Here is a 288,358-nt window from a genome sequence, read left to right as displayed (position 1 = left end):
GAAAAGGGCATAATCGCACCATCCAACCGATACAATAACATCTTATCAAAATTGTGCATGACACAATAATATTTGGACTATAACGATCAGTCGTTTGACAGCAAACGCTCGTATGGATCTCCGCATGACCAGGTATTATCCCTACCACCTCGGGTAAAGTCTCCCAGCAGCAATTAGTATCAGAGCTGAAGTCTTTAGCTATCACAGTGACCTAGTCAGGCACCCACATAGGTTATCACATTAGCAGATATCATTCTCTCTGCCACCGGCGACTTCATGTAGGAACAAACAATATTGGAAGTGCTGTAATTAACTATTTCAGTATCAGAAGTATAGTTGCCAACCATTATATTAACTCGCTTAGGGCATCCAGAAAGGTCACCACATGGACCCATATTACCCCCACTATTTCTAGTAAGGTCATACAGGAACAAATAGTATTGAAAATGTACTCATTAGCCACTGTAGTTGCCTAGTTTAGAAACACATATAGGTCCTTATATTGACATATATCATTACTACTTATGAAGTCTTTCTCTCTTGGAGATCCACTCCTCTGCTGGGCTCAGAAAGAAGATTACTTTCTCACCATCCACGACCCTCAGTCTGGCTGGTTATGCCATTGAATAGAGCACATTAGCACTTTTAAGACATTTCTTGACCGATGTAAATGAGGCTCTTCGCTTCTGCAAATCTGCTGAGAAATCTGGGCACAACATCACAGTAGCGCTTTCATATTTAATTATCTGAGCCTTTCGTGCCAATTGCAAGATGTGGTCTCTATCTTTCCAGTTAAGGAATTTGGCCAGCAAGGGTCTAGGAGGGGCTCCAGGGGGATTCGGTTTCCCAGGCGCCCGGTGTGCTCTCTCCACTGAGTAAGCAGCAGAAAAAGCGCCGTCCGGAATCAAAGTACGGATTCATCTTTCCACAAAATCGCTCGGGTTATTTCCTTCAGCCATTTCCGGCAATCCAATGATGCGGATGTTATTCCTCCTCAGCCTGTTCTCGAGATTATCATGTTTTTGTACACACAACTCCATTTTTTGCTCCAAGACTCGGATGCGCTCAGGTAAGGGCGCTGTTTGGTCTTCAAGAGTCGAGATTCTATCCTTCGCCTGTCGGATTTTGTCTCCTAGATTTTACATATCATTGCGGAGAAGTCCCAGATCTGTTTTAACCTCCTCAATTTTCCCAGTCAGAGAGGCTGTACCTTGGATAGCAGTCATCAGTTGTGCAGACACGTGTTTCAGAGTGGGTTCTGTATCCATACTCTCTGCTACTTGTGACACTGATACCGGTCTATCTTGTTTTTGAAGTGTGTGGCAAAGTCCTCGGCAGAGACTAGGGGAAGTTGGAAGGGGCAGTGGTGGGTGAAGGAGGGAGTTAAAAGTATTGAACAACTGTTTGGGGTTGTGGGAAAAGGAAGATACAAGGGATGTAAAGAAGGCCTGTTTAGCAGAGGTGAGAGCTGATTTGAATGCAAGTGTTGCTTGTTTGAGTGCAGTGAAGTTGTCTTGCGAATGCGTTTTCTTCCAGCGCCGTTCTGCAATTCTGGATGCTTGCCGAAGCTCTTTAGTGGTATTATTCTACCAGGGTTGTCTATTGATTTGTCGCACTCTGTTATGCATGACAGGGGCGACTGAGTCGATGGCTGATGCAATAGTGGCATTGTAGAAACTAGTGTCAGTGTCGTGGAGTGAGTATATGGAGGACAGTGGTAGAATAGAGTCAGAGAGTGTGCGAGTGTCTAGATGTGCGAGGTTTCTGCGGGGGTGCACATGCTACTGGACATGGGTGACAGGTGAGGAGGACAGGGATGAGAAAGTGAGTAGATGTTGGTCAGATAGAGGGAGTGGGGAGGTGGTGAAGTTAGAAAGAGAGTAGAGGCGGATGAAGACCAGGTCTAGTGTATGTCCGTCTGCGTGGGTGGCTGAGGAGGACCACTGAGTAAGTCCAAAGGATGAAGTAGGGGACAGGAGTTTGGAGGCTGCCGACTGGTGGGTGTCAATGGGGATGTTGAAGTCACCCACGATGATGGTGGGAATGTCAGCAGAGAGAAAGTGAAGGAGCCAGGTAGAGAATTGGTCAATGAAGGCAGTGGTCGGGCCCGGAGGTCGGTATATGACGGCCACTTGGAGGTTGGAGGGAGAATAGATGCGGACGGAGTGGACTTCAAAAGAGGGGAGGATAAGGGAGGGAAGAGGTGGGATTAGGTTGAAGGTGCAGTTGGAAGAAAGGAGAAGGCCCACTGCTCCGCCATGTCTGTTTGCCAGGGCGAAGAGTGTGGGTGAAATGGAGGCCGCCGTAACATAGCGCAGCAGTGGAGGCGGTGTCGGAGGCTGTCAGCCATGTTTCGGTGAGGCCAAGGAAGGAAAGGTTACGAGAGGTAAAGAGGTCGTGAATCACATGGCGTTTATTGCAGATGGAGCGAGCATTCCAGAGTGATCCAGAGAGTGGGAGAAGGGTGGTGGTTGTCATGGGCACGGATTTGAGGTGGGAAAGATTTCTGGTGTTTGTGTTGGTTTGGGAACGATAGAAGCGGGTAGTAATGGGAGGTATGAGCTGTGGGGGTCCAGGGTTGGGAGATATGTCACCAGCAGTGAGGAGAAGCAGAATAGAGGGAGAGCACGTGGGAGAAGGAGAGTGGGCGGCTTGTTTTGTATTTTATTAGGAGAGCTCTGAGGATGAGGAGCAGGTCAGCAGAGGAGGTCAGGTGGGGAGGCAAGAGGGAAGAAGAGATTATTTATTTGGTTAGCGGGTGCTGAGGTTTGCGGATAGCGAAGGAGAGTGAGAGTGAGGATTAATGGAGCCAAAACTGTTAGGGCATATGTCAGCATGATGAGTGTAATTTAGAAGGCAAAAGAAATTTACTGTAGTACATTTATACGCAGCGTTTAGTCGTACCTTCTGGTCACTTCAGGCTCATTTCAGATATTATCCTTAGAAGACATCCTTGGAATAACAGACCTCTGAGTCTGAATTTATAAAAAGTCAATTGCACATCAAACAAGCCAGGTGTGATTGGGAGGAGCAGTAGGGACACTGGACAGACACAGGAGACGATTAATTAGATCTCAGAAAAAAAACAAAAAAACAAACAAATGGAAATGGTCAGATCTAAAAGGACAGATAAAGCATTGATAGGAAACAGATACAGGGGTGATTGATTTGGGGTTCAGGAGAGATGGGTGATGAAGGTATTGCAGGCAGGACACATACCATTGATAGGAAACAGATACAGGGGTGATTGATTGGGGTTCAGGAGAGATGGGTGATGAAGGTATTGCAGGCAGGACACATACCATTGATAGGAAACAGATACAGGGGTGATTGATTGGGGTTCAGGAGGGATGGGTAATGAAGGTATTGAAGCCAGGACACATACCTGAGGATGAAGTAGATCGATTATCAGATTGATAGTAATAGTGAAGCATAGTAATAATAATAATGAAGCATCTGTAGCAGGAGTTATTTTTCAGGCATTATTTCAGATATTATCCTTGGTCTAAGGGGTAAGGTTTCTCTTTGTGGAGAGTGACATGCCAGCTCTGGCTTTTATCCTAAGTCATATTACAAGACTCGTTAAAGGGTTGATTGTGACTTGTAGGATCGCTACTACCAACGGGTGGCGCTATAGAGTTCAAGTCCTCTTTTTCTCTGAAGAGGCAATTTACAGATATTATCCTTAGAATACATCCTTGGAATGACAGACCGAGGTCATGACAGATGTATCCATGATGTATCCCATGCAAAGTACACACATACATGAGGGATTCCTGCTCTCCTGTCGATGTAGCACATGTTCAGATGCAGCAGTAGCAACATGTAGGTCACCATACAGCAGTACCAAGAAGTGCAGCTGTGAGTCCAGCACTTGAGTGAAATAAACACCTACTAGAAGGCAGCATCATGCCTCTCAACTTCTCACTCTTACCCCCTCCTGCCTTCTCCATAGAGAGCAATAGATTGCTGTAATCTGATTCCTCCATGATTGCTTTGACCAAGACGGATTTGTGCTGTTTATTCAGAATCAATGATGAGAGTTCAGGTGTGAGAGGAAGAAGTGGCTGATAAATGTAGAAATAAGAAGACTTCTCCCATCAGATGTAATACAAATGTTCTTACAAATCACCTGTACTATTCATAGTTTTTAAGGTTGAAAGTAAACCTATGAAACTATGTCCATCGAGTTCAACTTATAGACTAACATGTTGATCCAGAGGAAGGCAAAAACCTCATGAGTCAGATGAGATGCTAATTGCTCCACATTAGTGGAAAAATACCTTCCCGACTCCACATACAGCAATCAGACTAGTTCCCTAGGTCAACACCCCATCACAGAATCTAGTGCTCATAACCTGTAATATTATTGTCAAACAAGGCGTCCAGGCCTCCTTATACCCTTGTACATTAGTAGTAAATCAACCATTACTACATCATGAGGCAGAGAGCTCCATAATGTCACTGCTTTTACAGTAAAGAATCCTCTTTTGTGGTTATCATAAATTCTTTCCTCTAGGCTTGGAGTATGCCCCCCCCTTGTCCCCGTCGCAGGCCTAGGTATAAAAAGATCATCAGGAAGATCTCTATACGGTCCCCTCGTATTTGTACAGTGTAATAATATCGCCCCCTAAACCTTTTCCCAAGTTTGATAACCCAAAGTTTGATAACCTGTCTAGTTACTGCAGTTCACCCCTTCACTTAATATCCTTGGTCGGTGTTCTCTGCACCCTCTCTATGTAATGTTTGTTTATATGATCGTGACCGTTCTATTTGTCTGCAGTTTAACCTATTTAATGCTTTCCTCATAGTAGGCTTTTTCACTATGTGGGGATTTGGAAAACCAGGGAAACCATCTAATCACACAGTGAAGAAACCGGCAGATCCTGGAATTATTGCCTCGCTGGAGCTGATCGGTGACCTGATTGGACATTCCTCTTCTGTACAGGTGACAGCAGATGTTATCTAAGACTTGGGGGTGGAAGGAATATGTAAGGTTAGGCTTAGTGCTGAAATACCAAAATTGCTTAGTTAGCTATTTTTTTTTTCCTTGTAAAGGGGCTTTTCATCAAGCAGAAGGAACGTGTATTAATAATAATCTTTATTTTTATATAGCGCTAACATATTCCGCAGCGCTTTACAGTTTGCACACATTATCATCACTGTCCGCAATGGGGCTCACAATCTAAATTCCCTATCAGTATGTCTTTGGAATGTGGGAGGAAACCCACGCAAACACGGGGAGAACATACAAACTCCTTGGTGGGATTCGAACCCAGGACCCCAGCGCTGCAAGGCTGCAGCGCTAACCACTGAGCCACGATGCTAGATACTTCACTTTATTTCTATCAGCAGGTGTTAAATATGCTTTGAAAGGTAGGTACTCTATGCAAATGAAGGAGCCTCTTGGCCTGACTGGCATAGAAACAGCATGTGATCACTACACTTAAGGCCCCGTCTCAAATAGCGAGATCGTTAGTGAGATCGCTGATGTGTCACCGGTTTTGTGACGCAACAGCGATCTCGCCAGCGATCTCTCTATATGTGGCACATAGCGGCAACCGGACCCCCTGCTGGATATCGCTAATCGTGCTGGAATGTCCTGGGCCATTTTTTGATCGTTGGCGTCCCGCTGATCAGCATGCATCGCTGTGTTTGACGCCGAAGCGCGACCTCGTTGGCGACGCAGAACTCGGGGACGCAGGCTGGAATCATTCAGAATAGCTGCTGTGTGACAACGCACCAGCGATCCTTACCAGGTCGCATCGTTGTCGGGATCGCTGGTGTGTCGTTGAAGAGATCTGCCTGTTTGGCAGCTTACTAGCGACCATGTAGCGACACACCAGCCATCCCTACCAGGTTGTATCGTTGTCGGGATCGCTGGTGCGTCGCTATGTGAAACGGGACCCTTAGGCCCCGATTCATCAAGAACAAAGTTGTTCACGCCGGTCTTGATGAGGAGTCGTGCCGATTCATGAATAGGTGCACGCTTCTTCATAAGTTTGGAGCATCTGACTAGTGGCATGTACCTCCGTGCACCACACCAGAAACCTTGCCCCAGGATGAAAACAGGCTGCCAATGACCCTCTCATTCATCGTATGAAATTATTTTTTGTGCAGCGCAAAAAGATTGTTTTCGGCGGCGCATTGTCCTGTGTAGACAGGACTTGCACTGCCGACAACTTTGGCAGCCTATGTGCACTGAAGGATCACTTGGTGTGCATTGTTTATTTTGGTCTGGCTGCGTAAACAGGCATGTAAACGGCCGGAAATCGTTTACCGATTGTTACTTGTAACATGCCGCCGATTGGTCCATGTAAACAGACCTTAAGGCTGTGTGCACACGTAGCGGATTTTTTTTTGCATTTTTACGGCGTTTTTTAACGCGCGATTTTGCCGTGAAAACACAAAAAAAGCATCCCATGCAATCCTATGGCATTCCGCACATGCTATGCTAATGCTGCATATTTTTCCGCGGTGGAATTGCATGAAAAACTCGCAGCATGCTCATTCTTTGTCCGGAATCGTGGGAATTCCGCACCCATAGGAATGCATTGTTCCGCTTACTTCCCGCATGTGGCTGTGCCCACCATGCGCAAAGTAAGCGGAAAATGTGCGGATGGTACTCAGGGCCTGGAGGAGAGGAGACTGTCCTTCAGGCTCTGGGTACCATATCCCTGTAAAAAAAGAATTAAAATAAAAAATGGTGTTATTCTCACCTTCCGGCGTCCCCTGCAGCGTTTCCAGGCCTCAGCGAGGCCTTGCGACAATGACCTTTGATGAAGTCGCGGTCTCGCAATACCGTAGCGGTCTCGCGAGACTGCTACGTCATCAAAGGTGATTGTCGCAAGGCATCGCTGGGACCGGGACTTGCCGGGAGGATCGCAAGGATCTGGAACGCTGCGCGGGACGCCGGAAGGTGAGAAAAACACCATTTTTAATTTTTTTTTATTATTTTTAACTTTAGATCTTTTTACTTCTGATGCCGCATAGGCAGCCTCAATAGTAAAAAGTTGGTCACACTTGTCAAACACTATGTTTGATGAGTGTGACCAACCATCAGTTTTCCAAGCGATGCTACAGATCGCTTGGAAAACGCTAGCATTCTGCAAGCTAATTACGCTTGCAAAACGCTAGTTAAAACGTGGAAAATACACAGGAATTACACATGCGGAATTCTAGCGTATTTCCAGCAGCAGGGAGTTGCGGAATTCCCATGGAAATTTCCGTGGCAATTCTGCAATGTGTGCACATAGCCTAAGACTATGAAACCCAGGACAAATCTCCATAGACTTACATTGAGAAAGCAACTTCTGGTTGAGACATAAACCCCAGTATGAGCTCCTAGACTGATCGTAGGTCATGTGAGCCAGAAGAGGACCAGCACAGTGCTGGACACCAGGGAAGACGGTGATTGGTTTGTATTTTAATACACTTGTGCAATATTACCCACATAGATAGGGGGGGGGAAAAAAAAAAATCAATCGCTGAGACCACTTTAACCCCTTCACCCCCGGAGCTTTTTTCGTTTTTCGCTCCCCTTCTTTCCAGAGCCATAACTTTTTTATTTTTCCGTCAGTATTGTCATGTGAGGGCTTATTTTTTGCGGGATGAGTTGTACTTTTAAACGACACCATTAGTTTTACCATGTCGTGTACTCGAAAACGGGGAAAAAAATTCCAAGTGCGGTGAAATTGCAAAAAAAGTGCAATCCCACACTTGTTTTTTGCTTGGCTTTTTTGCTAGGTTCACTAGATGCTAAATCTAACCTGCTATTATGATTCTCCAGGACATTACGAGTTCATAGACACCAAACATGTCTATGCTTTCTTTTATCTAAGTGGTGGAAAAAAAAATTCCAAGTTTGCTTAAAAAAAATTGCGCAATTTTCTGAGACTTGTAGCGTCTCCATTTTTCGTGATCTGGGGTCGGGTGAGGGCTTATTTTTTGCGTGCCGGGCTTACGTGTTTAATGATACGACTTTTGTGCAGATATGTTCTTTTGATCGCCCGTTATGGCATTTTAATGCAATGTCACAGCGACCAAAAAAACGTAATTCTTGCGTTTTTAATTTTTTTTCCCGCTACGCCGTTTAGCGATCGGGTTAATTCTTTTTTTTATTATTGATAGATCGGGCGATTCTGAACCCTGCGATACCTAATATGTGTATGGGGGATTTTTTTTATTGTTTTATTTTGATTGGGGTCAAAGGGGGGTGATTTGACCTTTCAGGTGTTTTATTTTTTTTTTTTTTTTTTTTAAACTTTTTTTTTTTTTTTTTTTACTTTTAGCATGCTTCAATAAACCTCCATAGGAGGCTTGAAGCATGCAATACTCGATCGGCTCTGCTACATATGGGCGATGAGCAGATCGCCCATATATAGCAAATTTACTCCTGTGCTTTCAGCGCTGACCACCGGGTGGCGCTGAAAGCCATCTGCCTGGAACAACCATAGAGGTCTCTATGAGACCTCTGGTTGTCCAGACAACATGACGCCGACTACCGATCATGTGACTGGGGTCGGCGATGAGCTCATTTCCGGCCCGGCGGCCGGAAATGCTACGTAAAGGCCCGCTGTCAGCTTTGACAGCGGGATTTAACTAGTTAATAGGCGCAGGCGGGCGGCGATTCCGCTCGCGCCTATTGCAGGCACATGTCAGCTGTTCATAACAGCTGACATGTTGCGGCTTTGAGGTGGGCTCACCGCCGGAGCCCACCTCAAAGCGGGGGACCTTACCGATGACGTACTATTCCGTCATCGGTAAGGAAGGGGTTAAAGAAACATACATTAATTTTTACAATGTGACCCAATGGGCAATGCATATAGTGGGAAACGTCACAACCTTCAATCAGAACTGTTTGCTTTTCCGAGAGTATTCGACAAGCTCAGTCTGAAAGCGTGGTGTGAACAGAGCCTTACAAAGCATGACTACCCCTTTCTGCTTGCAAGTATGAAACTTGGACTTGTGTAAAAAGTAGTTGTTGAGTTCTTCACTGACCCCAGACCATGCTTTTTACTTCTGGAAAAGGGAAGAGTTGTGTTCACCCCATTATCTTACAAATGTAAGGTCTGATACTATATAAAAAATATCATCAGAGTTCAGAAGGCATGAGAAGCCAAGTACGAATACTCCATGTTCTCCTTTATCAGAACTGAACGCACCAGAATGCCTCTACTGTCCTTGGTCAGGTGTATACAACTTGTGTGTTCACATTGTGAAAAAAAACATTTCCTGAAATCTTTCACTTGGTCATTGCAACTCACGAATATTGCATATTTCTTGTGTTTTTTGTTTTTTTTTATCTTCCTATATTTGCTTTATATGTAATAATGGGGTTAGCCATCTTGTACTGAGTTTTAAGCTGCAGAAATGGATGTCAGAAAACAGGACCGCACGCTCTGTAACACGTCACTGCAGGGGAGGAGGCGAGTTGTGACACCACCCATTTTCCATGGTGGATCCTGTGTTTTTTGCCTCCAGTTGTATTACACATTTACTTTACTAATTGCAATTTTGCCCTTTGTCCCGATGTGTTTAGGTTTTAATTGTTTTCTCTTTCTTTTATTCAGATGTTCCTGTATTTTCAAGATCATGGCCTGGTGACGTGTTCTGCTGACCACCTCATCATCCTGTGGAAGGAAGGCAGGAGAGAGTCCAGACTGCGCAGTCTCCTGCTGTTTCAAAAACTAGAACAAAACGGAGACTTACGGGCAAAGTTTTCCCTGCATTAAACTTGGGTATTTATGAGGGGTCAGGGCAAGCGTCACCTGGTGTGCAGCTTGTTTTTATTTTCAGAGTTAATTTATTTTTACGAAAGAAATCCTTACAATCAGAAGACGATCCTGCCAGTAATGGATGGGTGGAATGTTCTTACTCATTTTATTTAACTAAAGTCATTTTATTTTTTACCTTTGCTCCTAAACGTTGCTTTGGGTGGCAGGAAAATCTGGGGAAAATGAACTGCTACAGACTTGGATCTGATATTGGGGGATTCTCTCCTGAAGACTCTGCATTAAGTGAATTTGCGATTAAGTATAATTTACAATGTATTGTGGACCCTGGATATATAACAGAATTAATTAGAAAATGGAACATCAGGATTTTGCTTTTTAGAAGTGCAGCATTGCAAGATGTACTACTGTATGCCCAAAAGAAAAAGTAGAACTGATGGAGATGTTATTGGAAACCTGCGAGATTTACTCATCTAAAGTAGGAAGATGTCTGACAGTGGCCTTGTGTGTTTCATGTATATTAGACTCTAGGGCACGGATCAAGCAAGACTTTGTGTTTCTTGTGAGCTGGAGTAAAATGTGCCAAATTCATTAAGAAGCAGTACAAATTTGGCCAATTTTTCAGCTGTTGTGCCACCACAATAAATTTACTATTGCCATTGACTGACATACATTTCTGTTATAATTTATGCTGGTTTTGTGGTGTAAATTATGATGAATTTGTCTGGGACACTGAGCCACGTTCCCTCCCATCCAAGCTCTGCTGATCCTAATTGGACTGATGCAAATACGGCAAAAGTTGCAATTTATTTTGCAACATTTCAGGCAATGTTCTAACCTTAGATGGCTTGGTAAAGTCTCTAGAAAAGAGGATGTGGCTTAGAAGAGTCTTAAAATGCACCAGAATTTTGCCAACCAAGAGCCAGCCTTATGCTGGCTTCACACATCCACAATCCATGGTCCATGTGTGGGTCACAAGACCTGGAGAGGCATACATGAGGTTGTTGAATTAGGGTCAAGAGACTTGCAGCCAATGAGTCTGTCGAGTTCTGGTCTGGAGACCCATGAACGATTTAGACTGTTAATCGCTGATATGTGAAGTAGACGGTGAAAAGTGTCCTAACGTTTCTAGCACAATGATCCAAGTCTATCACACCAGTTCACAGATCAGAGACACTTTTCCTGGTAAAACTATGAAAGAAGTCCAGCCAAACCTACAATTTATATTGGGCACAAAATCCAAATTGTGCTTAAAGGGAACCTGCCATGTCAAACAACACTATAAACCTGCAGATATGGGGTTAATCTGCAGGTTAATAGTTTTGTGAAGGTGCCTGGCCGCAGTACTGAAAGTGCAGCTCCCGTGAGAAATGATTATTCCTCCCGAGAGCTGCCGGCTTTCAGTTGTGCATGCGTGCCGGCGCCGGTACAGTCACCACTCGCCGCACAGTGAGCGGCAGCACACACCCCGCATAGTGACTTGACACCTGGTTCTGTACTAATGCGCTGTAGAGGTGGCTGTCAAAGAACTGGGGCGGTGACTGTAGAGGCGCCAGTACGACTGAAAGCCAACCGTTCCAAGGACAAATAGTTAATTTTCTCCTGGTAGCCTCAGTTTCAGTGCAGTGGCTGGGCACGTTGATAATGCTATTGACCTGCAGATTAACCCTATATCTTCAGGTTAATAGTGTTATTAGACATGACGGGGTTTTCCGGACTGAAATGAAAAGTCTGCAGTCACTATATAACTGCTGGCTGATGAGTTGTGTCGGTGTGATGTGCACAATGTCACGATTCCCCTGTATTTCCATTCAGGTGGGCGATTACATGGCCTCTTTTATATGTAATTTGCATACTTGTGGTCACGTGCCAATTAGTCTCTCCCGTCTTCTCTCAATGGAAGAGAAATGAGAGAGGCGCAGGAGTCTGTCTAGTTGGCACGTGGCCACAAGTATACAAATCACATACATGCGGTCACCTAACCACCCACCCAAACAAGGAATTTTGGGAATTGTGACACCGCGCACTTTGTGCACTCAATTTGGACAGTCACATAAAGTGGTTACATACTTTTCATCTCCGATTGGAAAACCCATTGAATTGTATTACATCGATTGATGTGCAGCGCTGGATATATTATCTTATTCACATTTTCAGCATAATCTTGGGCTGCTGATCCCTAACAACCAAATGTGCTTAATTGTGAGTGTTACAATATTACCGGAAGAATGGAAATTACAGCGAGCTGTTCCTGTATAAATGGTGCCATTTTCCAATCTACATTAGCCATTGCCACATTCTACAATATTTTCCTTCAGTAAATGTTGTTTTATGCTTCCATGAGCCCAAAGTTAATCATCCGCTTTGTCACTTTATCAACGTTTTCCACATGTTCTAGATGAAAATGGATGTAATGCTGGTGACACGACTCGTTCTATTGCTGCCATTATTTTTCTGTGTTTTATTACTGCATGTCTACAATACTAATGCTTATGCCTGTGTTAGAATAGTTTCTGACATAAGTTTTAAGAATGTGGATTTGCTGTTGCAGATGTGATTACACTTATTTTTACTGATATGTGACATTGACCCAAATCCTTTTCACATAAAATCGTTGCCTGTCTGTGTCAGACTAAGGTGATCTAACGTGATATGTATATGGTGGAATTTCCAATAAACAGTGCAAATCTGTAAATGATGGCGCTCCTAAAGTTATCATTGTCATTGCTTCCGCCCTTACTTATATGCCGCTTCTCTGCAGCTCCCCCGGTCTTTATTGACGTCTGTCTATTGCACGTGACTGCCGAGTCCAAGCCCTAGGCTCAACGGTCATCCCAAAATTGCAAGTGACCTCCTCCAAGCCCAGTGTTTGCCAGTACCGGCCATGTGTTGCAGCCATATCAGCAAGGATAAGCTGCAAGCGTTGAAAACACTGCACTGGACGCCATTAAAGTTTTATAGTAGACAGTCCCTTTAAATGTTTTTTATTTCAAACTGCGTATAGTCATAGCTTCTCCGTGACGCCTCCATAGAGCAAATCACGCCTTCAAAGACATTTCATCTTGCATTGTTCCCTGGCAACACCAAGGTGCTGTTTGGAAAATCTAATGAGAGGATTGGATTCAATTTTGTGTTCAGTATACAGACTCCTTCACAATCACTTTTATTTTATATATATATAGAGAGAGAGAGAACAGACTATGGCTAACATCATATGGAGAAGAAAAAAATGGCAACCGTCCTAAACATGTAGACATTTTAACACTTTACTGTATAGCTTAATCCCCGGTCTCAGCATTTTTAATATAAAAAAACAAAAATTGCAACAAAAACCTAGCAGAATAGTCACAGCTTCTAAAGATTCTGTGTCCGGGTAAGTATCGTCCATGTTTGAAGGGTGAAGCAATCACTCCTGAGGAAAGAAAGCTCATGGCAGACTCTCCAATGTGTGATTGAGTGTAACTCAGTCCTTCCATTTTCCTCTTAGGCTATGTGCACACGTAGCAGAAAATTTCTGCTTAAAAACCGGACTCCCTTCCCAGAAACCGTGCATTTTTTCTGCGCAATTTTTGCGCAACAAAACGCTTGGTTTTTATGCGTTTTTTTTCCGCGCGGTTCCTGACACATAGAAATAGCCAGAAATGCGGAAAAATCTGTGAAATTAATGAGCATGCTGCGTTTTTTACCGCAAAGCGTTTTTTTTGCGGTAAAAAAACGCATCAGTATGCACAAAAAGTGCAAAATGCATAGCAATGAATGGGAAGCTTATTTTTAGCATTTATTCAGGGAATTTTTTGGCAAATCCGCTAAAAAAAAACGCTAAAACGCTGTGTGTGCACACAGCCTTAGAAAGGTAAAGGTGGTGTTCAGTGCACATAGTGTGTCGGCTACAGCCATAGGGTTTGCTGTGGTAATTGACAACTTTCTTAGATGGGTATATAATATTCATATAATTATTACAATGAATGGACACATTACTACCCCTTTTAACCCCATTTACACAAATTTGGTGGTCCATTTTCTCCTTTCATTTTTGTGGAAAAAATATTGTTTTTCATTTTCACAGTTCAGAATTGTAAAATTCTGTGAAGCACCTGTGGGTTCAAGATGCTCAACACACACCTAGATAAATTCCTTGAGAGGTCTAATTTCCAAACTAGGGCCAGTTGTGTTTTTTCTCACTGTTTAGGCGCATCAGGGGCTTTCCAAATGCGACACGGTGTTTGCTCTCTATTCCAGCCATTCTTATGTTCAAAAAGTTAAAGATGCTCCTTCCCTTCCAAGCCTTGCCATGTGTCCAAACAGTAGTTTTCCCATACATTTGGGGTGTCGTCTTACTTAGGAGAAATTGCACAACAAGTTTTTGGGTCCATGTTCTCCTGTTGCTCTGATGAAAATTTAAAAAAATTGGAGCGAAAGTAAAATTTTTATTTTTTTTCTTCCACATTGCATTAATTCCTTTGAAGCACCTGAATGGTTAGTAAACTTCTCAGATGTGGTTTTGAGCAGTTTGAGGGGTGCAGTTTTTAGAATGGTGTCACTTTTGGGTATTTTTTGTCATGTAAGGCAGTTGTTCCCAACCTTTTTTGCACCAGGGACCGGCTTCAAGCAAGACCATTCTTCCATGGCGGCAGGGCGGGGATGGAGGTGTGACAGGGGCGGGGCTTTAGTCATAAGTGGGCGGGGCTATGGACGTGGTTGTAGTTTAGCAGTGCATACTTATCATTTAATTATAACATTTATAATGTGACTCAACTCACCATAGGTTTTGAATGAGTGGGAGCACCTGCCTTGTTTCTCTGTTTCAGTGGGAGCACTGGGCTACTTCTACTGATGACCGTCACTGCTAATAATGATTGGAATCTACAAGGAAATGGAGCATTGAGCACTTAAGAAAGATTGTACTGGAGTTCTGTACATGCTGATTATTTTCTAATCATCAGAAAATGTATGTGTGGTTCCCCCCGTCCTGTCCAGCTCTGTGTGGCTCCCCCTGTTGTATGCATGGCTCCCCTGTCCCATCCTTGTATACATGGCTCTGCTCCCATCCTCCCATCCTGTATACATGGCTCTGCTCACATCCTCCCATCCTTGTATACATGGCTCCGCTCCCACTCTCCCATCCTGTATATATGGCTCCGCTCCCACTCTCCCATCCTGTATAAATGGCTCTGCTCCCACTCTCCCATCCTGTATACATGGCTCTGCTTCCACTCTCCCTCTCTTGCATACATGGCTCCGCTCCCACACTCCCATCCTGTATACATGGCTCCTCTGTCCCATCCTGTATGCATGGCTCCGCTCCCACTCTCCCTCCCTTGTAAATATGTCTCCGCTCCCACTCTCCCTCCCTTGTAAATATGTCTCCGCTCCCACTCTCCCTCCCTTGTAAATATGGCTCCTCTCCCTCCCTTGTAAATATGTCTCCGCTCCCACTCTCCCTCCCTTGTAAATATGGCTCTTCTCCCTCCCTTGTAAATATGGCTCCGCTCCCACTCTCCCTCCCTTGTAAATATGGCTCCGCTCCCACTCTCCCTCCCTTGTAAATATGGCTCCGCTCCCACTCTCCCTCCCTTGTAAATATGGCTCCGCTCCCACTCTCCCTCCCTTGTAAATATTGGCTCCGCTCCCACTCTCTCTCCCATATATATATATATATATATATATATATATGGCACACATTGCTGATTTGGCCCTGCGGATCCGCAGTAGTTTTCCAAGGGATCTACAGTACCATGTTATCATATGGAAAACAAAAACCGCTGTGCACATGCTGCAGAAAAATCCACGTGAAAATATAGCCGTTTATTTTCCGCAGCATGTCAATTCTTTGTGCGGAATTTGCAGTGTTTTTACACCTATTCCATTCTAGGATTTCGCATGTGTAAAAACGCAGGCGAAATCTGCACTAAATCCCCAGGAAATCTGCAGGTAAAATGCAGGCATTTTGACCTGCGGATTCTGCAGATTCCACGCGGAAAAATCCGCACACGAATCCGCAACGTGTGCACATACTCTTGAAATTGAGAAACTTTTGCCAAATATCCAGAATTTTCACAAATTAATGCAAGTCATATTGAAAAAATTTTACCACTATTATAAAGTTCGAAATGTCACATTCACAGAATCACTGAGATCCCTTGAAGTGTTCCAGAGTTATTACCACGTAAAGTGACACTTGTAAATTTGGCCTTGCCATGAAGGTAAAAACAGACTGGGGGGGTGAAGGTGGCAATGGGCTGCATGCTCTTTCTCCTCATTAACCCATCATCAATTAAGTAAAAGGTACGGAGCTAATTCCAAGTGTGGCATTTGCATTTGGAAGCTGTTGCTGTGAAACCACAACATGCGGTCAAAAGAGTTCTCAATAGAAGTGAAACAGACCATCGTTAGGCTGAAGAAGAAAAAAGTACATCTATCAGAGAGATAGCAGAAATGATAGAAGTGGCAAAATTAACAGTCTGGGTCATTTTGTAAAAGAAAAGGAACTGGAAAAGGCCTGGATATCCACAGAAGACAACAGTGGTCGATGATCATGTAATCCTTTCCATGGTAAAGAAAAAAAACCCTCACATCCTCCATTCAAGTGGAAAACTCTCCAGGGAGTAGGTGTTTCAGTATCTCAGTCTTCCATAAGGAGAAGACTTTGTGAGAGGAAATACAGAGGGTTCACCACAAAGTATTATTCAGCCTTAAAGGGAACCTATCACCAGGAAAAATGCCATGAACCTGCGGATATGTGCTTAATCTGCAGATTAATAGTGTTAATAACATGCTTGATGAATGCACTTAGCTCAATGTGTGTGTGTATGTCCGGGATTGGCATCCGCACCGTCGCAACTACAGCCACAAAATTTGGCACAGTCACACGTCTGGACCCCGAGAGCATCATAGGCTATGTTGTGAGGCGAAATTTTAACCCCGCGCGTTCCAATTCACCAAACAATTTTGCCCCGATCTACATAATGGGGGAAAAAGTGAAAGGAACAGTGTTGGAGGCAAATTGACAGCTGCCAGATGTGAACAAGGGGGACTTAAAGAATGAGAGCGATGGCGCCAAAGAGTATATACCGTACAGTTGCTAAGGTGGGGCCCTGACATGGGATACTCACCACACACGGGGATATGAACACACACACAAAATGCGCCACACACTACCACGTGCTTCAACACATATACCACCCTCAGCACACATTTCACCACACATACACCAACCTCGCCACATAAAAGTTGAAACACAAAAGTCACCACTCAGAACTCGCCACGCTGTCCCAGAGCTGTTTAAAAGATGAAAAATGAGCTGTGATTGGTTGCTATCAGCAACAGTTTTCTTTGTAGACAGTTGTGGTAACTGAGGCCTATTATTCTTATCATTTCTATGGTGTTATCATCCTTCTGTACAGCTGGAAATAACACAATTTATTACCGTGCCAACACAGACCACCTTCTGACACAGACTGCAGGGGGAGCCCAGTATCACACAAGATAGGATTAGATAACGGGTCAGCAAGCAGTATCACACAGGATAGGATTAGATACACAGCTCAGTAGTCAGTATCACACAGGATAGTATTAGATACATAGCTCAGCAGACAGTATCAAACAGGATAGGATTAGATACACAGCTCAGCAGTCAGTATCACACAGGAGAGGATTAGATACATAGCTCAGCAGACAGTATCACACAAGATGTTTAGACACACGGTTCAGCAGTCAGTATCACACAGGATAGGGTTAGATACACAGCTGAGCAGACTGTATCACACAGGATAGGATTAGATACATAGCTCAGCAGACAGTACCACACAGGAGAGGATTAGACACACGGCTCAGCTGTCAGTATCACACAGGGTAGGATTAGATACACAGCTGAGCAGACTATTACACAGGATAGGATTAGATACACAGCTCAGCAGTCAGTATCACACATGATAGGAATAGATACACGGCTCAGCAGTCAGTATCACACAGGATAGGGTTAGACACACGGCTCAGCAGTCAGTATCACACAGGATAGGGTTAGATACACGGCTCAGCAGTCAGTATCACACAGGATAGGGTTAGATACACGGCTCAGCAGTCAGTATCACACAGGATAGGGTTAGATACAGGGCTCAGCAGGCAGTATCACACAGGATAGTATAAGATACACGGCTCAGCAGACAGTATCACACAGAATAGGATTAGATGCACGGTTTTTATGTGCAATATAATTATAGTTTGTTAGAACTAACCACAGTTGGTTACTATGCCCAGGCAACGCCGGGCTCTTCAGCTAGTCTACTATAAAACCTTGTACGCCTTCAGAGTCCTCCTGGATGGAGAAAGAAAAATGTTGTGAAGAAGAAACGGAGAGTGGTGGTCATGGGGGATTCCCTGTGGAGAGGAACAGAGGCCGCTATCTGCAGACCGGATATAACTTCGAGAAATGTGCTGTCTTCCAGGTGCAAAAATTAAAGATGTGTCTGACAGGATATAAGGAACAAGGAGGTGGAATAAAATTCTGCAGGTGAACAACTGGCTACGTCGATGGTGCCGTCAGCAACTATTTGGATTTCTGGATCATGGAGTGAATTACCTATACGATGGACTACTTGCTAGAGATGGGGTGCACCTTACGAAGACTGGAAAACAAGTATTTGGAAGTCGCCTTGCTACACTTGTAAGGAGAGCTTTAAACTAGAACAACGTGGGAAGGGAAGCAAAAGACCAGAAAAAGCCATACACCTGACAAATGCTATTGAGAACTCTGCTATTAGAAGTGGAAAGGAAGAACAAAGACAAAAGAATCTAATTAATACAAATATTGGAGAAAGAGAAACCTATCGCAAACTAAAATGTTTCTATACTAATGCACAAAGCATGGGGAACAAACAAGGAGAATTGGAACTACTAACACAGGAAAAGAAATATGATATCATTGGAATCACTGAAACTTGGTGGGACGATGCACATGATTGGAATACAAGACTAGAAGGATACAACTTATTTGCAAGAAACAGACTTGATAAACGAGGAGGAGGTGTCGCATTGTATGTTAGAAACGCGTATATCTGCACAGAGATTGAAGCTTCAGAGACTGGGAGTTCTGTGGAAACTGTTTGGGTAAGAATACAAGGACAGAACAATGGAAAGGACACCATTGTAGGCATTTACTACAGGCCGCCTGTGCAAGCTGAAGATATGGATGAACTCTTTATGCATCAAATGGCCAAGTTCTCCAAAAAAATGACATGGTTGTCATGGGAGATTTCAACTATCCAGACATTTGTTGGGAATCTCTCTCAGGCAAAACTAACAGGTCAAGGAAATTCTTATCCTCTCTTGCTGACAACTTTATCTTCCAAAAGGTAGGGGAGAAAACAAGGGGAACCGCTACCTTGGATCTAATCCTTATAAACAGGGAGGAAATGGTTGAGGAGGTAAAAGTGGCTGGGACCCTAGGAGGTAGCGACCATGCTATTTTAGAATTTTGGATAACTAGAGGAGGAAGACCTGTGAAGACTCAGACGTCAAGGTTAGATTTCAGAAAGGCAGATTTTAAGGGATTCAGAAAGAGAATTGGAGGGATCCAATGGCTGGATATCCTTAAAGACAAAAATGTCCAGGAAGGATGGGAAATCTTGAAAAATGAAATTCTCAAAGCACAATTGTTAACAATTCCGAAAAGAGGGAAGAATAGGAAGCATTTAAGGAAACCAGGATGGATGAACACAGAACTTAAGCACATGCTAAAAAGGAAGAAAAAAATGTTTATAAAATGGAAAGAGGGAGGCATATCTAAAGAAGAATATAATGCTGTCTGCAGAACCTGCAGGACACAAATCAGATTAGCTAAAGCTGACAATGAATTGAGGCTTGCAAGAGATTTCAAAAGCAATAATAAAGGATTTTAGGGATATGTCAAAAGTAAAAGAAAAGTCAAAGATGCTATAGGATTTTTACAGGATGAAAATGATGAAATGGTAAGACAGGATGTTGAGAAGGCCAAACTTTTAAATTCCTATTTTGCATCTGTTTTCTCTCAGAAAGGAAATGTAACATCAACTGTTCTTCACTGTCCTATTAAGGGAATAGAAGAATCCAGGATATCTATAAACAGAAAGATAGTGAGGAAACACTTAGCTAACCTAAATGAATTCAAGTCTCCAGGTCCAGATGAATTACACCCCAGAGTACTGAAGGAGATAGCAGAAGAAATTTTTGAACCCCTCTCCATAATCTTTGAAAATTCTTGGAGAACAGGAGATGTCCCAGAAGACTGGAGAAGAGCAAATGTTCCTATCTTCAAAAAGGGGAAGAAGGTGGACCCAGGCAACTATAGGCCGGTGAGTCTGACTTCTATACCAGGAAAGATCTTTGAACAAATTATTAACATGTATGTCAGTACCTGGATAAGAATTAAGTGATTAAACAGAGTTAGCATGGGTTTGTAACTAATAAGTCATGTCAGACTAACTTAATTTCCTTGGTGAAAAAAAAAACTTTTTGGGTGGATCACTGATTGGGTGGATCAAGGAAATGTGGTAGATATAGTATATCTTGACTTCAGCAAAGCATTTGACAAAGTATCTCATACAATCATTTTTGAAAAAATGACTAAGTATGGAATGGACAAGGCAACTGTTAGGTGGATTCATAACTGGCTTAGTGATCGGACCCAAAGAGTGGTCGTAAATGGCTGCACACCCAGTTGGAAGAATGTCTCAAGTGGGGTACCACAGGGCTCTGTCCTGGGCCCTGTATTGTTCAACATCTTTATCAACGATTTAGATGAAGGAATTGAGAGTAAACTGATTAAATTTGCTGATGACACAAAGCTAGGAGGGATAGCTAATACTAGAGAAGAGAGAGAGAGGATTCAAAAAGACATAAATAAACTGGAGCAGTGGGCAGCAACTAACAGAATGGTTTTTAACAGGGAAAAATGCAAAGTACTACATCTGGGCAATAAAAATGAAAAAAGCATATACAGAATGGGAGGAATAGGCCTAAGCTACAGCACATGTGAAAAAGACTTGGGTATACTAATAGATCACAGACTGAATATCAGTCAACAGTGTGATGCAGCAGCAAAAAAGGCAAATGCAATTCTAGGATGTATTAACAGAAGCATACAGTGTAGATCACGTGAAGTCATTATTTTCCTCTACTCCTCTTTGGTCAGACCTCATCTGGAATATTGTGTCCAGTTTTGGGCACCACATTTTAAAAAAGACATCAACAAACTGGAGCAAGTTCAGAAAAGAGCGACCAGAATGGTGACCAGTCTGCAAACCCTGTCTTATGAGGAAAGGTTGCAGGATTTGGGAATGTTTAGTTTGCAAAAGAGAAGACTGAGAGGAGACTTAATAGCTGTCTACAAATATCTAAAGGGCTGTCACATTGTAGAAGGATCATCTTTATTCTCATTTGCACAAGGAAAGACTAGAAGCAATGGGATGAAACTGAATGGGAGGAGACACAGATTAGATATTAGAAAAAACTTTTTGACAGTTAGAGTGATCAATGAGTCGAACAAGCTGCCACGATAGGTGGTGAGTTCTCCATCAATAGAAGTCTTCAAACAGAGGCTGGACAGACATCTGACTGGGATGATTTAGCGAATCCTGCTTTGAGCAGGGGGTTGGACCAGATGGCCCAGGAGGTCCCTTCCAACTCTACGATTCTATGATTCTATGGTTGAGTTATGGCTTGGGCATGCATGGCTTCCAATGGCACTGGGTAATTAGTGTTTATTGATGATGTGACTGAAGAGCGAAGCAGCCGGATGAATTCTGAAGTGTACAGGGCAATCTGCTTAGATTCAAGCAAATGCAGCAAGGTTGAATGTTCAGCGCTTACAGATGGACAATGACTCAAAACATACTGCGAAAGCAATCCAGATTTTTAAAGACTAGAAGTGGGCTATTCTGAAATGGCTGAATCATTCACCAGAGCTCAACCTCATCGAGCATATGTTTAACATGCTTAAGATAACACTTAAGACCGACATACCCACAAACGAGCAACAACTGAAGTCAGTTGCAGTAAAGGCCTGGCAAAGTCTTACAAAGGAGGAAATCCTGCGTTTGGTGACGTTCAGGGCTTACAGACTTCAGGCAGTCGTTACCTGCAAAGAATTCTGTACAAGGTATTAAAAATGAACCTTTTGTATGATATAATTAATTTTTCAAATTACTTTTGAGCCCCTGAAATGAGGAGGCTTTGTAGAAAAATGGTTACAATTCTTGAACCTCTCACGGGATATTTTTGTTCAACCCCTTTCATTAACCCTGAAAGTCTAAACTTCAATCGCATCTCGGTTGTTACACTTTAAATCTAAAATAGTGGCCTGCAGAGCCGAAGTCACGGAGATTCGGTCACTGTCCAGACATTTTTTACACCTAACTGCATTGTGCGTTCTGGAGAAATTGCATAGCTATTTCACATTTTTCTCCTGGTGAAAATGAAAACTCGGGGGGCTAAAACAACAATCTTTATGAAAGGTAAGAAGGTGGAACCAGGCAACTACCGGACAGTAAAAATATATTGCAGAGCACTATTTAATAACCAGCACGGGTTCATGAAAGCTAAGTCGTATCTAACCAACTTGCTGGATTTCTAAGGTAAGGGCACATCTGGATTCTGGTCGTTGGGCTGATGTGATATGTCTGGACTTTACAGAGGCATTTGATACAGCAGCCTTATAGTGAAGCTCCAGAAGCAAAGACTAGAGGACACTTTAGAGCGATAAGAAACTGGTTAAGGACAGGAAACAAATAGTCTTTTGTAAATGGTATATTCTCTAAAAGGGATAAAGGCAGCTGTGGAGACCACAAGGATCTGGGTTAGGGCCAATTGTTTTTAATCTCTTTATTAATGATTTTGCGCATGGGTTGAGAGTACAGTGTCAGTTTATGCTGATGACACCAAACTCTGTAGAATAATGAAAACATAGTGAGACAATATTACATTACAAAATGATCTGGATAAGATGTCTGAATGGGCAAACACTTGGGAGATGTGGTTTAATAGTCATAAATGTAGAGAAACGCACCTAGGACGAAGTAATCCTATTGCTACATATACACTGAATGGAAATACAGTGGGAAAAAATAATATTCCATACAGTGCCAATTTTGTAAGTTTTCCCGATTACAAAGAATGGAGAGGTCTGTAATTATCGTAGGTACATTTCAACGGTGAAACACAGAATCTAAAAATAAAAACCAGAAAATCACATTGTATGATTTTTAAATAATTTGCATTTTATTGCATGAAATAAGTATTTGATCACATACCAACCAGTAAAAATTCTGGCTCTCGCAGACCTCTTAGTTTATCTTTAAGAAACCCTCCTACTCTGCATTCATTACTTGTATCAGTTGCACCTGTTTGAACTCTCTACCTGTATAAAAGATACCTGTCCATGCGCTCAATCACACTCCAACCTCTCCACCTTGGCGAAGACCAAAGAGCTGTCTAAGGATACCAGGGACAAAATTGTAGACCTGCGCAAGGCTAGTATGGGCTACAAGGACACTAGGCCGGCAGCTTGGTGAGAAGGCAACAACTACTGGCACAGTTATTAGAAAATGGAAGAAACACAAGATGACTGTCAATTTTTGTGGAGTAAGGATGACTCGGAAAGCTCAGGAATCCGCTCAGAACTACACAGGAGGACCTGGTCAATGACCTGAAGAGAGCTGGGACCACAAACATTACCATTAGTAACACACTACACCGTCATGGATTAAAATCCTGCAAGGCATGCAAGGTCCCCCTGCTCCCGCCAGCACATGTACAGGCCCATTTGAAGTTTGACAATGACCATGTGGATGATTTAGCGGAGGAATGGGAGTAGGTCATCTGGTCAGATGAGCCCAAAATAGAACTTTTGGGTATCAACTCCACTTGCCGTGTTTGGAGGAAGAAGGATAGGCACAAACCCAAGAACACTGTGCCAACTGGGAAGCATGAAGGGAGAAACATACTTTGAGGGTGCTTTTCTGCCAAGGAGACAGGACAACTGCACCATATTGAAAGGAGGATTAATGGGGTCATATATCAAGAGATTTTGGCTAACAACCTCCTTTCCTCAGTAAGAGCATTGAAGATGGGTTGTGGCTAGGTCTTCCAGCATTACAATAACCAGAAACACACAGCCAGGGCAAGTAAGGAGTGTCTGCATAAAAAGCTTTTCAAGGTCAAGGAGGGGCCTAGCCAGTCTCCAGACCTGAGTCCAATAGAAAATCTTAGGAGGAAGCTGAAACTCAGAATTGCCCAGCGACAGCCCCAAAACCTGAAAGATCTGGAGAAGATCTGTACAGAGGAGGGGGCCAAAATCCCTGCTGCAGCATGTGCAAACTTGGTCAAGAACTACAGGAAGTGTCTGACCTCTGTAATTGCAAACAAAGGTTTCTGTACCAAATATTAAGTTCTGCTTTTCTACTGTATCAAATACTTATTTCTTACAATAAAATGCAAATTAATTATGTAAAAATCATACAATGTGATTTTCTGGATTTTTTTTTTAAATATTCTGTCTCTCAGTTGTAGTGTACCTAGGAAAAAATGGCAGATCTCTCCGTTCTTTGTAAGTGGGAAAACTTGTAAAATTGGCAGTGTATCAAATTCTTACTGTATGTACTCGTCGTTTATAAGTCGACCCACGTATAAGTTGAGGCACCTAATTTTGCCATGAAAAACTGGGAAAACTTATTGACTCAAGTATAAGCCGGATAAGCATTGTCCCCGCATCCTGATCCTGGTATGCATGGTTCCTCATCCCTATCCTTGTATGCATGGCTCCTTATCCGCATCCTTGTATACATGGCTGCTTATCCCGTCCTTGTCTGCATGGCTCCTCATCCCTGTCCTGGTATGCATTGCTTCTTATATCCCCATCCTTGACTGCATTGCGACTCATCCCTGTCCCGGTATGCATGGTTCCTCATCCCTATCCTTTTATGCATGGCCCCCAATGAGAAAAGCATAAAAAAACTACTTGCCTTCCCTGCGCACCCTCGCAGCATCTTGTTCCCTCTTCCTGTGGCCGGGCAATCACGTGTCAGCGCACCTTAAGGTAATGAATATTCAGGAGCTGCTGGAAGCCGGAATAAAATGCTGCGAAGACGCGCAGGGAAGGTAAGTAGGAGGGGTTTTTCTTTGTTTTTTGTTTTTTTACAGTTGCTGGAAGAGGGCGGGCTGTGGTTGTAACTGTGCGTGCTATAAGACAAATGAATATTCATTGCCAGTGCAGTGACTATTCATTTCTCTTTAGCAGTGGGCACAATTACAGCCACCAGCTCCTACTTCCTGTGACCCACTGCACAAAAAATGTGCTGAAAAACTCGGCTTATACATGAGTATATACAGTATACTTAAACACGAGTATTTACTGTACACTGGAAACTACAAAACAGGATAAGGCCTTGACTATTCTGGTTACCGCTGCATAAGCAAACAAGATTTTAAGGTGTATAAAAAGAGAGAAATACAATGTATTGTTACCCCTTTATGAATCACTTGTGAGTCCACATCTAGAATATGGGATCCAGTTTTGGGCTCCACATTTAAAAAAGGATATTGGGATGTTAGTTTAATGGCGGGCAACTAGATTGTAACTTGAGATGGAAGGTGTCTCATTTGATGATAGGTTTGATAAATTGGGCATGTTTGGCTTAGGCTACTTTCACACATCAGTTTTTGTGCATCAGGCGCGATGCGGCGAAAAGTGTAAAAACCGGATCCGGCGCCTGTTGCCACCGGATCCAGTTTTTTCCCCATAGAGTTTCATTATTGCCGCATTGCGCCGGATGCCTATGCGGCGCATCCGGTTTTTGCTGGATCCGGCAAAAACAGCCGGTCCGGCGTCTGGAAAAAACGTTACATGTAACGTTTTTTGTCTGATCCGGCGACATACTTTTTTTTAATAATGGTAGTCTATGGCCGCCGGATCCGGCGGCATCCGGTTTTTGCCTGATTCCGGCACCGGATCCGGTTTTTGCACTGAGCATGCTCCAAAACCACAACCTCTCAACAGGGTGTATACCAAGGTATATATAGGATTTTCTGTAAATGCCAGTAGCCAATGGTGGCTTTTGGGCGTTTTTTTAAAAACCGGATCCGGCAAAAAAACGGACAAAACGGATGGAAAAACTGATGTACCGGTTCCATTTTTTTGCCGGATCCTGCAAAAAACCGGAACCGGTGCATCAGTTTTTTCACATGTTATGCCGGATCCGGCAATGCGGCACGGCGCCGCATCGTGCCTGATGCACAAAAACTGATATGTGAAAGTAGCCTTAGAGAAATAACATCTCAGAAGAGAGCTCAGTTTTAAGTATAAATCATGTCTGGTGAATACAAAGGGTTGCCACAGGATTTTGTTTTAAAAACCTTACAAAGGACCAGGGGGCACTCACTATGGGTGAAGGAAAGACTATTCCGGCATGTAAATAGAAAAGAGTTCTTTACAGCTAGAGTAGTTAGACTGTGTAATGCCAAGAGTAATGGCAGACAATATATCAGCATGTAAAAAAGGTCAGGATGCTTTTCTCACAAGAAATGTCACTGTAGGTTATAAATAATATAGCTATTGAGAAATTATAGCTAGTGAAGACACATTGGAACATTTTAGAGGTAAAAATATATATATTTTTTTTATCTTCATGGCTCAATGATACAAAAATTCTGTGAAACACCTGTAGGTACGTGTGCCGACTCAGGGGTGGTCCCTTTTGCGCCACGATTAGACTGGAGACAGAAACCGATGTACGTTCAACAGGTCTTTATTGGTCGTCCTCCCGACGACCACAGCAACACGACAGCCTCCGTACTCACAGGCCCGGGTACCTTTCACCTTCCTTCTTTCCTTTGTAGTGATGTCCCTCACAGTTCTATCGCTGTGGCTGCCCTAGGCCTACCACCACCACAGCGCTTCACCCGTCCAAGTCCGTCCGTCTGGTACCCCTGGGCTTCCTCTGTCCTTCGACTATCCTGTCAGGGCCACCCCCCCTGACCGTCTCTTCTCCCAGTCCCCTCTGGAGCTCTTCCACTTTCCGTCTTTTCCTCCTTCAGTCTCTTCCTCTGCTCAGCTCTTCCCCCTGGACTGGCTACCTTCTGAAAATCTCCCTATTTATTCCCCTTCCTGGGAATTCCCCTCTCGAGTTCCCGTAACTCCGCCCTTCATGACTATGCGGTTTCCTAGCCTTTAAGCTGCTGTTAAGCCCTTTCCTCACTGCTCTCTATCCCCATCTTGAGGCCAAACTCTAGTACTGCACCGTCTCCCTTTCCTGCTGTTCTTGGTCTTTCCCTAGTGGCCAAAGCCCAGTACTTCTCCATCTTCCAGTCTTTCTAGCTGTCTCCCCTTACGTATACACCAGTTCACATCAAGTATATTTATGACACATCTCGCATTCACTTTCCTACGTCGGACAGGTCCACAGGTCAGTCCACTTCCCTACACACCTATAGTGTCAATGTGCCCACTACACCTCTAGTTGAATTCACTTTTTGGGGCATTCTGGTGTTCTGGCAACTCAGCAGCTCTGCCAATGTGACATGGCATCCACATAAAATTCAAGCAAAATTAGTTACATACTTGGGTCCATTTTCTAGTATTACCATATTTTTCAGATTATAAGACGCACTCCCCCCCCCCATTTGGGGGGGGGGGGAATGGGGGTGCGTCTTATAATTTGAATATACCTTACCACATTGTGAAAATATTGTGAAAGCCCGGGACCCCCCGCACTTTCAAGGTTTACATTGCATTACTTGGAGAGGTCATGCTACCTGACGCTGAAGAGGATATGCCATTGAAATGGGTGTTTCTACAACACATCTGGCCCTAAACAAACCAGTAAACGAGCAAAATCTTGGTTCCACAGTGGCCAGCTCAATCCCCGGACCTTAATCCTATGGAACATTTTTGGGGTGACATTAACAATGCTGTTTCTGAGGCAAAGCCAACAAATGCCAAAAAATTGCGGGATGTAGTCCAAGCATCCTGGGCTGGAATAACAGGTGACAGGGGCCAGAAGGTGCAACATAGATGTGAAGCAGTTGTGGGTATACAACTAAATATTAGGTTGTGATCCACAGGAATTCTAAATCCTCAAAAAAGTATATATTGTGAGTTTATAAAAACAAATGAAGACACTGCTGTTTTTAAGAACAGCCCAATTTTTATTTTTTTACTATTTTCTGTAGTAGTTAAATTCTATACATTTCTCTTCATGTTTTGAATTTAAAAAAAACTGTGCAATGTTCCCAATGCATGGGAAAAAAAAACTAGTATGAAGATTTTGTGATTAACACATGTTTTTGAACACACTGCTATTATTTTGAACACTACTATAAGTTATGGTCACTGAAAACTTAAATCAGTTCCCCTTGAGAGGTATAGTTTCCAAACGAGGTCACTTGAGGAAGTTTTTGTGATATTGGAGCATCAGCGGCTCTTCAAAAGAGCCATGTTGCTGCAATCTACTCCAGCCAAATAAGATTCCAAAAGACAAATTGCCCTCCTTCCTTACCGAGTCCTGCCATATGGGCATTGGCATATTCAGGACAAATTGTGGGGTTAGTTTTCTTTCATTACCCTTGTGGAAAATGAAAAATTTTGGGCTAAAGCTACATTTTCATGGAAATAATATATTTTTAAGGGTTAAAAAAAATCATTGAATGCAGTTCTGCCATTTAGTCCTCCATATTCATGAGCTCTGTGTAATTCCGCCCCATCACTAATTGGCAGCTTTCTGCACATGCACAGTGTACACAGAAAGCGCCCAATCAGTAGTGTGGGCGGGGTTATACACAGCTCAGCATTCAGAGAACTGGAAGCTGAAACAGTGACACATTACTGGATTCAGGGTCTCTGCCCCTACATTACGCTGCTCTCAGATGAGGGAGCAAAAACATGGTGACAGATTCCCTTTAATGGTACACTGATAACATCTTTGATGGTAAGACACGAATATTGGAGAATTTATATGCATGTATGCTTCCATTTCTTTTGATCTTTTCTCTATATAAATCATGTTTTACCATGGATCCATCCTGACCTTATTTGTCACATGACTTAGTGTTGAGCTACTTTTGGTTTTTTAGGGTCGAGTTTCGTTTCATGAAACCCGACTTTTCCAAAAGTCGGGTCGAGCAAAATCGGCCGACTATAGGGAAAAGTCGGGGTCGTCCCGAAACACGAAACCCAATGTAAGTCAATGGAGAATTAAAGTCGGCAGTGAGAGGAGGACAGGAAACACACCAACAGTGCCCATTTGAATGCCAAAAGCATAAATTCTTGTTACTGAAGCTTGTCAACCTTAATTAACTTCATAATACTAGTTACGCACTGAAAAATGGGGGTTATTTGGCTACAGTTGTGGGGGGGAGGGCTGGCTCCCGGTTTTCGTGGGCCCAGGGCCAAAGAGCGCCCCTTTAACACATACCACAACTCATGATGCTCCGATACGGCAGAGAAATAGCAGTATAGTACAATGAAAAATACTTCACTTCTTACATCTCATGACTGATATCCATTTTAAATTCTCCAATACCTCCAAAAACGGACAGTATATAACTCCATACAGTATTATGGATAGCGCTTAGTGCGCTATACAGAGTAATGAGGCCCATATATTTCTCCATACGGAATCATTATTCCCATATAATGTTTCAAACCGTATATGATGAGCTCCACATAATGCTACAGTATATGTTGGTCCCAATGGATGAATCTCCACTGTCTTATGGGCCCAAATAATGCTCCATATATAATGGGCCCCATTTCTACTGCTCTAGTGTATAATGGGCCCTGTAAATGCTGCTCCAGTGTCTGATGTCCACCTTTGGAATGCTCCAGTGTATGGTGGGCCCCATATATCATTCACCAGAGTACAGTGCTCCCCAAAAATTGCTGTCCCAACATTGAAAACAATTACATAAGTCTCCTTGCTAGGGAATCCCTGCACTACTCTGAACTCCTTGTTGTCCCCAACTTCCATCTCACTGCACTTGGCTGTTTAGGCCCTCCCATCGGCAGAGACACTTTTGCGTACTATGCGGTGCCCTGTGCCAGTGCCATCGCCCATGAGTATGCCCCCCCACCTGCTCAAGGAACCTGCACTTTCATCTGCATCTTCCTCTTTGTCACCGTGTAAGGTGGTATAGTATGCGGGGCAGCACGGTGGCAAGGACAACATCTGCAAGGAGTTTGTATGTTCTCCCCGTGTTTGCGTGGGTTTCCTCCGGGCACTCCGGTTTCCTCCCACACTCCAAAGACATACTGATAAGGAATTTAGATTGTGAGCCCCATCGGGGACAGTGATGAAAATGTGTGCAAACTGTAAAGCGCTGCGGAATATGTTAGCGCTATATAAAAATAAAGATTATTATTATTATATTATTATGCGGGAAGGGGAACCTGAGTTTGGGGAATGTAGTGGTCTGGGTCAATGCAGCATCATCATCCAGCAGTGGCTGGGCCTCAGTGCACTTGTGGCGTCCCCAAGAGTACGGTCGCCACTGTGGCATTGCCTTCCTCCTAGGGAGTGTGTTGTCAAGCTTGGGAGCAACGAAGGATCTCTCTAGCAGTGAAACCAACACACAACACATTTCCCACTCCAGGCCAGCAGGGAGACCTCTGAACCTGACTGCTGAGGAGCTGCTCTCTGTGGTCGGGAGGAGGTAAGTTAGAGAACTCTGTGCAGGGAAGGGGAAGTGTGTGGACGTGAGAAGGGGAGCTGGAGGATGAGCAGAGTTAAGGCTCACTCCTAGCTGGAGCGCATGGTCCCGATTCCGGTCTCCGAGTTTGTAGGGACACTAACGTTCCTGCAGCAGAAACCAGGGGAAGTAACAGCTATAAATGCTCTGTACCCAACTAAGGCTCGGAGGCCCCAGCATCGACGTGTGCGAGGCAGAAGGAAAAGGCTACAGCTGTCTGCCATACAAGTAAAGTCTGAGGAACATCTGTAAGGCCTCTTTCACACATCAGGTTTTCGCAGTCAGGCGCGATCCGGCGCTTTTGACAGAAACCGGATCCGGCGAAATGCAATGCCGGATCCGGTTTCCCCACCATTGACTTGCATTTGCGACGGATCGCGCCGGATGGCCATGCGTTTCATCCGGTTTTCGCCGGATCCGGCAATGTGTCGCAATGTGTCGCGATCCGGCGTCTGGAAAAAACGTCTACTATAACGTTTTTTGTCTCCGGCGAAAAAGCCGTACCCGCCGGATCCGGCGCGTCCGGCTTTTTCACACAATGAAAGCCTATGAGCGCCGCAATGCGCCGGATCCGGCGAAAGCCGGATCCGGTGGCCGGATCCGGTTTTTTTGGTCTGAGCATGCTCAGTAGCTCTGCCCACAGGAGATATATAAAAGCAAGACAATGGGACCCTCAGCCACACCCAACATGCCACCCAAGCCAAGAACCAGGAGCAGGAGAAGGCAGCAGACATCTGCAGCAGCAGCACCATCAGCACCACCCCAAATGGAGCAGCATGCTGAACGGGAGGGGAGTCCAAACTAGTCCTCCAAACTAGGGCCATGGAATATCAAGATATTCATTGGCCCTTTGTTTCTCTTTATTCAACAGCCGCCAAAGAGATGCAGCAGCAGCAGCAGCAGCAGCAGCAGAAATGGCATCACTGGCAGCAGCAATACCCACAGCCATGGAGTCTGGCCATCAACAGGACAGCACATCTTCTTCTGGGAGCCCTCCCTCGCATCGTCAGCGTTTGACGGTAAGTTTTTATTTCCAAAATCCATCATCTCTGTAATATATGTGTATTCATTGCCTTTTATTTCAAAACAGGAATCACAAGATGAAGAGGAGCTCCCAGAAGAAGAAGGAAGGGGTGGACAGACACCTGGAGTGGGCTCACAATTCGTAAGTTTTTTGCATCAAACGCAGAAACACAACATCACACTACACACAACACATAGAAAACAATGTTCTGCAGACCACACACAGCAAACAAATGCCTACATCCAAAGACATAACATTTTTTGTTATCTTCTCTAGTCTTCCCAATCTGGTGCTCGGCCAAGAGGTCCTCGCAGTGCCTCCCAGGGTCGTCGGCGACAGCAACGCGGCGGTCACCAGCGTGTAAGTATAAATATTTTTGCTTTGTTTTTTTGCACTTTTTATTTAATTTCTTTTGTGGAGGCTAATTATGTTATTTTTGTCTTTTTCTTTAACAGCCTTCACAGCGTGCTCCCGACTCTGACGGTGAGGATGGAGGGATTGATGTGGACCGCCTCATCGATCTCGTCAGAGAAAGGGAGCCGCTCTGGAATATGGCTGACCGCCGCCACGCTGACCTGATCATTACCCGACGACTCTGGGAGGAAATCTGTTCTCTCCTTGTGGGCCGCTGGGAGGACCTCGAAGCTCGGGCCCAGATTAAAGAGCGTAAGTATATACAGTAACGGTTGCTTGATGTAAACCAGTGTTTCCCGAACTCCAGTCCTCGTGGTCCCCACGGATCATGTGTTCAGGATTTCTATTTACTATGGAAATCCTGAAAACATGACCCCTGGGGACCATGAGGACTGGAGTTTGTGAAACACTGATGTTGTATACTAACCACTCCTTTCTCGTTTCAGGGAACAGAATTGTGAATCGGTGGCGGTCTGTGAGGGATCGTTTCAAGAAGGAGTTCAATAAAGAGATGCGGGCCCCGAGTGGATCTGGAGGACGCAGGAGCAAGTACAAGTACGCACAAGCCCTGTCGTTCCTCCGGGAAACAATGCTCACCAGAAAGTAAATATTACACACCACATGTGAAAAAAAATGTTAGATGTAACTTTTTTTTTTCAGCCAGGGCCATACCATGTCAGTATTTTAATTGTTTTTTTTTCTCTTTATTCCACAGCACGGTGAGCAGCACTCGGGAGCCTGCACGATTGGACCCTTCTGAGGCGATCCCTGAGGAGACCGGCACCGAGGGACACTTCGACCGCCCCGGTACATCTGCACCTTCCCAGCCTTCCCACACATTCGACCCATCTGTCCCATCCACCAGCACAGGAGCATCGTGGCCGCCTACATTACATGAAGCTGCTGGTGAGGAGATCGCTTTCCCTTTACCCCACCCTTCTGCCCCTGCCGCCTCTAGTACACCTGCGGGTACTGGGCGGCAGCGGCAGAGGGGTCAGGAAAAGAGTTATGCGCAAGAGTTATTGCATCTGAATGCATCTTTCCAGAACTGTCTCAAAGACTTGTCAGAGCAAATCTCCGCAGGCTTTCAGCAGATCAACTCCAGCATTCTGGAGGTGAAGACACTTCTGCAAACCATGCATTCAGAAGCAAGATCTTCGCCAAACCACACCTTTTTCAGGTCTGTTGTGGAGCGCATGGCAACACTATCTCCTACTATGTAATGCATTCGTGCCACGGTGCTCTACAGCAGGTTACCTCCCAACCTCCACCTCCCACCACTGTAGTTCCTCCACCTGCACCCCCTCCAGCCACTTTCCATCCTCCCCCTCCTATTACATCTGCACCCCCTACAGCCACTTTCCATCCTCCCCCTCCTACTACATACCAGCAACCTGCCCAGTACCAGCAACCTCCCCAGTACCAGTCATCTCCCCACTTCCAGCAACCTGCCCCGTACCAAACTCCTTCCCCGTACCAAACTCCTTCCCCGTACCAAACTCCTTCCCCATACAACTTTCCATCAACATCATCTGCTCCTACAGTCCCTGCCCAACCCTCCACTCCACCACCCACCTCTTCTGCTTCCCACATGTCCACCCATTCTGTAGTTTTTTCCACACCTTCACCTCTAACTGTTCCTTCCCCACCACGATCCCAGTCCTCTCTCCACACACCCAGTGTCGAAGTGTCCCGCAGCCCCTCCAGCAGTATTTCCACCCCACAGTACACAGAATTGTAATGTGTGTTTTTTGTAATAAAAATGCCCATTGGGTTTAAAACCTTTATTAAAAAAGTTTTTTGCACTTTAAAAACATTTTACAAAAAAAAAAAAATTTAAATAAAAGTTAAATTATCGTTTCACAATGGTTGTCTGTCATTTCTTTCTGCGGCGAACTATGTTTAAAAAAAAGGTTAAATACAGGGTATTTCAAAGGTAAAAAGGTATTCAAAACCAGGTATATAACTGTGGGTAAATTTTAGCTTTTTGCCACAGTTGTGTTCCTGGTTGTGTTTGAAGCAAAGTATTTCACCGAAAAAGTTGTGTTTATTGTTGGTGATTTCCTACCAATGTACACAACTTTTGTTAAAAGGTGAAATACTTTGCATAAAACACAACCAGGTACACACCTGTGGCCTAAAGGTAAAAATAGTAAGACCATGACAAGATAGCCAACTTTGGTTGGCAAAGGTATATACTGTTGGTCCAGAATGTACACAATATAGGGCAAAAATCTCTCACACTCTGTCATCCCAGTGTACTCTGCCTTGGGGTGACATAAAGTATAGTGGAAAATTGTCCCTGAAACCGTCACAGAACTTCTAGTGGTAATATTTCCAATGACAACATCCATCTTCGCCAGTAACTTGCTCTTCTCTCCAACCTGCACTTTCTTCTCTACAACCTGTCAAAGAAGGGCTGTAGGAACATGCTATATCTAGTTTTCCAGTAGCCAATCCCGTTCGGAAGGCCACAAGGGTCAATTTTAAAAACCGGATCCGGCGTAATCCGTCGAAAAACGGATAGAAAAACGGATAGAAAAACGGATGAACCGGATGAGACGGATCCGGCACTTCAGGTTTTACAAAACATTTGCCGGATCCGGCATTCCGGCACGACGCCGGATCGCGCCTGACGCCGAAAACCTGATGTGTGAAAGTAGCCTTAGACAGGAGGCGTTTCAGTGAACCACGGTCCTGTGTGTGCTTCCCCCACAAGTGCTAGAAAGGAGACGTTCAGGAAGGTACATGTTGGCGGAGTGTTGGAAGGGAGCTTTCCATTCTGGTCCCGGAGGTTGGCAGAGGTCCTGACCCGGAGGACACAGCACGGAGGCAGGCATCTGTGTAACCTGCAGACTGTGAGTAATGCTTTGGAACTGCACGCTCTGGTGTCCTACAGTTATTCCAGCACCACTACATCTGGGTACCAGCACCTACACCGCCTGTGCCTTTCCCCCATCACTACATCTACACTTCCCTGGGACTCCAGCTCCACCTGTGGGGAGCTTCACCATCTTTGCTGCACAACACCATCAGTCCCAGAGGATCTGCATGCAGTGTCGACCTAACATCTATGTTGCCGAACACCACAGGTGGCATCAAACTATATAAACTCTTTACCATTATTCCACGCCATTTACATGGGCGCCCAGAGCCACCGTTCGGTTCACCGCTGCTGTGACACATCCCACTGACACCGGCCCGGTACCGAGTACCCCACAGCCCTGGGAGGGCGACCCATATGCCGACTGCTGATCGGGCGGCGTTATTCCCACGAACCTCCAAACAGCGTCCCTGAAGGCAAAGTTTTTGGTTTCCGGGGGCAGTATGATTGCAAAGCTGAACCTTAAAGGAATGTCCAAAAGGGCACCACCAGGAGTGAAGCCTGTGGCTTAATTGGACTGCACCCGGGAAACCACTACCATACAAGCTACAGAAAAGATGGACAGATTGCAAGCTTTGTCGATTCTGTGTGTGGTGTGGTATGTCCGTTTGTAGTTGTGCTAGCGATTTCTCAGCTTTATTCCGTTAACGACCGAGACTCCGGCATGGCCGCGCGGTACGCGTCAAGCTTACTAGAGGGATACGCGAGGCTGTGGCACGTGAGATTGAGCAATAACAGGTCTAGCATTCCAGTACATGTCCGGGGCTGCATGCACGCTGCACTGAAAGGACCAGCTTTTGTCGCTTACAGATACAGATAACCTGCTGAACTCCGTTAGTGATGGGGATCTGGGATTCAGATTATTCCCCGCGAACGATGATTTCCCAGTAAGTTCAGGTCAACCGCAATTCCGGAGTTAGGCCTAACCGTCATTCCTGAAAAAATTACGTGTCCAAACCACAGGTGCTGTAGCTTGCTTAACAGCTTGGCAGCCGTTCTCAGGCCCAGTATGGATTCAACAACATTGTAGAAAGTTGATAAAGGGTACAGTTTCACCGGATAACACGTATATATGTAGCCTAGTTTACACATTAAAAATATATGTCTATAGATCAGGAGGCAGACTCAGATGTTCTCAGGCCCAGTATGGATTTGACCAGATTGTACAAAGTTGAGAAAGGGTACTTTATCACTGGATAGCAGGTATATATAGCATAGTTTAAACATGTAAAATCTCCGTGTCCTCAGTATGGATTACACAGCAATCTAAAAAGTGGAAAAAAGGAAATGCATTTGAGGCGTACACAACTATATACTTTTGGTGTTATTTTTAAATCTTCATATATATTTCTGTCTCAGTAATACAGTCCAGCCTCTCCACAATAGGAAATGAGATGCATACAATTACTGACATAAGGCTAATGATTGCAGAAATCTAGGAATTGCTATTCACAGGAAAAACTTCCATCACAATTCTCATAGGCGATGCTGACCCTCAATTTGTGTGTTGAGACAGTGAAAACATTTTTTTGTGAATAAAGTCTTGCTGTATCGCACTTCCGTTAATTCCATCACTGTTACTCATCTCAATCAAATTTTTATCACAGGGAGTGATGTAAACATGGTGCTCACTGGCTATCATGATCTGTCACGTAACTTTGGAGTGCAAAAGACAGAAGCCACAGGCCGTAGGCGATTCTATTTGACTGGCATGAGAGGGCACATTTTAAAATGTGCACCGGAATGTCACACGTTTGTGAGTAGGAAAACTGTGAAAGCTGATGATAAACCACCACTGCATGTAATTGTGAGTCGACGTCCATAAGAAATGGAAGCCACTGATCATCTGGAGCTAGAGCCCGGCCAGCAGGACAGGGCATAGCTACATCTTAACCATCATCTTTCAGTTCAATCAATTTGTAGTGGCAGTCCCAGTGAAGGATTTGACAGCCCAGACTACACAGCGGAGGAGCAGGGAGAGGTAAACATTGCAAATGCTGGGGCCCTGCCCAAGCAAGGGGGGCACACTCGTGGGCGTCGGTACTGGCACTGGGCCCCTCATAGTACGACGGTGTGTCTGACGGCGGGTGTGCACCACCACTGTCAGAGACACTTGATTGCACTATGAGGGACCCTATGCAAGTGCCCGCGCCCAAGAGTCGGCCTACCCACCTGTCCAGGGCAACGGCACTCGCACGGTTTTGTGCGCTAGGTGGTGACCCCGGCCATGGGGGGGCGCCCACTTAGGGAGGTTTACAAAGTGGCATATGTAGATGTGGGTCATTCAGCTGCTGCAAAAGGCGAAATAGGTCAAGTTCGCGGAATAGGAGGAGGACCAAAGCAAGCCATTTTTCTGGCAACCTATGTGTCATCAAGGGAAGGTGGGACAAAATCCTTGGAAACCCATGCATGGTTCATTTTAATGAAGGTTAGATCATCCACATTTTGGGTTGACAGACAGGTCCTTTTTTCTGTCAGGATTGATCCAGCTGCACTGAAGACTCTTTCCGATAGCACACTTGCAGCTGGGCAAGTGAGCTCCTGTAAGGCATATTGTGCCAATTCAGGCCAGGTGTCCAGTTTAGCGGCCCAATAGTCAAAGGGGAATAACCTGTGCGGGAGAACATCGATATGGGAGGAAAAGTAGTTGTTAACCATAGTTGACAACTGCTGTCTCCTGTCACTTTCCATCGATGCAGTATTACCAGTTGTGTGAGCGGTCCATGAAAAATCAGTCCACAACATTGTCATGAAACCCCTGTCTCCAATGCCACTTCTGCTGTGTGCACCACGAACACCTCTGCCAAGCTGCCCCCGGCCCGTACGGCTCGTGTGAGAACCATCACCGCTGCTGTGTGCTGGGAATGCCTCAACCAACCGGTTAACCAGAGTTGCTTGTTTAGTAGCCAATATTAGGTCAAGGTTCTCCTGTGGCATGATGTTTTGTAAGTTGCCTTTACAGCGTGGATCCAGGATGCTGGCCAACCGGTAGTCGTCATCGTTCATCATTTTGGCAATGCGTGGGTCCCTTTTTAGGATCTGCAAGGCATAATCTGACATGTGGGCCAATGTTCCCGGTGTCAATGATGCACTGCGAGTGCTGGGTGGAGGAGCACTTTCTGGCAAATCCACATCCCTCCAGTCACGCACAAACCCTGTACCAGACCTTGCCACGCCAACATTTTCACTTGGCCCACGTGATGCATCCTCCTCCCCTAAGTAATCATCCCCATCATCATCCTCCTCCTCTTCTTCCTCCACCTCGTCCAGGAGAGGTCCCTGAGCAGACAATGGCTGAATGTCATCAAGGATTCCCTCCACCTCTTCCTCCTCGTCAACATTGGCTGCAGACGCCTGCTCCTTAAGGTGCGTCAAAGTTTGCATGAGCAGACGCATAAGTGGGATGCTCATGCTTAGGATGGTGTCCTCTGCGCTTACCAGCCGTGTGCATTCCTCCAAACACTGAAGGACTTTACAGAGGTCTTTCAGCTTCGACCACTGCACACCTGTCAACTCCATGTCTGCTCTCAAAGTGCCTGGCCGTGTATCCTCCCACAAATACATTATGGCCTGCCTCTGCTCGCACAGCCGCTCAACCATGTGCAGGGTGGAGTTCCACCTTGTTGCAATTTCGATAATGAGGCGGTGGTTGGGAAGGTGGAGCAATCGCTGCAGCTTCTGCATACGAATGGAGTGTACAGGCGACCGGCGGATATGCGCGCACAGTCTTCGCACCTTCTGGAGCAGGGCTGTTAACTCCGGATAATTATTGAGGAAGCACTGCACCACCAGGTTTAAGGTGTGAGCCAAGCAAGGTATGTGGCTGAGTTTTGAAAGGGCTATGGCTGCCACAAAATTACGGCCATTATCACTAACTACCTTGCCTGCCTCAAGATGTACACTGCCCAGCCATGACTCAGTTTGTCGCTGAAAGTACTCGGCCAGCACCTCGGCGGTGTGTCTGTCGCCCAAACACATCATCTGCAACACAGCCTGCTGACGCTTTCCACTAGCTGCTCGATAGGGGGACACCTCGTGTGCAACAGTGGCAGCTGCAGATGGAGTGCTTGTACGACTGCGCTCTGTGGATGAGCTTTCGCTTCTGGAGGAGGAGGAGGAGGGTCGAACGCCTACAGCCAACTGTTACCTATACCGTGGGCTAGGCAGCACTATCCCACCACCGCTGTCCCCTGTGGATCCTGCATCCACCACATTAACCCAGTGCGCAGTGATGGACACGTAATGGCCCTGGCCATGCCGACTGGACCATGCATCAGTTGTGAGGTGCACCTTTCCACTCACTGCTTGAGTGCATGGACAATGCGGTCTTTCACATGATGGTGGAGGGCTGGGATGGCTTTGCGAGAGAAGTGGCGACTGGGTAGGTCATAGCGTGTTACTGCATAGGCCATGAGTTCGCGGAAAGCTGCGCTTTCCACCAACCGATAGGGCATCATCTCTAACGAGATTAGTTTGGCAATGTGGGCGTTCAAACCCAGTGTACGCGGATGAGAGACTGAGTACTTTCTTGACCTACTCATAGTGTCTGGGAGGGTGAGCTGGACTTGAGAGCTGCATATGGTGGAAGTAGCGGTGGACAGGGCGGACTGAGAGAGGGTTGATGATGGTGATGGAGTTGGTGTTCTTTCTGATGGCCTAGATTCAGTCTTTCGTTGATATAACAGTGGGATTCCCTGACTGCTGTGGCCTTGCAACGACACCTCAACATTTGCTGCTGTGCTAACCGGTGGGCTTACAGTGGGGGAAACAATGTAGCGTTGCTGACTACCTTCGTTGTGATCAGTTGCACATGTGGTACTTGAGGTTTGGTGTTGTGTCCACGCTTGCAAGTGCATGCTGGTTAAATGTCTAAGCATGCAACTGGTATTCAAATTTTTCAGATTTTTCCCTCGGCTAAAGGTCTTTGCGCACTTCTTACAGATAACCTTGGCCTGATCATGAGTATTTTGTTCAAAAAAGTGCCACACTGCACTCTTCCTACTTTGGCAGACATTTTGCGGCCTAGCACGCTATGATATTTTGACCCTCTGAACAAGCTGTCCAGCAACTCTTTTGATTTTTGGAACCTGTCTTTGGAGTGCTCCGGGCCTGCCAGATAACAGCTGTTGCGATGTCGATGTCTGCTGTGGATGCTCCTCCTCCTCATCTGAGCTATTGGAAGCAGCATCCTCTTCCCCCAATGGATGCCAATCTGGGTCAACAACTGGGTCATCCATCACCTCCTCTTCAATGTCATGTGCACCTTCCTCTGTGTCACCGTGTATGGTGGTATAGTGTGCGGAAGGGGCACCTGAGTCTCATCAGGGTCAGAATCTGGCTCTGTGCACTGCGAGGCCAATGTAGTGCTCTGAGTGAATGTACCAGCAGAATCATCTATCAGTGGCTGTGCATCAGTGCACTCCATGTCAGATTCATCTTGGCCTGGGTAATTCACCATTTCACTTGATAATCCAGGCATGGTATGTGAAAACAGCTCCATGGAGTAATCAGTAGTATGGCCTGCGTCATCCTTCAATCTTGGTTGGGGTGAAGGACACAAGGAAAGGTGTGGTTCATGAACATGAGCCTCCAATGACAACTCAGTGCTTTTATTTTTTACAACTTCAGAAGAGGAGGCGATAGAGCTGGAGGCTGAGTCAGCAATGTAAGACAAAACTTTTTCCTGAAGCTCTGGCTTTAAAAGCGGTTTGCCAACTCCTAGAAAACTAAGCCTTCGAGGCCTTGTGGAGCCAGACGATGACGCAGGTTCAACACCTCCTGCATTCGGTCCTATTTTGCTTTTCCCACTACCATCAGATCCACCACCAACACCATCATTACCAGCTGCCAACCCCCGCCCAATTCCACGGCCTCTTCCACCAGCCTTCCTCATTTTTGGTAGAAATGTAGAAAAAATCTAACAAACTATAAAGTAATGTAAAACAAGGTACAAGGTGTCTATAGGACAGGGGAGATTTTGAATTTCTGCACACACTTGTGGACACTGGACACTTTTGGATTGGGTGAGGCCCACTAAATATCACAGCGCTATATCACAGGCTCGATGTCGCAGGTGTGAAAAATGTCACTAGAGGATAGCGGAGATTTTGAATTTCTGCACACACTTGTGGACACTGGACACGTTTGGATTGTGTGAGGCCCACTGAATATCACAGCGCTATGTCACAGGCTCGATGTCGCAGGTGTGAAAAATGTCACTAGAGGATAACGGAGATTTTGAATTTCTGCACACACTTGTGGACACTAGACACTTTTGGATTGTGTGAGGCCCACTGAATATCAGCGCTATGTCACAGGCTCGATGTCGCAGGTGTGGAAAATGTCACTAGAGGATAACGGAGATTTTGAATTTCTGCACACACTTGTGGACACTGGACACTTTTGGATTGTGTGAGGCCCACTGAATTTCACAGCGCTATGTCACAGGCTCGATGTCGCAGGTGTGAAAAATGTCACTAGAGGATAACGGAGATTTTGAATTTCTGCACAGACTTGTGGACACTGGACACTTTTGGATTGTGTGAGGCCCACTGAATATCACAGCGCTATGTCACAGGCTTAATGTCGCTGGTGTGAAAAATGTGACTACAGGATAATGGAGTTTTTGAATTTCAGCACACACTTGTGGACACTGGACACTTTTGGATTTTGTGAGGCCCAGTGAATATCACAGCGCTATGTCACAGGCAGAAATTAGCTAGTGTATGACAAACTACAAGGTGTATATAGAATTGGGCAGAATAGGAATCTCCCTAGAGTGTAGGTCTGTAAGAACGGAACAAGTCCTCGACTTATCCTTACAGAGCGACACACAGCTTCACTGTGGCCGTGATAAGAACCGTTACACGGTACTGAGAGAGGAGCGTGCACGTACACGGCTGTCCGGTGTACGTAAAATTGTCAAGCTCCATGTTTTTTAAGTATACGGACTGACACACGCTGTCTCTTTATAGTTTTGAATGTGATCAAACAGCAAATATATTTAACTGTTTGAAAACTAGACAAAACTAGAAGGTGCAAGTCTGTAAGAACGGAACATGTCCTCGACTTATCCTTACAGAGCGACACACAGCTTCACTGTGGCCGTGATAACAGCCGTTACACGGTACTGAGAGGAGCGTGCACGTACACGGCTGTCCGGTGTACGTAAAATTGTCAAGCTCCGTGTTTTTTAAGTATACGGACTGACACACGCTGTCTCTCTATAGTTTTGAATGTGATCAAACAGCAAATATATTTAACTGTTTGAAAACTAGACAAAACTAGAAGGTGCAGGTCTGTAAGAACGGAACATGTCCTCGACTTATCCTTACAGAGTGACACACAGATAGCTTCACTGTGGCTGAGATAACAGCCGTTACACGGTACTGTGTGAGTAGTGTGCACCGCTGTATGGTGTGAAAAAATGCGCGCTCAGTACCTCACAGGACAAAAAAAAAAATTGGGATTTGCAGAGCAGTGGGTAAACAGCAATGCAGCCGTCAGGAAGCCTTAGAAGGCAGCCTAACAACCAACACCGCTGATCCAGCAAAATATAGCCTCCGCTTGCACTGCACACACAGTGACTGGTGTGTTGTACAGGCAAAATCGCTAGCAGCAGAAGCAGTTTTTGGTGTCTTCTTCCCTGCCTAACGCTCTCCCTACAAAATCATCATCAGCAGCAGGTCTCCCTATTCTGAGATCAGCATGAGTAACTTGGCGGTCGGCGTGCACGCCCTTTTATACCCCCTGTGACGCCCACCAAAGCAAGCCAATCACTTGCATGCCCTTCTGAAAGATGGTGGTGACCCCTGCCTATGTCATCACGTTGCCCACAGTGTCCGTGGATCCTGATTGGCTGAAAAAGAGCGCAAAACAAACTTTTGAAACGCGACTTTGGCGCTTAAGTCGCCGACCTCGTGGCCGACCTCATCCTAGGGTCGGGTTTCGTTTCATGAAACCCAACTTTGCCAAAAGTCGGCGACTTTTGAAATTTTTTGGCCCGTTTCGCTCAACTCTACTTAGGACCTGTCAGATCTGTTAAAATGATAACATTTTGTCTATTTCATGAATCCATGAGCTGCTACGAAGCATAAACCATAATGTAATAGAAAATATGGGGAGCATAAAACCTGTACAATATACAGGTAAGCAGTATATATAGAAACATCTGGGTAACTATTATTTTTATTTCGGACCGGAATAAATTCTTTATGTATTTCAGATCCTAGGCAGCCCTCATTACATGCACAGAATAGGGCATGGGTTCCTTAAGAACACTGTAGTCTGTATCTGAATCTGCTTCCAAGTACTGTTGTTGAAAATATTGTATTTTTTTATATCTTCTCTATGTGTCAAAAGCAAGAAGAACATCTATGCCTTTGTTCTCTTGCCAGAACTTCCTCCACTGTGTTATGGCAGTGTTATAGGAACATTGGTTAATTTGTGTATCCCAGATAATTAAAAATAAATGTGGTTGTCTCCTGAGGAATTAACATTTTTTATAACCGTTTTGCAAGAAGAAAATACCATACTGTTAAAGGGACTCTGTCAGCACAGAATGACGGTTCAAACAAAGTCCTGCCGCTCGGTGCCTCATGGCGGCCAGTCATTAATATAATCCTTCCCACCTGCTTGTTTCCCTCTATCTCCGCCCTTCTCTGCTTCTATGAAGACAGAACTGTCAATCACAGAAGAAGAGGGTGTAGGTAGAGGGAAAACAAGCAGATGGGAGGGATTATAATAATGACTAGCTGAAGAGCCCGGCGCTTGTCATTAACCTGAAGTGTCAGGTAGTGGTGGGGTGAACTCAGGATCTGGGCGTCCCCGCTGTTGGTGTTTTCCTTATGAGGAGTGGTCTTGAGGGTCCAGAGGCCCCTCATTAAGGAGGGGGTACTGTCATGATCCAAGGTGGATCTGACAATTTAAATGGACAAAGTTGAACTTTTTTCCCTTTGGCTAGGTGCCAAAGTGATGTGATTGCCCCCGGTGGCCATTAAAATTATTTCACGTGGTGTTTCATTCTAAGTTGCCCGGTGGTGATGAGTGGTATCGCACCTTAGTTTTAGGGTTAATATGCACGCAATTGCAAATCAGGTGTTAGGCTCTATAAAAGGGAGCCAGATGGGTTCAATCACTGTTGGTGATATTGATTGTGTGTTAGTCATTCACAAGGAAGCCTGGGCGAAAGAAGGAGCTGAACATGAGTCCTGCGCAGCCCAGCCAGGGGGGACGAGTGGCAGCTAGGTGGTCTGCAAGAAGGGCTGGCATGGCGTGGTGGAGTCATAGTTTATGGTGTTGGCAGGAAGTGCTTGCATGGCTTGGTGGAGTGACAACTATGGAGAGAGTTGCACTCAGCATGCGGGGCTTGGTTGCTGAGAGCTGGACTCAAGCATGCTTGACTTTTTGGGCAGTAGCTGAACTCATCTTTGGGACTCTGTTACTGGACAGATGCAACTGGTGGTGGACTCTGCTCCAAGGCTGCACTATGATGAAGGATCCAGTTATGGTGATGGATCCAGGTGGAGATGCACGCAGGTGGTGGGCTCTGTTGCTAGGAGCGTACGCAACAGAGCAAAGCTAAGTGGTGTTTCCCCTGTTTTGTCATCTTTCCTCATGTGTGTTTTAGTGCAGTAGTGGGATTAGTTTCCGCACCGACCAATTCCCTAGTGAGGGTTTAGGTCAGGACGAGCTAGTTTTTAGGTTCCTGTTGCGCGCCTGGTGCGGAACTGGCATAGGGAACGTTAGGAGTGCAGGGACACTGGCTCAGGGGAGCTCAGGAGGTCTCCACTTCCCTATTCCCTATCGCAGGGCCCACCATTGTTAATGTTTCCCAGGTTTCCCTTATTGTTTAAATTCGCCTTACTGGAGGCGGGGTTTCCAGACTTGTATATACGTGTAATGTCTAAATTCGCCAGTTGGAGGCGGTGTATCCAGCTGCATGTGTTTATTATTTAAAGTCGCCCCCTGGAGGCGGTGTATCCAGGGTCACGTGCGTCACATGGGTTCGCCTTGCGGTACTCGCTGCGTCCGGACACATGTGACCGTGACAATTATATTGCATATAAAAAAACATTTCACATCATATATTCAACACTACAGATTTGCAACACAGCCTTATTCCTCCTGCAGCTCATGCTCCTTTTTACACAGCCGCCTCCTGCACCTCACGCTCCTCCTTTATACACAACATTTTTCTGCAGCACAGCTTTTCTCATTTATAGTCGCCTCCTCCGGCACCACCTCACACTCCCCTTCCATATACTATTGGAAACACTCGATCCTGAGAGAAATTGCACTAATTGTAATAAAGCGTATTGTATACACAGCCTACTTCTTCTGCAGCACCACACTTTTCTCCTTTAGATCTCGTTCACACGTTATTTAGTCAATATTTTTACCTCAGTATTTGTAAGCTAAGACTTGGAGTCAAACAATCAGAGGAGAAGTATATTAGAAACCCGTCACCACTTCTGTATTTTAATCCCACTCATGGTTTTGGCTTATAAATATTGAGGTAAAGTACTGACCAAATACTGAATGTGTGAATGTGGCCTTATACACAGCCTCATACTGCAGCAGCACCTCATCTTATTTTCCCATCACTCCTCTCTTCACCTCACATGTGCACAGCAACTTCCTGTTATGAGCACAGCGGTGTAATCCATTAGGCTTCTCCCTTTCCCTTGATGTCACGCCTCACAGGAGCAACTCCATTCTAGACACGATGGAGCTAGTTGTGGCCTTTAACTTCCGCACACTGATACTCTGAAGGCGGCGGCCCTGATTGTATCTCGCAGTGGCTGGGTCGTCACCGCTGGTGAGTTTTGCAGGGTGGCTTTCAAGATGAATGTGTCTCTGCCCGTGTGGGCTAACAACGTGGGCCGTGTGGACGAGGCGTTGCGTGTGGAGTGAGTGTGGCTATGCGGAGTTGGCGGGGCTATGTGGAGTGGGCGTGGCTTGATACATGGCTTGGCCACCGTTATGCACCGAGCAGCCAGACTTAGATTGAAGGAACCTGTCATCAGGTTTTTAGACCCCAAAGTAACATTAAAGTAAAGTTCCTGTAATGATACCAATGACGTTGTGTGATTTGGACTATCTAACTTCGCTTGCACCTTCTCTGTCAATTTTTGTTTGTCTCTCACAATGTCATAAACTACATAAATTGTCTCTCTTTCTCGAAAAAACACAATTTTTTCTAATCCTAGACAACCACTAGGAACACTAAAAAGTGAACAAAACCAGCATTTCTTCTTCTAGTTACCTTTGACCTTATTTTGTCTCATATTACAATTAAAATTGAGAAATGTGTGACAAAATCTTCTCTATGTTTCAGGAGCGTAGCTATGTCTCCCCTCCTCCTCCATACTATTTTGTGTGTGATGGTAATACAACTGGCTGCAGCAGGAGCCTCCCCCCTTTACCCTGTTGGCAGTAGTACAAATGATTACTCACTCCACTGTAATTCTATTCTTTTCCCAGTGTCGCCTGCTTCTGCTTGACTCATGGCTCCTTTGCCTAATGTCACACAGCATAGAGGCTGTCAGGCAAGCAGGGGTAAGCGGCGCTGGGCAGGGAATAGAGCTGGAGTGACAGAGGCTTCAGATCTACAAATAGCTCTTCAGTGGTTTTTCAGTTCTTCAGCCTCATTTTTATATCAATTCAAACGCTGATTTCTCAGTAATGGAGGAACGGACTGGCCATGGAAAGGTGTTGCTGGAGTTGGAGGGTGAAATCAGATTCCTTTTAAGTTCCCACACCTAAGGATCGGATCTTGTGTCGGCTACCAGCCAAAGATGGAACTGATCGGCAGGATATTAACCCCTCTGATCTCAGTCTTGTAGAAATCCTACAATCAGTTTGAAGATCATACAGAAAATGCTGCAGACTGACAATCAATGAGGACAACTATATTTCATGTTTAATTTAAACATTCATTCCTAGGTTTAGTGTTTCTTTAAGGCTTTAAGCAGATAAAAAATGATAACAAAAATGTGTTAAATGTCTCACATTATCCTGAGAGGCTCATGTGCTTTTATGGGTTAGTAAATTAAACTATACTGACAACACAATCCAGTACATAATGACAGAAGAGCATCTTTAGGTTTGTACTTTTCAGATTTTAGGATAATCGTGCATCTGGAAAAAAAGGTAAAATGTATAGCCCTTATAACACTGAATACAGATAATGTGTCCTCCAAATATAAAGCCACACCGTAGGGTGGCATATACGTCTATGTCTACTCTATCAAGCTTAATAATGATACTTCAGTCCCTGCAGAAAGGAATCAGAAAGCTAGAATATTCCCGTAATGTCACTGACAATATAAACACAACTCTATATCTTGCCAGAAAAATAAGGATTAGCTTAAATATACCTATACACTGCCATTTTCATCTACAAAACTAAAGTTAATGGAGATCTGTACAAAAGACCTTAACAACTTGTTAGTGTGACAACAATCCTAACTAGTAACCAGATTACGTTTTGCATTTTTATTATAAGGATCCGTAGTGGTATATAATATCTTATACCTCTTATCACATTAGTTTATTATTTCATTTAGCACTGAATAGGGAAGGCTATCAGCCCCTCATGCTGCCCAAACCTCAGGTGGCATCAAATTCAGAGAGGCTCCTGCATTAAAGAAATATTCATCAAACGGTGTCCATAGCTAAGGTGCAAGGGCACTTCAAATCAGCATATGGAACCAAATTCGGACTTACATCCCCTTTAGCCTAAAGAAGAGTACCATGTGATAAATTAAAATAGTAAATCTTTAATTAGCTTAAAATAATTTATATTAAAAAAAACAACATGTGACATATCATAGAGTGCCCAGAAGGGGGGACCCCAATCTAATCCTATCCAAAAATTATAGTATACTACTGTATATTATATTATTAAATAGGTAAAAGTAAGTTCAAGAGAAACATTTCTAAACTATCAAGGTCTAGTGACCCCCCCATTTAGTATAATGCTTAAATAATAGCTTAGTAGTCATGCTTGTAAATAGCGATATCACACTGCCAATATTTATACAAAGAAGAAGGAATTAAATCCCAAGGTAGTATATACAGACATCAGTCTATATGAGCAATGAGAGACTTAAGACTATACAATCCAATGTAAAATAAAATATAAGCAAGATTGGACAGCAGGGTAAAGACTGTATAAATTATTAACACCTATAGTCCTAGATTAATATACTTAATATTTAAAGCTGATTAACTGCATGATATAACTTTATGGCACTGATTATAATAATTGTCCTTACCAACATAAAGTAATATCATGCAGTTAATCAGCTTTAAATAATTTTTTAAACTTAATTTAATTTCCGCAAGAAGCTAATGGCGAAACGTGCGTTGGGGTGAGGGGGGGGACGCTCAGTCTATCCTTATCTTCAGCTCAGCGTTACTGCCTTTATTACTGTACACAGGTAATGTGGTTCTTTATATCTGTTACCTCGTTATTTGTTTATATACTGACAGTATTGCCATAAAAGTGTATTAATCTAAGACTATAGGTGTTTATAATTGATACAGACTTTACCCTGCTGTCCAATCTTGCTTATATTTTATTATACATTGGATTATATAGCCCTTAGTCTCTCGATTTCTCCTACAGACTGATGTCTGTATATACTACCTTGGGATTTAATTCCTCCTTCTTTGCATAAATATTGGCAGTGTGATATCGCTATTTACAAGCATGACTTCCAAGCTATTATATAAGCATTATACTAAATGGGGGGGTCACTAGACCTAGATAGTTTAGATATGTTTCTCTTTAACTTACTTTTACCTACTTAATAATATAATATGCAGTAATATACTATAATTTTTGGATAGGATTAGATTGGGGTCCCCCTACTTGGCACTCTGACATATCTCACATGTTGCATACTTTCATTTTATTATTTTAAGCTAATGAAACAATGATTTACTATTTTAATTTATTATAAGGTTCTCTTCTTTCGGCTAAAGGGGATGTAAATCCGAATTTGGTTATATATATATTAAAGAAATATGTTTTATTCTGAAATGTTGCAGCTTTCCAGATAAAAAAACGAGAAGAGCACAGTCTGATTGTCCGCTCCCTCCCGTTTCTCCTTCCCAGCTCAACTAGATTAACAGGTCTTTCCCTATTTGGGTATAGGAAGAATGCTGTCAATCAGGCCGAGTCGGGCAGGGAGAAGCAAGAGGTAGCCGCCCTGCAGACTCCTCTCCCAATGCCTGGACACCCCTCTCCATGCTTATCTCGCCCGTCAAGCTGTTTATCAGAAATACTACATAACTTTCTAGAACGAGAGAGCCGGTCTCATATTGCTGTGGTTCAGGTAGCATTAGCCAACTGACAGGTTCCTATCAAAGCCTAAGGCCGGAGTCACACTACAGCGAGATACGGCCGAGTCTCGCAGGTTAAAACCAAGCTCTGGCACCGGCACTCCGGAGCGGAGCGTGCAGCTCTATGTATTGCTGTGCGGCTGCACGCTCCGCTCCGGAGTGCCGGCGCCAGAGCTTGGTTTTAACCTGCGAGACTTGGCCGTATCTCGCTGTGTGTGATCCCGGCCTAAGGGTAAATTCACAGGTTGCAGATATGCTGTAGATTTTCAAATTCACGTGTCAATCTCTAGGAACACAAAGTGTCTGCAATGTGAAGATGAGATTTGGTAAAATTTCATCTGATTAGCTAGCACTGTATTACATTGTTGATTGTCGCACCCAACGTGGCACAAAAAATCTGCAGCAAATACGCAATATGAGCATTTAGCCTAAGGGTGTATCCACTCAGGTCAGATATGGTGCAGATTCACTGAAGATTTCACCCTGTGTTGCAAAGGCTCAAATGCACGGTAAATATCGGCATAATAAGTTGACCGGCTGCAGATGTCAAATCCGCGGCGCAGTTCAATTTACTCTGCAGATTTTCTCCGCAGCGTGTGTCATATAAAAACTCATCCACACAGATGGTTCTTGAATATACAGCAAATCTAACTCGCGTGAATGTACCCTAATTCTACTCAAACCTAATAAGTCGGGTATGATTGTTGCTAGCTCTACTATCCCACTTATAGGAGATAGAGGGAGCTGCCTTGCAAAGTCCCCAAACTGATCAGCAGGTGATATTCAGGATGGGTAGCTATAGTCACACCTAAATGTTCAGGTATTGAGTGAAGCTAGACAGGGGATACCTAAAAATTTTTCATAAAGTGTCTTTCTGATTGTTAACTATCGAGTGACAGCTGCAGTCCATGGGAGCCCGCCACATTACCTGCAGCTAAGAGTATTCATCATTGTACTGTAGATGGAAAGTCTGCATGTAGCCCAAGCTTTAGGCCTCATTCAGAGGTCCGTACGTGAAAAAATAGACCAATTCGCATCAGTGTTTTGGAACAGATTTCCATCAGTGTTTGGTCAGTATGATTTAGATTCATGACTAGGCTCAAAACCCGACATGTAGAACATATAAGTGAATAACGGACGTCTAAATGAGGCCTTAGGGTGTTGGAATAATAAGTAAATGAATTCATGATTCCTATTGGGCACGTGCAAGAAGCCTTCCTGAGTCTCTGATAACGCCCCTAAATGTAGCCCTGAACAAATATAGCAGATCAGTAGTAAATCCAGGAAGGAAAACATCGCTCGTTCTTCCTTTCTCTGTGATATATATGTAGCAATTGCTGGCATTAAAAAAAATCATAATGAAAATAGTCTTTAGTTCTTGTCCAATGTATACTTCTTTGATAGTTGGTCAGGAATAACAAAGCATTTGAAATGCAAACTGGCAGTCCAAAGTAAGGATAGGCTGGTGAAGATGTCAATAGTCTGCAGTCAAAGAGAATGTTGGTGCCAGGGAAAAAATCGTAGTAGAAAGTTAACTTTCACTGTCCGTATTTCCCTTTGATTTGATGTCCATGCCATCATCTGGTCAACCTTGAGCAAGTCTTTGTAGTACTGCTCCATCCAGTCTACAGAACACAGCTTTCCTTTATACTGGTTACACCACCAGTAAATGGTTCACAGTGCAGGTAGGTTGGGAGGTCACTGATCGGTCCAGACTTCCGTTATTTGCTGATGTCAGATGAGCACCTGAGACTCTTGCACTTTAACTCATCTAACGATTTCCAATACTTGTAGTTTTCTGTCAAGTGTTGTATGAGGTTCGGCAAATGTGCGAAAGCTGAAAATAGACATGACAATTATTAGGGATTCTAGTAGATGGATGAGATGTGATCTTGCCTACCATCATATGTTCTACAGTTTGAATACTACTGAGTAGAGTACAAATCGATTCGCAGAACCCAATGCATCGGCTATTTCAGTATTCTAGGGCCATTGGATGGAAGCCCTGAGAACTGTCTCTTACCTGGCGCATCCGCGGCTTTTGATTGATTTAGAATCACACCAAGGCAGCTAATTAAAAGAGTGCGGCTCTCCAGGCAACTGTCCAGCGGCCACAAATTACTGACATGGCTGATGGTCTGAGTCCTGCAAATCAATTTGTACCAACTGTACTATAGATTTGTCCATAGCCATAGAACAAAATTAGGCATTATTATTCAAGGCTGAAAAATGTACATCACTAAAGTGAATAGAACTTTATTTCAAGAGGTACTCTCAAGTTGTCTCTTGAACAGCTCAGAGCTATCCAGTTTCCTTACTTCCTGGTCTCTTGAGTTAAAGTTCTGGTAAGCAGCACAACTATAGCACACTACTCAAACAAAATAAGAGGAACACTTAAACAACACATTGTAACTCCAAGTCAGTCACACTTCTGTGAAATCAACAAGTCCAGTTATGAAAGAACACTGATTGCGAATCAGTTTCTCCTGCAGTTGTGCAAATAGAACAGACAACAGGTAGAAATGATAGGCAATTAGCAAGACAACCCCTATAAAGGAGTGGTTCTGCAGGTGATGACCACAGACCATTTCTTTGTTCTCATCCTTTGTGACTGTTTTGGTCACTTTTGCATTTTGTCATTGCTCTCTTCTCTAGAGGTACAGTAGCATGAGGCGGTGTCTACAACCTACAGAAGTTGCTCAGGTAGTGCAGCTCATCCACGATGGAACATGAATGTGAGCTGTGGCAAGAAGGGTAGTTGTGTCTGTCAGCACAGTTTCTAGAGCATGGAGCAGATACCAGGAGAAAGGCCAGTACACCAGGAGATGTGGATTTGGTCATAGGAGAGCAAAAACCCATCAGAAGGACCGCTACCTCCTCCTTTGTGCAAGGAGTAACATGATGAGCAGCGCCAGAGCCCTGCAAAATGGCTTCCAGCAGGCCACTAACATCCATTTGTCTGCTCAAACAGCTATAAACAGACTCAATGAGGGTGGTATGAGGGCCTAGTGTGCAAAAGTGGGTGTTGGGCATTTACCAGAGAACGCCAAGATTGGCATATTCAACATTGGCACCCTATGCTCTTCACGGCTAAGAGCAGGTTCACACTGAGCACAAGTGACAGTTTGGAGACACTGTGGAGAATATGCTGCTGCCTGCAACATCCTTCAGCATAACTGATTTGGCAGTGGGTCAGTAATGGTGCGGAGAGGCATTTCTTTGGAGGGCCGCACAGCTCTCCATGTGCTAGCCAGAGGTACCCTGACTGCCATTAGGTGCCGGAATGAGAGCGTCAGACTCATTGTGAGACCACATACAATTGCACTGGGCCCTGGGTTCATTCTGAGGCATGACAATGTTAGTCCTCATGTGGCTGAAGTGTGTCAGCAGTTTCTGCATGATGAAGGCATTTATGCTATTGGCTGGCCCGCCCGTTCCCCAGACCAGAATCCAATCAAGCACATCTGGGACATCATGTCTCATTCCATCCACCAACGTCACGTTGCACCACAGACTGTCCAGGAGATGGCAGATGCTTTAGTCCAGGTCTGGGAGGAGATCCCTCAGGAGAACATCAGCCGCCTCAGCAGGAGCATGCCCAGGCGTTGTAGGGAGGTCATACAGGCATGTGGAGGCCACACACACTACAGAGCATCATTTATTTGTCTTGAGGCATTTCCATGAAGTTGGATCAGCCTGTAATTTGATTCTCCACTTTGATTTTGAGTATCATTCCAAATCCAAACCTCCATGGGATATTAATTTTGATTTACATTGATCATTTTTACCTTTTATTGTTCTCAACACAATTCATTATGTAATGAATAAAGATTTTCAACTGGAATAATTCATTCAATGATATCTAGGATGTGTTATTTTAGTGCTCCCTTTATTTTTTAGAGCAGTGGATTAGAAGAACTATAAAGCTCAGCCCAAGTGCTACTGTAATATATTCAGCAGTCAGTAGTTTGTTCTGGAGTCTACACTGTTATCACTGTATTTAGAGATAGCGATAACTGAGCATTGGAACAAGTACATAGTTCCAGACAGTGAGAGCTGTAATTATGAGACCTCTAAAAGCAGCCAATCGTGGCGGCTGTTGATTTTGCAAGATTTATAACAAATACTTGTCAAGAGGTGAAAGGGAAGGAGGGAAGGTAAACTGCTAACTGCTGCATAGAAATCAATAGGCTGGAGAGAGGTGGCTGGTATGTTAGGATGTGGGCAGGCACTAGTGGCTGAGTTACATGGAAGATAGCTGTACACTATGAAAGATAAAAGCTCTCATTGCAGCTAAATGACAGCAGATGGAAAAAGCAAGTCAATTGCAGAGTTGCCTTTTTTCAGGCTGTCTAAATAATTAAAGCAATATAATCACATGACACCCTTTAAGGAAAACTGACCTCTGATTCATGCTGTTTGAACTACAGTCCCATTGTTTTGCTCAGTAACAGGAACACAAAAGCAAAATTGACCATGTCCAGTATAAAACAGATCTGATGTTCAAACAGTGATTGACGGGCCCAATATATAATGGGTCTGTTGAATTCCAGTAATGGTGCCAGTCATTTTACCTTCCAAAATACTACAGGCTGCTATTTTTTTTCCAATATTTATGACATATTCAAAACTGAGCCTCAATCGAAAATAAAGATGCAAAATACAAAGAAAACTTTTACTAAGTAGCGTCAGTCTCTGGTCTTACCATCCCATGCATCAAACATGTCTGTGATAAAATAGTCTATGAATGATATCTGAGATTTTGGTATACTACAGGTGTTCCGGTCAAATACTGGCATAACTACTGGCAAGCCTTGTCTCTTCTCTTCATCAGTCTGTAAGAAAAGAGAGGAATGTAGTTGATTATGATTTCATGTACACAGCCATCGAGGGGAGAAATTGTACAGTCAGCCTCTCACAAGTGCTCTACCAATTCCTAAATTTCATTTGCAACAGATTGGATATTTACTTATGACCAGAGTTTCTCCATACATCTTTTGATAAATTTGTCGCATTTTGCTGCGGAGCGCTTTTCATTAATTGGAACATGCCTCTTAATTTTGTGACATCTTTGGCCAGTCTGTGCACTAAAAAAAAGCAAATCTACTGTATACTAGCTATAGGTTGGCGCACATTTGGGCGTTAATTTCTGGCATAATTTGTAGTAGATTTTTTGGGCTGTGAGAAGCCTAGTTCCCACCAGTGAAGCTCCGTCTACTTAAAAGAGGCGAGAGTGTCATGAAAAAATAATCGATTCTCCCTGCCCAAATAGGGTGCGTGTACAAAGGCACAGAGTGTGCCTAGCAGTGCATGGAGCTTGTATACTGCGGAGCCACACAGCCTCTGTACTCTGCTATACAGGCTGCAGACAGCTCATATACGGAGGTATTCTGCTCTAGAAGCAATACCAATTTTTTGTATGCAATCAGAGACATGTGGAAATAGTGTGCAGGCCTCATGGACCTGTATTGCAGCTCTATTATACAAAATGCAGTTTTAAAGAGAATCTGTCAGCAATATTTTACCCCCCAAACTATATACATATGTAGCTCTTCAAAAGACAAGTTCAGCGTTGGGATTGATATGCCTGAGGTTGAAGAGCTATGTTAGATCTGAAGCCTCTGTCACTCCAGCTCTATTCCCCAACCAGCGCTGCTCTTTCCTGTGTGACTTCAGGCAAAGGAGCTGTCAGTCGAGGAGGAGGAGGAGGTGAAATGCTCGCAGATTCCCTTTAATGCTGCTGTGTGCTTTAGCCCTAAACCAGAATGAGCTTGAGGGGTCACTTACACAGTTGTAGATTCTCTCATTCGAGAGAATCGGGTCCATTATACAAATGACACTCTGATCAAGCTATAATCAGAGTTTGAGCCAAGTGTCAGCATAGTGCAAGCATTTTCTCTTGGATAAGAGAATCAGGGCACACTGTGAGGAAAAGACGGAGAACAAAATACCTCCATCTTCTCCATTCTGTGAGTGCTTGGATATCAGACTGCACTCCAATGTCATCCGAGCGCAGTGCGATGTTTTCCACGCACTTATAGACTTCAATGAGTTAGTGGCATCCAACTTCAAAGTGAAATTGCAGTATGCTGTGATTTTTTTTCACTGACGATTCTATCCCTAAAAAAATAAAATTGGGCATCGGCACTGCCCCATTGAATAAGATTGATCCGAGTGCTATCCAATAAAACATGGAATGTATACGCTCGTGTCAGCGAGCCCTTAGGATGGGTTCAGATGCCTTACTAAGTATTGGGCCTGTCAAGTCCGCAATTTGTGGACATGACTGGCATCATGTGGAGCTCTGTGTCCTCGCCTGCTCAGCGGATGAGTGCAGGAGCTGCCGGCTATTTCTGTGCATTAGTCTGGTCGGTAAATCACAACAGAGTAGGACATGCTGCAAATTTTCTCCAGGCAGACCGTTGGTCCATGTGCAAAATCACCTATGTGCATTGTCACATTGGCTATACAGGGTGTGTGCTCTCCAAGTGCGGTCCATGACAAGCGTATTATACAGACGTGTGCCGTAAGGATCGGACCGTACATTAACTAGTGTAATTCAATAGGGCTGCTAAGAGACAGTTTTTTCACATGGGCCAAATGTCTGCTTTAAATCAAATCGCAGCATGTATTAATCTTTTCCAAGTGTCAGATTAGAATGAACTAGACATGCATAAAAAAAAATGGATCCCATACGGATGGATCCACGGCTTCACTGCCATTATTCATCTAGGAAACTGTATTTGATCATGTACATTTTATAATGTTGTTTAAAATCAGAAGCAAAATGATTGTCACCTGGATGCCACACAGATGAAAAGGACACATGATTGACAATATGGATGAAAATCAGGTTTTCTGGATGAAACTGATCATTTTTTATAGGCTCATTGGACCCCGGCCTTAGCCCAAGATTTAAGATGTAGTTGTTCCACTTGCTGAGTTTTTTTTTTAAAAAACAAAGAGGTATTATACCTGAGAAAAATACTCCTCTGAGATCCTTCCAGCCCATTCAATGCACAAATCCAATGGACGACACGGGTTGGCCACATCTGCACATTTTATCATCATGCGTTTGATGAGTATACGATTTTCTGGTGAATTTTTGATACTGGGGGAACATTCGCAGTCACTGCCCTCACTCTGCAAACAAACCATAAGAAACCTTAGCAAACATGCAAAAAAAATACATAAATACGTAGCAGAACGATTTGCCTGATGACCCAGGAGAATTTTGGTCTGCACTTTCTGACAGCCATGATTTTGTTATTTTATAATTAGTTTTGACATTGGTGTAGCTGTATTATTATTATTATTATTATTATTTATTTATATAGCGCCATTAATTCCATGGTGCTGTACATGAGAAGGGGGGTTACATACAAAGTTATAGATATCGTTAACAGTAAACAAATTTCCACAACAAATTTACAATGACGAACTGGTACAGAGGAGAGAGGACCCTGTCCTTGCGGACTTACATTCTACGGGATAGTGGGGAAGAGACAGAAGGTCGGGGGTGCAGCAGCTCTAGTGGTGATGAGGCGGCAGCTCAGGCGGTGGCGAGGCGGCACAATGGTCATTGCAGGCTGTAAGCTTTCCTGAAAAGATGGGTTTTCAGGTTCCGTTTGAAGGATCCGAGGATGGTGGATATTCGGACGTGTTGAGGCATGACATTCCAGAGGATAGGGGATATTCAGGAGAAATCTTGGAGGCGATTGTGTGAGGAATGAATAAGTGTGGAGGAGAGTAGGAGGTCTTGGGAGGATCGAAGAGTACGTGAGGGAAGATATTGGGAGATTAGTTCAGAGATATAGGGAGGGGAAAGGTTGTGGATGGCTTTGTAGGTCAGTGTTAGTAGTTTGAACTGGATTCTTTGGGGAATTGGGAGCCAATGGAGGGATTTGCAGAGGGGAGAGACAGGGGAGTAGCGAGGAGAGAGGTGGATTAGTCGGGCAGCAAAATTGAGGAAAGACTGGAGTGGTGCAAGAGAGATAGCAGGGAGGCCACAGAGAAGAGTGTTGCAGTAGTCAAGGCGGGAGATGATGAGGGCATGTACAAGAGTTTTAGTAGATTGAGGACTGAGGAAGGGGCGGATTCTGGAAATATTTTTGAGTTGGAGGCAATAGGAGGTGGCAAGAGATTGGATGAAGGACAGGGCAGAGTCGAGAGTTACTCCGAGGCAGCGGATTTCAGGTGCAGGAGAGAGCGTGTTGCCATTTACCATAATAGATAGATTGGGTAGGGAAGATACGTGAGATGGAGGAAAGATAATGAGTTCAGTTTTGTCTACGTTGAGTTTTAGGAAGCGAGAGGTGAAAAAGGAGGATATGGCTGATAGACACTCCTGTGTTGTGAGTTCATTTTCCCCTTCACTACTGAGGCCCGAGGAACTCCCTCTTCTGGTGAAGAAAGGTAGTGAGCCTGATTGTCAAACACCTGGGGCTGATGATGACTGGCTGAGTGGAGTTAGTGACTGGAAATAAGGCTGCCGACGCCCTTCTGGCCTGCGGGTGATTTCTCTGTGGACTTCTAGGAAACCAGTCTGATTCCTGCTCATCTAAAGCTAAGATTTCTGCTTTGCCTTTTTGCATTGTGTTTTGTTTTCCTTGCTTTTCTGGATTCTGCCATTCCCTGCTGGGGTGAGCTGAATCTCCTTTTGCCTGTTGCTCTGTCTTCAGAATATTCCTGAGTACTGACATAGCCTTTTTTGAAGCCTAGCGTCTTCAGGGCCTTTTTTACTGTCAGTTAGTTGGCTCTTATTTTCATAGGGTTTTTCACGGATTGCAGACAGCAGCCTTCCTGTCCTTTCCTATCTAAGCTAGCTTGGGCCCCATCTTTGCTCAGTCCATCTTTCTGTCTGTGTTTTGTTCTTTCTTCTTGCTTCACCGTCATTATATGTGGGGGGCTGTCTTTTGCTTTCGGGTCTGCTCTGGAGCAGTTTAGATTTCCCTTTCTGTCTTTAGGCTATGTAGTCCTCCAGCTGTGATCGAGGGGCCTAGGGCATCGTAGGAGCCCCCCACGGCTACTGCTAGTTGTGACAGAGAGGGGGCAGGATGAGGAGGTAGTGTGGGAGTGGGAAATGCTGAATGTGCGGTCAGAAAGGTATGAAGAAATCCAGGACAGGGCAAGGTCTTTGATGCCAAGGGAAGAAAGAATCTATAGCAGTAGGCAGTGGTCAACTCTGTCAAAGGCAAAGGACAGGTCAAGAAGGAGGAGAATGGAGAACTGACTGTTAGCTTTGGCTGTGAGTAAGTCATTAGTAATTTTGGTCAGGGCAGTTTCAGTGGAGTGGTGGGGGCAGAAGCCAGATTGCAGGATGTCAAAGAGGGAGTTAGATAAGAGGTGGGAGGAAAGTTGAGCATAGACATGCTGTTCAAGGAGTTTGGAAGCAAACGGGAGCAGTGATATGGGGCGATAGCTGGGCATAGCAGTTGGGTCAAGGTTTGATTTTTTGAGGATGGGTGTTATGGTGGCATGTTTGAAGGCAGAGGGGAAGGAACCCGAAGTTAGGGATATGTTGAAGAGATGGGTTAGGGCTGGAATGATCAGGTTAGTGAGGTTGGGGAGCTGGTGGGAAGGGATGGGGTCAAGTGCACAGGTGATGAGGCGTGATTTGGAAAGGAGATGAGTAAGTTCTCCTTCAGTGATGTTGGAGAGGGAGGTTATTAGGGAAGGGCAGAGGTATAGTATGTGGAGCGGTTGGGGTGGTGGAACTGTAAAGGTTTGCCTTGTTTGGTCAAGCTTGTTTTTGAAGTAGGTGGCAAACTCCTCAGCAGAGATGAGGGGAGTTGGAGGTGGCAGTGGTGGGCGGAGGAGAGAGTTGAATGTGCTGAACAGTTGTTTTGGGTTGTAGGATAGTGAAGATACAAGGTTTGTGAAATAGGTCTGTTTAGCAGAGGTGAGGGCTGATTTAAAGGCAAGTTTGAAAGCAGTGAAGTCGTCTGGCATGAGTGTTTTCTACCAGCGCTGCTCCGCGACCCTGGATGCTTGTTGAAGTTTTTTGGTGAGGTTGTTGTGCCAGGGTTGCCTAATGGTTTGTCGCACTTTGCCATGCATGAGAGGAGCGACTGAGTCTATGGCTGATGTGTGGGTGGTGTTGTAGAAAGCGGTGGCACTGTCTGTGTTGTGGAATGAAGATATGGAGGACAGAGGTAGAAGAGAGTCTGAGAGTCTGTGAATGTCTAGGTGTGCGAGGTTTCTGTGAGGATGTGCTAGTAGCTGTATGAAGTACGTCTACAGTTGTATGAAAGAGTGTTTGCCCCTTCCTGATTTCCTATTATTTTGCCAGTTTGTCACACTTAAATGTTTCAGATCACCAAACAAATTAAAATATTCGATAAAGATAACACAAGTAAACACAAAATGTACTTTTTAAATTAAGGTCCTTATTATTAAGGGGAAAAGAAATGCAAACCTGTGTGAAAAAGTGATTGCCCCCTAAACCTTGGTTGGGCCACCCTTAGCAGCAACAACTGCAATCAAGTGTTTGCGGTAACTGGCAATGAGACTTTTACAATGCTCTGGAGTACAGCTGAGCGGACACCTGTATGTTCGGGTTCAGTCGAAAAATTACAAAAAGTTCGGGTTCGGATACGAGAACAGTACCCGGACCTGAATCCGAAACCGGACCCCATCTTCTATTATATGCACCAATTCTGGTGCTTTGCCCGGCTCTTCCCACTTGCCCTGTAGCGGTGGCAAGTGGGGTTCATATTTGTGGGGTTGATGTCACCTTTGTATTGTCAGGTGACATCAAGCCAACGGCTTAGTAATGGAAAAGCGTCTATAAGACACCTATCCATTACTATTCCTATAGTGGTATGATAAATAAAGACACAGCCAGAATAGTCCTTTATTTGAAATAAAACAAAACACAATTTTACTTTTTTATTTAAAAATAACAAAGGTGACATCAACCCCATAAATATTAATATTGTCACCACTACAGGACAAGTGGAAAGGGTTGGGCAAAGCGCCAGAATTGGCGCATCTAATAGATGTGCCTTTTCTGGCAGCTGCGGGCTGCTATTTTTAGGCTAGGGGATCAATATCCATGATGTAAACTTTATACCTCCGATCACAGCTGAACACGCACGCTGTCTTTTGACAGCGTGGGAACCGCAGATCTCTGATCGGCGGGGATGTTTTCACCGCTGATCAGAAGCGGTGTTTGCCATGCTGTCATGCACATGACAGTGCGACAAACACCCGATGTTCAGGCAGCCGAACTCAAACATTAACACGGACTTCCAGGTGAGGTCCGTGTTCGGTGTCCGTGCCCAAATAGTAGGTGTTCGGTACGGACACCGAACTTTATTGTTCGGGTTTGCCCAGCTCTACTCTGGAAAAATTTTGGCCCACTTATTATTGCAGAACTGTTGTAATTCAGCCACATTGAAAGGTTTCCGAGCATGAACCACCTTTTTAAGGTCATGCCACAGCATCTCAATCGGAATAATTTCAGCACTTTGATTAGGCCACTCCAAAGTCTTAATTTTGTTTTTCTTAAGCCATTCAGAAGTGGACTTGCTGGTGTGTTTTATATCATTGTCCTGCTGCATATCCCAAGTGCGCTTCAGCTTGAGGTCATGAACAGATGGCCAGACATTCACCTTCAGGATTTTTTGGTAGACAGCAGAATTCATGGTTCCACTTAGCACAGCAAGTCTTCCAGGTCCCGAAGCCACAAAACAACCCCAAACCATCACACTACTATCACCATGTTTTACTGTTGGTATGATGTTCCTTTTCGGAAATGCCGTGTTACTTCAACACCAGCTGTAATGGGACATACACCTTCCAAAAAGTTCAACTTTTGTCTCATCCAATAGCGTATTCTCCCAAAAGTCTTGGGGGTCATCGAGATGTTTTCTGGCAAAACTGAGATGAGCCTTTATGTTCTTCTTGCTCAGCAGTGGTTTTCATTTTGGAACTCTGTCAAGCAGGCCATTTTTACCTTGTCTCTTTCTTATGGTGGAGTGATGAACACTGACCTTAACTGAGTCAAGTGAGGCATACAGTTTTTTGGATGTTGATGTGGGGTATTTTGTGACCTCATGGATGACTTGTCGCTGGACTCTTGGGGTAATTTTGGTAGTCTGGCAAGTCCTGGGAAGGTTCACCACTGTTCCACGTTTTTGCCATTTGTGGATAATGGCTCTCACTGTGGTTTGCTGGAGTCTCAAAACTTTAGAAATGGCTTTATAACCTTTTCCAGACTGACAGATCTCAATTACTTTGTTTCTCATTTGTTCCATAATTTCTTTGGATTGCGGCATGATGTCTAGCTTTTGATGTTCTTTTGGTCTACTGAAATAGGACCTGCCTGACCAAGTGAAGTGATCTCTTGATTGAGAACAAGTGCGCAGCAATCAGGCCTGGGTGTGGCTAGGAAATTTGAACTCTGCTTCCCAAAGATGTGATAAACCACAGTCGATTTTTGTTTTAAAAGGGAGAGCAGTCACTTTTTCACACAGGGCCCAAAAGGTTTGGATTTCTTTTTCCCTTAATAATAAAGACCTTCATTTAAAAACTGCAATTTGTGGTTACTTGTGTTAACTTTGTCTCATATTTACATTTGTTTGGTGATCTGAAACATTTAAGTATGACAAACATGTAAAAGAATAGGAAATCAGGAAGGGGGCAAACACTTTTTCACATAACTGTATATCACCCTGCCTTTCCGGCTCCCTGCTTGACAAATGTATGCCAGGTGGTAGGAAGAAAATAACAAAGTCACAAGTCTTATATATACATTTGGTATAAATGACCTTGCATCAGGAAATGCTTTTTTAAAGAACCCTACACGTTAGTCTAAAGCTGATTAAAATGGATGATTTCCACTAAAATGATAAATTATTGTTTTTGCCGATCAACGTCAATCATCGTTTTCACTGAAATCTGCTGTGGTTAGAATTTTCATCCAATAGTTACCAGTAAGTGTACATCCCCAGAAAGATTGTTGTCCTTCTCCAAGTGTCATTGAACATGTACAACCTGCATGAATGACTATATGGCCTAAAGTGTGTATGGCTGAGTCGGGTTGATGATTGTTCAACAGGCAGTCATGCATTTAACATTTGTTCAATCATCGATCAAAGTCTGGCTTCACAAATTTGTGTTTTACAGACAGTGATATATGGAGCAGATCTCCTGACCTGAACTACACATGCTCATGTACGCCTATCAGACAGTTGAGTTCAGGTCAGGAGACCAGGGGGCCAGTCCACATATCACAGTCTGTACTCAGGACAGTTTCACGGTGTGATGTGTATGGCCACCTTTCCTATAATTTACACTTTTAAATTAAAACAACTAGGAGATTACTTGTCCTAAATTTTTCCAGACAATGAGAAAGTCGGACACATCTGTACATTATGTCTCAACATTGATAAGATTATTGATGTGCGATCAGATTAATATTCCAGAGGGAGCAAGCAAGACATGTCACATAATACATCTTACATTCGAGTTGTTCTCCTCGGCAGCAATGGGCTTGTTGATGCTGTTCACAAACTTGTTCACGTGCTCAAAGTGTCTGGTCATCTCCGTGGCTAAAACCATGTCAATTATGGCTTGACGAAGGGTCCGATATTGGGTTCTGAAGAAGAGAAAAACATAATAGTACGAGATGTTCAGTTTTATAAAAAGGATGATCTATCACATGAATACTGATAATGAATCACCTTTGTGCCGTAGGAAAAGGTATTGTCCAGGATTAGGAAAACATGGCTGGCTTAAACAAAAAAAACAGCATCACCCTAGTCCATAGGTTGTTTCATCTATGCTCATCTGAAGTGAATGTCGTAGAGATGAAATACCACATGCAACCTGTAAACAGGGTTGGCAGTGTTTTTGGAAGAAGCCAGGCATGTTTTTCTAATCCTATACAAGAAACCACACAGTGCTCTACATAGCTCAAATGAACTTTTTCTCAGGGGCAGTAAGCATGAATTATGGGCACCATTGGTGCATTAATTCAGCGCTGCCAGCAACAGATTGGATAGGCTATTAATTACTCACTGAGGATCCAGTAGCTAAATAGGTCCCATCCTGCATATGGACAAGGGATCCTAATCCTTGTATGCTAGAAGTTTCACAGCAAGCAATGTCATTAGTTTTTTTCTCTTACAAAATCTGGTAATGTTGCCCAAACCTTTCAAAATGAAAACAGCTGAGAACTTTGGTTATAAATTAGGAGTTTCAGGTCGACAGTGAACACAAAAATATGTAAATGAGCATACCGATCCATGTTCTTGAAAATATTGCATTTGCTGTCCTTTGCCGTGAGCTGGAATGCCAAAGCAGAGTGGTGACTTTCTAAGACAGCTGTGTCATTATAGAGAAGGGCTAGTTCACTTCCGGCGTTGCAAAGAAAAGAGTTGGTGCGACCGGGGTGATCGATATCATGAACCGTGGCAGCTATTAAAGCAGCCACTTTGTCCAGCTGATCAAGACTTGTCTACGAGAAAAATAATAAAGAGTCAGATGGTAGCAAAGATCAGACTGAAATGTATATATGACCATACAAGTCAACGGCCTGGATTCAGCAAGGCTGTTGATCTGAATGAGGGGGGACAGGGTGGAGTTCGAGGCTCCTGATTCATTAAGAAGCCATTTTATAAAAGGTGTTAACTCCTGGAGGACTATTTTGCATCAAAGTCCTGGGTCCAATGGAGTAGGACCTAAACTCAACTAATGGAAAAAGATGACCCTATAAGTAAACTGTGCAATATGGCTCGTTCTATGGCATCTCTTTGACTGAGCACATTACATTTCTTGCCTATGATAACAGATCTTAAGGGCAAATAGTAAATACTGATTATAGTAGACTATGCAAAACGTGTCTGTATGAAAAATGTTTTTAAAAGACTTGACTTTACTAATGTACAGAGATCTGCATCTACCTCAGGACTGAGCTGTGGTACTTTTTGTAGCATTGCTCTGGATCTCTACACATCAGATTGTCCTGGGAAGAAAAATACCTCATTTATATTAAAGAGGTTGTCCATTACTCTATCACTGATGACCTACTCTTAGAATAGGTCATCAATGTCTGATCGGTCCGATACCTGGCACCCCCACCAATTAGCTGCTCTCTGCATCAGCAGTGGCAGGCACCGGCCGGAAATGCTCAATTGTGGAGCTGCTCCATCTTTTGATAGTTATCGCGGCCAGCTACTACACATCCGTCTCCTATTGAGTTGAATCCGAGTATTTCCAGCCGGCAACTGCCACTGCCAACACCGAGAACGACTGATCGGCGGGGGGTGCTGTGTGTCAGACTCTGACCGATTAGACATTGATGACCTATCCTGAGGAATTGGTCATCAATGATAAAGTAGTGGACAACGTATTTAAATAAAGTATTTTCTTGTTACACTAATACAGCTTAAAATAATTATTAATATTGCTGTTTATTTATTTTCTAGCACCCAAACTCTAAGGTAATATATGGTACATTGTGAAGAGGTACTATCATTTTTCCAGTGCATGACATAATGGTTAAAGGCTATTTAGACCTTCACACATAATTTTTTGTTATTGATTATTTGCTTCCTAAATGCAAACTGAAACAACTTTCTAAAAATTCTTCATATATATAAAACTGAATGTGTGTGTGTATGTGTGTATCACCAACCAATCACGAAGCATCTTTCATTTCACCAGAGCTGTTAAAAAAAGCTGAGCTGTGATTGGTTGCTATGAGCAACAGCATGTGTGTGTGTGTCAGCCAAGCTCACTCTACATAGCACCAACCAATCACTAAGCATCTTTCATTTCACCACAGCTATTTAAAAGATGCTGAGCTGTGATTGGTTGCTATGAGCAACAGTTTTCCCACTCCAGAAAACACCTCAGCAGACACTGACATGGTGAGAGAAATCTAGCATCCCTGGGAACATAAGCTCCCAGCCATTGTCTGCCCCCCAGAAAGGAGCAGCAAGCATGACAGAAATGAATCCCCCCTCCTGTGCCCATATACACATCACACATCCTCCATCCAATAGGCACATCTTCCTTCTTAAAGGGATCATTGGTATGGAAGTTAGGGCAAATCCATCCAGCGCTTTGGTACTGACCCCAGGCCTCTCTTAAAGGGATCTCCGGTATGGAAGTCAGGGCAAATCCCTCAGTGCTCTGATTCTGACCCCAGGCTTCTGTTAAAGGGATCATTGCTATGGAAGTCGGGGCGAATCCATCCAGCACTTTGGTTCTAACACCAGGCCTCTCTTAAAGGGATCCCCGGTATGGAAGTTAGGGCAATTCCACTCAGCATTCTAGTTCTGACACCAGGCTCTCAAAAAGGGATCCCCGGTATGGAAGTCAGGGCAATTGCCTTCAAATGCTCTGGTACTGACCCCAGGCTCTCTTAAAGGGATCTCCTGTATGGAAGTTAGGGCACATCCCTCAGCGCTCTGAATCTGACCCCAGGATTCTATTAAAAAGATCATTGGTATGGAAGTCAGGGCAAATCCACTCAGCGCTCTGGTTCTGATCCCAGGCCCCTCTTAAAGGGATCCCCGGTATGGAAGTGAGGGCAAATCCACTCTGCGCTTTTGTACAGACCCCAGGCCTCTCTTAAAGGGATCTCCGGTATGGAAGTTAGGGTAAATCCCTCAGCGCTCTGATTCTCACCCCAGGCTTCTATTAAAGGGATCCCTGGTATGGAAGTGACACACATGAATGTAGGAAAGTGCACATATTAAATGTCATGTGGATTTAATATTTTCTCACAGACACTTTTATGCATTATTGATGTGGGATATTAGGGGTAGTAGTCCGGTGGCTCTGGCTGACGGGATGATGTAGGATATTAGGGGTAGTAGTCCGGCGGCTGACGGGATGATGTGGGATATTAGGGGTTGTAGTCCGGTGACTAAGGCTGACGGGATGATGTGGGATACTAATAGTCCGGTGGATCTGGCTGATGGGATAATGTGGGATATTAGGGGTAGTAGTCCGGTAGCTCTGGCTGATGGGATGATGTGGGATATTATAGTGAATGTGGCTATGCGGCGTGAGCGGGGCTATACAAGCAGCTTTATATCTCTATATATAAAAATCAATGTGTGTGTATCACCAACCAATCACGAAGCATCTTTCATTTCACTAGAGCTGTTCAAAAGAAGCTAAGCTGTGATTGGTTGCTATGACCAACAGTTTTCCTTGCAACCAATCACTAAGCATCTCTCATTTCACCAGAGCTGGTTAAAAGTAGCTGAGCTGTGATTGGTTGCTATGCGCAAGTTTTCCCACTTGACAACACCTCAGCAGACACTGACATGGTGGGAGAAATCTTGCATCCCCAGGAACATAAGCTCCGCCATCATCTGTCCCCCAAAAAGGAGCAGTGAGTACATGACAGAAATGAATCCCCCCTCCCGTGTGTTATCATTAAGTGACACACATGAATGTAGGAAAGTGCACATATTAAATGTCATGTGGATTTAATATTTTCTCACAGACACTTTTATGCATTATTGATGTGTTACTGAGCTCTGATGCTGTGAGTTTTTTTAAAGTGCTACTTTCCACATAATTCACCTGAATATACCCATATGGCCTCATATCCATTGGCGATTAAAAAAATGGTCCGATTTCTGGACTGGAAAAAAGGGTGGAGTGTTATGCAAGTGTTATGCGATTTTTAATCTTTCTATCCGTTTTACATCCGTTTTACATCCGTTCGCAATCCTTTTTTTTTTCCAGCAACTATTTTTCTACAGTCATTTACAGGACCATTTACAGTGTTCTATACCACAGAATGGTAATGTATCCGTTTATAACGGATGGAAAACGGATGGTCTGTTTTTGGTCCTTTTTTTAATCGCACCCATTGACTTGTATTGGCGAAAATCGCTGCAAATTTTTTCTCAGACCAATTTTGGATGAGAAAAAAATCGCAAGTGAGATGTCACCCATTCACTAACATTGGTCAGAGTGCAATCCGATTTAAAATCGGATTGCAATCGTCCGATTTTATCGCCAGTGAGTATGAGGCCTATAACACATAATGCTTTTCCCATAACAACCCATTAAATATGATACTATACTGCATACAGATGCTGTACATCCATGAGCAACTCAGTCGGACAAATTACAAGTTGACGGTGCATGAAAATGTGAATGACGGTTTCTCTACTGTACTAATGTATAAGGTTTGTGCCTGTCCATTGGTGAAAAGCATGACTATGATATTTATGGTGGCAGATAAGTGAGAATATCAGCCTGATCAATAGAAAACCTGGGATCTTAATGAACCATGTTTCTGTGCAATTTCACTATTCTATTTTTACTGGCTTTGACAGGATGATGTGGGATATTAGGGGTAGTAGTCCGGTAGCTCTGGCTGACGGGATGATGTGGGATATTAGTAGTCCGGTGGCTCTGGCTGACGGGATGATGTGGGATATTAGGGGATATTAGGGGTAGTAGTTCGGTAGCTCTGGCTGACGGGATGATGTGGGATATTAGGGGATATTAGGGGTAGTAGTTCGGTAGCTCTGGCTGACGGGATGATGTGGGATATTATAGTGAATGTGGCTGTGGAGTGGGCGGGGCTATACACTCAGCTTTATATATAGATATAATCATTAGAATTTGTTATAACTAACCGTAGTTAGTTACTATGCCCGGGCAGCACGGGCTCTTCAGCTAGTGTAACATAAAATCAGTCACAATATACATGACTAAATGAGTGTACAGTGGGAGAGAGGACCCTGCACAAGAAAACTTCATCATAATCTGTACCTTCACATTATCCTTCTGAAGAAAAAAGGCTGTGGCATGAAGGACATCTGCTGCGTGGGTGGAGTTGTGGTAGGAATTGGACGCATGATAGTTGGCCTCAATAACTTGCAGCCAGGAGCGCAGGGTTGCTTCTGAGCAGTTTAGAAATTCACAGACACCAAAACAAGCAAATATTTTCAGTCCAAGATAAACTAATGGCCTAAAAAATCAAGATATTGAATAAAGCATATCTTCATCACATGCACCCTATAATATGAAGTCAATGTATATATACAGTATATAGTGTACTGCGGATCCAGCAGTATGTTATCAAAGAACACTGGGTCATCACTGTAATCAGATAATATTGTGGTAACCTCTTCCTTAGCTCCAGTATAAGAGTAACATGCAAAGTAATTCCATTTACAATTTCGTAATTAGTAGACAATTTATAATATAGAAAAGAAAAGCACGTTTACATGTGTTCAAGTTATACTCATACGAATATAGTAATAAAAAATATTCAGAGTTCATCCTTCCAGTCAATGAGACTGCCCCTTGCACTCAGAAGACAATGAATATATGTATAATACAACCCCAATTCCAAAAAAAGTTGGAACGCTGTATAAAAGGTAAAGAAAGCAAGAATGCCATGATGTATACAGTTGAAACCAGAAGTTTGCATACACTATATAAAAAGACACATCTGCATGTTATTCTCAATATCTGACATGAAATCAGAATAAACCTTTCCCATGTTAGGTCAGTTAGGATTAACATAATTATTAATATTTGCCAAATGCAAGAATAATGAGAGAGAGAGAATGTTTTATGGCATTTTTATTACTGCAAAGTCAAAAGTTTACATACACTAAGATTACTATTAGTGATGAGCGAGTATACTTGTTGCTCGGGTTTTCCAGAGCATGCTCGGGACGTCTCCGAGTATTTTGGCGTGCTCGGAGATTTAGTGTTTATCGACGCAGCTGCATGATTTGCGGCTGCTAGACAGGCTGAATACATGTGGGGGTTGCCTGTTTGTTAGGAATTCCACACATGTATTCAGGCTGTCTAGCAGCCACAAATCATGCAGCTGTATCGACAAACACTAAATCTACGAGCACACCAAAATACTCGGAGATTACCCAAGCATGTTTTGGAAAACCCGAGCAACGAGTATACTCACTCATCACTAATTACTATGCCTTTAAGCAATTCTGTATGAAAACTTCTGGTTTCAACTGCTAATCTCTTACAGCCATATATTATATACATAGCTAGACATAGCTTTGGGATAGCATTTATGCAGGGGGCATTTATGCACACTTTATCCAAGTACAGTTTATCAAAGTACTGGCAGTTATAACATGGATGAATGTGACACGCATCTCTATTCTCTTCATACAGGTAACCAGCTTTTCCAATCTCTGCTCTGAATCCACTCCTGTGTCTCCATTCAATGTCAGCAAGCAGTTAATCCTGAATGCTATCTCTGTGTTTTCAACTCTGCAAGCTTCTATATGGTATATAGTTTTTTTCAACTTACTCTGCTTGTCCCCTTATGTTGTGAGGTCAAGAAACTTTTCAAAGTGCTTTATGATCCATGTAGTGCTGGACATGTGTTTATTTGACCACAACATTTTATTGGGTCCTGGTGTCTCAATTTAGTGTGATTGATTAACGAGAAGAGAGAGAGCCCAAAAAAAAAAAAAAAAAAAAAAAGTTCTAAGTCTTATCCTCCTATATATTCAGACATAGCTTTGGGATAGCATTTATGCAGGGGGCATTTATGCACACTTTATCCAAGTACAGTTTATCAAAGTACTGGCAGTTATAACATGGCAGTTAGCCAGGGCAGGAGACAGGTAAGACATTTATATACATCTACTCCCTGTACATTTGGAGTACAACAAATATATACCATATGCATTTGTGTAATTTTAATCCTGGCCGCTGCATTCACACACATCCACCGCCCTGGCATTAACTCTCTACACTCCATCCACATTGGCCCCTCGCTTCTTTCCTCTCCTATGTATAGCACTCATGCTCTTTTCACGTTGTTAAACTGCACAGATCCAGTCAGTCCCACCATTCAACATCAGAGACGCTCTCACAAATCACTTAACCATCTGCTCACTCTTTCTATCCTCCTTCTCCTAGTCGCAGGAGACATTGCTCCCAACCCTGGTCCCCCATGTTATAGAAAGTCAAACCTCCCGACTGCTACACTCAGAAACCCCTCTAATCTTATTAATATTCCCTGCATGCCATCTGTCTCTCTTAATTGTGCACTTTGGAATTCTCGCTCAGTGTGTAACAAACTCTCCTTCATTCATGACTTTTTCCTTTCTAATTCTCTTAACCTCCTGGCTCTTACTGAAACCTGGATCCAGCAGTCAGACACTACCGCTGCTGCTGCTCTTTCATACGGGGGGCTTCACTTCTCTCATACCCCAAGATCAGACAATAGAGCTGGTGGAGGCGTTGGTCTGCTCCTATCACCAAAATGTACCTTTCAGGTTATCCCTCAAGTACCCTCACTTGTCTTCCCTTCTTTTGAGGTCCATGCCGTCAGACTCTACACCCCCTTCTCCATGCGAGTGGCGGTGGTGTATCGTCCTCCCGGCCCCTCCCATCAGTTCCTGGATCATTTTGCCACTTGGCTTCCACATTTTCTCTCCTGTGACATCCCTACCCTCATCATGGGTGATTTCAACATCCCCATTGCTCTTCCCCTCTCACCATCTGCTACTCACCTTTTATCTCTAACCTCCTCATTTGGCCTTTCGCAGCTTACTAATTCTCCAACGCATGAAGACGGAAACTCCCTCGACTTGGTCTTCTCTCGGCTTTGTGCAGTGGATGATTTTGCAAACTCCCCTCTCCCGCTCTCTGACCACAATCTTCTTTCATTCTCTATCAAGAACTGCCATGCTGCTCAGGTCACCCCCACTGTCCATACTTATAGAAACATACAGGCCATTAACACCCAGAAACTTATGAAGAACTTGCAGTCTTCATTGGCCCCTATCTCCTCCCTCTCCTGTCCTGATTCTGCATTGAAGCATTACAATGAAACACTTCAAAGTGCCCTGGATGAATTTGCACCCCCTATAAATAGAACACCACAACGCAGACGGCGACAACCCTGGCACACGGTGCAAACACGTTTCCTGCAGCGGTGCTCCAGGTGCGCCGAACGTCTGTGGAGAAAATCCAATCTACCCGAAGATTTCATCCATTTTAAGTTTATGCTTAGAACATACAACACTGCCCTTCACCTCTCCAAACAAACCTATTTCAACACCCTCATCACCTCACTGTCCAATAACCCGAAACGTCTCTTTGACACTTTTCATTCTCTACTCAATCCAAGAGTACAGGCCCCAACCGCGGAGCTCCGAGCTGACGATCTGGCCAATTACTTCAAAGAAAAAATTGACCAGATCCGACAGGAAATTATCTCCCAATCACCTCATACCATGCACTGTCCTCCCTCCCCCACTGCATCGAACTCACTCTCTGATTTTGAACCAGTCACAGAAGAAGAAGTAAGCAGGCTCCTTGCATCTTCTCGCCCAACTACTTGCACCAGTGACCCATTTCCGTCACATCTCCTCCAGTCCCTTTCCCCTGCTGTCACCCCTCACCTAACTAAAATATTTAACCTCTCTCTCTCTTCTGGTATTTTTCCCTTCTCATTTAAGCATGCCATCATACATCCACTACTTAAAAAACCATCCCTCGACCAAAACTGTGCCGCTAACTATAGACCTGTCTCTAATCTTCCCTTCATCTCTAAACTCCTGGAACGCCTGGTCCACTCCCGTCTTATCCGCTATCTCTCAGAAAACTCTCTTCTCGACCCTCTCCAATCCGGTTTCCGCTCTTTACACTCCACTGAAACTGCCCTCACTAAAGTCTCTAATGATCTGCTAACAGCTAAATCAAATGGTCACTACTCCATACTAATTCTCTTGGATCTCTCTGCAGCATTCGACACTGTGGATCATCAGCTCCTCCTCACTATGCTCCGTTCCATTGGCCTCAAGGATACCGTTCTCTCCTGGTTCTCCTCCTATCTCTCCGACCGCTCCTTTACTGTATCTTTTGCCAGTTCCTCCTCCTCTCATCTTCCCCTTACTGTTGGGGTCCCCCAAGGATCGGTTCTAGGTCCCCTCCTCTTCTCCTTGTACACTGCCCCTATTGGTCAAACAATCAGTAGATTTGATTTCCAGTACCATCTCTATGCTGATGACACCCAATTATACGCTTCTTCTCCTGACATCACGCCAGCCTTTCTAGAAAACACCGGCGATTGTCTAAACGCTGTGTCTAATATCATGTCCTCACTATATCTGAAACTGAACCTGTCAAAGACTGAACTCCTGGTGTTTCCTCCCTCTACTAATGTACCTATACCCGACATTGCCATTTCTGTGTGTGGTTCCACTATTACTCCCCAGCAACAGGCCCGCTGTCTTGGGGTCATACTTGATTCCGAGCTTTCCTTTGCCCCCCACATTCGATCACTGGCTCGCTCTTGTCATCTGCACCTCAAAAACATTTCTAGAATTCGACCTTTTCTTACCTTTGACTCTGCAAAAACTCTTACTGTTTCTCTTATTCATTCTCGTCTCGACTATTGTAACTCTCTTCTAATCGGTCTCCCTCTTACCAAACTCTCCCCCCTCCAATCTGTCTTGAATGCTGCAGCCAGGATCATATTCCTCACCAATCGTTACACCGATGCCTCTACCTTGTGCCAGTCATTACACTGGCTACCCATCCACTCCAGAATTCAGTATAAACTTATTACCCTCACTCACAAAGCCCTCCATGGCTCAGCACCACCCTACATCTCCTCCCTTGTTTCAGTATACCACCCTACCCGCGCCCTCCGTTCTGCTGATGACCTGAGATTAGCATCCTCAATAGTCAGAACCTCCCACTCCCGTCTCCAAGACTTTACACGTGCTGCGCCAATTCTTTGGAATGCACTTCCCAGGTCAATACGATTAGTCCCCAATCCCCACAATTTTAAGCGTGTCCTGAAAACGCATTTATTCAGACTGGCCTACCACCCCAACACATTAACCTAATCTATCCCTGTGTGGCAGAGCCAAAAGTTTTACCATAACCAGGTTCCCCGCATCATGTTCCCACATGCTTTATGCCTCCATTAGCCCTCTGTGTCTGTACTGTTACACACTTAACATTATGACTGGTCCATACAATCAGGGTAGATGTTACCACCCAACTTTCGTGTCTCCCTCTTTCCTCATAGAATGTAAGCTTGCGAGCAGGGCCCTCTTTCCTCTTGGTATTTGTTATAATCTACTGTATGTGATTATTGTTATGCTGTAATGTCTATTGTCTGTACAAATCCCCTCTGAAATGTAAAGTGCTGCGGAATATGTCGGCGCTATAAAAATAAAATTTATTATAAATTTATTATTATATACAACAGAACATAGAACACAGACCAGAAGTTGATTTTAAATTTTTCCATTTCATTTGAAATAAATAACTCATTTAGAAATTGAAAATTGAAAGCAGCAACATCTCAAAAAAGTTGTGCCCGGAAAATATTTACCGTTGAGTAGCATTCCGTTTTATCTTTACAACAGTCTGTTAACGTCTGGGAAGTGTGGCAACAATCATTTATCTTCCATTGATTGCATTTTTGTGAATTTTTGTAATACACTTCATTACCTCAATTTGCTTCCTTCTGTCCCAAACACCATGTTGCAGCAATGCTGCTCCTGACCTGTTGATGCTTCTTTAGAAGCTGCTATCAATTGCTGTGTACTGTGTACGAATGTAGGTAATAGCAGGTACGCAGGATGCAGTGACGAGACGCGAGACTGAGTTGTACTTTGGGGAGAAACTTTTATAAATTTAAGCCGCTAGGGCTATACTAAGCAACCAAAACAAAGTAACAGCTATTGTCCTCGCAGGGACTCAGTACAACCAAACACTATTAAAGAGAACACGACTAACCCGGCAAAGGCCGGTTACTATAGGGCCACGATATGGCCGACTACGGATCCTTATTTCCTATAGTGTCACTTATCCGTCCTGACGTCCCTCGGCGTCTCTGATGAAGCTGCTTTGGCGTCGCAGCCGCTAGGCCCAGCTGCTGATCTGTTGTAGTCTTCGGGCACCCCAGCGCCCAGGAGGAGTTGGAGCACAACAGGCCCTGAGGGAGTCCTTTGATGAGGTAACCCCCTGTAGAAACAGCGGGGTTCCGCTAGTTAGCGAGTTCAATGACACTCCAGTCCCCAAGCAGAGTTGTGTCTGGCTCCGAGCGGCATCCCCCCAGCCCGGAGCCCTCTAGTTTAATGGCCACCGAGGTGGGTTTTATCCCACACCGCGGACACTCTAGGGCGAAGTGGCCCGGCTCCCCGCACTCATAGCTCCGGGTCTGCGAAGACCCACCGCCCCGGGTGGAACGGGGCCCCCAGGGGTTGGGATTGAAACTAGGCCGTCCAGTCCCGGACTCAGTCCTTCTTTTCACTTTGACCGACGTGCCCTTGATGTTCTTCAATTCTTGTTTCATCCCCTCCACCCATTGAGGCTCCTCAACTGCGTTCACGGAAGCCTCCACACTCCGGACCTTCCCCACGGGGACCGCCATCCCCTGCTCCAGCTCTCGAGCGCGTGCTTGACTTCCCACCTCTGAAAAGTCCATACGTGGATTCATTTTGACCTGCTCCCGTAATGCCTGCTTTATTAGCGGGTCCCGCAGTCCAGTCACCAACAGGTCACGTAGTGTAATGTCAATGGGCCCAGCTGCTGAAGATCTGTCGTAATCTTCAGGCGCCCCAGCGCCCAGGAGGAGTTGGAGCACAACAAGCCCTGAGGGAGTCCTTTGATGAGGTAACCCCCTGTAGAAACAGCGGGGTTCCGCTAGTTAGCGAGTTCAATGAGACTCCAGTCCCCAAGCAGGGTTGTGTTGCAGTTACCAGGAGTGGCCGTTGGCAGGCCACGTGCATGGCCTGGGCCTGGGCAAAGAGTTTCTCTGTAGGCAAGGAGCAGGCCCCAACTGCCGACTGCAGCGGGGTGATGTCAGCTGCGGGCGATGATGAACAGGCCGCAGCCGCGGACTGAAGTGGGGCGGCAGCGGGCAGGCCGCAGCCGCAGGCTGGAGTGAAGCGGCAGCGGCCGCGAGAGGCGGCGAACAGGCCGCAACAGGCTGGAACACAGCTGCAACAGCTGCGGACGACCGTGGGCAGGTCGTGACCCCGTATTGGAGTGAAGCGGCAGTCTCTTGTCGGTAAGTTCGGCGCTTCCTCTCCGCAGGCCACTGTAAATCTCCCCTCTGCCGCTGCTCTCCTCTCTGGTCACCGTCTGTCACTCTGGCTCTCTCAAACTCCCACAGTCTCTTGCTTCGTGTCTGCCGGTTCTGCCAACAGACTCCCCTGAGCGCTCCCTGTCCCTTTTATACTCGCCCCTCCCCTTGCTGTCCTGTCACTCCCAGCAGTCCACTCTCCTCCTCCGTTCCCCGGGTACAGTTCCCTTAGGAAGCTAGATGGCGGTCCGTTTGGTTCCGGCCCGGGCACTCTGCGGGGGCCCTCCTCCCTACACGACTACAATATGAGGGTTCGGCTTTGCTCACATCTACGTATAAAATCGGAGAGTGCAATGTGAGAAAAAAATCACATTACACTCTCACAAATGTTATTAAATGAGGCAGTGTTCATCTGCAAGTTTTTCCTCACCTGGAACTGGGTTGAGGAAAAAAATCACAGCATGCTGCACATGGATACCTAAAATGGCCTACACTCACCAATGCAAATCAATAGCTGCGAGAAAAAAATCACATGGCACACGGATGATGCGTGTGCCGACCGATTTTTAAGTGCACATCTCATCGGAAACCTGACATTTCGTCAGCCAAGTACAGTAAATTCACAGCGCGAAACGACAAAATAGATAAATAGAACAGATATTGTATATAGATAAAAAGATGTCAGTGAGATGTATAATTAGTGTAGTGGGTGTGTAGTTTACTGTACATGTATTTAGCTAATAAGTATAAAATTACCGTATATACTCGTTTATAAGCTGACCCGAGTATAAGCCGAGGCACCTAATTTTGCCAAAGAAAGCTGGGTAAGCTTATTGACTCGAGTTTAAGCCGGGTATGCATTGTTCCCTCATCCCTGTCCTGGTATCACAGTCATCACATAATATCATGTAATAATGGTATAATCACCGGTGACACTGAGAAAGCTCCAAGTGTCAGAGCGCCCCCATAAACAGTAAGGGAGTACACATAACAGTACCAGAGCGCCCCCATAAGCAGTCAGGGAGTACACATAATATCATAGCACCCCCATAAACAGTCAAGGAGTACATATAACAATGCCAGAGCGCCCCATAAGCAGTCAGGGAGTACACACAAGCAATGCCAAAGAGTACATAACAGTACCAGAGTGCCCCCATAAACAGTGCCATATTGTCCCCAGTGTCATATTGTCCCCATAGACAGTGTCAGACAGTACATATAAACTGAACCAGAGTGCCCCATAAGCAGTGGCAGAATTCCTCCATAAACAATGCCAAAAAACACACAAACAGTGCCAGAGTGCCCCATAAGCAGTGCCAAACAGTACACATAAGCAGTGCCAGAATTACCCCATAAGCAGTGCCAGAATTCCCCCATAAGCAGTGCCAGAATTCCTCTATAAACAATGCCATAGAGCACACAAACAGTGCTAGAGTGCCCCATAAGCAGTGCAAAACAGTAAACATAAGCAGTGCCACAATTCCCCCATAAGCAGTGCCACAATTCCCCCATAAACAATGCCAGAGAGCACACAAACAGTGCAAGAGTGCCCCATAAGCAGTGCCAAACAGTACACATAACCCCCTCCCCTCCTACTCACCCTCCCGGATTCCCTGGATCTCCATCTTCCCTGCATCTCTTTTATCTGGGCTGACAGCTCTTCCTGTTCCTTTGCAAAGCGGTCATGTGACCCGGCTCATTAAGGTAATGAATGGGAGTAGATATGCTTCCATATTCATGACCTTAATGAGCGGGGTCTGGAAAGGAACAGGATAACAGAGAGATGCAGGGAAGACGGAGATCCAGCTACGGAGGGTGAGTATTGATGTATGACTCGTGTATAAGCTGAGAGGGGTGTTTTCAGCACAAAAAATTGTGCTGAAAATCTGGGCCTATACATGAGTATATACGGTAAATGAAAATAGGGTGGGGTGGGGTCCCCCCCTATTTTATAATAACCAGCTAAGGCTAAGCAGACAGCTGATGGATGATATTAATAGGCTAAAAAAGAGCCATGGATATTGGCACCCTCCCAGAATAATAACACCAGCCCTCAGTCAGCCCAGAAAAGGCACATTCATTAGATGCTCCAATTCTGGAGCTTAGCCTTGGCTTTTCAGGATTGCCCTGGTGTGTTGGCAATCGGGGTAATGGTTTTGGGGTTGATGTCAGCTGTGAAATGTTCACATCATGCCCAGGTGAAAAGGCGCCTATAAAACACCCCCATTACTAACCCCGTAGCCAAAAGAAATAAACACACAGACACAGAAAAGTCCTTTCATTGTAAAAAGCACTCCCCGAACCTCTTTCACCCATTTAATATTATTAACCCCTTCACTACCAAGGGTGGTTTGCACGTTCATGACCGGGCCAATTTTTACAATTCTGACCACTGTCCCTTTATGAGGTAATAATTCTGAAACGCTTCCGTGGATCCCAGTGATTCTGACATTGTTTTCTCGTGACATATTGTACTTCATGTTAGTGGTAAAATTTCATTCAAATAACTTGCGATTATTTGTGAAAAAAACGGAAATTTGGCGAAAATTTTAAAAATTTCGCAATTTTCCAACTTTGAATTTTTATGCTCTTAAATCACAGAGATACAGCACACAAAAAACTTAATAAACTTTACATCAGCACAATTTTGGAATCAAAATTTTTTTTTGTTAGGAAGTTATAAGGGTTAAAAGTTGACCAGCGATTTCTCATTTTTACAACACCATTTTATTTTTACGGACCACATCACATTTGAAGCCACTTTGAGGGGTCTATATCATAGAAAATACCCAAAAGTGACACCATTCTAAAAACTGCACCCCTTAAGGTGCTCAAAACCACATTCAAGAAGTTTATTAACCCTTCATTAGGGGCTTATCTACAGAATGCTGTAGATAAGCCCCTAATGGCGTTGGCTGCAGCTTATATACAAAAAAAATAGGTGACAGATTCCCTTTAAAAAATAAAATAATCCAAAGGGATCTGCCGTAAATCCATAACAGGGTCCCACGATGCTCCCTGATTCTGCTACATTTGCACGCAATGCTGAGTGGTGACATCAGTAATGTGACTGCTCACCATGGCCGTCGGAACACACTGAGAGTAGCATGTGAATCCAGCTGCTGTGGCGAGAGCTAACATCAGTAAGAGGGTCGGGAGTGCTTTTTACAATTAAAGGATTTTTCTATGTTTGTGTTTATTTTTTTGACTATGGGGTTTGTAATAGGGGTGTGTTATAGATGCCTCTCCATTATTAATCCCTGGGCTTGATATCAGCAGACAGTACACTGCTGACATCAACCCCAAAAATATTACTCGGATTGCCAACACACCAGGGCAAACGGGAAGAGCCAAGGCTAAGCGCCAGAATTGACACATATAATGGATGTGCTATATTTGGGGTGGCTGATGGCTGGTGTTATTAGTCTGGGAGAGGGACAGTATTCATGGACCCCTTTCCTGCCTGTTAATATCAGCCTGTAGCTGTCTGCCTAGCCTTTGCTGCTTATTAAACATAAGGGGGGCCCACATTTTTTTGTGGGGTCCCTCTTTTAAATAACTAGTAAAGGCCAAGTAGACAGCTGTGAGCTGATTAATAGCCTGGGAAGCACCATGTTTATTGCCCCCTTCCCAGAATAATATCACCAGCTAGCAGCTGTCTGCTTTCCCTCTGCTGGTTATTAAAAATAAAAGGCACCCCACGACATTTTTTGCATTTAATTTTATATTTATTAGCTAAATGCATGTACAGTAAACTACTCATACAGTGCACTGGTTCAATATATCACTGAAATCTATCTATAGATATATGAGATATAAGATTGTTTTATTAGTTAGAAAACTAGCTTTAAATAACAGAGAATTACTGTATGTAAAACGAGTTGCATACTGATTGCATACGCATGTCATACGGATATCAAAAGTTGAGAAAAAAACGTACACTGAACTCACATGACATATGGATACTAGGTGCGAAAAAACAAGTATGACACGTGCTAACTTTTCTGGCTGAGAATCTCAGCAAGTTTATATATGTAGATGTAAGCAGAACCTTCCCCTGAGTAAGGGAGTAGAGAACTCAGAGGGGAATTCTCATATGGACTCTGCTTGTAAATAGTGTATGGATCTTGGCTGAGCAGCAGCTGAAAACAGTTTCTAAAGAAGCATGAACTGATCGTGTGAAGCAGCAATGCAACGTGATGTTTGGGAGAGAAGAAAGCAAAATAAGGTACGGTAATAAAGCATTTTATAAAAATTCATAACTTTGCAATACCCGGAGGGTTGCTAAATTAAAAAAAGTTGGGTGACTTTTTAAACATTTACTTGATGAAAACTTCACCAACATGTTTGCCTTCTTTGCAAATAAAATGCATTAGGTGTAATTGTTTTGATATCCACCTGGGCACGGAGAACATCTGTGAGGTGTCACCACCACTCACCTTTTATGGGTAACACCTTCTAATTCAAATATGTTAAAGTCCCAGGAATCCTCATCATCCAATAACTGAGCTATCCGAGGTGGCACGTCATTAATGGTCACTGGCACAGAAAGGTGACTATGGCTGTGGTGTATATCTGGAATAATAAGAAGAAATACCTTCTACAACACAACCATAAAACTATTATACTGTATATCTAACGCATATCTATCTTTCGTTCATAAGCATTTGACACATGACACATTACAGCAACATTCATTGCTAACTTAATACAGAGTGAAGGTTCTCAGGTCCATTTTCCTCTGTCTGTTTTTCACGTACGTGTTCTATATATGTACTTCACGGTAGATCATGTACCCTTAATAGTCTTTGGCGCAGTTCATATATTTTTTTGCAAACTTCAAATATACATATATACATAAAGGGTGGTCCAAAAGTAGGTGAACAGAAAATAACATTTATTTTGATTTATATATAAAATTATATTTACTAACACAAGCATAACATTGACAATTAAATTTTATTCTGAACAATAATACAAAAGCCCTTAAATTTTATCAACGCAGGCGCTCAAACTGTTTTCCATCACAATTTGCACAGCTTTGAAGTCTGCCTCTTACGCTTCCACAAACTTTTTTGCACAAGTCTCTTTGGGTATTAATTTCTTGAAATTCATCTCTTATGTAATTTTTCAAATCACTGACACTTTTTTGGTTTTCGACTATAAACTTTGTCCTTGAGTACTCCCCAAAAGAAAAAATCCATTGGGGTCAAGTTTGGTGAACGTGCCGGTCAATCCAGTGGGCCTCTAAGGCCAATCCATTTATTGAATCCATTGAATAATGTGGAGGGGCCCCATCTTGTTGGAAATAAAGGTCATTTGAATTAGGCTGTTGCTGTAACTGGGGAACAACTTGATTCATTAGAATTTCGAGATACTTATCTCCTGTGATTGTTCCATAAAAAAAAAAAAAACAATGGTCCAAAAACACCAAAACTTGAAATACCACCCCAAACATTGACACCAGGCTCATTTAGTTGTTGCGCTAATGTTAAATGCATGTTCTCATTATACCAGTAAATACAATTATGTCTGTTAATATGGCCAGATAATTTGAAAGAAGCTTCATCGCTCCACATAACGTTATCTAAAATTAATGGATTTTCTTCAATTTCGTTAAGCATAATCTCACTAAATTGCAGCCGCCGGTCTAGATCATCCTCCAGTAAACCATGAATTAGACGTGGACGATAAGCTTTCCACCCAATAGATTTCAAGATTCGCATGATGGAAGCTCCTGACATTCCCAATTCTAAAGAGACTCTTCTGGTGGACTTTTTTGGACTCTGATCAAATGTATCAGTACCAAGTTGTTTATTATTTTCTGTACAGGCTGTTTTGGGTCGACCAGTTTTTGGAGCATTAAGGACTGAGCCAGTGGCATCGAATTTGTCACGAATGCGGTAAATGGTTTGTTTCTTTGGGGCTTGAGTGCCAAATGTTTCAACCTAATTTGCTCTAACTGTTTCAGCATTTTGAGATTTCCAATATTCTTTTAAAATCCATTTTCTTTGATCTGTATTTAAATTATTTGCCATTAAGAATTATCTGAATAATCTGTAAAGAAAACAGATTTGGGGGAGATTTATCTGTGAAAACTGGATCTGTGAAACTGACTCAGTTGCCCTTAGCAACCAATCGGATTCCACCTTTCATTTTCCAAAGAGTCTGTGAAGAATAAAAAGTGGAATCTGATTGGTTGCTATGGGCAACAGTGTCAGTTTGACTTTACATCATGTTTGAAAAATCTCCCCCTTCATAACCCAATTACACATACTGTCTACATACTTTTGGACCACCCTGTATATATATACATGCACATATATATATCAATACCTGGTTTATAAACAACAGTATCACTGTGCTTGATTGGCAGCAAACTCGCCGACCTTATCCTCATAGAGAATCTATGGGGTATTGTTAAGAGGAAGATGAGAGACACCAGACACAACAATGCAGACGAGCTGAAGAGTGCCATCAAAGCAACCTGGGCTTCCATAACACCTCAGCAGTGCCTCAGGCTGATCGCCTCCATGCCACGCCACATGGATGCAGTAATTGATGCAAATGGAGCCTCAACCAAGTATTGAGTGCATTTACTGAGCATACATTTTTTCAGTAGGCCAACATTTCGAATTTTAAAATCATTTTTCAAGTTAGTGTTATAAAGTATTCTAATTTACTGAGATAATGACTTTTGGGTTTTCATTGGCTGTAAGCCATAATCATCAACATTAACAGAAATAAGCACTTGAAATAGATCACTCTGTAATGACTCTATATAATATATAAATTAACTTTTTGATGATATTCTAATTTTGTGAGAAGCACAGTTGGTACGGAAAGTATACAGACCCCTTGGTAAATTCAAAAAAGTTCATTTTTTTCTCATTAATGTACACTCTGCATCCCATCTTGACTGAAAAAAAAGCAGAAATGTAGAAAGTTTTGCAAATTTATCAAAAAAGAAAACTGAAATATCACATGTAGGGATGAGCGACTTTACCTTTTTTAGGGTCGAGTCGGGTTTCATGAAACCCGACTTTCTCAAAAGTCGACTTGAACGAAATCGGCCAACTATCATGTAAAGTCGAAGGTCCGACTGAAACACGAAACCCAATGCAAGTCAATGGGGAATAAAAGTCGACAGTGAGTGGAGTACAGTAAGCACACCTACATGCCGGACCGCATTTTTAAAGTGCACATGCACGGAAGATTTTCGCTGGCATGAATTTTAACCCTAGAGGCGGCGAAATCTCTCTCTCTCCCCGGACGCTGCACATGTCATCTCGTTGCCCACAGTGTACGTCCTTGCTCATTGGCTGAAAAAAAGTCACGTGCAGGCATTCTGGGAAAACCGACTTTGGCGCTTGGGTCGACGATCGCATGGCCGACTTCACACTGTGACTTATGAATCTGGCCGACCTGTTTCGCTCAACTCTAGTCACATAGTCATAAGTATTCAGACCCTTTCCTCAGTATTAAGTAGAAGCACCCTTTTGAGCTAGTACAGCCATGAGTCTTCTTATAATGATGCAACAAGTTTTTCACACCTGGATTTGGGGATCCTCTGCCATTCTTCCTTCCAGATCCTCTCCAGTTCTGTCAGGTTGGATTGTGAACGTTGGTGGCCAGCCACTTTCAGGTCTCTCCAGAGATGCTCAATTGGGTTTAGGTCAGGGCTTGGCTGGGCCAGTCAAGAATGGTCACAGAGTTGTTCTGAAGCCACTCCTTTGTTATTTTAGCTGTGTCCTTAGGATCATCGTCTTGTTGAAAGGTGAACCTTCGGCCAAGTCTGAGGACCAGAGCACTCTGGAAGAAGTTTTCATCTAGGATATCTCTGTACTTATGTTTCCTTCAACTGCAACCAGTCGTCCTGTCCCTGCAACTGAAAAACACCCCCAACAGCATGATGCTGCCACCACGTTTCACTGTTGGGATTGTATTGGGCAGGTGATGAGCAGTGCCTGGTTTTCCCCACACATACTGCTTAGAATTATCACCATAAAGTTCTATCTGCGTCTCATCAGATCAGAGAATCTTATTTCTCATAGTTTGGGAGTCCTTCATGTGTTTTTAAGTAAACTCTATGCGGGCTTTCATATGTCTTGCACTGAGGAGAGGCTTCTATCAGGCCACTCTGCCATAAAGGACCGACTAATGGAGGGCTGCAGTGATAATTGACTTTGTGGAATTTTCTCACATCTTTCTACTGCATTTGTGGAGCTCAGCGCCAGTGATCTTGGGGTTCTTCTTACCTCTCTCACCAAGGCTCTTCTCCCATGATTGCTCAGGAAGACTTCTGTTGGTCCCAAACTTCCTCCATTTAAGGATTATGGAGGCCACTTGCTCTTAGGAAACTTGAGTAATGCAGATATTCTTTTGTAACTTTGGCCAGATGTGTGCCTTGCCACAATTCTGTCTCTGAGCTCCTGGGTCAGTTCCTTTGACCTCATGATTCTCATTTGGTCTGACATGCACTGTGAGCTGTGAGGTCTTATATAGACAGGTGTGTGCTTTTACAAATCAAGTCTTATCAGTTTAATTAAACACAGCTGGACTCCAATGAAGGAGTAGAAGCATCTCAAAGAGGATCACAAGGAAATGGACAGCATGTGAATTAAATATGAATGTCTAAGCAAAGGATCTGAATACTTATGACCATGTGATATTTCAGTTCTTCTTTTTTAATAAATCCAGGTGTGAAAAACTTGTTGCATCATTCCCAAGAAGACTCATGGCTGTACTAGCTCAAAAGGGAGCTTCTACTCAATGCTGAGCAAAGGGTCTTAATACTTATGACCATGTGATATTTCAGTTCTTCTTTTTTAATAAATCCAGGTGTGAAAAACTTGTTGCATCATTCCCAAGAAGACTCATGGCTGTACTAGCTCAAAAGGGAGCTTCTACTCAATACTGAGCAAAGGGTCTTAATACTTATGACCATGTGATATTTCAGTTTTTCTTTTTTATTAAATTTGCAAAAATTTCAACATTTCTGTTTTTTTTTTCAGTCAAGATGGGGTGCAGAGTGTACATTAATGAGAAAAAAATGAACTTTTTTGAATTTACCAAATGGCTGCAATGAAACAAAGAGTGAAAAATTTAAAGGGGTCTGAATACTTTCCGTACCCACTGTATCTAAAGAAGGAAACCTGCTTTTTTATTCTAGCTAAACCCGTCAATGCATGTCTTCGTGTCCTTAAAAACTTGGCAGCACACTAATAGTTTTTAATGTTATCTGTTTTTTTTTACTGGCAGTAGGCTAAGAGAATCTTGAGAAACCTCCATCAGTTTTTTTCTGCCTATGAGAGAACTGATGAAAGACTGACCAAACACTGATGAAAATCTGATCCAGCACACTCATGAATAACGCTGGTTTTTTTTTCAATTATGAGAGAAAATCAAATCTTAATGAGGCCTATGTCAGCATCCTATGTGCGGACCAGAAGATGCCGTTCTTTTTTTACTATTATCACACTCTCATGTCATGTAATACAACTGATCCAGGTGCAGCAAAGCCTCATAACGCAAAATACGTTTGAATTGTTCATCAGAGCTACAAAAATCTTTGTGTTATACAGTACATTGTTCTGGAAAATATTCTCCATTGAGCCCCCCATTGAACGATTTCTTAGGATTCACAGGATGGATTGCATGCTGAGCATAATCCCGCATTGTAAAGTCCTGTTTCTATAGTTATACTGTCACTGACCAGAAGGTGGCGCTTTTGGAGTTTGTTATGGCATTTACTTCAAATCCAGCATGATGCAAAACTTACTTTTGGAGAAAACGTATTCATTTCCTGAAAGTCTTCTCAAACCATCCTGAAAAGAGAACATGCTTCAATTATTATAAATTTACAGACATTGTAATTTGTTTGTAATAAGTGCTACAGCGGTCGCCATAAATTCTGAGACACAAAAAAGTTTGCGACTTCAGTTTTCATAGAGTCAATTTGTATTAACTCTAGATAGTTATAAAGATTGAGCAGATGAATTGCAAATGAAATCAACTGTTTATCAGATCACCAAGAACTTTAAAGACAAAGGTTCAATTACTGTGAAGAAAGCCTCATGGCACCCAAGAAAGTCCAGCAAGCTCCAAGGGCAGCTCCTATAGAGGATTCAGCTACGGGATTGGTTCAGCCCTAGCGCAGAGCTTGATCAGGAATAGCAGCAGGCAGGTGTCAGAGCATCTGCATGGACAGTGATGCAAAAGCTTTTGGAGGCTGGCCTGGTTTCAGGAAGGGCAGCAAATAAGCCACTTCTCTCCAAGAAAAAAAGCAATGACAGACTGACACTCTGCAGGAAGCACACGGAGTGGGGACAGCAGTGGACTGGCGTAAAGTTATTTTATCAGCTGAAGCTCCCATCAGATTGTTTGGGACATCTGGAAGAATGATTGTCCAGAGAAGAAAACGTAAGCACAATCATAAGTACTGAGCTATACCGTCATGGCTGAAAGTGTTGACACCCTTTACATTGTTTCAGAAAATGAAATATATCTCTCAGAAAATTATTGCAATTACACATGTTTTGTTATACATATGTTTATTTCCTTTGTGCATTGGAACAACCCAAAAAACACAAAACCCCAAAAATGAGCAGGACAAAATTGTTTGTACTTTTCCAAAATTGTGGGTAAGCAACTTTGTTTCAAGCATGTGATGCTCATTCAAACTCACCTGTGGCAAGTAACAAGTGTGGGCAATATGAAATTCACCCCTGAAACCAGATAAAAAGGGGAGAAGTTGACTAACTCTTTGCATTGTGTGTCTGTCTGTGCCACACTAAGCATGGAGAACAGAAAGAGGAGAAGAAAACTGAGGACTTGAGAACTAAAATTGTTGAAAAATATCAACAATCTAACGTTTACAAGTCCATATCCAGAGATCTTGATGTTCCTTAGTCCATGGTGCGCAACATGATCAAGAAGTTTAGAACCCATGGCACCGTAGATAATCTCCCTCGACATGGACAGCAGAGAAAAATTCTTGAAAGGTTACAACTTATCTGGATAATGGATAAGCAGCCTCAATCATGTTCCAAAGAAATTCAAGTTGTTCAGCATGTTCAGGATGCATCGGTGTCAGCGCGACGTATCCATCGACATTTGATTGAAAACAAACACTTTTGGAAGAGACCCAGGAGGACCCAACTGCTGGCACAGAGACATAAAAAATCTAGAATGCAAATTGTCAAAATGTACATGAGTGAGCCAAAATCCTTCTGCGAAAACGTTTTGTGGACAGATGAGTGAAAAAAGACACTTCTAGAATTGGAGGTGGACAAGTAGGATCTATATCTGTCAGTAGTATTGTAAAAAGACTTGGCACTCAATCGGTGTATTCAAAAGCAATGTCTATTAATTGTAGAAAAAACAAGAGACATTTCGGTCAATACAACACCTTCATCAGTCATATGTATAAAAGGAAAACTGCATGCTGCAGCACCAGGTGAGGGTCTGTGGTAGATAGTTTTTTTTCTGGATATTCTACATTAATAAATATTCCTGTTGCATACACTGATTGAGTGTCAAGTCTTTCATTGTGGACAGATGAGACCAAGATAGAGCTTTCTGGTAAACCACATCATTCTGTTTACTGAAAACGGAATGAGGCCTACAAAAAAAAAAAAAACACAGTACCTACAGTCAAATATGGTGGAGGTTCAAAGGTGTTTTGGGATTCTTTTGCTGCCTCTGGCAATGGGTGCCTTTACTGTGTGTAAGCCATGATGAAATCTGAACATTTGTTGTGCCAAGTGTCAGAAAACTGGGTTTGGGTCCTATGTCATGGGTCTTCTAGCAGAACAATGACCCCAAACATACATCAAGAAGACCCAGAAATGGATGAAAACAAAGCACTGGAGAGTTCTGAAGTGACCAACAATGAGTCAGGATCTAAATCCCATTGAACACCTGTGGATAGATCTTAAAATTGCTGTGGGAAAAGGCACCCTTCAAATATGAGAGACCTGGAGAAGTTTGCAAAAGAAGAGTGATCCAGTTGAGAGGTGTAAGAAGCTTGTTGATGGTTATAGGAAGCGATTGATTGCAGTTATTTATTCCAAAAGGTGCGCAACCAAATATTAAGTTGAGGGTGTCAACAATTTTGATCGACCCATTTTGGTGGTTTTATGTGAAATTCTGTTCACTTTGTCTTTTTTCTCTGTTGTTTGTGCTGTTTCAAGACACACAAAGGAAATAAACATGTCTAACAAAACGTGTAATTGTAATAATTTTCTGGGAGAAATACTTCATTTTCTGGAACAATTTCAAGGGTGCCAACACTTTCGGCCATGACTGTATCAACCATAAAGTATCCTAAGACCACTAATGTGTGGTGGCTTTTCATCTAAGGGAGTTTGCCTAGGAACACCACCATGAATAAAGAATTGTATCTAAACCTCCTACAAAAGAAACTTCTACCGATCCTGGAACAATTTGGTGATGTAAAATTATTTTTCCAGCATGATGGAGCACGATGTCACAAGGCAAAAGTGTTAACTAAGCTGCTCAGTGAACAAAACATTGACATTTTGTGTCCATGGCCAGAAAACTCCCCAGCTTTCAAACCTGTGGTCAATCCTCAAAAAGCTAGTGGAAAAACAAAAACACAGAAATTGTGATAAACACCCAGCACTGATGATGCTAGCATGGGTTGTCATCAGCCAGGATTTGGCAGAGATGGTGATATCCAGCCATCAGGGAGAAGGGCATAAGTCTTGAAACATTATGGCCCTTGTAAATATTGAGTTTGTGTTTAAACTTGATGTATTTGTATGAAAACTTTATAACTGTACTCCAGTAATCATACAAACATCTGACTAAAAGATTTCAAAACCCTGAAGCAGCAAACTTTGTGAAAACCAAAATTCTTGTCAGTCTCAAATTTTCTGGCCACAGGTGTACAGTCATCATGAGCCGACAGCACAATGACCTGGACATATAATAAAAGGGACGGAGGAGGAACAATCATCTTCAAGGTAATAAGCTGTACCTACAGACATCAGGCCTCCTACAAGGTCACTGGTGTGAGGATCTTCATCTTTGGTTCCCAGCTGTGGAGAATAAAGTTCTGTTGTCCTCAGTATTTCTAAAACTCTGTCCAAGGCCTCGGCCACAGTCACGGGACTGTTCTCCTGAGCGGCATTTATTATATTAATGACCTGTAAAGCAAAGCAGATTGGAACTGGTTATATTTAGTCCCCTGGTTAAAATATTTGCTACTTTTTAGGTTTATGAAATTATTTTCCACTATTGTACGTTCTGTGGACTCTGCTGCTGTCATGAAAAAGAATATTAGTAGTATTACAGTGCTGTGCAAATTAATTGGGACAAAGCATTTCTTTTTAAGTAAAATCGTAAGTTGGTTACCAGTCAGTGATTCAAACCAGTTTTAACTGCTTTGAACAGGTGTGAGTGTACAACCTTGAGTAACAAAATGTGGTTTGACTGGTTTTAGTCAGAAAACAACAGCTAGCTGCCCCCTCAGCTTCAGTTGAGAGCTTGTTTCTGTGAGGAGTGGTTTAGTGTACTTTTTCTCTCAATGTGATTCGTGCCTGTAAAAATGGATGTAACTCCACAGAAGAGTTCTAGAATTATTACTCTTAATGAACGTACAAGTCTGACTGTAAGAGAAATCGCTTCCACTGTGTTATTGGAAAATTTACCGTTTCAAGAATAATTCGCAGACACAATGAAACTGGATCGTTTTCTCCAAAACAAAAAGGGAAATGTGGAAGAAAAAGGAAAACGACACCAAGAACTGAAAAAACACTTTTCGGAAATAGTTAAATTAATGCAAGAAAAACATGTAAAGACCTCCAAAGAGACTTGTTCGCTGCAGGTATTGATATTACCGATTCGACTGTATGGCGCAGGTTTCTGGAAGTTGGTCGGAGGGCAACAAAGCCAGTAAAGAAACAACTTCTGACATCTCCAATGAAGGCAAAACGACTCGCATGGGCAAAAAATTATAAATCTTGGACAACTAGTCAGTGGAAAAAGGTAATTTTCAGTGATGAAACCCATCTTTTTGTTCAAGGGTACAGAGCAAGTGTTGTTAGAAGAAGCAAAAATGAACCATTGCGAGCTGATCATATTCAACAAACTGTAAAACACCCTCAAAAACAGATGTTTTGGGGCTTTTTTACAGCTGATGGTACAGGGAGCTTATTTCTTGTCAATGGTATGATGAATTCATCCAAATACATAATCGTTTTAAAACGTTTTATTGTGCCATTCATGCGTAAATTTGAAGGGACATTCCAAGAAGATTTGGCTCCATGCCACAATTCCAAGTGTGTGAAGAAATTCCTGGAAGAAAATAAAGTAAAAGTGCTGGACTGGCCTGGCAATTCACCAGACAAATCCTATAGAAAATTTGTGGAGCATTGTGAAGCGACATCTTGGCAAAATGGACTGTACAACCAAAGAACGCAAGATAAACAGTGCCATACAAGTGTGGTTCCATGATGAAGAATTGAAGAATTTATACAAAAAACTTGGTAGAATCAATGCCAAAATGCACTGAAAATCTCATATCTGCTAAAGGAGGACATATTTCTTACTAAAATTAGTATGTAACAGTGCATTATAACATTTTATTATTAAATATTCAAAAATATGTGTTTTTTTTGCTTTGTCCCAATAAATTTGCACAAAACTGTATTAGTACCTGGCACAACTAGGGGTACAACCGGAAGTCTATGCTGGCCAACAAATTGCTTAGACATCAAGTATAAAAATTATTATTATCTACAGAATTTGTTAACCCCCTTCTCCCCAGGACTATTTTGTTTTTTTTTTTTTTTTTTTTTTAGTTTTATTTCTCCTTCCAAAAGCTATAACTGTTTCTATTTTCTGCTGATATAGTTGTATGAGTGGCTCCTTGTAGTCTTGTAGTCTCAGCTGATGGGTCATGTTACTATTTAAAGGGAGGTGGGAGTGGTTATAAAACAACATCAGCTGCCCAGCCTAAACAACGCTGCCTGCAAGAGACTGACATTAACTCATGCTGGATCAAAAGGAAAAAACCATATTTAAATTTTAGCAGACCTAGGACTGTCATGAATTCCTCAATGATTTGTGACAGACAACCTGCAGAGTGATTAAGAGTTGTTGTGATTACAACAAACATAAGTGTAATTAACAACACATGTCTGGACAGACAAGGTGGAGGCAAGGGCAGGACAGCAGAGGTGACAGTGCTATGAGAGGAGAAGAGCTGATATAAGGGTTTGTACTGTGACATGGCTAAACTCAGCTGTACTGTCCCTCCCTCTACACTGGTGGGATTTTATCTGAAAGGCATTAGTCATCTGAGCTTTCTAATCATGCAAGAGATTAGACCACAAGTCCAGGGCTGTCTGTCATTTCATCTCTCACACTGAGAAATATGCTCTAAGCTATTGAGGTGGTTTGTTCATTTTCTGCTGTGTATTGCTGACTGCTTAAGATTGGGCAACCTGCAAAAACTGTCTGATAATGCCCACTTTGAGTTAACAAATATTAACTCATTAGGTGCCAAATACTTTGATTGCTAACATTTCCACGACGGAGAGGCGAAATAAAACAAAACAAAAATGTTTTATTCAGCTCTTGAGCTACTACTATTACATCGTGTGTCCAGTGCAACATGAAAAATGTAGTGAAAGGTCCCCTTAAACTAGGGCTACAAAGTGACATGTGACGTGCAACATAAAGATTGCAATGTCACAAATAAGACTTGCTGATGTGGTACATATGTCGCTATGTGACCCTAGTCTAACAAATGAAGGCACTTACTTTTGTTATTGGGGCTTCTATGGTCATGGTATGTATCCGCGCCATTGAGGGGTATCTGTGATTCTGTAAACTTGCTGCTGTATAACGTAAAATATAAAGATTATTATACAATGAAACTGTTGTTTGTTAAATCCTTTCCTCTGCTAATATCTTTAATTCAGTAACTGCAATGATATACAGTATGTGCAAAATTTTACTATTGTAAATTAATTTATCAAGGGCTTAAAGGAGTTGTCCACTACTAGGACCAAAATTGTTCAAATTACAATTACAGCGTAGGGTTTAACAATTTAATTTACAAATTGCCGAATGGCAAACAGACCCTAACTTTAAGATTTTAAGATTTAAAAGTAACTTTTATGAAACTACAGGGTGGGCCATTTATATCGATACACCTAAATAAAATGGGAATGGTTGGTGATATCAACTTCCTGTTTGTGGCACATTAGTATAGGGGAGGGGGGAACTTTTCAAGATGGTTGGTGACTAGGGATGAGCGAGTACTGAAGTATTCGGACTTGCTATACTCGTACCGAGTATACCGTAATACTCGGGTATTCGGTACGAATAGCGAGTCCAATGATAGTCAATGGAAAATGCGAGTAATTGTCTGCTGGACCTTACAAAGCGGTCTGGGGGCTGAGGAAAAGGCTAAAAAATGTGTAAATGTTAAAAAAAAATGTATGCTGTAAACAAATGTATATAACATGGGGGCACCTGGTTTTGGCTGCACGAGTGGTTTTACACCACTGCTTCACTACAATGTACAAACACTATTTGAAGTCCTGTGGTTTTTTGCCGGCAGAGCGGGACTCATACGCCACTTACGCAGTGCCAGTGATATATCAGAAGTGCCGTAAGAGCGAGTGATGATGGAGGCGATCTTCTGACAGCTAAGTGTGTAAGTGGTGTAAGGAGAGAAATCTGCTCTAGGGGCTGTGTTATGGTTAACGCAGGAAGAAGCCACCCATCATCATCATCACAAGGGATTCACAATTATAAAGCTTGGACTACTGTCCTTGTTGTGCCACTGCCAATGTGTACATGAAAAATAAAATAAAAATAGAGGCGCAATGAGTGTACCTATGTTGAAACTGGATACCCTAACTAAATCAACAGGGTGCTCACCTTGGAGGGTTGTGCCAACCTTGCACAACCACGGTGTAAACGTGAATGGTAATTGGGGAGCGTGTCCTCGCAACCCAGAGGGCACTGCATGTGGCTATCAGTAACCTCCGCTCTCCTGGTCAATCCGTCTTTCCCCGGCTTCCGGACGGGATGATGAAACCGATCCAAACCGTGAGTGAACACCAAGGTTCCCGGAGCTTCCCAGCACCGCCCAGCAAACACAGGTTCTCCCCAAACAACTGCCCTCCAAGCTGCTCCTGCCGCTAGTCCTCAAAGAGGAAAATTTAATGTGAAGCAACAAAAAAGTTTCCACCTGAGGAAGACGGCTGTGACCGTAGAAACGCGTTGTGGGTACTGGAGGAAGAGTAAAAGCTGAGTTTTAAATTTCCTTTTTTCTGGTTTCTGCCTCTCCTTTAGCGCTCCTATAGACCGCTTTTTTGTTGCTTCACTGCCAATGTGTAGGCATAGATATAGTGTCTTCAAAACATTAGCCCTAGGGGCTGTATCATGGTTGATGAAGGAAGCAAGGCAGGTCTGCAGGGCCAAACAATTATGATGAAGCTAGGACTACTAGCATAGAGGTGGGAGTGCCCAGTGTCCAGGCATAGCAATAGTGTCTCCAAAAATTAGCCCAAGGGGCATGATACCATGGTTGATGAAGAAAGAAGTGTCTCACTCTCATCACAAGTGCCTACGATGGGAATATTAACTAACGTAACATTGTTTTTAGCTTATTGTTATTGACCATGAGGTCCATGTGGCAGAAGCAGGATTTGAAAACAAGTGTAAGAAGAAGAAAAGGGGGATGTATGGGAAGGGATGGACGTGACTGATCACCAATTTAAAAAAAAATAATGTTTTAGGTGACTTTAGGTTGGGATACAGTCATCTGGAGGGCTTAAATACTGTTGAAAAATCCAGTCCTTGTTAAATTTTATCAGAATCAGCCTGTCTGCATTCTCTGTATTCAACCGTGTGCGTGTATCTGTGATGATTGCCCCAGCGGCACTGAAAACACGCTCTGACATCACACTAGCAGCAGGGTAGGCCAGCACCTCCAAGGCATATAAGGAGAAGTCTGGCCAACTATTCAGCTTGGATACCCAGTAATTAAACAGAACAGAAGCGTCAGGAAGGACGCAGATATGGTCACTTAGATAGTCGTTGACCATCTTGTTCAACTTCTCCCTCCTTGAGATTGTTACTGTTCCAGCTAGTCCATGGTGATGAGCCAGTTTATTGAAGATGGCCCAGTTTGTGGACATTTTACCACCACCTCTTTTGGACCTGCTTGACGTGTCTCTCCTCATTAATGCATGCTGTTGCACAGAGCTGGTACCTCTGCTAGCAGTGGTGTCTGAGGGTGCTGTTGCCATCAAATGATCGACAACGACCTTCTTGAAGGATTCCATGGTGAAACCCCTTGGTGACTGCAACAGTAGCGAAGGAAATTTGTCCATGTACCGTGGGTCTAGAAAGGTGGACAACCAGTATAGGTTGCTGTTGAAAATGTGGAATACATGAGGGTCTTGGCACAGACAGTCAGATATGAAGTGTGCCATGTGTGCCAAGCTGCAAAGAGGTAAATCATCTGTGACCGCAGAAGGAGGAACAATACCCATCCTCTCCTCACACTGACTCTCCTCCACCTCCTCCTCTCCAGCCCACCCATGCTGGACAGACATGAAGCTGGGGTTGGGATTCCCCTCAGTAGCATGAGATGTCCCCTCGGTACAACTGAAAAAGAGGTCCTCTCCCTCCTCATTTTCATCATCATCTTCATCCCCCGATGTTACCTGATTATACTGGCTGGGCTGGGTAGGATCACTCATTGTGAAATCTTGCTCCATACCCAGCTGCTGGGCACGCAAAGATTCCATTTTTTGATTCTGCAGTGATTTTTTCAGCAGACATAGCATAGGGATGGTTACGCTGATAAAAGCCTGATTACCGCTCACAAGCTTGGTGCAGTACTCAAAGTTATCAAGCGCCTCACAAATATCAGCGATCCACACCCACTCGACAGTTGTTATGTGTCTTGGCTGAGTCTCAGTGTGACGGGTATGTTTAAGCTGGTATTCAGCAAGTGCCCTCTGCTGCTCACTTATCCTTGCCAACATATGATATGTTAAGTTCCACCGTGTTGGCAGGTCGCAAATGAGCCTGTGGTTTGGCATACTGAATTGCTTTTGAAGCGCTGCAAGACCGGCAACAGCGGTTGAGGAATGGCGAAAATGGGCGCAAATACGGCGCACCTTCTCAAGTAGGTACGGCAAGTCAGGGTATGTTTTTATAAATTTCTGCACCACTAGGTTCAGCACGTGAGCCATGCATGGCACGTGTATCAGCTTCCCAAGCTTTAAAGCCAGGTTACGCTCATTGTCGCAGACAACCAGACCAGGCTGGAGTTGCAGTGGGAAGAGCCACTGATCGGTCTGTTTTATTCCTTGCCACAGCTCTGCTGCAGTATGTGGTGTTTCACCTAAGCAGATCAGCTTCAGCAGAGCGTGTTGCCGCTCTGCCGATGCACTGCTGCACAGCTCACAACTTGGGATTGATGTGGAGGGTAATTCCACATAGGATGACGAGGCGGAGGAGGAGGAGGAAGAGGGGAGACTGGACGTATATGATGAGGCGGAAACCCTGATTGTGGTTGGGCCCGCTATTCGTGGAGTGGGTAGGATATGTGTTGATGGTCCAGTTTGAGACTTTGGCCCACCCTCCACCAGGTTGAGCCAGTGTGCCGTGACAGAGATGTATCGTCCCTGGCCACAAGTACTTGTCCACGTGTCTGTTTTAAGATGGACCTTCCCGGTTACAGCATTGGTGAGAGCACGCATTAGATTGTTTAAGACGTGCTGGTGTAACGCGGGGATGGCACAGCGGGAAAAATAGTGCCGGCTGGGAACAGAGTATCGTGGGGCAGCCATAGCCAAAAGATCACGGAAAGACTGTGTCCCAACAAGCTTAAACGGCAACATCTCCACGACTAGCAACTTGGCAATGTGCGCGTTCAGTATTTGTGCTTGTGGGTGCGTGGCTTGGTATTTACGCCTCCTTTCATACGTCTGGGTCACAGACAATTGGACGCTTTCCTGGGACAAACAAGTGGATGAGCTTGTTGTGTCCTGTGTCTGTGCAACCGCAGCTTCTGAGCAAGAGGTATGATGATCACCTGCTTCCTGCCCAGCAGATTGGAAAGGACGTATCACAGGCGACATGGCAGTGGTTTGACCCGCAGTCGCAGACACTGATTTGGTACCCTGTTCTTCAGCCCACAGACTAGGGTGCTTGGCTGCCATGTGTTTCTACATATTGGTGGTGCTTTGGTTGCCTTTGTCCTGGCATCTGCTCAGCTTCATATGGCAGATGCTACAGATGACAACATTTGGTTCAGAAGGACTATTGGAAAAAATTTCCAGACAGCGGCTGAACACACCCTTGCCTTGACTTGGGGCACAGAGGAATTGCTTTGGGAACAGTTGACACACTTCGCACTCTGCTCAAACCAGTAGCCATTGGTGCCTTTGTTGGTGCTAAGTAACCACCTTTTTCCTTTGTACCGCTGTGCTGTCTATGCGTGCCAACGGTCCAGCTCATATCGGTGGTCTCATCATCGACCACATCGTCGTCCATGTCATCCTCCTTCCGTGTTGATATGGGCGACTGGCCAGATGGCAACTGTGTGTCATCACCAGTAGCCTCTACCTCTTCACCCGGTATATCACGTGGATGAAAGTGGCTTTCTTCTGGACATGGGGTTTCAAATATTTGGCCATCATCAACAGACGATACCCCCTCACGTTCCTCTTCAATGTTGCACGGTGAGAGGCCAGAGGCAATGAAAGGAAATGGATCAAACAGATCCTCGGAGTGACCAAGGTTGGGGTCAAATGTTTCCTGTGACTCCTGACCGGGTGATGAACTAGGAGCAAGTTGAGAATAGGATGACCCAGCGTTCTCGGAATGGACAGTAGACTGTTTTGTCATGGACGATTGAGTGCTGCTAGATCATTTCTTATCAGCCATCCAAGACAGTATCTGCTCTTGTTCTTCTGGCTTCCAGACCCGTTTATTTCCAGACCGGGAAATTTCGCCAGGAACCTAGATGTATCAACCTTCTTCGGTCTCCCAGACTCTGTGCCTTGTTGGGCACTAATGACAACCCCACGTCCACCTCCCTGCCCCTTCACAACAGCCTTTTTAGGAATTTTGGATTTTTCTCCCATAGTTGCAGATGTTCAGATGCAGATATTGGGGAAAAAGGAGCAGTTAGTGCTTTGTGGAAGGTAGCACTACAGCCTAGTACTGCTTTGTGCTTTACAAACAGCACCTCAGCAGCAGAAAAAAATTGACCTGAGGTTTAAGGTGAGATTAAGCACCCCAGTAACCACACAAGACAGCGGTGCTGCCACTAAAAAATTGCCCTGATGTTTAAGGCGAGATTATGCACCCCAATCACCACACAAGACAGCAGTGCTGGCTGCGTGTCAGTTGTGCAGTACAGTGCGTGCGTCCTATTCGCTGTGAACACAGCACCGCAACAGCACAAAAAAATTGCCCTGAGGATTAAGGCGAGATTACGCACCTCAGTCACCACACAAGACAGCGGTGCTGGCTGCGTGTCAGTTGTGCAGTACAGTGCGTGCGTCCTATTCGCTGCGAACACAGCACCGCAGCAGCACAAAAAAATTGCCCTGAGGTTTAAGGTGAGATTACGTACCCCAGTCACCACACAAGACAGCGGTGCTGCCACTAAAAAATTGCCCTGAGGTTTAAGGTGAGATTACACACCCCAGTCACCACACAAGAGAGCGGTGCTGGCTGCGTGTCAGTTGTGCAGTACCGTGTGTGCGTCCTATTCGCTGTGAACACAACAACGCAACAGCACAAAAAAACTGCCCTGCAGGGGTAAATGAGACCCCAAAAATAGCTGGGAAAACTGTCAGTACTCAGTCCCTGACCTTATACTTTCAGCTCTGAAAAGAGCTTTTGGGTTTTACACAGGATTTCTGGATGATTTTCACAAAAAAACACAACTCTCCCTAGCAGCTGCTCACACTCTCCCTACACTAGCTGTGTTCTGCGTGCAATGTGCAGAAAATGGCGGCAGCAGGGCTTAGATAGAGTCAGGCTATGATGACTCATAGCCTATGACGCTGGGCAGCCAGCCAATCATAGTAATGCCGCCTTCAACCAAGAAGGCTGCGGCATACCTGTGCTGGGCGGGAGATCCGAGTAGTGCGAGGCGAGTAGTGAAATAATCGCAATGTTACGAGTACCGCGAGTACTTCACTACTCGCCGAGTACTGAATACCCACGATTATGCTCGCTCATCCCTATTGGTGACCATGGCGGCCGTTTTGAAGTTGGCCATTTTAGATCCAACTTTTTCTTCAATGGGAAGAGGGTCATGTGACACATCAAACTTATTGAGAATTTCACAAGAAAAACAATGGTGTGCTTGGTTTTAACGTAACTTTGTTCTTTCATGAGTTATTTACAAGTTTATGACCACTTATAAAATGTGTTCAAAGTGCTGCCCATTGTGTTGGATTGACAATGCAACACTCTTCTCTCACTCTTGACACACTGATAGCAACACCGCAGAAGAAATGCTAGCACAGGCTTCCAGTATCCATTGTTTCAGATGCTGCACATCTCATATCTTCACAGCATAGACAATTGCCTTCAGATGACCCCAAAGATAAAAGTCTAAGGGGGTCAGATCGGGAGACCTTGGTGGCCATTCAACTGGCCCACAACGACCAATCCACTTTCCAGGAAACTGTTCATGTAGGAATGCTTGGACCTGACACCCATTATGGGTGTCAGATCCGAGCATTCCTACAAGGAATCTGACCCCCTTAGACTAGCATTTCTTCTGTGGTGTTGCTATCAGTGTGTCAAGAGTGGGAGAAGAGGGTTGCATTGATAATCCAACACAATGGGCAGCAATTGAACACATTTTATAAGTGGTCATAAACTTGTAAATAACTCATGAAAGAATAAAGTTACGTGAAAAGCAAGCACACCATTGTCTTTCTTGTGAAATTCTCAATAAATTTGATGTGTCACATGACCCTCTTTCTATTGGCAAAAATAAAGTTGGATCCAAAATTGCCGACTTAAAAATGGCTGCCATGGTCACCACCCATCTTGAAAAGTTTCCCCCGCCCATATGCTAATGTGCCACAAACAGGAAGTTGATATTACCAACCATTCCCATTTTATTTAGGTGTATCCATATAAATGGCCCACCCTGTATAATAATAATAATAATAATAATAATAATAATGATAATAATAATAAAGTTGTGCTCGTTTAAAAATACAGAGTCCATATTACATGTTAATGTCCTAACTTACTGTAATAACCATTAGGGGTGAATATAATTCCTCCTCACACAATGAAATTGCTGTTCCAATTTCGACTGTCTGATGGCTAATATTCAGGGGTAAGAATTATTCAAGTCTTCCCCTTTATTATTATTATTATTATTATTATAATTATAGTTTAATAAAAGTTATTTTTAAATCTTAAAATCTTTGGTTATGGTCTATTTGCCATTCAGCAATTTGTAAATTATGTCCACTACTAGGACTACCCCTTCTTAAACCAAATGTTTGGCCCCGATAAAATAATAAAGCGTATACTCGCCTCTCGTTGCGACGTGGTTCCTGCGGTGTTGGCACTCACTCTCCCCGGGGTGTGACGAGATGTTGTCACACGTGACGCTGACGCCCAATCAGCACTGGCGTCACTGTCTCTGCATTCGGACAAGCTAAACATGTAGATTAAGCCGGGGATCAGCTGCAGACCGGACTTGCTCTTCATGTTCAGTTTGTACGAAGGCTATTCAAATAATATTCGTACTTATGTATTATGTCTAAGCTATAAGTTTTCTTCTAGTTAGGATTTACTCACATGGTCAAAATTGTTGGTACCCCTTGTTTAATGACAGAAAAACCCACAATGGTGACAGAAATAACTTGAAACTGAAATGTAATAATAAATAAAAAATCTATGAAAATGAACAAATGAAAGTCAGACATTACTTTTCAACCATGCTTCCAGAGAATTAAAAAAAAATAAAACTCATGAAATAGGCCTGCACAGAAATGATGGTACCCTTAACTTAATATTTTGTTGCACAACCTTTTGAGGCAATCACACAATTCATGTAACTGTCAATGAGACTTCTGCACCTCACGACAGGTATTTTAGCCCACTGCTCAAGAGCAAGCTGCTCCAGTTGTCACATGTTTGAAGGTTGCCTTTTCCAGATGGCATGTTTCGGCTCTTTCCAAAGATGCTCAATAGGATTTAGGTCAGGGGTCATAGAAGGCCACTTCAGAACAGTCCAGTGTTTTACTCTTAGTCATTCTTGGGTGTTTTTAGCTGTGTGTTTTGGGTCATTATCCTGCTGCAAGACCAATGTCTTGCGACTGAGACCAAGCTTTCTGACACTGGGCAGCACATTTCTCTCTAGAATCCCTTGATAGTCTTGAGATTTCATTGTACCCTGCACAGATTCTAGACACCCTGTGCCAGATGCAGCAAATTAGCCCCAGAATATAACAGTGCCTCCTCCATGTTTCACAGTAGGGACAGTGTTTTCTTGATATGCTTCATTTTTCCGTCTGTGAACATAGAGCTGATGTGCCTTGCCAAAAAGTTCAATTTTTGTCTCATCTGTCCATAGGACATTGTCCCAGATGCTTTGTGGCTTATCAGCATGTAGTTTGGAAAATTCCAGTGTGGCTTTTTTATGATTTTTTTCAACAATGGTGTCCTCCTTGGTCGTCTCCCCTGAAGTCCACTTTGGCTCATAACGATGGAGGGTGCGATCTGACACTGATATTCCTTGAGCTTAAAGTTCACCTTTAATCTGTTTAGAAGTTTTTCTGGGCTCTATTGTTACCATTCGTATTATCCATCTCTTTGATTTGTCATCAATTTTCCTCTTGCGGCCACATCCAGAGAGGTTGGCTACAGTCCCATGGAGGTGAAATTTCTGAATAATATGTGCAACTGTAGTCACAGTCTCAAGCTACTTGGAGATGGTCTTATAACTTTTACCTTTAACATGTTTGTCTATAATTTTCTTTCTAATCTCCTGAGACAACTCTTTCCTTCGCTTCCTCTGGTCCATGTTGAATGTGATACACACCATGTCACCAAACAGCGCAGTGAGTATCTGTAGCCCTCTATACAGGCCACTCACTGATTCCAAGATTGTAGACACCGGTGATGCTAATTAGTGGACACACCTTGATTTAACATGTCCCTTTTGTCACATTATTTTCAGGGGTACCATCATTTCTGTCCAGGCCTATTTAACGAGGTTTAATTTTTTTAAAATTCTGTGGAAGCATTGTTGAAAAGCAATGTCTGACCTTCATTTGTTCATTTTCATAGATATTTTATTTATTATTACTTTTGTCAGATTCAAGTTATTTCTGTGACCATTGTGCGTTTTTCTATCATTAAACGAGGGGTACTAACAATTTTGACCATGTGTGTATATGTCAATCATCCACCTGTACATGGAAAGTGGTTTGGTGAGATTTCTGCTTAGAAGGCGACAGAACCGTGAATGCAGATGTGGACTGTTATAGACTGTTATGCAGGATCAGTAATTATATATTAATTATACAGTATATTAAATACAGTAACTTAATATATAATTACTGATCATGTGTAACAGCCTGTAACCATCTACAGCTGCATTCACAATTCTGCCGCCTTCAGAGCACAAACCATTTTTCAATGCATTTAGAATAATTGTCTCAAAGAGTTTTCACTTTATGTCTATAAATGTACATGGAATTCACACGAGAAAAAAAATCAAGACCATCTTACATCGGCCAATAATTATTGTGTTTTCCAGAAAGTTAATTTATGATCACTGGCTCGTGTAAAAAAAAGCAGTGATCAGTCACTTGACTTTTTTGGATTCCTCTTATATTGGCCAATCGCAGTGGGGTACCACTGAGGCTACTTTCAGACTAGCATACTGAGTCACAGCGCAGGGCTGCCACTGAGCTCTGCCCCCGGCTGTGCCTCCTCCGGTCAGCTCCTCCTATGATCGCATGACGCTGCATGCAATCAGCGTACCCTATATTTAGCGTTGGGTACGCTGGCCGTGCGCTGGTATGATTTTGCCTGCGCTTGCGCCCTTTTGGTGCTGCTCCGAGCGCACAAAAATGCAACAGAGTGCGCTTTTGTGCGCTCGGCGCAGCGCCAAAAGGGAGCAAGCGCCAGCAAAATGATACCAGCGCACGGCCAGCGTACCCAACACTAAATATAGGGTACGCTGATCGCATGCAGCGTCTTGCGATTGGGTCGCCCTCCCAGGGCTTTGGGGTACTCGGTACCGGGCCGGTGTCAGCGGGATGTGTTACAGCAGCGGTGACCTGGTCCGTGGCCCTGGGTGCCCAAGTAATGGGGGAGATTGAATAGTGGAATGTAATTGTTTGAATGAATAGTTCGTAACGCCACCTGTGGTATTCGGCAAGTGAGATGTTAAGCCGACGCTACATGCAGATCCTCTGGGACTGGTGGTGTGTTGCAGCCAAGATGGTAAAGCTCCCCACAGGTGGAGATGTAGTCCCAGGGCAGTGTAGATGTAGGGGTAGAGAAGAGGCACAGGCGGTGTAGAAGCTGGTACACAGATGTAGTGGTACAGGGTGTGTTAGCGCAGGAATAATTGGAGGACACCAAAGCATGTAGTTCCAAAGCTTTACTCACAGTCTGTAGTACACACAGGTGCCTGCCTCATAGAATCATAGAATCATAGAATCGTAGAGTTGGAAGGGACCTCCTGGGCCATCTGGTCCAACCCCCTGCTCAAAGCAGGATTCGCTAAATCATCCCAGTCAGATGTCTGTCCAGCCTCTGTTTGAAGACTTCCATTGAAGGAGAACTCACCACTTCTCGTGGCAGCCTGTTCCACTCATTGATCACTCTAACTGTCAAAAAGTTTTTTCTAATATCTAATCTGTGTCTCTTCCCATTCAGTTTCATCCCATTGCTTCTAGTCTTTCCTTGTGCAAATGAGAATAAAGTTGATCCTTCTACAATGTGACAGCCCTTTAGATATTTGTAGACAGCTATTAAGTCTCCTCTCAGTCTTCTCTTTTGCAAACTAAACATTCCCAAATCCTGCAACCTTTCCTCATAAGACAGGGTTTGCAGACCGGTCACCATTCTGGTCGCTCTTTTCTGAACTTGCTCCAGTTTGTTGATGTCTTTTTTAAAATGTGGTGCCCAAAACTGGACACAATATTCCAGATGAGGTCTGACCAAAGAGGAGTAGAGGGAAATAATGACTTCACGTGATCTAGACTGTATGCTTCTGTTAATACATCCTAGAATTGCATTTGCCTTTTTTGCTGCTGCATCACACTGTTGACTCATATTCAGTCTGTGATCTATTAGTATACCCAAGTCTTTTTCACATGTGCTGTCACTTAGCCCTATTCCTCCCATTCTATATATGCTTTTTTCATTTTTATTGCCCAGATGTAGTACTTTGCATTTCTCCCTGTTAAAAACCATTCTGTTAGTTGCTGCCCACTTCTCCAGTTTATTTAAATCTTTTTGAATCCTCTCTCTCTCTTCTCTAGTATTAGCTATCCCTCCTAGCTTTGTGTCATCAGCAAATTTAATCAGTTTACCCTCAATTCCTTCATCTAAATCATTGATAAAGATGTTGAACAATACAGGGCCCAGGACAGAGCCCTGTGGTACCCCACTTGAGACATTCTTCCAACTGGATGTGCAGCCATTTACGACCACTCTTTGGGTCCGATCACTAAGCCAGTTATGAATCCACCTAACAGTTGCCTTGTCCATTCCATACTTAGTCATTTTTTCAATAAGGATTGTATGAGAGACTTTGTCAAATGCTTTGCTGAAGTCAAGATATACTATATCTACAGCATTTCCTTGATCCACCCAATCAGTGATACCGTCATAGAAGGAAATTAAGTTAGTCTGACATGACTTATTAGTTACAAACCCATGCTGACTCTGTTTAATCACTTCATTCTTATCCAGGTATTGACATACATGTTGTTTAATAATTTGTTCAAAGATCTTTCCTGATATAGAAGTCAGACTCACCGGCCTATAGTTGCCTGGGTCCACCTTCTTCCCCTTTTTGAAGATAGGAACAACATTTGCTCTTCTCCAGTCTTCTGGCACTTCTCCTGTTCTCCAAGAATTTTCAAAGATTATGGAGAGGGGTTCAAAAATTTCTTCTGCTATCTCCTTCAGTACTCTGGGGTGTAATTCATCTGGACCTGGAGACTTGAATTCATTTAGGTTAGCTAAGTGTTTCCTCACTATCTTTCTGTTTATAGATATCCTGGATTCTTCTATTCCCTTAATAGGACAGTGAATAACAGTTGATGTTGCATTTCCTTTCTGAGAGAAAACAGATGCAAAATAGGAATTTAAAAGTTCAGCCTTCTCAACATCCTGTCTTACCATTTCATCATTTTCATCCTGTAAAAATCCTATAGCATCTTTGACTTTTCTTTTACTTTTGACATATCCCCAAAATCCTTTATTATTGCTTTTGACATCTCTTGCAAGCCTCAGTTCATTTTCAGCTTTAGTTAATCTGATTTGTGCCCTGCAGGTTCTGCAGACAGCATTATATTCTTCTTTAGATATGCCTCCCTCTTTCCATTTTATAAACATTTTTTTCTTCCTTTTTAGCATGTGCTTAAGTTCTGTGTTCATCCATCCTGGTTTCCTTAAATGCTTCCTATTCTTCCCTCTTTTCGGAATTGTTAACAACTGTGCTTTGAGAATTTCATTTTTCAAGATTTCCCATCCTTCCTGGACATTTTTGTCTTTAAGGATATCCAGCCATTGGATCCCTCCAATTCTCTTTCTGAATCCCTTAAAATCTGCCTTTCTGAAATCTAACCTTGACGTCTGAGTCTTCACAGGTCTTCCACCTCTAGTAATCCAAAATTCTAAAATAGCATGGTCGCTACCTCCTAGGGTCCCAGCCACTTTTACCTCCTCAACCATTTCCTCCCTGTTTATAAGGATTAGATCCAAGGTAGCAGTTCCCCTTGTTTTCTCCCTTACCTTTTGGAAGATAAAGTTGTCAGCAAGAGAGGATAAGAATTTCCTTGACCTGTTAGTTTTGCCTGAGAGAGATTCCCAACAAATGTCTGGATAGTTGAAATCTCCCATGACAACTATGTCATATTTTTTGGAGAACTTGGCCATCTGATGCATAAAGAGTTCATCTATATCTTCGGCTTGCACAGGCGGCCTGTAGTAAATGCCTACAATGGTGTCCTTTCCATTGTTCTGTCCTTGTATTCTTACCCAAACAGTTTCCACAGAACTCCCAGTCTCTGAAGCTTCAATCTCTGTGCAGATATACGCGTTTCGAACATACAATGCGACACCCCCTCCTCGTTTATCAAGTCTGTTTCTTGCAAATAAGTTGTATCCTTCTAGTCTTGTATTCCAATCATGTGTATTGTCCCACCAAGTTTCAGTGATTCCAATTACATCATATTTCTGTTCCTGTGTTAGTAGTTCCAATTCTCCTTGTTTGTTGCCCATGCTTTGTGCATTAGTATAGAAACATTTTAGTTTGTGATTGGTTTCTCTTTCTCCAATATTTTTATTAATTAGATTCTTTCGTCTTTGTTCTTCCTTTCCACTTCTAATAGCAGAGTTCTCAATAGCATTTGTCAGGTGTATGGCTTTTTCTGGTCTTTTGCTTCCCTTCCCATGTTGTTCTAGTTTAAAGCTCTCCTTACAAGTGTAGCAAGGCGACTTCCAAATACATGCTTTCCAGTCTTCGTAAGGTGCACCCCATCTCTAGCAAGTAGTCCATCGTATAAGTAGTTCACTCCGTGATCCAGAAATCCAAATCGTTGCTGATGGCACCATCGACGTAGCCAGTTGTTCACCTGCAGAATCTTATTCCACCTCCTTGTTCCATGGCCATCCACTGGGAGGATGGAAGAGAAGACCACCTGCGCTCCCAGTTCTTTCACTTTCTTGCCTAAGTCTTCAAAGTCTCTGCAGATGATTTCCAGGTCGTTTCTTGCGGTGTCATTTGTCCCCACATGTAGTAGCATGTGCTCTGTCCTCCGGGTCAGGGACTCAGTCAACCTCCAGATCAGATGGAATGCTCCCTTCCAACACTCCGCCAACATGTGCTTTTCTGAACATCTCCTCTTATAGCGCCTTTGGTGTGAAGTACTCCTAGTACTGAGTTACACTGGAGTTCCTCCTGACAGATGTTCCCAAGAACTATACTTGTACGGCAGACAGCTGTAGCCTGCTTTGGGAACTCCTTACTCCTGAGTCCCGGCTCACGATCCAAGTTGCCCTCAAGTCTTAGATGGGAGTAGTGCATTTACAGCTCACTACTCCACCGGTGTCTGCTGTAGGACCATCAGTATCCATACAACCTCGGGGACCGGGCCCCGGCCTTGCACTCCGAACTTCTAGGCAGGGCTCTCTCCTAACCCACGTCCTCTGTTCCCTTTTACTCCTACGTTCCGTACTCCTCTCTCCTTCTTATGGAAGATCAGGTTTCTGTTCAATGTCTTTCTCCTTCTTTCCTTTCCCGCGCCAGCAGACTCAGGTCACTGAGATCTGCTGCAGCACCTCCTTCCTCCATCCCTCTCCCAGGAATCCTCTCTCCTCCACTCAAACCGAAACCGAACTCAAACTGAACTCAAACCAAAACTGACTGAAATCCTAAACCTTCCCGCTCTTTTATGTATTCTAACTCCACCCGCCTTCCAGCACGTTTCGTGTTCCAAGCAGGGAGCCACCAAAGGTGCTCTGCTACACTCCAAGCAGGGAGCCGCAATGTGGCTTTGCTGAACTACTGTGTTGTGTGGGATGCAAGTGTTGGAGCGTGGTCAGGAGCCTCCAACTTACCTGGATGGTGGGGTACCACACCTCAGGAGGAGGTGCAGTACCTCTGTGGCAACTGAATCCTCAGGGGCGCCACACGGTCATAGGAGGAGCTGACCGGAGGAGGAGCGGCCAGGGGCGGAGCTTAGCGGCGGCCCTGCGCCTCAGTAGACTAGTCTGAAAGTAGCCTAATAGTGAAAAACCACAGGGCCACTATAAGGCCCGTGAATCTGTAGGGCCCAGTCTTTCCCTCCATCTGCCAGCATCACTCTTTCAATTGTATCAGCATCCGGATGCAGATACAGTTCAAAATAATGATGGAACAGATGGCTCCCTGATCCATCATCGTCCCTGTGTGTCTGAGAACTGACATCTCAGTGCAGTGTGCGTGATGATATCACTACATCAAGCCCGCTGTGTAGAGCTTCAGACCACATGCTGCAGAGATTGAAGTATGGGGAAACAGGGAGAGGTGAGTATTTTATATTGTGGGGGTCAATATACTGTTCAGAAGGCTATATGGGGGCCATTAAACTATTTGGAAGACTATTTTGTTTCCATTAGACTATCTGGAAGGTGATGTGGGGGCATCATACTGTGTGTTGGCCATTATACTATTTGGAGGGCTATGTGGATGCCATTATACTGTTTGGAGGACTACGTGTGGGGCCATCATATTTTGTGGTGGGCTGTGTGGCAGCCATTGTACTGTTTAAGGGGCTGTGTTCAATTATACTGTTTGGAGAACTATTTACTATTTGGAGGCTAATTATACTGTTTGGAGGGATATGTTGGGGGCCGTAATACTTTTTTGAAGGCTATGTTTAGGGCCATTATACTATTTGGAGTGCTGTGTGGGGGGCATTATACTGTTTGTAGGGCAAAATGCGGGGCCATTATACTATTTGCAGGGCTATGTGGGAGCCATTATACTGTGTGCAAGCCACAATACATTGTGGAGGGTTGTGCGGGGTCCATCATATTGTGTGGAGGGTTGTTTGAGGTCCATTATACTGTGTGGAGTGTTGTGCGGGGGTCCACACACTGTGTGGTGGTGCAGGGACCATTATACACTGTATCGAGGGCCAAGTAGCGTAGCTACCGGGGGGCAGAGTGGGCAGTTGCCCTGAGTCCCACTCTCAAGGGGGCCCACCTGGAGCAAGCAACACTACCCATAACTATATTGGCGTGTGCAGCCCACCGATATAGGTAAGCCCCCCACCCTGACAAGAAGTGGCTTCATGAGGTCAGCACACTGCTGACCTCATCACTCTGCTACTGTGATAGCTGTGATACAGATGCTGCAATGATGCATTGGGGAAGTGAGTGCACTTTATGGGGCAGTAGCGAAAATTGTGAGAGGGAGCAGCATGGAGGAGGGTGGACTATATGGAGAAGTAGGGGACAGTATGGAGATTAAGGAGCATGGAGGACAATATGTAGGAGTGAGGATACCATATTGCGAATTGCAGGCACAGTATGGAGAAGTGAGGAACAGTATGGAGCAAAGGGAGCATGGGAAACAATACGGAAGAGTGGCGGCTACTTTTGTGGACCATGAAACAATGTGGGGGCCCTTATACATTGTAGGGACTGCTGTGGGGGTGATTATACATTTTGGGGGATAATGTGGAGGCCATTATATAGTTTGGGGGCTAATGTGAGGGTCATTATACTGTTTTGAGGAGCAGTGGGGAAATCATACTTTGTATAGCAGAGCTGTGGGGGTATCATACTGTGTATAGCGGAACTGTGGTCCCACCATACTGTGAGTAGTGAAGTTGTGAGTTCACCATAGTATGTATAGGGAAGCTGTGGGGGCATTATATTGAATATAGGGGAGCTGTGGGCCACCATACTGTTTATTGGTGAGCTGTGGGGACATCATACTATGTATAAGAGAGCTGTTGATCCACTATACTCTGTATAGAAGAGCTGTATATTAGGGGACTTAGAGAATATTATTAAATGTTAAGTGAGCACTTAAGAAGTGTTATTGGGGCACTCAAAACATTGTAACCATCAAAAGGGGCAAAATGGGGGTTTCTAGGACATTTGTACAGTGCATTAATATTTTCTAGGGGGCAATTTTTCTATTTAAAGGGCACACAGGAGGCATTATTGCTATGTAAGGGGCACAGTGGTGGACATAATGTGGACCACAAAGAGGAGCACTGCTATTTTGTGCCAAATAGCAGGTGCAGTAATAAGGACACGGACACGGCAGCCGCGGCTCAGCATTAGGATATCAGTAGGATAAGGGGTTTGTGCAGGTTGGGAATAGATGGGGATGGAAATGTGTCTTTGTTTTAATCTGTGCAGACGAGTCCTGGCTGGAGAAGTTGTCATAACGGTCTGGGCCAGCTGGAAGGGACAGTAAAAGTGAACAACTCCATCAAACAGAACGTCAACTGTAAGTTACTATATATAATTGTACTGAAATTACTTGGATGTTCTCCAGGACTGGAATCTCCCACTGTATGGTCACCATATGGCAGTAATATTGGTGTTAGTCTTTGTGTAGAGATTTATTATTTATTTTCTGTAGTAGCACAGTCATCAGCTGAGGTTCTCCTATTCATACGATCAGGATGCAAAAATGGGTTTACCGGTTAGGGGCCTACTCTGATGTTTCGCACCCCCCAACCCCACCCCCGGTAATGAACTCCTAGCAATGCCTCTGGAATGGCCATTGTACTTTATTAAGTTATTATTATTGTTATGCACTTATATAGCGCCATTTATTCCATAGCGCTTTACATGTGAAAATGTGAAAAGGAAAAATATAGACAAGTATACTAAACATGTGTAAGACAAGGAACAAACAAGTACATAAGGAGAGGGGACCCTGCCCGCGAGGGCTCACAGTCTACAGGGATGGGTGAGGATACAGTAGGAGAGGGTAGAGCAGGTCGTGCGGTGGTTCAGTAGACCGATGATTATTGCAGGCTGTAGGCTTGTCGGAACAGGTGGGTCTTTAGGTTCTTCTTGAAGGTTTCCGTTGATGGTGAGAGTCTGATGTGTTGCGGCAAAGAGTTCCAGAGTATGGGGAAAGCACGGGAGAAGTCTTGTATGCGGTTGTGGGAAGAAGAGATAAAGGGAGAGTAGAGAAGGAGATCTTGAGACGATCGAAGGTTGCGTGCGGGTAAGTACCTGCAGCAGAGTGTAGGATGGACTGGAGTGGTGCCAGAGTGCTAGAGGGGAGGCAAGAGAGTAGGAGTTTGCAGTAGTCAAGGCGGGAGAAGATAAGAGCATGCACTAGTGTTTTTGTGGTTTCGTGGTTGAGGAATGAGCGGATCCGGGAAATATTTTTGAGTTTGAGGCGGCAGGAGGAGGCGAGGGCTTGAATATGTGGTTTGAAAGAGAGTGCAGAGTCGAGGATCACCCAAGGCACCGAGCGTGCGGGACTGGTGAAAGAGAGCAGCCATTGACATTGATGGATAGGTCTGGTGGAGGGGTAGAGTGAGATGGGGGAAAGATGATGAACTCTATTTTGTCTATCCATGCAAAGAGAAGAGGTCGCACTCATCGAGATTGAAGTTTCACTAATTTATTGACATATCATGAACATGTCAAGTCGGGGGAGTGACATAAGGAGTGCAAGAAAGGCTGACAACGGCCGTTTCGCGCTGCTCGAGCGCTTCAACGGGTTGCTTTGGGGTATTGCCTCTCGTCAGTGCAAAAGTATGAGATCTGCCTTGGCTAGATGAGAGGGCTGCAAAGTTGTAAGGCATGCTCTTCTGTGACCCCGCCAAATAATATTTTTTTGGGAAATGGGGATATGGTGGGACCCAAGTAGTGCTTCTTTTACAGGGCCCCCATGATTTCTATTTATGCTCCAGGCTAATCACGTCTTTTATTAAGCCTAAAAATGTATCTCATCGCTCAGTGTATTAAGAGGATGTGCTGCCAACGCTATGCATGTTGCATGGAGAACAATAGATTATACAGTATTATAGATGGCTCTTCTTAATGTAGTTCGCATTGGCCGATGTAAAAATGCCTATAAAAAAACAACGCTCGATTTTTTTTATATAATTGATCGCAATCGCAAGCAGAAATCTGCCAGTATAAAAAGACCCTTCATTGGAAGTCCTATTACAATTTTAGTGCACTAATGAATTAATTATATTTTAATTTCCTTACCATCGCTACTCCGAGACGTGATTGACCTCACATCTACTGACTCTTTCCTTCTATTCTTATGCCTGAAGGAATGGGAATGGGACTCTGCAAGACAATGTTTTGAGAATTTAATATAAAGTCACTGCCTGTGATTATTCCTACACCTTACAGATATACTCATATACTACACTGTGTTCCAAATTATTATGCAAATGATATTTTTCTATGATTTTCCTAAATAGTCGGTACAAATGACAGTCAGTCTAATAAAAGTCATCACCGGTTAGAGTATACATCAAATTTTATTGAAGAAACCTCCCAATAATAACAGTATAATCTCCAAAATGAATAAAAACTCAAATTGCACTGTTCCAAATTATTAGGCACAGTAGAATTTCTAAACATTTGATATGTTTTAAAGAACTGAAAATGTTCATTTGTGGAATTTGCAGCATTAGGAGGTCACATTCACTGAACAAAAAAGCTATTTAACTCCAAAACATCCTAACAGGCCAAGTTATATGTTAACATAGGAACCCTTCTTTGATATGCACCTTCACAATTCTTGCATCCATTGAACTTTTGAGTTTTTGGAGAGTTTCTGCTTGTATTTCTTTGCATGAAGTCAGAATAGCCTCCCAGAGCTGCTGTTTTGATGTGAACTGCCTCCCACCCTCATAGATCTTTTGCTTGATGATACTCCAAAGGTTCTCTATAGGGTTGAGGTCAGGGGAAGATGGTGGCCACACCATGAGTTTATCTCCTTTTATGCCTATAGCAGTCAATGACTCATCGGTATTCTTTGCAGCATGAGATGGTGCATTGTCATGCATGAAAATGATTTTGCTCCTGAAGGCACATTTCTGCTTTTTATACCATGGAAGACAGATGTCAGTCAGAAACTCGATATACTTTGCAGAGGTCATTTTCACACCTTCAGGAACGTTAAAGAGCCCTACCAGCTGTTTCCCCATGATCCGACCCAAAACATGACTCTTCCACCTCCTTGCTAATGTCGCAGCCTTGTTGGGACATAGTGGCCATCCACCAACCATCCACTACTCCATCCATCTGGACCATCCAGGGTTGCTCGACACTCATCAGTAAACAAGACTGTATGAAAATTAGTCTTCATGTATGTCTGGGCCCACTGCAACCATTTCTGCTTGTGAACAGTTTAGGGGTGGCTGAATAGTAGGTTTATGCACCACCGCAAGCCTTTGAAGGATCCTACACCTTGAGGTTCGAGGGACTCCAGAGGCACCAGCAGCTTTAAATATCTGTTTGCTGGTTTGTAATGGCTTTTTAGCAGCCGCTCTCTTAATCCGATGAACTTGCCTGGCAGAAACCTTCCTCATTCTGCCTTTATCAGCACAAACATGTCTGTGCTCAGAATCAACCACAAATCTCTTAACAGTACGATGATCACGTTTAAATTTTTGGGAAATATCTAATGTTTTCATCTCTTGACCAAGGCATTGCACTATTTGATGCTTTTCAGCAGCAGAGAGGTCCTTTTTCTTTCCTAAATTTCTTGAAACCTGTGCCCTGCTTAATAATGTGGAACATCATTCTTAAGTAGCTTTCCTTTAATTGAGCTCACCTGGTAAACTAATTATCACAGGCATTTGAGATTGATTTCAGTGATCCAAAGAGCCTGATACACAATACCATCTATGAGTTTATTTGAAAAACAAAAAATTACATCTTTATGACCCTTAAATCCAATTTTCATAATAATTTGGAACACAGTGTATATTACTGGATATCATTAGTCTAGCCTTACATTTATCTCTCCTTATACGATTCTAAACTAGAAATAAGGAGGTAAAGATTCTCCAGCGTCTTGAGACAAAACTGAGAAAATCCTCGGTAGATCACCTGTAAGTGCGATGTCTCCAGAGAATTTTTCATCTCGACTTATCTTGTATATCTACAGGAGATAACAGAGATACGATTGAATTAGTACAAGGCAATGTTTAACCAAATATTTGTTTTCCCCACACGATAAGAATTTTGGAGCATTTGTTATGTACCTCTGTAATTTTTCATGAAAAGGTAAGAATAAATTGACAGCCGAGGGTCCTGACTTCAGCTATAAACGAAAGCTATGACGCCAATTTGTTTGGGACAAGGTATTTATTAAAAATGGCTATTAATAAAGTTAGCATTCTTGCCCAGAGTAGCCACCGACTACAGTTTGAGAAATGTAAAGGGATATTACTATCCAGTAAATTTATGTCATATCCGTGGGATATGACATAAATATTCAGTAGCTGCTCATCCCTGATGTGCACCACTATCAGTGGAGAGTTGGTGAGAATTATCATTCTCTTATAAAGAAATTCTGACCACATCACCACTGACTGTAATGGGCAATTGCCCCATTCTTGAGCTACTGATGGGATCTGCATTTAAGCCCATTTTTGCAATTAGGCACTCAAGGTCCAGGGCCTAGGGCAGCGTGCTTTGGGGGGTCGGCACTACATATTAGGTGATTTTATTTTTATTTTTTTTAAATAGGGGCTCCTCTTGTCCCCCCTCTTCTGGCACCTGGGGGAATGGGTGACTGCTAGTTTTGCTCATATAAAGCACACGCCAGTTGGCAGCAGCTGCAGCCCATGGGTAGGGAGAGCTGTGATCACGGGCATTAGTCTTTTCCTGGAGAGGGTGGTGGTGGTGGTGAACAGGAGGGGGGGGGGGCTGATTGGATTACAGACAAAATACACCTAGTCAAAAAACTTTTTGGGATCAAAATATTGATACACAACAGACTTAGGCCTCATTCAGACATCCGTTTTTTGGTGTACGAGAAAAAAAAGGACAAATTTTCACCAGTGAGTTGGATCTAATCTTCTGTAACTTTTGGTCTATGTGTTCTAGATTCACCTCCCATCAAACAACAGACAGCACTAGAATAATGCACAGATGGTATCTGAGTGCTATCCATTTTTTTTCACTTGAAAGGGAGAGCTTGATCTGTGACTCTCTTTTAATGGACAATTGGTTGGCAAAAAAATACAAACGTGATCTAAACATAATATTATATTATAGCAGGTACTATAATGGGTACATGCTATATCCGTGAAAAAAAAAGAATACGTACAAGAAACAAAGATTTCTCAAAGTAACATGCCAACTCAATGTGAATGGAGACTTATTCACATGATTTTGATGTCATAATTTTGGAAACAACCCAAAAGTACATTCTCTCTTTCTTAAGTGTCAATCAGTACATATTGTGTATGGTGACTAAGGCTTAATGATACTTTTCTGTTCTCGATAAAACTTTTACTTTTTATGCAGAGAAATAATTAGGAACGTATACCTGCTTATTGTTGTCAGAAGAACTGCACTGCTTCTTTACAGACACAAAGTGTTTAATTTTCCTAGAAACATTGACAAGCAATAATTATCCAATCCACGACAATTACTTATAAAACTACTAATCTGCGATAACAAAAGTACAAAATTCTATTTATCTATTTGTACAATGTAACATTCCTAAACCGGTAAAAGGGTATTTTACCTAACAGTATTTTTTCCATGCCAGTCTTGACCCTATAGACCACTGGAGTAAGGTGCACCAAATTTAAAAATTTGGCAAATTTTTGAGCTGCCAATGCGCCAGAAAACAAATCTATGGCAGTCACGAGCTCGCCTAGATTTCAGTAAATCACATTGCACTACATTATATTATAGTAAAACTGGGAGTGGTAGTAGGCCATGTCCTGCCCACTTTTTAAAGAATTTAACAACCTTCTTATGCCAGAGATTAACCAAATATTTAAGCTTCCTGACATTTTTTTTTTTATTTCACCTAAGTTTTGCAGATGTATAAAATCACAAATTGCGGTGTTACTCACTCTCCCCAGGTTCAGCACTGCCTTTCCGCTGCTCCGGTACTTTTTTACAGGATGCGGTGGTGACATCACGAATACAGCACACACGACCTCTGCAGCCAATCACTGGGCTCAGTGGTTCATGCAGTCTACATAGGCATCATTGTTAAGCCAAGTGATTGGCTGCAGAGGTCCCATGCTGAAGTAGTGACAAAACTGCTGCTGCTTGTCAACATAGACTGGGGCAATAATGGCTGAGAGGTATTGTTATAGCTGGGGAGGGTGAGTATAACTGTCCTTAAATATAATCTACTTTACGACTTAGTGTATATAAGAATGTTAATTTCACCGAATATCACTAAATCAGTAGAAAAGTTCATCAGATTAAAATGCACTGTATTTGTCATCTGGTTGTACATAAATCAGAATTTAGTCTGATCCCATAACCACTGTTCAGCAAAACCGTCAGTATGCATTGAAAAAACACATGTCACTTTCTAAATACCTTGTAAAAATCCCTCAATCTGCCGCTCTTTTTGTTTTGCACTGCGTCTCTCTGTTGCAGAGACAGTCACATTAGTTTCTTGTGGAGTGCAGTATGTGAGATCTCTGCTCACAGTCCAGCTAGACCTTTCTTCAGAGTCTTCTCTGTGGGGCGTGTGCTTTCAACCTTCCCTCACAGACGCTGCCAGTCAAAGCTCGGCAGCTGATCTAGCAGTCTCAGATATTGAGCTGTGATTGCGAGTGTCTGGGAAGGAGGGGGGGAAAGCTCACACCCACAGAGGAGACCCTGAAGAAACACCCAGCTTGACTACAAGCAGAGATTTCACATACTGCGATCCAGAAGAAATAAATATGAATATCTGTAAAGCAGTAATACAGTGCAAAATGGAAAAGAGCCGCAGAATCAGGGAAGCTCAGGGATTATAACAAGGTATTTAACTAATTTTTTTAAAACAAGTGACAATGTATAAAATAGGAACTATTAGCGCTTGTCCTCATAGTCTTAGTAAACAACAGATATCATTAGTCTGTATCTATAAACATATTTGTCATTTTTAAAACTGATAAACTATATTAATTTCCGAGCTAAGAAACATAAAATGATAAAATACACAAAAGATCCCACAAAAGCATCTTTAAGATGCCTATGAATATGAATGCAATTCATTTCCGGAGATTTTCAACCACTGTTTGTTTTTGTGATGAAACAATTACCAAAGGTTGTTAGCTGGACATTTCTTAAAAGTGACCTTTGAAAAGCCAAATATTTTGGCATTAGATTTTTATTCTAGATTTTTTGTCAATATAATAAGCTGTACTTTGTAAGGAACTCACCCCCCTTGACCAATAACTGGAGTGACTTTCACATGTTGCTGGATGGTGTCTCCTGATTTCCGTCTTGCATAATAAATTCCCTGCCATTCCTTTAATGAATAAAGGCAAACACGTCAGAAATAAAAGAATACAATCTGGTATAAATTTAACTAGAACTTACTATAATATAAAAGGAACTATCACTCGCTTTCATAAACAAACTGCATACATTATTAAATGCATCTCTTAAAATGATGTGCTTGCTTAAAATCCATGTCAGAATGGCTGTTTTCGGGCACGCCGTCATCCACAAGATGTCACATGCACATACCCTATGGGTTTTTTCATACTGTGCTTTGTCCCACGTTCCTTGGTCCTGCCGGGGCTTACGTATAAGTCTACTGATGGTGGACACTCAGATGCCTCCAGTAGGCGTATATGCACGGATTGCATGAAAACTATTCAGGTCAAAGCACACATTCACTCTGTCGGCACTATTATAGCCTATGGCTGTGGCGCCAGTCACTTTTCACGGCCAAGCCGTGAGTCAGTATAGTCAAGAAGTCCAAAGTCAGAAGCCAGGAGGATACATCATAAACAGAAGGAAGAGACAAAAGAGTAACCAGGTAACGTTCCGAGGTCAGAGTACCAAGAGGATAGAGGATAAGAGCAGAAGGGGTTAAACAGATGGATAGTCAGAATGAGGTCCAAGGTCAGGCAACTAAATATCAACATACAGAACTCAAGGAACAGAGGAAACAAACCACCCTTTGCTGAATGTATGTCTCGCAGAGGTCTGGAAGAAACAACTCAGTTAAGTAGCATGGCAATCACCTGTGATAATGAACACTTGGAGACAGCCAGCGCCTCCCAGTCTCAGTTTGGATAGTCAAGCTGTCAATCAATACACTGACAGCTCAGCACGCCACTGTACCAGATTGGACAGCTGAGCTGTCAGTAACTGCATCCCAGACACACTGAGGGGTAGAACCGTGACAATGGCCCTATTGGCGCTTACGCCCAAATCCCGCTTTGCAGAGGAGTTTGGACATAAGTGCCGACAGGACCACTGAGCATGGGGAAGAGTGCAATATGAAAGGGGCCTAAGAGATCCATTTAATAATGTATGCAACAATCATTAGGCTATGTCATATCTTAGGGATATCACTTACAAAGACAGCTCTAAGCTTAATTCAGGGAGTGCAATGTTAAGGGCGACGGCTATTAAATATGTCTTTAAATGGCATTAGAAGGCTAAGTCCTTTGAAAACTCATTTTCAACTTTTGATTGATTACCTACTAATCTATATCAGTACACAGTGTGCTAATGTGACAAACTGGTGAAAAAAAGGTACAATAATCAGATTCACACCTCTCTAAACAGTAAAGTTCAGTTTAGTTTTTGATAGGATGGGGGTCATATATCAGAAATTCCAAACATCTGCATAAAGTATCCATATACGGTAGTCCCATACCTTTCCCTTTTTGATACAAGTGTTGATCGTATCCAATAGGTCTGCACGGTTTTTGTCACTTTTAGGAAACTCTGTGAGTTCCTTGCCCAGGAGTTCTTCCTTGTGGTAGCCCATCATCCGCTCGAAAGCTGGATTAACATACTGACAAGTTAAAAGTAGTTAGAACTGTGAGGTTATTCCGAGATTACCAAAGACTGACATTACTAAAGAAATATAATGAGTAAGATATAAAGAAGAGTTACAGTTAGCTGGATAAAGCACAATTCAGCTTTTTAATAAAACTTTGAAGTTGGAAAGTAAATAAAAAGTTTATAAAGTAAAAAAAAAACCCTGCAAATATTTTTCTTTACTTTTTCAAGTAATTTCATGACGTGTTCTCCAATTATAGCTAATTTCAATACGGATTATTTTGTTTTGTCTGGTCACTAATTATCATTTCACCGTGTCCGACAGCATATATCTAACATGTACGGTAACCGTTGTAGGAGTTTTACAGTATGCTGCTCCTCACCAAGTTACCATCATATAATTAAAAAAGCGGTAGAAGATATGAAAAGCAAATAATTTACAAAGTGAATTCAAGGGGTAATTCCACAAATGAACTTTATCAACTACTGAATCTTTTCCCAGATCGGACTTCATGTTTATTGTGACAGGTTCCTTTAATCTGCATTGCAGAGTCTGATCACTGTCTTTGGGTTAGTTAAAACAAAAAAAATAATTGTTTTACTATTTTTACGCAATCTTGGTTTTTTTAAAAATCTTTTTAAAAGAACATTAAATCCTAGAAACAAATGCTTTAAATAAAGCAAAGGAATAAGAAATATAGTAGCCCACGATGTTTGTTTGCCTGCAGCATTTTCATCATGATCCTGGAACAATGGAGAAATGTGCAGAGAACACAATGGCTTTGTTGTTTAGTTCCATGATTGGCTGGTGGCAGGTTAAAGACTGCCCCCCTTCGAACAAGGGAGGTCTTAGTGATATTTTGTCCTATTGCAGACAGGGCAGGGGGGGAGGCTCCTGCTGCAGTCAGTTTTCTTACAGTCACACAGAGAAAATGTTCTCATATGACTCAGTTTTAATTGTGATATTAGCCAAAACAGGATTAAAGAAAAAGAAGATTAAGTGAGGAATTTATGTATTTTCTGTGTTTCAAATTTTTTTAAACACTTTCCACTATATTATATCAGGCCAAAACAAATGCTCGTCTGACTACCAAATATGTAGACTCTTATAGGCACAATTATACTGTAGACACGTTATATCTGTACCTGTATGACGTGTTCTTCATTTGTAATTTCTATAGCTTCCTGACAATGATCCAGGGCTGTAAATATTGAATTACAGGATCTGCAACATATCCAAAGCACATCATTATAAAACTGAACCTACAGGTGTATAACAAGCTGAGAAAAGAGCTGGAGAAAGCTTGAAGCAAGGCTCCAGCAGGCAAAGTGCACTGAATCCCAATTCACTCAAACACAGATCAATAATGACACAAGTTTAGAATAAGCTGCCGTAGGGACAAGTAGTAAGGCCTCTTTTACACTTCAGTTATTTGCATCAGTTAAGATCCGCCAAAAAGGCAGACAAGCGGATCCGTTCTCAACTGATGTGAACGGATGGCGGATCCGTTTTTAGACGGATCCTGAAAATGAGGAAATTTAAAGGAACTGCTGGCCGGGGGGGGAGAGAGAGAGAGAGAGAGAGAGAAAGCTCCGTTTGGAAATCTTTGAGGATGTTGACGGACACTAACATTGTGGCGGATCCTCAAAAAAACGGATGCAACGGACAGCAATCAGTCAGGATCCGCCAATAATGAAAGTCAATGGGGAAAAAAACGGATCCGCAAAGAAAAATGGCGGATCTGTTTTTTTCAAAATTGGCAGATCTTGACTGATTGTCAAAAACGGAAGTGTGAAAGAGGCCTAAGACATAAAGAGAGGCAGCTGATATTGTCTCATTATACAGTAACTGATTGATGTATAACTTAGTAATAAGAAAAATAGTGGTTCGATGTCACCAGAAGTTTATCTGGAAATTAATGTAAACAAAATACATGTGTAAAAAAAACAATGGCATTACATCGGGATCAGCTCAGGCACCAGAAGCCCCCGTGAAAGTGTAGGGGATTGGGATAGAACATCCCTTTATTGCCTCCTCCCCTTTAAGAGCTTTATGTAAATACACCGTTATGCTTCGGTACTGCTACACGGCTGTGTATTACCCACTGTCTTATTGGTATTGCCACATGATGTGTTACTATGCACATACTGTAAGATATGCTTTATTATGACTATTGTATTTCTGTACAAATTAGGGTAAGATAGTGCTTCCTTTGGGAAAATTAGAGGAGGGCACTTGTAGTATAGAGTTTATAGAATGGGTAAGCATAGTTCTGGAACTGGCCACTAGATGGGGGCATACTAGTGGGCCTTATTAGGTATAGCTGTTAGGAAGTTTGCTTAAGGGTTAACTGTAGGAGGAGCTGTTATGGGTTAAGCTAGTGTAGGTTGTAGGAATTAGTCAGAAGGGTGAGCATGCCTGACAGGTCCACAAAGGCTCTAAGCCCAGGACAACATAGCAGCTATGCAACTTTGTTAAGTGGAGGAGCACGGACACAGTCAGACGGGTGCTGGATAAGACCAGAGCACCTGGGAAAGCTACAGTTCACATAAACAGCAGGAACAGAGAAGGAGATGTGCAGGGCTGAAGTTGACAAGTCCGGGGTGAAACGGATGAGCGGGATCCCCTATGCACTGAGGTCCTACAGTAGTGAAGCTGCGGTACCACCAATGGCGCTACTACCCCTTAATGTACGTGAGGGCGAAGAAAGTAAGAAAGGGAAAGAGTAGGAGGAATGCTGTGAGGACTGTGATGTAACTGATGTGTCCAGAACCGTTAAAGAAGAAAGTAAAAGTGTTGAGTTTGCATCAGAACGGGTATCTGTGTCCGTTATTTTATCTTCATGCGCTGGAATCAAGTGTGCAGGAGCTGGGTCGCACCGCAGTGGAATCCCTGACCGTGGACCAGCAACCAGAACAGGTACACCGGTAGATGCTGATGGTATTTCTGTGGGAGGAGGTCAGGACACCAGAGTCCTGATGTCCTCGGCTGCGACTACCGTCCTGGCCCCCTCTTACAAAAGAAAAGCATAAATACCTCCTGCTCTAACACTCTTATGTCTCCACAGCAATCCATCAGTAATTGAGTGACACAAAATGTATTAGTTTAGTTCACAAAACTGGTCATACACCTTAGAGGTAAACCAGCCAATCCTGACATTTTTTGTAGGACTGGATGGCTATCTGAGGTGTATGGGAGCCTTCCGATTCTCCACGATAGACATATGTCAGGAAAAGAATTGAGAAAAAAGATTTGTGCTGCCATGGTCCGGCATCCAGTTTGGTATTTGCTTCCAAAGCCAATATCCTCAGCTCGGCACCCTGAGAGCCTGTGTAATTTGCTAGAAGTCACACTATGTCATGATGAGCATCATGTAGCTTAGTAACTACCTAATGTGCCCAGGCTGCCAGGCCAAGAATGATGGGCGCTAAAGTGAAAATTGTCCTAGTCCGCAATGGATAAGGATCAGGCACTTACTGTAGGTTTTAATTGTTCAAGCTGTTTACTTTCATGAAGATAAACCACTACTTTACACTTCCTGCAGCAAACACCTGAATGCATGGTCAAGCTGAACGGGCACATAAACGGGGAAGGCCAAAAGACAAAGCTGTCTTTTGGCTGACATTGAATATGCATCTGATAGATTAGATACAGTCTCTGATATTTGTCAGCATCATAGAATATTTCCATTAAGTAAATGTCATCCACTTCATTGGCTAAATTCAATATTCTTGTGGTAAAGAAAACAAAATCTTACACCCCAAACCAGAGCACCGGCCATAATAGCTTAGGTAGTCTACATCTTTGAAAACCAGCTAGTGTGACATATATGGATATGTGACTTGGAGATATCCTGCAAACTCTCACAAACTTTTTTTTTTCTTTAGTGTGACCTCTCCATTCAGATTTCCTACTTTCAGTAAGCTGATTATAAAGAATATTGGAAGCAGGTTGCCATGTCTTAGGCCTGCTTCTTGTCATGCCATTACTATGAGCCCCTAAACTGTGTCCATTTTTCCTATTAATGTCCTTGTTGCCCTCTCCTATATTAATATTATAATTATTTTATAGTGCCTTAATTCTAGAGTGCTGTATAAACGAAAACAGGGTTGGGACATAAAAATCACTTGGCAATACATAGCAAGTAGAGATGGGCAGACCTCTGAATGGCAAACACTGCCTCTGATCGGCAGTAAAACCATTACCGCCAGTCAGACAGCTTCTATGTAGCTTTACAGTACTGTTTTGCCACACTTTTGGAGCGCAGATTTTCCTAGAATAGTTTGCAGACTCCATTTGTAGAGCCCTAAGTGTCAGAAGAGCAGAAACTTGCCTCAATTGACTCAAATTTGGAAATTTTGCCTATCTGGGAATACATCTATGGGTGTAGTGATGATTTTGACTCTATGGCCACGGTCACACTTGCGAGTGTGATGCCAGAATCTCGCGCATCAATAGCCGGCACTTGGGACCGGAGTGTACGGCTGCATGTATTTATATACAGCCACACACTCTGGTCCGAGTGCCGGCGGTAGTGCCGGGTATTGACCCCTGCCTATGGGTAGTTCCCAGAAACAAGCAGCTATGGATGCTGCAGAGTGAATATGCAAATATGCTATTGTAGTGCCCATACATTGTAGTGCCCAGTAAATTGTTCCCGTAAATTAAGTGGGTTCTCATTGTTACAGTAATGCCAAATGTGGACGCAACCTGCGGATTAGGAAGAAAATTGTGTGACTTAGAAGGGCGGGGAGAATTTGGATTTGGCAGAGCAGATTCTGCTGGATTTCTTTTGGTGGTAGCCATGAAATGTTTCCAGAGCCTTTGTGCTACCAGTAACAAGGACTCCCCCTATATTTCTGTTAATAGATGATGACCCTGAGTGAGGGCATTTTGGATGAGTTCACATTTATTCTGCCCTCTACGTTGGGCAGATACATCGATGTTTCCATCTAGATCTACAAAATACGTGATTCAGATGAAACCTGCAAGGGATCCATTTACTAATGGGGCAGCAGAAATACTCTGGACTCTGTCTCGCCTGTTTGGCAGTGTCCTTCTTTTCAAAGGTGCACAAAAATGCTGACCGCACTTTTTTCACGCTTAAAAGATGGAAACCACTGGATCAAAGGCCAGACAGCATCCACAGTACCTTCATCTGCCTCATTACAGGGAATATTCCGCTGGGGTTCCAACTGAATCTGTATTTCAGAGATTTAAACGGAAACCCCGGTATAAGCGCTCAGCGTAAAGCGCAATATAAATGTGAGTCAAGCCTCACTTCAATCTGTGAGAGACAGAATGAACAATTCAACAGCTGATCAAGAATTGGCTTTATGATTTTTTTACGCCGTTCCTCATGCAGTATAAGTGATTACACGACTTTATTCTTCATGTTGCTGCAATCACAGTGATACCAGATTATTTAGCGTTTTTTTATGTTTGGCTGCTATCACACAATAAAAAATCATTTTCTTAGAAAAAAGTTTTTATTGCCATATTTGAGAGCTATAATATTTCGATATTTCTGCAGACAAGTTGACATTTTTATTGGTACCAAATTTGGGCATAAAATATTTTTTTATCGCTTTCTATTACAATTTTTGGCAGGCAGAATGAACAATAGCCAGCAATTCAGGAATTGTTTTTTTTGTTGTTTATTTTTATGCCGTTCCGCGTGTGGTAATAATGCTAAGACAGCCTTATTCTCTGGATCAGTACGATTACAGCGATACCACATTTATATATTTTTTTGATGCTTCCACACAATAAAATCAATTGTATAGAAACAATATAGTTATTTTGCATAGCTATATTCTGAGAGCTATAGCTTTTTCTATTTTTCCACTAATGGAGCTATGTGGTGGCTTTTTTTCTGTGGGACAAGATGATATTTTCAGCAATACCATTTTTATTTACATTTTGACTTTTTTATCTCGTTTTATTCCAAATTTTTTGGCGGTATGATAAAAAAGCATAGTTTTTTCTAACGCTTTTTATTTACTTTTTTTTTTTTTTTACTGTGTTCACTGTAAGGTCAGAGACACACTGGCGTATTTTTCATCCGAGAATCGCATCGTAAAACTCGCACTGGCTATCTGCTCTCCTGACCTGAGCTTGACAGCTGCATAGTAATCCATCATGCTGTCATGCTCAGGTCAGGAGAGGTGCCAGGCCAGTCCGTGCTATGCGATGCGATTATCGCAGGAGAAATTCAGCAGTGTGACTCCGGCCTAAGGGTTAAAACGTGTGATAGTTTTATAGGTCGGGTCGTTCGGGATGTGGCGATACCAAATCCAGTGGCTTTCTAACGTATTCGCCTCCTTTTGCTTTTTAATTATTTTGTTGCATTATGACCTATATTTAAATATTTTTGCAATCCGATTTGTGTGAACGCATCAGCACTAAATAGTCTAAGTTGGTGAAGTAAAGTGAAAAAAATATAGACATAATAATGTTTTTAATCCTTTACTTAACTTTTTTTACTTAGTCACTCTGAGAGACTTCAACTTTTATTTGTCTAATCACTGGTCTCATGCAGTGCAATACATATGCACTGCAATGCATGAGACATGTAATATTAAACAGGCAGATAGCCTGTTAGATCCTACCTATGACTGGGTGCAATAGGCCACTGTACCTGGAACACCAGGAGGTCATAGTTTGACCTTTGCGTACAATTACAACCATTGGATTCCCGTGATATAGTCGTGGTGGTGCAGATGGGGGTGAGAGATGGAGTCACTTACCTATCAAAACCTTCTAAATGCCGCAATTGCTATCAATCACGGCATGTGGATAGTTAATCTGTCAGGGGCGTTGCGGTGCCTGGCTGTTATCACAGGAGTTCAGCTGTCAGCTAAGCCGAGCTGCCGGTGGTGATCGTGTGGGGAAATGTTGATGTTTCAGCACCTCTCTTCGAATCACAGCAATTAGGTCTCCGCATCTCTAGCTGTGCCGTGATGTTACCATGATGGGTAATACCCCATCATGATGTAGGAACTGACACCATCTCATGACGTATTATACCCGTCATTGGTCGTTAAGGGGTTATAGAAGAAAAGAGGAGAACTTGTATATAAGTGATATAAAATGGAGTAAATCCGTACACCTACCTCAGCTTGATCTGAGATCGCACCTCTCCATGCTCTATCTGGATTAGTTCATTGTAACAAGCAATCATACTATAATTCTCCATAAATCTCTGAAAAACATATTTAATAAATATGTTAATCCATAGGTGAAGTTTAGATTTCATATGTCTCTAACTATTGTACAGCTGATGAGGTGGATACAGAAACCTTTGGATGCTCCAATTCGCAGGGTACTAACCTAGTAGCACTTACTTATTTAAGGGGCAGTAAAACTTGAGTAACCCTTGTCATATGCCCCATCAGCCCATATGTATGTCATGGGGGTCTCCTGCTCAGGACCCCCATATATGCCAGAGCAGATAATAGCCACTGTAAAAAGCCACTAATACAATGGAGAACTCATGCAACTATGTAACTGCATTGTCACATTTATTTGATTGGCACTAGAGATGAGCGACTTTGCCTTTTTTCGGGTCGAGTCGGGTTTCATGAAATCCGACTTTCGCAAAAGTCGGGTCGAACGAAATCGACCGACTATAGGGAAAAGTCGGAGGCCGACTGAAACACGAAACCCAATGCAAGTCAATGGGGAAGCAAAGTCGGCAGTGAGTGGAGGACAGGAAACACACCTACAGTGCCCATTTCAATGCCAAAAACATCAATTCTTATTACTGAAGCTTGTCAACCTTAATTTACTTCATAATAATAGTTACACATTGAAAACTGGGGCTTATTTGGCTAAAGTTGTTGGGGGGTAGGGCTGGCTCTAGGTTTTCATGTGCTCTGGGCCAAAGAGTGTCACTGCGCCCCTTTAACACATACCACAACTCATATTGCTCTGATACGGCACTGAAATATAGGTATATTAGAATTACAAATACTTCACTGCTTACATGACATGACTGATCTATTTTAAATTGTACAATAGCTCAAAAAATGGAAAGTATATTACTCCATACAGTATTATGGCCACCACATTGTGCGCCATACAGAATAGTGAGCCCCTTATATTTCTCCATACAGAATAATTGGTCACATATAATGTTCCATACAGTATATGATGAGCTCCACATAATGCTCCAGTATATGATGGGCCTCATGGATGATGCTCCAGTGTCTGATGGGCCCTAATAATGCTCCATATATAATGGGCTCCATTTCTAATGCTCCAGTGTATCATGTGCCCCATAGATGCTGCTCGTGTCTGATCTGCCCCATTTATAATGCTCCAGTATATGATGGGCCTCATGGATGATGCTCCAGTGTCTGATGGGCCCTAATAATGCTCCATATATAATGGGCTCCATTTCTAATGCTCCAGTGTATCATGTGCCCCATAGATGCTGCTCGTGTCTGATCTGCCCCATTTATAATGCTCCAGTATATGATGGGCCTCATGGATGATGCTCCAGTGTATGATGGGCCCTAATAATGCTCCATATATAATGGGCCCCATTTCTAGTGCTCCAGTATATAATGGGCCCCGTAAATGCTGCTCCAGTGTCTGATGTCCCCCATTTGGAATGCTCCAGTATATGATGGGCCCCATTTTTAATTAACCCAGGCATGGTATGTGAAAAGAGCTCCATGGAGTAATCTGAAGTGTGCGCTGCCGCATCCTTCACTTTTGGTGTGGGTGAAGGACACAAGGAAAGGGGTTGCTCCTGACCAGAAGCCTGCAGTTACGACTCAGTGCTTGCATTTTGTTAAACTTCAGAAGAGGAGGCGATAGAGCTGGAGGCTGGTTCAGCTGTTATGATGAGTCACCGAAGGAGGAAAAAACAAAATACCAGAAAAACCAGAGAGGTTGGCAGCTATCGGATTGCAGACCCCTGAACCTATCCACAACAACTAGCAGTAGCTGTGGGGGATTTCTACGGTGCCCTAGACCCCTTGATCACAGCCGGAGAACTATATAGCCTAAAGACAGAAAGGGGAAAAACTAAACTGCCCCAGAGCAGACCCCAAAGCAATAGGCAGCCCCCAACATATAATGACGGTGAAGCAAGATGAAAACACTAACACAGATAGAAAGATAGGTTGAGCAAATGATGGGGCCCAAGCTAACTACATAGGACAGGATAGGAAAGCTGCTGTCTGCCATCCGCAAAAACCCTATCAAAATGAGCCAACCGACTGATAGGAAAAACAGGCCCTGAAGTCGCTAGGCTTCAAAAGACTATATCAGCACTCAGGTATATTCTGAAGACAGAGCAAAATATCAACAGATCAGAGACAAAAAAGGAATTCAGCTCACCCCCGGCCGGGGATGGCAGAACTCCCAAAAAACAAGGAAAAACAAAAACAAAACTGAAGAGTACAAAGCAGAGCAGAAAAACTTAGCTTTGAGATGCAGGAATCAGACTGGTCTCCAAGAATCCAGCAGGAAAATCACCAGCCAGGAAGAAGGGCGTCGGCAGCCTTATATCCAGTCCTCAATTCCAGCCACCCAGTCATCATCTAGCTGCCCAGGTGTTTGGTAATCAGTCTCACTACCTTCCTTCACTAGAGAAGGGAGTTCATCAGACCTCAATGGTGAAGGGAAAAATGAACTCACAACAGTACCTCCCCCTTGAGGAGGGGTCACCGAACCCTCATCCATGCCACCAGGGCGATCCGGGTGAGCCCGATGAAAGGCACGCACCAATCTTTCGGCATGAATATCAGAGGCAGAGACCCAGGAATTATCCTCCTGACCATAACCCTTCCACTTAACCAAATACTGGAGTCTCCGTCTAGCCAGACGGGAATCCAGTATCTTCTCTACCTCATATTCCATGTTACCTTCAACCAATATAGGGTCAGGAGGTGCCACCACAGGAACTACTGGTTCAACAAACCTCTTCAACAAGGACTTATGAAACACATTATGAATTTTAAATGTGACAGGAAGAGCCAACCGAAAAGAGACCGGATTAATAATCTCCAAAATCTTGTAAGGTCCAATAAATCTAGGCTTAAACTTAGGAGAAGCCACCTTCATAGCGATATTTTTTGATGACAACCAAACCATATCACCCACCTTAAACTGGGGACCAACGGTCCTACGCCGGTTGGAAAGCCGCTGGGCCTTTTCCTGGGAGAGAGACAACTTATCCACTACTTGGTCCCAGATCTGGTGCATTCTCTCCACCACAGTGTCAACACCTGGGCAGGCAGAAGGCTCCACCTGCCCTGAAGAAAATCGAGGGTGAAAACCAAAGTTACAAAAAAAAGGTGACATCAAAGTGGCAGAACTAGCTCTATTATTTAAAGCAAATTCGGCCAAGGGCAAAAATGAAACCCAATCCTCCTGATCGGCAGAAATAAAACATCTCAAATACGACTCCAAAGTCTGGTTTGTTCTCTCCGTCTGCCCATTGGTCTGAGGGTGAAACGCAGAGGAGAAAGACAACTGAATTCCCAGCTTGGAACAGAAAGTCCTCCAAAATCTAGACACAAACTGAACTCCTCTGTCAGATACAATGTTCTCAGGAATCCCGTGCAAGCGAACCACCTGTTGCAAAAACAAGGGCACCAACTCAGAGGAAGATGCCAACTTAGGGAGTGGTACAAGATGGACCATCTTAGAGAATGTATCACAAATCACCCAAATAACAGTCATTCTCTGAGAGACAGGCATATCAGAGATAAAATCCATTGAAATATGGGTCCATGGCCTCCTGGGCACCAGCAAAGGCATCAACAAGCCACTAGAGCGAGAACAAGGTTTAGACCGGGAGCAAGTCCCACAGGACTGCACAAAATTCCTGACATCACGAGACAAGGCGGGCCACCAAAAAGATCGACTCACCAGATCTCTAGTACCAAAAATACCTGGATGACCAGCCAATGCAGAGCAATGAACTTCAGACATCACTCTCTTCCTCCACTGGTCAGGAACATGCAACTTTCCACTGGGATAACGCTCAGGTTTGTCCTCCTGAAACTCTTCCAGAGCACGTCTCAAATCGGGCGAGATGGCAGAAAGAACTACCCCCTCGTCTAAGATGGTAGCAGGCTTAGTCACAACAGGAGAATCAGCAAGGAAACTCCTAGAGAGGGCGTCTGCCTTGACATTCTTAGTGCCCGGAAGAAAAGAGACCACAAAATCAAAACGTGTGAAAAGCAAGGCCCACCTAGCCTGTCTAGGATTCAAGCGCTTGGCCGACTCCAGGTAAATCAAATTCTTGTGGTCAGTAAGGACCACGACTTGGTGTTTGGCTCCCTCCAACCAATGTCTCCACTCCTCAAATGCCCATTTCATGGCCAACAGTTCCCGATTCCCCACATCATAGTTACGTTCGGATGGGGAGAACTTTCGGGAAAAGAAAGCACAAGGATTCATTTTAGATGTCACAGGATCTTTTTGGGACAACACCGCTCCTGCACCAATCTCAGAAGCGTCCACCTCCACCTGAAACGGGAGTGAGACATCAGGTTGCCGCAAAACCGGAGCAGAAGTGAATCTTCGCTTCAGCTCCTGAAAGGAAGAAACAGCCTCCGGAGACCAATTCAGCACATCAGCACCCTTCCTAGTCAAATCCATCAATGGCTTGGCAATACCAGAAAAATTAGCTATAAATTTCCGATAAAAATTAGCAAAACCCAAAAACTTCTGGAGGGCCTTCAAAGAAGTGGGCTGAACCCAATCATAAATGGCCTGTACCTTGGCCGGGTCCATTTCAATAGTTGACGGAGACAAAATAAATCCCAAAAATGAAATCCTCTGTACCCCAAAAAGGCATTTCGATCCCTTGACATACAGGGAATTCTCCCTCAAAATCCGGAACACAGTCCGAACATGTTCCACATGAGAGTCCCAATTCTTGGAGAAGATCAAAATATCATCCAGATAGATAATCAAAAATTTATCCACAAAGTCTCGGAATATATCGTTCATGAAGCACTGGAAGACAGAAGGGGCATTAGTGAGCCCAAAAGGCATCACCAGGTACTCAAAATGTCCCTCCGGAGTATTAAACGCTGTCTTCCATTCATCCCCATGCTTAATGCGAATAAGATTATACGCCGCCCTGAGGTCAAGCTTGGTAAACCAGCAAGCACCTTTAACTCTGGAGAATAGATCAGAAATCAGGGGTAACGGATACTGATATTTAACAGTAATTTTGTTGAGGGCACGATAGGCAATACAAGGCCTTAATGAACCATCCTTTTTAGCCACGAAAAAAACCCCAGCACCTAAGGGTGAAGAGGATGGTCTAATATGACCCTTCTCCAATGCCTCCTTAATATAGAATCGCATAGCCTCGTGCTCGGGTACAGATAAATTGAAAAGCCGACCCTTGGGGAATTTACACCCCGGGTTCAGCTCAATAGCACAGTCATAACTCCTATGAGGAGGCAAAGACCGCAGACTCATTCTCACTAAATACATCATAAAAGTCAGCCAAATAGTCAGGAACATCATGTGACTGGGGAGAGGTGGAGAAAACAGGAGCATCACTAAGGGCACACCGACAACCCCAACTCACCACAGACAAAGATTTCCAATCCAGAACTGGATTATGGATTTGCAACCAGGGAAACCCCAGAACAATGGTATCATGCAAATTATGCAACACCAAAAATCTGCAATTTTCTTGATGGTCTGGGGCGACCCGCATTACCACCTGGGTCCAAAACTGAGGTTTATTCTTCGCCAAAGGAGTAGCATCAATACCCCTCAAAGGGATAGGCATCCACAGAGGTGTCATAGGAAATCCACAACGTTTAGCAAAATCCAAGTCCATCAGGTTCAGAGCTGCTCCTGAATCCACAAAAGCCTTGGCGGAAAATGTGGACAGGGAGCAGATCAGAGTAATTGCCAGAAGAAACTTAGGTTGAACACCACCCACAGAAAACGTGTGTGCACAACGTTTCTCTCGTTTAGGGCAGACAGAAATAATATGCGAGGCATCTCCACAAAAAAAACACAGCTTATTACGACTTCTGAACTCCTGACGTTGCGCCCTAGACAAAACTCTATCACATTGCATAGGTTCAGACATTTGTTCAACAGGTGGTAACATCTCTCGTGTAGTTTTGCGTTCACGTAAACGCCGATCCACCTGAATGGCTAATGACATAGAATCGTCAAGACCAGAGGGAACAGGAAATCCCACCATAGTATCTTTTACAGTTTCTGACAAACCCTTCCGAAAGAGGGCTGCCAAGGCACCATCATTCCAGGTAGTAAGGACCGCCCACTTTCGGAAATTTTGACAGTACAACTCTGCCGAATCCCGACCCTGGCTTAATGCCAACAGGGTCTTTTCAGCCTGATCAATAGCATTAGGTTCATCATACAACAACCCCAAGGCTTGAAAAAATGCGTTCACATTATTCAGAATAGGATCATCAGGTTTCAAAGAAAACGCCCAATCCTGGGGATCGCCGCGCAGCAAAGAGATGACAATTTTAACCTGCTGCGCAGAGTTCCCCGACGAGTTAGGCTTCAAGGCAAAAAATAATTTACAATTATTCTTGAAATGCAAGAATTTAGACCGATCCCCCAAAAATACATCAGGAGTAGGAATCTTTGGTTCAGCAGCATGTGAATGAGCAAGATAGGCGGAAATTCTCCGCACTTCAGCAGCGAGCTGCTCCACACGATCAGACAATTGCTTCATCTCCATTGAGAGAAAAATTCCCCCTATGGCCTCAGAGATATAGAGGAAAAAATATGCACACAAAAAAAAAAAATTCTGACACTTTTTTTTTTTTTTACAATTCTCTCCTGCTATTGAGTACCCTAGGATCTGCGGCATGGCTGGTGATTCTGTTATGATGAGTCACCGAAGGAGGAAAAAACAAAATACCAGCTAAGTCCAGAAAAACCAGAGAGGTTGGCAGCTATCGGATTGCAGACCCCTGAACCTATCCACAACAACTAGCAGTAGCCGTGGGGGGTTCCTACAGTGCCCTAGACCCCTCGATCACAGCCGGAGAACTAAAGACAGAAAGGGGAAAAACTAAACTGCCCCAGAGCAGACCCCAAAGCAATAGGCAGCCCCCAACATATAATGACGGTGAAGCAAGATGAAAACACTAACACAGATAGAAAGATAGGTTGAGCAAATGATGTGGCCCAAGCTAACTACATAGGACAGGATAGGAAAGCTGCTGTCTGCCATCCGCAAAAACCCTATCAAAATGAGCCAACCGACTGATAGGAAAAACAGGCCCTGAAGTCACTAGGCTTCAAAAGACTATATCAGCACTCAGGTATATTCTGAAGACAGAGCAAAATATCAACAGATCAGAGACAAAAAAGGAATTCAGCTCACCCCCGGCCGGGGATGGCAGAACTCCCAATAAACAAGGAAAAACAAAAACAAAACTGAAGAGTACAAAGCAGAGCAGAAAAACTTAGCTTTGAGATGCAGGAATCAGACTGGTCTCCAAGAATCCAGCAGGAAAATCACCAGCCAGGAAGAAGGGCGTCGGCAGCCTTATATCCAGTCCTCAATTTCAGCCACCCAGTCATCATCTAGCTGCCCAGGTGTTTGTTAATCAGTCTCACGACCTTCCTTCACTAGAGAAGCGAGTTCATCAGACCTCAATGGTGAAGGGAAAAATGAACTCACAACATTCAGCAACGTAAGCCAAAAACAGTTCCTGATGCTCCGGCTTTAAAAGCAGTCTATCTACTCCCAGAAATCGGAGCCTTCCAGGCCTTCCAGAGCTACACCTTGATGCAGGCTCAACACCTCCTGCCTTAGCTGCTATTGTGGTTTTGGCACTACCAGCAGATGCACCACCACCACCATCAGTACCAGGTGGCCCCCCACGCCCACGTCTGCGTCCTCTTCCACCATACTTCCTCATGTTTTGGAAAATGGACTCAAAATACCATCAGATATATGGTACTGTATCAGAAGCGTACAGCTCTATACAGTCTAGGGATAACAGTAAATCTCTGTATATATTTCATGATTCATACACAGACGCTCACAGGCTCAGTATGGATTACCCAATAAAATAAAAAGTTGAAAAAGGGTACCGTATCAACAGATGCAAGGTATATATAGTATAGTGTAAACATTCTGAATCTCCGTATACATTTCAGGAGGCAGACACAAACGCTCTCAGGCCCAGTATGGATTACACAAGAATATGAAAAGCTGTAAATGGGTAATGTAACACAAGCATACAGCTGAATATAGTGTTGGGGTAATCTTAAAGCTCCTAATATATTGCCGGAGTAACAGACAGACGTTCACAGGCTCATTATGGATTACACCAGAATATAAATAGCTAAAAAGGTTACTGTATCAGAAGCGTACAGCTGTATACAGTGTTTGCCAATTTTGAAATCTTGGTATATATTTCTGGAGTCACCCTCAGACGGTCACTTAGTATGGGTTAGACCATAATAACAAATGTTGTAAAAAAGGTACTGGATAACAAGATAGCAAGTATATATATTATAGGATACAATTGAAATCTCTGTATACATAGTCCCGTAGTCACTCTCAGATGCTTACTCAGTATGGATTTGACCGTAATACTAAATGTCGAACAAAGGTACTGTATAACAAGATACAAGCTGTATCGAGTATAGGGTAAAAATTGGTATCTCCGATTCACCGTATATATAGAAGGCGTAAACCACACACGCTCACTCACTATGGATGATACCATAATACAAAATTTGGTACAAAGGTACTATATCAGCACATAGCAGGTGAATCCAGTCTAAGGGTAATTGTAAATTTCCCTCTATACTTCTAGCGTCAGACACAGACACTCACAGGCTCACTATGTATTACACCAGAATTTAAAAAGTAGAAAAAGGGAATGGTAGTCGAAGCGTACAACAGTATACAGTGTTGTGGTACTTTTAAATCTTCGTATATATTTCAATCTCAGTAAGCCAGTCCAGACTCTCCGCTACTGGAAACTACATGGATACAAGCATAGACGGAAAGTCGAGTGTTAGCAGAAATTTGGGAATTACTCATCGCGGGAAAACCTCCCAGTAGATGTTGCAGAGGCGATGCAGACCCTCAATTACTGTGTCTGTGGAGACAGCAAAAAAGGTTCTTTGTGAAGAAAGGATTGCTTTATCGCAGTAGTGTGGATCAAATCATCGTTACTCGTCTCCATCAAATTGGGATCACAGGGAGAGATGTAGACGTGGTCCTCACTGCCTAGCATGATGTGTCTGGTCATTTTGGAGTGCAAAAGACAGAAGCCACAGGCCGTAGGTGATTCTATTGAATTGGCATGAGAGGAGACATTGAAAAATGATGGCAGGACTATCACAACTGTGAAAGGTGATCATAAAGCACCACTGCATCCGCTTGTAAGTTGACGTCCATTACAAATGGTAGCCATTGATCATCTGAAGGTAGAGGCCAGCAGGACTGGCCATAGCTACATCTTAACCATCCTCGATCAATACCCCAAATTTCTAGTGGCCGTCCCTGTGAAGGATTTAACTGCCCAGACTACACAGCGGTGGAGCAGGGAGAGGTAAGTATTGCAACTTGCAAGTGCTGTGGCCATGACCAAGCAGGGGGGGCACACTCGTGGTCGATGGTACTTGCACAGGGCCCCTCATAGTACGCTGGTGTATCTGACGGCGAGTGGGTCACCCCACCGTCAGAGACACTGTATTGTACTATGAGGGGCCCTGTGCCAGTGCCGTCGGCCATCAGTGGGCCCATCCACCTGTTCAGAGCAACGGCACTTGCCCGGGTGCACCAGGTGTTGACCCCAGCCCTTGGGGGGGCAGCCCAGTTCGGGAGGTTTAAAAAATGGCATATGTTGATGTGTTGGCTGGACATTCAGCTGCTGCAAAGGGCGGAATTGGGCAAGTCCGAGGAAGAGGAGGACAAAAGCGAGGCAGTTTTCTGGCAACCTATGTGTCATCAGGGGAAGGTGGGACAAAATCCTTTGAAACCCATGCATGGTTCATTTTAATGAAGGTTAGATCATCAACATTTTGGGTCGACAGACGGGTCTTTTTTTCTGTCAGGATTGATCCAGCAGCACTGAAGACTCTTTCAGATAACACACTAGCAGCAGGGCAAGCAAGCTCCTGTAAGGCATATTGTGCCAATTCAGGCCAGGCGTCCAGTTTAGAGGACCAATAGTCAAAGGGGAATGACCTGTGAGGGAGAACAACGATATGGGAGCAGAAGTAGTTTGTAACCATAGTTGACAACTGTTGTCTCCTGTCACTTTTAATCGATGCAGTATTAGCAGTCGTGTGAGCGGTACTTGAGAAATCATTCCACAACATGGTCATTAAACCCCTTTCTCCAACGCCACTTTGGCTGTGTGCACCACGAACACCTCTTCCATTGTGCCCACTACGGCTCGTGGGAGAACCAGCACCGCTGCTGTGTGCTGGGAAAGCCTGAAACAAACGGTTTACCAGAGTTGCTTGTTTGTTAGCCAATATTATCTCTAGGTTCTCCTGTGGCATGATGTTGTGTAATTTGCCTTTGTACCATGGATCGAGGATGCTGGACAGCCAGTAGTCGTCATCCCTCATCATTTTGGCAATGCGGGGGTCCCTTTTTAGGTTCCGCAAGGCATAATCGCACATGTGGGCCAATGTTCCAGGTGTCAATGCTGCACTGCCACTGCTGGGTGAAGGAGTAGGGATGGGTGAATCTACTCGTTAGGACTCGTTACTCTGCGAGTAGTAGGGGACTCGCAGGAGTCGGTACTCTGCGAGTTTCCAAGCGATTACTCGCACAGTAACGAGTCCAATGCAAATCAATGGCAATCCTAGTTTTTTCAGAGTTTAATACAAGCAATCCTAGTTTCTTAGCGATTTTGTGTCCCCCTGCTGACACAAAATCGCTAAGAAACTAGAATTGCTTGTATTAAACTCTGAAAAAAAAAAAAATAGGAGTCTTAGCGATTTTGTGTCCCCCTGCTGACTAGCGTTGAGCTTTCCGATTGGCTGCCGAAATGACGTCATCATGATGCGCTGTCTGTGCGCATCATGATGCGCCGTCAGTTCGGGCCTTCGGGGGGGCTGTGCCGACTGTCCGGGGGTCTGTACCGGCCTGCCGGTGGTCTGTGCCGGCCTGCCGGTGGTCTGTGCAGGCTCCGGTGGTCTGTGCCGGCGTGCCGGCCTGCCGGTGGTCTATGCAGGCTCCGATGGTCTGTGCCGGCCTGCCGGGGGGCTGTGCCGGCCTGCCGGTGGTCTGTGCCGGCCTGCCGGGGGGCTGTGCCGGCCTGCCGGGGGGCTGTGCAGGCTCCGGGGGGCTGTGCCGGCCTGCCGGTGGTCTGTGCAGGCTCCGGTGGTCTGTGCAGGCATCGTCCGATGGGACTACAAGTCCCATCGGGCGATGCCTGCTACCATGACAGTGATTGACACATTAGCCAATGATGGGACAGTAGTAGTCCCATCATCCGGCTAATGTGTTGAATGAAAGAAAAAAATAAATAAAAAAAAATTACATGCTACATACATACAACATGCATACTACATATAAACTACATGCAACATACATACTACATACTACATGCATACTACATACATACTACATACATACAACATATATACTACATATATACTATATATACTACATGTAACATACATACTACATATATACTACATGCAACATACATACTACATACATGCTACATGCATACTACATACATACACTACATGCATGCAACATGCATACTACATATATACTGCATATATACTACATGCATGCAACATATATATATACTACATACAATACATATATATAGACATACAGTACATATAACATAGAGTACATACTTACCGTCACTTGTCACTTTGATCCCCGAAGCCATTGTCACCTGAGGGTTAAATATCAAAATAAAAAAACACCAATATACTTACCCCGATCCGCAGAAGTCCACGAGGGTCCCACGTCCATCTTGCGTGGAGAACAGCAGCATCAGCTGATGCTACCGTTCTCTACCAGCTCCAGGAATACAATGACGGAAGGTAGGTATCCTTCCGCACTGTATTCCTCCACCACTGTAAAAAAAAAGTCCCTAGTCTCACTTTATGCCATTGCTGCGTGGGAAATGACGTCATTTCGGCAGCCAATCGGAAAGCTCAACACTAGTCAGCAGGGGGACACAAAATCGCTAAGACTCCTATTTTTTTTTTTTTCAGAGTTTAATACAAGCAATTCTAGTTTCTTAGCGATTTTGTGTCAGCAGGGGGACACAAAATCGCTAAGAAACTAGGATTGCTTGTATTAAACTCTGAAAAAACTAGGATTGCCATTGATTTGCATTGGACTCGTTACTGTGCGAGTAATCGCTTGGAAGCAATTCTAGTTTCTTAGCGATTTTGTGTCAGCAGGGGGACACAAAATCGCTAAGAAACTAGAATTGCTTGTAGTAATATCTCTCTCTCTCTCTCTCTCCCCAGCACAGGAATCGCTGCAATACTCGCATCCCCATTCATTAACATTGGACTCGCTAGACTTGCAACGAATAGCGAGTTTCCGACTCGGACTCGTTACAGTCTAGCGATTCCGAGTATTTCAGGATTCGCCCATCCCTATGAAGGAGCACTTTCTGGCAAATCCACATCCCTACAGTCATGCACAAACACTGCACCTGACCTTGGTACGCCCACATGTTCTCTTGCCCCCTGAGAAGCATCCTCCTGCCCAAAATAATCATTCCCCTCATCCTCCTCCTTCCCCTCTTCCTCTTCTTCCTTCACCTCGTCCAGGACAGTTCCCTGACCAGACAATGGCTGACTGTCATCAAGGCTTCCCTCCTCCTCCTCCGCTGCAGACGCCTGATCCTTAATGTGCGTCAAACTTTGCATGAGCAGACGCATAAGTGGGATGCTCATGCTTATGATGGCTTCGTCTGCGCTTACCAGCCGTGTGCATTCCTCAAAACACTGAAGGACTTTAAAGAGGTCTTTCAGCTTTGACCACTGCACACCTGACAATTCCATGTCTTCCCTCAAACTGCCTGCCCATATATCCTCCCACAAATGCATTACAGCCTGCCTCTGTTTGCACAGCCTCTCAACCATGTGCAGGGTGGAGTTCCACCTTGTTGCAACATCTATGATTAAGCGGTGCTTGGGGAGGTGGAGCAATCGCTGCAGCTTCTGCATACGAGTGGAGAGGACGTTTGAGCGACGGATGTGCGAGCACAGTCTTCGCACCTTATGTAGCAGGGATAATTATTAAGGAAGCACTGCACCACCAGGTTCAAAGTGTGAGCCAGGCAAGGTATGTGTGTGAGTTTTGCATGGGCTATGGCTGCCACAAAATTATGGCCGTTATCACTGACTACCTTGCCTGCCTCAAGATGTAGACTGCCCATTCATGACTCAGTTTGTCGCTGCAAGTAGTCGGCCAGTACCTCCACGGTGAGTCTGTTGTCGCCCAAAGACATCATCTTTAACACAGCCTGCTGACACTTACCACTAGCTGTTCGATAGTGGGACACCGCGTGTCCAACACTGCCAGCTGGATAGAGTGCTCGTGCGACTGTGCTCTACTCCAAGAAAAGGCAACCTTACAGGCCTTCTTGGGCCAGACGATGATGCAGGCTCAACACCTCCTGCCTTAGCTGCTATTGTGCTTTTGCAAGAACCAGCCGATGCACCACCACCACCAGTACCAGCTGCACCACCCTGCCCACGTCCGAAGTCTCTTCCACCATACTTCCTTATGTTTGGGAAAATGTACCAAAAATACCAGCAGAGAGATGGTACTGTATGAGGAGTGTCCACCTGTGTAAGGTGTATTAAAAAAATTAAATCTACGGATATATTTTGTTAGTCACAGACGCTCTCACAGTATGTATTTGACCGTAATCCAACAAGCAGATATACGGAACTGTATCAGAAGTGTACAGCTGTATACATTTTTTGTGTAACTAACAATCTCCGTATATGTATTGTGGGGATGTGACTCGCTTAGGTGCAGCGGGAGACAAATATGAGACAGGTTCTTCAACAGTGCTTGCGGTTTATTCACGTCATAAACGCACAAGGCAGCGTAACACCAAAAAGTAGCCTTTAGCTCAGGCAAAATAACACAAAATGTACGTGGTTGTAGACTCAGAGCAGGAGTCTCAGCACACATGGGAGGCTTAGTCCTCCCCACATACAGCTCCCTGGTTCAGGAGCAGGTCACATTATAAGGCTGTAGACACACCCACGTTCCCAGCAGCTGACTGGTCACATGGTCCTTCAAACAAAAACAATAACAATATCTAGTATGCTTTACTTATGCCTTACATTATGGAGATAAGATATTTATGAGACACATATCTCCCATCAATTACATGACCCTTAGCCCTGCCACATACCTCCCCCCTCTGCCTAAAGCCGTGGGGCTTGGCACTTTCACCTACCAGGCAAGGGATTCTGGAGAGGGCATCGGCATTCCCATGTAGCTTCCCGGCCCTATGCTCTACATGGAAGCTGAAGTCTTGTAGGGCTAAGAACCAGCGGGTGACCCTAGCATTCTTGCCCTTGGTTTCCCTCATCCACCTGAGTGGGGCATGGTCGGATATTAACCTAAACTTCCGTCCCACCAGGTAGTACCGTAATGTGTTCACGGCCCATTTTATGGCCAAACACTCCTTCTCTACAACTGAGTAATTTCTCTCACAAGAAGTCAACTTCCTACTCAAGTAGAGAACAGGATGCTCCTCCCCACGTATCTCTTGGGAAAGGACAGCTCCTACCCCGACATCTGAGGCATCTGTCTGGAGGACAAATTCACGTTTAAAGTCTGGGGCCACCAAAACGGGTTGCTTACAAAGAGCTCCCTTCATTTCTTGGAAGGCTGACTATGCTTCTTCGGACCAGCTGACCATCACTGACTTTGTCCCTTTAAGCAGATCAGTTAGAGGTGCAGCCATTGTGGCGAAGTTTGGGATGAACCTCCTGTAATATCCCACAATCCCCAGGAAGGCTTTAACTTGCTTCTTTGACAGAGGTCTCGGCCATGTTTGAATTGCCTCCACTTTATTGACTTGGGGTTTGATCTCGCCACGCCCCACTACATATCCGAGGTACTTGGCTTCTTCTCTCCCCAAGGCACACTTCTTCGGGTTTATTGTAAACCCCGCCTCTCTTAGAGCGTCAAACACTGCTTGGACCTTTTCCAGGTGAGTCTCCCAGTCCGGGGTAAAGATGACGATATCATCCAGGTATGCGGCAGCGTATAGCTTATGAGGTGCAAGGATTCTATCCATCGCCCTCTGGAAGGTTGCTAGAGCTCCCTGTAAGCCAAACGGCATCCGGACATACTGGAAGCACCCGTCTGGTGTGGAGAATGCCGTCTTCTCCTTGGCTTCCTGTGCCATGGGGATCTGCCAATATCCCTTGGTCAGATCCAAAGTGGTTATGTACCTGGCAGGTCCAAGTCTCTCGATGAGCTCATCAACACGTGGCATGGGATAAGCGTCGAACTTGGAGACCTCATTCCGCTTCCGGTAATCATTGCAGAACCTCCATTCACCATCAGGTTTTGGGACCAGGACAATCGGGCTCAACCAGCCGCTCTTGGATTCCTCAATGACCCTGAGCTTCAACATACGCTGCACCTCCTTGGAGATTACCTCTGGCCGGGCCTCAGGAATACGATATGGTTTCACGTTCACCCGCACATGTGGCTCGGTCAGAATTTCGTGCTCCACCACCTTCGTGCACCCCGGCAACTCTGAGAACAGGTCGCTGTTTTTCTGGAGTAACTCCCGGCACTGCTGTTTCTGGGCCTTCGATAGAGTCTCCGCTATGGTAACGGCTCCAACCTCCCCTTCTAGGTTGCCCAGCAAGCACGGAGTTACAGCTGGCTCTCTATCTTGCCACGGCTTGATAAGGTTAACATGGTAAACCTGGTATGGCTTCCGTCTTCCGGGTTGGTGGATCTTGTAGTTTACGTCTCCCAGCTTCTCCACCACCTCATATGGCCCTTGCCACTTGGCCAAGAACTTACTTTCCACCGTCGGGATTAGCACGAGAACTCGGTCTCCCGGATTGAACTACCTCACTCTGGCTGACCGGTTGTAGACCCTGGCCTGAGCCTCTTGTGCCTGGCGGAGATGTTCTTTAACAATGGGCATCACCTTCGCAACCCTCTGCTGCATCAGTGCCACATGCTCAATGACGCTTCTGTGGGGCGTGACTTCGGCTTCCCAGGTTTCCTTGGCTATATCTAGGAGACCTCGCGGATGCCGGCCGTACAGAAGCTCGAAGGGGGAGAACCCCATGGAGGCCTGGGGAACTTCACGGATAGAAAACAGTAAATACGGTAAGAGACAATCCCAGTCTCTACCATCTTCCTCTATGACTTTTCTCAGCATGCTCTTCAGGGTCTTGTTAAACCTCTCAACAAGGCCATTTGACTGCGGATGGTACACTGAAGTCCTCACTGGGAAATTTGCAAGACTCTGCACAATTCTCTCATCACCTTGCTCATAAAAGGTGTCCCCTGGTCGGTTAGGATCTCCTTCGGCAAACCCGTCCGGGAAAACACATGGACCAGCTCACGGGCTATACTCTTCGCGGAGGAGTTTCTCAGGGGAATGGCCTCAGGATAGCGTGTGGCATAGTCCAGGATGACTAATATATACTGATGGCCCTGAGCTGATTTAACTAAGGGACCGACCAAGTCCATGGCAATTCTCTCAAATGGCACCTCAATAATGGGCAGTGGCACAAGAGGGTTCCGAAAATGAGATGTGGGGGCAGTTAACTGACATGTCGGGCAGGACCTGCAATAGTTTACTATTTCCCGGTGACACCAAGGCCAATAGAACCTCTGTACAATCCGTTCCTGGGTTTTTTCCACACCCAGGTGTCCCCCCAAGATGTGTGAATGGGCCATGTCCAACACTTTTCGTCTATAGGGGCCTGGTACTATTAACTGCTCTGCCACCTCCTCCCTTATTTTCGTGACCCGGTACAACAATTCCCCACTCAACATAAAATGGGGAACCCTGGTGTCTGCTCCCGGCTCTTGTGCAACCCTATTAATGACGGTGACATTGTTAAAGGCTTCCTTTAGTGTGGGGTCCCTATGTTGGGCAGTCCCAAAATTCTCCCCGGCCACCCCTAACTCCGGGATGTCAGGTACAGGGGACCCTTCCTCTTCATCCCCAACAAGGACACATAAAGGAAACCCGTCTGCCTCAGGTGGTGGCGATACCTCAGTGGAGTGGATTGGTTCCCTGCTCTTGCTAGCACCCTCAGAACCCATCCCCCACAGATCAAAAAACAGACAGAGATCCCGGCCAATAATTTTAGGATGCAACAAGTCTCGAACAACGCCAACTTCATGCGACTCGGTGCCATGCGCCGTTTCAATATTCACCCTAGCCATAGGGTAGTCCTTTGCATCGCCATGTATGCACCGAACACCAATCTTTTTACTTGGGAGTATGTTGAGGGGAAAACTGGCCCTCACAAGGGTCACCAAGCTCCCGGAGTCCAGAAGTGCCATTACTGCTCGACCGTTCACCTTCACGGGACACGCTTGTGGCCCCTTGTTAGGTAGCGAGTTCACACTGCAAGCTGGATATGCGTAGTATGAACTACGGCGTCCCATGCTGCAGTCCATCGGCTCGGTGGTCTGGGGACAACGGGCCGCTATATGTCCTGGCCTGTGACACTTCCAGCAAATAATATCACCCGAGGGGACCTTGGGCACCGCCTCCCCCGCCCCTTTTGACCTTGGACGCACCACCCCTTTTTGGGACTCCGCCCCCTACTGGGACCCCCAATATGGAATGGGCTGCTTCCCCAAGGAACCTTCCATCCCCTGGTATCTCTCAACCAGCCCAACCAGTTCATCAGCATTTTGGGGATCACCCTGGGCAACCCAAGTCTGTAGAGGTCTCGGCAGAGAATGCACAAACCGATCCATCACAACTCGCTCTACCATCTGTGCAGGGGAAGCCAACTCTGGCTGCAGCCATTTCTGGACCAGGTGCAACAGGTCAAACATTTGGGAGCGCTGGGGTTTGTCCCGGTGATAGGCCCAGCGATGAACTCGCTGTGCCCTGGTAGTCATTGTTACCCCCAAGCGTGCGAGAATTTCCGCTTTTAATTTGGGATACTCTCTGGCATCTTGTACCGTCAGGTCAAAGTACGCCTTCTGGGGCTCCCCCGTTAGGTATGGGGCCAGTACCTCCGCCCACCGCTCTGGCTGAAGTTTTTCCCTCTCAGCCACCCTCTCAAACACCGTCAGGAAGGCCTCCACATCATCCTCAGGGGATTTTTTGTAATGCGCGTCTTACCTTCTTCTCGACGTCGGTGGCATCAGCCCGACCTGGGGTTGGGGCGCATGTACTGCCCTCCTGGATGGCAGTGGCCAGAAGCTGCATCTGCTGCCGTTGTTCCTGCTGGCTCTGCTGGAACTGCTGCCGCTGCTCCTGCTGGCTTTGCTGGATCTGCTGTAACAACAGCTTGTTGGTTTCCTGCTGCAGTGCCTGGGACTGGACCAGGTGTTTCATGAGGTCCTCCATGATTCCAGGCAATGCTTGTTGCCCCGCTGCAAACTTCACCCAGGACATGCAGCAACTGTCTCAAGTCTCTGCTGGGACCGCTGCCTGCATTCTCCACCAATTGTGGGGATGTGACTCGCTTAGGTGCAGCGGGAGACAAATATGAGACAGGTTCTTCAACAGTGCTTGTGGTTTATTCACGTCATAAACGCCCAAGGCAGCGTAACACCAAAAAGTAGCCTTTAGCTCAGGCAAAATAACACAAAATGTCCGTGGTTGTAGACTCAGAGCAGGAGTCTCAGCACACATGGGAGGCTTAGTCCTCCCCACATACAGCTCCCTGGTTAAGGAGCAGGTCACATTATAAGGCTGTAGCCACACCCACGTTCCCAGCAGCTGACTGGTCACATAACTGTGACCTCACCACAGGTCCTTCAAACAAAAACAATAACAATATCTAGTATGCTTTACTTATGCCTTACATTATGGAGATAAGCCATTTATGAGACACATATCTCCCATCAATTACACGACCCTTAGCCTTGCCACAGTATTTACAGAGTGTCACACACACGCTGACTCTGTATAGATGTGACTGTAATGCGAATGGCAGATATACAATACTGCTTGAGAATCGGACAGCTCTATACGGTGTGTGTATTGAAAATTGTCAATCTCCGTCTATTTGTATACGGACTGACACACGCTGTCTCTGTCTAGTTTTGACCGTGATCAAACAGCAGATATACGAAATTGTTTGAAAGACAGCTCTATAAGGTGTAGGTCTGGAAAAATGGAAAAACTCCTCGGCTTGTTTTTCCTGAGTCACACCCAGATAGCTTCTATTTGTCCGTGACACCAGCTGGTACATGGTAGTGTGTGAGGAGCGTACACTGCTATACGGTGAGTGAAAAAATGAACGCTCAGTAACTCATCAGAACAAAATAATAAAAGTTGGAGTGCTTTGAAAAAAGCAGTTTGAACAGCAGTGTGCACACAGCAATGCAGTTAGCAGGTAGCCTTAAAAGGCAGCCTAATCACCACCAGCGCTGCTGCACAGAACAAAAATCCTCCCCTTTTGCTGCACACTAACTGTACAGTGAAAAGCGCTAGCAGCAGAAGCAATTTTTTTTTCTTCTTCCCTGCCTAACGCTCTCCCTATTCAGAATCAGCAGCAGCAGCACCTCTCCCTATTGCAAGATCGGCAGAAGTAAGATGGCGGTCGGCAGTCATGGCCTTTTATACCCACTGTGACACCACACAAAGCAAGCCAATCACTTCAATGCCCTTCTCTAAGATGGTGGTGGCCGCTGCGCATGTCATCGCGTTGCCCACAGTGTGCGTCCTCCATCATTGGCTGAGAAAAGGTGCTGGAAGCATTATTTGAAACGCGACTTTGGCGCTCTGATTGGCGACCTCATGGCCGACCTCATGCTATGGTCGGGTTTCGATCGGCGAAACCCGACTTTAGCTAAAGTCGGCTATTTTTGAGTTTGACCGACCCATTTCGCTCAACTCTAATTGGTACAATGCACAATCACATATCTCCTGCAGTAGACACCCACAACTTCTGGACCCCATGCAACCAACGTGGGCAGTGAACCCTGCAAACTGCTACTGCATGTCATCCTACAAACACATAAAAAATGTAAAATAATAAGATTCTGCCACCTGCTGTATGCAGTCATTGTCAAATACATAGATTTATACTTGTGTATTAAAAAATGACACAATACTTACTCTATTGAACCCAACATGAAGAAGAGGGAGGACGGACATTTCTTCTTGATCAGGTCCCCTGAGACAAAACAAAGATATTATTGTCATCATTTTCATATCCCAGATATTTTCCCAATTGTGCTTTTACTGCAGCATTTAAATGAGATTTTGCAGCTTTGGAGTCCCAAAAGATTGCATCGTTTTGCATTTCAGAATAATTTGGAGGCATACTGTATATCACTAACAGGCTACAAAAGTAATAGCAATCCATTTCCAATCTGTTTTCTCCTTAAAGGTATGTGCATACGTTGCGGATTCTGCTGCGGATCCGCAGCAGATTCTCCTGCGTTGTACAGTACCATTTTAATCTATGTAAAACAAAAAACGCTGTGCACATGCTGCGGATTTTTCCGCACAGATTTGCTGCGGATTTGAATCCGCAGCATGTCAATTCTTTGTGCGGAATCCGCAGCGTTTTTACACCTGCTCCTTAATTGAAATCTGCAGGTGTAAAAACGCAGGGGAAATCCGCTGAAAATCTGCAGTAAATCTTCACTAAATCCGCAGGTAAAACACAGGTCATTTTACCTGCGGATTTAGCAAAATCCGCGCGGAAAAATCCGCAGCAGAATCCGCAACGTGTGCACATACCCTTAGAAATCAATTAATCTCTTCTCAGATACACATAATAAGAAATTGAGGAGAATTTGGACATCACCACAAATGTGTATCCTTACATACCCTGCTATACTACATCACAACTAGTGAGTGTCCTATCATATCCTGCTCTGCTATGCCGCTGGGCTCTGCTACATAATTTCAAGGAATCTCCTAAATATCCAGCTGGGCTTTGCACACTACAGCTTGTTAGCTGTTCTCCCCTTTGGGTCTTACAAAGGATCCTAGATAGGGAACCCCAGTCTATGACTTCCACGTGCCCTTATAGAGTATGTGGAAAGGGCTTGTTCTGATTGGGAAGTCCCTTTAAATCTAAAAAAATAAACACTTTAGTTGAGCTTCTGTAATTTAGCAAAAAAGCATGTTTTTCCTACATAGAAAACTTTACAGACCAAAAAAAAAAAGTTCCAGAGACAAATTAGTGCAGACATTGATCTAGCAAAAATTCTGGGATAAGTTCATGTCTGGACTATAATTAATTAATGCACTTTATTTACAAAGTGGTTTGAAGGCACTTCCAGGTTGAGCCAATAAATACTATTCTTGGTATTATAAATTCTTCTAACATTTTCTAATATATTTTCAGTAATAAATGAATGTCTCCATTGAAAGACAACAAGCAGAGATCTTGTGGAATAGATACAGAAATAATATTGGAAAATGTGCGCAAATTAGCTCCTTCCCAAAAGAAAACTATCTTACCAGTTACTGTGTGACCATTTAACAAGTCTCTTTTTCTGCTTGAGTTGCAGCTAATTTACATGCTTGTTTTCCTATGAAGCATTGCCAATAAACCTTCATACCGAGCCAGCGCCTCTCTTCCTTTCCAAGTTTTGAAGGACAGAATGCCCCCAAATCATCAAAACCGATGATCTTCACGCCGGTCTTGATGAAGGTTCAGGGTGGAGCGCGACGTCCTGAGAGGCAAATGTCTCTTAATGGATCAGGTACCAAAGTGGCATGGGTCTCCAAAAAGTCTTACTTCTGTCCCTACCGGAGTAAGGTGAGTGACGTACCTAAAGCCTTTGTCTCATGATCCCAGTGCAGGTTTTGACCTGCACGTCAAGGGTTAATGTCTTGAGCCCAGTGCAGGCTTTGACCTGCACGCCTGGGGATAATTATTGTGGCCTCTCTTTGGTTCAGGGAGAGCTTCTTATAGCCCTGGGAAACTCCAATCCCCGTCAGTTATACTTTTGCCTTTGGCCGAGTGTGTTGACCCCTGTGTGCCTGTGCCTGTTCGTTGTCTTCTAGCTTGCTTATATGGTTCTGACCCAGTTCTGTCCCCCGTTGTGAGTTTGCCTGTTGATTCTGTACTGTATATCTGTTTTTCTGGTTTCTAACTTCTTGGCTACGTCCTGACTATCCATTCTGTCTAATGCTTTGGTACTGTCGTGCTATCTCGTGCTTTGACTCCGGCCTGATCTGTTTACGTCCCTGTCTATGCCCCTTGGTATCTTTGTCCCATAGTTACCCTGCTAGGAGTTTTCCTTCAGCTCCTAGCTCTCTGGAGTTTAGGCCATGCCCCCAGCAGTCACGTGCTTCAGGTCCTGCTAGTCTGAAGCACGTATCTTCTCTGCTGCTGCCTGCTCCACAAGTATCTTAGAGCACAGTGCAGTGCGGTGTTCCTGACATTATAACTGACCGTGAACTTTTATTTTTTTCCCTCACTTCTGCAGCATGGACCCAATGCATGCTTTATCTGAGCAGGTGAAATGCTTGTCTCAGTCGCTGCAGAAGCTAAGTTTGGAACACCAAACTCTGGCCCAGTCCCAACGGCAGGTTGCGGACTCGGTTCAGGGGGTGCTTTCCACAGGTTTTCAGCAGGTGGGGAATAGAGATGTCATTTTAGTCCCACCCGAATCCCCGGTTAAGTTACCAGATACGTTTGCTGGTAACAAAAATGAATTTAGAGCGTTTAAGGAGGGCTGTAAGCTTTTTCTCCTTGAGACCCTGTTCCTCTGGGGATGAGAAACAGAGGGTGGGGGTGGTTATGTCCCTGCCTAGGGGGGCCCCACAAGCCTGGGCATTTTATCTTTCCTCTTCTGCCCTGGAGAGAATGACTGTGGATGCATTTTTGAGGCCTTAGGGCTTATTTACGATGAGCCAGATAGAGTGCGTTTGGTTGAGGACAAGGTGATGAGTGTCTGTCAGGGGAAGCACTTGGCCAAGTGGTTCTGTTCTGAATGTAGACGTTTGGCAGCCGAGATTTCTTGGAGTGATGCCGCCCTTCGGGGGCTGTTCCGTAGAGGCCTGTGTGAACATCTGAAGGATACCCTGGCACTCCATCCTCCACCTGACTCCCTGGAGGATGCCATGACCCAAGCGGTTCACATGGATCGCAGACTGCGGACAAGAGGGGTTATGCAACTTGAAACACCATTATTCTCCAGTGGACGTGAGACCCGTACTCCTCCTGTGGCTATGGAGGTGAGCGCTGTCACCTGTGAGGAGAAGGAAAGAAGACGCCGCTGGGAGAAGCAGTTGTGCTTCTATTGTGGGGAATCTGGACATTGGAAGAAGAGCTGCCCCTCCTGTCTGTCATCCTCCAAGATGGCGGGAAATGACTAGGTCTGGGTAGTAATCGAGGAGGCTACCCAGACCTTCAGGTACAATTTTCCTCACTTGCAAAAATTGTGCTTCAGGTGGAACTGGAACTTGGTGATGGTCCTGTTCAGACTACTGCTTTTGTTGACTGTGGTTCTGCTGTGAACCTGATTGATACCCGAATTATGACTCTTAATAAGATAGGGACAGTCAGGCTTCAGGATCCTGTTAAACTTATGGCAATTGACACACCCCTCTTACCCAGGACAGTATCTGTTTCAGGTCTGAACTTTTTTCTCTAAAAGTGTGGAAAAACTATGCTGTCTTGTGTTAGATAACTTGCCTGCAGGACTGGTACTGGGGATGCCTTGGCTTCAACGCCATAATCCTACCATTTATTGGGTAACAGGGGAGATCACTCAATGGGGATGTGTTGTGAGCTCATTTTCGGGTTTGCTTCTGGCTTCTGGTGAGGGTTATGGAGCTGGCTGTGCTGACAGAGGAGTAGTGAGTTCTCTATCTGGACTCCCTCTGTTGGTGAAGGGAGGTAATGAAGCTGATCTAAATGGCAGAGACCGGCCACCTGAGGAAGAGGACTGTGATTGGACATCAGGAATTTCTGATTGGATTTAAGGCAGCTGACTCCCTAGTTTCTTGCTGGTGATTTTTCCTGACTGTGGCTCCCGGTTTCCAGCTTGGTTCCTGCCTTCCTAAAGCTACGTTTTCTCTGCTATTTCATATGAGTTTTTGTCTGATTTACTTAGTTTTGTCTTCAGCCAGCCCTGGCTGGGACTGGGCAGAATCCCCATTTTGTCTCTGATCAGTTGATCTCTTTTGCTCTGTCTTCAGAATATATCTGAGTGCTGATATAGTGATTTGAAGTCTAGCGACTTCAGGGCCTTTTTCTATCAGATGTGTTGGACATTCTTTTTGGCAGGGTTTTTTGCGTGATTGCAGACAGCAGCTTTTTTTTCCTGTCCATTCTAGTTAGCGAGGGCCCCATCGTTTGCTCAGCCTATCTTTCTAACTGTGTCTGTGCTTTCATCTTGTTTCACCGACAATACATGTTGGGGGCTGTCTATTGCTTTGGGGTCTACTCTGGGGCAGTTTAGATTTTCCCTTTCTTTCTTTAGGCTTATTTAGTTCTCTGGCCGTGATGAGGCATCTAGGACCACCGTAGGCACGCTCCACGGCTACTGCTAGTTGTTGTGGATAGGATCAGGGTTCTGCAATCCGCTAGTTACCAACCTCTCTGGTTTTCTGGGCTTAGCTTGCTTTTTGTTTTTTCCTCCTTGGTGACTCATTCATAACAGGGATGCAAGGATAAATGTTGTAACCTGGGACCTCTTGTTAACTGTTAAATCGGTATCTGTGTCGTCTGTCGGTCTGGAAGGTATTCCGGAGGACCTGAAGGATTTCGAAGACGTTTTTTCCGAAAGTGAGGCTGAGGCGCTGCCACCACATAGACCCTACGATTGTGCCATTGAGTTAGTACCCGGAGCCAAATTACCTAAGGCTCGGTTGTTCAATTTGTCCGGGCCTGAGCACCAAGCCATGAATGAGTATATAGATGAGAGTCTCCGCAAAGGGCGTATCAGGCCTTCTGTGTCACCCGTGGCAGCAGGATTCTTTTTTGTGAAGAAGAAAGATGGAGGTTTGCGGCCGTGCCTCAACTTTCGGGAACTTAACAAGATAACGATTAGGGACACTTACCCGCTTCCCCTCATCCCAGACTTATGTAACCAATTATCTGGGGCCCAATGGTTCTCCAAGTTAGATCTCCGGGGGGCCTACAATCTGATAAGGGTTCGGGAAGGGGACGAGTGGAAAACTGCGTTCCTCACATCAGAAGGACTCTTTGAAAACCTGGTAATGCCGTTTGGGTTAACTAATGCACCCGCTATTTTCTAGAACTTTATCAATGTTGTGTTTTCTGACCTGATAGGCCGTTTTGTTATCATTTATTTGGATGACATTTTGGTGTATTCCCGGACAGTCAGTCTCACTTGCAACACCTACGGACAGTTCTCCAGAGTCTCAGGGGGAACCAATTGTTTGTTAAATTGGAAAAGTGTTCGTTTTTCGTACAGGAACTGTCTTTTTTTGGGCTGATTGTGTCCTGTGAGGGGTTTCGTATGGATCCTAAGAAGGTGCTGGCGATCGCTGACTGGGTTCAGCCTCGACATCTCAAGGGGCTCCAGCGCTTCTTAGGATTTGCAAACTATTACCGGAGATTCATTAAAGGTTTCTCACAAGTGGTTAAACCACTCACGGATCTTACCAAGAAGGGGGCTGATGTAGAAAATTGGTCTGTACTCGCTAAGGAGTCCTTCTCAGCTCTTAAGAAATGTTTCATGTCCACCCCGGTGTTGGTCCAACCAGACTCGTCCAAACCATTCATTGTGGAGGTGGATACTTCTGAAGTGGGGGTGGGGGCTGTGCTGTCCCAGGGTCCGCCCACCCTTACTAATCTCAAACCCTGTGCCTTCTCCAAGAAGTTCTCTTCAGCCGAGAGAAACTATGATGTAGGCAATAGAGAACTTCTTGCGGTCAAGCTGGCATTCGAAGAATGGAGGCACTATTTGGAAAGGGCGGTTCACCCTATCACTGTTTCACGGATCACAAAAATTTGGCATACCTTAAATCTGCTAAGAGGCTTACTCCTAGACAAGCCCGTTGGTCACTTTTTTTCACGATTTCAATTCTCCGTTACTTTTCTACCGGGGTCCAAAAATGTTAAAGCGGATGCCCTGTCCAAAAGTTTTGACCCGGTGTCTCCCCCCGAGCCGCCGTCCTCCATTATTCCCCCAGGGGTGGTAGTGGCGGGGGTCTCATCAGAGTTGGAACAAGAAATCTTGAGGGTTCAGTTCCTAGCTCCGGCGACCAGGCCAGGGGATAAATTGTTTGTTCCAGATTTATTGTGGCCTAGACTTCTGCAGGAGTTTCATGAGTCTAGGCTGAGTGCTCATCCCGGTATCACGGCCACTAGAGAGGCAGGAGCCAGGGATTTTGGTGGCCTTCACTGGGGTCCGGTGTCAAGAAATTAATTTCTGCTTGTGGTGTGTGTGCCCGTTCTAAAAGCTCGCATAACGGGCCGGCTGGGGAACTCATACCTTTACCGGTTCCTGATAGGCCATGGACTCATCTCTCCATGGACTTTATTACTGGTCTTCCACCTTCCAGGGGCAATACCGTGATCTTGGTGGTGGTGGATAGGTTTTCAAAACAGGCCCATTTCATTCCCTTGGCAGCATTACCCTCAGCAGAAACATTGTCAAAGTTGTTTGTGCAACATGTGGTCCGATTGCATGGGGTACCCCTGAATATGGTGTCTGACAGAGATGTGCAGTTTGTGGCCAAATTTTGGAGGGCATTCTGTATGAAACTGGGCATCTCACTCTCCTTCTCGTTGGCATTTCACCCGGAGAGTAATGGTCAGACGAAACGCACCAATCAATCCCTGGAACAAATTCTCAGGTGTCTGACCTCTGCCAGACAGGAGGATTAGTATGATGCTTTTAACAACCGGGTGAGTCAGTCCACCAACCTGTCTCCATTCCTGATTAATTAAATTATGGGTTTAATCCTCATTTGGGGGAGTTTTCATGGGTGGATTCCGGTTGTCCAGGGGCAGAGGGGTCCGTTCAATGGTTAAAAAACCTCTGGGCTGAAGTCTAGCGTAATATCTCTCGAGCCCAGGGGAGGTACAAATATTTTGCGGACAAAAAGAAAGCCCCAGGACACATGTTTCAGGTGGGGGAGTAGGTTTGGCTTTCCACACGTAACATCAACTTGAAGGTACCATCAGCTAAATTGGGACCAAAGTTCATTGGTCTGTAGGAGATTACGGAGATAGTCAACCCAGTGGCATAAAGGTTGCGTCTCCCCGCCTCCTTCAAAATATCCAATGTGTTCCATAAATCTCTGTTGAAACCCGTGGGGTCTGTCAAGGAGGACTCCAAGTCTGTTTGTGACGAGCGTCAGCTTACGCTGAGTCGTTTCTTTCTTGAAAGAGTGGACCCTCTGGACCGTGGCACCCACCCACCTAGGGCGAGCTGACCTAATGAGAACCACCCCTTATACAGGGAGTGTCAGGGGCAAGACCAAGGGGGTGAGCCACCACGGCAGCTGGACCAGACGGCCGGATCAGGGAAACAAGACAAGGCAAGACGAGTCATTAATTCAAAGAAACTTCATTAAGGAAGACTTCAGGTTCAACAGGTGCAAAACGTGGACACACAGAACATAAGGCAAGGTGCGTGCAAGAGCACGCCGAGGTCCAAGACTTGAGGAACTCTTCAGGGTGCAACAGGAGCAAACGTGAACACACAGAGTTCGTGGAACAGGGTGCGTGCAATGGCATGCCGAGGTCCAGGCATGGAACGTGCAGATGGTACGCGGACCTCGGACTCCGGACAACAGTCCACGATCAACCAGGGCTGTAGGACATCCGGACATCCAGAAGTCAGCCAGGGTTCCATGCAAGGAAACAAGATAGAGTTAGTGACATGGTGCGTGTCAACGGACATGCCAGGATCAGGTTCACAGGACAGAGGTTTGCGCATGCCAAGGGGCATGCCAGAGACGGGTCAGGTTCACAAGACGGTGGCCTGCGCATGCCAAGGGGCATGCCAGGTAGAGACACAAGGTACGGTGGCATCGGAATCCAAATGCTGGCATCGACCGACAGGGTCCAGGTATCTGGCTACGGACATCAGCTCCGGACATCAGGCCGCAGTCATCTAGGTCTGGACCTCTGGCAGCGGTCGGCAGGTTATGGAATCCGGCAGGCAAACTAGGGTCAGAGAAGACCAACAGAGACAAAGGCTTTGTGCAATAGTAGCACGAAAAGGCACAGTGCGAGAACCAGCGTGAGTGCAAGGGAGCACAGAGACCACGGCTGGGAGCACCGGCAGGTGGTACCGATGATGGCAGTTGCAAGCGGGCACGACTAGAGGCGGCACCGCTGCGGGGCCACGCAGCCAGACCACTATAGCACTGGACGGGGCACGGCTGGGGCACACAGGCGAGCACGGCTAGAGGCGGCACGGCTGAGGCACACCAGGCAGGCACAGGAGACCAGGCACGTGCACGGAGGCACAGAGCCACAAGGCAGGGCTAGGCAAAGGTACAGGACAGAGATGCGTGCGATACCGCACAGCAAAGCCTAGTACGAAATGTGCAAGAGCGCATGAAACAACAGGGACAAGACAAAGAACAAGGCAGAGACCTGCGCATGCGAAAAGCATGCCAGGGACAGGGACAGTCTAGCAGCGGAGCGTAGGCCGAAGCCCAGAGCCGGGCCAAGGAAGGGCCTTGGGACTAGACAAGGTACAGAGCGGAGGCCTGCACGTGTAGAGACACGCCAGGGACAGGGACAGTCTAGCAGTGGAGCGTAGGCCAAAGCCCAGAGCTGGGCCAAGGGAGGACCTTGGGACTAGACAGGGTACCGAGCGAGGCCTGCACGTGTAGAGACACTCCAGGGAGAGGTTCAGAGCGGAGGCCTGCACGTGTAGAGACACGCCAGGGACAGGGACAGAGACGAAGGCCTGCACGTGTAGGGAGACACGTCAGGTCAGGGTACAGAGATGGAGACCTGCACGTGTAAGGACACGCCAGGGACAGAGACAGAGGCAGGGTACCTGAAGCCACAAAGCAGAGCGAGACATGACGACAGAAACATGGAACAGAATCAGAGCAAACAAGGACTACAAGGCAAAGCAGAGCAGGGACAAAACATGGCACGAAGGACAAACACTAGACAAGACACGAGACCAGAGACGGAATATGAGCACGGAGCGTGTGCAGAGATGCACGACAGAGCAGAGTGCAAGGGCACAGAATAGAGGGAGCGCCCCACAGACCAAGGAGCCATGCAGGGACACAACACAATACTCAGGCCCTGAGCAAAGGAAGGGGCGGCCTGATATAGGGCATAGCACTTCCTCTTCCAGGTCAGGACCAGGGGAGCACTTCCGGGTTCAGATCCACAGGATAACAGAGCGTAGTCACTAGTGTTGAGCATTCTGATACCGCAAGTATCGGGTATCGGCCGATATTAGCGGTATCGGAATTCCGATACTTAGTTCCGATACTTTTGTCATATCGGATTCCGGAATCGGAATTGGAATAGGAAGTTCCCATCATGCTATGAGCCTGCTTGCTTTGATTAAGCCAATGGGAATCCTCCGAAGTGTGGGCACATCCTGTTAGGCATGTAGGCATGTTAACTATTGGCATGGCTGTGATTGGCTGCCGAAATGATGTCATGATGCACTATAAAAGCCACCGCAGCCGCCATTTCTGGTCACTCTGCTGTGAATTCAGTTAGGGACAGGCTGCTGTAGAAGACTGTGAGGGACAGTTAGAAATAGCGATTCCACCAAACATCTAGTGCTTTACCCAGGCTACATAAACCACCACTGTAGCCTTCTTTGCCCTAGCAGCAGTGTTCACAGCTGTCTGCAAGGGCTGTGTGAGTGCAGCTCACACTGTGGAGTGGGTCCTGCAGCCACGTCAGGCTGTAGGCCACCCAGTGTGATCACTGCTGCCTCATACATCTTTTATTTTTTGAGCTGCATTTTTTACATAATTTCAATCTAGTGTGCTTCCATCCGTATCCATATACGTTGGTTGCAAACACTAGTAGTAGACAGCGGAGCCTTTCTGCAGCCTTTCAGTGCTAGTGTCCACTTTGCTGCACTGTTCACGGCTGTCTGAGAGGTCTCTGACTGTGTGTGAGTGCAGCTCACGCTGAGTAGTGTGTCCTGCAGCTACGTCTGGCTGTAGGACGCTCAGCGTGCGTCAGTGCCTCACACATATTTTTATTTGAGTGCAGCTCATTTTTTCTTCTATTAGTGTGCATCCATCCGTCTCCATCTACGGTGGTTGCAAACACTATAAAGGAGTACACAGCGGAGCCTTTCTGCAGCCTGTCAGTGCCAGTGCCCACTTAGCTGCACTGTTGACGGCTGTCTGAGAGGCCTCTGACTGTGTGTGAGTGCAGCTCACGCTGAGTAGAGTGTCCTGCAGCTACGTCTGGTTGTAGGACGCTCAACGTGCGTCACTGCCTCACACATATTTGTCTTTGAGTGCAGCTCATTTTTTCTTCTCCTATTAGTGTGCATCCATCCGTATCCATCAACATTGGTTGGTTGCAAACACTATATAGGAGTAGATAGAGGAGCCTTTTTTTCTGGCTTGTGCCCTGCCGGCGCAGCCAGATTAGTATTACCCAATTTTTTTGGAGCCTCATCTTTTGCATTGTAGGTTACCTGCCTGCATTGTAATAGCTCCAAAAAGTTGGTGATACTATCAGTTTCAATTCTTTGTTCACATACTTTGAGTTTGTTTCCAACAAAGAAACCACAAAAAAAGTTCACCAAACACTACATTTTGAACTTGTGTAGGCCACATCAGCTCCTATTAAAGTCTAGTCCACACACACACACACTTCATAAAATTAGTGTTTCTTGTACCTGTAACCAGCTGTTCAGGAATAAGCACACTAAGGCCCCCCTTTGTACTTTTTTGCCTATTTTAAGCAGTCTTGCAAGATGAAGAAGGCAGGGAGTAAGGCGCGTGGGCGTGGGCGTGGGCGTGGAGTTTCAGCAGGGAGAGGACGTGGGGATTCTGCAGGGAGAGGACGTGGGGATTCTACAGGTAGAGGACGTGGGGATTCTGGGCCTGCTGCGGGCACCAGTGGATCAGCATCCCCCAGTTTTAGCAGGCAACAGTCCTTTATGCGCAGCTTTGTAGGACCTCAACGTACCCCACTGCTGCGGGAGGAACAAATTGAAGCCGTTGTCGGATGGATGGCAGCTAACGCATCGACTTCAATTACTTCCGCATCCTCTCAGGGTCAGAGCACCGAAGAGCAACCATCTGTCTCTTCACCACCTGCCAAAGTGCCCAGGCAGTCAGAGAGACATGGACAGGAGCCATCACAGTCTCTACTTCTGTTCTCGGAATCTGTTGGCTTGGAAAGAGGGGGCCAGCCAAGCAGCATTCCTGAATGTGAAGAAGAGGGAGTATGAAGTGATGCGCAACTTCTTTGTCCCTCTGAATCTGAAGAGGCGAGTGGGCCAGTGCCTATGGTCAGCACACCTCAGTACGCATCAGATGATGACGAGACTCAGTTGCCACTTTCTGGTGCGTACGGTGCTGGCGAGACAACCCCGGAGAAGCAGCTGTTTGAAGAGGGGAGGGAAGATGATGAGGTCCTTGACCCATCATGGCGTGAGCAACAGGAAGGTGGTGGGAGCAGCTCGGAGGAAGAGATTCCCCTACCGGCCAAAACAGGAGGCAGAGGGAGGGGGAAGACTTGGTTGCCTGTACCCTCCACTTCGGCACCCGTTAGGAGCATTCCTCCTTCCAAAGGCAAACCGGGCGCTCACAAGAGTTGCAGTGCGTGGTCCTTTTTTGACACAGTTGCAGATGACATTTGCTTTGTCAAATGCAAGCTGTGTCATCAGAGAGTCAAAAGAGGGAGAAATGTCAGCAACCTCAATACCACAAATATGTGGAAACATGTGCGCACCAAGCACGAGTTGGAGTTGCAGAGACACCCTGAAGACGTAGGCCAACGTACAGCACCACCTACCACCTCTTCAGTTCGTGTTGGGCCCTCTTCCTCCAGCTCACACACTGCTGGTTCGGCTTCCTCACAGGATCGCCAAGGAAGAACCTCTGCCACTGTTGTCCGGAGACCCTGTCAGATTACACCCATAGCAGCACGTTCCCATCCATCACAGCCATCGGTAGCACAGGCATGGGATAAAAGGCGCCCTTACTCGGCAAACCATCCCCGAGCACAGTCTCTGAATGCTGGCATTGCCAAACTTCTGGCAGTTGAAATGCTGTCATTCAGGCTGGTGGACACTGACACCTTCCGGGACTTAATGGCATTGGCAGTCCCCCAATACAACGTGCCCAGCCGCTTTTATTTCAGCAGGCGAGCCGTCCCTGCCCTGCAGAAACATGTTGAGGGCAAAATAAAACATGCGCTACTAAACGCCGTTAGTAGCAAGGTCCACCTGACCACCGATGCGTGGACCAGTAACCATGGACAGGGACGATACCTTTCCCTCACTGCCCACTGGGTCAATGTTGTGGAGCCGGGTACGGATCTGGAGAGTGGCGCTGTACGTGTTCTTCCAACGCCACGGATTGCAGGACTCCAGTCTGTACACATAGACTCCTCCTCCTACTCAAGTTCCTCAGAAACAGCAGAGCAGGAGCCTGTTACGACCGATATGAGCACAGCCGTGGCCAAACGTCAACAGGCTGTACTCAAATTAATTTCTTTGGGGAATCGAAGCCACACAGCGCAGGAGCTCTGGAATGCTATCAAGCTGGAGAGCGATGTGTGGTTTGGGCCAGCGAATCTCCAGCCGGGCTTGGTAGTGTGTGACAATGGCCGAAATCTGGTGGCAGCTCTTGGCCTAGGCAACCTCACACACATCCCATGTCTGGCACATGTTCTTAACTTGGTCGTGCAGAGCTTTCTGAGGGACTATCCGGATCTTGCTGCACTGTTGCACAAGGTCCGCATAGAGTGCGCTCACTTGCGACGTTCCAGCACGGCAAGATCGCGCCTCGCTGCTCTGCAGCGACGATTTGGCCTTCCGGAACATCGCATCATATGTGACCTACCCACCCGGTGGAATTCAACGTTACATATGTTGGAGCGGTTGTGTGAGCAGCAGGCAGCAGTCATGGAGTACTAGCTGCATCAGGCGCAAACAAGTCGCACTGTGCGCCGTTCACACTTCAGCACCATTGAGTGGGCCTCTATGAAGGACATCTGCCTCGTTTTGCGTGCCTTCGATGAATCCACGCGGATGGCGAGTGCAGATGATGCACTAGTCAGCATGACTGTCCCCCTTATCTGCCTGCTTCAACAAACACTGCAAGCACTAAGGGATGAGGTTTCAGAAGAGGTGGAGGATGAGGAGTCCCAAATGCCATCTGCTTCTGGACAGTCTGCGCTACGTGTTTCCTCACAAAGGCCTAGGCAGGGGACACTTTGTGAGGAGGATGAGGAGGAGTCGATGGAGGAGGAAGACATTTCTCCAGAGGAGGGAGGTACACAAACCTCTACTCAGTATGTACAGCGAGGGTGGGGTGATGCAGAGCAGGCCGAGGTCACGCCTCAAACAGGGGACAGCGGTTCTTTGGCAGTTGGGAGTCTGCAGCACATGGTTGATTTCATGCTGCAGTGCCTGAGAAACGACCGCCGCATCGCCCACATTCTCGTCTCGGCTGATTATTGGGTGTACACCCTCCTAGATCCTCGCTACCGGGACAGCGTACAAAGGCTCATACCAACGTTGAACCGGGAGCGTAAAATGCGGGAGTACGAAGAGTCACTGGTGCAGTCCATAATGTTTTCCATTCCACCCGACAGCATTGTTGCTAGTGCTTTACAAAGCAGCTCTGTGCGTCGAGGCAGTGGAGGAAACTCTGCACAAAGAGGGAGCAGAGGCAGCGCCGCAGCACAAGGCAAGACCACTATGGCCCAAATGTGGCAAAGTTTTGTGTGTCCACCACAATTGTCTACACCATCAGCGACGCCTCGAGTCAGCAGGAGGCAACGCTTCCGTCAGATGGTGTCAGACTACATGTCTTGCCCTGTCGCTGTACTCCCAGATGGCTCTTCCCCCTTCAAGTTTTGGGTCTCTAAGCTGGATACATGGCCAGAGCTTAGCCAGTATGCATTGGAGGTGCTGGCTTGCCCTGCTGCCAGTGTATTATCGGAACGTGTCTTTAGTGCCGCAGGTGGTGTACTAACAGACCGTCGCACGTGACTATCTTCCGATAATGTTGACCGGCTGACTTTTCTGAAAATGAACAAGGCCTGGATCTCCAAAGACTTTGCCATTCCTCTTACAGACTAAATTAGTGGTTGGCAACTGTATCCAGGTCTGCTGGTGTGTTCATTTTTCTACCACCTGAACTATAATCCCTTTGCTTCAACACAGCCAGTTGTCGCTCAGATGTGTCGTCTGCACAGAGAAACACACTAGCTCCTGTGTTAGTGGGGTTCAGTAATGCCAGCTGATCCCCTGCTGTGTGGACGGCAAAGTCACCAGCTCCATCAACATTCAAACCACTACTGATTTTTAACCGTGCCCAACTTAGGTCTCTGGCTCCACTGTCTCTACTATTTCCCCTGACCTCCAACCCCGCCATCTACATCTCTGAAGTGGCGTCAGCACAATCTACACTTGTTCCTGTGTTCCTGTGGCTCAGTCCCATCAGTTTATCCCCTGATGTGTGTCCGGCAAGGTCTCCTGCTCTGTCCACATTCCCATAACCAGTAGTGGGAATGAGGACAGAGCTGGCGAACTTGCCGGACAAACATCAGGGGATCAACTGACGGGACTGAGCACCAGTAACACAGGAACAAGTGTAGATTGTGCTGACGCCACTTCAGAGATGTAGCTGGCGGGGTTGGAGGCCAGGGTAAATAGTAGAGACAGTGGAGTCAGAGGCCTAAGTGGAGCATGGTTAGAATCAGTAGTAGTCCACAACCTCCATAAAAACCGCTGCCCATTGGCCTCTGCATGCGGCATGCGTAATCCTTGGCTCCAACAGCTTCAGTTGGTGTTCAGAAGTGTCGTCTCCACAGAGCCAAACACATTCGTTAGAGTGTTAGTGGGGTTCAGCACTGCCAGCTGTTCCCCTGCTGTGGAGATGGCAAGTCTCCTGCTGCCTTCACCTGCCAAAATCCAGTAGGCCACAGCCTGCTCCTCGCCTAATCCTGGGCTCCAACAGCGTCAGTTGGTGTTCAGAAGTGTCGTCTCCACAGAGCCAAACACATTCGTTAGAGTGTTAGTGGGGTTCAGCACTGCCAGCTGTTCCCCTGCTGTGGAGATGGCAAGTCTCCTGCTGCCTTCACCTGCCAAAATCCAGTAGGCCCCAGCCTGCTCCTCGCCTAATCCTGGGCTCCAACAGCGTCAGTTGGTGTTCAGAAGTGTCGTCTCCACAGAGCCAAACACCTTCGTTAGAGTGTTAGTGGGGTTCAGCACTGCCAGCTGTTCCCCTGCTGTGGAGATGGCAAGTCTCCTGCTGCCTTCACCTGCCAAAATCCAGTAGGCCCCAGCCTGCTCCTCGCCTAATCCTGGGCTCCAACAGCGTCAGTTGGTGTTCAGAAGTGTCGTCTCCACAGAGCCAAACACCTTCGTTAGAGTGTTAGTGGGGTTCAGCACTGCCAGCTGTTCCCCTGCTGTGGAGATGGCAAGTCTCCTGCTGCCTTCACCTGCCAAAATCCAGTAGGCCCCAGCCTGCTCCTCGCCTAATCCTGGGCTCCAACAGCGTCAGTTGGTGTTCAGAAGTGTCGTCTCCACAGAGCCAAACACCTTCGTTAGAGTGTTAGTGGGGTTCAGCACTGCCAGCTGTTCCCCTGCTGTGGAGATGGCAAGTCTCCTGCTGCCTTCACCTGCCAAAATCCAGTAGGCCACAGCCTGCTCCTCGCCTAATCCTGGGCTCCAACAGCGTCAGTTGGTGTTCAGAAGTGTCGTCTCCACAGAGCCAAACACCTTCGTTAGAGTGTTAGTGGGGTTCAGCACTGCCAGCTGTTCCCCTGCTGTGGAGATGGCAAGTCTCCTGCTGCCTTCACCTGCCAAAATCCAGTAGGCTACAGCCTGCTCCTCGCCTAATCCTGGGCTCCAACAGCGTCAGTTGGTGTTCAGAAGTGTCGTCTCCACAGAGCCAAACACATTCGTTAGAGTGTTAGTGGGGTTCAGCACTGCCAGCTGTTCCCCTGCTGTGGAGATGGCAAGTCTCCTGCTGCCTTCACCTGCCAAAATCCAGTAGGCCACAGCCTGCTCCTCGCCTAATCCTGGGCTCCAACAGCGTCAGTTGGTGTTCAGAAGTGTCGTCTCCACAGAGCCAAACACATTCGTTAGAGTGTTAGTGGGGTTCAGCACTGCCAGCTGTTCCCCTGCTGTGGAGATGGCAAGTCTCCTGCTGCCTTCACCTGCCAAAATCCAGTAGGCCACAGCCTGCTCCTCGCCTAATCCTGGGCTCCAACAGCGTCAGTTGGTGTTCAGAAGTGTCGTCTCCACAGAGCCAAACACATTCGTTAGAGTGTTAGTGGGGTTCAGCACTGCCAGCTGTTCCCCTGCTGTGGAGATGGCAAGTCTCCTGCTGCCTTCACCTGCCAAAATCCAGTAGGCCACAGCCTGCTCCTCGCCTAATCCTGGGCTCCAACAGCGTCAGTTGGTGTTCAGAAGTGTCGTCTCCACAGAGCCAAACACATTCGTTAGAGTGTTAGTGGGGTTCAGCACTGCCAGCTGTTCCCCTGCTGTGGAGATGGCAAGTCTCCTGCTGCCTTCACCTGCCAAAATCCAGTAGGCCACAGCCTGCTCCTCGCCTAATCCTGGGCTCCAACAGCGTCAGTTGGTGTTCAGAAGTGTCGTCTCCACAGAGCCAAACACCTTCGTTAGAGTGTTAGTGGGGTTCAGCACTGCCAGCTGTTCCCCTGCTGTGGAGATGGCAAGTCTCCTGCTGCCTTCACCTGCCAAAATCCAGTAGGCCACAGCCTGCTCCTCGCCTAATCCTGGGCTCCAACAGCGTCAGTTGGTGTTCAGAAGTGTCGTCTCCACAGAGCCAAACACATTCGTTCAAGTGTTAGTGGGGTTCATCATTGCCAGCTGATCCCCTGCTGTGGAGATGGCAGTCTCTCCTGCTGTCTCCGCATTACAAAGACAGTAGGCCTCTGCCTACACCCTCCTATTTCCTGGGCTTCAACACAGCCAGTTGTAGTTCGGAAGTGCCGTCCACACGGAAAGAGATACTTGCTCCCGTGTCTCAGTGGGGTTCAGTAATGTCAGCTGATCCCCTGCTGTGTGGATGGCAGTCTCTTCTGCTGTCACCTCATTCAAAATACAGTAGGCCTCTGCCTATACCCTCCTATTTCCTGGGCTTCAACACAGCCAGTTGTAGTTCGGAAGTGCCATCCACACGGAAAGAGATACTTGCTCCCGTGTCTCAGTGGGGTTCAGTAACGTCAGCTGATCCCCTGCTGTGTGGATGGCAGTCTCTCCTGCTGTCACCTCATTCAAAATACAGTAGGCCTCTGCCTACACCCTCCTATTTCCTGGGCTTCAACACAGCCAGTTGTAGTTCGGAAGTGCCGTCCACACGGAAAGAGATACTTGCTCCCGTGTCTCAGTGGGGTTCAGTAATGTCAGCTGATCCCCTGCTGTGTGGATGGCAGTCTCTCCTGCTGTCACCTCATTCAAAATACAGTAGGCCTCTGCCTACACCCTCCTATTTCCTGGGCTTCAACACAGCCAGTTGTAGTTCGGAAGTGCCGTCCACACGGAAAGAGATACTTGCTCCCGTCTCTCAGTGGGGTTCAGTAATGTCAGCTGATCCCCTGCTGTGTGGATGGCAGTCTCTCCTGCTGTCACCTCATTCAAAATACAGTAGGCCTTTGCCTACACCCTCCTATTTCCTGGGCTTCAACACAGCCAGTTGTAGTTCGGAAGTGCCGTCCACACGGAAAGAGATACTTGCTCCCGTGTCTCAGTGGGGTTCAGTAACGTCAGCTGATCCCCTGCTGTGTGGATGGCAGTCTCTCCTGCTGTCACCTCATTCAAAATACAGTAGGCCTCTGCCTACACCCTCCTATTTCCTGGGCTTCAACACAGCCAGTTGTAGTTCGGAAGTGCCGTCCACACGGAAAGAGATACTTGCTCCCGTGTCTCAGTGGGGTTCAGTAACGTCAGCTGATCCCCTGCTGTGTGGATGGCAGTCTCTCCTGCTGTAAACTCATTCAAAACACAGTAGGCCTCTGCCTACACCCTCCTATTTCCTGGGCTTCAACACAGCCAGTTGTAGTTCGGAAGTGCCGTCCACACGGAAAGAGATACTTGCTCCTGTGTCTCAGTGGGGTTCAGTAATGTCAGCTGATCCCCTGCTGTGTGGATGGCAGTCTCTCCTGCTGTCACCTCATTCAAAATACAGTAGGCCTCTGCCTACACCCTCCTATTTCCTGGGCTTCAACACAGCCAGTTGTAGTTCGGAAGTGCCGTCCACACGGAAAGAGATACTTGCTCCCGTGTCTCAGTGGGGTTCAGTAATGTCAGCTGATCCCCTGCTGTGTGGATGGCAGTCTCTCCTGCTGTCACCTCATTCAAAATACAGTAGGCCTCTGCCTACACCCTCCTATTTCCTGGGCTTCAACACAGCCAGTTGTAGTTCGGAAGTGCCGTCCACACGGAAAGAGATACTTGCTCCCGTGTCTCAGTGGGGTTCAGTAATGTCAGCTGATCCCCTGCTGTGTGGATGGCAGTCTCTCCTGCTGTCACCTCATTCAAAATACAGTAGGCCTCTGCCTACACCCTCCTATTTTCTGGGCTTCAACACAGCCAGTTGTAGTTCGGAAGTGCCGTCCACACGGAAAGAGATACTTGCTCCCGTGTCTCAGTGGGGTTCAGTAATGTCAGCTGATCCCCTGCTGTGTGGATGGCAGTCTCTCCTGCTGTCACCTCATTCAAAATACAGTAGGCCTCTGCCTACACCCTCCTATTTCCTGGGCTTCAACACAGCCAGTTGTAGTTCGGAAGTGCCGTCCACACGGAAAGAGATACTTGCTCCCGTGTCTCAGTGGGGTTCAGTAATGTCAGCTGATCCCCTGCTGTGTGGATGGCAAAGTCTCCTGCTGCCTACACAGTCGTACCACTACTGATTTTTAACCGTGCTCCAATTAGGCCTGTGGCTCCACTGTCTCTCGTATTTCCCCTGTCCTCCAACCCTGCCAGTTACAGCTCCGAAGTGGCGTCTGCACAATCCACACTTGTTCCTGTGTTACAGGTGTTCAGTCCGGTCAGTTAATCCCCTGATGTGTGTCCGGCAATGTCGCCTGCTCTGTCCACATTCCCACAGCACCGTCAGCTGGTTCTCGTCAGAGCCTTTGGCCTAGGTGCCTCCATCTCGGTATCCGAGTTCCGGCAACGTCTGCTGGTCCTTGGTAGTGCTTTGTAGCACAGGTACCTCCTGCTTAGTAACCGGGTTCCAGCACCGTCAGCTGGTCCTCGGTTGTGCCATTGGCTCTTATTCCTTCTGCTGCCCCTCCGGGTGCCAGCACTGTCAGCTGGTCCTCGCTATTTCCATTTGCTCTTGCAGCTTATGCTACCCCTCCGGGTTCCAGCACCGTCAGCTGGTTCTCGTCAGAGCCTTTGGCCTAGGTGCCTCCATCTCGGTATCCGAGTTCCGGCAACGTCTGCTGGTCCTTGGTAGTGCTTTGTAGCACAGGTACCTCCTGCTTAGTAACCGGGTTCCAGCACCGTCAGCTGGTCCTCGGTAGTGCCATTGGCTCTTGTTCCTTCTGCTGCCCCTCCGGGTGCCAGTACCGTCAGCTGGTTCAAGAGGACAAAGAACAGGAAGACAACCACCAAGATGCAGAACAACAAGAGAGAGAAGACAAAGAAGCATAAAAAAAACAAAGCAGAAGAACATTAAGCATAAGACTAATACTCTGAGCAAATGATATTATCTTATTTATAAGCAGAAGAAGACTAAGCAGTGTATGGGGGTGAGTCCGTTCCTCCTCGTGGTGCCCCTGGAAAAGGCCTGCTGCTGCAGGCCAAACTGAACGCGGACAAATCCTGTTGTAAATCTTTTGTGACAGGCAGAACGGAAGGTGTAAACTTCTAACTTTTCTAGATAACAAGTACAGGAATGCCTGACACAAACAAGAATATGATGAAGAAGAATAGGAAGAAGATGAAGAAGCTGAATATGTAGAATAATAATTGTTGAATAAGAAGAATATGAAGAATGTAAGAAAAGGAAGAAGAAGAAGAAGAAGAAGAAGAAGAAGAAGAAGAAGAAGAAGAAGAAGAATGTAAAAAAAGGAAGTAGAAGAAGAAGAAGAATGTAAAAAAAGGAAGTAGAAGAAGAAGAAGAAGAATGTAAAAAAAGGAAGTAGAAGAAGAAGAAGAAGAATGTAAAAAAAGGAAGTAGAAGAAGAAGAAGAAGAATGTAAAAAAAGGAAGTAGAAGAAGAAGAAGAAGAATGTAAAAAAAGGAAGTAGAAGAAGAAGAAGAAGAATGTAAAAAAAGGAAGTAGAAGAAGAAGAAGAAGAATGTAAAAAAAGGAAGTAGAAGAAGAAGAAGAAGAAAGAAGAAAGAAGAAGAAGACATACATGTCTGGCAAAATATAAATGAGGCTAACATAGTCAATATCTTTGTAACTCCTAACATCTTTAAAAAAAAAGTTTAATTCCTGCTATTCCATTTGATTGGGCTAAACCTCTATGGCTTTAATGTCTCCTCCACCTCCCACAATACATTCTACATTATTCTTAGTTGTTTTTCTTCATGTAGAATTAACCTACAAGGAAAGAAAGGGTTTTTTTTAATTCCGATATTTTGGCCCCATTGACTTGCATTGGTTCCCGGTATCGGAATCGGCGATACCGATACTTTTTTTTAAGATCGGCCGATCCATTCCGATCCGATATTTTCAAGTATCGGCTGGTATCGCTCAACTCTAGTAGTCACATGATCAGAGCTCCAGACATGACGAGACGACTGCAGAATCAGTGCTGAAACCTAGACAGGTCACATGATCAGAGTTCTAGACATGACGAGATGATTACCAAACCAGACAGTGCAGGATCCTAGGAAAGGTCACATGATCAGCGTTCCAGACATGACGAGATGATTGCAGAACCAGACAGTGCAGGATCCAGACAGGGACACCTGATCAGAGATTCTAGACATGACGAGAAGATCACAGAAGACAGAGCAGAAACGCAGGCATCCTGCAGCTCAGACATGAGGTGAGTGTGCACACTGCTCTAGGGAACAAGCAGGATAGCAGACAAGATATGCGCATGCATATCGCTCCAGGAGTTCTTGAGAGAAAACAGACAGGGCAGACATGACAGACATGGCGGACATGACGCTGTTGTTCCTCCAGTGCTGGTGGAGGGTCACTTGGAGTATTTGGTCGGACATATTGTGGACTCTCTGTGGGCGCGCCGCTTCTTGTACCTGGTCCACTGGAAGGGATATGGACCAGAGGATCGCTAATGGGTCCCTGCTCACTCTGTACATGCAGATCGCCTGGTTCGGGCTTTCCATGCCAAATACCCGGGGAAGCCTGGGGGTCCAGAGGCCCCTCGTTGAGAGGGGGGTACTGTCATGATCCCAGTGCAGTTTTTGACCTGCACGTCAGGGGTTAATGTCTTGAGCACAGTGTAGGCTTTGACCTGCATGCCTGGGGTTAATTATTGTGGCCTCTCTTTGTTTCAGAGATAGCTTCTTATAGCCCTGGAAACTGCAATCCCCATCAGTTATACTTTTGCCTTTGGCCGAGTGTGTTGACCCCTGTGTGCCTGTGCCTGTTCGTTGTCTTCTAGCTTGCTTATATGGTTCTGACCCGGTTCTGCCCCCATTGTGAGTTTGCCTGTTGATTCTGTACTGTATATCTGTTTCTCTGGTTTCTGACTTCTTGGCTACGTCCTGACTATCCGTTCTGTCTAATCCTTTGGTATTGTCATGCTATCTCGTGCTTTGACCCCAGCCTGATCTGTTAACGTCCCTGTCTATGCCCCTTGGTAGCTTTGTCCCGTAGTTACCCTGCTAGGAGTTTTCCTGCAGCTCCTAGCTCTCTGGAGTTTAGGCCACGCCCCCAGCAGTCACGTGCTTCAGGTCCTGCTGGTCTGAAGCACACATTTTCTCTGCTGCTGCCCGCTCCACAGGTATCTTAGAGCACAGTTTGTCTTACTCAGGACACGCGCACTGGTTCAGTGAGCAAGTGCAGTGCGGTGTTCCTGACATTTTGCTTGCCATGCATGCGCCCGTTCTGGCCCAGCTCTGTACATTTAACAAATCTAGGCGAAAATGGTGTGAAATAGCCAAAAGTTTCACAATTTTAGCACAGCTTCGAGTTGCGCTAAAATTTTGCAACTTTTCAAATATTTTTATGCCCGAATTCACGGGTAAAAGCCTTGATGAATCAGGGCCCATAATTTAGCAGCTGAAATAGGTTAAACATATATGTAACCTTTGAAAATGATATTTAAAGGCAGATAGCTAGAATTTATCACATAGATTTGAACATCTCCACCTACTCCACCTAAGCTCTATGTAGGTGGGGAAACAGAATATGTAGGTGAATTCATAAAAATTAAGATTGAAAACTACATTTTAGTAACTTACACGTGTGGAACCACGGCCAGGATTGTAGAGTGCTCTGATGGCTTTGTGGCTCGTATTGACCTGAGAAGGACAGTAAAAAGCATGAAATGTTGAGAAAGAAAAATGCAGACTAAAGACTGGGACACATGGTGATAATAGCAAACATCATTTTTAAATGGATATAGAACTGTTATAGTTTGGATGATATATTCAAATATATACACTTAAAGGGGTATTCCCATCTCCAAGATCTTATCCTAATATATAGTAGGTGTAATATTGATATTAGCAAATACCACCAATTAGAAATGTAGTATAGTTCTTCTGATTCGCTATGTTGCTTACCCCATGTGCAGAGCATTGCAGTAGCTGAGGTATCCATGGTTACGACCACTAGCAACTAGCTAATTGTGTTTGCATGAGTGGTTGTAACCATGGATACCTAAGCTACTTCAATAACCTGCATATAGAGTAAATGACATAGCTTATCAGAAGAACTATACTACATTTCTAATTCAAGCTATTTGCTAATGGTATTACTATTACATCTACCACATATTTTCCTACCACATCTAAATCTGCTGTACGTCAATTCTTTCAATTTCTTTTTGCTGCAGATTTCACCCATACTAATGAGTGAGGAAAACGCATCAAAAACGCATGTATTTTATGCTGTGTTTTTCCTGTCAACATGTTAGTGGTTGTAGCAGTATTTCCTCCTGTAAATAGCGAACGTGTTACCCTCCTGTCAGCTGACAAAAAACATGGACCCTTGAGTATGGGCTTAGATATAATCTCTCTGATATTTTAATACATTTAGAGAATTAAAAATTAAAAACAAACTTCGAAATCTTGTAATTTCATGCTATGAAGTACAAAAAAATACTAGGTGCTTAAAAGCTCATGAAATAACATTAAAGGAAATCTGTCAGCCGGGTTTTTCTACCTCATTTGAGAGCAGCATTATGTGGGAAAAGAGAAGCTGATTCCAATGATGTGTCACTTAGATTACTCAGTGCAGCAGTTGTGACACAATTAGAGTTCTTAGATTTAGCAATGTAGCAGAGCTGAGAAAGCTAACCCCACCCACACAAGACTTTATATGTACATAGTCTATTGACAGTGAGCTGCTTATCACAGGAGGGGCGGGGTCAGACCAGTGCTCACATGGACAGTTAGTCACAGCAATGATAAACCTTCACTGACAGTAAACAATAGCACACAGTCTGATAAGTGACACGTCGCTGAAATTTGTGTTTTAACCCCTACCTCATGATGTTCTCAGATTACATAGCAAAACCTGCTGACAGATTTACTTTAAAAAGTCCCCTGACTTACCTGCATACAGCCTCAGCATCAAGGTATCTGGGGTATCTGTGGTCTATGACAATGATTTCATGATGTTTATCGAGGAAGCACTCAAGTGCTGATTCTGGCGTACACGCAATATTACACCGGTACCCAGCTCGATCACAAGCCCACCAGAACCCATCGCTCTGACTATCTTCTTTAGAAAATACTAGCAGCACCTAAGCAAGAAATAACAGAGCACATAACAATCATTGCTATGGATTACAAATTAGTTCCTACAGTGGCATTTACAAGTTTGGGCACCCCTGGCCAAAATTACTGTTATTGTGAGCAGGTAAGCAAGTTGAAGATGAAATTATCTCTAAAACACCTAAAGATAGAGATGACCCATTTCCTTTGTATTTTAGTTAAAATATATACAGTATATATTATATACATATATATTGTCATCTATTACATTTTAAAAGTTACAAAAAGGAAAATGCGCCAGTGCAAAGTTTGGGCACCCTGCATGGTTAGTACCTAGAAGCTATCCTCTTTTCAACTTCAGCTTTTTTTTTACACATGGTGTTGTGTTTGCATCAAGGATTTGTTGAAATTTAAAGTGAACCTTTTTAGCGGGATTTTGCTAAGTAAACTACAGGCATTGTCAGGTTAGCAGTGTTAAACTGATTAAAATGATGGGCGGGACTGTAGGCAGTCTTATCTTCCTGCTCTAATCCTGAGAAACTAAGGAAAGACCTTCCCACAATCCCTCCCCAAAGCACAAACATGTTGCTCACCATAGAGACAGAGAGGGAGACAGACTGTGCTTCGGGGCGGGCAGTAGAACAATGTACCACAACTCCAGAGCTGGCTAAATATGTCTGATGGTCTTTTGCAGTCAAGCGAGGGTTCTGATTTGCCTCTATAGAAATCTTACCATCAGCTTTCACTGAAATTTTGCTTGGTCTTCCAGACCTTATCTTGACCTCAGCTGTTGCTGTTAACTGACACTTTTTAACGACATCTCGAACTGAGGAAAAGACATCTTCAAAACAGTTTTTCTTAAAGCCTGCTTTGTGGGTCCCCACCATCTTAATTTTCAGAGTGCTAGGCAGCTGCTTAGAAGAATCCATGGCTGCTGTTTTTGGCACAAGGTGGAGGAGTCTGGGTTTTTATAAAGCTGAGAAATTTATATCATTTGGCCTTTCCTAACAGTAATAGTGAACAAGCCATAACCCTGACAGGCTAATTAAGGTCTGAAACCTTGGTCAAAGTTATCTGAGCACACAAATCTCCAAGGGTGTCCAAACTTTTGCATTGGCCCATTTTCCTTTATGTAATTTTGAAAATGTAAAAGACGAAAAAATATACTGCACATTTTTCCCCTAATATACAAATAAAATGTGTCATCTTTAACTTTAGCCCTTTTAGAGATCATTTCATCTTCATCTTGTTCACAGTAACAGTAATTTTGACCAGGGGTGCCCAAGCTTTTACATGCCACTGTATACTGTAAATAATTTTGTGGATAAAATCCTGCTGATAGATTTCCTTTTAAGTTCTATATGAGCCACTGAATATGGTGACCTGTACTTAAAAGTTCTTTTCTTGCACTGACATGTTTCTTGTTGAACTTTAATATCTTTTTTTGGATTCATATAAAAAAAAGAACATAGCAGATATATAATATAATTTAATCCTTGATTAGTAAACTCAGGCATCACAATTGGAAAGTACACGGGCCTTTTTGACAACATTCTCTGCTCTATAGAAGCAACATGTACTGGACATCTAGCAGGGATGGTGTGAACAGATATGCAGGGCTCAGTTCAGAGGCCACATTAGTAATCTGTGTTTGTCAGACAGGTAATTTGTGGTTTGCAAAGCTTCTAACGTCATCGCCGGTTGCCCCTTTGATTAGTCAGATAATCAGAAGATGAGCTGCGGATGCTGGGAAGTAGTAGGTGGTTCTCCGGGCTCTCATGCGATGGCCGCCTAATACTGACCTGGCCGAGGGAACAAGTCCTGTGAATTGATTCGCACTCTCTCTAATATCTAAGAAGGTGTAAGTGTGTTTAAGGCATTCTTCAGTGAGTATATCGTATGTCAAGAAGTGTAATAATACATACCTGTATAGGATCCTGTGTAAGTTTCATAGGTCCAAGCCACAGTTCTGATGAGGCTACCTGCTAACAGAAAAGAAAATCATTTATTCTAGTGTGTAATGACATGGAGTACATGGACTCTATTAAAGTGCACCTATGTCGGGACCTTTTCTTGCTTAAATAAGTTCAAATGAACATATAAAATTTTGCAATTTACTGCATTAGGGGACAGTGGCATCTTACTCACCTGCAAGTCAGCATGGCACATGACTTTTCCTGCAGGCATACTAAGGTTCAGATATACAGTATCATTTGCACCTTTGTTTGTCTTTGCACCTTTTTTCTGCAGTACAAATGGCTCTACTATGGACTTTTATGTCTGCGTCTTACTCATTTTCTAAATTTTTAAAATTAACTTTAGTTGATTTCACCTTTTTTTTGCCAAGTGGCTGTGCAGAAAAAGTATAAGACAAAAAAAGATCTTTGAACCACTGGAACTCAAAATTTTCCAAACCTTGAACACAAGCCTAATCCTCTTTACAGGCTCTAAGTACCTCAGGACTTATCACCCAACTTTATTTTATTTTAGTTACTTTCGATATGTTAGTTCATTATTGGTTTAATTTGTAACCTAGACTAAATGTGATTATAAGTGACATAACTGATGGGTCATTCTTGAAAATAAAGTTTACTACCATTAACTAACAAATGGCCAAAATATAATCATAAGCGATACATGTACAGAATACGTAAGGTCGCTGGTTTGGAGTTCTCTACCCTAAACCCCACCCATCCCACCCCTCTTCCCTTCCATCACCTCTTCGCCAATGACCCTTTCCATTTCCCTTCTACTTAAAACACCTCAGAGAACAGATGTAAAGAGAAAACTTCAATATACTCTGTAAAGTTAATTTGTTAACTGTTAAAATATACAAAATGTTACTAAAAATGTTGGAAAGAAAAAAAGAAGATCTTTAATTTCATCCACTCATGTATGGTATTTTGAAGAATTTGGCACAAAATGTGACAGCAAAATGCGAATGAAGAAGCAAGTATAATTGTTCAGAAACTTCCTGACTCATCAAAAAACATCCAAACTAATACAGTATGTACTAATTAGGAAGGAAGGGAGAAGAGTGGAAAGTTTAGTAGTATACTGTATCTTTCAATGTCTATGTGATATGCTGCGAGAGGGAACATCAGATGTACTTGATAGGTATAAATTGTGGGGACAGTGATGATGCCTGTAAAGTGCTGCGGAATATGTTGGTGCTATATAAGCAACCATAATACAAAAGTAATGGATCATGTTACCGTCGCTCTGATGGCTTATGCAAGGGGGTTGAGGTGGACTTTAGTCACCTTTTAAGGCTGGTTTCACACTAGCGTTTTATTGCGCAGCGCATCGTGCGCTATCGGGCATACGCGCAATGTTCCCCTTTCTGTAACATGGTGGTCGCAGGGTCTTGCGATCGCACACGCTCATCAGCGTTTAGTGTGCGCTGTGCATTTTCCAGGTGTGCGCCCAGACGCGCCGTACGCTACATGTTGCATTTTTTGTTCCGCCTACATCGTTAAAAAAATCGCACGCGCACACGTGTGCGCCCAAAAATGGTATTACAGTCTATGGGGTTGCTGGCGTGCGCTTGGATGCGCGCACGTCAGCGCTTTGTGCGCGCACGTGATTTGAGTATACAATGTCTAGACAGTTGTTTAAACCTCCCCCTAAACAAGCAACATTGTTTGGGAGAAGTGTTGATAAAAGAAGGTGTCTTCAGGGCCACACCTCTACAGCCTTGAAGATAAGAGCAGCTACAGAGAGAAAGAGAAGAGCAGCTACAGACAGCCTTGAATAGAAGACCAGACAAGAGCCTTGGATTCAAGCTTCAGCAGCCAAAATGTGAGTATTCTTCAACATGTGTGTGTGTCCTGTACAATTTATTATGTACTAATGTATTTTTTGTTTAAATTTCAGCATGTCTTCTTCTGGATCGGTCTATTCGCCATCTCGGCAAGAACTGGCCCAAGTTGATCGTGAGGTGAGGATATTGCTGCCTTTGGGTAAGTTTAGCTGCTGCCTCTAGAAATGTGTAATAATTTTTTTTTCTTTACAAACATCGGACACGGCCAGTGAAGGTGAAGCGCGGGAGCAGTCTGAGCGGGAGCAGTCTGAGCGGGAGCAGCGTAGCCAAGTCGTGGCGAGGAGACGCAATGTTAGTATATAGTCTTTCCTTTTTTTTTTTTGTGGAAAAATAAATGTGCAATTCTGATTTCAAAAAATTTGGATTGATTACTGTGTCAATCGCCGACTACACAAACTGCGCCGTACACACACTGCGCCGTACACTTAGCGTTTTTGACACCAGATATCTCCATTACTGAGACATGTTTCTTGTGTCAGTCTTGGAGATATGTGTTTTCAAAAAAACCAATCTATATGACTTGTATTTTCCACACCAGTCTCTACATTCTTCTAATATTGCACAGACTGGATCCAGCTGGGTTCCCCAACGCCAGTCCTCAAGGTCCACCAACAGATCATGTTGTAAGGAATTCCATTTTTTTTGCTCATGTGAAGCAGTTATCAACGGAGCAATGGAATTACTTACAACATGATCTGTTGGTGGTCCTTGAGGACTGGAGTTGGGGAACCCTCCTGAATTCAGTCTGTGCAATATTACAAGAATGTAGAGACTGGTGCGGAAAATACAAGTCATATAGATTGTTTTGTTTTTTTAACAACACATATGTCCAAGACTGACACAAGAAACATCAGTAATGGAGATATCTGGTGTCAAAAAAAACAAATCTATGTGACTTGTATTTTCAGCACCAGTCTCTTCAGTCATATAATATTGCACAGACTGAATCGAGCAGGGTTCCCCAACTCCAGTCTTCAAGGCCAACAAACAAATCATGTTTTAAGTAATTCCATTACTCCGGTGATAACTGCTTCACCTGACCCAAAAAAAAGGAAATCCTTAAAACATGATCTGTTGGTGGACATTTAGGACTAGATTTTGGAAACCCTGGCATAGAGGATGGTGTTGAGTGCAAGGCATATCTATTGCTACCTTGCCTTTTTTGTACCATCATCATTTAACTATTTTTGAGACAAGGCAAGGGGATTGTAGATATACCTAGTAATTAACAACATACTCTATTTAAGTGTGTGGAATAAACTGATGACCTGATGCTTAAAATAAATGTTATATTTACTTCACCAATACCCTTGCCTTGTATCATCATCACTATCACACCTGGGCAGGTGAATATACATGAGTTTTAACCTGCAGCGTTGCTTAACTCTCCATATATTTGAAGCAGACTTTATAGATGCTGCAGTTTAAGTAATATATGTATTGTCATGCCCATGTGTAATAACTTTGTGAACTCAATATGCGTTATACACCAGGCTTAGGTATGGTTGAAGTTGTATAAACTCTATTATGTCTCCAGTGTGTTTTCAAACTCAAGCCACAGTGGTTATCGTACAAATAATATTTACAGTCACATGTTTTGGTGTAATAAAAAGTAAAGGATGCCAGTGCACCAACAAATTTTTTTTTTTTAAATTGGTCCATGTGACAAAAATATTAGTTGTATTTTCTCCACCGTCGCTGCTAATTGAACACACTGTCGAGATGATAACGGTGATACAACTTGTGTGTGTATGTATAGTCACCTGGTCAGGAGTACTAGTAAATTCATGAAGCACAAAACACAGTATCATAATTTCACTGGTACACCTGGCAAGTTGATAATACTATTGGGAGTGTAAAAAGACACAATGCACTCAGTACAGGTATCAAAACATTGTTTTATTAACCCAACAACAAGAAAAATTTTTTACACCATTTGATCTCGCCATTCCACCCGGCCTACATCCGAGATGAAGTAGGCCGCAAATTGGTCCCTCATTTGGCCAACTTCAACCGATGATCTGAGAGGGTGCTGAGTAAATTCAGGCAATGGGATAGGAGCAACATCATCAAGATCTAAGTTTGGATGCTCTCTAGCCATGACAAAATTATGTAGAACCACACAGGCCTTCACCACCTCATCCACTGTTTCCAGTTTTAGATTAATGGCTGTGGCGAGAATGCGCCATCAGGATACAAGAATACTGAAGGCACACTCAACAGTTCTTCTGGCCCTTGTCAGCCTGTAATTAAAAATTCTTTTTGTGTGGTCCAAGTCCCGGCTGGAGTAGGGTTTGAGCATGTTGAGCAGGCATCTGGAATGCCTCATCCCCAACCATTACAAAGGGCTGTGGCGGAGCTCCGGTGTTAGGAAAAGGCAGTGGCATGGGAAAATTAAATTGGTTGCCATACAATCTCCGGCCCATGTCCGAGTTCTTAAAGGCCTGGGAGTCATTTCCACGTCCAAATGCCCCAATGTCCACTGCTACAAACATACAGTCTGCATCCGAAATGGCCATGAGTACTGTGGAAAAGTACTTTTTATAGTTGTAGTACTCCGATCCAGTTCTTTTTGGCTTGATAATCCGGATGTGTTTCCCATCCACCGCTCCCAAACAGTTGGGGAAATTGCATACTGTCCAGAATTTTTCGGCGATTTTCAACCACTTTTCTGCGGTGGGCAGGGGCATGTATTCTGGAAGGAGAACATTCCACAAAGCCCGGTAGGTCTCCGCTACAATTCCAGACAATGTGGAGATTCTAATAAGGTACTGGAAGTGGAGTGAAGAGAGTGTTTCTCCAGTTGCCAGGAATCTGGGAAACAAAGCAAAAACAACAAATAAGACTTCTGTATATGGATTTTAAAAACACCAACAATAAATTAAAAAAAAAAGTTTATAAAAATACATCTGCAGCCTTTTGTTCATTACATGTCATAAAAAAACGCAGCTTTTTGTCAAATACATGGCAGAACTATAATTCTGCCAGATTTGTAATAGTACATGTCACAACAAAGAAAATTCTGCAGGCATTGGTTTTTCAATACTACGTACTGCAATGTAACCAGTAGCCGTTCCTCAGGAGTAGTCGCACGCCGGAGCTGCGTGTCCTGTCTCCAGATGGCTTCTTGGACCCGACTAAGCAAATCGTTAAAGCTTTGTTGGGACATCCGGGTATAATATGTAAATTTCTCCGGGTGTGCCTGGAGCTCGCTGTAGAGGGTGTGGTACGCTCCACGGCTCTCCCGGAGTTCAATAATGGGATGTATCCACAAACGCCGCCGCTGCCGTCTTCACTGCCTCTCTCTCTCCCTCTGTTCATGGCAAGCAACTGCATAAGCCTGAGCCATCCTGATGTCCAGATCCAAGTCAAAGTAAAAACTCTTCCAGCTCAGATCCATGTTTCACAAGGCAAATGCAAGCAAATGTGAAGAATTTAGCTGTAAACAGGGTCTATATAAAGAATTTCCATAAGACACGCCCACTGCTGTCCCATTGGTGGAGTGTGTTGCAAGAATTTTTCAATGATTTTTTCTCCTGTGAAGTGACACCATTGCACATAAAAAATGCAAACGCATGAAAAAACGCATAAAAACGCATAAAAACGCTGCGATTTTTTGTCGCAATGCGCACAATAATGCTACAAAAAAATGCAGAGTTTACAACCGTTTGCATGAGCTTTTGACATGTGTTTCATGTGCGCTCGATACGCTGCGCCAAAAGGCGCAAGTGTGAAAGTAGCCTAAAAGTTAGGCTGCTATTATTATATTTGGCATATTGCGCCCATGACTTTGCATTGTTCTTTTGCACTGTATGGGGCAGAAAGCTGACATCAAACAATTTGAAAAGTCACAAACTTTTTTGCACTATGTGGAATTGCACAAAAATTTTGCAATGTTGGTATTTTCCAGCCAATTTAATATCAGCTTCACCAAAATGAGCATCGCTGAGGAAGACCCAGGGCAGGACAGGGGCATGATTATGTCTGCTTGTCAAATTCTGCAAAAGTGCTGGCATTTCTTACCCCGAAAATGCTACTTCGGTCCCTGACGTGATTAGCAAGTCATCGTTAATGATATTTCATTGAAATTGTTTTGACTGAAGAGTAATTTGTAGGATATTTTGCACACAAAATTTGCCTGGATCTTGAAGTGTAGGTGATTTTTTTTGTTACCAAAAATACTATTTATTTTTGCAATTGCATAAATGATAGCAACATTAAAAAAGTATGCCCCCTCCAGAAAAATATAAAATACATAAAGAAAAGAAATATGCAACAAATATGGAGGCATATTGTTCACTAATCCCAAAGTTCCCTAGAGTAAATTACAGATTTTCCATCATTTAAAGGTATAAACCACTGAGGACTCTCAATGCCAAAGATTTTCCATCAGTGTGTCAGTCACATATGTGAAACCTTAAATGGGTGGTCCGAAGTCAAACAAAATTTTATTCTAAATCCTTATCTATTTAGTGCTATAATCTTTTTTTAACATACTCGTGTTAAAAATTTCTTATCATCCCCTAACTACACTACTGTATCTTACTGTTATTCTATTTTCTTCCTATTTCCTGTGATGATGCTTCGTTTGGGTATCCCAGTGCAATCCCCCTGCCACCTCCCTGAAACGAAGCATCATCAGTGACGCTCGTTTCGGGGGCTGTGCTCGTCCTTGCTGTGTCACTGCCTGCATAATGACAGCATCTGCTCTGTTGTAGGCTCAGATGAGTAATGATCAGCTGGAAACAGAGCGGTGTTAGGATACGCGGTGTGCAGGAGACCAGTGATGACATTAGCGGGGGCCGCTCTAGTCTCCTGCACAGCTGGTATTAGCAGATAGGGTAGAGCACAGTTTGCAGGGAGGAGGGGACATAGCAGGGACAGGTACAGCCTATGAGACAAGTGCCACTGATGAGGCTTTGTTTCAGGGAGGGAGATAGGGACTGTGACAGTGACCGTAGCCTCTGCTCCATACTCTTCTAGCGAGATGAACAAGAGTGACTGAGTAACTGTAAGGCCTCTTTCACACATCAGTTTTTTGCCGTCAGGCGCGATCCGGCTTTTTTTTGTAAAACCGGATCCAGTTTTTCCCCATTGACTTGCATTAGCACCGGATCGCGCCGGATGGCATTGCGTTTCATCCGTTTTTTGCCGGATCCGGCTACTTGTCTCATTCCGGCGTCTGGAAAAAACGGCTATTGTAACTGTTGCTACAATGAAAGTCTATGGGCGCCGGAATGCGCCGGATCCAGAAAAAGACGGATCCAGCCACCGGATCCGTTTTTTTAAGTCTGCGCATGCTCAGATCCAATTGGCCAGCCCCCAGGAAACAGATATAACCTGCTAGACGGATCCAGCAAAAAAATGGATCCGTTTCTACAGTTCTCCAAAATTTATGCCGGATCCGTTTTTTCTAAAAATAGCCGGATCCTGCCTGACGGCAAAAAACTGATGTGTGAAAGTAGCCTAAGCAAACACCGCTATCTGCTGGAGCAAACTGAAAGTGAAAGAAAAAAAGAATCAAGTTAGGAGGAACATTCAAATTGTCTCTTCAGAGAGGACTAGAACTCTAGTGCCACATATAGGAAGTAGAAATCCTAAAAGTCAATATCGACCCTCTAACGAGCCTTGTCACATGACTTAGGATAAAAGCCAAAACAAGCATGTTTCGGGGTTCTGCCCCTCGTCAGTACAAAGTGTGAGATCTGGCTTGGCTGTATTAGAGGCGTCTGACCAGGATCCAAGGGGTGCAAAATTGTCTCTTCAGAGAGGAAGAGGACTAGAACTCTAGTGCCACCTATAGGAAGTAGCAATCCTAAAAGTCAATATCGACCCTCTAACGAGCCTTGTCACATGACTTAGGATAAAAGCCAAAACAAGCATGTTTCGGGGTTCTGCCCCTCATCAGTACAAAGTGTGAGATCTGGCTTGGCTGTATTAGAGGCGTCTGACCAGGATCCAAGGGGTGCAAATTGTCTCTTCAGAGAGGAAGAGGACTAGAACTCTAGTGCTGCCTATAGGAATCAGCAATCCTAAAAGTCAATGTCGACCCTTTAACCCCTTGGATCCCGTGTTAGCAGGAATCACATTGGACTGGGAGATTTGCTATGCTTGTGAATTCGTTGACTGAACATGATCAGGTGATGCACAGGAAGGACTTCCTGAATATAAAAGGCCTGGCCAGAGTGAGAAGAGGGGTTGACATCAGAACTTGTACCAGGGAATGTTGTATACCTGCACAATGGGCTTGCAGCCACCAACGCCATGGAATAGTCTGAGAGCGGTCAGATGCCAGAGAAGGCCTAAGTTGTGAGGAAGATCCATGTCCTGCTCCAGTAGAAGGTTGTGACCGGAACCAAGCCAGGCCAGAGGGACACCGCGGCCGAGTTACTGGGACATGCTTGGAGTGCGAGACAGATGAGACATTGTGAGCCAGTGAGGGAGATTCAGACAACTCCACTCGAGGCCTGGGATCCAGAATACGCTGGTCAAGACCTGGAACCCATACGACGTCAGTCAAGAGTCAAGGACCATCTCCCCACTTTCAAGCACCAAAGAATAAGCGACCAGAGACTCTCACCTCAGCTGGTGATTGGAGGACGTGAGTGAGCAGGGCCGCTGCTTTCAGTACACACTGATGGTATCGGGTGTGGGCAGGGGGAGGCTGCAGATGACACGGGGCCTGACTGATGCTAAAGCGGTCCAGAAAGTGTTATTAGACTTTTTCAGGGCCCGGAAAGCTGCAAGGGTTCCCTAGAGACTGTTCCTGCTAAATAGTGTTTGCTCCCTTCCCGGTTAGACCAAGGCTGGACTGTAAAACTCGAGCTGATCTCAAGGACATATCTCCTGAAATGTAATGACCAATATATCTCTATGCATAGAATTGCCTGTTGCCTGTAAATGATACTGTGAATATTTTTCTTGAGTGATTTATCTGTGATAGTAGTCTTTCCCGCATTTAACCCTGTTAGGCCTGTTTCGCACTTCCGTTTTTGACCATCAGTCAAAATCCGCCAGTTTTTTAAAAAACGGATCCGCCATTTTTTTTTGCGGATCCATTTTTTTCCCCATTGAGTTGCATTACTGGCGGATCTTGACGGATGGCCATCCGTTGGATCCGTTTTTTTGCGGATCCGCCAAATTTTTTTCGTCCGCCGACATGCCTGGACGGACCTTGCAACGTTTTTTTTGCTGCAGGATCCGCATTTTACAGTGCGCATGTCCGGAGGAAGGAATTCAGGCGGAATTTTAACCCTGAAATCCTTTCTGGCGGACGGAAAATTCTCTCTCTATCTTTCTCTCTTTTTCCCGGACTGTGGTACCTTTAAAATTCTGCATTCAACGGATCCGTCAAAAAAACGGTCCGGTGGCATCCGTTTGCATCAGTTACAAACGGATCCGCTTTCCACCATTTTGGCGGATTTTAACTGACAAGAAAAAACGTATGTGTGAAAGAGGCCTTAAGTGAATAAAGTAGAAGTAGAGTGTTGATCCCGCCTGTTGTCTCCGCTGGCACATTCAGATCACCGGCATAACACTCTAATGACACTTCGCTTGAGTATCCCAGCATGTACAATAAGTGAACAGTAGGGAATTGTTAATACAGGTATATTAGAAAATAGCTTAGATTATGGCACTTAATAGATAGGAACTTAGAATGCCCCATTTAAGTACCCACCACTGATTTCTCCAAAACACCCAACAATGTACTTTTCTTTCAGAGCTTGCCTGTGCACAGATGGCGGAAAGATTGCAAATCTTGAGATGGTTTAATAGCATATGATTTCTGGCATTGTGCATTCAATATCTTGAACACTTAAGTGGTTTAAAAGTGAAATAGGTCCTCTGAGGGTTTGTGATATTAAAAAAAAACTGAAAGTGAAAGTGGGTTTACTGTCCTGGTTAGGAGGTTTCCCATAGTCTTGATGGGACAAGCGATGAGACAAGTGCTTTGACTAACATGAACTTTACCTATCCACAATCCTTTGGCCTACAAGGGCAGGGAGTAGGGGAGGACTGGCGTTTCATTGAAGTGATCCTTCATATACGAAAACGTTATGAGACAGCAAAATTAAATGAACTTCATACAAAAAAAAAAACATCTTTGGTTGTTGGATAGGAAAGTCTATTCAACTTGAGTATTCTGTTCAAGGGTTTGGAAAACCACAGGATTGGCAAGCACTACGGAAATCAGAACACAATAATAAAACTGTACGTGGTCACAAAACCCTTGAGTAACAGTTCAACAGTTCAACTTTTTCATGCACTACATGGAAAGACACTCACGCTTTGTTTCAGAAACATAAAAACGCATTTTAAGTGTTTGCATTAATTAACCTATGAAATAATAAAATGCATTCAGACTGAGTTAATGTACTGGTGGTAATGGTCTTGTATTCATTGGGTAGACAAAAACTCTAAAAGTGGAGCATCATGAATACGTATATATAGTTTAAAGTCCTGACCATTACATAATTACAGTCCATGAGTGCTGCTGATGACAGGGGTAACCGGAGAGATTGTCTCACATGTTGGGCTCAAGTTACAAAAATGTCATTACTAATAATGGAGTCAGGTCAGTCAAGATTTTGTTATGGTGTCCATGTAGCCATGCATGTTGTACTATACAAATTCCTCACTGGTCACTGGGATGAGGAAAAATACAAATAATGAACACGGATTATTATAAAGCCACCTGCAGTAGAAGTGGAAGTGTGGCGCCCCTGAGGCTTCAGTCGCCACAGAGGTACTGCACCTTCTCCTAAGGTGTAGTGCCCCACCATCCAGGTAAGGTGGGAACTCCTGACCACGCTCCACACCTGCATTCCACACACAGGATAGTTCAGTGGGGCCACCTAACAGCCTCAGGCTGGGGGTTAGCAGAGCACCCCTCGTGGAACCCTGCTTCGTAACACGAGATGTGCTGGTGGGTGGAGTGAGATGATACAAAAGAGAGGGAAAGTGTAGGATTTGAGGTCAGTCGGTTAGAGGTCAGTCAGACGAGGGTCTGGGAGAGAGAGAGAGCAGGCTGACAGCAGGTCAGCCTGAGAGGAGCTCAAGGCGGAGGAAGACAGTCAGTCAGGAGAGGCTGAGGACTGGTCTTAGTGGAACGAGCTCCCTAAGGAAGAGAAGGAGAAAGAGACGTAGACTGAAGACTACAGATTCCATAAGAGAGATAGAACAGATCGGAACGAAGGAGAATAGAAGGACGGTGGGAAGCAGGTTGAGAAAGAGAGAGAATCCTTCCAGTCCAGAGAGCGCAAAGGCCGGGGCCCGGTCCCCGAGTTTGATTGGATCTTTATGTCCGGCAACAGACACCGGAGGAGTAGTGAGCCGCTAATGCCTTGCTCCCATCATAGACTTGGGACACAACAGCAACTTAATAGAGAGCTGGGACGCAGAGTGGAGTCCCCGAAGCAGGCTACAGCTGTCTGTCATACAAGTAAAGACTAGGAACACCTAGAGAGAGGCATTCCAGGGTAACTAAGTACTGGAGTGCTTCGCACCTAAAGGTGCATTCGGTAAGGTTCAGTAAGGTACATGTTGGCGGAGTGTGGAAGGGAGAATCCTATCCTGCCTGGAGGTTGGCTGGAGCCCTGACCTGGAGAACACAGTACGGAGGCAGGCAGTGGTGTGAACTGCAAACAGTGAGTAAAGCTTTGGAACCGCATACTCTGGTGTCCTCCAGTTATTCCCGCACCGTTACACCTGAGTACCAGCATCCATACCATTCTGCGCCTCTCCTCATCCATTGCACCTACACTGCCTTGGGACTACAGCTCCACCTGTGGGGAGCTATACCATCTTTGCTGCACCACACCATCAGTCCCAGCGGATCTGCATGCAGCGTTGGCTCAACACCTTACTTGCCAAACACCACGGGTGGCGTCACGAACTACACTAATAAACTTTAACACCACTAACATCACCGCCATTGATATTGGGCGCCCAGGGCCACGGACCGGGTCTCCGCTGCTGTGACACATTCCCGCCTGACACCGGCCTGGTACCGAGTACCCCCGCTGCCCTGGGCGAGCGAGGGGCGACCCAGAAGCAAAGAGACCAGAGAGGAAAGCTGGGCAGAGGTGGCAGATTAATCGTGGGGAACATATTGGCCCAATTCAGCAATGTAATTTTGCCAGAAACCTGGCATAAATTGATTTGAAAAGTTGCAAAATTTAGCAACTTTTAGTTCTTTCATACCAGTTTTCCACAGCTCCGTCAAAATAGCTGAAGCTGGGGAAGACCGGGTGCATGAAGTGGTTGTGATGCCTCAGTTCATCTAACTAATCTAATTCTCTACACCAGAAATGTTACTCAAATCGGGGACTGGAGTAAGATTTTTGACATGGTGCATGAACGATTTAATTGCCGGTTTTGATGAATCGGGGTCAATTTTTTTTTAATTTACAACATGCTCTTCTATTTAAAAGAATATTTGAAAGGGTATTCAACTTTTCAGTCAACTTCCTGTTTTTAGAAAAACAGTAGTTTGGCTTTGGGATCTTTGTCACTGAGGAGATTGAAAGAACTGAAACCTTTGTGGAATGAATACAGAGAATTTTTTGAATAGTTTAAGAAGTTCTGTCTAGAGTAGTGTCAATCCCTTCAACCCTCCTCCTCAAGCCAGTTTTCACCTTCATGACCTGGTCAAATTTTACCATTTTGACCAGTGTCACTTTATGTGGTAATAACTCTGGAACGCTTAAATGGATCCCAGTGATTCTGAGAATATTTTCTTGCAACATATTGTACTTCATGATAGCAGTGACTACCCAGCCAGAAACAGTGGCTATCCATACAGGGGTATTCAGGATATCAGCTACATAAAGACTAAGTACAGCTACAGAAATCTCTGCACAGCCAAACACTCCCATAAAAGCACCATGTCCCAAAAATCTTCATACAGAACAAGATCTGTAGCCTCTATCTCATCGAAGGCAGCATCTATCAGCAGTGCTGTCGCCATTGCCATCCCAAAATGCTGAAGCAGCCAAATTGCGAGCAAACTTTGCTAGCCAGAAAATGCAAACAAAATTTGAGAAAGCTGTTGGAATATGTTTGGTTCAACAACTCCATTCCTGTCTATGAGTGTTTAGTTGCTAGATGTGTCTGCTGTTCATGAAGTTAGAACAAAACAAACTCCCAGAGGCTCACACAGGGATAGCATGTGACTGTATTTCCTGTTTTCCTGTGTCTGTGTATGAGAGAAGCAGCCTGCTGTAAATGCTGCACAGATACACACAGACACACAAATAATTTCATCCTGATCTATTAAGCTTATCATATATTGTTCCTGTTTGTTCCTGAATAAAGAAGCTCTGTTGTCACACGCTTGGAGAGTATCCTGAATAATCCGCTGCCCACAGGTTATGGGCCCAGAGTGACACAGAACCCCAAAGCAGCACAGAGCAACAGAGAAGATGTCCACTAGCAGCAGTCCTGTCAAGTTCTCAGTGAAGATGCTGCTCATAAGAGAAGGTACATGGAAATATACTCAGGAACTAGTGCCTCATCCATTACCAGATGATTGGCTAGAGAAGGATCAGAAAGCACAAAGCATGGTCTCCGTCAGTGTAGATGATAATCAGATTCTGCATATATGCAAGTGTGCAGCTGCAAAGGAGATGTGGGAAGAGTTACAGATAGTGAATGAAAAATCAAATCTCAGCAATAAGCTTTATCTCATGAGAAAACTATCAGCTTAAGCTAAGTGATGGTCAGAATATGCAGGACTATATAAGAAACACCCTAGAGATTGTGGAGCGTCTCAGGGGTATTAGAGAAGAAATTAATGATTTTCATGTTGCTGCACTTCTATTAAGTGATCTTCCAGAGAGTTATGACACACTCTGGACTGCACTAGATGCACGGCTAGATGATGAGCTGACAATAGAGTATGTCAAAGGCAAACTTGTGGATGAATTCAAGAGAAAAATGCAGCATGTAAGCAGCAGTAATGAATCCAGAACAAAAACAGCATTAAAGACACAGGATTTCCCTAAATATAAGAGCAATCTAAGAGAAACTCGTGAATGTTTTGTCTGTAAAAAGCCTGGCCATTGGTCACCTTTAAGCAGACTGCAAAATTTGGAAAGTAAGAATGAGTCAGCTTAAAAAGCAGAACAGTCATGGCAAGACATGCAAAAACTGCCTGTCCCACGAGAAGTAGAAGTGGATAAATGCCGCCAATGAAGAGATGGCGTCCCTTCACCAACTCCAGACATGGGAGCTTACTGAGCTACCACAAGGAAAAAGAGCTATCGGATGTAAGTGGGTCTTCAAAAGCAAATATGACTCAGAAGGTAAAGTTTACTGGTTTAAGGCAAGATTGGTCGCAAAAGGGTGCTCACAAAAGTATGGTGAAGATTATGATGCTACATTTTCTCCAGTTGTGAAGCAAACCACATTCAGAACTTATGTCCATAGCTGCAGTTCAACAGATGACAGTGAAACATCAAAACAGCCTTCCTACATGGTGACACTGAAGAAGAGTTGTACATAAGCCAACTTGAGGGATATACACTGCTCAAAAAAATAAAGAGAACGCTAAAAGTTGGATCAGCCTGTAATTTGATTTTTCACTTTGATTTTGAGTATCATTCCAAATCCAGACCCCATGGGATATTAATTTTGATTTACATTGATCATTTTTAAGTTTAATTGTTCTCAACACATATCACTATGTAATGGATAAAGATTTGCAACTGGAATATTTCATTCAGTGCTATCTAGGATGTGGTATTTTAGTGTTCCATTTATTTTTTGAGCAGTATATTAAAAAGGGTGAAGAGCACCTTGTTTGAAAAATGCAAAAATCTCTCTTTGGACTTAAGCATTCAGCAAAAGCTTGGAACTTGAAAATGAACAAAGTTTTGATGGATGAATGATTTAAAAGATCTCAAGCTGATCCATGTTTGTATACTAAAAATATAGCGAAGGAGTAGATGTATGTTCTTGGGTCGCCCTCCCAGGGCTGTGGGGTACTCGGTACCAGGCCGGTATCAGCGGGATGTGTCACAGCAGCAGTGACCCAGTCCGTGGCCCTGGGCGCCCAAGTAATAAGGGAGATGAAATGGTGAAAATGTAGTTAATTGAATGAATAGTTAGTGACGCCACCTGTGATGTTCGGCAAGTGAGATATTAAGCTGACGCTGCATGCAGATCCTCTGGGACTGGTGGTGTGTTGCAGCCAAGATGGTGAAGCTCCCCACAGGTAGAGCTGTAGTCCCAGGGCAGTGTAGATGTAGGAGTAGAGGAGAGGCCAGGCAGTGTAGAAGCTGGTACCCAGGTGTAGCGGTACCTGGTGTGTTAGCGCAGGAATAAATGGAGGACACAGGGCTTGTAGTTCCAAAGCTTTACTCACAGTCTGTAGTACACACAGGTGCCTGCCTCCGTGCTGTGTCCTCCGGGTCAGGGACCCAGTCAACCTCCAGGCAAGATAAGATGCTCCCTTCCAACACTCCGCCAACATGTGCCTTTCTGAACGTCTCCTCTATAGCGCCTTTAAGTGTGAAGTACTCCTAGTACTGAGTTACACTGGAGTTCCTCCTGACAGATGCTCTTGTGAACTTTCCTTGTTCAGCAGACAGCTGTAGCCTGCTTCGGGGACTCCTTGCTTCTTAAGTCCCGGCTCACTATCAATGTTGCTGTTGTGCCCCCAAGTCTGAGATGGGAGTAGTGCATTTACAGCCCACTCCTCCACCGGTGTCTGCTGCAGAATCATTAGTGTCCATACAATCTCGGGGACCGGGCCCCAGCCTTGCGTTTAGAACTTCTAGGCAGGGTTCTCTCCTAACCCACGTCCTCTGTTCCATTTTACTCCTACGTTCCATACTAGTCTTTCCTTCTTATGGAAGATCAGGTTTCTGTTCAATGTCTTTCTCCTTCTTTCCTTTCCCGTGCCAGCAGACCCAGGCCACCGAGATCCGCCGCAGCACCTCCCTCCTCCATCCTTCCCCCAGGGATCCTCTCTCCTCACTCTCTGTCCACTGACTGACTGACTGAAATTCTAAACCTTCCCACTCTTTTATGTATTCTAACTCCACCCGCCTCCCAGCACGTTTCGTGTTCCAAGCAGGGAGCCACCAAAGGTGCTCTGCTACACTCCAAGCAGGGAGCCGCAATGTGGCTTTGCTGAACTACTGTGTTGGGTGGGATGCAAGTGTTGGAGCGTGGTTAGGAGCCAGGAGGGTCAGGAGGAGGTGCAGTACCTCTGTGGCAACTGAACCCTCAGGGGTGCCACACTCTCCTATATGTAGACGATGTAATCATATGTGATCAAGATGAAAAAGAAATTGCAAAGCTAGGTGAAATTCTCAACCAGCACTTTGAGATTAAGGACCTTGGAAATGTGACATACTATTTAAGAATCCAAATCCAGAGAGGGGAAGATGGGAGTTTTCTTCTCAACCAAGGTTCTAAAATTTCCGCAATCCTATACCAGTTTGGAATGCCAGAAGCCAAATGTGCGTCAACACCAATTGTTCCGTCCTACTTAAAGTTGGAAGGAGAAGAAAATCTGCTACCCAGCAATGAGAGTTACAGACAAGCAGTGGGGGCGCTTCTGTACATAGCAACCACAACTCGTCCGGATATCAGCTACAGTCGGAATTCTCTGCCGACATGTAAGCAAGCCATGCCAAAGAGACTGGAAAGAAATTAAGAGAATTTTTCAATATCTTAAAGAAACTCAAAGGCTAAACCTTAAGATATCTGCATCAGGAGATCTCACTCTCAGAGGTTATGTGGATGCAGATTGGGCTGGAGAGTCAAGTGATCGGAAATCAACAAGTGGTTACTTGTCCAAGTTGGAGAAAATTCAATTTCTTGGTCCAGCAGAAAACAAGTGTCAGTCATATTATCTTCTACAGAAGCAGAATATATGTCTGCTGCTTAGGCAAGGTAATTTGGTTGAAACAACTTTTGGAAGATTTCGGCAAGCCATTAGCTCAACCAACAGTTATCTATGAGGACAACCAAGGACGCATTAAACTTGTAAGCAGCAAGAAAATTAGTGCAAGGACTAAGCACATTGATGTAAAACATCACCACTTACGTGACTTAGTGGAACGTGGTGTACTCTTGTTTATTGTGAGTCTGACAAGATGATAGCTGATGGTATGACAAAGCCATTATCAAGAGCCAAGTTTGTGGACTTCAGAACCACAATGGAACTAACAGGATAAGTAGTTGTGGAGTGGGGGTGTTGGAATATGTTTGGTGCAACAACTTTATTCCTGTCTATGAGTGTTTAATTGCTAGATTTGTATGCTGTTCATAAAGTTAAAACAAAAAAAAAAACTCCCAGAGGCTCACACAGGGATAGCATGTGACTGTATTTCCTGCTTTTCCTGTGTCTATGTATGAGATAAGCAGCCTGCTGTAGATGATGCACAGATAGAGACACACAAGATCTATTAAGCTTATTATTAGAGTTGAGCGACTTTTGTTTTTTTAGGGTCGCGTTTCGTTTCGTGAAACCCGACTTTTCCAAAAGTCGGGTCGAGGAAGATCGTCCGATTATAGGGAAAAGTCGGGGTCGTCCCGAAACACGAAACCCAATGTAAGTCAATGGGGAATAAAAGTCGGCAGTGAGAGGAGGACAGGAAACACACCTACAGTGCCCATTTGAATGCCAAAAACATCAATTTTTCTTACTTAAGCTTGTCAACCTTAATTAACTTCATAATACAAGTTACGCACTGAAAAAATGGGGGTTATTTGGCTAAAGTTGTGGGGGGGGAGGGCTGGCTGCAGGTTTTCATGTGCCCTGGGCGAAAGAGCGCCCCTTTAACACATACCACAACTCATCATGCTCCGATACGGCAGAGAAATAGCGGTATAGTACAATGAAAAATACCTCACTTTTTACATCTCATGAAGAGGCCCATCTATTTCTCCATACAGAATCATTGGTCCCATATAATGTTTGAAACAGTATATGATGAGCTCCACATAATGCTACAGTATATGTTGGTCCCCATGGATGAAGCTCCACTGTCTTATGGGCCCAAATAATGCTCCAAACATAATGGGCCCCATTTCTAATGCTCTAGTGAATAATGGGCCCTGTAAATGCTGCTCCAGTGTCTGATGTCCACCTTTGGAATGTTCCAGTGTATGGTGGGCCCCATCTATCATTCTCAGACGGTGTTAGGCCCAGTATGGATTGCACGTGATTGTACAAAGGTTAGAAAGGGTACCGTATCCCCAGATAACTTGTATGGATAGCGTACACATTCAAAATATATGTCTCAGGAGGCAGGCTCAGATGGTGTCAGGCCCAGTATGGATTGCACGTGATTGCACAAAGGTTAGAAAGGGTACCGTTTCCCCAGATAACATGTATGGATAGCGTACACATTCAAAATATATGTCTCAGGAGGCAGGCTCAGACGGTGTCAGGCCCAGTATGGATTGCACGTGATTGCACAAAGGTTAGAAAGGGTACCGTATCCCCAGATAACATGTATGGATAGCGTACACATTCAAAATATATGTCTCAGGAGGCAGGCTCAGACGGTGTTTGGCCCAGTATGGATTGCACGTGATTGCACAAAGGTTAGAAAGGGTACCGTATCCCCAGATAACATGTATGGATAGCGTACACATTCAAAATATATGTCTCAGGAGGCAGGCTCAGACGGTGTCAGGCCCAGTATGGATTGCACGTGATTGCACAAAGGTTAGAAAGGGTACCGTTTCCCCAGATAACATGTATGGATAGCGTACACATTCAAAATATATGTCTCAGGAGGCAGGCTCAGACGGTGTCAGGCCCAGTATGGATTGCACGTGATTGCACAAAGGTTAGAAAGGGTACCGTTTCCCCAGATAACATGTATGGATAGCGTACACATTCAAAATATATGTCTCAGGAGGCAGGCTCAGACGGTGTTAGGCCCAGTATGGATTGCACGTGATTGCACAAAGGTTAGAAAGGGTACCGTATCCCCAGATAACATGTTTGGATAGCGTACACATTCAAAATATATGTCTCAGGAGGCAGGCTCAGACGGTGTTAGGCCCAGTATGGATTGCACGTGATTGCACAAAGGTTAGAAAGGGTACCGTATCCCCAGATAACATGTATGGATAGCGTACACATTCAAAATATATGTCTCAGGAGGCAGGCTCAGACGGTGTCAGGCCCAGTATGGATTGCACGTGATTGCACAAAGGTTAGAAAGGGTACCGTTTCCCCAGATAACATGTATAGATAGCGTACACATTCAAAATATATGTCTCAGGAGGCAGGCTCAGACGGTGTCAGGCCCAGTATGGATTGCATGTGATTGCACAAAGGTTAGAAAGGGTACCGTTTCCCCAGATAACATGTATGGATAGCGTACACATTCAAAATATATGTCTCAGGAGGCAGGCTCAGACGTGTTAGGCCCAGTATGGATTGCACGTGATTGCACAAAGGTTAGAAAGGGTACCGTATCCCCAGATAACATGTATGGATAGCGTACACATTCAAAATATATGTCTCAGGAGGCAGGCTCAGACGGTGTCAGGCCCAGTATGGATTGCACGTGATTGCACAAAGGTTAGAAAGGGTACCGTTTCCCCAGATAACATGTATGGATAGCGTACACATTCAAAATATATGTCTCAGGAGGCAGGCTCAGACGGTGTCAGGCCCAGTATGGATTGCACGTGATTGCACAAAGGTTAGAAAGGGTACCGTTTCCCCAGATAACATGTATGGATAGCGTACACATTCAAAATATATGTCTCAGGAGGCAGGCTCAGACGTGTTAGGCCCAGTATGGATTGCACGTGATTGCACAAAGGTTAGAAAGGGTACCGTATCCCCAGATAACATGTAAGGATAGCGTACACATTCAAAATATATGTCTCAGGAGGCAGGCTCAGATGGTGTCAGGCCCAGTATGGATTGCACGTGATTGCACAAAGGTTAGAAAGGGTACCGTTTCCCCAGATAACATGTATGGATAGCGTACACATTCAAAATATATGTCTCAGGAGGCAGGCTCAGATGGTGTCAGGCCCAGTATGGATTGCACGTGATTGCACAAAGGTTAGAAAGGGTACCGTTTCCCCAGATAACATGTATGGATAGCGTACACATTCAAAATATATGTCTCAGGAGGCAGGCTCAGACGGTGTCAGGCACAGTATGGATTTGACGGCCCAGATTACACAGCGGAGGAGCAGGGAGAGGTAAAGATTGCAAATGCTGGGGCCCTGCCCAAGCAAGGGGGGCCCACTCGTGGGCGTCGGTACTGGCACTGGGCCCCTCATAGTACAGCGGTGTGTCTGACGGCGGGTGTGCACCACCACCTTCAGAGACACTTGATTGCACTATGAGGGACCCTGTGCCAGTGCCCGCGCCCAAGAGTCGGCCTACCCACCTGTCCAGGGCAACGGCACTCGCACGGTGTCGTGCGCTAGGTGGTGACCCCGGCCATGGGGGGGGAGGCAGCACAGTTAGGGAGTTTTAGAAAGTGGCATATGTTGATGTTGGACATTCAGCTGATGCAAAAGGCAAAATAGGTGAAGTACCAGGAAGAGGTGGACCAAAGCAAGCCATTTTTCTGTCACCCTATGTGTCATCAGGGGAAGGTGGGACAAAATCCTTGGAAACCCATGCGTGGTTCAATTTAATGAAGGTTAGATCATCCACATTTTGGGTTGACAGACGGGTCCTTTTTTCTGTCAGGATTGATCCAGCTGCACTGAAGACTCTTTCCGATAGCACACTTGCAGCTGGGCAAGCGAGCTCCTGTAAGGCATATTGGGCCAATTCAGGTCAGGTGTCCAGTTTAGCGGCCCAATAGTCAAAGGGGAATGACCTGTGTGGGAGAACATCGATATGGGAGGAAAAGTAGTTTGTAACCATAGTTGACAACTGCTGTCTCCTGTCACTTTCCATCGATGCAGTATTACCAGTTGTGTGAGCGGTATTTGAAAAATCAGTCCACAACATTGTCATGAAACCCCTGTCTCCAACGCCACTTCTGCTGTGTGCACCACGAACACCTCTGCCAAGCTGCCCCCGGCCCGTACGGCTCGTGTGAGAACCATCACCGCTGCTGTGTGCTGGGAATGCCTCAAGCAACCGATTTACCAGAGTTGCTTGTTTATTAGCCAATATTAGGTCAAGGTTCTCCTGTGGCATGATGTTTTGTAATTTGCCTTTATAGCGTGGATCCAGGATGCTGGCCAACCAGTAGTCGTCATCGTTCATCATTTTGGCAATGCGGGGGTCCCTTTTTAGGATCCGCAAGGCATAATCTGACATGTGGGCCAATGTTCCCGGTGTCAATGATGCACTGCGAGTGCTGGGTGGAGGAGCACTTTCTGGCAAATCCACATCCCTCCAGTCACGCACAAACCCTGTACCAGACCTTGCCACGCCAACATTTTCACTTGCCCCACGAGATGCATCCTCCTCCCCTAAGTAATCATCCCCATCATCATCCTCCTCCTCCTCTTCTTCCTCCACCTCGTCCAGGAGAGGTCCCTGAGCAGACAATGGCTGAATGTCATCAAGGATTCCCTCCTCCTCTTCCTCCTCATCAACATTGGCTGCAGACGCCTGCTCCTTAAGGTGCGTCAAAGTTTGCATGAGCAGACGCATAAGTGGGATGCTCATGCTTAGGATGGCGTCGTCTGCGCTTACCAGCCGTGTGCATTCCTCAAAACACTGAAGGACTTTACAGAGGTCTTTCAGCTTCGACCACTGCACACCTGTCAACTCCATGTCTGCTCTCAAAGTGCCTGGCCGTGTATCCTCCCACAAATGCATTATGGCCTGCCTCTGCTCGCACAGCCGCTCCACCATGTGCAGGGTGGAGTTCCACCTTGTTGCAATGTCGATAATGAGGCGGTGGTTGGGAAGGTGGAGCAATCGCTGCAGCTTCTGCATACGAACGGAGTGTACAGGCGACCGGCGGATGTGTGCGCACAGTCTTCGCACCTTCTGGAGCAGGGCTGTTAACGCCGGATAATTTTTGAGGAAGCACTGCACCACCAGGTTCAAGGTGTGAGCCAAGCAAGGTATGTGGCTGAGTTTTGAAAGGGCTATGGCTGCCACAAAATTACGGCCGTTATCACTAACTACCTTGCCTGCCTCAAGATGTACACTGCCCAGCCATGACTCAGTTTGTCGCTTCAAGTACTCGGCCAGCACCTCGGCGGTGTGTCTGTCGCCCAAACACATCATCTGCAACACAGCCTGCTGACGCTTTCCACTAGCTGCTCGATAGGGGGACACATCGTGTGCAACAGTGGCAGCTGCAGATGGAGTGCTCGTACGACTGCGCTCTGTGGACGAGCTTTCACTTCTGGAGGAGGAGGAGGAGGAGGAGGGTCGAACGCCTACAGCCAACTGTTTCCTATACCGTGGGCTAGGCAGCACTGTCCCACCACCGCTGTCCCCTGTGGACCCTGCATCCACCACATTAACCCAGTGCGCAGTGATGGACACGTAACGGCCCTGGCCATGCCGACTGGACCATGCATCAGTTGTGAGGTGCACCTTTCCGCTCACTGACTGCTTGAGTGCATGGACAATGCGGTCTTTCACATGATGGTGGAGGGCTGGGATGGCTTTGCGAGAGAAGAAGTGGCGACTGGGTAGGTCATAGCGTGGTACTGCATAGGCCATGAGTTCGCGGAAAGCTGTGCTTTCCACCAACCGAAAGGGCATCATCTCAAACGAGATTAGTTTGGCAATGTGGGCGTTCAAACCCAGTGTACGCGGATGAGAGACTGAGTACTTTCTTGACCTACTCATAGTGTCTGGGAGGGTGAGCTGGACTTGAGAGCTGCATATGGTGGAAGTAGCGGTGGACAGGGCGGACTGAGAGAGGGTTGATGATGGTGATGGAGTTGGTGTTCTTTCTGATGGCCTAGAATCAGTCTTTCGTTGATATAACAGTGGGATTCCCTGACTGCTGTGGTCTTGCAACGACACCTCAACATTTGCTGCTGTGCTAACCGGTGGGCTTACAGTGGGGGAAACAATGTAGCGTTGCTGACTACCTTCGTTGTGATCAGTTGCACATGTGGCACTTGAGGTTTGGTGTTGTGTCCACGCTTGCAAGTGCATGCTGGTTAAATGTCTAAGCATGCAACTGGTATTCAAATTTTTCAGATTTTTCCCTCGGCTAAAGGTCTTTGCGCACTTCTTACAGATAACCTTGGCCTGATCATGAGGATTTTGGTCAAAAAAGTGCCACACTGCACTCTTCCTACTTTGGCAGACATTTTGCGGCCTAGCACGCTGTGATCTTTTGACCCTCTGGACAAGCTGTCCAGCAACTCTTTTGATGTTTGGAACCTGTCTTTGGAGTGCTCCGGGCCTGCCAGATAACAGCTGTTGCGATGTCGATGTCTGCTGTGGATGCTCCTCATCTGAGCTATTGGAAGCAGCACCCTCTTCCCCCAATGGATGCCAATCTGGGTCAACAACTGGGTCATCCATCACCTCCTCTTCTATTTCATGTGCACCTTCCTCTGTGTCACCGTGTATGGTGGTATAGTGTGCGGGAAGGGGCACCTGAGTCTCATCAGGGTCAGAATCTGGCTCTGTACACTGCGAGGACAATGTAGTGCTCTGAGTGAATGTACCAGCAGAATCATCCATCAGCGGATGTGCATCAGTGCACTCCATGTCAGATTCATCTTGGCCTGGGTAATTCACCATTTGACTTGATAATCCAGACATGGTATGTGAAAACAGCTCCATTGAGTAATCAGTAGTATGGCCAGCGTCATCCTTCAATCTTGGTTGGGGTGAAGGACACAAGGAAAGGTGTGGTTCATGAACATGAGCCTCCAATGACGACTCAGTGCTTTTACTTTTTACAACTGAAGAAGAGGAGGCGATAGAGCTGGAGGCTGAGTCAGCAATGTAAGACAAAACTTTTTCCTGATGCTCTGGCTTTAAAAGCGGTTTGCCAACTCCTAGAAAACTAAGCGTTCGAGGCCTTATGTGGCCAGACGATGACGCAGGGTCAGCACCTCCTGCATTCGGTCCTATTTTGCTCTTGCCACTACCATCAGATCCACCACCAACACCATCATTACCAGCTGCTAACCCCCGCCCAATTCCATGGCCTCTTCCACCAGCCTTCCTCATTTTTGGTAGAAATGTAGACAAAATCCAACAAACTATATAGTAATGTAAAACAAGGTACAAGGTGTCTATAGGACAGGGGAGATTTTGAATTTCTGCAGACACTTGTGGACAGTTTTGGATTGTGTGAGGCCCACTGATATCTGAGCGCTATGTGACAGGCTCGATGGCACAGCTATGACAAAAGTGACGAGAGGACAAGGGAGATTTTGAATTTCTGCACACACTTGTGGACAGTTTTGGATTGTGTGAGGCCCACTGATATCTGAGCGCTATGTGACAGGCTCGATGGCACAGCTGTGACAAAAGTGACGAGAGGATAAGGGAGATTTTGAATTTCTGCAGACACTTGTGGACAGTTTTGGATTGTGTGAGGCCCACTGATATCTGAGCGCTATGTGACAGGCTCGATGGCACAGCTGTGACAAAAGTGACGAGAGGATAAGGGAGATTTTGAATTTCTGCAGACACTTGTGGACAGTTTTGGATTGTGTGAGGCCCACTGATATCTGAGCGCTATGTGACAGGCTCGATGGCACAGCTGTGACAAAAGTGACGAGAGGATAAGGGAGATTTTGAATTTCTGCACACACTTGTGGACAGTTTTGGATTGTGTGAGGCCCACTGATATCTGAGCGCTATGTGACAGGCTCGATGGCACAGCTGTGACAAAAGTGACGAGAGGATAAGGGAGATTTTGAATTTCTGCAGACACTTGTGGACAGTTTTGGATTGTGTGAGGCCCACTGATATCTGAGCGCTATGTGACAGGCTCGATGGCACAGCTGTGACAAAAGTGACGAGAGGATAAGGGAGATTTTGAATTTCTGCAGACACTTGTGGACAGTTTTGGATTGTGTGAGGCCCACTGATATCTGAGCGCTATGTGACAGGCTCGATGGCACAGCTGTGACAAAAGTGACGAGAGGATAAGGGAGATTTTGAATTTCTGCAGACACTTGTGGACAGTTTTGGATTGTGTGAGGCCCACTGATATCTGAGCGCTATGTCACAGGCTCGATGGCACAGCTGTGACAAAAGTGACTAGAGGATAAGGGAGATTTTGAATTTCTGCAGACACTTGTGGACAGTTTTGAATTGTGTGAGGCCCACTGATATCTGAGCGCTATGTGACAGGCTCGATGGCACAGCTGTGACAAAAGTGACGAGAGGATAAGGGAGATTTTGAATTTCTGCAGACACTTGTGGACAGTTTTGGATTGTGTGAGGCCCACTGATATCTGAGCGCTATGTCACAGGCTCGATGGCACAGCTGTGACAAAAGTGACTAGAGGATAAGGGAGATTGGATTGCTTTTAAAAAAGCAGTTTGCGGAGCAGTGGGTAAACAGCAATGCCAGCCTGTCAGGAAGCCTTAAAAGGCAGCCCAACAACCAACACCACTGATACACCACAATATAGCCTCCCCTTGCACTGCACACACAGTGACTGGTGTGTTGTGCAGGCCAAATTGCTAGCAGCAGAAGCAGTTTTTTTGTCTTCTCAGCAGGACAAAAAAAAAAATTGGGATTGCTTTTAAAAAAGCAGTTTGCGGAGCAGTGGGTAAACAGCAATGCAGGAATGTCAGGAAGCCTTAGAAGGCAGCCCAACAACCAACACCACTGATACACCACTATATAGCCTCCCCTTGCACTGCACACACAGTGACTGGTGTGTTGTGCAGGCCAAATCGCTAGCAGCAGAAGCAGTTTTTTTGTCTTCTTCCCTGCCTAACGCTCTCCCTACAGAATCAGCAGCAACCTCTCCCTATACTGAGATCGGCAGAAGTAAGATGGCGGTCGGCGTGCACGCCCTTTTATACCCCCTGTGACGCCCACCAAAGCAAGCCAATCACTTGCATGCCCTTCTGAAAGATGGTGGTGACCCCTGCCTATGTCATCACGTTGCCCACAGTGTCCGTGGATCCTGATTGGCTGAAAAAGAGCGCAAAACAAACTTTTGAAACGCGACTTTGGCGCGTAAGTCGCCGACCTCGTGGCCGACCTCATCCTAGGGTCGGGTTTCGTTTCATGAAACCTGACTTTGCCAAAAGTCGGCGACTTTTGAAATTTTTCGACCCGTTTCGCTCAACTCTACTTATTATATATTGTTCCTGAATAAAGAAGCAGAGTCCCCAGAGGCAAGGCAACACCCAAAATTGCAACAGCAAAGCAGTATACTGAGCATGAGGCTTATGCCGCAGGATTCATTACAACACACATTACAGTACGTTAACAAGCTCCCTGATTCAAACTGCAATTCTGAGTCAGCACCAAAATGAGGACACAATATCTCTGGTGAGATATACAGGATCCAACATGGGGTGCAAATCCAGGACAGCTATAAACATGAAAGCAAAATGGAAGAGAACTCTGCTGACAACAACCCTGAACCGCAACAGGTAACCAAAGCAAATCACCTTGCTGGCATATCTTTCATCACGCTGAAATAATACAACCCCGGATGGCACCACTCACAGGATACCAACTGGTCTGACTGCACCTCACATTATTACTGGACTTTGCTAAGTTCTTTACATGGCATGAACTAGTCACCAAAGAGCTCTTAAAATTCAATGATCATGTTGCAGGGCCTGAAGAATTTCTTTCCAAAATGTTACTAGCGAATTGGGGTTGTCACAAAGATAAGAAATATACAGTCGATATCTGGGAGGCGAGTCAGGCATACACGCAGCAAGGATCAGAGACATCAATATAAACCACCTCAAAAGAGAGGTAATAAAAAGAGGCTTATTCAAAAAAATTGCTGACTTTCCTAAAATATCTTACAAACGCATTCAGAAACTCAAGAACCGTGACCTCCTAATGGAAGTCCAGGTTACTAAAAGTGAAGAGGACTTGCAGGGACTCACAGTCCTTGACACAGCCAGAGGTCCAAAAATTGACCTATAATCTGCGGGAGAGATGGCTCACACAAGGTTCCACGTACAAATACCAAAACACTGAGTTCCTTTCCCTCCTGTCTCTGTTTTTGTAGAATTTGTGCATCAACAAGCAAGGATCAAGAACGAACCCAGCTTTGACTTTACACTGTTGTTGTCACGGTTTACTGAGTTTGCAGGATTAGGTAGTTCTAGGGTTAATCTGGACAGCCTCACTCTGGGATTCTTGGAGGCTTTTTATAGCCTAATTGTGGGGTCATTCTTTGTGCTTATACTTTGACCCTTGGCAGAGTGTGTGACCCTGTTGTGTCTGTGCTTTGTGCCTGTGCTACATTAAATTTGTCTGGTTCTGATCTGGTTCTGTCCTGGTTTAAGGGTTCTGCCTGCCCCGTCTGTACTGCTCTGCCATCTCTATGTATGACTCCTTGGCTATGTCCCGACCTCCCTCTGCCTGCCCCTTCTGTACTGCGCTGCTCTCTCCGTGTATGACCCTCTGCTTTGTCCGACCTGAGTGCACCCCCCGGAGCCACCGCTGCATATCCCTGGGACAGCCGTCTCCCAGCAGCACTCCGCGGTAACCCCGCCTTCTCCTATAACGCTCGGTCACATGACCGCAGGTCCTGCTGCTGGCAGAGACCTCAGCATCCCGGTTCACCGCGGCTCTCTGGTCTCATCCGCCTAAACTCCTACGCAGCGCTAGACCTCGGGCTCCCTCGTAGCGCCGAGTGAGTTACCCTGTTCTGCTGTGGCAAGTTGCCGGTGCTGAAAGGGTTGTGATAGTCGTATGCCACGCCAGCACCAGCCTTCAATCCACACAAGGTGTCTGTGGCAGTACATAAGACTAATGGTTCTTCTGCAGGTTCTGTTCACATGTCTGTCAGTCATTCTCAGGAAGAAATGAAGGTACAGAATCCCAGCAAGCAGTGCCCCCTCTATCAGAAGCCTAATCCTCTCCTGAAATGCAGAGCCTTCAGAGGGAAACCCATGCAAGATCGCAAGAGCTTCCTGAAAAAAATGGTATTTGCTACAAGTGAAGTTCATCTACATCTCATCTCGCCAAGGACTGCAAGGTCAGTGGAAAATGCTCAAAATGTGAGACCACAACACAGCACTACATCCTGGTCCAGCTCCATGTAGTGCACAAAACACTTCAACAGACAGTGAGCATGGCAGGGAGAAAGGGAACACTGCTGCAGCAAAATTAGAGATGACTTAGCAATGTACAGACGTTCGCAAAGGGTCAATAAACTGGGTTCTGCTCCAAAATCTGCCTTGTCAGAATCTACCCAAAGGTCCAAAGGGAAAAGCTTTAAAACTGTGTGCCATCTTGGATGATCAAAGTAACAAATCCTTGGCTAGATCAACGTTCTTTGACCTGTTCAATATTAAAGGCCAAGCGCTCCCTACTCATTAAAATCATGTGCAGTTATTGTGACGACAGCAGGCAGAATGGCATTTCAGCCTTCCTCTACCTACGGTCACTATTTATATGTGCTTGCATAATAAATATAACATTGTACATATGTGTGGATATGTATAATTGGCCTTCCTATAGTGTCAAACATGCAAATGATCTCTTCAGAGAGAAAGAGGACTTCAATTCTAGTGCTAACTATTGGAAATAGAAATCCTAAAAGTCAATATCGATCTTTAACAAGCCTTGCCACATGACTTAGGATAAAAGCCAAAACAGAATCTCAATTTGTAGGCGCTTGTTTCAGAGTGCTGCTCCTCCTCAGTGCAAAGCATGAGGTCTGATTTGGCTGAATGAGGGGTCTCTGACTGGAGATCACTGGGGTAATGTTTCTCCTTGTGTAGAGTGACATATCTGACATGCCAGAGTAAGGAGACTTAGAAGCCATGCAAAGCTCATCTGGGTAATTAAATATGGAAATTGCCTCTTCAATTTCCATCCAACATTTACCCATAGCCATATATGGTGTGGTCACGTTGACATTATGAAGGCTGTTTTTGCACTGAAGAGGTCTAAAGGGGTTTAATACAATCATAGGAGACCCCAGAGTGTTATACACTTCTTTTCTGGGCAATTGGAGGCTTTGTAGTATTGAGATTTGCGGGAATCAATTTGCTGCAAATCAAATTTTTGGGAAAAATTGAACAAAGCAGGAGAATTCAGACTTCAAAGATTCTCTAATCTCTACAGATTATAAATTCCGGTCTGGGATAGACTGTCGGAATGGCATCACTGGAGGGAGAAGAGCGGATTTTGGTGGTAAGTATGGCTTGTTGCTTTCTTTTACAAGCCACAGTACCCACTGTAAACTATGTTTGTGCAGTGGGAAAACATGCACAAAGCTGGTATTCAAGGCATTGACCATTGCTAGATGATCAAACTATTCCAGATTGCGGCGATGAATTTCCACCAAAGGAAATCAAGAGGTCTTATAAATGTAAAGAAATTTATTTTTGCAAGGAATGGAAATGGGCATCTACAATATTTCACCTTTCTTGATTCAATACCCATGCCAGAAAAATGTTCACACCTAAAAGCAACAGCCTAGACAATAAGGATATGGGTAAAGTTTAAAATATACAGTACAAATAAAATTTGTTTCCAAACGACGGGTCAAAACTCAATGAGCAATTACTTCTTATCCAATAGTTCTCAAATTTTAGCAAACATTAGAATTTACATTAGAATTCGCTGGTTGGATGGATAGTTGCGATAATTTTATGGAGGGGAAAAATCAGATTGTAATACAGAAAATAATTAGATTTTCCTTTAGTAATGTAATGAAAGATCAAACCAAGAACTTTATCAGAATATAAAGTATATAACAAGAGCATCTGTATCTTTAGAGTTCTCACGTAATTGTAAGACCAATACCATCAGCTCTCCATGTTCCCTGCCTGAGGATGTGTATCTAAAGAAGAACACTAAAAATACTTGTAGTCAAAATGTTGCACTTGGCAATCTAGAATAATTTATGGATACACAGAAACAAACCAGGGGAGATTTACTATGCCAAATACCTCAAAATTCTGGTGCAATAAGCAGTTGGCATGTATATTGTGCACCAATTTATCATGTTTTTTAGACTTTTTCTGTGGCTTCTCCAATAGGAAGACATGGCTTAGCAGAAAAGCGGCAAGCCCGAAAATGTGATAATGTTTACCAAAAAATGGACTACAATGTTGGCACAAATTTCTGGCACAAGGTAAGCCACCAAGTAACAGATGGTGTAAACTTAAGCTACATAGTTTAAAGATGCGCCAAGTTTATCATCAGCATAAACCATTATGGTCAATTTTTGGGCATTTTAAGACAGTCTAAAAATTATACAGTTTTAGTAAACATTTCACTGAAAATTCACATTCTTCTCATGTATGTTGACCGTAGATATTTTTCTGCTGCACGTGTGGGGGGGTATAAAATGACATATCCACTTGCAAAAGTTGTAGATTGCTTTCGCATTTAATGAGAATTTATGGAAAGCTTGGGGAGGTCTGTTATGACTGCAAAAGAAATGTAATGGCCCTGATGTGACAACTGAGATAGTAGGAGGCTGCTTTCCATACATGTAACTGGGCAGAATGACTGTGATTACTGGTGATACCTTTGTGTAGGGGGTCTGATCCAACAACTAGAAAGTAAAGAGTGAGGGTCACAAATTTTGCTCCTAGAAAGGTACACATAAGCATCTGTAACTACCAAAAAGGAATCATACTCTTACTTGTGTTGGTGCAGGGGACAAAACCTCACTATTTTCAGATTGCTAGTAGAGTTGAGCGACTTTGGTCAGATCGGGTTTCATGAAACAAAATTTGTTTCAGATGAAACTGGCCCGAATAGGGCAAAAAAAGTCAGAGTTTCGTCTGAAACCCGACCCCAATGCAAGTCAATGGGGAATAAAAGTCGGCATTGAGTGGATGAAGGTCAAAGGAGCTCTCCATGCAGGTGAAACAAGCCATCCTTTAAGCTGCAAAAACAGAAAAAAACCATCTGAGAAATTGCTACAACATTAGGAGTGGCAAAATCTACAGTTTGGTACATCCTGAGAAAGAAAGCACTGGTGAACTCATCAATGCAAAAAGACCTGGGCGCCCACGGAAGACAACAGTGGTGGATGATCGCAGAATAATCTCGATGGTGAAGAGAAACCCCTTCACAACAGCCAACCAAGTGAACAACACTCTCTAGGAGGTAGGCGTATCAATATCCAAATCTACCATAAAGAGAAGACTGCATGAAAGTAAATACAGAGGGTTCACTGCACAGTGCAAGCCACTCATAAGCATTAAGAATCAAAAGGCTAGACTGGACTTTGCTAAAAAAAACATCTAAAAAAGCCAGCACAGTTCTGGAAGAACATTGTTTGGGCAGATGAAACCAAGATCAACCTCTACCAGAATGATGGAAAGAGAAAAGTATGGCGAAGGCGTGGTACAGCTCATGACCCAAAGCATACCACATCATCTGTAAAACACGGCGGAGGCAGTGTGATGGCTTGGGCATGCATGGCTGCCAGTGGCACTGGGTCACTAGTGTTTATTGATGATGTGACACAGGGCAGAAGCAACCGAATGAATTCTGAGGTATTCAGAGCCATACTGTGTGCTCAGATCCAGCCAAATGCAGCCAAACATATTGGTCGTCGTTTCATACTACAGATGGACAATGACCCAAAACATAAAGCCAAAGCAACCCAGGAGTTTATTAAAGCAAAGAAGTGGAATATTCTTGAATGGCCAAGTCGGTGACCTGATCTCAAACCAATTGAGCATGCATTTCACTTGTTAAAGACTAAACTTCAGACAGAAAGGCCCAGAAACAAACAGCAACTGAAAACCACCGCAGTGAAGGCCTGGCAGTGCATCAAAAAGGAGGAAACACAGTGTCTGGAGATGTCCATGAGTTCAAGACTACAGGCAGTCATTGCCAACAAAGGGTTTTCAACCAAGTACTAGAAATGAACATTTTATTTACAATTATTTAATATGTCCAATTACTTTTGGTCCCTGTAAAAACAGAGTGGCACATGTTAAGGAGCTGAAACTCCTAAACCCTTCATCCAATTTTAATGTGGATACCCTCAAATGAAAGATGAAAGTCTGAACTTCAACTGCATCTGAATTGTTTTTTTTTTAAATTCATTGTGGTAATGTCTAGAACCAAAATTAGAAAAATGTTGTCTCTGTCCAAATATATATGGACCTAACTGTATACATAGTCAGTAAATTAATAAGCGTCACGCACCGCAATGTAAAAGCTCTCTGTGTATCTTCTGTTATGGCTTCACATGCCAGAGAATTGAAGAGAGAAATGGTAACAGCTGTTTCGCGTCAGGTTACGCTTCCTCTCAGCATATATTATATATATTGCATACCATATTTTTAACATTTCAAAGATCCCATAAAGCTAGCCAAAACGAATGACAAAAGCACTGAGAGACCACCTACAGCAGCAGCATGCCCGTCTGCTCTTCTATTTACCATCAATTAGCAGACGGAAAAGCTAGTTGCTTGGTGACTCGCTCACAATTGTGTCTTTCACATGAACTCAATGAACTTGGAGCTTACAGCATATTTTTAGAAATTTGAACAAAAAACTACTCAGGGTGTAGAATTTCTTTCTACAATTCCCATGTCCTACCTTTCTTGTCATGCAGATATGTCCCCGGCCACCGCTAAGGTCATTGAGTTCTAGTAGACTAGAACAGGAAGATAAACAAGCTCAGGCTACAGTGACACAAGCATTGCTTTTCTCTTCCGAGAGCATCGGATCGATTATGGTATTGATGACACTCGGGTCAAACTCTGATCCAAGTTTAAGCTGAGTGTCATCCTACTGTGATCCGTTTTTGTCACACGAGAGAATCATATCACAAGTTCGGAGAAGATGGAGAGCTTAATTTCTCCATCTTCTCCATTGTCTGTTTCTATGGAAATCGGACTGCGCTCTGATGACATCTGAGTGCAGTCTGATTTTAAGCTCGCACTCATAGACCTGGACGGGTGCGTGTCATCCAATTTGTGCAGTCACTCGCAGCATGCTGCCATTTTTTCCACAGACTGATTCAGTCTGTAGAAAAAAACAAAGATCTGCACTGCTCCATAGTATTACACTGGTTTAAGTGATATCCGATATGACATCAGATAGCACTCATCCAAGTCATACACTCGTGTCAGCAACCCCATACTCAGCTCCTCATCACTGACTGAGATTTCAATCTGAGTATGCGCCGCACCATAGAGCACCGCAGCCATTTTCACCCACAGTGGCGCACATCGGAACACCCCCTCATCCCAGCCTGTAGCTTGCAGCAATGCACCACTCCTGCCTCCTCCAGCAGCGACCCTGGGACCCCACTTCACCGTAGCCACCACCTCCGGTAAGAAATAAGAAGCATGGATTATAAGAGGCACCACCATTTTATTAAAAAAGTTTTTTTCCTATTTTTCTCCTCAAAATTTGGGGTGCGTCATAAAATCTGGAGCGTCTTATAATCCGCAAAATATGGTAATTGGGCAACTGTGAATTAAAGCAGACTCAGGTATCTACAGTTGTGCTCAAAAGTTTACATACACCGGCAGAATTTTCGCTTTCTTGGCTTTTTTTTCAGAGAATATGAATGATAAAACCAAAACTTTTTCTCCACTCATGGTTAGTGGTTGGGTGAAGCCATTTATTGTCAAACTACTGTGTTTTCTCTTTTTAAATCATAATGACAACCCAAAACGTCCAAATGACCCTGATCAAAAGTTTACATACCCTGGTGATTTAGGCCTGATAACATGCACAGAAGTTAACACAAATGGGTTTGAATGGCTACTAAAGGTAACATCCTCACCTGTGACCTGTTTGCTTGTGATCAGTGTGTGTGCGCATAGAAGCAGTGAGTTTCTGTGATCCAGACAGACTCTTGCATCCTTCATCCAGCCACTAACGTTTGTGGATTATGAGTCATGAGGAAAGCAAAAGAATTGTCAACGGATCTACGGGAAAAGGTAGCTGAACTGTATAAAACAGGAAAGGAATGCAAAAAGATAACCAATGAATTGACAATGCCAATCAGCAGTGTTAAAACTGTGGTTAACAAATGGAAAATAAGGGGCTAGGTAAAAACAAAACCACGGTCAGGTAGATCAACAAGAATTTCGTCTACATCTGCCAGGAAAATTGTTCGGGATGCAAAGAAAAGCTCACAACATCAGCTGAAATACTGGACTCTCTGAAAACTAGAGGTGTGGCTGTTTCAAGATGCACAATAAGGAGGCACTTGACGAAAAATGGGCTGCATGGTGGAGTCGCCAGAAGAAAGCCATTACTGCGCAAATGCCACAAAGTATCTCGCCTACAATACGCAAAACAGCACAGAGACAAGCCTTAAAACTTCTGGAACAAGGCAATTTGGAGTGATGAGACCAAAAAAACTATTTGAACACAACCATAAATGTTACATTTTGAGAGAGGTCAACAAGGCCTATGGTGAAAGGAACACCATGCCTAATGTAAAGCATGGAGGTGGATCGCTGATGTTTTGGGGATGTGTGAGCTACAAAGGCCCAGGAAACTTGGTCAAAGTTGAAAGAATGATGAATGCAGCACGTTATCGGCAAATACTGAAGGCAAATTTGCAATCAATCCAGAAACTACGCATGGGATATGAAAACAATCCAAAACACAAGGCCAAGTTGACCTGTCATTAGCTACAGCAGAACAAAGTGAAGCTTCTGGAGTGGCCATTTCAGTCTTCTGACCTCAATATTATTGAGCCACTCTGGGGAGATCTCTAGCTAGACAGCCCAGAATTTTACAGAATCTGGAGGCTTTCTGCCAAAAAGAGTGGGCAACTTTATCATCTGAGAAAATAAAGAACCTCATCCACAACTACCACAAAAGACTTCAAGCTGTCATTGATATTAGAGGGGGCAATACACAGTATTAAGAAATGGGGAATGTGAACTTTTGATTAGGGTCATTTGGATGTTTTGGGTTGTCATTATGATTTAAAAAGAGAAAACACAGTAGTTTGACAATAAATGGCTTCACCCAACCACTAACAATGAGTGGAGAAAAAGTTTTGGCGTTATCATTCATATTGTATGAAGGTCAAGAAAGCAAAAATTATGCCGGGGTATGTAAACGTTTGAGCACAATTCTATGGCAGTATCCTACATAGAATAGAAAGTAACCTCACTCCTGTACAGTATTGTAGCCACCAACATCAATTCATATTGGATCCTGTTAACGCAATACATGTTTTCCAGATTTCACCTGATTTTTATTGTATCCAGGACATAAAACCATTGTATCTAAGATAGATATCACTTAAATACAAGATTTCTAGTCATTGTCAAATGATGTCATTAAGTCAATCCTTCATCTTACTGACTAATGAATGGTCTGTAAAGGGTAGTAATTACATGGCATGCATTTGCCTGACTGAGTCTCTGCAATCCTTGCTAATTATCTTTAAATATGGACTAATTACTTATAATAACAGAACACTAATGGAGCAGATGCCTTTATACAGAGCTGCTGCATGATGGCATCAAACTACAGTATAACGGGTCAGGCACTGACAGCATGTGATACCCACAGACCTCGAGGCGGACATGCTATTGGTGCAAACTGAGCTGCAGCACAGGGGCCCAAGATGTAAGGGGGCCACTACTACCTCCAAAGCAGGTGGGATTTTGCATTATGATGAGATATCGGACTGCAAAGATCCCATATACTACTCTTGCACTCTTTTTTGTTTATATTTCTTCCATATTGGCTCAGAAACCAGGGCTAAATACAGCAGAAATAAACCTTTTATTAGCGCTCAGGTATGTACAGAGTATTGGATCTTGCACGCAAAAACTGTAGAAAAAAAACAGTCTTGCTGCCCTCATTACCCACAAGTTAAACCTGCTTTTGTTGCATTCACTGGCGTAATATGTCTCAATTCTCATTTTCTTATCTGTCATAAAATTTGTCATGAATCAACACTTATGCCTTCATCGATTTGTCACGAAACACATGTGCCTCGTATGCTACTGTAAAGGGAGACTCTGCTGCTCACTCACTCATCCACCTATCACAATGGGCTGACAATGAGCTAAGCCCACCCCACAGCCAGCTCCCAGATCCACACCACACTTTTCACTGCTTTCCCGGGCACCTGACACACCAACTCTTCTTGCATTATGGCATGTACAAAATAACACAACAAATTAATTCTCGCCCTCCTCAGGGTTTGTGGGTACGTTTAAAGCAGCAAGGAACAAACTTACTAAATTTTAGATTTAATATATAGAAAAAGAAGTACAGTGCTTAATAAAGGTTACAAAAGATTAAATAATGCAAAGATATACAAACAGGCAAAAACAGTAAAAAATAAAAGATAAGTTACATATAAGTCTTAAGAATTAGATCCATGAGAACTTCTGGCTTCTTGGGGTCTGACAATTCTATTAGGTAGATGAGATGTTATAAAGAGGTCTAGCCCTCACTCTGCTGAGATCAGAGGAGGACAGTTGATTAGATGTGATTAAACCTCCACCTCTCTCCTCGCTACTCCCCTGTCTCTCCCCTCTGCAAATCCCTCCATTGGCTCCCAATTCCCCAACGAATCCAGTTCTAACTACTAACATTGACCTACAAAGCCATCCACAACCTTTCCCCTCCCTATATCTCTGAACTAATCTCCCAATATCTTCCCTCACGTACTCTTCGATCCTCCCAAGACCTCCTACTCTCCTCCACACTTATTCGTTCCTCACACAACCGCCTCCAAGATTTCTCCCGAATATCCCTTATCCTCTGGAATGCAATGCCTCAACACGTCCGATTATCCACCACCCTCGGATCCTTCAAACGGAACCTGAAAACCCATCTTTTCAGGAAAGCTTTACAGCCTGCAATAACCATTCTGCCACCTCACCACCTGAGCTGCCGCCTCATCACCACCAGAGCTGCTGCACCCCTGACCTTCTGTCTCTTCCCCACTATCCCGTAGAATGTAAGTCTGCAAGGACAGGGTCCTCTCCCCTCTGTACCAGTCCATCATTGTAAATTTGTTGTCGAAATTTGTTTACTGTTAGCGATATCTATAACTTTGTATGCAACCCCCCTTCCCATGTACAGCACCATGGAATTAATGGCGCTATATAAATAAATAATAATAATAATAATAATAATAATAATAATAAAAAAATACCTTAGTTTTGTCCCTAACTTCTAATCTGGGTCATATTATTCCACAGGAAACGCTTAGAGAAACAATATGGCCGTTATCTTACCGATACACACTTCAAGCATTCTATAAATACCACACATGAATATGATATAACCATAATTCATGGAGATTTATGTTTATCCAGGATCATGGATATATCCATGGATTGTGTCAAAGTTGGATTTTATAGATATTGCATGGAAAAAAATAATACTTCCATTGTCATGTGAAGCCTTCTGACATGGAGGCATGACGGCTACCTTCAAGGCAGTATTCAGTCACCTTGCTTTCATTAGCACCGCTTTAGTAATTGAGATGCACAAAGTCAACATTTGCCCTTCTAGCTACGGTCAGCTACTTACTCTGTATACACAATTCATGTCTGCTCTTCATCAGATAACCTGCTTCAACTACTTGTTCATTACTTCAGAGATCCAGTGCCCCCAGTCTTTGAACTGTATGCAGTACCTATAACAACTACCATTTACTCTTTTTAAGTGGGTGGTTAGTTTTCATATGTGCTAGAACATCCTTTTTCACTCTTCCAAGCAGCTTTGCTTCTGCCATTGTCCAATGACCTTCCCGGCCTAAACTGATAACAGGCCTCTCTGTTATGCCTATATACAGCTGGAAGACCAGAGCCTAAGTTTATTGAAATAGGGACCATGTGAAGGGAACATGTTAGGTCCCCCATGCCCCCAGAACCACCACCAGTTGTGTCTGCATATGATGCACTTCTGATCAGTCTGAAGACGGGATGCGTATGGCTCCAGAGGATGAATGCAGTGAGAGATAGAAGCCGTGCGCATGTGCGAGATAAGTATAGTGCTAGCGATGACGCCGGCGCTTGTACGTTATGTTATCACGCCCACAAGGGCGTGATAATATCTAAGTGGGTCGGTTAGTCTGCGGACACAAACACCCCACCGAATAGTCAAAGCCCTCATTTACATATCATAAATGGACTTTAGTATCCAATTCATGCTACTTGTGGTTCGTTCAGCATGATCAGCAGACAGATTCCCTTCCTCACCACTTATCACGACTCTTGATCAGTTTCACCCCTTCTTTATTTCCGACATCATAATGCCTATGAATAATGGAATTCACACAAATTTTTACTACAAAATACCAAAGAGAGTGTGATTAACCACGATTGAGCCTCTCTCTCTCTCGGAGACCCATGATAGGATCACTGACTGTCTAGGTGCTCCATATGCCCTTGTCAAAAACCACACAATGTACCCTCCGAAAATGAAAAATCTTATTGCCTACAGCCCTGATCATATAATGTTCCATTTTTCTGGCATTTGCTGCTAGATTACAATAGTTTCAAAACAAGAGTCTCAAGAAATCCCATATTTCAAGAGATAAAGGAATATGATGCCTTACCAAAGTCATTCACAGCAGCTAAGATGTATTCTTCTTATCTGTAAATATGTGTAGACTTCATGACATAAAAACTGCACTCGTGTTCAGTGTTACACTCCCCGTCATCACAGTATGTATTGTTAATGACTATGCTTTCCCAGTTTATTCATTTCATTTTTTTGCATTCTGTTCATGACAAAGGATGTGTTTATACAATACATAACCTAAGTCTGAAGTTAGCACCAGGGAGCAATTTTACAGGATTTTCTTCTTTGCTTCCTAAACATTGGATTAAAGAGGCAGAAGGAACATGTTTGGCCCATACGTGGGGAGCTGCAGAGGTTTATTACGGTACATACTGAACAGCCTTCTGGAGGTGAGGGTCTATTAGCCATGCCATTACATTCTTCTGAGAACACCCTACTCCTCCTCACCAAAAGACTAGAGGAGGAAAAAGGCAAACTATAAACTACTATTATATAAAGCTGCTCAATCTGTTGAGTTTTCAAATTGAAATTTTATTACAACATTAGAAAACAAGTTCTGAATTTTTATTTTATCTAGAAACATTTTGAAATGCCAACCTATCTAGACCATTGACGTTGTTTTTTCTTATTTATTTAGAGATTTTTAAAAAAATTATTTTCACACTTTTTTTTATTTACTTTATTATATTATATTGTCCCCAGTGTGGGACAATATAATGAAGTGTCAGATCGCTGATCTGACACTTTGCAGTGCACTGTCAGATCAGCGATCTGACAGGCACTGCTGCAGGCTTTTTCAGCGCCTGCTCTCAGCAGGCACTGAGGAAGCTGCCTCCCTGCAGGACCCCGAAGGCCCCCGCGGCCATCTTGGATCCGGGAACCTGCAGGGAGGAGACCCTCAGAGAAGGGTCGGAGCTCCGTGCGAGATTCTTCCCTATGCCCCTGGTACAGTGCGATCATGTTTGATCTCAGCGTGCCAGGGGTTAATGTGCCGGGGGCACACGCAGTGATCAGCATGAGACCGCGCGATTGGTGTGCCGTACTTGAACTGCTGTTTGTGGGAATGCAGCTCCCGCAGAGCACTACATGTACGGCGCATGTCAGGAAGGGGTTATCTAGGATGTGCCAACGTCATGCTTACTAGCAGCCTTCTTCCCATGGTCAATCAGCATAACGTCAGCAGAGCGGAAAAGAAGCCGCTGATATGCCTGTTAGGGCTTAGGCTCATGGTTAAAAAAAAAAAAGTCCCGGATAATCCCTTTCACCAATGGTTTGGGCCGTAGGCTTTCAAGTACTTCAGGCTCCCTCTGGCACGTCAATCCTTCACCCCACTACAGCTGACAGCCTGAAAGTATATTGTAGGTTCTAGACCACAGTCCTGTTCCCATATAGCCAAAGTAAGGATAAGTAATAACTTCTTTGACAGGTCCCAATGTCCCATGGGAACATTTGACCACATCAAGGTCACAAATAGAGGAGGAGTCAAGGGAGGAGTCACAACCTGGTATGATGTCCAAACCCTGGTACTAATGCGCTTTGGGTCCATTGTGATAAATTTATACGTACATGTATAGCTATGGTGCAAAATGCCTTTAACCATAAGAGTCCTGAGTCATATGGCACCAGTAATAGCACCTCCACAGAAAAATAAATTGACAGGCCTTTAGTCCTTGAAGAAGTCATAGGCTTCAGCTTAATCAGACTCATGAACAATACAGTTTTGGCCGAGTAAACATGGCCGTTTTAATAATCGGGCTGGGAATGTCCACCAATTGCTGAAATGACTTGTCTTGTGTGTAACTCTGTGAGCTCATCATCATTGTGCACTATCAGGGTTCGCTCACACTGGTGTAAAACTGGGACGAGTGCAATGCAAGAAAAAAAATCGTATTGCACTCGGATCAATGTTATTCAATGAGGCGGTGCAGATCTGCGTATTTTTACTCAGCTGTATTCAACATGAGAACCAAAAAATTGCGTGTGGCAGTTTCGATCTGAAATTAGAGGATTGTGAGAAAAAAGTTGCATGCCATACAGACCATCAGTACAACATCTGATTTTCACAGATACATTACAATTCTCTAAGATGGAAAACTGTAAATGGTCCTCTAAAAAAAGATTAATAGCTATTGAGTAAATAAATGGATTGCATACAGACAGCACACTGATGGCAAATGAGAAAAGAAATCGGACCACTTTTCTGGATGAGAATGGGATGAATTTTTTAAATGATAGCATGAGGAAGCCTTTAAAGAGAGTCTGTCAGCACAGAATGACTGTTCAAACCAAGCACAGGTATTCAGTGCACCACACTCATTTATCTCCACTCTTCTCTGCTCTATGAAGGCAGAGCTGTCAATCAAAAAAGAGTGGGTGGAGACTGAGGGACAACAAGAACGTGGAAAGGTGTAAATGGCACCGCCATGACACAGAGTGTACCTGTGCTTGGTCATTCTGTGCTGACAGCCCCTTTGAGGTCCATAAAAGAGAGCAGAATAGTGCATGCTGGTATTTTTCCACTTGAGCACATAGGCTAAGACTAGGTTCACATTGCGATAGGGTCAATCCGCTAGCAGGATCCGTTAGATAGCGGCACTAACTCAATCTAACGGATTGGTTAACGCACCTATTGACCGCAATATTAACGCAAATCGGCATGCGTTAGCAAGTATGCGTTATTTCCTGACACCCCCTCGAACGCTGTTTGCAGCGTTTTTGGGTGCGTTGGCCTTCACTGTGCATAGGAATGTATGGGTTAATGCATGGTAGCGCTAGGTACCGGAGCGCTACCATGCATTAACGCATACTGTTAGCGCTATAGCGCTAAAGATAACAAAAATGACATTAGCGCTAGTGCATCCATTTAACGGATCCGTTAAACGGATGCCCTAACGCAATGTGAACCTAGCCTTACCCTGGTCAGTTTGCTTTCCATCTGCAGTTCATTCTGCACATGTAAGGGAAAAGACTGGGCTGTGGGTACCTGCTTGCCGGGACCGGAACTGTTGAGGCTGCCTTCCCTGTTTCCTGGGGGAAGGAATAGGGGACCGGACAGGCTCCATGACCCAGGAAGAGGGGCCGTGTTTAGTCAGAGAACCCGGCCGGAAGCTGAGGTAGAAAGCTTGCAAAGTTGCATAGATACCCCTGCCATCAGCGTGCGAGTAGCAGGGCAGGCAGCGCCCTCTGCACCCGAACCCGGATTGCAGCAGACAGACCTGGTTGCCTAGAAATAGTTTTGGCACAGGCAGGTGGCATGCAGCAGTCTGAGAGGAGAGCACAGGTGCTGCGAAAGCCTGCGTCCGTTAACCCCCGTCGCCAACCACGGGAACTTGAGAGAGGTGCAGGGTGCCTGGTGAATACTAGAGAGCAAGGTGCCATTCGTTCTGTGTCCGTGAGTACAGTGAACGTGCTACATAAGAGAAATCGGGTACGGAACAGACACTTGCACCCTGATTTGCCAGTTGATACTTGCTGGTCTACGTTGGACCCGGCTCAGCAGAAGGTACCGGAGACGACCGCTGCCGCCAGAAGACAGTTCCTCGTTGCCTACAGGACCTTCCTGGATTAGCACCATGTCAGCCGTTGTTGGTGCTATTGACTTCCCAGCAGGAGTCACAGTCTGAGGAACTTCTGACACGTTAAGTGTTTCACAAGAACTGCCGTTACCTGATTCATTGTTCCTGAACTCTGCATATCCTTTGCAAATTGAACCGTTTATTCCCTCATTTAACTGTTTACCCCCCTGCGTGGAGTATTCCCCTGTTAAAGTTATTAACTCTTGCTCTGCCTTCTGTCTGTCACTGCATCCCGCAACCTGCTTACACTTGGCATAGTCGGCAGGATGCAGTCCACAGGCTCAGACGTGACAGACCAAGCAGCCAGTATACCGTTGGGGGCAATGTTGCGCAACCTCCCAAAGTTCACATGTTGAGAATGGACCCCATGACCCCCATGATGCAGGCAGAAATTGCCATGATGGCCCTGGATGGAGAGGCAAGGTGCTTCGTCATGTTCCGGCCAGACACCTTTACCAAGGTGTTAAAAATCCTAGAGGAGATGCACAGGGACCCCACGGACGTTGGAGAATTGTGCATGCGCTTGTTTAGCTGTGTCCAAAAGGAGGGGGAGTCTGTGACAAGATACATGAATGCACTACAGGACATCAATGCTGCGATCAATAAGCGGGATGACGTAGGGCCTCCTGATATAATTCTGAGGGACCAGCTAGTGGCAGGCTTTAGAGATGCGCTGCTTAAGCAAGCTTTGCTGAAGCGTGTGCTTGCTAGGCTGTTTACGACTTTTAGTACCTACAAAACAACTGAGCTCAAAACAAGCCCAGGTTTTTCCGTGCAAAAAGTCTCTTTTATTACAATTAATAAATATTTGTTATAAAAGACAGACATACAAATATGAGTAGACGTAAGGTGGTAGATCCAAGGCTCAGACCACCCAACACATAGCGGTTAATGCCACATTAGAAAGGCTTCCATCAGACAGGTGATTAATGTAAGGATAAATACATACAGGAACAATGCATCCCAAATTCAAACAGATCAGTATATAGACAGAAAATATCCTGTCATTATCTTATCTTAATGAATAGGGAGCAGAATAAAGGCAATGCTCAGGCATATAACTATTAGGCTCCATAGCCACCTGTTTGTTCCAAATACCCTCACTCTATACTGGGGGCAACACCACTAACATGGCACCGCAAGCAATTCCTTACCCATGTGGGCAGTCGGATGGTCCTGCCTGTGCCCTGATGTGTTTCGCTACAAGGGCTTCCTCGGGGGGCTGTGCGTACGACTTTTGCAGATTTTGGGGCGGAAGCGCGCGTAATCGAGCAGGAGCAAGGGACTGCAGCCATGGCAGGGATGGTTCGGAGCCGCAAAGGACCTACTCCGAACGAGGAAGAGCCAGAGTGGTCCGGCAAATTACGATAGGGAATGCAGAAAATGCGGGCCAAAATAGGGAGCCTAAAGGAAGCCCTTACTGCTACAATGGAGTCCGATCCCAGACCTTGGGGTAACTCACAGCAAGAGTTAAGAGGAATTAGAGGAGATACGGAGCGTAAGAGAAACTCCAGCAGCAGCTCCAGAATCTAATTACATCTCCTGGGGTGAAAAGCGATTACAGAGGGGGTATGCCTCTCGTGGAGGACGGCGATCCAGAACGAAGCGCCCACCAGACAAGTGCAGAAATCAGTGTTGGATGTGGGGAAAAATGGGACACCTACACGAGACAGCCAACGTCAAAAATTCGCTCACCTCTCCGAAGGTCATTCTCACTGGAGAGAATGCTGCACCAGGAAGAAATGGTACGGTGAGCAGAGGGGAACTTCACCCAGAGCAAGGCAGAGCCATGGTGTCGGACACCGAGAAGTGAGCGAGAAGGCGTGGTTTGCCTACAGTGAGATGTCGGCGTTCCTCAGGAGCGTGAAGGTGAATCGGGTGAAACGCCCAATTGGATCCAATGGTCTCGTCTAGGAAACTCAAGCCGACAGAGGGGAGAAAGTGCCAAGTGTTCCTGAAATGCTTGCTCCCACAGTTCCTGAGTGTGATGAGGAAGAACCACTTGCCTCGCTCTCTGAAATGGATAGTTCACCGCCCACCAGCCCAAGGGTAGTAGGTAGGTCTGAAACTCCAGAGATGGCTACTCTGTTGATCCTGGGCGTACTCCCATTCTCTATGACCCAACCTGAACTATGCCGTGCTGAGCGGACGACGGCTGCAATACCTTCTTATCGTTATGACCAAGACTAATTTATTTGACAGCGGTATGGTGCGAGAAATGGAGGAATGTGAACGTCTGATGTAGGAACTCTCGCCCGTGGAATGGCGAGCTAAAGGAGAGGAGTGTAAGGGAGAAGAGTGGTCTGCGGGTACCTGACTGCCGGAAGCTGAGGTAGAAAGCGTGCAAAGCTGCAGAGAGACCCCCGCCATCAGCGTGCAAGCAGCAGGGCAGACAGCGCGCTCCGCACCCAAACCGCCGGTGCTGCGACAGACCTAGAGACAGTTTTGGCATGGGCAGGAGGCGTGCAGCAGTCTGAGAGGAGTGCTCCATCCCCAGAGTACAAGTGCTGCATAGGTCTGCATCGGATAACCCCTGCCACCAACCGTGGGGACTTGGGAGAGAGAGGTGAGGGGGCCCGGTGACTACCAGAGACACTTGCACCCTGATTTGCCAGTTGATACTTGCGGTCTACGTTGGACCCGGACAGCACTGCAGCCTTAATTGACTCGGCTGTATCAACTTATGGACTAGGGGCTCAGCGGAAGATACCGGAGACCAACCGCTGCCGCCAGAAGACAGATCCTCGTTGCCTACATGACCTTCCTGGATACGCAATGTGCCAGCCGTTGTTGGCGCTATTGATTTCCCAGACGGAGTCACAGTCTGAGGAACTTCTGACATATTAAGTGTTTCACAAGAACTGTCGTTACCTGATTAATTGTTCCTGAACTCCGTATATCCTTTGCAAATTGAACTGTTTATTCCCTCATTTAACGGTTTACCTTCCTGCGTGGAGTATTCCCCTATTAAAGTAAAGTTATTAACTCTTGCTTTGCTTTCTGTCTGTCACTGCATCCTGCAACCTGCTTACACACACACAGAACACTATCAGAAAATATGACCATCTGAACGAGGCCTATGAACTTCTTGGTTTTTAACTCCTAATATGACAATGGGTTGTTAGCCATTGACCACATCATGGCTGTTCCAAAAAGTCTTTATTGGAGTGCCAAAAAGCCAGTAATTGAGAGACATCGTGAATAAGTAGATCCACACACCCTGACATGGGACAAAATAGACAGTAGGAAAGACTATCGTCATTTAAGATACTAATAGTCCCCGTGCTGCCACAAATGGCTACCCCCACAGCCCGCATGTGCCCATGTTGTGCCTCTATATGAAGGGAATCATGACATGGAAGCTCTCTCACGGGGCAGGTCAGGATCCATGCACGTCGACAGCTCCGTACGTTTACACCAACATTATTCAGAAAATCAAACCAGTCACTTGAAGATGAGGTCTCTGGTCTCCATGGTAACCACGATCACGCAAGAGGTGCGCTACATTCCTTAGCAACAACTCAGACGCAGTCATTCTGATTATCCCAAGGAAAGAAACAATACACGGGTAATGAGCCATATTGGCCTTGAAGCAGGAATGGCTGATCGTGTCTTCTACCCAAAATGCCCGAGTAATAGAAATACAGGCAGCATAACAGGGAACTGAGAATAAATTAACCACTTTATTCACTTCCATGGGGAATGTGGCTGTTGTGAAATGCCAAATGGGGGGTCACTAGGCTTTGGTTCTCCTGGCAGCAAGGTTGTCAACTTGACTTATTTTTTCTGGACAGCGTATCAAAAAATCATGGACAATAATATTTTTAAGGACACACTGGAAGACCATAAGAAATCATTATAAGTGATCCAAGTCTACAGCCCATAATTCTGATATGAAGACATCATAATCTGTATAAGTTTCTTCAGCTTCCCCCCAAAAAATCACAGAAACCGTCAATTTACTCTAATGGACAGGGAAAAAGGGACTCTATTTTTATGTACTGTCTTGGAATTTCTGGATAGTTGGTAACCCTGCCTGGTAGATGAAGTTTGCAAAAACGGGATCTGTCACACATTTATGATATGTCACAATTAAAGACTAATATGCTCTTTGAGAAAAGATCTGTACACTTTGTTTTAATCTCTTTAAGAGTAAATAAACTTTTTTTTTACAATTTTGTACCACTTGGAAAGTGATGAAACTTTTTTTTAGGGGATTTGTCTTCTTTGCTTTAAAAATTGCATGCAAGTGGCTTGCAAACCCCAGCTTTTCCCATGTCTATTCTCATTCCTTCAGCTGCACCTATATCAGGATGTTCTGATGTTGAGTACAGATGATGGCAGTGATATGTCAGCACCTGTCTCTTACTTTGAGTGTTGTGCTTAGGTTACGGTCACACAGTCAGTATTTGGTCAGTATTTTGCATCAGCATTTGTAAGCCAAAACCAGTTGAGGAACAAAAAGTATAATAGAATCACATCACTGTATTTATCACCCACTCCTGGTTTTGGCGTACAACAACTGATGTGAAATACTGACCAAATACTGATAGTGTGACCGTAGTCATCCTCAAAGTTAGGATGAACTAGGTGCTGACCCTTTCACTGCCATCATCTGTACTCCAGATGAGTACATTCTGATATCAGTGCAGGGGATAGCAGGCAAATATACTGACGGAATGCAAGGGTTTAGATGCCACTTACACGCATTTTTTTTTACAGGAAAGAAAACAAATCCCCTTATTACCGTAACTGATTTGCAACATTTCATGGCTTTCCATGCTGGAAAAAATTATAAATATTAAAAAAAAGCTACTCATTAAAAATCAGGGTATGTTAACCTGGAAATGATATTTAAATGAATATTTCTAACTGGTTATTGGACCTCCACCAATCTAACATTTATAGCCTACCTTGTGGATAGCTGATTAATGTTATGGACTGAAATACACATCTTAATACAGTGGGGAAAAAAGTATTTAGTCAGCCACCAATTGTGCAAGTTCTCCCTCTTAAAAAGATGAGAGAGGGCTGTAATTGACATCATAAGTAGACAACAGCTATAAGAGTCAAAATGAGAAAACAAATCCAGAAAATCACCTTGTCTGATTTGGCAACATTTATTTTGCAAATTATGGTGGAAGTATTTGGCCACCTAAAAACATGCAAGATTTCTGGCTCTCACAGACCTGTAACTTCTTCTTTAAGAGGCTCCTCTGTCTTCCACTCATTACCTATAGTAATGGCACCTGTTTGAACTTGTTATCAGTATAAAAGACATCTGCCACAGTTTTAATTTTCTATTATATAAGCACCAATTTGTTCCATCAGTTTTCCAAACCGGCAGGTCCTCTGGGCTGTTTCTAGTGAATAATGTTTAGTGCCAAGCAAAAATGGCACAAGCATGGCCAGACGTTAAACTGACAATAGGGCGGTTGGCACTCAAGTCTCACTGATACTTTTGGGAAGAGAAAGCTTGCTTGTGTAGTCTGATCCCACCGAAGAGCCACTGTAGCACAAATTACTAAAAGACTTTGGCTTTGATTGGAAGGTTCCAGAATCCAGGCACGCAGAGTATCATCGTTTCTTGCTACGTATGAGGCTACATGATTCATGGCAGGTCAGAGTGCTTCTGCTGACCCCTGTCTACCTAGGAAAAGACGGCACCAAAATACACTATGCAGAGAAAGCCAACAATGTACTGTTTTTGGACAATGTTCTGCTACAAACCTTGAGTCCTGGCATTTATATGGATGTTACTCTGACATATATCATCTACCTAAGCATTGTACAGATCAAGTACACCCCTTCAATATATTCCTTAAAGGCAGTTTCTCTTCCAGCTGGCTAATGTGTCTTACTAATCTGAGAATCTGTTCACTAATGGTTTGAAAAACATGACAAGAGCCTCACAATGTTGTATTCCAAATTCTCCAGATCTCAGTCCTATCAAGCTTCTATGGGAAGTGTTAAAAAACAACTCTGATCCATGAAGCCCCAACTCACAACTTATAGGTCCTAAAATATCTGCTGCTAAAGTCTTGATGCCACATAACACCCTATCAGAGGTCTGAGGATTCCATACTACAAAGATTCAAAGGTCTTGGGGGACTTAAATAATATTTTAATGTTATGGATGATGTTATGACTGATCAGTGAATATCATTACCAGTTACACTACCTCCTTATGGTAACTGCCATTAAGGCCAGGGTCACAGTTGCGAGAAACTCGCACGAGTCTCACGTCTCAATACCCGGCACTGCCGCCGGCACTAGGGACCGGAGAGTGCAGCTGCATGTATTTCTATGCAGCTGAGCGCTCCAGTCTGAATGCCGGCGGCAGTGCCGGGTATTGAGATGCAAGACTCGTGTGAGTTTCTCGCAAGTGTGACCCCGGCCTAATACTATAACTATCCTAGATCACCATTATTATTATTAACCTCTTCAATATCTGAGAACATCTGACTTATTGCCACTGTACTAGTATGTATGACCATTTTTCAGTGATTTCTATGATATACAAATAAACCATTTTTCAAAGGTCTTATTGTTTAGGGGTTCTTCAATTGGGATCTGCCCAAAACAAGTGTTGATATATGGAACTCGAAAAACAATTGCACCTGTTTTTCGCAATTTATATGGAGCAGATATCAGCACTACATGTTACCGATAGCTAGTATGATCATTTATTTACAATGTCGTAATGATTAGCAGCATATCCCTTTGTATATGGGAAGGTATCACCGACAGGTGAGGATCTTAACCTCAGAATTACCGAGAGCCAGAAATTCACGTCCCTTGGTCAAGGGCTTTAATCCGACGGCGGTGTTAATAAAGCTCCTGCCCCTGAAATCCAGCTGGGGACTGTGAGAAGACAGAAGTGGTTTAACACCATTCAAGTATTCTCTGCCAGTGACCTTTGTCACAGTAGTGAACTGTTTTTCCTTGTAAGTGGGGGTTCTATGGATTTTAAAATACACTAAAAAAAGCAACAGTAGAGATCTTTTATAAACTATTTGAGGACAAATTATGTAAAAATGATATAACATTAGGGACAATTAGCAATTTTAGAAAAACAACTCACAAAAAAATGCAAAACAAGTAAATATATTTTTCTATATTAAATTACATAGTAATGACCTAAAAACTATCCAAACAAACAACTTAATTATCCACAAAAAGGCTAATTAGTTATCAGCACAACTATAATAACCTAATTAATTAATTCAACAAATTATTCAGTATGAAACTTGAAAACTTGAACACTAAAAAATACCTTTTTCTATATATACTGTAGGTATAAAAAAAAATGTTTTATGCTAATCATAGAGTAACTGCACCTGCCGCCCTCCCCTTCTTCCTCTTCCATATAGATGGTTTTAAGGAAGATTTGAGATAAAGAAACACTTTTTATGGACATTGGTAAGTGTCGCTAACTTTCTTTTTCACTGGATACACCATATTACCTTTGTTAGGCATCTGGTTTCTGCGTCTGCGCTGCAGGAATCCAGAGCCTCACATCCTGCGGTCTCCTGCTGTCTATCTACTGCAGAGAAGAATACTTTTGCAGCAGACCGCTCCAGAGACTAAGTTCCTCTGTGCTCCTACTGGGCATGCTCACGAGGCGATCTCCCATTGGAGATCGGGAGTCATGTGCCCAGGTCCTGCTCCAGATCTCATTGGTCCATCTCGGAGATCTTCAAGGTCCCGCACGGTTATAAAAAGCGCGCATGACCGTTCGGCCATGCGCTAGTATAGACTTTTCAAGCTAAATGTGTGAATGGTGATGGATGTATGACTCTGGTGACTGACTCATTTGAAACCCCTTCCCTTTGATATTACACATGTGGATAGGGAATTAGTGCAGCAGTCAGCGCCAGTCAGTGGCAAGCCTTAGGCCACTGTGCACACCGCACCTCTGCTCTAGCGTCCGACATTGCGCCTGCTTCTTAGCCTTGTCGACTAGCGGCCGTGCCCTACGCTGCGCTGCAGCCCTCCTTGGCACCCGCGGTAGCGACGCCGCACACACGGTAGGTCTAGACGGACGCAGCTCCTCTGCCTTGGGTCCTGCTCCTGTGACCTGATACTGTGTGTGCATTTCCTGTGGTCTGTGACACTAATCGGCTCAGCGTTTTCGTATGTTTATGTTGCGGCGCCTCTGTGTGTGAACAGAGCCCGCTTTGAGCACTTCGGGTGAAGTCTAACCCGTGCGCATTATACCGCCATATTGCTCGTCTGTCATTACCTAGCAGCGGTGTAACACCTACTGCACGGTGGACCCAGAGCGGCGAACGCACTTTATTATTTATTTTTATTTAGTGCGTCCCGCCGTTCCTAACAACCTTCTCCCCATGTCGGACTGGTTAGCAGAGCACCTCCATGTACGTTGAGCTTTGAACGTCAGACCGAGTACACACAGGAGTTTACACACGAGTTTGTCATTTTAATTACATGATAGTGCCAAGTTAATTCCCCTCCTTTTTTCATAACTTCCATTGCTGGTAGTGCAACTACAAAATAATCCAATATGGTAGGAAGCTAACAGGGAAGTTCATTCTCTACACCAGTGGTCTCCAACCTTTCTGACATTGAGAGCCACATTCAGCACTGAGAGAGTGGCGTGAGCCACAACCAGCTCCCATCTCCTTCAAAGTAGTGTCAACCAAAGCCCCATTACAGGTATAATGATAACCAAAGCTTTTCCACACAAATCACTCCAAAGCAGTACACTGACAAACAGGGGTTCCCACAATACCCCCATTCAGTATTCTCCCATCAAGGACTTCCAACACACTGTCACATCCAGCTTTGAGCACTTCCTCTAACAGGTAGTATCATCCTCCAGCGTACCATACCTAAAACATCTCTAAACTCCTAAGACCAGTATATGTGCATCCATATCTGCTCTTCTGTGCAGGGCTACTCACAATATTCACCATTTTGAGATGTTCTCTTCATACCTGTTAGCTAGACCTGGAGCTAATGCACCAAGCTGAAAGACAGCCGCAAGCCACAATTCATGGGACCGCGAGCCACATGTGGCTCCTGAGCTACAGGTTGGGGACCCCTGCTCTACACGTTTGAAAGAGCTCTCACTTCATCAGGAGAATCGTTGTGGTTCTCCTGATGAAGTGAGAATGCTTCAAAACGCGTCAAATGTAAACCACATTGTTACCCTCCTACCATATTGGATTATTTTGTGGATATACTATCAGAGGCGCAGGTTACCTCCAATTCCTATTACCTGAATAATACGTTAGACATACCAACCTGTGGGGCTGCAGCAGCTTGAAAATTTTCTTTGAAACCTCTTTAGAGTTGTGTCACACATCTGAATCAGGTGAGCTAACCACCACTCATTCAACACTGCTATCTGGATAACACCCTATTGCGCTTGTTTCCCCCACCAGCTATTTCTCAAGAAAATAATCTTGCCATTTTTAGACTCATGCTTTCTTTTCTTCAATACAATGACTCAGACTTAGTATGTTTGTATAGAGGCGTTATGTGAGCAAGCTCTCATTTGGGCAAAGATCAATATGAAGGGAAGGCGAGGAGGTGAGCTGTGACATCTCCTATTGTGATCTCTGGATCTTATGTTATCTACTATGTATATATGCTACTTTTCATTGCAATCCTGTCTGTAATGATAGCTGACAAAAGAAAAGTTGGTTTGAATTCTCCAAATAATCATGTGTGTTTCCATAAAAAAGAATGAATATTTTTGCATATTCTTTTATTCGGTTATCACGAATCTCAGCCCCGTCACATCCCAAAAACAGATGCAATCATATGACCCAAGCTTGAGAAAAAAAAACCTGGGTTGTTCCTATCTCTTTTTACATCTGAAAATAGAAGTCAAACATTTGCTTGTGGCAATGATTGAGATAAATGTAATTGAGCAATTATAAACAAACTGTAGCCTAATTTTTACATAAATGTTATCTACTCAAAGCAATACAATTGTATAAAGGAAACATGTGATTAAGATCAATGTTTGATGTAAAACAATTAAAGAGGATTTTCTAATTATTAAAAACATATATATTACTTATTACCAGGATACGTGATAAATGTATAATCCCTATGTCCACATGATCAGGGTCCCGATGTTCTTTGTGTGAATGAAGAAGTATACATGAACCCAGCTACATTAGCTTTTTATGGGACTAATGGAGATTATACTCAATCATTACATCGGGAAGCTGCATACCCATATTGGGCTATACATTCCTATATATAGAAGCCTAAAGTTACCTAAAACTAAAGTTTTTAAATGAAATAATAATTCATTTAAATTACATAAGTTATTAAAATAAATTCATTATTATTTTAACTGTCTCATGAAAGACCACCATCATAAAAGTGTTAAACATTTTCATTTACAATTTTTCACACTTCCCCATTTATAATTTTTTTGTGCACCAATGTAAATTGTATAGTAACTGTGTGCCAATATGATATATATTACTTTTTTGGACCAGTGGATATATTCTGTTGCTTTTCTGATAAAAATAAATGAAGGAACTCCACAATGCAGCACCCCCCTACATCTCCTCCCTCATTTCTGTCTATCGGCCTAACCGACCGCTGCGCTCTGCAAATGACTTTTGACTAACCTCTGCACTAATCTGTACCTCTCACTCCCGACTCCAAGACTTCTCCCGTGCTGCGCCAATCCTCTGGAATGCTCTACCCCAAGATATTAGGACTATCCACAATTTGTATAGTTTCAGGCGCTCCCTCAAAACACATTTGTTCAGAGCGGCCTATCACGCTCACTAATCTAAGTCATTCTATGTGTAAGTTTTCGTGTATAGCCCATTCACTATCTCCATCCATCCCTCACTCCCTCAAGATGGCTGGACCATCTTTGTAAATACACCATTGTAAATACACACCTGTACTTTGTATCTCCCCCACCTCATTGTAGATTGTAAGTTCTCACACGCAGGGTCGTCTTATTTCGTCTTATTTTGCTTTAATTATTGTGATGTTAACGTTGTTACTTATGACTTGTGTTTTGAAACTGTTAAACTGTAAAGCGCTGCGGAATATGTTGGCGCTATATAAAGATTATTATTATTTCGGAACGGAATTGAAACATAAAGGGACCAATGTATCCACTAGTGAGGTAAGAAAACACATGTTGATTAGGAAACTATATGTATAGCTGAAATACATTCTGGGTTGTCAGAGTCTTCTGGTGATCTGTAACATGAATTTGTATGTATGTGTCTGGAGTGGTTAAATTTCCTTGTCAGAAGCTCTAGGTTGGGAAAAATAGATGTCGGCTGACAAGTACCTAATGTGTATGGTCAGCCATACTGGCAGGTGTGTAATGCTATTTGCAGGCAATGATGAGATCCCCACTGGTATGTGAGTACATCTATAGGGTAACGTGGAGTGGGGCGGTGGTCGAGGTACTCGTCTTCCACGCCCTGACACGCTACATGGAATTTGGGGTCCTGGCTGAGTGTGTGGACTTTAGCTGTGGTGACCACATGCCCTTGCAGACAGCATGGTGCCTCTGTATTCGGCTGGCCAGGACCAAATGTTACAGAGTTCAGTGAGGGAGACTATAGTTGGTAGATAAATGTTTTTCTGCTGAACAATAAATTTTGAGGAACTATATACATTCATCCTCAGGAACGTTTCTGTTATGACATGGAACATTTCTTTCCTGGAGTCACTCTCGCTTTCTACTTCATTTAGCTCTTCTGCCTCAACACAGCCCAGCACACTATTCCTGGAGCCTCCTCGTCCCTAATACTGACACTACAGTCCAGCAAGCAAGAGTCCTACACTTCCGCCAGTGATTCTGCATCCTTCTTCTCTTTGGGGAGTTTTCTGTGCCAATGTGGCTACTAGTTAGCTATCTGATTTATTGACACCTCTGGATTACCACGCGGGCATTTCCTTTTTGTCTTGCTTACCATTCCTTCTCCATCCCGTTACAAGACTGACAGACCACTCTGTACCGTCCCACTAGGCTTTCTTCCTCAGGCACCGAAACTTCTTCCTTTTTTCTCTTTTTGCTCTGAACAGACTACAAACACTAATCACTTCCTTCTTGTTGTTGCTTCTCCCGTAGTAGCTTACTGGCTGCCCTGTTTGTCTTTCAATTGCCACAAAAGCATCCACTGCATGTGGTTCTACAACTCAGTCAGATCTTAGGTCTGCTACTACTGTATTCTCCTTCCTATCTATCATTCTACCTGGAAACTCTCTGTTGTGCCCTCACATAGCACCTCCCCACTGGCCTAATCTTACCTATTAAGGGTACCGTTAAACGTAGCGACGCACCAACGATTCCGACAACGATACGATCTGGCTAAGATCGTTTGTGCATCGCTAGTAAGCAGTCATACAGGCCGATCTTCATAACGACGCATCAGCGATCAGCGATGTCACTAACGACCACGGCGATCGTTGGTACCGTGTCACACACTGTCTATAATAGCGATTCAGACTTTGAATAGGCGTCCTTTAGCGCTATCTACAGTATATGAGTTTGGAGTCGCCAACGAGGTCGCTCGTTGTTGATAAGGGGCGTCAAACACAGCGATGAATGCTGGTCAGCGTGATGCCAGCGATCAAAAAATGATCCTGAACGTTCGCGCATAATCAACGACATCGCAGCAGGGAGCCGGTCGTTTCCGCATGTCACACATAGTGAGATCGCTAGCGATGTCGCTGTTGCGTCACAAAATCGATGTCGCTTCAGCGATATCGCTAGCGATCTCGCCGTGTGTAACGGGGGCTTAACTCCAACTATCTTTTTGAACAACCTGTGGCTGTGAGGAACACATTTCACTATCAATGTAGAACAGTATACATTCCAAACACTATAATAAATTACATCATTTCACATATTTTCTACCTACACTTCCTTACCCATTGACTCAGCATAAATGTGCTTGTTTCATGGGCAGGACCAGTGTGTATCAGTATACCTTTTTATCTGTAAAACATATAGAACCACTTCAGGTTAAAGAAGAAGACAAAAATGTGCCTTGTCATGGCCAAAAGTTCTGAGAGTGACCCAAATTTAGGTTTTCACAAAATTTTGCTACTTCAGTGTTTTTAGACCTTTTAGTCAGATGTTACAATTATCCGCATTTCAGAAGTTTTTAAACTTTCAACAAATACATTGAGTTTATGCAGACTCAATATTTAGTGTCGACCCTTATTTTTTAAGAATTCTGTAATTTACCCTAGCAGTTGAATATCAGCTTCAGCGTTTAATTCTAGAGGATGACAGCCTATTCTCAGTGCTCGGAGTTTATCACAATTTCTCTGTTTGTTTGACCATCCACATTTTGAGGATTGACCACAGTTTCTCAATAAGATTGAGATATGGGGAGTTTCCTGGCCATGGACCGAAAATTTCAATGTTTTGTTCACCGAGCCACTTAGTTAACAATTTTGCCTAGTGATCTTGTGCTCTATCATGCTGGAAAAAACATTATTCATCACCAAATTGCTCCTGAATTGTGGGGAGAAGTTGCCCTTTGAGGTTGTTTAGATATTAATTTATTTTACTGGCTAAAAGCACTGTTTATTAAAGGGAATCTGTCAGGTAATTTTTATGTAATATACCAGGGGTGGGTAATCTTTTTTCTGCCAAGGGCCATTTGGATATTTATACCATCCTTTGGGGGCCGTACAAACGCCGCCCACAAATTACATCCTGACTCTGGCACTGGTGTCAGGACGTAATCTTTCACTGCATGTCCTTCAGTGTTCATTAGTGAACACTGCGTGTGTGTGTGTGTGTGTGTGCTAACAGAGCAAGAAGTAATTAATGAGCTTGTGGCAATCAAAATACAGCTCCCTGTCCAAGAATGCGGTCCCTGAGAATCTGCCCGGGGGCCTGATAAAAGGTCATCGAGGGCCGTAAATGGCCCTGGGGCCTGAGGTTCCCCATCCCTGTAATATACTAATAGTATCCTGAAATAGAACTTGGGCAGCCCTTTCACTATATGCAACTTCTGCTGTAAACCCAGGAAATATTTCTAGTTGCATGCAAGTCAATCATGTGTATATGGCAAATGAATATTCAACCCTTCTCACGCCATAATCCCGCCCAAACCTCTGGTGTCACTGATTACCTTTAAACATAACTTTGCTGACATTATCATCACTGTCCCCATTGAGCCTCACAACCTAAATCCCTCTCAGTATGTCTCTGTATTTTGTCATTGGACTGGAATACCCGAAGAAAAGCCACAACCTTGCAGATGTTGTCCTTGGTGGGTTGATGTCCACAGCAAAGCATCCTGAGATCAGTGATATTTTTCACCTATTCAAATAAAAGGAAAAAATACACCAAAAACATGCATATCTTACTCAGCGTATTTCTTGCCAGTACTCCAATATTTGCAGCAGATTTTTCTGCTGCAAATAATGAAAGTGTGCTCACACCCTTAGGGTATGTGCACACGCTGCGGATTCTGCTGCGTTTCCGCAGCGTTTTTGGCTCTGCAGAAACGCAGCAGATTTTGCTGCGTTGTACAGTACCTTTATTTCCTATGGAAATAAAAAAAAGCTGTGCACATGCTGCGTTTTTTTCCGCGCGGTTTTGCTGCGGTTTACAATCCGCAGCATGTCAATTGTTTGGTGTAGAAACGCTGCGGTTTTACACCTCATCCATTATGAGGTGTAAAACCGCAGGGCAAAACCGCAGAAAAAACGCAGATAATCCGCAGAAAAACCGCAGCACTTTGTCCTGCGGATTTCCTGCGGTTTTCTCTACAAAATCCGCAGAGACTAAAAACTACGTGGGAACATACCCTTAACAGTATGGGTGTCTTGAGAACACCGATTCTGCTAACAACGTAGCAGACAAGGCGGCCAATAACCAGACAGGCCCTTCTGGCATTTGCCAGAATTGCCAGATGTCCAGTCCGGCTCTGCCCTTACAGCTCCCAGCAGTATGACAATGACTGGAAGTGTGCTGTTGCAAGGAGAATATAACGTAATTTTCTCCCTACACTACTCTTTCAGTAAACCTACCTAACATGATTTAGTCACTATTTACCTGCAGATTATCGCTATCTGCAGGTAAATAGATTTTATGTAGGTGAAAGGTTTCCCTTAAAGTCTAATATCTAATTTTAAATAAACAATTACAATTTAGAGAATAAGAATTTTCTAGACTCTTAAGATGAAGAAGCAATTTATTTCATTTGGTAAATATTATTCTTTGTTTTCCTAATGATTATTGCAATATCTTCGGCTGCCGTAAAGATTTATGTTCCCTGCGATATCAAATACTAGAATCTATCCGTGTTACTTCTATACTATGGGGACAATTTTCAAATGTGAAACTAGAAGCGTAAACTGGTAAATATCACGTCTGAATAACTTGCGTCACTGTACGAGTGTGTTCACAATGAAGGATTCTCTAAGGACCTAGAAGAGGAACCAATGTCTCCACTTTATTGGTCCCAAGGAGGTATAGCTCTAACAGATGTTATCTTCCTCTTTTATACCCCAGAGGACGAATCTCCGGCCCCAACTTCATTTCCAGCGTTGTCGCTGTTCTACTTTCTGTTTTTCACGTTCTCATCTGCATTTCCTTTCTAAAAATGAGCTCCCCGATGTCACAATATTCATCTCTAAAGCTCATATATTCTAATATTCTGGTGATTTCCCTATAGGAAAATTATAACTGCAGAATAAATTACCATAATACATATTGTTCTGCTGCCTTAAAAGGGAAATGTCCTACCAAATGTTTTGACTTTAGAAATGATTTTTTTGTCATTAGTAAAAAAAAATGTCAATAGTTCTTTACTTATTGCTTATTTTACTGGATAACTTCCTAAAAATATGTATTCGGCCTTATTCACATATCCATAGTATGGATTTTTTGTAAGGTGCTGTAACAGGACACAGATTATTTCCATATGCCTCCATGCTCATCAGGAGAAAGTACTTTATGGCATTCTTCATTGGACACCATGTTCTGGAGCTATTCTTTCCATAAACATTACATCTTGGTAAAAATACCATAAATATATAGCAGCACATAGAATACCATAACTGACACCGTACAGCCAGCATCACACAGCTCTGGTCTTTTAGGGCAGGGGCAGATGGTCGTATATTCTCTCATTTTAGAGAATCGTCCGATTATGCAAATGATAATTATAATCTGATCAGAGTTTGATCATAGTGTGATCTGATTCTCTCGGATAAGGAGAAGATAGAGGAAAAAAGTCCCCATATTCTCCATTCTGATGTCATCTGAGTGCAGTCCAATGTTTTCCACGGACTTATTGACTTGCATGGCCGAGCGCAATCTGAATATCGGATCAAACTCAGGCATGCAGCGATCAGACATGTGCACGGCCCCATACACTAACATTGGTCCAAGTGTGATGCGATGTTTTGTCTGATCGCGACGGAAACACACTCGGTTGCGAGCGTACTATGATGGTGCATCCAACCCTAAAGAACTTTCCATAGTTATGATCCGTGATGAGCTACTCAGCATTTGGATAGGCCATTAATGCAGTGACTAGTGATAAGAGAGCGTGCCTGGATAAGGTGTCATCTGAGCATGCTTATGTGCTAACCGAGTGTCTTCGGCGTGCTCAAAAAATATGTCCCCACGGCTGCATGTCTCGCTGCTGTTCGACATGCAGAAATTGTCTGTTGGTTAGGCAATTTCTGCATGTGTTGCGCCTGTCGAACAGCCGCGAGACATACAGGAGCGAGGACTTGAACATATTATTCGAGCACGCCGAAGTCACACAGCACACAAGCATGCTCAGATGACACCTTATCCAAACACGTTGGCTCATCACTACTAGTGTCACAAGAGTGAAAACTTCATATATATATTGGGTATCACATTACCACCTACAATAATAGTCACTGCCTTTACATAAACTTTTACATTTTTTTAAATAAAAAATGTGTTTATCCTCAAATTGGAGTAAATTATTTAAAACGGCTGAAAAAAAAAATCCAGAATGCTAAAAAAAGACAATAAATTAAAATATTTAATCTCCCCAGTCCCTTACCGCTCTTCTTGTTGCTCCGGTTTGCTGTTGGTTATTGTATCCCCTGTTCGGTGCAGATTGCCTTGTAACTGCTGCAGCCAATCACTGTCTACAGTGGTGACTAACATCACATGCTGTCTGGACCAAGCAGGAAGCACAGAGTCAGTCTTTGTACATCGTTGCAGCTAGATAGACATGTGACCTCTGCAGCCAATCAGTAGCTGTAGGGGTGATGCATAAATCACCACTGCGGTTAGTGATTGGCTGCAGCGGTCACATGCTTATCTGGACTGAATAAGAAGGATGGAGACTTGGAAGAGCAGCTGATGATTGGCAAGGAGGGTATCAATTTTTAGGTAATCTAGAATATTTTTTTCCATTTTTCATGGGGTGAACAACCACTTTAAATAATTTTTGATTTTTTTTAAATCAGTGATGTGCAGCCTCTTTAATTACTGTGATCTTGGATTGTTTGCATTATGCTCGTATGTTATATTTAACTGAAGTGAAGTATTGCCAGAAGATAAAATGCATGTACAGTAGTAACACATTCTTGAACCCAGTAATTGCACAGAACATACCTTTGTCTATATATACAGAACATTTCCCAGGCATTGACCTTGACAGGCGATTGATCGATTGCGCTGCGTGCCATTCACTTTACACTTCTGTACTCCTGAAGCACTGTCACTTTTAATGCAAAGCTGTTTTTTGAGACATGAACTTCTATGGCCATCCTACATGGCCTGATTTTTGAAGCAAATCAATCAATTGAAGGTCATGGAGAAAAGTGAGAAAATAATGGCTGCGAGTATTCAGCTGCTATCTGCATTCACAGGTGTATTTCCATAGCCCATTTTTAATAAAATTGCCTGCATATGCTGAACCTGTGCTCGTGGCTGGACGCATGCGCAGCGCAACAACTTCATTGTTATTATTATTCTGTTAATACAATTCTGAGATCATCGGTGAGATAATCTCTTTAAAAAATTCCATAAAGACTCCTCAGGAACAGCGTGCAGTAGAATATTATTTCTTCTGTAGAATATTCCATCCACAAGTAATAATCCAGAATTTACAGCTCGGAGTCTAATAAGAGCGACAGTGGCATATCTTCAATAGAAGCAGAAAGCGCCACTGCCATGGGCCCAGAAGGCTGGAAGAGCTCTGTATCTCCATATTGAGAATGCCGCCTGCGAATATCCACCTCCTTAGGCCTCAATTCTGATGTCCATTTTCTTTTCTGCATATGAGAAAATGGTCTGATTCTTATCAATGCGCTGGATCTAATTTTCATCCATTTCTGGTCTATATATATCGATTTTTACCATCAATGTGGCATCTGCTTTTCGCCTAGGCAAAAAAAGATTTCCAAATTTCCCTACGCATTAAATTGTAACATACAGACAGCACTGAGATGACTCACAGATCGCATCCATATGCCATGTTTTGGATCAAAAATTGACATCTCTGATTTTGTTTTTGCAAACACTTGGTTCCACAAAAAAACACGGACATGTGAACAGCCCCATAGAATAAAATGAGTATCTGTTCTAGCCATGAAAAGCACAAATAGAACACGTACCGTATTTTTCGGACTATAAGACAAACTTTTTTCCTCCAAATTTGGGAGGAAAATGGTGGTGCGTCTTATAGTCCGAATGTAACTAATGATGAAGTGGGGGAAGGCAGCGGTGGAGAGGGGTCACGGGAGGCAGGAGCAGGGTTGCCGCTGCAGGAAGCCAGCAGCAGGAGTGGGGGGATTGCTGTGGGCACTGGGCTGGAAGGAGGTGTCCAGCATTGTAAAGCAGGAGCGAAGTCCCCAATGTGCACATTAACCTAACAGTGGAGACAGGAAGATGGTGCCCGTTTTTGGCACATTCGCAGAAGTAGATCTCAATGACAAGCCGAGATCTCAATCTGCGTATGCGCCGTCAACTGTCACCATTTTACTGATGACCGCCAGGAGATCAATGTGCACAGAGGGGACTCCGCTCCTGCCTCGCACTGCCAGGACAACTCCTCCTCCTATCCCACGGCCCACAGCAGCGCTGTGCTGCCAAAAGAAATACTGTAAATGTGACCCTGCTCCTGCGACCCCGCTCCATCGTCACTGCCGCCTACCCAGTAAGATACATTCAGACTATCAGACCCACCTGTGACCACTGCCATGCCTGATCCAGATAACAGGTTAAAAAGTATTTTTTTCCTGTTATACTCATCTTATGGTCCAATGTGTCCGAAAAATATGGTATGAGAAAAATGGATGTCTAAATGATGCCTTTAGTAAGAGAATGTGAGTCATATACTGTAGTAACACTCTGAACCTAACAGCTACAGACTTGCTAGACTCAAATGCATAATAGCAAAACTGTTCAAATCTAGTTTAAGATAACTACGGAGTGAGAGGCACCCTAATTATAAGTTTCACCACTGAGTTCCTTACACCTCAGTCAGAGTCCTTTCATAGAACCAAATCAGATCTCTTCCATTGCACTGAGAAGGGACAGATATCCTGAAACACATGTCTGCAAATAAGAGTACCATATATACTCGTGTATAAGCCGAGTTTTTCAGTCCCCTTTTTTGGCTGAAAAAGACCCCCTCGGCTTATACACGAGTCACGGTCCCTGCGATAAAAAAATGACATACTCACATCTCGTCACAGGGGGCCAGGAAGACGGAGCGGCGCGCAGCGGTGGAACGCAGACAGGTGAATATAGCCAGTGTCAGGGTCCTGAGCAAGCGGCGACACCGGCACCTGACCCCCATGGCGAGCCGGTGTCCCCGCCTGCTCAGGACACCGACACCAAGCCCCCAGCGAAGAGAGTTATGTTTTTTTTTCCTTATAGGAGCAGCATATCGGGAAGATTATGGGGCCACTATTAACCTTTGTGCATCATTATATGGGGCATATTTTTCTATGGAACATCTTATGGGGCCATCATTAACCTTTGTGCATCATTATATGGGGCGTACTTTGCTATGGAGCATCTTATGGGGCCAACATTATCCTTTGTGCAGCATTATATGGGGCATACTGTATTATGGAGCACATTATGGGGCCACAATCAACCTTTGTGCAGCATTATATGGGGCATATTTTTCTGTAGAGCATCTTATGGGGCCAACATTATCCTTTGTGCATTATATGGGGCATATTTTAATATGGAGCATTTTATGGGGCTATCATTAACCTTTATGGAGCACTATATAGGGCATATTTTGTATAGAGCATCTTATGGGGCCCATCATCAACCTTTATGGAGCATCTTATGGGGCCCATCATGAACTGTATGGAGCATTATATAGGGCTTCTGATTCAATATGGATATTCAAAAACATTTAGCTTACTGATGTCTCAATTAATTTTACTGTTATTGGTATCTATTTTTATTTTTGAAATTTACCAGTAGCTGCTGAATTTCCCACCCTTGGCTTATATTCGAGTCAATAAGTTTTCCTAGTTTTTTGTGGCAAAATTAGGGGCCTTGGTTTATACTTGGGTCGGCTTATACACGAGTATATACGGTATATGGTTTGGATTTTATCCTAAGTCATATGAAAAGGCTCATTAAAGGGGTCGATATTGACTTTTAGCATTGTTACTTCTAATAGGTGGCACTAGAGTTTTAGTCCTCTCTTCCTCTCTGAAGAGGCAATTTGGGCCATTGAGCCTTCAGATTCTTTATGTACATCCCTGGAATTCCATATGTAAATTGCTCCTTACAAATGTATATAATCCATATAGAGTAATAGAACTGTAGGGGATCCAGAGATAGCAGGCACTGTAGTCTGAGAGGTCCCAAAATCACCTCTGCCACATAAGAAAACTTAACATTGGGGGCAAGAATCTTCAAGGTCTGTCTCTATCCATATGGGTGACATGGGGGGGGGGGTAATACACAAAGCTATGCTCACACTCTAATTTCCCAATCTCAGTCTCACATATAAACTTGAGCAATTCCATAGTAAACAAGTTATGCTATCAGTATGTTTTTTTGTATTTAAGGAAACCTCCCAAACACATAGAGGACATACAAACTCCATGTAAATGTTCACCTTGGTCTGATTCAAGTCAAGGACTCCAGCGCACAAAGGATTTTCACTGTTTCTATAGACAAATTCCATATACAGCATCAAATAGAAATGTACACTCCTGGGGATGTTAAATAATGCTTTATTATAGACATTTGCACAAGGGGTTATTCATTAATCCCCGCCAGGCCCAAATATATTCCTTTAAGGCAAAACTCTGTTTAAAAAAAAAAAAAGAATTATAGCTGAAGAAGACTTATGCACCCCCTCAAACAATCCCATGAATTGGCCACTGTGGTTTTCCTAGAAAGCAACGCATAAATAAACCCAATAACATTATGAGGTTACACGAAAATAGCGCAAACTCGACATGACCCCCGAAGACTTGCTATTACCGGTAGTTTAAATATGGTTTATATTTAATCTTAATTACTATTATACATAATAATAATAAGTCCCAGCTGACTAATATGATGTAAGGTGACATTTTGGCTAACATCTACTGTTAGGCGTCAGGTTTCTGCATCTGCTCTGCAGGAATCCAGAGCCTCACATTCTGCGGTCTCCTGCTGTCTATCTACCACAGAGGAGATTACTTTGCAGCAGATCGCTACAGAGACTAAGTCCCTCTGTTGTCCTACTGGGCATGCTCACGAGACGATCTCCCATTAGAGATCGGGAGTCATGTGCCCAGGTCCTTCTCCAGATCTCATTGGTCCATCTCGGAGATCTGGAAGCTTCCGGAAGGTCCTGGCTATAAAAAGCGCGCATGACCATTCGGCCATGTGCTAGTATAGTCTCTAGTTGCTACTGTGTGAATGATGATGGAAGTATGAACCTGCGAATGACTCATCAAGATCCCCTCCCTCTGATATTACGAATGTGTACATGGACTTAGATTAGAGTCAGCGCCAGCACGTGGCAAGCCTGAAGCCACTACAGCATCATCCACAGTGCTAGCGTCCGTCATTGCGCCTGCTTCCTTGCTTTGGCAACTAGCGGCAGTGTCCTACGCCGCGCTGCAGTTGCAGCCCTCTTTGGCGTCCTTAGTAGCGACGCCGTACGCACGGTAGGTCTAGACGGACGCGACTCCTCTGTCTTGGGTCCTGCTCCTGTGACCAGATATCGTGTGTGCATTTACCTGAGACCTGTGACACTATCAGGCTCAGCCTTTTGTGTTTACATCTGATGACATCTCTGTGAGCAAACAGAGATTGCTTACCGCACTTGGGTGACATTCAACTCGCGTGCGCATTTCCGCCATATTGCTCGTGTGTCACTACTTAGCAGCAGTGTTCACATCTCCTGCACGGTGGACCCCGAGCGGCGAACGCACTTTATTATTTATTTTTATTTAGTGCGTTCCGCCGTTCCTAACATTTACACTACAACCATAAATGAGAAAGCTTAAAGACGTTGTCCGATCCAAATCAATAAGTCCGCAGTCACTCTGCCCAAAAAGATACTGTATAGATAAAAAATAAACCTCCTCTAATTATCGGGAAATCTTCTTATACAGAAAACTGGTCTGTGACCTTACTCCCTCCGAGGACGGCATTCATCTGTGACGCTGGCAAAGACTAATGGAGAAACAATAAGCAAAATTCATAGTCGGGCAGGACAAAGGTGAAGGAAAGAATAAGCCAGGTTCAGTAGTAAGTGGGATAAGGAAGTGGTCAAGAAAGGAGCTGCCAATCACATGGTGTCGAGAAAAGATGTTAGGCAAGTTGAAAAATTAAGTTTTTTGACAATCTTTCTCCCAAAAGCTTGAATGCAGTCTCTGGATAGAGAAGGAACATTTTCTTACATATACAAGTGCTCTATTAAAACCTTACTCACCTTTTTCGGTAAAGCTATATATTTTACACACAACTGTAGCAACCTGTTCTTCTCCCCAGCAGAAGGTTTGGCAATGTACAGGACATCAATAGCGGAAAGTTAAGCACAGTTAATGGCTTTCTCCACCCGCAGGAGCAGAGCTTCTCAAAGGTCACCTCCGTCGCACACTGCGGTTTTACTTTCTGTTCAGTTGCACAATATAATGTAGTATGTAGACTAAATTATATCTCTATGCTGATGACCAGTAAAAAATATATTTTCCACTGAAATAATATATTAGGGAGTTGTTCATCTGTGCTTCGGTCTCTGTATTTTCATGCTGATGTTCCAAAAAGTTATTGGCATTGGATAATCCAATGTTGTTGAAAGGGTCCCCCGATGAAAAGCAAAGCACAGGAGGTCACATAAATCAAGGATAGGATCACTAAAATGTCTCAGGTTATGAAGTGACCATGGGTCTGCAATAAACACCCATAGGCAATCCATACGTGATGGCACTGCAAGGGTGATAAGGCCTCCTTCAGACAAGTGTGACACATACGTGTTCTGTCCAGGTGAAAATTGGATATCACAAAGACAGCACACCAACCAATGTTATTGAATAGGGCTGCTTAAATAACAGATTTTTTTTCACACAGACCAAGCATCCGTGTGGAAAAAAGGAAATCACAACATGAACTTTTCTCTTCCGTATTTTGGATGAGACTCACCTACTGAAGTCTATGGGAGCACAAAAAAAAAATCAGATCCCAAAACCGATCATCCGTATCGCATCTGATTTTTACGGATACTTTGCCATTCTAAACATAGGAAGCTGTATTTGGTAAAGTACTGCTGATGTATGAAAATGGATGGATGGCACACGAACGGAATATGGATGACAATACAAATGAAAATAGTCTGTTTATTTCTAGATTTAAATCTTTATATTGGAGGTACACTTTACAGGGTTTTTCCAACTCCATAACCTTTTCTCTAAATGATGAGTCGCCAACAATAAACTGATTATTGCAGTTCAACAGCTAAATCCCCACGGCCATATTCACACACTGCAGAATATGTTTACTGCGTATTTGGTCACTAATCCGTAATGAATAAACGGACACAATCCACATTCATTAATTGTGGATTTCTTTGTGGATTTGGCTGCAGATTTCACTCTACTCGATTTACTGACAATTAGGGCTCATACACATTTGTGAGAAAAACGGACGAGAGCAAGCCAGTAAAAAATCGGATTGCTCTCTGACCAAAGTTATTCAATGGGTTAAATCTCATCTGCTAATTTTTTCTCAGCTGAAATCATTATGAGAAAAAAAAATCGCAGCGTGCAAAAAAATTTGCACGGCATACTGCATACGCACCATGAGAGTGAAGTCCGATTTTACACACCCATGTCCGTTGAAAAGCCGGCAATTCAGTAGTCACATACAGTAAAATCACAGTGGGACCCGACAGGATAGAATAGATAGAATACATATACTTGTAGTATATACGCATAGAATAGATAGATATAAAGATGTCAGTGACATATACAATTAGTCCAGTGCATGTACAGCTTACTGTACATGTATTTAATTAATTAACCCCTTCCCGACCTGTGACACAGCGTATGCGTCATGAAAGTCGGTGCCAATCCAACCCATGACGCATACCCTGTGTCATGAATTCAAAGCCCCCCTGCGGGTCGGGTGACCGGGGTCAAAGAAAGGTCACCTGACCCACAGATACAGGGGGCTTCGTAATTCACCACAGGGGGGGTGGCTTCACCCCCACGTGGCTACGAACGCTCTGATTGGCTGTTAAAAGTGAAACAGCCAATCAGAACGATAGTAATATTTCATCAATGAAAATTGATGAAATATTACAATCCAGCCATGGCCGATGCTGCAGTAACATCGGACATGGCTGGAGACACCGATTCGACCACCCCCACTGGCGATCGCCCCCCCGCCACTGAATGACAGCGGCGATCTGCCGCCGCTGTCATCATCTGCCCCCCCTCCCATTCCCTCCGCTCCCCGCCAGCTTCCGATAACCCCCTCACCCCCTCTCACCCCCCCGGCACCTTCTAAGTCCCCCTGTCGCTCCCGGTGTCCGGCGGGTCCGGTTCATGGGCGCCACCATCTTAGAAAATGGCGGGCGCATGCGCAGTGCGCCCGCCCGAATCTGCCGGCTGCAGATTCCATTATTTCATTTTGATCACTCTCACAGTGATCAAAATGAAATGAAAAGTAAATGAACCCCCCGATTATCACCCCCATAGGTAGGCATAACTAATAAAATAAAGAAAATATTTTTATTTTTATTTTTCCATTAGGGTTAGGGTTGGAAAGAGGGTTAGGGTTTGAAAGAGGGTTAGGGTTAGGGTTGGAAAGAGGGTTAGGGTTGGAAAGAGGGTTAGGGTTTGAAAGAGGGTTAGGTTTGGAAAGAGGGTTAGGGTTGGAAAGAGGGTTAGGGTTGGAAAGAGGGTCAGGGTTAGGGTTGGAATTAGAATTAGGGTGGGAATTAGGGTTAGGGTTGGAATTAGGGTTAGGGTTGGAATTAGGGTTAGGGTTGGAATTAGGGTTAGAGTTGGAATTAGGGTTAGGGTTAGAATTAGGGTTAGGCTTGTGGAGTTGGAGTTAGAATTGAGGGGTTTCCACTGTTTAGGCATATCAGGGGGTCTCCAAACGCGATATGGTGCAACCACTGATTCCAGCCAATTTTGCGTTCAAAAGTCAAATGGTGCTCCCTCCCTTCCAAGCCCCGACGTGTGCCCAAACAGTGGTTTACCCCCACATATGGGGTATCAGCGTACTCAGGAAAAATTGCACAACAACTTTTGGGGACTAATTTCTCCTGTTACCCTTGGGAAAATAAAAAATTGGGGGCTAAAAAATTATTTTTGTGGAAAAAAATGATTTTTTCATTTTCACGTCTCTGCATTATAAACTTCTGTGAAGCACTTGGGGGTTGAAAGTGCTCACAACACATCTACATAAGTTCCTTGGGGGGTCTAGTTTCCAAAATGGGGTCACTTGTGGGGGGTTTCCACTGTTTAGGCACATCAGGGGCTTTGCAAATGTACTGACGACTGCAGACTATTCCATCACAGTCTGCATTTCAAAACGTCACTACTTCCATTCCGAGCCCTGATGTGTGCCCAAACAATGGTTCTCCCACACATATGGGGTATCAGTGTATTTAGGACAAACTAGACAACAACTTTTGGGGTCCAATTTCTCCTATTACCCTTGTGAAAATAAAAAATTGCGAGCTAAAAAATCTTTTTTTTCCTCAAAAAATGATTTTTTATTTTCACGGCTCTGCGTTATAAACTTCTGTGAAGCACTTTGGGGTTCAAGGTGCTCACCACACATCTAGGTAAGTTCCTTGGGGGGTCTAGTTTCCAAAATGGGGTCACTTGTGGGGGGTTTCTACTGTTTAGGCACACAGGGGCTCAGCAAATATAACATGACGCCGGCAGACCATTCCATCAAAGCCAGCATTTCAAAATGTCACTACTTCCCTGCTGAGCCCCAACGTGTGCCCAAACAGTGGTTCCCCCCCCACATATGGGGTACCAGCGTACTCAGGACAAACTGGACAACAACTTTTGGGGTCCAATTTATCCTGGTACCCTTGTGAAAATAAAAAATTGCCGACTAAAAAATTTTTTTTTTAGGAAAAAAAAAGATTTTTTATTTTCATTGCTTTGCATTATAAACTTCTGTGAATCACCTGGGGGTTCAAAGTGCTCACTATGCATCTAGATAAGTTCCTTAGGGAGTCTAGTTTCCAAAATGGGGTAATATGTGGGGGGGCTCTAAAGTTTAGGCACACAGGGGATCTCCAAACACGACATGGTGTCCGCTAACGATTGGAGCTAATTTTCATTTCAAAAAGTCAAATGGCGCTCATTCCCTTCTGCGCCCTGCCGTGCGCCCAAACAGTGTCCCCACCACATATGGGGTACCAGCGTACTCAGGACAATCTGGACAACAACTTTTGTGGTCCAATTTCTCCCGTTACCCTTGTCAAAATAAAAAATAGCGGGCTAAAAATCATTTTTGAGGAAAAAAAATGATTTTTTATTTTCACTGCTCTACGTTATAAACTTTTGTGAAGCACTTGGGGGTTCAAAGTGCTCACTACACATCTAGATAAGTTCCGTAAGGGGTCTAGTTTCCAAAATGGTGTCACTTGTGGGGGAGCTCCAATGTTTAGGCACACAGGAGCTCTCCAAACGCGACATGGTGTCCGATAACGATTGGAGCTAATTTTCCATTCAAAAAGTCAAATGGTGCTCCTTCTCTTCCGGGCCCTGCCGTGCACCCAAACAGTGGTTTATGACCACATATGAGGTATTGGTGTGCTCAGGAGAAATTGCCCAACAAATTTTAGGATCCATTTTATCCTGTTGCCCATGTGAAAATGAAAAAACTTAGGCTAAAAGATAATTTTTGTGAAAAAAAGTACTTTTTTTTTCTTACGGATCAATTTGAGAAGCACCTGGGGGTTCAAAATGATCAGTATGCATCTAGATAAGTTCCTTGAAGGGTCTAGTTTCCAAAATGGGGTCACTTGTCGGGGAGCTCCAGTGTTTATGTGCACAGGGGCTCTCCAAACGCGACATGGCAAGCGCTAAATATTCCAGCATATTTTCCATTCAAAAAGTCAAATGGCGCTCCTTCCCTTCTGAGCCCTGCCGTGCGCCCAAACAGTGGTTTATGACCACATATGAGGTATCGGTGTACTCAGGGGAAATTGCCCAACAAATTTTAGGATCCATTTTATCCTGTTGCCCATGTGAAAATGAAAAAATTGATGCTGAAAGAAAATCTGTGTTGGAAAAATTAAAATGTCCATTTTTTTCTTCCACATTGCTTTAGCTGCTGTGAAGCACCTGAAGAGTTAATAATCTTCTTGAATGTGGTTTTGAGTAGCTTGAGGGGTTCAGTTTTTAGAATGGTGTCACTTTTGGGTATTTTCTGCCATATAGACTCCTCAAAGTGACTTCAAATGTGAGGTGGTCCCTAAAAAAAATGGTTTTGTATATTTTGTTGTAAAAATGAGAAATCACTGGTCAACTTTTAACCCTTATAACTTCCTAACAAAAAAATATTTTGCTTCCAAAATTGTACTGATGTAAAGTAGACATGTGGGAAATGTTATTTAGTAACTATTTTGTGTCACATAACGCTCTAGTTTAACAGAATAAAAATTCAAAATTTGAAAATTGCGAAATTTTCAAAATTTTCGCCAAATTTTTGATATTTTCACAAATAAACGCAAAAATTATCTACCTAAATTTACCACTAACATGAAGCCCAATATGTCATGAAAAAACAGTCTCAGAATTGCTAGGATGCGTTGAAGCGTTCCAGAGTTATTACCTCATAAAGGGACACTGGTCAGAATTGCAAAAAATGGCCAGGTCATTAAGGTCAAAATAGGCTGGGTCATGAAGGGGTTAATGATTATTTTTCTGAAAAGAATGGCTCCCACGTAATATTCCAAACCAGCAGAGGGAAAGCCGATGGCTGGTGGCAGATGTTTATAAGCTGGGAAGGAGGTAATACCCATGGAGCTTCCCAGGCTAATATCAGCTCAAAGCTCTATACTTAGCCTTTACTGTAAATAAAAGACCCCCCCAATAACAGACATAGGGTCTCCCTATAATTGATATCCAACAAAGGCATCTTATAGATACGCCTTTTCTGGGGCGGCTGAGAGCTGATGTTTTTAGCTTGGTGGGGAGCAATATCCAAGGCCCCTTCATAGGCTATTAATATCAGCTTGCAGCTGTCTGCCTAGCATTTGCCGGTGTATTAATTATACGGTGACCCAACATTTTTTTTTGCGGAGTCCCCCATTTTAATAGCCAGGAAAGGCTTAGTATATAGCTGTGAGTTGATATTAATAGCTTGGGAAGCTCCATGGGTATTACCCCAATGCAATAAATATCAGCCCCCAGCTGTCGCCTTTCCCTCTGCTGGTTTGTAAAATTAGGTGGGAGCCCATACCATTTTTTTCATAAAAATAGTAATGTATTAATGACATACATGTACAGTAAGCTACGCATGCACTGCAATAATCATATATGTGACTGACATCATTATATCTCTTCTATGTGTATATACTGTATGAAGACCCCTATGCCTGTTATGACAGTATTCCTGTGACAGCAAGCCACAGACCGACTTTCTCAGGAGACTGTGATATTTGCTATATACAGTACAGCATTGCAGTATATAGTATAAGCAGTCAGATGATCGCAGGTTCAAGTCACTTAAGGGGACTAACAAGTACAGTGAAAGTAAAAACCAAAATGTTTTAAAAAGAAAAAATATAAAATAATCAAATCACCACATGTTAGGTGCCAGGATTCTCCTACTGCTTGGGATAGATCTCAAGCCTTGTCTGGTGCTTTGGTCTCCCATTCAGGCCTGGCCGCTGGAATGACTGCCCAGCACAGCCTTTGGTCCCAGCTCCTTGCCCAGGCTAGTGCTGCAGGTAGAGTTACTGCTGGCCCTCCAGCTAAGCCTATGGTGACTTATAGTTTACACGTGCAGTACTGTGCTCTGGAGCCTAAGTCCAGATTTCATCCTACTGAACATGTCCATGAAATGGTGCCTTCCCATTGGTGCTCGGACGTCAGGTGCTCTGGTAATGTAGCAGCTATAGATTGGCCCACAGGCAAGGTCCTGTCTGTCTGGACTTGAGCAAGGTATAAAAAGCTCTAAATGGTGCATGCCTGTGTGCTAGTATCTTGTGTGTTTAGTGGCCACTTTACCACCCTGTGTGCACGTGTGCCGCTAATAGCACTGCGAGTGTTGGTCTAGACAGGCAGTGTAGGGTGGGAACTCCCACTTGAACTTAGCATCTACGCCGGGCATCCAGGCGCACGTGCTAAAGCACATCATGTGTCAGAGCAGGGTCAACCACCAGCTTAGTCTTTCCTGGGGGCTTAAGATATAGGGACTCCAATTAGTTTTTTCAATATGCCTGTGCATTCTAACAGGTTATAGTCATTTTGCTTTGCTTCATAGTACCGCTCTGTGGTGTAACTGTGCTCTGTGCACACTGAGTGACATTTAACTCAGTGTGCTTTAAGTGTTTTCTCGCAGCCTTGCTCGGCCATTGTGCTAGCTGCGGTTTCTCCATCACCGCATGGTGGAGCCCGGGTTGCGAACGCACCTTATTATAAATTCTTATTTGGTGCATTCAGCCAATACTAACAGCATACTAGCGCTTGGGTCTGGCTAGCAATGGCGGATGATCAGCATCTTCAGTGGTACATCCAGCAGCTTGAGAGCAGGTTGACCACTCTTGAGCGGGCCTCTACAGCTGTGGATCTTGCCGCAATGGGTAGCACAAGCAGCCACCGAAGCCACTACTAAGGTTACTGCTGCGGTTCCTGTTTCCTCTGTGCCACATTTTTCGCTGTGCGAAAAATTTTCTGGGGACAGCAAGGCTTGTAGAGGGTTTGTGAATCTTTGCTCAATCCATCTGGAGTTGCTGGCTTCACGATTTCCAACAGAGCGCACCAAAGTGGGATTTCTTATTTCCCTTTTGTCGGGCAGGACGTTAGAGTGGGCTACGCCATTATGGAAACGAGATGATCACCTGATCCTTAGCGTCTCTGAGTACCTTGAAAGAGTTTTTTTGGGGGCTACAAGTAACTCATGATACCACACTCCAACTCCTGGCTTTAGCTCAGGGTTCGTCCTTGGTTAGCCAGTTTGCCATTCAGTTTTGTACCCTGGCTACCGAGTTGGAATGGCCTGATAAGGTCCTAATTCCGATATTCTGGAGGGGATTATTAGATCATGTCAGGGATGCTTTGGCCACTAGGGAGATTCCAACTACCCTGGAGAAATTAATATCAGTGGCCACCCGCATCGATCTGCGGCATGTTGAGCTTGGTTTGGAGCGAGCCCATACTAAACCCTGTGTTCAGTTGGCTCTGAATTTCGCCAATCCCATGTGTCCTCCTACTCAGGTTGACGGCCCTGTAGAGCCCATGGACGTCTCTCGAGTGGAGCCAATCTTCCGCTCTCTACATCTGCAGCCGATTTATTTTGCCCGCGGGCAAGTCGGTCATTTTGCCAATAAATGTACGAAGCATCACAAAGAGTCAAAGCCTCAAGTGGCCTGAGGAGAGGTTCACTAGCTCCTGTTGAGGTGTCACCCAAGTTGGCATTTGGGGTTTCTCTGATGTTTTGGTCAGCTACTCTTACAGTGCAGGCTTGCGTGGACTCCGGGGATGAGGGCAATTTCATGTCCGCTACCTTTGCCCAATAGCACTATCCCATTAGTTATGCTACCTAAGCCGATGTCTTTTTGGGTAGCTAACAGATCCATTTTGCCAACCCCAAATTTCCATCGGACTGTACCCCTTACCCTCACTGTGTCTCCAAAGCATCAGGAGATAATCCAAATTTCTCTTTCCAAGAGCTGTAACATTTTCAATTTTCCCTCCCAAGCCCTGCCGTGCACCCAAACAGTTGTTTTCCTCGACATATTGGGCATCTACGCACTCAGGAGAAATTGCACAACAAATTGTATGGATCAATTTCTCCTTTTACCCTCATGAAAATGCAAAATTTGGAGCTAAACAAGACTTATCTGGGAAACGTGATTTTTTTATTTTCACGGCTCTACATTATAAACTTCTGTGAAGCACCTGTGGGTTCAAGGTGATCAATACACATCAAGATAGGTTCCCTACGGGGTCTAATTTCCAAAATAGTGTCACTTGTTGGGGGTTTCCACTGTTTAGGTACATCAGGAGCTCTCCAAACGCGACATGGCATTTGCTAATTATTCCAGCAAATTTTTCATTCAAAAAGTCAAATGGCGCTCCTTCCCTCCCAAGCCCTGCTGTGCACCCAAACAGTTGTTTTACTCCACATATTGGGTATCTGCGCACTCAGGAGAAATTGTATAACAAATTGTATGGACCAATTTCTCCTTTTATTCTTATGAAAATGCAAAATTTGGAGCTAAAAAAGGTTTATATGAGAAAAATGTGATTTTTCTTTTTTTATTTTCACGGCTCTACGTTATAAACTTCTGTGATGCACCTGCCTTGTGCTCAAACAGTAGACTTCCCCCACATATGGGATATTGACATGCTCCAAAGAAATTGCACAACAAATTGTATGGTCTATTTTCTCCTGTTACCCTTGCGAAAGTAATTAAAAAAATGAGGAAAATTTTTGTGAAAGAAAAGAAAATGTTTATTTCTTCCTTCCACATTCCAAAAATTCCTGTGAAGCCCCTGAAGGGTTAATAAACTTCTTGAATGTGGTTTTCAGTATCTTGAGGGATGCAGTTTTTAGAATAGTGGCACTTTGGGGTATTTTCTGTCATACAGAGCCCTCAAAGTCACTTCAAATATGAGGTGGTCCCTTAAAAAAATTGGTTTTGTGGGAAGTGTTATTTATTAACTATTTTGTGCAATATGACTCTCTGATTTAAGGGCATAAAAATTAAAAGTTTGTAAATTGGGAAATTTTCAATCAAATTTCCTTTTTTCCATAAATAAACGCAAGTCATATCAAAGAAATTTTACCACCATCATGAAGTACAATATGTCATGAGAAAACAGTCTTAGAATCAGTGAGATCCATTGAAGAATTTTAGAGTTATGACCTCATAAAATGATAGTGGTCAGAATTGTAAAAATTGGTCTGGTCAGGAACGTGAAAACAGGCTTCGGGGTGAAGGAGTTAAAAGGGTATTCTCATCTCCAAGATCCTACCCCAATATGTAGTAGATGCAATAATAATAATATTAGCATATACCTTTAATTTGAATTTTTGTATAGTTTTTCTGATTCGTTGTGTCTTTCTTCACGTGCAGCCATTGCAGTAGCTTAGGTATCTGGGGATACGACCAATGATATAGTGACAGTTGGTTAGCTAGTTCCTAGTGGTTGTAACCATGGATACCTAAGGTCCTGCAATGCCTGCACATGAAGAGAGAGACATAGCAAATCAGAAAAACCATACTATATTTGTAATTGCAGATATTTGCTAATAATATTATTATTACACATATTATTACATATTGAGATAGAATCCTGGAGATGGGAATACCCCTTTGAGGGCTTAATAAATGTTTGTGCAGTGCCCTTCAGAGCAGAGTTAGACCCCACCATTAAACTTCTATTATGGATATCTCTTAAGGAGGAAAACAGCAAATATCAACCCCATGAAGAAAAAAATTAAATGATACAGGGGAGGACAAGTTTAAGAGTCCATTTTAATATTATTATTTTCTAATGTAATTACCATGGTTCTGTTACAGACAATAGCAATTATACGTGTATCGATTTTTCCATTTTACTGCTCTGTTTTCATTGTTCCCCGTGTGTTCAGATCCAGTTAATTAGCTCTGCTCTCTGATCTCATTATGGACTAATACAAGGATGAACGTCCTTCATGACCGGCCGATTTCACCGTCTTCCTAGATTTTAGTTGAGTTTAAATGCCTGATTGTTAGCACTATTATTTTAGTAATCGGTCTCTGCCCCCACATTGTGCTGCTCTCAGATTAAAGAGAAAAAAACCCTGCTGTTTCCCTTTAAATTCTATCTGCCTTCTACTATCTATTAGTTTGGCTGTAATGGCAGGAGCCAATGAATTTCATAGCTCATAAACAGATGCTTTTTGAAGAGCTATTGGTCGCCGGGGGGGGGGGCATATAATTTTCTTGTACAGGGGCCTTCTTCTGTATCTGCCTTTGCTAGAAAGGTCCCACATTTCAATGTATAAATGCCTAAAATGGCATGGACTTACGTATTAGAAAATTAAAAGTTAATCATAAGGATTCTACCTAATATAAGATAAAAAGATTTGAACAAATGAACAATATTTCTTGTAAAATAATTGTAGTTAAAACCATAATACCTGGGTGATGTCATTTTTTGTGCCATGTTTGGTAACACAGAACACACAACTATTAACGGACACAGTGTCACTACTGAATTACTTCAGGCTGTACTTAGAATAACGAGACCAAAAATTAGAGTTAGGGACCGTCCTGATTGTGTCCGCCTTGTCACGCTGCGATGGCTTTTACGCTTTCTTTATCAAAAGAGTGTCCTATGTTTTTACATGTATCACTGCAAAGTATCTATTCTCTTCATTGTTTAATTCTAGATTGTGTTTGTACCAGTAGTGTAGCTACCGGGGGGGCAGAGGGGGTGGTTGCCCCGGGCCCCGTGCTCTGAGGGGGCCCACCCGGATTTACACTGTAATTACTGTATCTGCAGCAGAGAGGGAGAATCGATCATCTCCCTACTCTGCCGCTGCTATGTTGTCTTCTCCGGCTGCCACAGGACCCGTGATGAGGTCACAGAAGGGGAGCAGTCGAAGTCACATGATCAGGGGGCTCTCTGTGTGCAGGACTCTGCCGTGCTGGTTGTCATGGTGCTGGATGAAGGGAAGTTTCTGTGTAGGGTAAGGAGAACTTTACAGGGTGGATGTAGCAGAGCTGTGTGTGTACGAGGTGTACGGAGCAAAGCCGCGTGTGTATGGGGTGTACGGAGCAGAGCCGCGTGTGTACGAGGTTTGCAGAGCCATGTGTGTATGAGGTGTATGGAGCGTGGCCACGTGTGTACAAGCTGTACGGAGCAGAGCCGCATGTGTACAAGGTTTACGGAGTGAAGCCATGTGTGTACTGAGTGGAGTCGTGTGTGTGCGAGGTGTACGGAGCGGAGCCGCGTGTGTGCGAGGTGTACGGAGCAGAGCCGCGTGTGTGCGAGGTGTACGGAGCGGAGCCGCGTGTGTGCGAGGTGTACGGAGCGGAGCCGTGTGTGTACGAGGTGTACGGAGTGGAGCCATGTGTGCACGAGGTGTACGGAGCAGAGTCACGTGTGTACGAGGTGTACGGAGCAAAGCCGCAAGTGTACGAGGTTTACGGAGCGGAGCCATGTGTGTACAAGTTGTACAGAGCATGGCTGCATGTGTACAAGGAGTACGGAGCAGAGCCGCATGTGTACAAGGTTTACAGAGTGAAGTCATGTGTGTACTGAGTGGAGCCGTGTGTGTGCGAGATGTACGGAGTGGAGTCGTGTGTGTACGAGGCATAGAAAGCGGAACCATGTGTGTATGAGGTGTATGGTGGGGAGCATTCATACCTCCCAACTGTCTCGATTTTGAGAGAGAGTCTGCCCCGGTCAGGAGCTTACTGTTCCCGCGGACACAGGAATACACGACAGAGCCCCGAGGAGCACTTTAAAATTTGCATGTGATGTTCCACCGGAAGTGACGTGCTGGAAGCTGACCAGAAATTAGGTAATTTCGGGAGTAGATTGTGATGGAACCAAGGAGGCACCTCAGGGAATGCTTCAGATCCATCACCGTCTCCGATAGCGTGGACAGCGGGATCACCTTGGACTCGGTGATGTCGGGCATATGAGTGGATCATGATATGTCCTGCACCGGGAGGCTCAGGTGGGCACTACAATGGGAGCCAGGCTGCTATAGTATCTTTATAGAATCTTTCTTACTTTCTCTGTTTCTTTCTCTCGCTCTGTTCTTTCTTTCTCTCTGTTTCTTTCTCTCTCTATTCTTTCTTTCTTTCTCTCTCTGTTCTTTCTTTCCCCTCTTCCTTTCTCTCTCTGTTCTTTCTTTTGCTCTGTTCTTTCTTTCTTCTCTTTCTCTCTAATCTTTCTCTCTCTGTTCTTTCTTTCTTTCTGTTCTTTCTCTCTCTCTGGTCCTTCTTTCCTCTCTTTCTGTTCTTTCTGTCCCCTCTTTCTTTCTCTGTAATCTTTCTTCCATTCTCTCTCTAATCTTTCTCTCTCTCTGTTCTTCCTTTCTCTCTATTCTTTCTCTCTCTCTGTTCTTTCCTCTCTTTCGCTCTCTCTGTTCTTTCTTTCTCTATAATGTAGCCCCCTTCATATGGTATAATTCAGCCCCCCCCAAAGATTATAATGTAGCCCCTTCATAATATAATGCAGCCCCCCTCATAGAGTATCATGCTGCACTCCCTTATATGGGGTATCATGCTGCCCCCCTTATACGGGGTATCATGCTGCCCCCCTCATAGAGTATCATGCTGCCCCCCTCATGGGGTATCATGCTGCCCCCTTATACGGGGTATCATGCTGCCCCCCTCATGCGGGTTATCATACTATCCCACTCATACGGGGAATCATGCTGCCCCCCATCATACGGGGTATCATGCTGTCCCCTCCTCATATGGAGTATATCATGCTGCCCCCTCATATGGGTATTATGCTGCCTCCCCCCCACATGGGGTATCATAATCAAGCAACCAGGACTCAATATATAAATTTAAAAAAAAAATTATACTCACCTCTCCTCCTTGCTCCCACGCTGATTTCGGCGGCGGCTCTGCTCTGATGTCAGGAGCTGCGCTGCAGTCAGACCGGCACACAGCGGGGACGCGACGCATCGTGCACCCGTTGTATGTCAGAGGAAGAGGGTAATGATGGGAGAGGGAGCATCATGTGACGCTCCCTCTTCCATTATTGCGGCACGCACTGGGGGGCCGTGCTGACGCCGCAATAATGGAATATATATATTATATAGATTATTTTTGGCAACAGCGCGGTCATCTGCTGAGGTTCTCTGGTTAGGGGCCCACTCAAGTTTCACCCCCCCTGAACCAAAACCCTAGCTACGCCTCTGGTTTGTACTTATATAAAGAGTGTAATTTAAAAAAAAAAACTATTACACTAGGAAACTGGAGTAACGGTATTAACACAATTCATCAATCAAAACTCTGTAGACGTTAGTTTTAATTATTTCTAACAACTTCATAAATTCAATAAAATTTGTTATAATACATGTGGTAATTTCACATATTATCTGGAGGAAGCCAACTGACCTTTCAAACCAATCGCAGGGTATGCCATAGAATTATTATTTATTTTACTCGTTTATATAGTGTCAATAATTCCACAGCACTTTACAGACTTTATCATCACTCTCCTTATTGTGGCTCACAATCCAGATTCCCTATCAGGATGTCTTTGGTGTGTGGTAGGAAATCAGAGAACTCGGAGAAAACCCGTATAAACTGATGGAGAACATACATCTTATTTGCAGATGTTGTTCCTGATGGGATTTGAATCCAGGACCCCAGTGCTACAAAGCAACATTGCTAGCAAGTGAACCACTGTGCTGAACTGTTGATTCAGGTGTTTTATGAATAAAGGATATGTGGTCAAATAGCTAAGCCTGCAAATAAATTAGAAGTCTACTATCATATCTCATAATGTAAGATTTATTTCCCAATGACAACAATTTGTTCAATTTGGATGAATATTTTTGACCAGGGCTTGAAATTGTAGATGTTGGCAGAAGAAGTAAATAGTAGTATAGAAGTAATAGAGTTTGTGAGACTGTGGAGACATTTGTTGGAGAATGAGCTCTAGATGTTACAGGTGGGTCTGACAAGTGTGATATCTGATGAAATGGTTGCAAGTCTGTAAGGAAATGGACATACTGCCCATGTTCCCCCTTGAAGAACAAGTATTTTGTATATAATGTAACATGAATTGTGTGATGTGTTAATGGCATTTACTGTATAATGTGTGTCGCTTGACAGAAAGGAAAGTTAATGGCTGGGACCAGGTTGAAGGGACAGAGACCATTCCTGTGAGATTGTTAGAAAGGGCCCAGAGTGCATAGAAAACAGACCTAAGGTTTAGTGAAAGCAGTGCCGCATGACGTGGGTGTTTGTAACGAGAGAGAAGACAAAGCCAGAGGATAGTGAGAACCTAATGGACAATACAAGAGAGAAATAATCAAAAGTACGTAGCATGATCGATTCACCTAGTATTATGACCCAGGAGTTTATAACTCAAAGAGGTAACAGATCAGGACAGGACAGAGCAGATGATGTGAGGAGAGTGCCCAGGGTGGGAATTACAGATCGTCATCATCTGAGGAGATAACATAATTCCCTAGAGGGAAAACAAGGTGTGGAACTGCAGGTTGAGTAAAGGGCTCTTACTAGCTGGACTGTAGTACTGAGATGAATTGTGGTGAATTAGTGATGAATAGTGGAAATAGAGAGCAAGTAACGAGAGAAGCAGATGGGATTGAAACAGTGTGAAAAATGCTACGCATTGTGAGGGAAACTTTCGGCAAGATGTTTGCCCGCTATCTAATGTATATCGTTCCCACAAAGTTTTGGTTGAGTAAAAAGTTTATTTTTGTATGGTGGTCTCCTTCATTGAAAGGTCAAACACCTGGTCTTAGTTAACCCAATTCCATCGGTTGTACGTGGACGGCAAGGGCGTAGCACCTCCACCGCACAAGGCTACACACCCAGCAAGGTCCCCCAATTTCATGCAACGTGCCGAGTCATAAGAGACAAGTGCCTCACCCATGGCTACCACCCAGCACCACGTTACATGTCGCTACCTAAGCACTGAGACCTGCTCTGAGGTTCTGTATGTATTGGGCCTTTGGAAAATTACTTATCAATAGAATTTGCCTTGGAAATAGTGATTGGTTACAGACTGCTCCATGATTGCCAAAATCGAGGCAGTTACATAAGACATACCCTGCTAAATTTGTGTCCTTGGGAAAGTACAGAGACGTATGCATTAAAGTGACCCACAGTTGTTGACTGAACCCGCTTGCCTGCGCTGAAGCCACATGTCCTAAATTTCCTGAGGCCTAACTGAAGTCAATAGCAGCCTTTAATGTTGCAACCAGTGAAAGTGAATTTTACTGTGTGGTTGAGCTCTACTGTGACCTGCATCATGAAGTTCTACTGTGACCTGAATAAGTGAGTAATATTATGGACTGTACACAATGTGATAAACTGTGAGGTGCACAGGGTAAAAGTCCTAGCGCTGTTTTGCACTTCTGAAAGTAACTGCTGGAAATATTTATTGAGACTGTTACAACTTTCAGTTGTCATCAGTAACCTCCAAGCTTTATGCTTCAGTTCTGTTGTGCAACCACCAAGCTCTATGCCACAGTAACGTGTATAACGGTTTAGCTTCTACCCTCATTAAGAGAATGCAACCGCTATGTTATTGCCTCATTTGTAAGTAAACACCTGTTCCAGTTTAGGCTTGCTGTAATTTATGCCATTCACTATACCATACTCGAGTACAGAATGTGTACGGGCCATGCGTAAAAATTAAAGTTGGGATATAAATGGATCTTTATATAATAAAGTTACTTTTACAATTTTTTGTTTTCTTCCACGTAAGAGAACATGCACAGATTTGTGGTAGACAGCTATCTGTCACGATCCCTTATACAGAGGAACTAATCTGGCATTGGCTTGTCTCGGGTGACAACAAAAGGATCGGCCACAGGAAATCCGACAGGACGGATCTTCTTTCTCCCAACCTTGTGTGTTGGAGAATGGTCAAAAGGCCTCCATACACATTAGACTGCCAGCCTACCCCGTTTATATTGGCCTCAGGCTCTGTGATCACCACTATTTTGTATATATTACACCTTAAGAAGTGCCAAAGCTCACCCCTCCACAGGCTCATCCCTCCATTCCACTGAGCAAAGTAAGGACCCCGTCACAAATAGTGACTCACCAGCGATCCCGACAACGATATGAACTTGTCAGGATCGCTGGTGTGTCGCTACATGATTGCTGGTGAGCTGCCAAACAGGCAGATCTCAGCAGCGATCAGTACAGCGACACGTGGGTAACAAGCGGCGCACGTCGCTTAATGTAGTTACCCGCAGTGTACGTTAAGATACCAGCGCGCTGGTGCAGGGAGCCGGTAACCAAGGTAAACATCAGGTTTCTAAGCGACATGCGGTGCTTAGAAACCTGATGTTTACCTTGGTTACCAGCTATCTGCACCAGCGCGCTGGTATCTAACGTACACATCGGGTTTCTAAGCACTGCGTCGCTTAGAAACCCTGTGTTTACCTTGGTTACCAGCTCCAGCTCGCTGATCACTGGTCTCCCGCCTGCCACACGCAGCGATGCGTGCTGGCTAGCAGGAGACCAACGATCAAAAAAATGTCCAGGCCATTCGAGCACGATCAACGGTACCCGGCGGGGGCGATCGCTGATAAGTGTCACACACAGCGATCTCACTGGTGAGATCGCTGTTGCATCACAAAACTTGTGACTCAGCAGCAATCTCATTGTGTGTGACTGGGGCTTTAGTTATTAGTGGTGAAAACGTGTCATACTTATCAGCAGACACATCCTGGGTATAACAAGAGTATCACTCAAGCATTCATTATGGTAATATACTCATGGGAAAAGTTCATGGATTCACACACATGAAAAAAAAAAAGTTGGAAAGCTGCATGAGAATGGGTCCATAAAAGTAACAAAAGACACATGTTCTTCCTTCCTCCAGTCACATCAGCACCTCATGGGGATAAACTTGTCTATCCGCACGTTCCTATTTATTCTGAGTTGCACAAAATAATATATTTTGTTTCCTCTTAAAACGTCTAATTGACTAACAAGAAGGGATTTTGCAGTGAAGATTTTCTTCTTAAAATTAAATTGAAAGACTAAAGAAACCTTACAACTTTATGTGATAGAAATGTGACTCATGAGCACACTGTGGAGTATGCGACAAATAAGAAACGCTCCTCTCATGGTTAAGAATATGATAATACATAGCATAAGGAAATGTTACATCAAAACTATTGTTCTTTTGATCAACTCGACATGTAAATCTCAATAGTCATCCTTAAGCTACTGTCACACTAAGCGATATCGCTAGCAATATCGCTATAACTTGTGACGTTATAGCGATATTGCTAGCGATATCGCTGTGTCTGATACTTACCTACGACCCGCTCCCCTGCTGGTTATCACTGATCGCGCGAGACCGTCATGGACCATTTCTCGTTGTCAGCTTCCTGCGGGGCTTCCTGCTGTGACGACGAGCGACGCGTGAGTCGGGCGGGAGGACGCAGGATCGCCTAGTGTGACAGGTAAGTAGCGACCCCCGTCCCCAGCGCTGGTGAAATCTGCCTGTGTGGCAGCTCACTAGCGACCACTTAGCAATGTACCAGCGATCCTGACCGCGTCATATCGCTGATCAGGATCGCTGGTACATCGCTAAGTGTGACAGTACCTTTATGTTGGGTCCTGTATTTGTTTAGCCGAATAAGTCAAGTAACGATGCCTGTTAGTACTAATTGTTTGCACAACAAGAACAATGCATTTCAGAACTAAGAAAACCTATCTTTGTACAACTTGCTTGTTAGGCAGAAGTAGGCACACAAGACCTCTGTGAGCAGGTACGGACTGGGGCTGAAATTCAGCCCTGACATTTGAAATCACAAAGGTCCATCCTGTCCCCATCCCCAAGCACCAGATGGGATATATTACCCTGGATGGAGGAAAGCAAGATTTACTACAAGACCAATATCTCTAATGATACCCGTGGCCTACTGGGGTAAGTGACAGAGTCTGCGACTTTGTACTCAGTAACAATTCTTAACAGTATGGGTGTCTTGAGAACACCGACTCTGTTAACAACGTAGCAGACGAGGCGGCCCATGACTAGACAGGCCCTTCTGGCATTTGCCAGAATTGCCAGAGGTCTAGTCCGGCCCTGCATGTGAGGGTACACTTTCTGTGGGAATAACAGAAAGGACTTAATCAGTTCCTGGCCCCCACTTTTCTGGTTAGTAGATATTTTCATAAAATGTATTACAAGAACTCTTGCATGTATAAAGCTATTATTTGGTCATGGGGAAATATTTTTTCCATTTCCAGATTTGTGGTCTTTTCTTAAAGACTGTATAAGATATCTTATTTTCGTAGTATATTGTGATGGCTGTGATTTAGATTTTCTATGGGGAAGTTTTAGGCCCTATCTAGGCCAGAAAAACTCAAGGCGAACTTGATTAACTTGTCCACAGGGTTAGCATGACAGAAGCCCAAAAAAAGTGTCCTTTTGATCTCCATTCAACGAATATACTGCAAAAAAGTACATTAATGCTATTCCATAGTGTTAATTTTGTAAATAAATGTATCCATTATGAAAATACCATAATAGTCTATGGGTGATGGATGAATTGTATAGCATTTGTCACAGCCATCAATTCCTGCGGTGGGTGCCATGCTGTTTGGCCTGTTTAATATATTATACATCTAGTAAACTGTTCCTATAATATAAGCGCTAAAGAAAATGTTGACTCAACTCACCCTTTCAGCGTCATGAGGGACGAATAGACGTAGTTATAAGACTTCCAACAAGGCACGGAGGCTCCAATATGTGTATACAATGGCTCCAGAATACAAAGGGTCATATCCAGCACTAGAAAGAGGTTTACTAAAAATTCCAAACTTTTTTTTAGTCAGATTGAAAATACACTGCATAGTCACAGTCACTCTGACACATTTTGAGTGACCACTCACTTAGTCATGAACCATAAGACTGTAATGCCCATATGGTATAAATTTAACCTGACTAAATTATAGCTGGGGATTCTTATTGAACTTCTTTTACAGTACTGGATTTTACATTTTTAGTCTGTTCGTTACCTAGCCTATGGGTAAAAACAACTGTACAATTTACCTCTAATTAAAAATCATCTGTTCTCAAGAAGGGAATGGTTTACTAAACAGCCTGAAAGCGCTGCTCTGAAGCTAGCCGGTTCGCTCCATCGGACCAGCCTCAGTGTCTCTGCATTCCTCCATTGGTACAGAGGCAAAGCTGACTCTGCTAGCATCATCAGAGATGGCATGGTTCAGACCATCTGCGTGACCATGCCCATGATCCAAGCTGTCAATTTCAAGGAGTGGACAATCCAACAGCAAACAGGAAGCCGAGTGCCAGTGGAACGGTACACACCTGAAGACTAGAACAACTGTTTATGCACCATCCAACATGTAGATGATATATATATATATGCACTTTAATGTTTGGATATTTCTATACTACATGACTTTAAATCACATAAGGGTATAAGGGTCTGCAATGGTCAACATCCAAAAGTCTGCTCTGGTGTAATTTTTCTTGTACCGTCACTTCAATAAAGATGGTCAGGCACCAAGCACTTCTAAAAGGTGTTAGCAGAACATCCTCATCAAGCTTCTGGGAACTTGCTTTGACAAGAGGGATTGTCTATATCGGAGAACCCTATACATGAGATATATGTTAACTTCTTATTGTACTGTGCTCAGTGTACATTTTTAATACTGAATCCATCAGTGTAACCCAATCTAAAGCAATGTGGTTCCAGACTTCACATACAACGATCATCTTCATTCTATTATCTGCACTCCCTTGGGTCTACTTCCTATGCCACAAACTATTGAAGAATTGGAAAGGTAGTGAAGTAATTAATAACGAATGAGCTATACACTGCCTGCAGCAATGTTACTGCAGGCTCATGTATCAGATATGGCCTTATCTATGGTCTGAAATGTCCCTCACAGCACCATTGTCATCCATGCCGGTAACAAATGATGGCCAATACCATTGTCAAACTATGGCAGAATCAAGAATAGTGTTACTGTTCCTAGTGTCCCAGTGTGTTAAGGAGTGTAAGATAAAGAACTTTTCACACTCTGCAATAGTTTACCCTAGCTTGAATGATAGATTTTTCTTTTTTATGAGAAGCACAGAGCTGTGAGTTTTTATTGTGTAATAGACTGTATGTACTGTAAATCAACCATAGCATGAAAACCACTAACAGAACGTGAGCAACATGACTGCAGTATTGTGGAAGCTTACCCTTCTTAGAGGTTTCCCTTCATTACCAGACCCAATATTCCTAGATTATCCAAAATAAACAGATAAAACACCAATTTGGATAAAATTTGCACATGATGCAAACAGAAAGAAACCAAAGGGATACGAAGTATATTTCCCAGTTCATACCTTTGGGTTTTTTTCTGTCTGTGCATATGATTTCCCATGGATGTGTGACCACTTGTTGGGCACAGTCCCTCTCAGCCCTTATCCACATGCATGTCACTTGACAAACGGTAAGGTTTTTAATATTAGAGTTAGGACTGTCCCAATCATGGTCACCGTGAAGAGGTGGGATGGCTTTTGGCATTTTTTTTAAGAGAAAACATGTTAACAAGGTACCGTATATTATTTTCTTGCACTATGCTATTTATTTATTTACTGCAGGGTATTTAATCGTTATAGTTCTGTCTTTCATTTTTAATGATCTAAAGGGGTCAGGACACAGTGCATTGCGCTTTTTTACATTAAAGCTGGCATAGCCTCAGACATTGGTCAGAGTGTCCATGCAGACTTCTGTCCATCGCCAAAAAAGTCCACATTAAGGCAATGTGCCCACGTTGCAGAAATGCTGCGGAAATTTCCACAACATTTCCGCAACTCCCGCAGTGGGTAAAACGCATGCGAATTCACATGGGTTTTCTCGCGAAAAACGAGCGTTTTGCAAGTGTTTTTCGCTTGCGGAATGCTTGCGCATTCCAAGCATCGCTTGGATATGTGATTGGCAGGTTGGTCATACTCATCAAGCATAGTGCTTGACAAGTGTGACCAACATTTTACTATTGATGCTGCCTATGCAGCATCAATAGTAAAAGATAGAATGTTAAAAATAATAAAAAAATATTGTTATTCTCACTTTCTGACGGCCCCCGATCTGCTCTGCAGTGCTCCCGGCATCTTCCGGTAACAGTAATGCTTTGCGCAAAGGACCTGAGATGCTGTCACGCTCGCGAGAGCCCGACGTCATCGCGGTCATTTGCGCAAAGCATTACTGGGACCAGAAGATGCTAGGAGCGTGGTGAGAGGCGGGAAGGACTTCTGGGGCTGCCGGGGGGTGAGTATATCTCTATTTTTTATTTTAATTCTATTTTTTACAGGTTTATGGTACCCAGGGCCTGGTGGACAGTTTCCTCTCCTCCAGACCCTGGGTACCATCTGCACATGAAGCGCTCACTTTGCGCATGGTGGGCATAGCCACAAGCGTAAAGTGAGCGTTTCAATGCAATCCTATGGGTGCGGGATCGCCGCGAATCTGCAAAAAGAATGAGCATGCTGCGTATTTTTCCGCTATGCGATTCCGTAGCGGAAAAATCCACAGCATTAGCACAGCATTGCAGAATCCCATAGGATTGCATGGGATGCGTTTTTTTTTGCGTTTTCGCAGCAGAAAATCGCCGTGAAAACGCAACGTGTGCACAATGAACAATGGGGATTGAGCAATGGAAGAAGGTGGTCTGATCTGATGAATCACATTTTCATTTTCATGTAGCAAGTTGGATGTACGTGTGTCACTTATATGGTGAAGATATAGGCTATTGTAAAAAGGAAATAATCGGTGACAGTCATGCTCTGTGGAATGATCTCCTGGAAAACCTTTGGTTAGAGTTGAGCGACTTTGGTTGGATCGGGTTTCATGAAACAAAATTTGAGTCGGATGAAACTGGTCCGACTAGGGCAAAAAAACTCGGAGTTTCGTCCGAAAACCGACCCCAATGCAAGTCAATGGGGAATAAAAGTCGGCACTGAGTGGATGACATTAAAAAAAAAGTAAAAGGAAAGTTTAACCAACAGCAATTGACTGAAAGTACACACTTCTGCAGCAGCTTGTATCTAAATTATACAGTACGGTACTTCAGCTGCTGCAGAACCTCATTATGAAGATAAATAAAAGCTTGCTGCAAGCAATATACAATATCTGGGATTTCTATTATATAGTATTGTGCCTTAGCTGCTGGCGCAATGTTCATCATGCTCGGGTGTTTGCAACCCTCATCATGTCACAGGTACCAGGAACAATACCCCTGAATAGTGATAAATACGGTACTGCCAAAATATTGACCCCCAGATTAAGACACTGCCAAATCGCAAGTCCGAGCAAGTGGCATCACAGCATGTGGATAACTTTTTATAGGTAGGTTTTGACTATTATCTGTTTGCATTAATTACCTGTATACTCCATATCCATTTAACAGAGTTTTTGGAGAAATGCCTAACAGAAAACTCTCCAAATACTGCTCAAAAACTCATCAAAAAGACTCAGGGCCATATTCATCATTTGCGGTTTTTTAAGTCACTTTCCTTTTTTGACTTGTGGTTTCTCCAAAATTGTATTCTTTCTGCCTTTAACCGTTTGCAACGTTTTAGCACGTTTTACAAAATGTCACAAAAAATGCAACTTTGAGCCTGCAAACATAAAACCACTCCAAAGAGGGACTGAAGTATAATTGCGCCATATTTTGCAACTTTTTTTTAAAATAAAGTCAAGCTTCATTAATCTTTTTAAAACATCTGAAAAAGCCACATTAACGTAAAAATCTGAAAACCAAGTAAACTAAAAAAGATAATTAATTCACTAATTGAGAGGAGTTCGTGCCAAAATAACTGGCGACAATGCAATGATGAATCGAGCCCTCGTTGTACACACACCTTTAGGCCAGGGTCAGACTTGTGTGTGCAATGCGAGAAACTCGCGCCAGTCTCTCTCATCAATACCCGGCACTGCTGCCGGCACTTGGGACCAGAGTGTGCGGCTGCATGTATTTCCATGCAGCTGAGCGCTCCGGTCCCGAGTGCCGGGTATTGAGACATGAGACTCATGCGAGTTTCTCGCATTGCACTTGCGTGTCTGACCCCGGCCTTAGTGTTACAATTGATTCAGAGTTTTGTAGAAAATAGATTTGAGTGTGATATGTTTCCAGTACTTTTTCGTTAATGCTTACAGCAGTGCATCGTTTTCTGCACATGTCACTATGCCTATATTACCATCAATGTCTTTATCATGATAAATGCTTGATTTATACATATCAGCACTTTGTGGAACTGGCATCTTATTTACATTTCAGCTGTTTATTTGCCCAGTATGTACAGTACATCCCCTTCTGCTGATTTGTCGCCATTTTTTTCCTGTGTCATATCTTAATGTAAGTTCCTTTTCATATTTAATTAATAAAATATTAGATATTTTTATTTATTTTGTGGTGGTGTTTTGTCTTTGTACGATTTATTATTCATTTATTTGTCAGCACTTCCATAATCCATGTTGGGGATGAGAAAATCCATCTAAAAGGCTGGTTTCACACTTGCGTTGGGCAGAGCTGCAGAGGGCTGCGTATGTCCTTATTTAAGCCCCGCCCACTGCCGCACCTCTTCCATTCAGCTCCGCCTACGTCTGCCTGCATTCTGCGTACCTATCTTTAACATTGGGTATGCAGGTCACGTGAATGTATGCGGATGCCTCCGCATGCGTTGTTTTGACACTGCGAAGACCGCAACAAAATGCAACATGTTGCACTCAACAGTTTGACGCAGCGTCAAAACGATGCAAGTGGAGGCATCCGCATACATCCGCATGGCCTGTGTACCCAATGTTAACTCCTTTCTGCCATTGGACGTACTATCCCATCCATGTGCCCAGGGACTTAATTCCCAAGGATGGGATAGTACGGATTGGATGATCGTGGCCGGGTGTCAGTTGATTATCACAGCTAACACCTGGCACTATGTGTCATGGGTGGATACGGACCGCCCCCGGCACATTTACCCCTTGCACACTGCGATCGCAGTGTACCGGGGGCATAGGAGAGAAGCGCGCAGGGAGGGGGCTCCCTCCATGCTTCCCTGCAGCCCCCGGAGCAGCGCGATGTGCTGCGTCGCTCCGAGGGTCTCCTCTCTGCAGGCCCCCGGATCCAATATGGCCATGGGGGCCTGCAGAGAGGCGGCTTCCACAGTGCCTGCTGAGAGCAGGCACGAGGAAGCCTGTAGCAGCGTCTGTCAGATCGCTGATCTGACACATTAACCCCTTGTACACCGCGATCAAACACGATCGCGGTGAACTGGGAGTTAAAGGGAAGCTTCGGCAGGGAGGGGGCTCCCTCCGTGCTTCCCTGAGCCCCCCACGGCAGCGCAATGTGCAGCGCTGCTGCGGGGGGCTCTTTCCCTACAGGCCCCCGAATCCAAGATGGCGACGGGGGCCTGTAGGGAGCTGACTTCCTCACTGCCTGCAAAGCGCAGGCATGAGGAAGTCTGCAGAACTGCCTGTGACAGATTGCTGATCTGTCACAGTGATCTGTGATGTGACAGATCAGCGATCTGTCACAGGACAGTGATGTCCCACCTGGGACTATGTAATAAAGTAAAAAAAAAAAAAAAAAAGTGTAAAAATAATTTTTTTAAAAATCGCTAAATAAATTAGTAAAAAAAAAAAAAAATATTCCCCAATAAATTCATTTTTTGAAGAAAAAAAAAAAAAATTACACATATTTGGTATCGCCGCGTCCGTAGCGACCCGCCCTATAAAACTGCCCCATTAGTTAACCCCTTTAGCGAACCCCTTAAAAAATAAAAATAAAAAACGAAGCAAAAAATAATGATTTATTATCATACCACCGAACAAAAAGTGCAATAACACGAGATCAAAAAGACGCATATAAATATCCATGGTACCGCTGAAAACGTCATCTTGTCCCGCAAAAAACGAGCAACCACACAGCATCATCTGCAAAAAAATAAAAAAGTTATAGCTCGCAGAATAAAGCGATGCAAAAATAATTATTTTTTATATAAAATTGTTTTCATTGCAAACAACCGACAAAACATAAAAAAACGACCTAAATGAGGTATCGCTGTAACCGTACCAACGCGAAGAATAAAAGCGCTTTATCAATTTTACCGCACGCGGAACGGTGTAAACGCACCCCCCCCAAAAGAAATTCATGAAACTCTGGTTTTTGTTCATTCTGCGTCCCAAAAATCGGAATAAAAAGCGATCAAAAAATGTCACGTGCCCAAAAATGGTACCGATAAAAACGTCAACTCGTCCCGCAAAGAATAAGACCTCACATGACTCGGTGGGTCAAAATACGGAAAAATTATAGCTCTCAATATGTGGTGATGCAAAAACTATTTTTACAATAAAAAGCGTGTTTTAGCGTGCGACAGCCGCCTAACATAAAAACCGCCATAAATAGTAAATCAAACCCCCTGTTAACACCCCCTTAGTTAGGGAAAAATAATAAAATTAAAAAAAAGTATTTATTTCCATTTTCCATTTTTCATTTTAGGGCTAGGGTTAGGGTTAAGGTTAGGGCTAGGGTTAGGGCTAGGGTTAGGGCTCAGATTAGGGTTAGGGGTGTGTTGGGGTTAGGGTTGGAGTTATAATTGGGGGGTTTCCACTGTTTGGGCACATCAGGTGCTCTCCAAATGCAACATGGTGTCTGATCTCAATTCCAGCCAATTCTGCGTTGAAAAAGTCAAATGGTGCTCCTTCCCTTCCAAGCTCTGCCATGAGCCCAAACAGTGTTTTACCCCCACATATATGGTATCAGCATACTCAGGACAAATTGCAAAACAACTTTTGGGGTCCAATTTCTCCTGTTACACTTAGGAAAATAAAAAATTGGGGGCAAAAATATCATTTTTGTGGAAAAAAATGATTTTTTTATTTTCACACCCAGGCGTTATAAACTTCTGTGAAGCACTTAGGGGTTCAAAGTGCTCACCACACATCTAGCTAAGTTCCGTGGGGGTCTAATTTCCAAAATGGGGTCACTTGTGGGGAGTTTCAATAGTTTAGGTACATCAGGGGCTCTCCAAACGCACATGACACCCGCAGACCAATCCATCAAAGTCTGCATTCCAAAACGTCACTACTTCCCTTCCGAGCCCTGACGTGTGCCCATACAGTAGTTTTCTCCCACATATGAGGTATCAGCGTACTCAGGACAAATTGGACAACAACTTTTGGGGTCAAATTTCTCCTGTTACCCTTGGGAAAATAAAAAAATTGGAGACTAATTGATCATGTTTGTGGAAAAAATACGATTTTTTTATTTTCATGCCTGGGCATTATATACTTCTGTGAAGCCCTTGGGGGTTCAAAGTTCTCACCACACATCTAGATAAGTTCCTTAGGGGGTCTAGTTTCCAAAATGGGGTCATTTGTGGGGGGTTTCCACTGTTTAGGTACATTAGGGGCTCTCCAAAGGCAACGTGACACCCGCAGACCATTCCATCAAAGTCTGCATTCCAAAACGTCAATACTTCCCTTCCGAGCCCCAACGTGTGCCCATACAGTAGTTTTCTCCCACATATGGGGTGTCAGCGTACTCAGGACAAATTGGACAACAACTTTTGGGGTCCAATTTATCCTGTTACCCTTGGGAAAATAAAAAAAATGGGTACTAAAAGATGATGTTTGTTGAAAAAATACGATATTTTTATTTTCACGCCCGGTTGTTATAAACTTCTGTGAAGCACTGGGGGGTTCAAAGTGCTCACCACACATCTAGACAAGTTCCTTAGGGGGTCTAGTTTCCAAAATGGGGTCACTTGTGGGGGGTTTCCACTGTTTAGGTACATCAGGGGCTCTCCAAAAGCAACATGACACCCGCAGACCATTCCATCAAAGTCTGCATTCCAAAACGTCACTACTTCCCTTCCGAGCCTCAACGTGTGTCCATACAGTAGTTTTCTCCCACATATGAGGTATCAGCGTACTCAGGACAAATTGGACAACAACTTTTGGGGTCCAATTTCTCCTGTTACCATTGGGAAAATAAAAAAAATTGGGGACTAAAAGATCAAGTTTGTGGAAAAAAATGATTTTTTTTATTTTCATGCCCGGGTGTTATAAACTTCTGTGAAGCACTTTGGGGTTCAACGTGCTCACCACATATCTAGGTAAGTTCCTTGGGGGGTCTAGTTTCCAAAATGGGGTCATTTGTGGGGGTTTCCACTGTTTTGGCACATCAGGGGCTTTCCAAACGCGACATGGCGTTCGATCTCATTTCCAGCCAAAAAAGTCAAATGGCGCTGCTTCCCGTCCGAGCTCAACCATGCGACGACCGCTCATTATATAGACCCCACGCCAGTGATGGTCCCAAATAAAAAGTGCCCACTCCGCATAGCTACCAAGTCAGATCACAGTTGCATACGTCTGCCATAGATGGCTATTTTAAAGCTCTAAGGAGAATTGACATTTGCACTTTATAAAGATCTCCATGGGAAAAAAATACATTAGAAAGACAGCAAAATGAAGATTGGAGAAGATCATTAACCAATACAACCCAAGCAGGCATCGAAATCTAATGTGCTGACAAGGTGAATGTTTTTCCCAGCAATATGCGCTCCTGAAGGATGATGATGGAACTTGATATTTAGATTCAAGGATGATTTTTATTTTTAATTCAAAATAGAATACAACCGGTTTCGACTGCTAAGAGTCTTCCTCAGGTATAATGTCAAGTATTCTTGACATTATACCTGAGGAAGACTCTTAGCAGTCGAAACCGGATGTATTCTATTTTGAATTAAAAATAAAAATCATCCTTGAATCTAAATATCAAGTTCCATCATCATCCTTCAGGAGCGCATATTGCTGGGAAAAACATTCACCAAGTGTTATAACCTATGAAAGCACTCTCCAGTGCTCTCACTAGTTTCCAGATCTTTGCAGCAAACTGAATGGAAGGAGGAATGGAGTGATCCAGGGATTGGATCTACATGCAGTATCTCAAGACACCAAATAGGTGAGTGTATTCACACTGAGTATATACGTTTGATAATTAACTACTACACTTAGAAGCTTGCGCTTCCCATTTTTCTCCCTATAATCCCCTCTTGTTTAATGTGCTGACAAGGGCAACACTGTTATTCTAAAATGCTAACGTTTTACCGATTATCCATAGATTATTAATTATCGTAGTAGCAGGACTATGAAATGATAGCATCCAGAGCCTGTATCAATGTGATGGGGCACTGTCTTGTTACGTTTAGCAACCAATCAGAGTGCAGCTTTCATTTTACCAGAGCTGTTTAATGAATGAAAGCTGTGCTGTGATTGGTTGCTAAGGGCAACAGACAGTTTTTCTATCAGACAGTTCTGATATATGGAATCTCGCTGACAGTGATAACATAATGCAGTGTCATGCTGTAGGTTATTGAGGAGAGGCTATGGCCCAAGCTAATTACACCAAGGCCGTACTCAAGAATTAGTCCTAATGCATCTTCTGTCCCTCATTACACACAGTGAGCCTGACAACACAAACATGAAATGTGATCTCCTTGTATCACACGTAACCTCCGGGACCGCACCACTCTCTAGGGCTACAATTATTTCACTACAAAGAGCGGCTGATAAACGCTAATTACCTGCAAATACTCTACATACACCCAGGCTTCATTTAACTCATTAGCTCCGATCACAAATGAACAAATATAGTTTACTCTGACAGTAACCGGCTTTTAACCGGCCAATTTATGGTGTGGATAATCCTGATAATTCAGCATGCCTCAATAAAAGCCCCATACAAGAGTAACGGGAATGAATCCAATAGTCTGGCGCTTGGCAAAATGTTAGCGTCTCCTGAAGATCACACCGACTTCATTCATCAATATTTCCAAGATTTGCCAAGGTGCAGATAATTACATATATGAGTATGAATCAAATAGCTATTATCCAATAATTAATCACCATTTGCCAGCATGACAATTTATTAAACTTTTACAGTATTATTGCTAATTATACACCGATAGAGTTGGTACGAATTGATTTACAGGACCCGGTTCATCAAACAGGTAAGTAGTCTGTGTACATCGGACAGGAGTCCTGAGAACTGCCTCTTAGATGAGGACATCCCTGGTTTCTCCTTTGATTAGGCGGCCTGGCACAATATTATTGTTGCCGCGAGATGCATATCTGACGTCACGCCAGGGTTGCTAATCCTAAGAACAGTTCGCAGAAGCCAGGAGGTAGGAGGTGGTTCTCAGGACTCCCATCCGTCGGACACAGATTAACGACGTGGACACTGGACTGGGTCCTGCAAATTCGCACCATCTATATTTACTTTCAAAGAACCACTTGCCCGTTTCTCTTCAGATGCCTCTTGGTCTATGGCATCATGCACAAGAAAGTGTTAGCACTAAATGCTGTCTACATACATAGACATATTCATAGGGCCCTGTTGACCCAACTCACGTTAAAGGCAACCTGTCATGTGGTATCCGAACTGTAGGAAGGATGAAATAGAGGGAGAGGAGCTGATCAGATTCATTATCACTTGTTTATAATTCATTGAAATCCTTGGTGTTTGTATCCATATGAGTCCATTGGGTGATCCTATTCTATACTATAAATTATACTAATTTTTTTCCAACAAATCTGTATATTATTCTACTCAGCTTCTTCTTCTCCTCTGTACCTTACTGTCCATAAATCAGACTGCATGTACAAAACGATAGGTTCTCTTGAAGGGCTTTGTTTTACGATACATCATAGAAGTATGGGCTGATAATCCACAAATCTGCAACGTATTACATGCCTATCAAAGAGCTCAACACTTTACATATCTAATGCACACGTCAAGTTTATATTTTGAATAGAAATTGACCTGATCTTTAAATCCTCAGAAAGTAAATTTAATCTGTGTAAATAATGCAAATTCATTGTATATTTTTCTCATAAGAATGGGTGGCTAAAATCCACCATGAATCCATAACACAGTGGAGTTTGCTGCAGGTCTAGGTCTTCCACAAGTGAGGCCTTTAACAAAATAAATAATATTTTTTTGAGCAGTATATTATATATATGACCATTAAATGCGGCATATACCAAGGTGACGGACTGTCCCCATTGCTGTTTCACATAGGCCTGAACCCCATTAGTCAGATAATTACAGAGTCTGGCTATGGATACAAGTTCAACGGTGGAAGCACCATCAGCCACCTCCTCTACATGGATGACATCAACTGTATGTGAAAAACGAATGAGACATCAATTCACAGATCCACCTGACAAGAATCTACACTGAAGACATCGGGAAGTCCTTCGGACTGGAGAAGAGCAACCGGTTAGTAATAAAGAGAGGCAAGGTAGTCAAGACTGATGGAGTGGAATTACCAGCAGGGCACATAACAGATATCCAGATATGCTACAAGTACCTCGACATCCCACAAGGATACAGTAACCATGATGAGGAGGCAAGGAAAGCAGCAACATCCAAATACCAACAAAGGGTCAGACAGGTCCTGAAGATCCAGCTCAATGGGAAGAATAAAATCCATGCCATCAATACATGTGCCTTGCCAGTTATCAGATACCCTGCTGGCATATTGTGCTGGCCAAAAGAAGAAATGGTGTCAGGAATACCGCACTGCACTTGCTTACTGAGCCAGTGCGCATGTCCTGGGTACAAACCTGTGCCCAAAGATACCTGTGGAGTGGGGCAGCATTGGTGACGATACATGCTCCAGGCTCACAGGACCTGTGTCACTGAAGGTAGAAAGCAATGAAGGACCTACGATCATGTGACTGCAGGGGGTGGGGCTTAGCATCCTGCTGCTGGAGATAAGTGCAGGATTCTACTACAGGGATCCTCAAATCAGACAAACGGGGGTCATACACAGAGAGTGCGGCGCGGTACCAGAGGGACAACCAGAGAGTAGTCAGAACGTAAGCAATGAGTCAGAAACCAGAGAAGCAGATAAACAGTACAGAATCAAGAGAACCATATAAGCTAGCTAGAAGACAATCAGAAGGCACAGGCACACAGGGGTCAGCACACTCGGCCAAAGGCAAAAGTACAACTGACAGGGATTGGAATCTCACAGGGCTATAAGAAGCTCTTCTTGAGCCAAAAAGAGGCTACAATAATTAACCCCCGGCGTGCAGGTCAAGCCTGCACTGAGCTCAAGACATTAACCCCTGATGTGCAGGTCAAAACCTGCACTGGGATCATGACAAATGGAAGCTGCAGATGCGAAGACACAAAAGCTCCTCACAATGCATGGAGGTCTCCACCCTATGTTTAGCACTCAAAGTGTATACCATCAGAAAGGAGGGTGATCGAGGCCTGATAAGCATCCAAGATCACGGATGAAACAAGAAGTATTCAGGAATAATGTACATCAGAAGAATGGCACCAAAAGATGAGATGCTGAGAGAAAGCTTAAGGCAGGAGCAACAACATATCTGGAAGGAAGAACAGGAACATGAAGCACCATGGCAAGACAAGCCGCTGCATGGGATGTACCACCAACAGATAATGGAAGTGGTGTACATGGAGAAATCCTACCAATGGCTGGAGAAAGCTGGACTCTGAGACAGCACAGAGGCACTAATCATAGTGGCACAAGAGCAAGCACTAAGTACCAGATCCATAGAAGCACGAATCTATCACACAAGACAAGTCCCAAGGTGCAGACTATGCAAAGAAACCTCAGAAACTGCCCAACACATAGTGGCAGGATGCAAAATGCAAGCAGTAACAGCGTATACTGAATGCCACAACCAAGTAGCAGGAATTGTATACAGGAACATCTGCACAGCATATGAGCTAAGCCCCCCTAAGTCCAGGTGGGAGACCCCAGAAAAAGTGGTGGAAAATGAAAGGGCTAAAATCCTGTGGCACTTCAAGATCCAGACGGATAAGCAGGTTTAGCTAACCAACCAGACATTGTGATAGCAGACAAGGAGCAAAAACGAGCAATGATAATAGATGTGGCAGTGCCAAGTGACAGCAACATCAGAAAGAAGGAATATGAGAAGCTGGAGAAATACCAGGGCCTCAAAGAAGAACTGGAGAAGATGTGGAAGGTGAAGGCAACAGTGATTCCAGTGGTGATAGGAGCACTTGGAGCAGTGCCCCCTAAGTTGGAAAAATGGCTAAAACAGATCCCGGGAGCAACATCTGAGCTCTCTGTCCAGATTTTGTGAGCATCTGCCTCTGCTGACTACATATAGATAACAAAGTACTGATCCAATCAAATATTGCTTCACACAAACATTGTTATTTGTAATGCACATTATAGAATCAATTTTTTACCGAATGCCCATACTGGTCACATTCTATAGACTGGTTGAGACATTAGTCCTTCTGAACACAATAATACAGTTTTGTAGACACTAGATTATCATCTACAAAGTCCATGGACTTATAGTCAACGAACCTCATGGTACAGAATTTTTCACTACTCGCCAAATACACAAGAACACACACGTTTTATCATCAGTAAACATTTTGTACACGTCAGATACATGTTCCCAGTGGTGTGAAGGATTTTATCTGATTGTATCCTTTGTTTGAGTAGCACTTACGGATTTATTGATATGACAATGGCTTATTATTAACTGAATAGTAAACTTAAGTCAGTTGTCCACTGGTCTGGAATGTCTGGGAGACAAATATCACTTCTGCAATGTATCGCTGCTATTGAAAAATATAGTCTCTTGCTGATGGTTGATAACATCAGGGCTTTTTGTTGATTTTTTAGGAGCACTTTTGCTGTCACGATGAGAAGGATGAATTTCCAAAAGCATTGCGGGAGCTATTATGAGATCTTGTGTATTTTGATTAAGAGTGGACAAACCTGAAATGCAAAGGCTCAACTTATGACCGTGAAACATGGGTACATGTGTTTTTTTACACCAGGGGCTGGAATTTTATCAACTTTTTTATGTATTCTGAGGACACTTTTGGTTATTACCATGAGTAAACTTCAGCATTTTGTTGCTGCAGAAACAGCACTATTGTCTAAATATCAAGACATTATTACTTCTAAAATACCTTAGAGACCATTAACATAATGACAGAAACTATACAAAACTTTCATCACCTGCATTAACTGTGTGGGCACCTTATTATTCTACTATAAGGGAGGGCATTATAGTCTGTATGGGTGCTACTTGACTACTTTTATGGTGTCAGAATTGCTGTTTATAGACATAATGATTTGTCATAGATATTAAGAACATACCAATTTTTGGCAATTGTGCCACTCATCTAGACAGTAGTCCATAGCCATCGGACCAGAGTCCAGTAAAACTCCTCTTATCTGCTGGCATCTTATGATTAGTAGGACAAGCACAACGCCATCATTGCAGTTGCACAGCGCCAAAACTAATCAGAAGTGGTGCCAGGGATGCTGACAGTTAGGATATGATCCACAGGGTTCTGGTCAAGCGGCCACAGGCTACCAAAGTGGATGTTGCACCAGGGTCCTGGGCGTCTTCTCACTCAACTTTACTTAGCCTCCCGTTTTAGTGTCTAAAAGGTGTCACATTAAATTCTAGGGCTATGGTATGTGATATTTAGGGTATGTTTCCATGTTCAGGATTACATCAGGATTTGCTGCGGATTGGACGCTGCGTACAGCCGCAGCTTCCAGATGTTACAGCATGGTGGAGGAGATTTTTTGAAATCCCGTCTCCACTATGCGTGCAGGGCCGCATCCGGTGGCCCTGCATAACCGGACATGCGGCGCGTTTTTCTAGACCACAGCAAATCTATTTATCTTGCGGATGCAAATCTATTTATCTTGGTTATGGTGTGGTGATTCTGGATGTTTTCAATGAACACATCCGGAATCACCACGCGTACAACACGGGGCGGTGCTTTGGGCAGAGCGGGGTTTCCGCTGCGTCCAAAGTGCTGCCAGTACGCAGCGTGGAGACATACCTTTAGGCATTAAAGTGAATCAGTCACTAGATGTGAAAATTGCATGTATTATTAAAGAGATTTTTTAAGCTTCATGAAACTGGTGTAATTATTTTGAAAATCTATGTCAGAATGGCTATATGTTACTTTTTGAAAGACTAAAATAAGCATCATTGTGCTGCTCTAGCTTTTTTATTTCAAGATTATACAACTATTCTGATGTGAATTTGCAAAGTAAGTACACCAACTCCCTTAGGTATTAGAGATCTATTTAATTGTATATGTAGTTTGTACTATGACATATGATGACAGATCTGCATGAACTATGAAACATTTCTATGTGTTGCACCTCCCTGAACTTATTTATTTGATTCTCTGATGCAGAAAAACCCAGGAGTTCTACAATTCTATATTGTAAAACATATCATACAAAATAAAAACATAACATACTTCTTACTTTTACAAGGTTAAAGTAGTACTCAATATAGCAATAACAAATAAGAAGCAGTTTCAAGAAATTGCTCCACTTTGGTTTAGTAACCTGGACCCAGAAACGCTGTGTGCACAGGACGACACTCACCTTCACACTGGTGTGGCTGGTCTGTGTCTCGGCCTCTATGCAGCTATATGGCCCGGTCTCTTTGCGCTCCTTGCGGGAGCCGGTGCGGGCTGCTGGTGGGTAGCGACTTTGGTAGGCGAGCACAGAAGGGATGTTATCTGCAGCATCGGTTTTGATGAAGAGCCCGTGTAAGGTGGCGGCTGTTCCTTGGGAAATGGTGGTGGTCTGGTGCGGGGAGTTAGACTCATCCGAGTCCCTGCAGTAAATCACCCCGCTCTGTGATACGTGGATACTGGGAGCGCAGCCCATACCTGTGCCACGGTGCAGTGGTTGGAACTGAGACACCTTGTATAGGGATGAGATCTTCAAGCTTTGGGCTGTTTATAGAATGCCACCAAGAAGAGCCATAGTGTCAACGTACATAGTGCTGCTCCGCAGATTTATCCAATAAATCATATATCCATTTTGCAGAATACTAGATCTATCATGTACTTGGTGCTGCCGTCCAGATGCATTCATTCATTCATTCATTCATCAGTCTATTGGGAATATTTCATGGTACACCAAATGATAACAGATCTATGATAATATAATTTCACTAAATCCAAAAAACTGCTAACACTGAAATACGATGCCAACCACAATCATTGGAACCAATCACAATTGAAAAAAACTTGCAGGACTTCCTAGACTGCATGCCATAAATTAAAGATCACAGTGCCATCTTCTAACCCTTGTGTGATCTCACTGCTATACTGTTGCATGCAAGCCCAAACATTGTGCCAACACGGCTGAGCTCAGGATCATCATGGTCTATCACCCAGACAGGTGTTTCATCAGTCAGCACCTTCGCCGTCCTCACGCCAGTTACACAAGCAGAAAAAAAAAGAATGAATGAAATGATGGGGGATTCCCTCAGATGGTGATACCCTGTGGGCCAGGCTGGCATGGACAAAATGCTTTCTTCTGCTCAGCAAGCAACAGTTATCCCCAGCTTGTCCCTACCTCTGCAATGCAATGACATAATAGAAGCCTGCACATAGGGTGCCTTACAGTCACTGCCTTACACACTCATACTCCTCCATTCCCAGCATCAGTTCACAGCACCAGCACTGAATGCATGCGACACAATTTAGCAATAATTGCCTTTACCAGCTCATCGGTGGTACCTGTGCCTCTCCAGCACTGCGGTCACATACATCCCTATTGTGCACAGCACAGCATATAATAATAGATCCCTAGGTAGTGATGACAGTGGAGAATCCCTTGCTGGTGACTGCAGATCCTCTTCATGCACAGCTCTAGATCTGCCTTCTCCTGAGCCCTCCCAGCCTTGTCACCAATGCTGCTGCTGCTGCTGCCTCCTCCTCTAGCTGGAAAGCAACAAGGCGTTGTCCCATTTACACATCATTTTCACCCCTTTTATCTCAGTAGTGGGTGGCAGGAGACCCCTTCTCTGCATCCTGCAATCAGCTGTCATAGAGCCTAAGATAGAAAGATTGCAACACATGAAACTGACTCTTCTCCCATCTACTGGAATGTACAAGAATTGAGAACAGGCAGAATCAATGGGATATATACTAAGGAAAGAGGAGCGAAATCAGATGATGTCCAAGTTATATGTTATGAAGATGACGGTCTATGCTACATCAATACATACAGCGATACAGATGCATACAGTTAATGCACCAAATGGCTGGGACGGATGCCATTCACCTATTTGATGCCCGTTGACTCCAAACTTAGAAAAATGTAAAGATGTAGGGGCTAATTCATCATTGTTTTTGCACCTTTGTTTCTGAACTACCAAGAGCTCATTCACACGACTGTATTTTCGGTCCGAGTGATGCCGGTGAAAATAACCGGACAGAACTCGGACCAACGTTATTCAATGGGGCAGTGAAGGTTAGCGATTCTGTACACTGTCCAAATCTGCATATGGAACAAAAATAGGTGCACTCACTAGTTTACTCCAGAATGCGGTTGAGACTCGCCCATGCAAGTGTACAAGTGCGCAAAAATGATTTGATGCCACAATGAGACAAAGTATAGCATCAGAATATTACGGATACATTACAATTCTGTGCCATAGGAAACCGTAAATGGTCCTGTAAGTGATTACGGTAATAGCTGCTGCTGTAAAAAAAAAAACGGCTTACAAAAAAATATACCCTTAAAAGTTATAACGTTATTAAAGCAATTAAAGTCTAATTCCCAAGTCAAACAAATTGCACACCTGAAGTGTAAAAATATCTAAGTATAAGATACATGATTAATAAGTAATTATTAATGTATGCTATATATAGATATTTTTACATTGCATGTGTGCAATTTGTTTTACTTGGGAATTAGATTTTAATTGCGTTAATAAATTTATAACTTTTAAGAGTATATTTTTTTGGTACGTCGTGTGTATTATGTCCCTACTTCATATAAGGCCAGTTTCACACATCCAGATATTTCCGGTACCGGAGCTATCCGTGTCCATGTGGTACATCTGAGTGGCACACGTGTGCTACCCAAGTGCTGCATCAGTACCACACTGACAGCTGCCGGGGAATTAGCACTACAGTAAGCCCTGTTCCCCTGCAGGTGGTGCTGAATGCGGCTGTCATTCTCCCTGCTCTGCCGGCAACAGCGCGAGCAGGGAAGAATGAATGAAACAAAACGACGTGGGGTCCAACTTATATTTTTAACCAACCCGGAAAAACTAACAGGTTTGGCTGGTAAGAGGACCCCCCAGCCTAAAAACAGCAGCCCGCACTGCCCAGAAAAGGCGCATCTATTAGATGCGCCTATTCTAGAACTTTATCGGGTTCTTCCCATTTGCCCTGTAGCGGTGGCAAGTAGGGTCATAAGGGGTTAATGTCACCTTTCTATTGTAATGTGACATTAAGCCCGGCTTAGTAAAGGAGATGAGTCAATAAGACACCTATCCGTTACTAATCTTATAGTAAGTAAAGGGTTAAATAAACACACAGTAAGAATAAAATCTTTTAATAAAATAATACACCACACATTTTGTCCATCTTTATTAAACTGTTAATCCCATCACGTATCCCTCGATCTCCTGTAAGAAAAAGAAAGAAAAAAAACAACAATATACAATATATGTCCGGCGCTCAGTCAAGTCCCACGGTATAAATCCATATATGGGGGTTAATCAGCTTATAGCCTCAGCGGTGCTAATGTGACCGCTCAGGCGGTAAACTACTGGGGAATGAATGGGAAGCAGTGCGCACAGGCTCAGTGACTAGTGGTGACGTCACCGAGTCTGTGTTCACTGACGGCATGAACACTTGTGACCTCAGCACTGTCATTTTCCCATGGTGTGTGACCCCTTACCAGCCTGAGAATAGCAGCCCGCAACTGTTAGTTTTGCCAGGTTTGTGAAAATTATAAGGTGGACCCCATGTCTGTTTTTTTCATTCTTTCTTCCCTGCTCGCGCTGTTGCCAGCAGAGCAGGGAGAATGAGAGCCACGTTCAGCACCACTTGCAAGAGAACAGCGCTTACAGTAGCAATACTTCCCCGGCGGCCATCCGTGCTCATGGAGGACAGTGTACACTGTTCTCCGTGAGCACGTGTGCTGCACTTGTTGCGGCCCATGTGTCCGGGTCAAAACGGACACATCTGCGTGTTTTGTACACGGACTATGTGTCCGTAAAAACACGCTGACATCTGCATAGACCCATTCATTTGAATGTGTCTACGTGTGACAGTGTCTCTGGTACGTGAGAAAACTGTCACTATACATAACGGAGCCACTGACGTGTGACAGGCCTAATTTTGTAAGAAATAATGTAAAAAAAACCAGATTGCACGCGGATGACAAGTGACAAAAAAAAAAAAAATCATCCGAGTTTTCTGGATGAATCTCTTAAAAGCTCGTATGAACCAGGTCTAATAGCAACTTTTTCCATTTGTGCCTTATTCATTATTTATATTGCACCTTTTTTCAAGGTGGCTTAGATTACACAGATGTTTTAGCCTAATTTTTCAATTGTTACCTTACATTGAAATGATGAAACAATTTAGCTCAATTGTACTTTACTGGAGTGTGAAATCTGTCTCATTATTTTTTTTGTGCTGTTGAAAACAAATGTGTAACAAATTCACGTTCATTGAAAGAATTGTGTGGCTTTCTACTCTAACGCCGAGTGCACACATTGAATATTTGAGGAGTTTTTTACCTCAGTATTTGTAAACCAAAACCAGGAGTGGGTGATAAATACAGAAGTGGCGACGTGTTTCTAATACACTTTTCCTCTGATTGTTCCATTCCTGGTTTTGGCTTTTAAATAATGATTTAAAATACTGACCAAATACTGAACGTGTGACCATGGCCTAAAAAGGCACAAAAAGCAAGGCCAGGTGCAGACATTGAGTATTTGGCAAGTTTTTTTATCTTAGTCAAAATCAGGATTGGAACAATCAGAGGAAAAGTATAAGTTAAGGTACTGTCACACTTAACGATGTACCAGCGATCCCGACCAGCGATATGACGCGGTCAGGATCGCTGGTACGTCGCTAAGTGGTCGCTAGTGAGCTGCCACACAGGCAGATATCACCAGCGACATCGCAGGGGTCGGGGGTCGCTACTTACCTGTCAGACGCGGCGATCCTGCATCCTCCCGCCCGGCACCACGCTCGTCGCTCGTCTCTCCACAGGAAGCCCCAGCAGGAAGCTGACGACGAGAAACAGTCCAGCACGTTCTCGCGCGATCAGCGATAACCAGCGGGGGAGCGGTCGGAGGTAAGTATCAGACATAGCGATATCGCTAGCAATATCGCTATAACGTCACAAGTTATAGCGATATTGCTAGCGATATCGCTTAGTGTGACAGTACCTTAAGGCTATGTGCACATGTTGCATATTTGCTTGAAGAAATTTCTGCGAGGTTTCTGCATCTCTTGGCAGAAAAAATGCAATGGAAAATACTAGCATTTTTTAGGCGTTTTTGTAAATCCATACAGCTAAATAAAGATATGTTATTACTAAAGAAATGTGATGTCATTTCTTAGTTGAACCTCTTCTTTTTTCATTCTCCATTGAAGACCATAATGTCATTACATACCATCTTCAAATTTATAATGTTTACACCCACAAAACAAATATAAGTGAACATATATATACAGTATATATACAGGGGTTGGACAACATAATGGAAACACCTAACGTTTTGGCGTCATAATCTTCGAACATGTTATAAACATGCAAACCGTGACATGTGGTAATGTTTTGTAGTTGATTATTTGTGTTATGTGATATGTGTATGTAAATTAACTGTTTGTTTTGCAGAATTGCAAGAACATTGATGAAAACCTGATACCAATGGCAGACCTCTCGGATTTTCATAGAGGCTAAATTGCTGGTGCTCGTATGGCAGGCGCTAGTGTAACAGAAAGTGCCCGAATGCTTGGCGTATCAAGAGGTACTGTCTCCAAAATAATGACTGCGTTTGAAAGAGAAGGAAAAATGTCCGCAGCAAAGCACAGGTCCGGCTGAAAGTCGAAGTTGACTGAGAGAGACCGTCGGAGTCTAAATCAAATTGTGAGAGAGGATCACAAGACCACGGCTCCGAAAATCACTGCTGAGCTCAATGAAGACCTACAGAACCCAGTTTCCACGAAAACTGTTTGTCGGGAGCTGCACAAATCTGGATTCCACGGAAGAGCTGCAATTCGAAAACTGCTGCTCTCAATGACAAATGTTTCCAAGCGTTTAGAGTGGTGTAGAAACCTCCAGAATTGGTCCCTCGAGCAGTGGAAACATGTGATATTCTCAGACAAATCATCGTTTACATTATTTCCGACCTCCGGCCGAGTGTACGTTTGGAGACAGCCGAAAGAAGCATTCCATCCAGACTGCCTTCTCCCAACCGTAAAACATGGCGGAGGTTCTGTGATGATCTGGGGTGCTATTTCGTGGAGATCCGCCGGGCCAATGATATGCCTTCATGGAAGAATTAACAGCCGCTATTATTTAGGCATTTTGGGCGACCAAGTGCATCCTATGGTTCAAGCACTGTTTCCGGAGGGGAACGCCATCTTTCAGGATGATAATGCACCAATTCATACAGCTAGAATCGTTAAAGCATGGCACGAAGAACATTCTAATGAAGTTGAGCATCTCATCTGGCCCCCACAATCCCCAGACCTCAACATTATTGAGCATTTATGGTCAATTTTAGAGATTCAAGTTAGACGTCGATTTCTGCCGCCATCTTCGCTCAAAGAACTGGAGGGTGTTTTAACTGAAGAATGGGCTACAATGAATCCATACCTCGTAGAATTGAGGCTGTAATCACCGTAAAAGGTGGACCTACACCATATTAAACTAACTTTTGTTGATGTTACCAGGTGTTTCCATTATTTTGTGCAACCCCTGTGTTAGCCAGATACCTTCATTAATAAAATGGTACATGAAGAGTTAAATGAAGATACACATGTGCACACACACACAGTCAACAGCCTATGTAGGAGCATTAACAGAAGTAACCTACATATGCTGTAACTAAACAGCAACTGTCAGAAATATGCATGAAATGCAATATCTGTTTATTTTTCAAAAAAATTCTTAAAAAAATTGCATGGGCTCCCACATAATTTTCATACCTAGCAGAGGGAAAGACGGCTGAGTGCTGATGTTAATATTCTGGGAATGAGCCAATAGCCATAAAGGTTCCCAGGCTATTAATATCAGCTCACTGCTGTTTGCTTAGCTTCTACTGGATAGTTTACAGGGAAACCCAAGAAAAAAAATTGACATGTTCCCCTATAAAATCAAACCAGCAAAGACTACGCAGACAGCTGATGGCTGATATTAATAGCCTGGGAAGGAGCCATGGATATTGGCACCCCCAGACTAAAAACATCAGCTCTCGGCCGCCCCAGAAATGGTGCATCTAATAGATGTGCCAATTTTGGCACTTAGCCTCCCTCTTCCCACCTGCCCTGTAGCATTGGCAAGTGGGGTTCATATTTGTGGGGTTGATGTCACCTTTGTATTGTCAGGTGACATCAAGCCCACAGGTTACAGTCATATGTAAAAGTTTGGGCACCCCTATTAATGTTAACCTTTTTTCTTTATAACAATTTTGGTTTTTGCAACAGCTATTTCAGTTTCATATATCTAATAACTGATGGACTCAGTTATATTTCTGGATTCAAATGAGGTTTATTGTACTAACAGAAAATGTGCAATCTGCATTTAAACAAAATTTGACCAGTGCAAAAGTATGGGCACCCTTATCATTTTCTTGATTTGCACACACCCAACTATTTTTTACTGACTTCCTGAAGCACTAAATTGGTTTTGTAACCTCATTGAGCTTTGAACTTCATAGCAAGGTGTATCAAATCATGAGAAAAGGTATTTAAAGTGGCCACTTGCAAGTAGTTCTCCTATTTGATTCTCCTATGAAGAGTGGCATCATGGGCTCCTCAAAACAACTCTCAAATGATCTGAAAACAAAGATTATTCAACATAGCTTTTCAGGGAAAGGATACAAAAAGTTGTCTCAGAGATTTAACCTGTCAGTTTCCACTGTGAGGAACATAGTAAGGAAATGGAAGAACACAGGTACAGTTCTTGTTAAGCCCAGAAGTGGCAGGCCAAGAAAAATATCAGAAAGGCAGAGAAGAAGAATGGTGAGAACAGTCAAGGACAATCCACAGACCACCTCCAAAGACCTGCAGCATCATCTTGCTGCAGATGGTGTCACTGTGCATCGGTCAACAATACAGCGCATGCATAACGCCTTTTTGTATGACCAAACAACTCAATCTTTGTTTCATCAGTCCACAGGACCTTCTTCCAAAATGTAACTGGCTTGTCCAAATGTGCTTTTGCATACCTCAGGCGACTCTGTTTGTGGCGTGCTTGCAGAAACGGCTTCTTTTGCATCACTCTCCCATACAGCTTCTCCTTGTGCAAAGTGCGCTGTATTGTTGACCGATGCACAGTGACACCATCTGCAGCAAGATGATGCTGCAGGTCTTTGGAGGTGGTCTGTGGATTGTCCTTGACTGTTCCCGCCATTCTTCTTCTGTCTTTCTGATATTTTTCTTGGCCTGCCACTTCTGGGCTTAACAAGAACTGTACCTGTGTTCTTCCATTTCCTTACTATGTTCCTCACAGTGGAAACTGACAGGTTAAAGCTCTGAGACAACTTTTTGTATCCTTCCCCTGAAAAGCTATGTTGTTTTCAGATCATTTGAGAGTTGTTTTGAGGAGCCCATGATGCCACTCTTCATAGGAGAATCAAATAGGAGAACTACTTGCAAGTGGCCACTTGAAATACCTTTTCTCATGATTTGATACACCTGGCTATGAAGTTCAAAGCTCAATTAGGTTACAAAACCAATTTAGTGCTTCAGGAAGTCAGTAAAAAGTAGTTAGGAGTGTTCAAATCAAGAAAATGATAAGGGTGCCCATACTTTTGCACCGGTCAAATTTTGTTTAAATGCAGATTGCACATTTTCTGTTAGTACAATAAACCTCATTTGAATCCAGAAATATAACTGAGTCCATCAGTTATTAGATATATGAAACTGAAATAGCTGTTGCAAAAACCAAAATTGTTATAAAGAAAAAAGGTTAACATTAATAGGGGTGCCCAAACTTTTACATATGACTGTATAAAATAATGAATCAGGGCTTTAAGGTAAAATTATCTGGTGGGGGGCATGTGATTGTATTATATGGGTATTACTGTATGAGATATTCCATAACTTACGCAATTCAAGAAATGTTAAAGGTATTTTTCTGTAATGAGTAACTATTTTACAGGAACAGTCATTTACATCATGGCAGAACTCCCAAGGGGGTAATGGTGTTTGTTATGTGTCCCTCTCCTGAAGGGGTTAAATGGCAGGAAAGTATCTTTTCCTTTGTTTTTCTGCTAGGGCACATAGGCTCAAGTGTCCAGCATATGGTTGGTTAGCAATCCTGGCAAGTCAGGGCACCATAGCTGGGGAAGGCTAGGTTTCCTCCCCGGTGAACGCCCCCTGATTGGATGCAGGAATTGGCAAATATAGCGGTAGCAGGGCTAAAAGAAGAGAGCACGGGTGGTCTGTGCCCAACCTCCGGCATCTTCCTGCCAGAACTGCTGCTAAAACTTCCAGTGATGGATCTCCTCCTGGATGTGCTGCGGATGAAGATGGGCAAGGAAGGAGCCATGATGTGCTTGCTGAGATCTCCAGAGTCCCGTCGGGAGATACTGTCGGACTGGAGGACAGAACTCAATTGAGCGGTGACCAGGAATCCATGACACGCGCCTGAAGAAAAGGAGGATTATCTTTTCTCCTTCGCCGGTTAGAGGGACCAGGACAATGGGGAAATGAAGAAGATGGAAGACAGCAGAGAGAGCCGCACCAGGTCAGCATGTCAGTCAGGGCTCGGTCAACCTCTGGCATTATGAAGCCGCTGATGGTCCTGGGACAGACTGCATGCATGCTAGAGATCTGGACAGGGGTCAGTCCTCCGGGCAGAGCTGCACACCAGAAGAGCAATCATGGGATTGTGAGTTCAATTCCTCTTATAGTAATTAATTTACTAATTAGTAAATTAGTTAAAGAAATCAAGGTCGGTAGAATTGCCAGTCCTTTTGCAGAGTTACCATTTGCTAATTTGCGCTTGTCACCCCTGGGTATGGTTTCGAAAAAAGAGCCAAATTCTTTCAGTTTAATACATCATTTATCATTTCCTTATGGTTCCTCATTAAATGATAGCACAGATGTTTACTTAAAGTAAGTATGTTATACATCGTTTGATCAGGCAGAGGTAATTAAAAACTTTGGTCCTGGTGCCTTGATGGAAAAAGCAGATATTGAGGCAGCATTTTTCCCTGTGAAAAACCATTCTGTTAGTAGGAAGCAACTAACAGAATGTTTTTTAACAGGAAAAAATGCAAAGTACTATATCTGGGCAATAAAAATGAAAAAAACATATACAGAATGGGAGGAATAAGGCTAAGCAACAGCACATGTGAAAAAGACTTGGGTATACTAAAAGATCATAAACTGAACATGAGTGTGATGCAGCAGCAAAAAAGGCAAATGCAATTCTGGGATGTATTAACAGAATGAAGTATACAGTCTAGATCATGTGAAGTCATTACTGCCCTCTACTTCTCTCTGGTCAGACCTAAGCTGAAATACTGTGTCCAGTTTTGGGCACATTTTAAAAAAGACATCAACAAACTGGAGCAAGTTCAGAGAAGAGCGACCAGAATGGTGACCGGTCTGCAAACCATGTCCTATGAAGTTCGGTTACAGGATTTGGGAATGTTTAGCTTGCAAAAAGGAAGACTGAGAGGAGACTTAATAACTGTCTACAAATATCTGAAGGGCTGTCACATTGTAGAAGGATCATCTTTATTCTCATTTGCGCAAGGAAAGACTAGAAGCAGTGGGATGAAACTGAATGGGAGGAGACACAGATTAGATATTAGAAAAAACTTTTTGACAGTTAGAGTGATCAATGAGTGGAACAGGCTGCCACGAGAGGTGGTGAGTTCTCCTTCAATGGAAGTCTTCAAACTGAGGCTGGACAGAGATCTGTCTGGGATGATTTAGTTAATCCTGCTTTGAGCAGGGGGTTGGACACGATGACCCTGGAGGCCCCTTCCAACTCTAACATTCTATGTTTCTATGATTCAGATTGCTCCCTACACATCAAGACGGTTTTAACTCTTTGAGTCTTCAGTTTCAAGGATCATTTTATATAGATAAGGGTTTACAGATAGAGTGTTCTTACCCTGTTCATACTTTGAGGCAATCCTTTGTTTATTAGGGTGGGTAGTAGCAATGCAATGTATGAAATCGGGATCGCGCACTACCAAGATGATTTTTTGCTTGTAGGTCCAAAGGATAGTGAGGTGTGCAGGCAGCTATTGAATATGTTTGAGCTAGTATGCAGGGAATTTGGCATTCCACTAGCAAGAGAAAAAAAAAGGTTCTCACAGCCAGTTGTATTGAATACTTGGACATAGTGATTGACACAGTGCAAGGGGAGTTTAGGTTGAAGTTCTGTGAGAAGATAAAGAAGTGTTTGAACAGATCAATGTGTAAGTTTTTTCCTACGATTGGAGGTTTTTTGTTTAGACACACTGACTTGGAAGGTGGTGTACCCGGCCTTTTCAGAAAAGATTTAGTACATTTATTTGAGATTGGTAACTATATATTTAAATCAGCAAGCAATGGTGGAAATAGCTCTTGGTGGGGTGGGGCCATGCTTGCCTGGGTAGGGTGGGTAGGGTTAGTCATTCAGGTATCTGAATGGACAGTAAGATGGGGTTAACGGGGCTTGAGCCTTTGGGCCAACCTGCGGTGATTGGTTAAGTTTTTTAAATTTAAAAATGTACAAAGTTAATGGTATTTTGGTTAACTGTTTAATAATCATATTTAGGAAGTGGCCAATTTATATCCATTAAGTCAATGTGTCAGAGTTGTATTATTTATGCACTGTACAGATTTGGCTTTAAGTTGTATTGTAATGCCATGGCAGGTTGTTAAAGAAACTGTTTTTTAAATCTACAGACTAATGGACTAAATTTGCAATGAACAGAATACTTCTCCTCTAATATAATGATATTGTCAAAACTGCTAACAATAATAATTGCCATCACAACATGCATCATACAAGTACACTAGTTATATGGTAAAAAAGGTGATATACTTATACTGTAACACTGACTTATAAAAAAAGTTTCTCTCCAGTTTCAGTAAGGCCTCATTCAGACATCACATATCTTTTCTACATAGATAGAAGACATACCAATCATAGTCTGTAGAGCTATTCACGTGTCTGTGTTTTTGTGTTGGATGGTGTCTGAAAACCACCCAAAAAAGAGACATACCCAATTTTAATCCAAGTTTTGTATCAAACTGACCATTTAAATCAATGAGACCGTGGAAAAAATAGATACCAAATTGATGCCATGCCTGTGTCATTCCTGTGCTGAGCCTTTTTTACAGTTTAATGTCTAGGAGAAGCTTGGATTTTTTTTGTATACAATAAAAATCAGTTTTTTTCTTGCATGCAAAAGAAAAATGGACGTGTGAAGAGGCTTTCAGCAGAACATATCTGCATTGTCACTGAGGTCATTCTGTTCCAGCATAAGAGCAGAAAAATAGAAATGACAGAGCGTAAGATCTGTCCGGAACCAACTGACCCCACTTATAGGAGCTCAGTGACAACTTCCTCCATGAGAGTGTGGCAGGTGATCCTACATATTGTTATTACGCTGACTTTTTTATTATCACGCTGACTTTTTTATTATCAGTGGCCAAACACATGGTTCTTTAGGGGACATAAGTTACACATCATCTATATATGTAATGTTGCATGCATTGTCATGATCTCATTGTGGAGAGTTTCCCTTTTTATTTGCTATATGTTACATATGCAGTTGTGCTCAAAAGTGTACATACCCCAGCAGAATTTTTGCTTTCTGGCCTTTTTTTCAGATATCATGAATGATAACATCAAAACTTTTTCTCCACTCATAGTTAGTGGTTGGGTGAAGCCATTTATTGTCAATCTGCAGTGTTTTCTCTATTTAAGTCATTATGACAACCCAAAACATCTAACTGACCCTGATCAAAAGTTCACATACCCTGGTGATTTTGGCCTGATAACATGCACAGAAGTTGATACAACCATGCAGCATAAGCTACTCTGACAATGAGTGCTTGTCAGGGACCAGATTATATAGGAGATGGGAATGGCCAACAGTGAACAGCAGAGAGCCTTAATGCAGGAAAGCTTCCAAGAGCTCTCAGCTGAGCAGATTAGCCCCTGCACTGCTAAAAGAACCCTGCACCATTTAATATGAAGGTGAAGTGCTTCTAATGAGTGCAGGAGTAGGAACAATCAGACATTGCGGTCTTTTGGCTCTTCTCTGTTGCGGTAAACCCATGACAAAGATTTTCTTCCATGTGAACACAGAGGTTCCATATAGTTTCTTCCACCAAGACAAAGCTATACGTAATCACCCAGCACCAAGCTTTTGAATCAAATACAGGCAATTTGTACAATTTGTATTTCTCTGCCTTTTGTTTATTTATATGACATTACTCATGTTGTCAAACAGCAAACTAACCAATTCATAACATCCTAACCTCAGTCAATAAAAGTCCTGCCATAGTTTTGCTGTAACCACTGCCAAATAAGAAAACACTGTAAACACAATGAGCATTTGCAGCATTTTTTTCTGCACTATAAACTAGTGTTAGCTGCAAAAAAAAGCTGCAAAAAATCCACCGCCGATTATTTACCCTTTTTGACGTGTTTTTACTTGCATTTTTTCCTCACTAATTTACTGTGAATGGGTGAAGAAGCTGCAAAAACGCTGATAGAACAGACATGCTGCAGATTTGAAAAAAAAAAACACTTTGATGGTTAAGAACCTCAATTAGTAAGCAGCATGTGCATGAACTTTCAAAAATCTTATTTTCTTTGCTAGTGCTGTAAAATGTGTTTTTTACCCTTGCAAAAACACGTGAAACAAACACAGCAAAAATGCAACATGTGAACAGGCCCTTAATCTCCACAGAATTATTTTTAAGGAAAAAACTGCTGTTTATCAGCAAATTCTTGAAGATAATAACAAGAAAATTTAAAATATCTGACTCGCTGGACTAGTCAAAAGTTTTAAGACTGACAGAAATTTTAGCTTTCACAAACATTGCTGCTTCAATGTTTTTAGATCTTTTAGTGAGACGTTTCTATGGTGCTCTGTAGTAAACTTATAAACATTTCACTAGTTTTTTAATTAGATTTTTAATATGTTTTGACAAATACATCAAACTTATGTAAAGACTAAATATTTACAGAGATGACACTTGTTTTCTGCACTTCGGCCTGGCAGCTGTACATCTGCTTTTGAGCCAAATCCTGAGCCATGACTAACCAGTTTTGCCTAATCAGAGCTTAGAGTTTATTACAATTTCTGTGTTTTTTGTTTGTCCACCAGATTTTTACGTTTTGACTGCTTACCATCTATTATACATCAAACCAGGGCCGCCATCAGGGCATTACTGCCCTGACTGGCTAATGGGGCCCGGTGGGCAGTGGGAGCCCGCATTGTGCCCCGTCTCATCTGCGCACCGGGCTCTACCGGCAGGCTACACCAGGCCCTGGCTAGTGGCGCTGCGGCAATTCAACTCTATTGACGTTCGGGCCCGGGCCCGCACGTCAATATTTAACAGCCAATCGGAGGCTGGCAGCTGACGTAAGCCGCAGCGCGCATGTCGCTGGCATCTGACGTCATTCAGTCAAAGGCGAGTGCGCGCTTCAGCTGTGTGGAGCTTCGCCGCAGAGTGCGGCCAGGAAAGAAGAATGTTTTTGTTTTGTTTTTATTTTTTTAATTGAAAGCGGCAATTCGGGGGCCCGGGGCAGAATATAAGAAATGGGGGCAGTGGCAGAATGTGAGACATGGGATGGGGGCAGAATGGACATGGGGCAGAATGTGAGACACAAGGGCAGAATGTAAGACATGGGGGCAGAATGTGAGACACAGGGACAGAATGTGAGACATGGGGGCAGAATGGACATGGGGCATAATGTGAGACATGGGGGCAGAATGTGAGACACAGTGGCAGAATGGACATGGTGCAGAATGTGAGACACAGTAGCAGAATGGACACGGGGCAGAATGTGAGACACTGGGGCAGAATGTGAGACACTGGGGCAGAATGTGAGACACGGGGAAGAATGTGAGACACGGGGGCAGTGGCAGAATGTGAGACATGGCATGGGGCAGAATGTGAGACATGGGGGCAGAATGTGAGACATGGGATGGGGCAGAAGGGTCAAGGGGCAGAATGTGAGACTTGGGGGCTGAATGTGAGACACGGGGGGCAGAATGTGAGACACTGGGGCCGAATGTGAGACACGGGGCAGAATGTGAGACATGGGGCAGTGGCAGAATGTGAGACATGGGATGAGGCAGAATGGTCATGGGGCAGAATGTGAGACACAGGGAGCAGAATGTGAGACACTGGGGCAGAATGTGAGACACGGGGGCAGTGGCAGAATGTGAGACATGGGATGGGGCAGAATGGTCATGGGGCAGAATGTGAGGCTTGGGAGCTGAATGTGAGACACAGGGGCAGAATGTGAAACATAGGCAGAATGGACATAGGGCAGAATGTGAGACATGGGGGGCAGAATGTGAGACATGGGGGGCAGAATGTAAGATATGGGGGCAGAACTGACATGGGGCAGAATGTGAGACACAAGGGAAGAATGGACATGGGGCAGAATGTGAGACACGGGGCAGAATGGACATGGGGACAAAATGTGAGACATGGGGGCAGAATGTGAGACATGGGGGCAGAATGTGAGACATGGGGCAGAATGGACATGGGGCAGAATGTGAAACACAGGGTCAGAATGGCCATGGGGCAGAATGTGAGACATGGGGCAGAATGTGACAGTGAGACACAGGAGGGGGCAGAATGTGAGGCACGGGGGCAGAATGTTAACAGTAAGACACAGGAGGGGGCAGAATGTGACAGTAAGACACAGGAGGGGGCAGAATGGACACAGGGCAGAATGTGAGACACAGGAGGGGGCAGAATGTGACAGTGAGACACAGAAGGGTGCACGATGCGAGACACAGGGGGCAAGATTGGAGACACATGGTGCAGGATCATGGGGCAGGATGGATACAATGTAGACAGATGGGGCAGGATCGGGAGATCATATGGGGGAAGAATGGATACTCATGTGGGTAGGATGAGAGAAAATATGGCTGGAGCCAGGAATGAGACACACGGGGGCCAGGATGGGGGATATTATTACCATAGGGGCTAATTAAGGGATACTATTACTGCAGTGATGTAATTTATTTTATTTTTTTGAGGATACTATTTTAAATGGGGGGAGGTTCTGTTATTGTGCAGAGCGACACTATGTCGCCTTTTTTTCTTCATCTAGTGTAGTGTAGAAGTTGGGAAAAAAATTAAGTAATGTGTTCTGCAAGTGGAGCTCTAGATAACTGTGCTATTTCCTGCAGAGACGAGCCCAGGCTGGAAGACGTGATGGCGGTCTGTGCTGGATGAAAGATGAAAAGCCAAGATTAAGGACTTCACCTAGACATGTCACTGGTGAGTCAGTGTGTTACCTGTACACTGTGCAAATTGCCTCTTCAGAGAGGAAGAGGACTTGAACTCTATAGCACCACCTGTTGGTAGTAGCGATCTTACAAGTCACAATGAAGTCACAATTGATTGTGACTTGTAGTATCGCTACTACCAACAGGTGGCGCGCTATAGAGTTCAAGTCCTCTTTCTCTCTGAAGAGGCAATTTGCATATTATTTTCCCAGAGGAGCATTGCATGGCAAATAAGCCTCCTTACCTTGACAAGCCAGAGCTGGTATGTCACTCTCCACAAGGAGAAACGTTACCTGTACACTGACACTATACACTATATACAGAGTTCCTGTGTATAATGTCACCAGTGATCACTGTATTATCTGTACACTGACACTATATACAGAGGTCCTGTGCATATTGTCACTGGTGATCACTGTATTACCTGTACACAGACACTGCATACTAAGTACAGATCTCCTGTGTATAATGGCACTTATGGCGATAGTATTATGTTTTTTTATTAATGATCAGCATTTACTATTCAATCACCATGTGGTAGTAATATGTGGTCTGGGCATGGTGCGGTGGTATTTGTCCCTTGTATGTGCTATTATTCTGTCACTGGTGATAATATGTGGTCTGGTCATGGTGTGACTGTATTTGTTCCTTGTATGTGGTATTATTGGTCACCATGTGGTGGTAATATGGTGTCTGGTCATTGTACGGTGGTATTTGTCCCTTGTATGTGCTATTATTCTGTCACTGTGGTGGTAACATGTGGTCTGGTCATGGTGTGGCTGTATTTGCTCCTTGTATGTGGTATTATAGGTCACTATGTGGTGGTAATATGTGGTCTGGACATGGTGCGGTGGTATTTGTCCCTTTGCATGTGATATTGTTGGTCATTTTAAAAATTGAAAAATAAATAAAAAATATACCTAAATTGTATTGGATATTTTAACAAATGTATAAAAGGTTAGCGTACGGCCAGGCCAAAAGAGTCTACCTTGTCATGGTGGTAGATTTAAAAAATCTTTTGGCCAAAACAAGAGCTGCTGGCTATGTGTGTGATCTGGAGATGGGAACTGTTAATGTGTGATTGGTGAGAAGTGGAGTTTTTCCAAGAGAGAGCAGAGGGACTGTGGACAGTTCGAGGGGTGGAGGGCAGGGATGGGGTGGAGCCTAGGCAGAGTCTCAAGGGGGCCCCAAAAATTTTGCCAGTATGGGGCTATGAAATTCCTATTGACAGCCCTGCATCCAATCTGGCTATACTTTGACAAAACCTGCATCAAGTCTGCCAAAAGTATGTGGGAAAACTTGTCTGATGAGACCAAGGATAAACTTTTTGGTCATCATTCCACAAGGTAAGATTCAAGCAAAGCCAACACCGCACATCACCAAAAGAACACCATACCCACAGAAAAGCATGGTGAAGGCAGTATTATTCTTTAGGCTATGTAGGCAACTGGAAATGGAGCTTTAGTCAAAGTAAAGGGAATTATGAACAGTACCAAATATCAGTCAATAACAAGAACAAAACTTTCAGAGCAATACTAAAAAACTGAAGATGAAGGGGAATTTCACCTTTCAGCACAATGACCCTAAGCATTCCTCCAAATCAACAAAAGAATGGTTTCACCAGAAGAAGATTAAAGTTTTGGAATGATCCAGCTAGAGCTCAGACCTGAATCTAATTGAAAATCTGTGGGTGACTTGAACAGGGTGCTGTACTCAGGAGATGTTCTCATAATCTGACAGGTTTGGAGAGCTACTGCAAGGAAGAGTGGGCAAAGATTGTCAATTCTAGATGTGCCTTGCTGATAGCATTCAGTCTTTTTGGGTAGGAGTCTATCAAAAATTCCAAGGGTACTTCAACAAAGCATTGGTTTAAGGGTGTATATATTTATGCAACCACCTTATTTTAGTTATTTATTTTTATTTTCCAAGCAAGATTATCAGTGACATTAAAAGTTTAAAAAGTTCTCAAATGATTCTTCTTGGTGTGATCTCGTATTCACATGACTAAACCTGTTTTTTCAGAATATGAAGCAGCATCATTTATTACTGTAGGCTTAGTGTCTTCTGAGAGCCAGATTTACACGCTTTGCACAAAGAACAGGAACTTCTCCTACAATAGAGTCTCGTGTAGTACTGTGCTACCAGATTTCATGATGTTGTGATTCATAGTAACGACACAACCTGATCTCCTTTACTCTATTTAATGTGTGAGACATCCAGTTTCTGCCACATGGCGGAACAGAAGAGCGAGGACAGTCTGTACAGGAAGTCGTGCGTACAAAGAGGTAACATTGTTAGCTGAAAGAAAGCCGTCAATAATGAAGGAAATACTGCAGCTCCAGGTAAGTTGTTTATATACGGTTAGCTTTTATTGATGCCTATGCATGCAATATGTCTTTAAAGACAGTTACAAAGATGTACAGCAAAACTACTTTAAAGGGGTTGCTCAAGCAAATTATCCCTTATCCGCAGGATGGGTAATAAATTGTTGATCAG

At 44.1% G+C, this 288,358-nt stretch overlaps 2 protein-coding genes across 5 annotated transcripts in view; one reads left to right on the top strand and one right to left on the bottom strand.

The window, feature by feature from the left end:
- WDR41 (WD repeat domain 41) overlaps positions 1-12,432 on the top strand; it is a 100,694-nt gene extending 88,262 nt beyond the window's left edge. The window contains exons 12-13 of one of the 2 annotated variants that reach the window (XM_073584139.1): positions 4,815-4,948; positions 9,573-12,432. In XM_073584139.1, the coding sequence (XP_073440240.1) occupies positions 4,815-4,948; positions 9,573-9,734 (296 nt within the window). In that variant the 3' untranslated portion in view covers positions 9,735-12,432. Of the gene's footprint in view, positions 1-4,811; positions 4,949-9,572 lie in introns of both variants that reach the window. The other variant, XM_073584140.1, reaches the window with a different exon arrangement.
- A 36,891-nt stretch (positions 12,433-49,323) lies between these two features.
- Positions 49,324-271,076, bottom strand: PDE8B (phosphodiesterase 8B). 3 transcript variants are annotated; one of them, XM_073584138.1, is made up of 22 exons: positions 269,758-271,076; positions 169,918-169,977; positions 167,831-168,021; positions 166,514-166,573; positions 144,132-144,189; positions 123,990-124,078; positions 118,020-118,098; positions 116,746-116,886; positions 115,292-115,380; positions 113,440-113,500; positions 111,993-112,044; positions 110,133-110,216; positions 90,945-91,021; positions 88,160-88,324; positions 84,934-84,979; positions 79,592-79,727; positions 67,877-68,075; positions 63,367-63,584; positions 62,588-62,723; positions 56,096-56,263; positions 53,826-53,955; positions 49,324-50,957 (listed from the first exon to the last, which is right to left on the bottom strand). In XM_073584138.1, the coding sequence occupies exons 1-22, from the start codon at positions 270,043-270,045 to the stop codon at positions 50,842-50,844; spliced, it is 2,643 nt and encodes an 880-aa protein (XP_073440239.1). In that variant the 5' UTR covers positions 270,046-271,076; the 3' UTR covers positions 49,324-50,841. The 3 variants fall into 3 exon arrangements, with proteins under 3 accessions (XP_073440239.1, XP_073440237.1, XP_073440238.1); XM_073584136.1 differs by lacking the exon at positions 269,758-271,076 and having other exon boundaries at positions 169,918-169,973; XM_073584137.1 differs by lacking the exons at positions 167,831-168,021; positions 269,758-271,076 and having other exon boundaries at positions 169,918-169,979.
- Between the last annotated feature and the right edge of the window lie 17,282 nt (positions 271,077-288,358).

The sequence above is a fragment of the Dendrobates tinctorius genome, unplaced genomic scaffold (genome assembly GCF_039654945.1).
Source record: "Dendrobates tinctorius isolate UK_male_01 unplaced genomic scaffold, ASM3965494v1 ptg000083l, whole genome shotgun sequence".
Lineage (NCBI taxonomy): Eukaryota > Metazoa > Chordata > Amphibia > Anura > Dendrobatidae > Dendrobates > Dendrobates tinctorius.
The sequence above is the reverse complement of the archived record's forward strand: the minus strand, read 5'-3'. Positions and strand labels throughout refer to the sequence as shown.

Excerpts from the sequence above, each read along its gene's own strand:
- PDE8B (XM_073584138.1), bottom strand. The coding sequence starts at position 270,045 with ATGGGCTGCGCTCCCAGTATCCACGTATCACAGAGCGGGGTGATTTAC. Across the intron at positions 168,022-169,917 it reads TTACACAGGATCCTATACAG|GTGCTGCTAGTATTTTCTAA; the intron begins GTATGTATTATT and ends TTTCTTGCTTAG. Across the intron at positions 91,022-110,132 it reads CACGTCTCGGAGTAGCGATG|CAGCAAGTTTACAGAATCAC; the intron begins GTAAGGAAATTA and ends TACGTTATACAG.